General features: G+C 33.4%; 18 protein-coding genes and 2 long non-coding RNA genes across 29 annotated transcripts; 7 read left to right on the forward strand and 13 right to left on the reverse strand.

Moving 5' to 3' along the window:
- Positions 1-2,620: 2,620 nt before the first annotated feature.
- On the reverse strand, positions 2,621-4,591 carry LOC130655570 (uncharacterized). The gene is made up of 2 exons (XM_057458338.1): positions 4,114-4,591; positions 2,621-3,667 (listed from the first exon to the last, which is right to left on the reverse strand). Exon 2 carries the CDS (start codon positions 3,650-3,652, stop codon positions 2,675-2,677), a length of 978 nt encoding a protein of 325 aa, XP_057314321.1. The 5' UTR covers positions 3,653-3,667; positions 4,114-4,591; the 3' UTR covers positions 2,621-2,674.
- A 10,686-nt stretch (positions 4,592-15,277) lies between these two features.
- Positions 15,278-21,884, forward strand: LOC130653822 (uncharacterized). Its single transcript, XM_057456327.1, has 4 exons — positions 15,278-15,289; positions 16,550-17,845; positions 17,962-18,123; positions 18,196-21,884. The coding sequence occupies exons 1-4, from the start codon at positions 15,278-15,280 to the stop codon at positions 18,640-18,642; spliced, it is 1,917 nt and encodes a 638-aa protein (XP_057312310.1). The 3' UTR covers positions 18,643-21,884.
- A 2,299-nt stretch (positions 21,885-24,183) lies between these two features.
- LOC130654146 (ATP-binding cassette sub-family E member 1-like) lies at positions 24,184-33,721 on the reverse strand. Of its 2 annotated transcripts, XR_008984351.1 has the most exons (16): positions 33,518-33,721; positions 31,893-31,978; positions 30,102-30,199; positions 29,322-29,439; positions 29,001-29,090; positions 28,876-28,923; positions 28,356-28,522; positions 27,395-27,484; positions 27,098-27,219; positions 26,596-26,687; positions 26,466-26,523; positions 26,028-26,389; positions 25,849-25,931; positions 25,064-25,298; positions 24,304-24,405; positions 24,184-24,216 (listed from the first exon to the last, which is right to left on the reverse strand). XR_008984351.1 is itself a non-coding variant. In XM_057456683.1 (15 exons), the coding sequence occupies exons 1-15, from the start codon at positions 33,630-33,632 to the stop codon at positions 24,355-24,357; spliced, it is 1,815 nt and encodes a 604-aa protein (XP_057312666.1). In that variant the 5' UTR covers positions 33,633-33,721; the 3' UTR covers positions 24,200-24,354. The 2 variants fall into 2 exon arrangements, 1 of the variants encoding a protein (XP_057312666.1); XM_057456683.1 differs by having other exon boundaries at positions 24,200-24,405.
- Positions 33,722-34,794: 1,073 nt separating this feature from the next.
- On the reverse strand, positions 34,795-44,845 carry LOC130654145 (calpain-D-like). Its single transcript, XM_057456682.1, has 15 exons — positions 44,726-44,845; positions 40,879-40,960; positions 40,268-40,752; positions 39,876-40,072; positions 39,685-39,754; positions 39,444-39,557; positions 39,213-39,357; positions 38,915-38,993; positions 38,580-38,708; positions 38,069-38,221; positions 37,188-37,346; positions 36,927-37,096; positions 36,263-36,435; positions 35,480-35,658; positions 34,795-35,242 (listed from the first exon to the last, which is right to left on the reverse strand). The coding sequence occupies exons 2-15, from the start codon at positions 40,919-40,921 to the stop codon at positions 35,074-35,076; spliced, it is 2,265 nt and encodes a 754-aa protein (XP_057312665.1). The 5' UTR covers positions 40,922-40,960; positions 44,726-44,845; the 3' UTR covers positions 34,795-35,073.
- Positions 44,846-45,460: 615 nt separating this feature from the next.
- Positions 45,461-46,468, forward strand: LOC130653823 (putative nuclease HARBI1). Its single transcript, XM_057456328.1, has one exon. It carries the CDS (start codon positions 45,461-45,463, stop codon positions 46,466-46,468), a length of 1,008 nt encoding a protein of 335 aa, XP_057312311.1.
- Positions 46,469-50,460: 3,992 nt separating this feature from the next.
- Positions 50,461-55,882, reverse strand: LOC130655836 (uncharacterized). 2 transcript variants are annotated; one of them, XM_057458647.1, is made up of 6 exons: positions 54,641-55,882; positions 54,425-54,475; positions 53,228-53,648; positions 52,615-52,790; positions 51,801-51,963; positions 50,461-50,918 (listed from the first exon to the last, which is right to left on the reverse strand). In XM_057458647.1, exons 1-6 carry the CDS (start codon positions 55,435-55,437, stop codon positions 50,814-50,816), a joined length of 1,713 nt encoding a protein of 570 aa, XP_057314630.1. In that variant the 5' UTR covers positions 55,438-55,882; the 3' UTR covers positions 50,461-50,813. The 2 variants fall into 2 exon arrangements, with proteins under 2 accessions (XP_057314630.1, XP_057314629.1); XM_057458646.1 differs by having other exon boundaries at positions 51,771-51,963.
- A 148-nt stretch (positions 55,883-56,030) lies between these two features.
- On the reverse strand, positions 56,031-73,028 carry LOC130655835 (uncharacterized). 3 transcript variants are annotated; one of them, XM_057458643.1, is made up of 3 exons: positions 72,726-73,028; positions 64,607-64,662; positions 56,031-62,248 (listed from the first exon to the last, which is right to left on the reverse strand). In XM_057458643.1, exon 3 carries the CDS (start codon positions 62,240-62,242, stop codon positions 56,720-56,722), a length of 5,523 nt encoding a protein of 1,840 aa, XP_057314626.1. In that variant the 5' UTR covers positions 62,243-62,248; positions 64,607-64,662; positions 72,726-73,028; the 3' UTR covers positions 56,031-56,719. The 3 variants fall into 3 exon arrangements, with proteins under 3 accessions (XP_057314626.1, XP_057314627.1, XP_057314628.1); XM_057458644.1 differs by lacking the exon at positions 72,726-73,028 and adding an exon at positions 65,155-65,332; XM_057458645.1 differs by lacking the exon at positions 64,607-64,662.
- On the forward strand, positions 72,858-73,193 carry LOC130655838 (uncharacterized). Its single transcript, XR_008984758.1, has 2 exons — positions 72,858-72,943; positions 73,027-73,193. It is a non-coding gene; the product is annotated as an uncharacterized LOC130655838 (long non-coding RNA).
- A 4,680-nt stretch (positions 73,194-77,873) lies between these two features.
- Positions 77,874-79,744, reverse strand: LOC130655839 (uncharacterized). 2 transcript variants are annotated; one of them, XR_008984759.1, is made up of 4 exons: positions 79,576-79,744; positions 79,283-79,464; positions 78,244-78,675; positions 77,874-77,951 (listed from the first exon to the last, which is right to left on the reverse strand). XR_008984759.1 is itself a non-coding variant. In XM_057458648.1 (3 exons), the coding sequence occupies exons 1-3, from the start codon at positions 79,742-79,744 to the stop codon at positions 78,607-78,609; spliced, it is 420 nt and encodes a 139-aa protein (XP_057314631.1). In that variant the 3' UTR covers positions 77,874-78,606. The 2 variants fall into 2 exon arrangements, 1 of the variants encoding a protein (XP_057314631.1); XM_057458648.1 differs by having other exon boundaries at positions 77,874-78,675.
- Positions 78,426-82,222, forward strand: LOC130655840 (uncharacterized). The gene is made up of 3 exons (XR_008984760.1): positions 78,426-78,563; positions 79,591-79,774; positions 81,915-82,222. It is a non-coding gene; the product is annotated as an uncharacterized LOC130655840 (long non-coding RNA).
- A 4,372-nt stretch (positions 82,223-86,594) lies between these two features.
- On the forward strand, positions 86,595-122,601 carry LOC130655954 (sushi, von Willebrand factor type A, EGF and pentraxin domain-containing protein 1-like). The gene is made up of 34 exons (XM_057458778.1): positions 86,595-87,465; positions 97,780-97,950; positions 98,202-98,372; positions 99,099-99,287; positions 99,442-99,660; positions 100,072-100,299; positions 100,373-100,678; positions 101,046-101,303; positions 101,500-101,682; positions 101,975-102,448; positions 102,558-102,719; positions 104,054-104,215; positions 104,521-104,682; positions 105,164-105,333; positions 106,104-106,394; positions 107,152-107,383; positions 108,147-108,492; positions 108,926-109,206; positions 110,096-110,344; positions 111,312-111,622; positions 111,740-111,881; positions 112,268-112,414; positions 112,933-113,103; positions 113,777-113,893; positions 114,637-114,756; positions 114,832-114,951; positions 115,861-116,022; positions 117,436-117,612; positions 117,864-118,049; positions 118,928-119,104; positions 119,776-119,952; positions 120,647-120,820; positions 121,260-121,544; positions 122,210-122,601. Exons 1-34 carry the CDS (start codon positions 86,679-86,681, stop codon positions 122,557-122,559), a joined length of 7,857 nt encoding a protein of 2,618 aa, XP_057314761.1. The 5' UTR covers positions 86,595-86,678; the 3' UTR covers positions 122,560-122,601.
- Positions 89,164-89,725, reverse strand: LOC130655958 (essential MCU regulator, mitochondrial-like). The gene has a single exon (XM_057458782.1). The coding sequence runs from the start codon at positions 89,684-89,686 to the stop codon at positions 89,444-89,446; it is 243 nt and encodes an 80-aa protein (XP_057314765.1). The 5' UTR covers positions 89,687-89,725; the 3' UTR covers positions 89,164-89,443.
- On the reverse strand, positions 90,185-90,769 carry LOC130655957 (uncharacterized). Its single transcript, XM_057458781.1, has one exon. The coding sequence runs from the start codon at positions 90,661-90,663 to the stop codon at positions 90,322-90,324; it is 342 nt and encodes a 113-aa protein (XP_057314764.1). The 5' UTR covers positions 90,664-90,769; the 3' UTR covers positions 90,185-90,321.
- Positions 122,602-131,152: 8,551 nt separating the features above from the next.
- On the forward strand, positions 131,153-139,751 carry LOC130653824 (bone morphogenetic protein 1-like). Its single transcript, XM_057456329.1, has 15 exons — positions 131,153-131,201; positions 132,026-132,151; positions 132,426-132,546; positions 132,856-133,037; positions 133,619-133,846; positions 134,103-134,447; positions 135,290-135,399; positions 135,688-135,913; positions 136,593-136,715; positions 136,907-137,076; positions 137,182-137,359; positions 137,470-137,733; positions 137,814-137,950; positions 138,144-138,348; positions 138,794-139,751. Exons 1-15 carry the CDS (start codon positions 131,153-131,155, stop codon positions 139,255-139,257), a joined length of 2,928 nt encoding a protein of 975 aa, XP_057312312.1. The 3' UTR covers positions 139,258-139,751.
- Positions 139,752-140,991: 1,240 nt separating this feature from the next.
- On the forward strand, positions 140,992-154,649 carry LOC130655955 (uncharacterized). Of its 2 annotated transcripts, none has more exons than XM_057458779.1 (25): positions 140,992-141,091; positions 142,559-142,627; positions 142,830-143,021; positions 143,487-143,652; positions 143,736-143,884; positions 144,011-144,172; positions 144,698-144,804; positions 145,055-145,113; positions 145,196-145,341; positions 145,426-145,701; positions 145,822-145,928; positions 146,175-146,233; positions 146,530-146,675; positions 146,770-147,822; positions 147,941-148,288; positions 148,832-149,080; positions 149,335-149,730; positions 149,866-150,252; positions 150,541-150,927; positions 151,115-151,504; positions 151,765-152,523; positions 152,678-152,743; positions 153,179-153,427; positions 153,577-153,735; positions 154,265-154,649. In XM_057458779.1, the coding sequence occupies exons 2-25, from the start codon at positions 142,573-142,575 to the stop codon at positions 154,312-154,314; spliced, it is 6,117 nt and encodes a 2,038-aa protein (XP_057314762.1). In that variant the 5' UTR covers positions 140,992-141,091; positions 142,559-142,572; the 3' UTR covers positions 154,315-154,649. The 2 variants fall into 2 exon arrangements, with proteins under 2 accessions (XP_057314762.1, XP_057314763.1); XM_057458780.1 differs by lacking the exon at positions 140,992-141,091 and adding an exon at positions 141,292-141,449.
- A 417-nt stretch (positions 154,650-155,066) lies between these two features.
- On the reverse strand, positions 155,067-178,084 carry LOC130654459 (proteasome adapter and scaffold protein ECM29-like). Of its 3 annotated transcripts, XM_057457043.1 has the most exons (56): positions 177,984-178,084; positions 176,666-176,810; positions 174,622-174,752; positions 174,234-174,323; positions 173,751-173,777; positions 173,233-173,351; positions 172,514-172,663; positions 172,050-172,161; positions 171,880-171,977; positions 171,760-171,801; positions 171,462-171,549; positions 171,028-171,144; positions 170,707-170,871; positions 170,107-170,156; positions 169,871-169,934; positions 169,675-169,797; positions 169,425-169,528; positions 169,219-169,339; positions 169,062-169,124; positions 168,743-168,872; positions 168,512-168,577; positions 168,269-168,372; positions 167,389-167,520; positions 167,076-167,226; positions 166,882-166,992; positions 166,687-166,754; positions 166,509-166,610; positions 166,085-166,427; positions 165,851-166,007; positions 165,463-165,580; positions 165,007-165,095; positions 164,792-164,873; positions 164,590-164,669; positions 164,282-164,387; positions 164,057-164,104; positions 163,442-163,563; positions 163,199-163,232; positions 163,038-163,112; positions 162,752-162,805; positions 162,467-162,526; positions 161,880-161,969; positions 161,692-161,758; positions 161,325-161,416; positions 160,960-161,026; positions 160,727-160,852; positions 160,234-160,302; positions 159,976-160,104; positions 159,460-159,542; positions 158,986-159,029; positions 158,700-158,748; positions 157,968-158,114; positions 157,628-157,745; positions 156,743-156,848; positions 156,420-156,526; positions 156,156-156,227; positions 155,067-155,702 (listed from the first exon to the last, which is right to left on the reverse strand). In XM_057457043.1, the coding sequence occupies exons 2-56, from the start codon at positions 176,796-176,798 to the stop codon at positions 155,557-155,559; spliced, it is 5,541 nt and encodes a 1,846-aa protein (XP_057313026.1). In that variant the 5' UTR covers positions 176,799-176,810; positions 177,984-178,084; the 3' UTR covers positions 155,067-155,556. The 3 variants fall into 3 exon arrangements, with proteins under 3 accessions (XP_057313026.1, XP_057313025.1, XP_057313027.1); XM_057457042.1 differs by having other exon boundaries at positions 171,880-172,161; XM_057457044.1 differs by lacking the exons at positions 176,666-176,810; positions 177,984-178,084 and adding an exon at positions 176,525-176,598 and having other exon boundaries at positions 171,880-172,161.
- A 2,207-nt stretch (positions 178,085-180,291) lies between these two features.
- Positions 180,292-192,926, reverse strand: LOC130654729 (ganglioside GM2 activator-like). Its single transcript, XM_057457346.1, has 5 exons — positions 192,715-192,926; positions 192,084-192,213; positions 186,024-186,222; positions 183,832-183,994; positions 180,292-180,825 (listed from the first exon to the last, which is right to left on the reverse strand). Exons 1-5 carry the CDS (start codon positions 192,799-192,801, stop codon positions 180,739-180,741), a joined length of 666 nt encoding a protein of 221 aa, XP_057313329.1. The 5' UTR covers positions 192,802-192,926; the 3' UTR covers positions 180,292-180,738.
- Positions 192,927-198,011: 5,085 nt separating this feature from the next.
- On the reverse strand, positions 198,012-215,617 carry LOC130654496 (ubinuclein-2-like). Its single transcript, XM_057457088.1, has 20 exons — positions 215,512-215,617; positions 211,882-212,082; positions 209,403-209,495; positions 209,122-209,163; positions 206,808-206,870; positions 206,140-206,234; positions 205,026-205,068; positions 204,757-204,887; positions 203,890-204,381; positions 203,572-203,614; positions 203,250-203,376; positions 202,930-203,011; positions 202,529-202,571; positions 202,340-202,413; positions 202,050-202,137; positions 201,844-201,899; positions 201,715-201,765; positions 199,927-201,327; positions 199,365-199,720; positions 198,012-198,909 (listed from the first exon to the last, which is right to left on the reverse strand). Exons 1-20 carry the CDS (start codon positions 215,527-215,529, stop codon positions 198,860-198,862), a joined length of 3,549 nt encoding a protein of 1,182 aa, XP_057313071.1. The 5' UTR covers positions 215,530-215,617; the 3' UTR covers positions 198,012-198,859.
- A 3,382-nt stretch (positions 215,618-218,999) lies between these two features.
- On the reverse strand, positions 219,000-226,063 carry LOC130653992 (uncharacterized). Its single transcript, XM_057456494.1, has 5 exons — positions 225,952-226,063; positions 223,241-223,460; positions 222,778-223,110; positions 220,043-220,269; positions 219,000-219,807 (listed from the first exon to the last, which is right to left on the reverse strand). The coding sequence occupies exons 2-5, from the start codon at positions 223,415-223,417 to the stop codon at positions 219,645-219,647; spliced, it is 900 nt and encodes a 299-aa protein (XP_057312477.1). The 5' UTR covers positions 223,418-223,460; positions 225,952-226,063; the 3' UTR covers positions 219,000-219,644.
- Positions 226,064-226,161: 98 nt separating this feature from the next.
- On the reverse strand, positions 226,162-232,878 carry LOC130653991 (uncharacterized). Of its 2 annotated transcripts, XM_057456492.1 has the most exons (4): positions 229,290-232,878; positions 228,990-229,046; positions 227,778-227,848; positions 226,162-227,112 (listed from the first exon to the last, which is right to left on the reverse strand). In XM_057456492.1, the coding sequence occupies exons 1-3, from the start codon at positions 232,840-232,842 to the stop codon at positions 227,781-227,783; spliced, it is 3,678 nt and encodes a 1,225-aa protein (XP_057312475.1). In that variant the 5' UTR covers positions 232,843-232,878; the 3' UTR covers positions 226,162-227,112; positions 227,778-227,780. The 2 variants fall into 2 exon arrangements, with proteins under 2 accessions (XP_057312475.1, XP_057312476.1); XM_057456493.1 differs by lacking the exon at positions 227,778-227,848.
- Positions 232,879-239,739: the final 6,861 nt, after the last annotated feature.

Here is a 239,739-nt window from a genome sequence, read left to right on the forward strand (position 1 = left end):
CTTTCATTGCAATTACATTAACTTGCTACTTTTTATGTCAGAAAAACAAAATTAATAATAGGGAAACAATTTTCAACTGAAATTATCCTTGGTGCCAAAAAGTTCAAATATTATTTGTAAGGGATGTAAAAGAAGAATGACCTGGGTGAAAAAATTACAAGAATTTATAGTGGCCAGGAAGGGGTGGGGAGTGTGTGTGGGGGGCGGGGGGGCGGGAGAGGACTATTGGAGACTCGAGAGTATACACTAACAAACAAAAGGAAATGAGTAAACAAATCAGATTTTTTTGTGTGTTGTTGTTATAACTCTTTTTTTAGAAAAAAATATTGGTTTTGAGGATTTTAATTCGACTATTTCCATTGAACTATTTTTAATTCGGTCATCCTTATTAATTTTAATTTGTAGCTTACTTATTTCTGATATTAGAAAAAAAATACATATTCAAGAAACGACTTTTTCTTTATTCCCTGCCATTTTAGTCAAATGTTACACGCTTTTCAACTGAAATTACACGCTTTTATTTTTCACGCAACGCAAAATTTTGGTTCAGGCTCAATATTTCGTATGTTTCTCTCTCATATCTTCCGGTGTAGTCATATCTTTGTAGTTGGAAAGGTGAGATTGTCAATTTATGGCCTTTTTTCATATTAAGTGTCAAAAAAGGTGCCTATTGGGCGGAGAGTAGTTCAAATTTCAATTTTCTGAATTGGCTAAAATCTGGACCATGCGTTTAACCTAAGTGCGAACAACATAAGTTCATTTGACATGTAGTCAATAAAAGGAATTGTGATCAAACGTTTGTAATATTGTGATGGAGAATCTGCAGTAACATTTAAACGTTTTGTTTGTCTGTCACAAGTTCTTTTTTTGGATTCCAAAATATCGACTTTCGAGGCTAAATCAATGGCTGATGAATATCATTCATTATGATGATAATCTATATTGTTTCTTATTGACATTGTTAAGTTATTTAAAGAATTAATAAGTTCACAACCATTCAAAATATCTGTTTTAGTCTTTGATTGCAAAAGCTTTGTTACAGGAAGCATTAAATCAAAAATGTGCCTTGTAATAACTAATGCCACAAGGAATTCAAATGACTTAAGAGAGAGAAGTAATGGTCCAGGCTTCAATTGGGTGTTAATACTTATTTGTTTATCTAAATTCTGCTCCATCTGTTTCAGAGTTTTGACAATAGCAATATAAAGCTCTTCAGAGATATGGAGCCCTTCTATTCTTACAAACCTCAATTAATTTTGTACGATTACTTTCCGGGCAAAATGGCATAATATTATCTTGAAGGATTCTTAAACAAGTGGGTGAATAATTGAAAAAAAAATGATACTTGTTTCACACGTTCCAAAGCCTTGTGAACAAGATCAATTGTGCAGGATTTGGCAACACAAAGGTTAAGTCTGTGACTCTTACAATGCACAGTTTCACTATTGATTGCAGTAATGCTTGCAGCCACACCATTTATGTGGCCTGCCCCTGCACCATCAGTGCCTTGACCTCTATAGCTCTGTATGTCCAATTTATTTTCATTTGCAATGCACTTAAGAATTATGGAGGCCAACTTTTCTCCAGTTAAACCCTCTTCACAAGAAACAGACCTTAGAAATTCTTCCTGTACATCAAAATTTGAGTCAACATAACGCAAGACAAGTAACATTTCCTCCTGTGTTGAACAATCAGAAGCTTCATTAGCAATGATGCTGAAAAATTTATTCTTTTTAACTTCTGCTAATAGTTGCTTAGTAATCACATCACCGCAGCATTTAATTAATCGATTTTGTGTGGTTTTGGAAATATAACTTGCATTTTTCTGATGACTATTTAAATTATTTTTAAGTATGGTATCAAAAGCCCACATACGAAAGTTAAAAATTCAAAAAAAATTACCAACACCACCTGTTGCATATCCACCAATATCAGGGTGGTATTGGGAGTCATCTCTGTGACCACGAAAGGCTAAATTTGTGCGTCCACACAAAATAATTATGTCAACAATAGATCTTAATTTTTTTCTGTTTTCATTGATTTCTGTTTTTAAATGTTCGTCCACCAAAACATCAATTGCTTGAGATTTCCCAGACATTTTATTTAAAAACGTGAATGAAAAATGCTGGAGCAATCATAATGAAGTTCAGTGGTAGTATTTTCATGCCTTTTAAATGATGCTTTGGCATCATTCCAATGTATAACAGCTCCAGAAAATAGTTTTCTGATGGATGTGGCTCTTTTCAAATAGGTATATAGTCTGTAGACAACAAGCATTTCACTTCATTATGGATAAAATGAGTAATGACTTTGTAATTTTCTAGCAAAGTATCATGACATTTTCTGAAATGACAACTGTTTTTTTTAGGAATAACCCGAGTATTACGTTCTTGTTAAAGTAGTGGTTTGGCAGGTTATTATACAAAATATATATATTTTAGGCTAAACTTATAGCTACGTCCACGAAGAAGACGTTTCTATAATTTAATTTGTACAGAGCGAGAAATTTAGATAACACTGCTGCCATCTTGTTCATAGTATTACAAACCACAGGCAGAAGAATAATTCAAAACCAAATCCATCAACTAAAAAACTTATTAGATATGTTGATATTTTTATGACTAAAATAACTACATTTTTAATGTGAAGAAATTAAAATATTTAATATAAGATATCACTTAGTCACATCTTTTCCTAAATACATTTTAATATTTTTTATATTTTGTTTCCGTGCACCTTCTATCACACGTTTGTCTGCATAATCGACAACGATGAAATTCACTGTTTTGTGTTTAGTCTTAGTTCCACTGAAACACCTATTAAGACCTTCTTGTATGTGTTGATTGCAATGAGAAGCCATATCCCAAGTGCATAGACCGGAAGAAAGGTACAAATCATATCGGACAAAATTTCTTGATGCCTCTCTTGTACATCTGTCTTTTCCCATACTTTTGACCAAATTATGACAACCATTAGAATTGATGAACGTCATACTGGTCCATGTGTAACCCACTTTCCAATGTGGTATGGCCCAATTTTTATGATTATGTTTTAAAAGATCGTTATGCATGATGATATAGATGCGTTTGTTTTGATTTACTGCCGAACCTAATTTCGCATATTTTGATGGTTGAATGGCAACCTTGGAGGAGTCGGAGTGGATCCACGTTCCTTCAAGTTGTCGAATGATGTCTTTTGCTGTCTTGTCGCTATCCTCTGAAGCGAAATCCCGATTAAAATGGATCACTATCACTTCCTCTTCATGCCCATCTTCGTTCATCCAACGGTCAATTTGGCTGATCATTTTCTTAATTGAACCTGCATAAGCATCAGCATGGCATATCCATGCACCTTTCGGATCATAATAGTCTTCCAAACAAGAATCAATATCAAAATACCGAATGCCAAGATCAAGTTGACCATAAAAACTTTTGTCTTGATTGCGATACCAGCAGCTGACTGCTTTTATTTTCCCCAAAAATGAATGATAGTTTAAATGGCTATCAAAACCTGCTCCGGAATTATGCGTTCCTGCCAAAGTAACTTGCATAATGTTTAAATCACAGAGTTCTTCAAACCCATTGCATTTCGTTGCATATGTATAGCTTTGCATCACGATAGACAGAATGGTGAAAAAAATTGAAGCGTGCATTGCTGGACGAGTGATCTAAATAAATAAAATTGCTGTATGATTAATGATATTATGTCTCTCCTAGTTGTTAGTTGTTAGCTTGTCCATTTGATATATTCCAACAGCTATTTAGTGAATCTTTTGCAGCACATAATTTTAAGCACGAACAGAAATAAACCTGTTATTACCATAGAGACTAGTGGATTAAATCGACGGGTTTTCGCCCATCCCAACAAATTCGATAAAAATACATCATAATCCCGTTAACTTGGGGGTTCGAGTTATCGGGGTTACTTTATGATAAAGCATTGTGGAAGGTTCAAGGGAAAGTTCGAGGTATCAGGGTTCGAGGTATCAGGGTTTTATTGTATTTGCTATTTAATATGTGTGTTCATTATCCTTTTAGCATTTACAATGATAAAAATAAATATAAATGAACAATTAAATGAACATAATAGAAATTAAGTTATTTGTTAACTGACCTGATCCTTTTTCAATAAAAAGCGTTCCAATTAGTATGGCTCGTCTTGTCTCTATAAGAATTTAATGTAGAGCTACAGAAGGTGATAATATCAGAAATAATTAGAGCAGAAAAATTGGTAAATATAAAAATTATCTTTTAATCTCTCTCACACTTTCGGAATTTAACCAACAGAAGTAAACGGCGACTGATTGGTTTGTCCGATACCGGCCAAAAAAAATCCATTGGTGCACAAAATTATTAGTTTCTAAAATACTTAGAGCAGAAATAATTATTAAATAAAATTTTATTTTTCTTACTCTACCGATTTTATTTATTAAATATATGCAATCGAGAATGCCCAAAAGGAGTAAATTTTTGAAATAGTAAATCAGTTTCGGTACTATATTCTACTAACTTACCACGGAAACGTCTAAATGGCACTTATACTTTTAACCCACCCATCCAAAACGTCCGCAATGAAATTAGAAATCCCGCATTCATTTTACAGTAGATATTTGCATTATCTTAATTTGTACACTTTAAATAAAAAATGTATACTTTTTTAAAATAATTTCTTTTCAAAAGCTACTGATGATTTAAGTTTCACGTGCACTTAATTTTGAAAGTCTAACAAAATTTACGTTTAATAAATTTCCGGGGGATAATAATTTGTATAAAATCCAAGGATTAACCTATCAATGGCTGGAATTTACTTGACCCATGTACTGCATTTAAAATATTTTGATAGATTATTTATAATAAAGAGTGTGTTATAACGTACATATTAAACACAAGAATCATAAAAAAACATAGCAAATAAATAGATATGGTCCTCTCCAGATTTAGTCCCGGATAATTTTAAAGTACGTAAACACATCATTACAAATGTTTTATAAACACCACAGAGCTTTTTATCAACAGCATATAACATCCAATCTGACAGTATGAGTTTTTTACAAAAATAAGTAGTCGCTTTTAGTTTTAACCAATCAATTAGTTTTAACATCATGAATAATTAGCGCACCTGTTTTACCTACGATAAGGGCGCAGGCTAAATATATATTTTTTTGGTTATTTTAACGCCAGTTAACACGAACACCCCTGTGCATAAAAAATTACCCCTGTGTATAAAAAATTACCCCTGTGTATAAAAAATTGAGGATATTATGTAGCGAAGCCATTTCTACAAGCATTTTTCTTTAAAACAGCGGGAAAAAATGAGTTTATCTTTAAAACATCACACATTAATTCTTTCCAGAAGATGGTAATATTTTCCATTTCCTTTGTTTTTACATAAAATTCACTAGCCTAAAATCTTGACCGTTTTTTTTTTTTGGCTTTGCCTTTTTTTTACCTTTTTTAGACGTATTTTATCAAAAATAAAACTAATTAAATCAGAATAAATTTCACTTGTAATGGAACCGTTCTTGCCCCAAATATTAACGCAATTAACGCAAGATGGAAACCAAACCAGATGAAAATACACACAGAAGACACAATCCACATTTGGCCGTGGATACTGAAGGGTTTTTTAATCCATTTGCTGGTCAGCTAATGTCAAATACAAAGATTTGTGATACATATGAAATGTGTTTTTGTTTTTTAGTTTCTAATTTATTGTTAGGAAGATGTGGACAATAATTGCTATTCATCATCAGATGCTAATGTATTTGTATAACATGGAAAATTCATATTTTTCATCTCATGACGTTATTGCAGTTGGGTGTAAGAAAGAAGCAATAAATGAAATTCCAGGATAGCATAAAGTCCTAAATCCAGTTGTACCACATGTTCCACACATTCCTCTTAAGGCACATGATGTAATATACAATGGAAATAAATGTTATTCAGGTGGTGTTGTCGTTGTTTCTGTTTATAATAAAAAAACTTAAAATGGGTGAAATAATTACAGTGTTCATCATCAATGACTCACCTTTTCTGTTATGTTAGAAACTTAAAACAGAAAAACTTGACACGCATACCTGATTTGTAAAGTGAACAGAATGTTTTAATTAGAATTAATGACTTATATAATGATATTTCACATTATTTTTTGATACTTTGACATTATTTTATGATACTTTGACATTATTTTATGATACTTTTACATTATATTATTTGCTGGAAGACTGCAACGAAATAAAAGCTTTAATCAACACAAGATTGAGACAAACTATACAGTCTGCAGACTAGAAGCATTTTACTCCACTATGGAAAAATGATTAATAGTGTTGTGATATTTCCAACAAAATATCAAAAAGGGCTTTATGATGAGTTTTTTTTTCTGTCAGAATTATAACTCGAGTATTATGTTTTAATTTTCTGGTTATTTGGGAAGATATGATGGAAAAAGAGTTTTATCAATAATAAATTGGAAATCATTATTGCTCAATCAGTCATACAAACAAGTCCTAACAAAACTGATATGCCACGAAAAAAGTATTTATATGAATTTTTTTTCACGCAAAGGTGAGTTTTTAAGATAACATCGTTGCCAATTGGATCATTAAATACCTTAAGAGAATTAATGTTCGCGGGGTTAGTAAGTCCGACTATTTTGTGATGAATTTCATAAATTTCAGGAAAAAAAGAATGGAGGGTTATTATGTAGAACACATAAAAAAGACTGCCAAAGTTGATATTCACATACATATTACGCGTAGTTCTAGATAAATATGAAGAAAGAAAGTGTAAATCGTTCTTTAAGGTGAAAAATTCCAAATTTCACGTGAATCAATTTGTGAAAATTAATTCCCCTAAGGTCGTCCAAAACCAAATCCAAGTAAAATAGTCATTAGATATGTCGATATTTTTTATGACTAAAAAACTACAATTTTAATGTAAAGAAGTTGAAATATTTAATATAAACTCACTTAGTAACATCTTTTCCTAAATACATTTTAATATTTCTTATATTTTGTTTCCGTGCACCTTCTATCACTTGTTTGTCTGCATAATCGACAACGATGAAATTCACTGTTTTTCCTACAGTCTTAGTGCCACTGTAACACCTATCAAGACCTTCCTTTATGTATCGATTGCATTTAGAAGCCAAATCCCAAATGCATAGACCGTGGGAAAGGTACAAGTCATAACGGACAAAATCTCTTGATGCCTCTGCCGCGCACCTTTCCTTATTTATATCGTTGACCAAATTGTGACAACGGTTAGACCAGATCCATTCCATGCTGATCCATGTGTAGCCAACGTTCTCATGTGATATGATCCAGCTTTTCTGATTGGTCTTGATAAGACCGTCATGCATAATGATATAAATGCGTTTGTTATGATTCACTGCAGATCGTAGTGTCGCACCATATGATGGTTGAATGGCAACCTTGGAGGAGTCGGAATGGATCCATTTTCTTTCAAGTTGTTGAATGATATCAAGTCCTGTCTTGTCACTATTTTCTTTAGCAAAATCACGATTAAAATGGATCACTATCACTTCATTTTCATGCCCATCTTCATTCATCCAACTATCAATTTGGGTGATCATTTTCTTTATTGAACCTGCATAAGCACTACTATGACATATCCATGCACTATTTGGTTTGAAAATACCGTCCCAACAAGTATCAATATCAAAATACCGAATGCCGAGATTGAGTTGATCGTAAAAACTTTTGTCCTGGTTGCGATACCAGCAGCTAAATGCTATTCCTTTAGTTGGACTTCTTGTTAAACCGAGTCTCCCAACTAGCGCCCATGAATGATGGTACAAATAACCATCAAAACCTGATCCTGAATTATGCGTTCCTGCCAAAGTAACTTGCATTATGTTTAAATCGCAGAGTTCTTTAAATCCATTGCATTTCGTTGCATATGTATAGCTTTGCATCACGATTAACAGAATGGTGAAAAAAATTGAAGCGTGCATTGCTGGACGAGTAATCTAAATAAGTAAAATTGCTCGACGTTTTAGAATATTGTTTCTTACCTGGCCCGCAGAAAAACTGTCATACTCGGGCATTGGTTTTGCGTTCATCTAACTTATGCAAGGCATAGCTATTTTCTGTATCTTTTACAGCACATTATTCTGAAGCATGAACAAAAAGTAATGGGTAGCCCGTGGAAAAATTCTTAAGATATCACCTTTCGCAACAACTTCGATAAAAATACATCGTATTTGCTACTTCGTGACAATTTTTTTCTTGCGTGCACGCATACAAATAATGCTGTTAGTAAAATAATTCTTACATTAGTTTTCAAAAGTTATTTCCGTTAAAAAGTGCTCTATACCAACAAAGATAAAGTAGAGCGATGTTAAAATTCAATGTATTAGAAAAAAAGTTAAAAAGTACTTTTAACTTATCTTCAAACACAATGAACTTGATTCTTACATTACTTATCATCCATTATTCTTTCAACATTTACTATAACAAAACTGTAACTAAATAAACATAAAAAAAACAGAGAAAAATAGAAGTTATTTTTCAGTAAAAATTGTTCTTACCAGTATGGCTCGTCTTGTCTTAATGAGAATTAAGTGTTGATCTACAAAAGGTGATGATTTCTGAAATAATTAGAGCAAAAAATTTGGTAAATATAAAATTATCTTTTAATCTCCCTCACACTTCCGGAATTTAGCCAACAAAAATATACGGCGACTGATTGGTTTGTCTAATAACGTCCAAAGAAACATTGGTGCATAAAATGACTGGTTTCTAAAATAGCTAGAGCAGAAAATATTAACAAATAAACTTTACTTTATTTACTCTAACGAATTTGTTTATAAAATATATTCAATGAAAAATTACGTATGCCTAAAAAGAGTTAATTTTCGAAATAGCTAGGAAATAAATTGTATCTTTATTAACCTCAGTTTTTATTTACTGTTTATTAGGCTCAGTTCCATTGCACCATTATTATGATGTTCTATGTATTTTAAAGGTATTTTAATTAGCCTCAGTTTTAATGTAGCTATAATTTATTAGCCTCGGTTCTATTGTGCTATTGTTATAGAGTTCTACATATTCATAAAAAAATAGGTCAAAATTAATGCTGCCACTGGAATAAACGCTCAAGGTAATATCCCAGTTCATGATAAAAAAGTTACTTTTGGATAATTGCCCATATGCGAATATACGTCCACGGTGGATACTTAAAAGTAATGAACAAAAATAGTAAAAGTAGATAGCTAAGCAGTGATTACAGCTTGAAAAAAGTACGCCCTGAATTTATCCGGTAAAATATTTAAAGATAAAAAAATATATACATGAGATGGGTAAATGCTTGCAGATAATAATCAGCTGAAAAAAGGATATTATGATGAGAAGACGCTCTTTTACAAATAAACGCCTATATCGGATAATAGTGAATTTTGGGTTTTGAATAAAGACCAGGGCATTTTATTGGTTAAATACAGTGTGTAAAGTATAAAGTAATATGTAATTACACACTTTGCAGTGACTTTTAAAAGAAAAAGAAGGTAGTTTAGCTAGACGTGTACAAATTGGGATAATGCAAACGTCTGCTTTAAAAAGAATAAAAAGATTTGTACATTGTGAACGATTTTCCGTGGTAATTTGAGAGAATATGGTACCAAAAACTGAGTTACAATTTATTCCCTAGCAAACTATTTACTTAGATTGACAACTCTCATTTGGGAATAATTCTATCAAGTATCAAGTCATCATTTCCTTGAATCTTCTTCAACAGTTTTTAAATGTTAAGATGTCTACACTATCGTTGGGTGATTTAAGGTATCCGGCCAAGTTTTTTTTAATATAGTAGTTTTAACATTTAAGCCTTTTATTGCTGTATACATCGATCAGGTCATTCCTACCCATAAGGTTATATACTATTGGAATGATCTCCAGTCTATCGAGACAAAAAAATACTTATTTAATTACTAACTTCTAAAAATTAACTCTTTTTAGGCATACGTAACTTTTCATTGAATATATTATATAAACAAATTCGCTAGAGTAAATAAAGTAAAGTTTATTTAATAATTTTTTCTGCTCTAGCTATCTTAGAAACCAATCATTTTATGCACCAATAAATGTTCCTTTGGACGGTATCACAAAAACCAATCAGTCGACGTTTATTTTTGTTGGCTAAATTCCGACAGTGTGAGATTAAAAGATGATTTTATATTTACCAAATTTTCTGCTCTAATTATTTCAGAAATCATTCTCTTTTGTAGATATACATTGAATTCTCATTAAAACAAGACGAGCCATGCTATTAAAAACAATTTTTACTAAATAATAAATTCCATTCTTCTTTGTTTATTTATGTGTATTTAGTTAAACTTTTATTATAGTAGATGTTGAAAGAATAACGAATGCTAAGTAATGTAAGAATCATTTTTCTAACAGCAGTATTTGTATGCGTACGAGCAAACAAAAACTTGTCACAAAGTAGCAAATACAATATATTTTTATCGAAATTGTTGCGAAAGGCCATATCTTCAGGATTTTTCCACGGGTAGCCCATTAGTTTCTGTTGTGTGCTGTAAAAGATACACGAAATAGCTATGCCTGGAATAAGTAAGATCGATGCCCGAGTATGACAGGTTTTTTGCAGGCTAACAACCAGGTAAGAAATAATATTCTAATACGTCGAGCATTTTTCCCTATTTAGATTACTCGTCAAGCAATGTACGCTTCAATGTTTTTCACCATTCTGTTTATCGTGATGCAAAGCTCTACAAATGCAACAAAATGCAATGGATTTGAAGAACTCTGTGATTTAAAGATTACGCAAGTCACTTTGGCAGGAACGCTTAATTCCGGGGCAGGTTTTGATGGACAGTTAAACTATCATTACTGGGTCTCACTGGTGGGAAACTTGCTGTTAATATTAATACTGATAATCGTCCAGAAAAAGTAAAAGCCATTAGCTGCTTTTATGGCAACCAGGACAAAGTTTTTCCAGTCAACTCAGTCTTGGCATTCGGTATTTTGATATTGATACTTAGGACGAGTTAGGACGAGTATTTCGAACCAAATAGTGCATAGATATGCCATGGTAGTCAATAAAAGAAATGATCGCCCAAATTGATAGTTGGATGAATGAAGATGGGCATGAAAATGAAGTTATTGTGATCCACTTTAATCGTGATTTTGCTAAAGAAAATAGTGACAAGACAGGACTTGATATTATTCAAAAATTGATTCACGTAAAATTTGGAATATTTTACCTTGAAGAAAGAGAAAACTACACATAATATCTATGTGAATATCAACTTCAGCTGTCTTTATTATGTGTTCTACATAATAACCCTCCATTCTTTTTTTCCTGAAATTTATGAAATTCAATTCTCGCAAAATATTCGGACATACCAACTACGCAAAAATTAATTCTTGCGAAACTTATATTTTATTTTAAAAAAATCTCTCCGGAAATTAGTTCTCTTTACATTTTAAAATTGTGTCTCCATATCTAACAAGTTTTTTTTTTGGATTTGGTTCGGAACTACCTTAGGAGAATTAATTTTCGTAAATGTTCAGAACTTTTGTTAATTTCGCAAAAATTAGTTTCCGCGAAAACTATTTGGAAGCTTGGCGAAAATTAATTTACGTGAAAGCACATTTTAAAGCCCATGTACTATGATATGTTGGTTTACTCTTTGTCACGGCCGCGGCGGTCCTGGGGCCATTTTAAACACACTTCAACAATTTTATTAGGATGACTTGAAAGGAACTATCTTAAATTGTTTTTATGCTTACAATACGTAATATTTTTTATGTTTTTAAAGTAAACAGGGATAGAACTTTCAATTAACCACATTTGGCACAACAGTTATAGTATTGTATTATTAGCACAAGAATGTGCAATAGATCAATCAATTTAAATGCCAGAATTAACACAGCATTTTATTAGACCAGGATATTATAACCCGACACATCAACTCTATCATCAGAATCATTAGAGATTAACCAGAATCATCAGAACATTAACATATTCACAATGATTCTGTAGAACCATAAAGCAACAGAATCACCAAAACATTTGATTTCACCTGTTCTTTCATCAAAATTATGAATTTTAACAACAGGATTAGTAAAACATTAATTTCACTAAGTCATTCCTCATAAGTAATGAAAAACTGAGAGTTTTTTTACGGTGTATTCGCTTGTTTTTAGTCATTATTGAGCAAAGCGGATTCGCACATTTTGAAGTATCATTAAGCAGATTCGCTCGTTTTTAGTCATTATTGGGCGGATTCGTTCATATTGTAGTATAATTGAGCGGATTCGCTCATTTTGTAGATTAAACAAGACTGGTATTTCAGGTTAAAACAAAGTCTATGGTTTAAAACAATAGATAATTGTGCAGAAAAATAAGTAAAAAAAACAATTGAGAAATTAAAATAATAACCATCCAAGTCTGAATTTTAATATTCTTACAAAAAGCGTGCGACCAGGAAACATCATATTTTTGAAATCGTTTTCATTTAGACGACAGAAGTTGCAACACTGCGCGAGCTGCAACTTCCGACAGCATTTTTGTATTTCTTAAAAATTTACAGGCATGTTTGGCATACCTATATATCTCAAAGACGTGGTTTCTTAAAATAGAAGGAAATGATTAGGCTCGGGCGGTGGTGACTGCAATCTTTGGCAAAATATGTTAGCATAAGACTGTAAATATTAACCGTCCCAACCAATAATTACTTAGGTTCATTAAAAAATATAATGTGAACTTGTCAATGTTTACAGCGCACTTAAGTTTGACATGGATTAAGCCGTAATTCTGACATAATACAAGGTGCGACTAACTTTACTAACAAATTTTAAACACAGCTTGGCGAATCTAGTATAAGCAGAACTTGCACTGTCGCAGCTTTCAGTTTGTGGAGTATTGGTGAAGTGATGATTTTTGCTGTTATTTTTGGCAAGGGCTGTGGTTAAATTCGCAAAAGTAGGTTGTCGAAATAAATTTCTTTGGCGTTGATGAAATGACGCGTAAGACGGTATAGTTCGTAAATTTTATAAATAGTATGGTGTTTTACATTTTTTTAATTTTTATCTATTCGGTCATTATACAAAGTTACTACAAATGTGTACTAAACTATTGCGCATATACCGAAAGTTATTGTACTTGTTTACAAAGTGATTGGCCATGTGCACAGAACTATTGCGTACGTGTTTAAAGCTATTTCGCATATACAGAAAGTTATTGCACTTGTTTACAAATTGTTTGGCCATATGCACAAAACTATTACGTATTGTACTTGTTAACAAAGTAATTGCCCATATGCACAAGGCTATTTCGTATGTGTTTAAAGTTAATGCGCATGCGCAGTTCTTATAACATCGATATGAAAAACTGGTATACACGGCTAAATCCAATCGCGCTTTTGCTGATGATGATATACACCCAAGACACTGAGGTTGATTAGTTAATCCAGAAACAAGCTTAAAGAAAAGCTCTATTTTAGCTTCGCCAATGAACGAAATTTACCAAATAACTTAAAGCCACTTACAAATGTCCAGTTCAATGATGACTGAAATAAACTCTCGGAATGCAATTTTGTTCCCAGGACCACCAAAAGGATCTTAAGGCAATGTTTCTTGGGACTTTTACCACTACTCATGCCGACAGGTTCTTGTATGCGCAACTTTTATTTGCTGATAATTCTCATTATTTAAATTTCTAAAAACATTTTCCTTGAGCGTTGACATTTAAACTTCTGGATTTGAAGCTTGCTTTTGAGGGAAGAAGCTTTTGAAAGTCGAATCAATGCTTTTTCAAAGCATGAACTTAAATGTAAAAAAGTTTCAAATAATTTGCATTACACTTTAATCCTGGTACTGTTGTTGTTAATAAAAATGCTCTTCTAAATATTGTGTGTTGTACTAAAAACTCGAAACAAATTGAAACGAATAAAAGGTTTGTGTGGCGTGGACAAGATGCTTTCAAGTTCTCGTTTTAATCTTAAATGAAAAATGTGACCACGGTTTTAAGTTTAGTGAGACGCTAATGTTTTTGTCTTTTTGAATTTTTTGAATCCAGAACTTTTTTCGTTAGGAGATTACGTCAAATATATTTTGGTGGTATTGACGTAACACGACAGTTTACAACTAACGATAAAGAAAGAGTAAAAGTTAGAACCAAGAATTGTATTCTTTATTTGTTGTTTCAATAAAGTAAGTGATTTTCATATGACAGACCAAAAACAATTTAGATGCAAATATGGAAAGCATTTTATAATTTTTAACACTTAAATGTTTCCAATTTATTAGTCCAATGCAAAAAAATCTATGCTCTATGCGTTTGTTTTGACGTATTAAAAAAGGTCCATAACTGACGTCAAATAAAGCGGATATTTATAAATTTCTCATTCCTGCTGTAACCTTCATCGAGTTCAAACGTGCAACAACAACAAACTAAAGAAGAAGAGTGTTAGTGTTGCCCATGGCCGCTCGGCGGTTGCGGGAAGCAGTTGCGGAGACGAGAACAGAAGAACCAACGCATACATTTATACGTGTGAAAGGTGTTGATGAAGATGACAGTTTGGCAGTAGATTCCTTCAGAGGATTTCCGAATGAATCCCAAGAAAGTGAGTTATTGGTGGAAATAATTGGTGAGCAACTTTATAAAGGTTTCACAAGGTTTTGTCCTGCAATATACGATATACACAGTTTTAATGCGTAGAACTGATGAACAGTTAATTTTTAGGTCATTATTCTTTATAATAAACAAGACAAAAAAGCAAATTTCCCGGAAAAAAATTGGAAATACTTTCTTCAGTTGCTCTGTGTTGTTTTGCTCCCTTATATACAATGATAATGATAATTCTCTCTGGATTATTTGCACCTATGATAACCACTGGTAACTCTCCTTCCCTGATTCCCCGCCAATAACATCTTCCGAAAAATCAGTTGTTAACTCTTGAAAATTTCTACCTTCCAGCTGAATTTTTGTTGTTGTTGTTCCCTGTTATAAAAAGACTTACTATGAGAACATAAGTGCTGACCTATGATCTTCATATTTCTTGTCCTGTTTTGGTGATAAGGACAACCTTGTTCCCAGGGCTTTTCTCTCTCACTAGCACTTCTATTTTAGGTCTGCACAGCGTAGAAAATGTTGCTGCGAACATTCAGAACAAAGAAAAATTTATAGTACTTAGTTGCAATCTCAATCGAAGCGCTCTTTTTCTCCTTTTTTATACTAGAACGGCAAAGTAGAAGCAAAGAGCCCTGGGCTCAAGGTTGCCTTAGTTAATAATGTTAGAGGTAGTAAGTTAGTTAGTTGTCTCTTACCAGCTACTGACATTCGGAAATTTAATTTTATATTATTTACTTAATATTCTCCATCTTTTTTTGGTGTTTGTTAACACAACTTCGTACCCAAAGGTTCTTGTTTCTTTGAATTAACTAGTAGCGGCTTTAACATCGGGTAACAAACCCTAGGGAATGAGGATGCCTAAACAAGATTTCCCAGTCCTCACTATGTGTCTAAGATAAGTACGCCTATCATTGTACAGTACATTAGGTGCTCAGGCAGGATGCTTTTAATTTTTGACTTCTATTTTTGAGTGTTTTCGCTGGCATAACGTAAAAAATAATTGTGTTATTTTTTTAACAAAAAATTAAACAAAAAAAAGGAGGATGAAAAGACAATGGTAGATAGGACAGATTCGTAGTAAATAAAAAAAATTTTTATATATAATTTCTTGCAAGGGGATCTAGTTTAAAAAGGTACTCATCTTTCTTTGTAATTTTAATTTTAAAAATTTATCATTAAGTTTCTGAGAAGGGCTACGAAACGGCCGTTTCGTTTTTCAAATTAAGTGACTTACAAAACATTTAAGCTAATGGCGGTTGAAAATTTATGGTCGCTGAGGACAAAAACAACATCTTAAATAATCTTAAATATCATATTGGGCATTCAAAGATAACTGAAAATGACAGAAATGTTCCCCACATTTATTGAATATCTATAATTTATTCGATATAGGCACTGGCCTTGCTTTTAACAACAGTTTTCTTGAACTCACTAGCTAGCTAAATCCTTTGGAATTTTGCATAGAAACATACAAGTTCATTACACATAAAGCAAGTCGAACTTTTTACAGGTATTAATTACCTTAGACAGTAACTTGCTTTTTTTAACAAATGCAGCTCCTCTTGTGTCTCTACAGACCGCAGCTGATTTTACCGCCAAAAAGAATACTAAAGGAAATTTTTTCATTTTTTAGAATTTTTTTAGATAAAAAAATATAGCAAATTCATCATAAGAAATGTATTTATTCGTAAACAGACAGTCTAGACGTCTATGTGGTTTAAAGTGTGTATAACTTCTTGCAGCTTGACCTTTTGAGTGGTCTGTTTATTACACGCTATTCTTCGGAATGTGCGGGGATTGAGCTTATTGAATCGTTTCGTAGCCCCTTTAACAATAAGTATTTTTATTTCGCGTTTAATTGTTGTTAAACCATAGCATGATTGGGTGCGGTTCTCAATCTTTATTTTGTACCTTTATCTTTTGTAATTAAGAAGTTAAATATAAATTTATATATTCATGAATTGAACCGTATTTTCCCCACAGATGTACCAAAACCTGCACGTGGACCACTTCCTCCTCGATCTTTACCACCTTTGGTCCCAAAAATTTACAAACAGGATGAAACTGAGGTAGCAAATTCCAAAAGGGAAAATGACAATTCTGAGTTGGAAGGTTCGAACGCCGAATGTGCTGAATTGGAGCCTCCGGTACAAAAGCTAAAGGAAGACACAACAGACAAGGGCAAAGAAAAACAAGAAAAGCCAGTAAAGAAAAGATTCCGAAGAATTTTTCGATGTTTGCGACTGCGAAAAAAGGTTAACGAAGAAAGTTTGGAAACCCCCGAAGTAATTGCACAACAAGATAACAAAAAATTCAAGCTTTTTTCAAAATTTTTTAAACGAAAGAAGAAAATAGGTAAAGTCAAAGAGAACGCAAAAGTTGTGGAGAAGAAAGGTGAATTGGTTTCGCTTAAAGACGTGTCTAACAAGGTCCCTGGTAATTTGAAAAACGAATGTGGATATTGCATGAGCAGAAAAGACAGAGTGCGAGAGACGTGTTACAATCTTATTGGACCATGCTTTGGAGTATTGAAAATAAACGTTGTCGATAAAAATGCACCAATTGCGATAACAGGAAAAAGTATTGCATTACATCAAGAAGATGGATCAAAGATGGTTACCAAGGGTAAAACTGGAAAGAAGAAGAAAAGAAAAGGTTTGAAACGTGCAAAGTCTTTTACAGCACTAAAGACATCAAAAAATGCCTCTGTGCATGATAACATCAATGATGAAGATCGTGCTGACAGAGAAAGTGAGGATGAGACTGATAGTGAACTTCAGTTGCTTTTTGCTCAATCCCCCAACACTCCTGTTAACGGAGAATCTTGCAACACATTTTCACCTGCATTAGATGTAGATTATGAGGATATTCCAACTGGTGCTAAGCGACATGTTCATTTCGAAATACCTCATTGGGATGAACATGATCGAAAGCCTGGTTCAAGGTGCGCTACACCAAAGCCTAAAGAACCAAGTGCTGAACGACGAAGGGAACGAAAGACAATCATGAAGTTACGATTGGAACAAATAAAAGCAGAGGAGGCTCGACTAAAAATGCAGCATGAGCGTATTCGACCAATCAGCGCTCGAAGAGATCGCGTAAACAAAACAAAAATTGATTTGAAAGCTCTTGAAGCTGAGCGAAGAAGAGCCCAGCTTGAGCATATGAAGACCAAAGAAAAGGCAATAAAGTTGAACAAAGATGTTTTGAATGATGCTAAATTGGAGGTATATATAAATCATGAATATTTTTCTATGTCTTCATGTAAGCAATGGCTGTAGTAGTTCAGACGATTTATTGATAATAATGGCTTGGCAAAAAAAGTATACATTTGTTTTTATAGAAAATTAACTTGATTAATGAACGTGCAGAAGCTGTTCGCGCTCAAAAGGAGAAAAAGGAGATGGAGGAAATGGAAAGACGACGTAAGCGTGCTGTAGAACTGCAAAGAAGTTTGGCTTCTAGTAAAGGTAGACGAAACAACAACCTGTCAGTCAAAGTTGAAGTATGTTCTTTAATTATTGTTGAACTTATGTTTATTATTACATAGCTTAGTAAACAAATTTTGACTTCTTAGAAATTGAAAGAAAAGCATGCTCATGTGGATGCTAGACGTTGCCAGAAACGCAATGACCTATCAGCTCAAGGTGCAATTCCACAAGTTCCACAAGTGGGTGTCGTTGCTGAACATGAACCAAGACCAGCTCCTGTGACACATGATGATGTTGTATTACCAGTTGTTGCAAAACGTCGCGCAAAAGACGTTGTTGCTCAAATTGCAGATAGCAAAAAACTTCGAGAAGGGCAAATGCGAGGAAAAATCGAAACAAGAGTAAACAGTGAACGAGATGCACTTGTACGACAACAGCATAATCAGAATAGCGGTGAAGAGGGTGAGATTAGTCTCAAAGCAGAAGTAGGGGAAGAGCTTGTTGTCGGCCGACGACGACGACGTCGAAAAAAACACACGGCACAGGAGGGTGATGCTAAAGTTGCAGCAGAGGTAAGAAAATCATTTTGTTAAGTCGCTTGGTGAGGTTTATAATATCCTGGTTATTTATGTACCTTTCTTATTTTAGCCTCCAAATTTTCAATAACTTATTCAAGATTCAGTAACTTTCAAATTGGCTTTAAAGACGGATTTATTTATTTATACTTGTACAGAGGACTTGATGTTGAGGCTTTGGGTTTGTTTATTTGAGTTTTTGTTTGAATATCAAATATTTTAAAACATTTTATACAGACATTCAAAAAGTACGCTCGCCATTCGAGGGCGGGATAATTGGGGATTTAGGGAGTCGAACTTGGGACAAGACTTGGATGTAATAAAGTAGGGAGGGAGGGAGGGAGGAAGGGACAAAGGTAAAGAGAAAAATGGGAAGGGAGGATCAGAAATGGTTTATTTCATCAAATGTACTTTTTGAATACAATCTGTTTTATTGATGAACAAGAATGCAAAAAAGTTAGAAAGATGTCTTGTCGTGTAAAACTGTTTATTCACTAAAAGGGAACGCGATAAACCACCTTGCTAAGTGCGTTGTCGTACATCATTCAACCAGCGTTTGTCCTTTCTGAAAATGTAACATCAATTCAAATTTACCATCTTTAATAAAGGATGCTACTTTAACTATTCTTGGGAATTGCGGCGCCCAATGATTTAGTTAAGACAGCGCCTCGTCGACAGGAAACAAAAAATGGCGGCAAGTAATTATGTTTCTTGTCTTAAAGAATCACGAAATGCAAACTTATCATCTATAAAAAAGGATGCTACTCTAACTATTCTTGGGAAGGCGGCGCCCAATGATTTAGTTAAGACAGCACTCCATCCACAGGAAACAACAAAATGGCGGCAAATAATTTTGTTTCTTTTCTTTAAGAATTTCTTAAATTACAAATTGCATATTTAAATTTTCAATGAATACAGACAAATAAAACGAATGATATATGACTGGGAAAGAAGGATGTTTGAAAATAAAAAATAGTTTTACATGACAAGATCGAAGCGTTTTGATCGGATGAAAGTTTTCGTCAATAAAATTAATAAGATGATTTAGAATTTTTAATGTTTATACAAAAGCTCGAATTTTCATTCCCATTGCTGATGTTGATGGGACTCTTTCTAAAAAAAATATATTTTTCACATAAATTAAGGACTTTTGTTTTAACCTTCTGTTTGTAAATAATAATCAAGGTGTAATGTTAGTAGTGTTCCACAAGATTCTAAATCACATTCGACGGAGAGTGATTTATTACACAGTCATGCAGTCATGCTAAGCTTTTTGCCTCGCTTTTAATCTTTTATAAAGAAAACCTTGTTTGCACGAGTTCTGTATTCTAACATTTCTGTATTGCTACATTTCCCTTGTGGTCCCTGACTGACTGCTGCGAATGATTTTCTATTTCGGACATTTCGTCACAGAGTGAACAAAAAAAAGGCATGCTGTATATATCGGTCATATTAAAATGTTGATTTTTCGCTTTCTTGGTACAATTGTTAACAAAAATTAGTCCAATAAAATTAACCCTTTGACTCCGCAGGGCACGAATTGCTATCGCAGCAAGGGAGAAATGCCGACATGCTGTCTATTGGCCATAGCTCGTGAACACTTAACCGTGAGATATCAAGATGAAGTCGCATATGAAAAAGAATTAAATTTCTCATAGAGCAAGAAATCAAATTTAAATTTAAAAGATTTTACGCAAAGAGCAAGAAAAGATACGGCTTCTTCGAAAAACTTCTGCGGAGTCTAGGGTTGTTTTGTTTTTTACCAGTCTTAGTACTAAACTAGACAATAATGGTGAAGTCAAAATTGTTTTTCCAAATTTGGTCCAGAAAGGTCCAAAATAAACTATTTTTCTTAATTTGCAATAGACACAACACGCGCCAAACATAATGACATCAAAGATTTTAACACTCAGTATCTTTGAAAATCACTTAGTTCTGATAATCCAGTACCTTTAAGTTTAAATCTCTTGGGCGGTTCCTCTAAAAATATTTCTAGGGCTGTTCGTCTAAAAATATCTCAAGGGCGGTTCCTCTAAAAATATCTCAGGGCTGTTCCTCTAAAAATATCTTTAGGGTGGTTCCTCTAAAAATATCTGTAGGGCTGTTCGTCTAAAAATATCTCTAAGGCGGTTCCTCTAAAAATATCTCTAGGGCTGTTCCTCTAAAAATATCTTTAGGGTGGTTCCTCTAAAAAAGACAAAATCTCCATAATTTTCTTCTACCTCTTTTTATTCACCGATTACATTTGCGATACGGTGGCATTTAGAGGTTACGATAAATTTCAGTTTAGGCGGTGCAGTTCGCACTCATCACTGCTAACCACGAAACAACAGCATAGGAATGTCGTAGCGACCATTTCCCTCCTATTAGGAATTTTTTGTAGTTTGTTTTGTCGATATTTAACATAAACGTCACTTCGAGACCAACTCTCGTACGACTGAACTTCCATGATATATAAATAATTTTGTAACGAAAATTACAAGATTTCATATAATTATCACCTCTTCACTACTTTCGCCAAGGTGTCTCACTAATTACTAATCCAAACTCTTTCTGCCATGGGAGGCGTTAGTACGACCTTCCGTTTAAGCGAAGCCGATTCTTGCTCTGGAGTTTTGGCGTTATTCTGCTAAGAGACTGCTATCTTCGCTCTGTTTTTCTTCCTGTAAATTACGCAACACTTCCCATGAAGATATTAAAAACATATTCAAGGGGACCTCCCGCCCAAGAATAATACGATATAAATTGATTCATATCAATCTCATATTAACCAATTTAGTATTTATTTATTTATTTTAACCATATCGCGGTTATAAGTTGTAAATTTACAAAAAGTTTAGCACTTTTTTTTAACACATTTCTCTTCGTCAAGGAGCCTTTTTTTAACAGCCGATATGTGTGCTAGACTTAGGGTGAAATGCTCATCCAATTCAGAGAAATTGGGAAACTGGAAGTGTCCGCAAACATTAGATAGGTAGTTCAAATTTAGCCTTTTATTTAAGTGACAAATTACTCCATACACCGGTTTTTTACACTGAAGACATTATTCATTAATTAGATTTCCATAAAAATCATTTTAACTTTATAACAAAGAGCCTTGGGATCGAGGTTGAACTCTAGTGCGTCTACGGAATAATAGTTCCTTTCCCTCACAATATTTTGCAAATTTCTGACAATTTCAAACTTTCCTGACAGAGCGGACAACGTGAAATAAATTTAGTAGTAGCTCAGGATTGCCACATCATATCATAAATTAAGGTTTACATTAAGAACAAAATTTTCGGACAGAAAAATTTCGGATCTTTTGTTGTCCGAAAAATTTTCCGTCCGAAATTTGATTTTGCCGAAAGTTTTTCCGTCCAAAAATTTTGGTTTTCCTAATTTTTTATAAACAGGACCAATGCATTGAAATTACACATAGGGTAATCAGAAAATCAATAAAAACTGCAGTTATTTTCACATTTGGCTGAGGCTCTATCTGTAAAGTTGGATCCAGAACACCCTTTTATAGATCTTGATTGGATATATGTACACTAGCCTACTTTTTGCTTTTTGCTTTCTTTTTGTGTCATTTCCCGTAATCTTTACTTTTGAAATTTGGTTAAAATTCGTTCAAAAGACTTACGCATACATTTTTTGACTTTATAAATCTTGACCGAAAATTTTTCCGCTGAAATAAAAAATTGTGTCCGAAAGTTTTTCCACCGAAAATTTTAGTTCTTAATGTAGGACGTTTTAGTAAATTTTGAGGCATTTAATATATTTTTAGGTTTAAAAATAGAGAAAATTTTAGGAGTTTAATGAAAATGTTAGGAATTGTTTAAGTGGCATTATCTTAAACTACAAATTTTCACATCAGCCAGCGTATTTTTCATTTCAGAGCCTCAACAATGTTAAGAAATTTTTAAAATTTAGCTTGACAATAATTTATGTTGTCATTTATTGAGAAAGAAAAAACAAGAGAACTGCTTGGTAGGTTGTTTGTTGGCTTATCCACGTTGAAAAAATGTCAAATTATCATTCCAATTTTCACTCTCGTCCGTGTATAGCAGATGTTTAGGTTTTTGCCAAATAATCTCAGTCTCAACCCTTAGCAATGTGGTTTATAATAAAGAATGTGTCACAAAATATTAAAAAAGTTTAAGGTGTTTCCAGAAAACAAGCGAAGAAAAGGTCTAAAGCAGATCCCGCATACTTTTATCATAAATTTTGCATTTTCAGTCTCTTGATTGCTTAAAAATGGTTTTTCAAGCCTTCTTTGTCTTTTCGATCCAATTTCTGGACAAACTCAACTCTGGAGTCTCACAAAACCAAAAAGTGTAAAAGTAATCACATTCTCAAAGAAACAATGCTGCAACTGATAAACAGCTCATTGATGTGACTGAAAAAGGGTCGTCTTGTCAAAACTCAAATAAATTCACCCTTCGGAAAGTGCTCCAACCTTTATGAAAAAATGCTTGACTAGACTGACAACTTGTAGTATAACATGTAAATTTAAGATTAATATGCAAATATCAACAACAAGAACTACAATCAAACTACTGGAAAAAACCAATTTCTTTGAATTTACACATCAACAGTTAAAAGGAAAAAAGGAAACAAAAAATAAAGTAAGACGAAAAGATATTTTGGGACATTTTAGGAAAACATCGATTTTTAAAACAATTTACCCGAATGACAAAAAGTTAGATTCTTTTAGGTATTTCATTGGATTTGCGACAACCATGTTGTAGTTGATCCCTCTCTCATTTTGATACAAGCTATCATCCTTTCAGAGTTTACGTACTTTTTAACTTAAACCCTCGAAGGTCATGGTAAGTCATTATCCGGCCTTAAATTTGATATGGCTAACAAAAAAGCATGCTAAAATAAATGATAATGACGTCAAAATCTTGCCTTTTCGTCATCTTGATACTATTAAAGACCACTGTTCGTCCAAAAATTAAAAATGCTTGTTTTTTTGCCAAAATTTGGCACACTGTGAACAAAGAAAATACATTAAACACGAAGTCTGTCAAGCGTGTTATTCTCTCTCTTTGTCTTCATCTTTCATTGAACAATCAAAATTGCTTTATTGATTGATTTATGTTTTTGTAATATGTTTTTAAGTTCTTACAAGACTTAGTATTAGTAGTATTAGTACTTAGTTTAACTTGTTATTATAGTTCATTCTTGTGATCTCCAATATATAAGTGTTGCTATTGGCAATTTTTGTTTTGTTTTTCTAAACCAACCTGAATAATGAGACCATCAGCTCCTATCACCATCGGCCTCATTCTAACACGGGCTAATCAATAACTCCTCGTGGTGGGAAGCCATACCTTAGTTTAAGTATTCTCATTAGCTAAGAAGATCAATTTTCTCACCTAATTTTAACGTTGTTACTTTCCCTTAGCTGAAGCTAAACGAAAGAATTGTTTTGATTCATCAGCTACAGATTAGATCTTGTTACAACATCCACTCGAATGAACAGGCCGTTATCAACTGCTGTTTACATAAATTAAGTGGGGAATCGCCGATTCGTTGAGAGGTTTAGGTTTAGGTGTGACATGAAAATAATTTTTCTTCAGAGCAGTTCACACGAACAGATTTTTTTAATATTTAACCGTATCGCGACAAAAAATATTTTCCTATTTCTGAGTGACAATAACAACAGCAGCAACAAACGCGGGTGTAAAATTTGTGTATTATTTTTTAAAGCAAAATACAGTTCTTTTTCATATCTCATATCTACTCATCGTCTATAAAGAAAAAATTTCCATCTCGTTTTTGTTGCGCGTCCTAAAACAAAAAACAGTATATAACAATAACTATCTAGCTAAAAAAGATCTATCGCTAAAGACTTAATAATCAGGGAGACAAGTTTCGATTACAAGGTAAATGTGCACAGTCATTGTTTTTTAAGTAAAAATTTTTATCGGGAAAGTCTGAATAGTTAAAATTCGACAATTAACATATGTTTTATTCCAATTTCAATTTCTATATCCGAAGTGATTACTACGAAATTGGTCAAAACAGATCACAACTAGTCATTTTCAAAAGTTGACCAATTTTCCTAGTTAATCTCGCTTACTCGGGAAATCAGAGATCTACCGTCATACTTCTAAGAAACACCCGATGCGTTTATTAAATTTTTTGATTTTTCAATTTTTTGTTTTTTTTTCATTTTCTTTGCCGAAGAAATAAGTATATTTTCCACAATCGGTGGAACTCAACGCTTGCATTGTGTTTCAAATAAACGCAAATCTTAACGGGGCGCTTATCACGGTGGGAAAAAGAATCATTGAAAGGGAAGCGTTTAATCGAAGCATTATGATTTTAATGCTCGTTGTCCGTCTCTGAGCCAAAGATGGTAGTTACGAGTAGCATTCCGTGGATTTTCCCGACAAATGAATTTCCGTGGATTTTTGTACGAGGTCATGACTATTAAAAAAAATACCTTCACGGAATTCTTTTTGTTTATCCTCGGTCGAAAGTTCTGCGGATCTCTTCTGAATGTGATTTCAAGCGATTTTAAAAACTTGTTCATACCAGACAGTAGAGATTGTGGCGAGTTAGCAATGGTATCAACTGACGGTGTTCCTTCGAATACGATAACTCTGTCTGCAAGGTAGGTAGCCATGATGAAATCGTGCTCCACGATAAATCCCGTCTTTTTGGCGTGCAAAATAAATCTACAGAATAAAAAAGATTGATTTTTTTTTGTCAGAATTTATTGATCCGTCTAAAATTATGCGTCGTCCAAAATTCTTCTTCTTGAGTTTTAATTCTGAAAATATGCCACATAAATTTTTTAAGAGATTTTACGGGCCATCCGAGGCTATAAACTTTTTAAGATTTTTTATAGTCACAAACAAGATGGACAAACATGGAAGAAAATGGCGAAGACGTTTTTCCCCTTTTTATAATTTGAATGACATATTCAGAATATAATAGCCCTTTCCTGTTTCGCAGCCCTATTTCGAATAGGATAAAAATAACTAAAGAAAGGGTAGAAGGTGGTAACTGCTATTTTCGCTGAACTGTAAATTCTACACAACCGTTTAAAAAGTAGAAATCGAGCAAGAAACAGGACAACTGTGGTAGAATTTCGACTAACAAGGAAATCACAAACTTTAAAAAGCTCACAAAAACTAATCCTCATGAATTTACTTTTAGTACTAGACTCTTCGCTAGGTAACTCATAAAAAAACAACAACGTGTACACGAATACACTATTCCTACCTTTTGATCACCTTTGCAGCGTGTAGACGCTGTTCAGAATCCAAATAAGCAGACGGTTCGTCAATCAAATAAACATCTGCAGGCTAAAAAAAACAAATATTCTTCAGATAAAGTTTTAGGCATTTGAATGAGAACTCGCTAAGTAATAGCAAGGCCATGCTTAAGTGATACAAACATACCTTCCCCAAACACAAGGTTAAAGCAACACGTTGCAATTCACCACCAGATAAATTCTGCACCTCTTGGTCAAAAATTCGCTCGATCTGCAGCGGCTTGATAACGTCTGTTATAAACTGTGGATGAATATACGCATCGCGTATTTTGGCATGCATTAACATGCGCACAGTACCCTGCGATTTCGGACTAATCTTTTGAGGTTTGTAACTAACGTTCAACTGGGGCACCTGGGTGTCGTTGTCTGGTTTCAACAAGCCTGCCATCATGCGGATAAATGTAGTTTTCCCGGTTCCGTTCTCACCCAACATGACGATGATTTCAGAATCAGTGAACTGGCCTTCTTTCACGGTCATGTGAAAGGATTCTGAACAGAATAACAAAGATGAAACCTTTACTCACATCAAATATGACAAAAAATTACTTAGACAAGACAAAATTACTTAGAGTTTTTTCCATATCAGGATAGCTATATCGTCTCATCCGCTTAATCTCTTCTTCCTGGAAACACACAAAGAAAAATGAAACAGAACATTAAATGGCTACCATACTAGCATTACTATCAAAACTCACATCGGCAGTTTCTGACACTTTGAAAGTTAACGACTCCTCCCTGAAACGCAGATTCTCAGTTGGCACAAAACCATCCAAAAATATGTTAATACCTATTAAAAATAATAACAATAATAATAATACAAACAGTGGTAATGAACAAAAAAAAAGAGACCATTTTATACAAGTACAGAATGCCCACTTAATAGTAACTCTATAAATGTTTGATATTTTTTGACTAAAATTTCTGACATTTCACTTATTTCAACTATTTTTGGGTCGAAACAGATATAAATTCGGATTACCCTAAAAATGTGAATTCGGTACAAGCATAAACAGACTGAAAAAGATTAATGCTGATTTGAAGAACAGACTGCAATTAAACCTTTTCCAATTTTTGAAAAATTTATTCTGAATGAATATTTAGACCTAAAAGTTTCTGATATTTTTCTAACATATCAAAAACAATACTTTGGAAATTCCTGACAATTTCTGATAGTTGAAGTACACCGCACAAATCTACCTTCTCGGACAGTGAAAGGCATAGTAACGACTCCGTAAACACCAGGCGTGCCATAAAGACAACATATGAAATCGGATAGATAATCCAGGACGCTCAAATCGTGCTCCACCACAATAATGTATCTGGAATAAAACACAAGAACGTCGGGCATAATTCACTACACATAAAATAGTGAGACACAGAAATCAAGATGATTTATGATGCTAAAATCACAAAAAAAACCCAGACAGTATCAAGGCTAAAAAGTGGACTACAGGCTACAATAGATTTTACGTCAGTAAGTCACATATAGCATACTTATTTTCTTTGGATAATCCTCGAATCGCCAAAGCTGCTTTTAACCTCTGTTTTACATCCAGGTAACTGGATGGTTCGTCAAACATATATCTAGAGAAAAAAAAAATATATTTTACTGGGATCCTATTTAGTAACATAAAAAGGAGTTTCCTTAAATATATTAGCTGATTTTTTTTTTCGTACATCTTTAAAACCCCCTAAAAAATTCCACCAATTTATATCAACAATGATGCAAGCGAAAAATTCAAGATCAAGGTAATCTTTTTCACAAATTATATTTGACTACTGAATTCCACAGCATATTTTGCTTGAAAAGCTTCGATAGAACAGCGTTGCGAGCATGCACATAGGTGATTTTTAATTTTCCTTCGTTAACATTTCTTTCTCTACCTATATTTGAGAGAGTGGAAATAACTCGTACTCGAAATCGAAAAAAGGAAATATTGTTATTTTAATCAATGCGCAAAAATTGCTGATACTAAAATAATGTAAACAAAAATTAAAAAAAGCCATTCGCTACACACTGCAACATGTCTTCTACAGAAACCTTTAGAAGTACAATAACTTGAATTAATGAGACTGTAAAATGAAACAAAAAAACCTAAAATTCAATTTCTGTTTTTGTCAAAAAGCTTGTTGTTTATTTTAATCAAATGAATGAATCAAATAGCAAAATTTTAATTTTATTTAAAGAGCGCAAAGAAAATAGTTGACAGACAGTACAGAATAAAAATGCGTTTATATTATTTCTGAATTCTTAATTTCATTTTTTTCAACGCTGCTAGATTAGAAAAAAAAAACGCAAATTGGCGTCCACTGAACTTCATCTTGTTTGTTTTTTTTACTTGTAAATAAAAAGAGAATTATTTTTTAGCAAAAATTTTTTGAACAAAAATAGTCATGAAATTATTGACTGGAGAGGACAGTCTGTCTATATGATACACAAGATGTAAACACATACACATCAGCATTTTGGACACACACAACCGCACAGGCAAATCTTTGTAACTCTCCTCCAGACAGTTCGTCAACATTTCGATCCAGCACATGCTCAAGCTCAAACTCTTTGCAATACCGTGCCTTACTATCTGAGTCATCCTTTTTCTCCAGTAACATGGTTACGTTTCCCTATGGAATCGAATTACAGACAAAAGTAGTTAACAAAATAAGTGGTTGTTCCAGACATCAAGAGGAACCTTCTCTGGATTGAAAGCATGCCCTAAAAAATGGAATTGTCAAAATACCCAAAAGTTGACTGATGGATTATGTTTGGTTTGATATAAAAAGCCCACCTGACAGACCTTATACAATATACAATATAATTCTACATATATACAAACAACAACAAAACAGAAATAATGCATTTTTAATGCTTCTTTCATATATAATCTTTTTGTTTGCCCAATATCTTCCTATTCGGTAATTAGTCACAGTTTTTAGTTTGGTTCTATATAAGTGGTTGAAGAACTAAAGAGACGAACCTTTACAGCTTTTGGAATTTGATCAACATATTGAGGTTTTATAATCGCCTAAAAAGAGGATAAGCCATTAGTAGAAACAAAATGGAAGTGCTCAATAACAAATAAAAACAGAATGGATTAACTACCTTCAGGTCATCTTCAAGTACTTTTGTAAAATAATTTTGTAATTCTGAACCTCGAAAATATGTTAAAATTTCTTGCCAATCAGGAGCTGCCTAAATACCAAAAATAACAAAAAAACAAACAACATAATATTATCCAAAACCATGCTTCCAAATCATATTATATGTAAGTGTTTTACAAAAACAGATATGCTGTGTGACAGTTATAACTAAAATTATGACTTGTACTTCATTTAACACAATGACAATACTCTACCATGTCTTGCGGCGAAAAACCTGATAATAAATCTATTGAAAAAACAATTTAAAAAAAACGTCACATACCGAAAATCTTCCTAAGTTTGGCTTCAATTTACCAGCAAGAATTTTCAGGGCTGTTGATTTTCCAATACCATTTGTGCCAACTAATCCCAACACCTCACCAGGCCTTGGAGTTGGAAGTCTAGTTAAAGTAAAATGCGAAAGTGTGGTCAATGTAAGAAACATCAAGTGTATATAACTTTTTTTGTCTGCAATCTTTTATTTCTACTAAAGCAAAAGAACTATTAGCATAAGCTGGTTGCACAGAAACGAAAGCTATAGTGTTTACAAGCTTCATGTTTACCTTATAAGTCACAAATATCAACCAGTATGCCCAGAATTAAGTGAAAAAGTGGCACACTTGCCTAAATTTATTTGTAGAAATTGTGTGTACAAGACAAAGGTATTTTATTGAAGCTATGCCAATTAAAATTTTTAACTTGTGTCTGACCAGAAGGGTTGGGAATTGATATTTTTATAAGGACAACACAAGCAAATGAAGGCTCAAAATTCATTAAAAATCATTGAGCATATTAATTACGCATATTCCTGGTCCCATGTTTAGAATTTAGAAACATTGGTGCATGAGAAACATAGGTCTGCGCTTTACTAGACAACTCCCTGCAACATCCAACGGCCGACAAAGTGTGCCATCTCCCCAATTTCCCTCACATTGCTTTGGTTAACCCAGGACTATGGTAACATTCACTCGTCCATATTGAATTGCTGCCAAAGGAAATCTAACCCAGGTCTTCAAAACAAAGTGTGAAAGTTATGACCACTAACAGCACCATAAAAACATACCTATGAAGCTTAAATGAATTTGCATTGTATCTGTGTGTTGTATCTTTCTCCAAGTTACTTGGCAAATTGATGACTGTGATGGCTTCAAAAGGACATTTCTAAAATGATAATTTAAATCTGTATAGAACCGTCATTACTGGTAAAGTCTACTTAAAACACATTTTTAAATAGCATCAATTTGCATTATACCTTGCCAAATTAAGCAACTTCATTTGAAAGGCAGCAAATTCCAATACAATTTATTTCACAAAGCAGGCAGTTAATGTCAGCAAACCGCCTGCTTCATATCAACAAACTAGCGTTTTATGCTGGCAATTTATATTTTGTTTTGCAATCACATTTTCTCATATACAAGTAAGTTCAAGTTCCATCCAGCTTAAAAAGAACATGGTGGCAAGTATTTGCCAATGCGAATCAACCATTTATGTTAACACGTTTACGTTTGTCTTAGTAATTCCTGACGTGAATTAGATTCACATTCAGTTGTAATTCTGTTCCAGGTTATAGCAACTTCTAATTTGTTATTTTTTTTGTATAATTTTAGCTTTCCAAGATAAAGTTTTACCTTATTTGCATACATTATTGAAAAATTGGTATTTCTTATTCTTGAAATGATTTAGCATCTTTCTCAAATAATGCTTATCTTTTCACGTCGATGATGGTTTTCAAACGATATAACAAGGAATAGTTACATAAACATGAAGGTTCAGATTCAAAGCAGTCAAAAATAATCCTGGTCCATTTTTTAACAAAAATGCATTGAATTGAAAATATTATATTATCACGCTTGATAGGTATTGTTTTGAAGTTATGTTGTTGAGCTTAAGGATACGGTAACCCCCTGAAACACATACTCAGTATATTTAAAATATCCCCTCTGATCGCTATGTTAACCCTAGCACATATATATATTTTGAAAGCCGAATAAATTATCTCTAGAATGATGAATGATAAAATATTTTCATAAAAAAAATCCAAAAAGTAGAAAAAAAAATTATATACAAAAATTCACCCTTTCAGTTCATTTTGTCGAACACTCCCCTCGGTAAAATTTTTGTTCGTTGAAAAAAATATCATTGCGAAGCTCTTATTCAGCTCTAAGAAACTTTGATTTTTTTACTCAAAACAACATGTGGTTCCAAAAATATAGCATCCTTTGTGTTACAATAGCTGTTTTATGACTGATTTATCTATTTTTAAGCATGATATATCAATAACTCGATATTTCCTCACTTTCTGCGTTAGAAAAAGCAAAGTTTTGTAGCCAAAGATATAATTGTCACAACAAACTTGTTTTCGTACAATTTCGACAAGATGAAGGGGAGTGTTCGACAAAAATATATCCGTTACGACTAAAAATTTTATTTCAAGAAAAAGCAAAACAAAGACCTTTGCTTTTACCTGCAAGAATCATGGTTAGACCCACTTAAACATGAATAACTAATAACTCATTAATATTTTATTTAAAATTAAAGGTTAAGTGTTTTCGCAGAACTTTGGATCTAGTTATTGTTAAACAGACATCAGGATAACATAACATAACAGGATAAAAACGAAAAAAATAAAGAAATAAATTATAAAGGTATAGATATAAATAATAATATATTTGTGTAGATTATTAAAGTGTAAATGTATCCTATGTTATATGTAGAGATGCAATTTTTTATTAATTCTGCATAACTCTCTTTAATTATTATACAGATTTTTTAAAAAAATGACCCTAAAGGGGGTTACCGTATCCTTAACAGTTATTGAAATACAAAATTTTAATTTCAAGTTATTTAAGCATACCTTAACACATATACCACACCCAATACATAACTGTTCTGATATATATGCTAACTTGGATGTTGGTAACACCTCAATGCACAACTTTCCTGAAAAAAATAAAGCATATCAGAAAACATTTTATTAATTATCCAAATGTTACAATTTGTGATTGTTGAGCTCTACAACATTAGTTCAACTCGGATTTCTTTTAATATTGATCTGTGTAGTTTTTGTTTACCAGTCAGGAAAAACTGTTAACTATGCAAATACTGCTCCTAGTTATCAGACCATTCAAGTTTAATTCGGATGATCGCTGTTTCTTGGTTTTAGTAATTTATAATCAAATCATGCATAAGAATCTATTTTTGGCTCTATTTTATTGATACAGGTTAAAAACCTTTTGTTTCCACCTTGTAAGCTCTGCCATTAATCTCTACCAAGTATATACCCCATTAAGTTGCTTGGCATAAAACTCTATTCTGAAAGTCAAGATTGTAGATAGATTGGACGACTTGTCCTAACTAGGACAAATGCAGGGAAAATTTCCAAATAAAATTTAAAGTTTCCTTCTGATAGCTCCAAAACAATACTTCCAATTCCATTGACATGGCAACTATAGCTACATTGAGAACAAGACTTCATATAAAAGGAGAACAGTTTCCATAAAATGTGTGAAATATAAATTGTGGCATAAGTAGTAAGTTTGCTAAGGTGATCTGTTAAATTAAAAAAACGTTGGAAAGCTTCCACCAAAGTTATAAAATTGTCACATTGTTCTAAAGCGAGTAAATTGCAGCAGCAATTATTTAGTGTTATGTTATTATTTTTATTGGTGTTTAGAATGCTGGGTTATTATTCTGAGTAACTGGCTTATGTTTGCATCCTGAAGACCCTGCAAAAATGAGTCAATCGGTCAGGCTCATTTTCCCCCAGGATTTTTAGATCGGAGCAAGTAAATTCGTTCCTAGGGCCAAAAAACAGTACAGCGCCACTCGACATCGTTTGCCAACCTTTTTTCGCCACCCTGTAAACTCTTAGTAGCCACAGGAGTACCCTAAAGGTATTAATTTTCCGGGAATTAATTTTCGAGAGTTTTTGTCAATTTTGCAAAAATTAGTTCTCATGAATTTTTATTTTTTTCTCAAAATATCTCGCAGAATTTTTTTTCAGGATTTTTTCCGACTTACCGACTCGGGTTTTTATTACTAAAAGTGAGTCGGTCGAAGGACGCAAACATAACATATTTTTGATGGCAGCCCAAATGTCAATTGTTCAAAATTCACTTTGTTTACTTTCTTTTTTCAATACAGAAAATAAGCAAATAACTTGAACTGAGAAGGTATATAGCTATATATATAGCTTATTTTGCTTCTTTTCCCCAGTCCAAAAGTTAGATGGTGAAAGTAAGTGTACCTTGGCGAAATTGTACCATAGCTATATATATTTCAGGCCCCATCTGCTGAGGCTATTTGTGACATACATACACACAAGAGAAATACTAACTTTTTTTTTATAAATGACTATTTTTATCGAGTTTAAGCTACAAAATTTGCACTGCAGTGCATCTAAAATTGTAAAATATTCAAAATGGATGCAGGCTTTGTTTGAATTTATAAAATACTAGTACAATAAAAAAGAAGAACAACCTTGTCTTACAACTGGACACGATCTTTTACATTCTTGGCGACATTTCTTTGGCTTACACCTGTCACTATTAATTATAGCAATACGAGTTAACTTTTCTTGGGTAGAGCTGCTCATAGTAACGCTTTTCCAGGAACACTTTGTCAGTACGTTTTATCGCAATCTTCACTGCGGGTCGGCCATTATTAAAAGGCCATCCATCTTCAAACAGAACGTCAACATGTGGTGCATAGAAAATACAGACCACGGCCTTGAGGATCAAGGCAAAACAGGCGTGTTCTGTTGGCCTCTAAAACCTCTGTTAATATTAAATGAGATTTTTCCCTCAACTACCTCAGCTCCCTGAATATTTCACGTGTGATACTTGCGTCGTGCTGATTGGGATATCATTTTTTCATCAGATCGCCAAAGATAAAATGTTTAACCTTTTTCAGTCCTGAGGACACAAATAACAACTATTTGTTATTCCAAATCTGGGAAATTTTTCGCATCAAATAAAAAGTGATTAGCAGCAACTTGCAAAAATGCATAATTACATCGTTTTTGGATGATCTGAACGGTTTATTTTGCAAAATTTTGTCTCCTTTTCCAGCATAATCTTCTGACTAGTAAAGTAGTTCTACCAGAATAACAGCCAAATTGTAATAAGTGTCTTCTACCTATAATTTTCCTTACTCCTTATTTTTTCGAAAACTTCATACTTTGTTTGCGGAGTCTTTTGCATTTTTTGGACGATGATACATTTTGTAAATTTTAAAAAGAGCTGAAATACAGCTATGAATGTTGTAAGGTGTTGTGTTGGTTATATAATTATTTATTACATGTATTTTTGTCACCAGGTGGTTACTGAGGAAACATATGGATCTTTAAACATGAATGGGATAAAACACAGACCGTATTTGAACGAAATTGTGATCCTGAAATATGACGTCATTTCCGACTTCAATGACGTCACCAAATTATTTTTTACGTATTTGTTTTGAATCTTTCTACATACATGCATGCCAAGTTTTATGAACTAAGCATAATTAATTCCGAATTTAAAGTCCGCAGGCTCTTTTTTTGTTTTTCGCCGTTTTACAAGAGGTAGATGTCATGATTGTAGCACCCATATTTTACATTTTATTTTGTCGTTTAAGCGTTAGTAACATGCGTTTCAGCTAAGTCGTTTGTTGTATTTAAGTTTTGCTTGAGTTATTCTGTCTTTAAATTATGCTATGATTGATCCTTCTCGGTTTGCGTTCGAAAGAATGCGCAGAAAAAAGAAAACAAACTAGCATTTCATATTCAAAAGGGTATATTGTTATCGATTTTTAGTAAAAAATCTAAAAAAGAAAATATGTTTATTATTATATAAATAAATGAAATATTTACAATTCTTAACGTAACTATGGATAAAAAAACCTCTTCAAACGCGTCACTTCCACGATTTGATGGTTCTGACAAAACAATAAAAATATCAACAAAAAAGTAACGAAAACACTAAAATAATACAACCAACAACAAACCAAAACTTCAGCACCTGAAAATGTTACTTGCTAGATATGCAAACACAGGGCTATAGTTCTCTTGGATTGTGGATTTCAGCCAATCCGTTTTTCAATAAAGGGTCTTGATGGGAGCCATCACCACCAAAAGCGTTCGCTTGTGATATACGAAATTTTAATTGATGGCACACCGAGTAACCATCGGTGCCTTCTAACTGCGTAAGCACATTTAAAATTTGTCTACAATAGAAAAAAAACATATGTATATATTAGGAGATGCGAAAAAGAGAGAAGACAGTGTAACATGACCCCTGGATGACCAAAAGTGAAGAAGGTTCATTCCGTGTCCCCCGTAGATTAAATGATTTGTTGACGTGCAAACCTGTGGTTTTCTTCACAGGCTAACAACTAGTCTATTTAAATTAGCCTTTGAAAAGAACGAGCAGCATAGTTGGGAATTGTCACTGAATTTAATACCTTCTTAAGGGCGGCACACAATCACTTGTAACCAAAGATCCTCTGGTTGACACGACATTGAAACTTTTATTGCAATCACAATCTACAAGGAGGTGGACATCAGGACGGCGATTCTCTGCAGCCACGATGAGACCAGCAAGTTTATGTGACATGTAATAACACGTCACCCCTTCTATGCCCTACAAAAAATACGCATCAAGAAATCTCAGCTATCCCAATTAAAGGTCTGCTACAGGTCAACGCCGCTCGTTTCTCATGGTGCATATGTTAGCACCTAATTATTCAAAATAAAATAGAAGTGAACGCCCCTGCGTTCAACTACTGATGTAATTACACAAATATCTATTTTTCTGTTTCCTTTTTCTTTTTTCACAAACGTATTTTTCTTTTTAGTATATTTTGTTACGAAGTGATATCTAACTTGTGAAACGAACGAACCAACGAAAAGTTATAAAAAAATGATTTTTAACTTCTTTATCGTGTCGTAAAAATAAATTTCGCAACTTTCGGGAATCGGAAATAAATATTTACGACGCAGGAGTGGCTTCTAACGCACAAAAATGTTCACTCTTATCCACAACACAATGAGGTTTTTCATGGCACAGCTATTCCTACTGTGAATAGTTCAACCCGATCTGACATCCGATCGTGACGGGCGGGTATAATCGGTGTAATCAAATGAAAATAGAACAACTCAGCTCTGCTTGAGTTTAAACATGCAATTAGTTGGTTATTTTTGACTCGGTGACACTACTGATGTATATGGAAGGCAGAAGTACAAACCTGGTGCTTTCGACCTAACTTTTCTACCATAAGAAACAAAGCGTCTGAGTACGAATACCGTGTCATCGGTATATGATCAGTCAGTACAGCTTTGGAACTATGTATTGATAAGACATAATTTAACGGTTTGGTGTACGTCACACCACTGTTCCAATGGTTGAAAGCAGCTGGTACTAAAATAAGAAAAATTAGAATATATAAAAAGTTACTACTTATGCTTTTGCGCACTGAAACCTAGATTCTAACACGCATCATCAACTAGCAAAAATTTATTTTTTCAAAAAAAGGATATCAGTAAATCAGTAAAGTAATAACAATATAGTAGGCACAGGTACAACAGAATTATTTAAAATGTAGAAATTATATAAATAGGCATAAATGCTGTTTTGTTTTTATGAGAAACCTGGCAAAGGCGCAGTTTCAGAAGTTCTTTAATGTTGACAGTTTCTGATAGGTTTTGAGTTTAAAGTTTTTCCGGGAAAGATTAACTTCGACTTATTACCAAGCAGGGTCGCTGCAACCTGGTGGGGGACTGTTTGTCGATCATGATTAACAAGGATGAGATTTGTATAAAGGATGCGTTTTTACCCAATGTAGGGGGGGGGGGATAAATCTCGAAATTTTTCGAGATTTTTACCCTCTGGATTACACAAAGAATACCAACCTATGAGATATTCACCAACGTCAAGGAAGACATTGCATAAAACAGATGGCTTCAACTTGCGATCACTGTGAGCTATATACTTGATTGGTTTAGGTTCAGCTGTTCCAGACGTTGCTCGAAACACACCAATCCAAAGATCCAAACTAGCTAAGGACTCTGTTTGTGAACCTCTACAAAAAATAAAGTGAAAGCTTATAATCTGATATGTTGGTTTGCAGTTGGTTCAACTTTTGTAGATGTGCATTATATTTAGTATAATACCTATTAGATTCCTGAAATAAAGTTATGTCAATCTCTGTTGGCGCAAATACAGTGATGTGACAGACTTGTCCATGGTTTGTTGGTGATGCAAACGTTCCTTCCAACATTACTTCCGTCCACTCACGCTGATACTTACAAACATCAACACAATCAAAATATCTAGCACAGAAACAAAAAGAAAATAAACACTTAAGCTAGTTTTATAAAATCAGTATGGTCTGTAAAATTTAGATTCATATTCAATTATTCATTCTTTTACCAATATCCAAAAAAATTTCAAGCTTTTTAAGGCTGGTCTTTGTTAAAGACAGATTTTCTTAAAAAACAGTGAAATGAAACACAAACTTGTGATTGTGCTAGAAAATAGATGAAAATTAGGTTCGTTAAACTCAGTAACATAGATAAAAAAATGTGTTTCACATGTCACCTGCGTAAAAAGACGCTGAATAAAAAGTACTGACAGTTTTTCCTAATCCTTGGATTTTTATAAGTAATTAGACGAATATACAGGAAAATCGGTAAAATCGAGGTTAAAGGAAACCCAACGTATATAATATGATGTTGGACTTATATTATAGAGCTTGAAAAGTTGGTTAACAGGTCTTTTTGAAAAGCTCTTTTCGTTCTCAAGATATTCACATTTAAGAGATTACGGATTTAATTATATTGCATAAATTATGATGTCATATTTAAGTAATAGCAGATATTTTCTGTCATCACAAATTTTAGACCTATCTAAAACTGTGAGACATTGTATTTTCTCTTAATTCAGGCTGAACTAGTTACAAAATTGGTTAAATGTTAAGTTTACAGAAATCCATATCATATAGATAGTAACTGAATTTCTTCAAATATGTAGCATGAACACAAAAAAATCTTACTTGATCATATCCTCTAACGAGATCCAAAATACACCTTCGTCTGAGCCATGAGCGCGTAACAAATTCCGTAGTGTGTCCGTCCAAAGAGGTGAATAATCAGACCATGCCCCTGTCCAAGAACCTCGTCCCCATGGATTACGAAGTCTTATAAGCCTGTAAAAAACATTTTTTAAACATACAGACTCCAACTAGTTAGTTATGGTCACAATGCTAAAATTTAACCCTCAGACTCCAAAGTAAGCCTATTGGCATCTTAGCAAGACTTAAATACTGACATGCTGTCTTTTAACCATTAAGATATTGAGGGGATACCAAAATAAAAGAGAATTAAAATCCATTTTTGACAGTGTTAAACTTCGTTCAGGTTACGATAGCAGACGGCCAGCAACCGGGTTCAATAAGGAAATATCGTAGGTGGAAAATCAAGGTAAATATTGTCGAAAAACTCTTTTCTTATTTAAATTTTTTAATAAAACTACAACAAACATTGTTGATCGCCAGTCCTGCCTACCTGTTAGTTTCCACTTGCTGAACATCTAGTACGGAATACGCGTGTTGTGCTTCCAATCCAACTTGTTTATACGAAGCCATTAAATGTGCATCTGAAATATCTCCACCGCATGATGCACCCATCAAATACCTTTGCATAAAAGTTACATGCTCATTATTTTTTGTTAAATTTTTTAATCAGATTGGACAAAGAGGTTGAATTATATTTTATTATACAGTGCAATATAGAGGTGATTTTTCGGGTCAGAAATATTTTCTTTGGACTTGCATAGTGTAGACTTATAAAAATAGTTTTTATATCTCATACTTAAATACACATCAAATTTTGTAGCTCACCCTGCGTTGCGACAACTCAGAAGTCTTGCCCAGACTAAATCCTTATCAACTGCATCTTCTGGGGCATCTCCAGGTTTATCTAAGAAAGTTTTTGATGACAAGAATAAATTTTTATGAAACAAACTTTTTTGTTGACAATATAATTTTTTGATGATAGGATGCTTTGTCTACTTTTTAATTTTAAATACTTCTCAGTGACTGGTACAGCTAATTTTTAAACTATAAAAAATAGATAGTAATTAACCCTAATTTACTTAGACATGCATTACAACAAACAAGCAGAAAATTTGTGTCTTACTTCTGAGGACAATACTTTCACAAGGACTACCAGTGATCAGTTGCAAACCTTCGATACATCGGCCAGCGATTAATGCTTCATAACATCCAACTGATTTTGCAACAGCTTTCTCAATTAATGGAACCCAAAGTTGATTTCTATCAGCCTAGAAATAAATGAATAAACAGAATGATATGTCAGAAAGAAACTTTACCGAAAAAGTTAGAATTATATGAATGAAAAAGAACTAACCTGCGAGTAGACAAGTTTTCCGTTGCGATCACAAGGTAATAAATCATCCACCAAAACAATAACCCATTTGCCATTTTTACAGATACGAACTTGATATACACCTTCTTCGCATATCTACAGCAAAATAAAATGTGTTGTCTCGTTACCAAAAAAAATATAGTGCACTTGCTCATTGGACTATCAATGATTAAGTAATTTAAATTATTGGATTAATCCTTACTTACTTCTCATTAACACTTACTTCTCTAGTTATCATAATTTTTTCAAGCAACTCAGGTTTTTCACATACCACTGCTAAAGCACTAAGGAACCTATAAATTGGATAGCATTGCAAAATTTTGGTAAAGCTTTAAGTACATACGTCAAGAACACACACATTACATGATTTTTAAAATGATTAAAAATTGAAGAACTGGTAAATTTTACACTAACCAACAATTTCCAATAGTTCCCTGAATGATGTCAGATGGCCTTGGAGATCGAAACACCTGCCATGCTGTTTTCTTTCCGCTCATTGTTGATATTTGTTTCGGACGTAACCATTTACTGACTTTAGAGAATGGTGCCCCAGTATAGGTAAGAGATTTGTTGGCAGGTGGGAAAGAGTCATCGATGAAATTTATCTGTGTCTAAACAAATTAATTTCAACTATACACTCTTTTCACATGCATGTTTTTAGATATCACTGAAGAACAACATTGTCAAAAATGCCAATCTTTTTTTTTCACTAATCTAGATAAGCTCTAAATGAATTGCATAAATCAAAACTAACTTATATATAAAAATATCAACCAAAAACAATAAAAAGTACAAAAAGTTTTTACCTCCTTGCAAAAATTGACAATTTCCTTCCACTTTTCAAGAGCAATTTCTTCTTGGTTCAATCTTAAATTTTCAGATAACTTGCTGGTCTGCTTTGAGTACATGTTTTTCCCAACATCATTTTTTACAAAATTATTTTTTTCTATTTCTAATATTCTATCATTTTTAACTTGTGTTTCATAAAAATCTTCCTTTTTTTCGTTATTGTTACATGCTAAATCGAGTAGATTACAGTCTTTAGATACAAAAAGGTTTGGCACATGGCTAGAAGCAATCGGGTCAATGAAAAACTTAGATGCTTTTGAACGTGCATCTTGAAAGAATGTAACAAGTACATTATTCTGAAATTTTGGCAAGAGATTTTCTTCTGGAGTGTATTGTATATTTTCTTTCTCTCCAACCACAAGTCTGTTGTTATAGCACACAATACACTTCACTTCACTTGAAGCGTTTGTTAAAGTGCAGTGAGAACAAGTCCATTCATCACCTAAAAAAATTTCTGGAGTTAATAATATGAAAACCTCAAACCAAAAAAAAAAAAGATTCTAACTTTTACTAAATTCGAATTTTCAGTTCATGTATTATTCAAAATAATGAAAGCATAAGGTCATACCTGGATTTGTATTCACATCCTTTGAGCTTTCTGCTTCCGCCATAACTCATTTAAAGTAACTGACCATGACAATGTTGTTATGCTAAAAATATCAAACAGAATGGTAAAAATAAGAGACAAGGGATCTTGTAAAATTAAAAAAAATCATAATAAATGTATTAATATATCAATTATTTGATATACATGCACAGTTTTTCCAGAGATGTCACGTTCCAAATTGATGGAGGCAAAATCTTAATTCTATTCTATTTTTGAACACTAAGCAGAAAGGAACAATTCACACTTTTATAGTCTCTGGCATGGCTTGGACAGGGATTGGACCCACCAGCTTGTGCACTAAGGTGAACGCTCCACCACAAGGCCATCAGTGCCATCAGTCGATTATACTTTGAGAATAGGATTGATATCTAAAACAGTTGAGCAATTGCAGTGTTTGCACTACTTTTGTAGCTCAATTAGGAGCTTAAAATGTACTACTGGTTTTGGTTATACTTTGATTGTGGGTATCACTTACTCGCAATGAAGGTGAGTTCATACATTTGTTAATGTGCCATGGCTATAAATAACTCTACAGACGAACAGATGACAATATATTTTATGATAAATATTTTTGAGCAAGAGATTTCTAATTCAAGTTCACATCAAAAACTTTATGCAAAGACAAGTTTTTTTCTGTACACGAGATGGTTCAAGTAAGATCTCCAAAATGGAGGCTACCCTCCACCCTTGTGCATTTGAATGGAGGTGTGTAATAAATAGACCACTCTAAAGATCAAGTACAAGAAATTGTACACACTTCACAACTGTAAAGACAACCCGTTTATGAACAATTACTTTTGTTATGATGAATTTGCTACTTTTTTATTGCTATTTTCTGAAGAAAGAAACAATATTCTTTTTGGCACTAAAAGGAGCTAAGGACTGTGAAATATATTAAATATCAGTAAATCAAAAGTTTGATTTGACATGAAAACAAAGACAATATGACATGCAATATTTGATAAAAAGTTATGTAACTTCCTTTGAAAAGGTAATTAATACCTCAAGGTAATTGCTTAAACAGGCGTTATATGCATTAATCTTGTATGTTTCTATACAAAATTTAGAATATAGCTAGCTGGCAATTAAAAAAAATTTAAGATTTATTTTATTAAAAGGCCTGATTTAATAGCATGGTAAATGCTTATGTCAAATAAATTATGGAGATCAATTACAATGTCATTTTCAATTATATATAATTGGATGTTAAATGGGATATTTAAGATGTCTTTAGATGTTGTTTTTGCTCATGTCTTTTTTTGCCGCTATTAGCTTGACTTTCATGTGAGTCACTAAAGTTAAAAATTAACAGCTCGTTTTTTAGCCTCTATCCTTTAATTTATCAAAAGTAAGCCTGTGTCACAACTTATGAAGCAGATGTGGATACCAGCTAAATTAAGCATGACTGAAATGACTGAAGAATGTATATATGTTTTTCTTTCTAAGAAAACAAGCAGACTGGTAAAAGTCTCCTAGTTTTGGCAGGGTCTATAAGATGCATATTTAATCAAAAACATGATTTTGACACAACAAAGAGACTTATCATATGCAATGAGGCCTGTGTAAGAAGTGTTATGTTGTACAGTAGTGAGACATGGGCAGTAAAGCAGGAAGATTTTGACCGTTTAGAAAGGAATGATATGAGAATGGTTAGGTGGCTATGTAACGCCAGTCTGAGAGACAGAAAGAGTTCAGAAGAGCTAAGAAGCAGGCTAAGTATCCGTAGAATTAAAGATGTTATCCAGTTAAGAAGATTGACTTGGCTGGGGCACTTGTAAAGAATGGAGGGGGATAATTGGGTAAGAGAGTGTAGAGACTTGATAGTTCCTGGGGCAAATCCCAGAGGCAGACCAAGAAAGACTTGGCAGAAGGTTATAAGGACAGACTTGATACAAAGGAAGTTGAGGTTAGATCTAACACAGTCTAGATCAGATTGGAAGAGGGTTATTAATATACCCCATCCAACCCGAAAACAGACGTTAAGTCAAGAATGATGATGATGATAATGATGATGATGATGCAAGAAAGGATTAAAACAGCCTTTTTCATTTAAAATAATGCCTGTTCATTGAAATCGTTGAATTGAATTAATAGCAGGCATGTGTGAAAAAAGTTTCTTTCTTACAATCTTTACAATGAGTAAGAGTTTCTTAAAAGTTTCTTTCTGTTTTGGAAGATAAGTGGTAAGTTTCGTATAAGGTGGTTACTTATATAAAAAATGGCAATGTTAAAAAGTAATGCAAGGTGCAGAAGTAAAAGCAACATATACAATTTTTTTACTAGAACGTTGAAGCTGAAATTCTGCCAAAACATAATAAAAATATATTATAAGAATAAAATAATGTGAGTCTAGGATTAATAAGAAACAATTATTTCTGAAAGGTTTTTCATTCTTTTTGCTATATAGAGTACCGTATTTTTACAATAAGGTAACATATTTTTTTCTTCTTTCCAAGAATGTTCACCATCATTTGTAAATCTGACTTTATATTTGAAAATAAAAACATTTGAGGCCTACAACGAAAGGATACTCAAAAATGCGCTAGGGTTATTGTAAGTAGGTTCGAGAGAAAGTTTTTATCTAAGAAGCTGGTTGTGACTATCCAACAGAATAACAAAACCAAGGTAATAGCCAAATTAAAAGATATAAATTGCCTAAATAGCCTATAATAGCTTCTTTATAGACTTGTAACGTAAGGCCACCATAAAAAAGATGTAATGTTTGCAAAAATGGCTCGAGTTCGGCTGGATTTTTCTGGATTTCCTGATCGGCAAAAGTATCTATTTGTTTTCAGGACCATAAAACAACTTAATGCCAATTATATAATTGTGTTCCTAGTGTTTTTTATTGCTGAAGGATATGCATCATGGTCCTTTGCCAAGAAATAGCTCAGGGGACAGGTTTGGGAACTACTGAAAATTGATTGGAAAAGACAAAACAAAAAGAAGCGGTGAGAAATATAGAATATCACAATGGCATTAAGAAATGGTACCAAAATTAAGACCAGGGTACCAACAGTGAGCTCAGGTGACTTCTTGAATAAAATTCACTCATTTCACAAGATAACTCCCACAAAAAAGGCAAACTTAGGAATAATATAGAATTGTGGACTTTCAAATTGTATCAAATGAAGCCTTTTTGAAAACTCTACATCGACAAACTTTCTTAACAAAGTTTGTTTGCGATACCATCACAGTATACTTGCAATTATGATTTCCGTCAAAGTTAGTGCAGAAATTGGGAAACAAGGCTTGATCTTCTGCTATTATTAAACAGTCAGTGAACACTGTTATCACTAGGAAAGGCATATTTAGTCCAGGCAATTCTTGTTTTGATGTTGCCTGGCTTATGGCCATCATATTATACAGGTATTTTTGGAGAGTCTGCACCCTCATGGCCTAATTTGCTCATCCCCAACTTCGAAACATTATCACTCTATTTCTATAATAGGTAGGTTGTCTGAGCTTTAGACCAAAGCAAAATAAGGTCAAATTTAGTTTCTGGGTAGTCTCTAAATATTGCACATTCTCAGCAGAAGTTTAAATATGCAACCCCTTACAATGATATGCAGCCAATATTGTACAATGTTTTACACCTAATGCACAATTTATTTAGGTTTGTGCTGACTTTTACATTAATTAACCATTGTTCTTGGAGTGTGGCGTTTGAAGAAGTGTGAGTAAAGTATATAATAGAACATACAAGTTTGTTCAGCTAGCTTAAAGTAAAATCTCGGGGAAGCAAACTAGCCTTTTTCTTCTCATTGGGCGTTTCATAAACTATCTTACAATAAATAAACGTTATCACCTGTTTTCTAGTTAACTGAAAACTTTTATTATCTGTTCTGTTGCATCGTTTCTCGACTTTTTTCGCAGGCCAGCATTTTGATGAAAATCTAAATATTTATGCTGATCTCAGCTGATGGTTTGTTTACAAAACTCTCCACCATAGATGTACGCTCTCCACTACCCAGGGCACCTTTCTCTTTTTTATAACGGGACGGCGAGTGTTACTAACAAAAAGAAAAAAAGCTCTGGGATCGAGGTTGAGTTATGGATTCTGCGATTCCAACTTGAGCCTGATTATATGAGGCGAGTTGGCTCGGTGTTGGCCCGGTTGGCGGGTCAACCCGGTTGAAAAAATTTCATATTATATGGGAAAAGTCAACCCGGGTCAAGACCTACACTGCTGCCGGGTTGAAAAAAAAATGCGCGTAATTTTTTAAAAATGGCGGATGCAAGATGTAAACAAACAAGCGAAATTAAGTCAAAATTATCATTAAGTATTTTGGTCGCCAATAGTTTGTTATTCCAAATCCAAGGTGTTCTGTATTTGTCATTGCTTCGAAGAAATCGCCTAATACAGAACATATTGACATATTTTTTAACAAAACGAAGGAAACTCTTAAAACGTTTGAAACACCAACAGGGAAATCCACGTAAACGAAGATCTGTATGGTTTAGGCCAGGGAGAACCGACCAGTGGTGGATCAATACATACCAGCTTTATAACAACCCATTTGATTGGAAAAAAAATTTTCGTATGAGTAAGGAAGATTTTAATAAACTTTGCGATGAATTAAGACCCTTTCTCACACCTGAATCCAATACACCTAACCACCGAGCTTTATCATTAGAAAAGAAAGTTGCTGTCGTTTTATATTTTCTAAAGGACACCGGTTCTATCTGGATGACAGCAAACTCTTTTGGGATACACCAGTGTACTGTTTCTAAAGTGGTTAAAGAGGTGTGTGCAGCTATAACTATGCACCTGACACCGAAATTAATCAAACTACCTGAAACTTCTGAAGAGATGTACAAAAAAGCATCAGAGTTTGAATTAAAATATGGAATGGTGCAGGCATTTGGCTGTATTGATGGAACACACATTCCAATTAAGACACCAGGAGAATGCAGTCAAGATTATTTTAATTATAAGCAGTTTTTTTCACTTAATGTCCAAGCTGTTTGTGACTTCAGAGGTATGTTCATGGATGTTGATTGCAGATGGCCAGGGTCTTGCCATGATGCTAAAGTATTTGCCAATTCAATGATCAGCAAAAACATGAAGGAAAATCTCTTGCCAATAACTCACAGTTCCCTTTTACCTGGTTATGAAAGAATTCCAAATTTTTTAATTGGTGACCCTGCATATCCCTTGTTACCACATTGCATGAAAGAATATGAATCGTGCAAGACAAACAGTCAAGTTATTTTCAATGTAATGCTGAGATGTGCACGTAATCCTATAGAGAGTGCTTTTGGAAGACTGAAAGGACGATGGGGAATTTTAACAAAAAAAATAGACCTTGATTTGAATATTGTACCACTGATTGTTATGACATGTTTCACTTTACATAATTTCTGTGAAATAAATACAACAGTTATAGATGAAGAGCTAGTCACAGCTAACATTGAAAAACATAAGAATGATGAAAGCTTAAACAAAAACATTCCAGACCCAATATACTCAGGCAATACTTCTGAAGGACACGAGATAAGATCATTATTGACTGAATATATCAATCAAAACCTGCCGGACTCATACTAAGTGATAGTGACTTGTTGCTGAACTATATAATTGATATATATATATTAGGAAATTTTTGTTATTTAAAGTTTGTGTTTATGCATGTTTTATGTTTTTAAAAAGTTGCAATTTCAAATAAACACTAAAACTGAAGTTTCCTGGGGTTGTATAGAAAAAGAAACTCGAAAAGGAAATTCCAGTGTGCAGTAATATCTTACAAGTCAAAGAAAACTCTATTCGTAAAACAAAACACATTTAACAAAATTTGGGACTTTAACTATATACGTATATAATATATATTAGTAGTTCACTACTTTACCTTAACTAATGTGGTGCTTTAATGATGTAAAAACAAAACAAAAACTTTATGTTAATAAATATACATGGCAAAACATTAAATGGTTAAGTTTGTAATGTCTAGGAATTTAAAAAATCTAAGTATGTGGAACTGGATTGTGTGCTTTGGCTATTTGCCTTATTGGGGGCATTGTTATTACTATTAGATTGACTTGGAAAAGTAAGGTGTGGGTAAACCATATTATGTGAAGTTTGTCTCCTTGGAGAGTTTGATAAAGCCTCAACTGATCTTCTCATACTTTCGGCTACTTCAATGAAAGAGGTACTCATTGCACGTATCGCTCCTGCAAACATTTCATTAGATTGCTTGATCGAATCACAAAGCTCTTTACGAAACATTGCATCTTCTCTACTTTCTTTTAATAACAACTGATCCCGCTGTCTGGCAGACAAACTTTTTTCCAGATGTTGCCTTTTGTCGTCAATTAGTTGGAAAGGGTCCTTTGCATGAGGTCTCTTTTGCTTTCCTTTATTCAAAACTGGAGTTTGCATAACTTCACTTTCCAAATTCTCATCATTGACATCCTCAGTGTTTGAGGAGGTAGACATACCCCCAGTTGATATTGTATCATTCTCGTCATGGGGAGAATCTGTACTAAAACCAAAATTTGTCACATTTACAGATTGACAACCAAAGCGTAATGGCTGTGTGGAAGCTGAACCACCATAAATACTAACAAGTTCATCGTAATACTCCACTATTAATTTTCCAGACCCACTTCTAGAACCACTTAATACGGCACTTGAAAATGCTTGCCTAATTTTTTTAATCTTCTCCATAACACGATTATACCCCTTTTTAATTAGTCCTTTTTCGATTTTTATGGCAGCTATAATGTTGCTCCTGTCCTGTTCACACATATCGTTGGTTATTATTGTAGTTTTTTCTGGGCCAAAAAGATCAACGTCCTCTATATTCTTTCGAGCCATCATTACGCGAATTTCCTCATACTGCTTAGGTTTATCAGCATTAAAGTCCTTATTATTAAATGTCATATTGACTTTGTATTCCTTTAGGGAATTTATTAGCTGCTCCACAAGTTCTGAAGTCCATTTAAACTTCTTGTCTGCTGCTTCGCTCGCCATTATTGTTTTTCTTCTGTTTTGGATGGCAATGCGCATGCTTGTCATTTCCAACCCGGCCCTGGCTCGGCAAAGTGATATTATATGAACCGAGTCAACCCACCTAACCAACCCGTCCCGGGTTGAAAAAACGAGCCAGCTCGCCTAGGCGGGTTGACTCACCTCATATAATGTCAAATATTTTTTTGTAGTGATCTGCCATTATGCCGAGCTGTTTAATTTTATCATGCTGAGCATGTGGCGAGCCAACACCGAGCCAACCCGCCTCATATAATCAGGCTCTAAGTATCTGAGGAGCCTGAAGAATAACTTAGTATGACGAATGGAATGGACCTTTAAAATGCAATTATTACCCGGCCTTTTTAAGCGACACTAAATTTGTGTTCAGCCCGTTTTTCCTGCTTAATTAAAACGTTTAAGGTGATTCGTTGCTTACGAATTTCTTATCAAGATAATCTAGATTAGAAAAAAATTGTTAAATTATACATACCAACCCCGTTTCCAGCGCCTGCTGTATTTTTCTTTATACGGGGGTGGCAAGCGATATAAAAGAGACACAACAGATAAACGCCTGAGACTACGTGTTCAGAGATCTGGAACCCATTAGCAGTTATAATATTAATTCTTCAATAAGGTGGGGCAATATTAGCTGCTTTATCGTAGAAAAGAATCCGCACGTCACAATCATAACACTTAACTGTGGTCGCAATAAATTACGCTGGAATGAAACAAGGTATATTTTAATTTTTACAATACAACGTGGACAATGATATCACCATAATAAAAAAATCATTATGTAAAATATATTTGTTGCAAAACACATTACTGAAAAGATCAAATACGTCAACCTCATTCCCAGCCCCTGTTGTCTATTTTTTTATATCGGGGACGGCGCGAGACGAACATGGTCCCGGAGGAGGCTGGTCTGATATTAAACCTGGTGATTGGCGCGCTATAGAAAACATTTTGGCGAGGCGGCGAGCCTGTGACGAACAAGGAGAAAGCCGTTCGTATTAAAATGGCGGAGGAGCTGTATCATGTTTTTTTCAAAGTGAAAAATTTAATAAAAAGCATTACTAAGCAATGAAAGTACAAGAAAAGACATCATAAAGTCCTACTGATTACAAGAAAATATTTCTATAGCTGACAAAGTTCAATATCTAGAAAAGTAGCTAGTCAAGATAAGACCAAATAGAAAGCAAATGAATTTGTTTCCAAGTGGTGAGGTGTAATCAGGTTTATGCTGAAAATAACATTAAAAAAGATTACTAGCTGAGGGACACAATATCAGGTTGTGGTAAGTAATGTTTTATAACTTTTTAGTTAGCATAAAATACATAAAAAGCCGGCAGGTTATTCGTCAGAGCCATTTTACCATTGCATGAACATTGATCAAACCTAATTCAAAAAAATTAAACAAATTTACTTAAAAGCTGTTATGGAGTACTTTTAGACCAATCTGATAAAAGATAATTTTTCACGAGGTATAAAAATATTACACAGGCATATTGAGAAAGAGAAACCTATAAATTTTAGGCAAATATAAAATAAAGCGTTTGCATAAAAATGTAAATTTCGCCCGAAGTAAATTGAAATCGTAACAGTGCCGGCGAGTTTACACGAGATACACACCCGGGTGTGTGGGTTCGTAATTCGGAAATTCCCGAAACAAAGTGCGCAACAAAATGTAGATGTTGCAAAAAAATATCAATTTCGCCAGTCTTTCTTGCATCAGTAACTGAAAACCTAACGTTTTCATCGTTCTTAAGAAACAAACACGAATGGTAAAGTGAAGCATGAAAATATAGCTGAGGAAGCCATGGTTACGACGCAATGAACGACGGCAAAACAAGCAGATGGAATAACAACGGTCACGTGCTTAAATTTAAAAAACTTGATATACGTTCTCCAGCTAAAACAACAGAAAAAATGTTGTTTTTCTTTACGTTTTCATACGCATTATACCCACATGTTATAAGTTGCAATGCTAAAAAGGGAAAAAAATAAACTTACCCTCAGCGTATTTCCAGCTTTAAAATCGGAATTTTGAAAAACAAATCACAAAATAAGCGTACTAATTATAGGCTATATTATATTCGAATTTAAGTTGAACATATTGGGGCTGAGAAAGAAAAAAAACACTTTTTTTACCGGTTTCGTATTTTACCTGACGATGCGTAACTTACACATGGCTTCGTAATACTTAAGTTTACTGTTATAATTTTTCTCGCTGTTTTAAAAAATCAATTGGCAAAATGTTACTCCGTTTCGTGTGAGTTGTTATCATGTGTACAGAGTGGTCACCCGCATACAAACAATTTATTTTTAGAAGATTTTGACAAAATTTTAGAAAGAAATGGACAGTTAATAATCAAGTATTATCTAACAAATACAAACATGATAAAAAAATCAAAATGTCAGGATAAATAATTTTAGGAGGAATCGATTTTCAAGGTTTATATTTTAGGTTAGGAGATTTTTGGAGGGTCTCCATTTTATTGGGTTATTCAGGAAACTTTAGGAGGTGGGACAACTCTGGTATAACGGAGGAGAAACACCCATCACGTCAACAGTTTCTGTAGAAAACGGTCTTCATATGTAAAAGAAAAAAATAATAAAACATATAACAAAAATATATAAAATATGCTAAAAAATATTTCTAATTAAAATTTTCGAAAGGTTCGCTAGACGTCTGCGGAAGACATAAAAACGTTACAAAAACGTAAGCTTTTACTTCAACATCGCCAATTTACAGGAAATTTTTTACGATCTTTAACTTCGCTAAGATGAAATTGTAAATTGCAAGGATTTTCTGTTTTTACTCTCCATTTCTCCAGACACGTCTGTTATGGATATCATGCGTAAGGTTATCTGCGTGTTATGCATCGATAAGGGTACAATTTCACAGGACAATGCTTTAACCAATTCATCGATCCGTCTTTTTTGTAATGCATAACAGTTGTGTTCCACGAAGCGGAACGTGCCAATCTTCACCGTTTCGTTGCATGGCCATGTTGAACTTCAGACGACTCTATAACGAGAAAACGATCAAAAACTGAACATATAAGATTTTTTTTTTTTTTTTTTGGGGGGGGGGGGGGGGGGGGGTGAGATGCAGTCCCAGTAAACGCAAGAAATTAAGCGACTGATATAGCTTTAATATTAATTAAAAATGATTAGCTTTTACGCATTACCAGGTTAACATATACTTATACTTGGTAAATTTGAGAGGCGCTTAAAATCACGATGGTGCTACATCGACATGATAAGTGTTGTCAGACTTGTGTGTATAGTTATGTTGGATTTGTGCAGCGGCTTGACAAATTGAAAAGTTTCGTTAACGGGAGAACTTTTACAAGTAATTAAAAAAAAAAATAAAAAAAATGAGAGGGAAATACTTTGGGAAAGAATAAATGTCTCTTTCCAAAGTTTCACTTAGTGAATCAATTTAATATCGTTTAACGCGGCAATCAATACCATAGTAATTTCCTTTTTAGTGATAGGCCAGATATTGACTTCAGTTTAGTCAAAACCTATGCTCGCCAATTTTTTAAAAAGCCGTCGTTTGCAAAGTAAAAATCTAAAAATCTTTTTTAAGAAACAGGCTTTTTGCAACGAAGTTTTGATTAGTTAACCTACTTAACCTAAAATTGAGTTAAAAAATACCGGCAAAAAGTTAGTTCGTTAGTTAGTCTTGACAAAAACTTTTGCTAGATATGACTAATAGCTGAACTTGAAAAACAGCTAATAAAAGCGACAATTAAAATGTTTGCTGAAGCAGAAAAAGTTTAGGCTCCACTACGTATGATAGATCTCAATACACTTTAAATGTTGCGAAAACTAGCAACATCTCTCAACACAGTGCAAAATAAAATAAACCTACTCTGAATACAGGAGTTCCGTCAGGTCTTACGTTTTTTAGAATATGTTGATTCGATTGTTGAAACCTTTGAAAGTTGGCTGTACATTGAGCGTCCAAGTGATACAAGTGGTCACGAAATAGGTCACGTGATACCAACTGAATACCGAAGTTGTGATGAATCAACGTGTACAATATGTAGTAGTCATCAACAACGCTAAAGTGAGAAATTAAACGGTAAACACCACACCACATGTTTAATTACGCGAGAAAAGGTAGAAAGGATGGGAGGCAAGCATGATACAAAATGTTAGTAGCTAACATGTTTTACAGTTACATCGACATGAAAGAAAGAATCTCAATACGCCATCACATGGCGTATTGAGATAATATTCTTAAGAGCATGCAAAAATGATTTACCATATTGTAAATCCATCAATATTATAATTAACTTTCCACTATTTTAAATGGAGAAAGCAGAGACTTTACGGAATAAAAACGGGGACCACCTGCAACGGCGTTGTCAATAACGTTTTAAAAAAGCTTGTTGTATGAAAAACGCTAAAAATTGATTACGAAAAAGTAAAAAACGATATCGTAAAATAAAATCAAAACAAATCTGGTTACTGCAAAAATTGCAAAACAAATGAGAAACTGACAAGAAGGTTGGAATTGTTGGAATTCATCCATTAATAGTAGAGAAATTATATAAACTAGTCGTTACCCGTAGAAAAATCCATGGGGTCGTCCGTCTTTAAATAACACGCTTTTCGTGTGTTTGGTGCACGACACTTTTCTTGCGGATAGACAGACAAAATACGGCTATTATTATAGAGAAAAAAAATAAAAAAACAGTGTAAGATCTGACCTTGATCCTACAAAGAATAAGTTGCATGTTTCATTCAAGTACAACATCAACTGCTGGACTCGTTTATTAGCCGGTGGCACTTCTTGAGCAGTAAGAAGTTCTTCTTTCATGATCCCTGCACAAAGTATGAGTATTTTCATGTCTTGTGCAACAAAATGTTTTACAATGTCATGAACCTGAAAAATAAGAAGAAGAGAAGAAATATCAATTCTCAAATTAAGTTTTAACATAAACAAACTCTGACCTACTTCAACGAGAAGATTGTAGGACCTATATTATTACTTGCATTCTGTTAAAAATGGTAGCCGAATCGCTACCTTGTGCTAAGAATTCACGAAACAACGATGACCTAGATGTGAATGACGGGCGGTATTTGAATGACCGGAATATGCACATGGCAAACCAGCAGACTCTTTCTCGAGCTAACGACTAGAAGGTAGTTAATACGTTATGAGTGGAATTTTTAAAATAAATGACAAATTCTGTAACAGTATTTGTTGTACGATTGTTGTGCAACTGTCATGCGAGATTCTCAACAATTTTTATATTACTGGAACCCAAGCAGTTATCTACAAGTCAAGCATGAAATTAGAAGAAAGATTATAAGGGTCACCTGCATCGGATTGAAGCCATGCTTGACATATCCAACATTTAAAGCATCAATAACAACATCAAACGGACCTGTTGCTATCAAATAGTTTTTCAGTTGGTCTAATCTAGCAAACAATGGACCAGAAAGGTCCTGAAAATTGTCCTCGCCTACATATTTCGCCAGATTATTTGTCTCCTCATTCGTTTTCGACTTAGCGTCCATGGTAAAGATATCATAATGTTCAAAGTACTTAGATCTGCTTTGAATGTTATGTTTGATGTTGATGTTTGTTTTCAACGGTCTCACATCTGTTATTCTAGCAGCGTCTTTACGTACAATCGATGCTTTTATTAACGTCATTAAGCTGCGTTTCAAGTTCAACAATCCACTATCAGAAATCTCAACAGGTTTCAATCTTCTTGAACAATTTCGGCACACACCTCTGAAATAAAATTATTTATACATAAATTATATATTTATGCATAAATTTGGTCAGCAATGTTTCAGTCAGTAATGAAAATTAGACATTCCATCACAAAATTCCAAGCTTTCACATTTTCTTCCATCGCATTACGAAATTTTCTATTCTCCTTATTAATGTTATGCGAAAGTCAAATGAATTAGCTATGCTATAAACTAGTCGTTATTACGTGAAAAAATCCACGGGAATTCGTCCGTCGCTACTTCCGGATAGCGTGTTGGGGTTACGGACTGACAATTGGTATTATAATATACATTAACGAAAATTTTCGGCGGAAAATGTTTAGGCGGAGAAACTTTCGGATACAAAATTATATTTCAGCGGAAAAATTTTCGGGCAAGATTTATAAAGTTAAAAATGTATGGGTAAGTCTTCTGAACGGATTTCAACCAAATTTCAAAAGTAATGATTACGGGAAATGACACAAAAGTAAACTAGAAACATTTATAGTGTGCATATATTCAATCAAGATTTAAAAAGGGTCTTCGGGATCCAACTTTATAGATAGAGCGTGAGAAATACCAGCTTCGTCGAACTTTTTATGCTCGTGAAATTTGAAACTATCAAAAATAATAACTTCAAAAACTGCAGTTTTTATTTTTTCTGATTACCCTATATATAATTTCTATACACTGGTCCTTTTTAAAAAAAATAGAAATACAAAACTTTTGGACAAGAAAAAATCCGAAAGCTTTTCCGTCCCGAAAATTTTCGTTCCTAATGTAGCTACAACTCACGTGCTTTCATCAATCTTCGTTGACTCGATTTTCCATGTACAAATCGGATCACTACAAAAAAGACTTTAGCTTTTAAAATTTGATAAAATTTAATAGTAACCAAAATTATATCAATTGTTAAATAGTATATAGGGGGATCTCACAAATTGCAAAGCGCCTTTAAACCGTCAACTAAGCCTTCTACAATTTCTCAAAGTCGTCTCTAGAAAAACTCACCTTTTAAACCACTCCTGTATCGTGTCGACTGTTCTCGGCTTTAAATCATTCGTACTGTATTCTTCAAGCATCATAAAAATCTTGTTCACAAAACTTTCAATGAATTCATTATTCCCTGTATGTCGAATTTCGGCGCAGAGCGATAACACGTCTTGTAAGATCTGGTCTTTATATTTGATCTTCATATTCTCAATAATCTCCTGCAAATACAAGTCCGCCAGATCGTATTTTCCTGTTTTCAAAGACACTATTATCAAAGGTACATAAGACCGCGAATGAACTTCGACATTTGGATTTTTTAACAAGTCATTAAAAATTTTCTTAACTTTTTTCAACTCCAATTTCTCGGCAAAATGCCTCATCAAAATGGTATATGCAGCTTCGTTAAGCATATCATGCTGGTCAATTATCCTAAAAAAACTTAGTAACTTTTCCTCGTCTTTTCTTACTAGAAATTGATACAGTATACCACTCAACTGGTTCATTCTGTTATCTAGCTCGTCCAATGTCATCTGTTTATGATTGATGTTGCCCAGTATGTCTTTGCCAAATAAAAACAGGTCCTCAGGATCTGCTTCAATGCTATCCTTGACAGCTGATCTCAGTCGTTCATTTTTACGAGTTCCAGTATGAAATGCAACTCGGGGTAAAGTTATTTTCATACGATGTATTTGTTTAGTAACAGCTGTATAATTTCTATTGCAAGTAGCTGAGAACAGTAGCTGATATGATTGCCTCATGAATAGAAAGTTCTTGGATTTTCTTCCTGTTGTTATTAATAACTTCCGCCATGGCATGATTTCAAATACTGCTGAACTAAGAAATTGCTTTTATAACATCTGGAACATTAAAATAGAAAGCTAGTGGTGAAAACGTAGTAATATTCATTATCAAGCTCAAAAAAATATTTAACAGATTTAAAACTTGTAATTTTAAGAGATTTTAGAAGAACTTAGGTTTTTCAAGCTGTTCATTTCGAATTGTTGTCATTTGAAAATAATTGGTCGGTCCTGTTGCAAGATGGGCAAAATGCTTAATTTTTTGTCATAGAAAACGTAAGAATAAAAAGTGACCTTTAAAAAAAGTTACCCTTAAAGAGTTTCAATTTTTTTAGGCTGTTGAGGAGATTTTAGGTGTAACTACCCTGTACAAAGTTAGACCACCAAAAAGGTAATGCAATGAAAAATAATAATAATAATCTATGCGTCTGATTGTAAATTCACTTTTACAAATTTCTTCTTGTAAAGAGCACAAAAGTGGACAGTTGAGCATAGTAAGCACTACAACCTTCTCAATATAACATAAACTCAAAAATTATTAATCTCTAAAAGTAACAGGGAAAATGAGATGGTCATATAAAGGATTATAATTTTTCGGAAATATAAAAGAATAGCAGGAGAGTCAGTATTTTCGTTCAGATACATCATAGAATACACAACAACATTAGGAGTAATCTGAAACATAAGTTATTCAAATTTAATTTATATTCTAAAACCTAATTATTACCTCAGTTGAACAAAACCCCAACAAAAATGAGCACTCCTTTTAAAAAAGAAGACAATCTTTCTAAAGACTCTTTTCTAATAAAAAAATAGTACCTTCGAGAAGGCAATGTGTGTTGGCTAAATGTTATCCATGGCAATCAAACGTTAAAAAAGTTAAAAACTTATCAAAATATTAATATATTAACAATCTGTAATAACATTCTAAAAATTAATTTTAAAAAAGCACATAAAATACATTACTATAACTTCTCGACTTAAAAAACCATAAATAACCATTTAAAAATTTTCCTTATTTACAAATAAAAAATATTCTAAACCATTCCATGACAAACTTCATCAAAATAAACTTAATTAAACTCAAAAACGTTTTTAGAATTACTTTTCATCCAGACAACAAAAACTCTTGTAGCAGCTCAAAAAAACGTTAAAACATACTGAGATATTGCACATTATACTTGAATAAACTCAGAGCACTCACGCATTCAATTTAAATCCACAGCATTCTAACAAATTACCAGCTTTTAAACATGCAACATAAATTCTGTAATTCTTGTTGTAGATTCCAATCGTTTTATCATGTACTATTTGTAACTGGATATGCTTTCCCAAGATGCAATTTCCTTGGTATCTCTTTTTTAATCTGTTTAATCAATCGATACTCAGGTCTGTTGGGTATAGAGACGCTGGATTTCTCGACTGGAAGCAAGTCAATCCCCTGTTCTTTTGCTCGAAGAAACGCCAGTACAACACGATTGCTTTCGTTTTCTTCATTAGTTTTCACCAAATGAAATCGATGCAATTGTCCTGATAGCTTTTCCTCAAGGTTACGTATTCTTACTTGACGTTTTGCGATATTTGATGCTCGATTTGCTGCAGCGATAGGCTTTTGAGGAATAAAACTATAGATATCAAGTTCTGGACTTGCATTACGCTGGCCAGCATTATGCAAAGGAGATATGCTTACACTTAATCTCTCACGTGATACTTTCACTGGATCCGAGTTATATTTGTTTCTGATCAACAGTGGTGATGTATCTCTCGCAGACGAGCAGCTTTGATTCCTTCTAGCATCAGTTTGTCTTTTCCGCAACTTTTCTTGAAACTTCTGCCTTTCTCTTAATTTCTGGAAAAGTGTGCTATTTAACTTATCTCCGTTATGCACAATGTTAGACTGATTTTCAGCAACAGTATGAAATTTAACATGGGTTACAGGTTGATAACTGCTTGAGAACGAAGACTTGCTTGGTGAAGAATCTCTTGGTGCTATAGAGATACCAGCATCACTCTTCATTTCTTTAGTTGAATTTCTTATATCAACAAAGTTGTTTTGATTTACATCATCAGTTTCAGCAGATGGTACTTCAACTAAGCTTGACCTATCTGACCTGCATTTACGATACGGGGTTTTTTCCTTTCTGAAATGGTGTCCAGTAACAAATTTTGTGAGTCTCTCTCTTTCGCCAATGTGCGCATCAGACTTAGCAATACTAAACGATATTTTTTCATTAGTAGGATATGTATTGGCTCTCACGTTCCAATCATTAAAATGCTGCATGTTTTCATCAATTACTGGTGATTGTTTATAACTGTATCTTTTGCCAGGGAAGTACTGCAGCCCCGCTGGTGTGTGCACAATGACGTCATTGTGAGATTTCCTGTTATCAAAAGTATCATCTGCGTCATCAGAAGAGGGTGATTGAATAACTTCAGTTTTATTTTTATGAACTGCGTTATTTATTTTGCTGACCATATTTATCACATCTGAGGTTCCACTACCAGATGAAACGCGTCGGTTGTCCCCTCTCTTTTCATTTTTATTTCTATTTTTGATTTTCAACTTTAAAAGAAATAATGCTTTAGCAGTATTTCTAAAATTCCGCAGTTTTTCATTTTCCAACTTATCATGTTCTTTTGTCATTTCTGCATTATGATGATCTGAAAGGTTTTTCTTGTCGATCAATTCTGCGCTTTTAATTACTTTATTTGTCTCCAAATCACTACCTGACTTTACTGAACTGACACCGGGCAAACTTAGCTTAAGAAGACGTTTCTTTAATTTATCAGTTGAAGGAACTGCGGTGGATGGTTGGCTAGTATTATTGATAGAAAGCCTCCTTTCCTTGAGATGACGTATTCTATCAATATCAATAGTACTGTAGTGTTCTGCGTGGGCGTTTTCATGGTTGATTGACACATCTTCATCACGTCCATTGGGAGAAATAGAGTGATCTTCATTTTGAAATAGGTCAGCTTCCTTTTCCAGTGAGTTAAAATATTGTGACAACTTGTCCGTGCTGGTAAAGGTATTTCGTTTTAGCTTGATATCTGTCGAATTGATTTGATATTGTGGTGAAACACTTGCAGGAGAGGAAGATGTGTTTGTATATTTCAATTGCTTCTTTTCGCTATCTGTTCCTATTAATGGATTATCACGAGTAGAATAACTAGTTTGATACATTAAATTGTTAGTTTTCATAGTTGACTTCTTTGAGCTGTATGTTTTCGTTTTTCTACATACTTCCCGATCTTCTCTATGATTGTGTAACACTTTCCTGGTGGAATATTTAGAAGATCTTTTAACATTAATGGTTTCAAACTTCATGAAGTTGCCATTATCCGTGGACTCAGAAAAATAATCATCATTTATTGTGCCGCTGTTGCTTTTAACTAAGGAATCCATGACAATTTTATAGGAATGAGACACTGATCCTTCTTGATTGGAAGCTCTTGAAACAGATAAAGAATTATTAGAATTTATTTCATTGAGAAATGCCATTTGAATGGCTGAAATAGTTTTTTCCTTATCCTGCTGGCTTCCATTGCCTGCATGGATTCCCTGTGCTAATGTATTCCCAGTACTTAAATTTAACATTGAAGAATCAACTGCAAGTTTTACAGGTACGCCCTTTGCTAATGTATTCTCAGTATTTGAATTTAACATTGAAGAATTAACTGCAAGCTTCGCAGGTACTAATTGTTTTGCTGGTTCCAGTATTGATGTATTTTTACTTAATGCTGCAGCATTAGCAGCTTCAAGATTTGCTAACACGGTCGAAATTGTTGATTCTAAATTTTCTTGCTGATGTCCTTGACCAGCAAGCTTATCATCCTCACTTTTTTCAGACTTTTGCTCCCTAGTTGATGGCATGAAAATTGGGGATATAGATGACATTGAAGAAAATTTTGAAACAGCATTTGAGTGATTCTCCTCTTGTGTCAAGGACGATTCTTCTGGTTCCTGTAAGTTATTTTCATTCTCCTTTGCACCTGCTGTACACCCATCTCCAAAAATATGAATTTTTGGACCATGAATCTTTGTGCCAGTCATGAGATTTTTCGTCTGTTTTTTCTTTTTTGTCTTTTTCTTAATTTTTATTTTCTGCCATGGTGTATCACCAAATCTATTTTGTGGAGATCTTTCAGGTTTGGGTTGTTTTTTCAGCTTTGGCGACTTTGTTTTATCATATCTAGGTTCAATTTGAACAGCCAACTTTGATGCTTTTTGTAAATTTCTTATTCTATCTGCAATATTAAAAGTTAAAGAATCCTGTTCTAATATCGGCTTTTTCTCCATCTCAACACCTTCCAGTTGACTATCTTCTGCTAACGATAATTCATCTTCACTTGTCATTGGTGACATTGATCCTTCATAATGTGGAAAGTCAATTACAACTGAGTTAGTTCGAGATGCTCCAGAATATAAAGAGTCGTCGTAAATTTCAGTAGCAGCATATATGCTACTAATTTCAGACTCCTCCTCAGACATATCAGTTGTAGTCTTCTCATTTTCCTCCTCCTCAAGAAGGTTCTGAAACATCCATAACGATTCTAAGTTCAGATGTGGATAGGGTACAAGATAGCTTTCTAGGGTAGTATCTTTTGCAATAGGTGGTCTTCGAAATTCCTTCTTAACATATGGATCCTCATAGATGAAAGATTCATTGTCACAACTGTCAGATGATTCCGAGCTAAGGTATATCTTAGGAATATTTAAGACATGACAAGGTATGACAAAAAGTTGTGATTTAAAACTCATTAAAACAGTGCCCAAAGTGTCTAAAAATATGGAGTAGCATAAGGATTGGTCGAATTTAACTTCACTTAGAAGCACTTTTTCGCAATTCCATATCCGGACAAAGTTGTCCTTCCCACAAGTGCAAACAATTTCTTTGCTTTTAAGTATGTCAACACTCAAAATACAATCAGCATGATCCTTTGTAGCATTTTCTTCATGGTACGACTGATAATCTTTAATTTGCAAAGTTTTATTGCATCCTAACTGGTTGTATCTCTTTATATCAAGCATTCCGTTATTACAACCCACTGCAAACAAAGACATCTGGCAACAATAAACATTGTAGTTTTCACACAAAGAAAACTCATGGAGGAGGAGAAGGTTGCTGGCATCCCATATTCTGATCAACAAACCATCTAATGTTTCAATTAACGTAGATAACTGTGTTACTAAAGAGTCTTTAATGATGTCAATTCTTGTAACTGGACTTGTAGGATGAGCCTTAAAAGTTGTGTACACATATCCTGCGATTGTTGGGTCAAGAAAATACACAGCACCATTTGATAACCCACAAAGAAGATGACTAAATATTTGCATATCCAAAGTGTTTTTCTCATGAAATTGTTTTGGTTTAGTTGCAAGGCAATAACACTTAACATTTTCATCAATTTGATTCAAGCCAAACGATCTTTTAACAAACACATCTTCCTGTTCTGTTATTTCTTGACACCTGTCATTTTTAACAGTGCTTGATCTGGCCCTAACTATAGTTTGTACATTCCAAACAGCAACTCGTGTAGCTGGATCTGTTCTTAAACTATAAATCCAAAGTTCTGTATGGCTAAACAACAAGTAAATAATACACCCAAGTCTGTCATATGCAATAGACAATACTTCACCTGACACAGAAAGCTCAGGTGGAGGTAAAATTGTGCTTCTTTTTTGGCCATTCCTCTGTCTGTACATCCTTATACTGTTATCTGTTCCGCAAGCAACAACATGCGAGCTTTTGCTATTCTCATAAAGAGATATAAAAAGTTTCTTAACAGGACTTCGCAATGTACTCCAAAATGTAAAAGAGTAATTCAAATCAAAAAGCTGGACACTTTTTTTAGATGCACAATATAAAATATTATTTCTTTTAAGGCCCATCCAGTAAATTCCGTCTGAAAATATGTTCATACTATAGAGTTCTTCAAGCATATTTAGTGAGAATAGTTTAACAGTGCCATCCATTGAAGACGAAATAAACATATTACCATCTGCAGGATGAATTAACAAGGCAGTTATTAAATTCGAATGACTACAAAATGTGATAACAAGGCCACCATTAGGATTATATACCTTAATTTCTCCATTCATAGAGCCAGTTACCATGAGATTAGCTTTCTTAGAAAATGCGCAAACTGAAAGATAAGCTGATCCTGAAGTTTTTAGAGAGAACAATAACTGACCATATACATTGTAGCAACAAATATCATAATCACAAATGAGGTAAAGTCGCTGCAGTTCTTCGTCAAAGACTGCATTACTAACCAAGGATGAACCAAGTACATCATATTCTCGATTTAATATGAAGCCTTGTGATATCTTGTCATCATTACCCATCATAAATGACCAAAAACGCAGTTTACTTCGACCAACACTTATCAATTCCTTTTTTTTAAAGTTAAAAAGCAAACAGGACACATGGGAACCATCAGATTCTTGAGAATATAGCTCTTGAAAAGTCATGTTAAATGCTTTTAACTTGCATTCTTTTGATAGAGCAAAATAAACATTGTATGAATTGCAATAAATAATATCACGAATAACATTGAACTTGTATGCATCAAAATCAAACAGGCGTTTTGTGGCATTCACAGCTATATTCTTCGCCCAACTCGTAACACCACGGGAGTCAAGAATGATGTTCTCATTGCTTTTTGTGTTACAGGTTATAGCTTTAATTTCACAATTCTTTGATGCATGTGAGTATGATCCCAAGGATTGAAACCCATAAGGAACTGATGTGTAGCTATCACTGGCACTTCTTGGATTACCCACATCATCATTATCAGCATTGTTGAAAGCTGTGTCCATTTATAACTAAAACGCAATAAATATAGGAACAATCAATTATCTATCTAGCTGGTTAAGGTTAGAGTCCACAAGCAGTTCTGGAACCAATAGGTGGATTACACCAAAAATAATATTTTATACACCTCCACTGTTTATGGAAAAAAAATATTATAGGCTATACAGCTATGGGAATTTATCATTTATCAGTGCGTTAAGAAAATCTTTTCTCTCAGGTTTAGATCTTTTAAATTGTCTTTCAGAACAACTTTGCCTACTCATGATTTGCACTTAAATTTTCAGAGTAAACATCTTAAATTTACAGAGTAAACATATAGTGCCTATGCAAACCAAGCTGCAGACTCCATGTTATAAGATTGTCAGCAAAATTTAAGAGGCTTGGGACAAGCTAACAATTGTCATTTTAGCAAAATTATGTCAATCAATTCACCTTTATAATATCTATGCATTGATAAAGTTTAAATGGGTCATTCCAGCCAATATCAACAAGCATAAATTGTTAAATTTTCTGACGTTACGACGCGACGTCAATATCTTATATTAAATTAATGACGCTGTTACAGTACACAAGACGCGACGTCAATATCTTATATTAAATTAATGACGCTATTACAGCACACCTAAAACTTTGAGGCCAAATACTTGGAAACGAGGTGGTGACGTCAATGATTTTTCACCGATTGGGTAATTAGGGAACCCATAGGACCAATTTGGATAATTCTCCCAAATCCATATCGGAATGGACTGGCTGATGACGTCATTAAAAAACATTTTAAACTTTAATATCTCTGCAACCGTTTGTCATAAGTACATTATCCTATAGATTTTCTTAATCAGCATTTCAAGATCTAAACGACAAAGGTAACAGGTATACAAATTTGTAAAAAAAAATTTTGGTGTTTTGACAAGCCATTGGTGACGTCAGCAAAATTTTAAAACCCTTATATCTCATATTAACCGCTCATCAAAAGCACATAATCATATACATTTTCTTAATCAGCGATTTAAGTTATACACAATAGAGGCAACGACTGAACTAATTTTTGGCAATTTTTTTTCTTTACGCACTGCTGACGTCGGTAAAGCATCTGAAACAACCTATTTTTCAATTGTTTTTTTGCCTAAGTGGATTTTTCCACAGGCTTTATTGACTGGTCGAATTTTACTACATTTTATCATTTTGTCAATTTTTAAACACCCCCCCCCCAAAAAAAAAGCCTTAAAATTAGTCTAATTTAGATTATTTTTTGTGTTTTATGAAGTAAAGCAAGAGTACTTATAAAATCATAAAAATGGGACCTGCTGCTATTGTACATTTTTAAATAAACAAGCCTGAAAATGCATTTTTTAGAAATTTCTCTACGGAGAAAGAAATTTTTGCAATTTCTAGCATTTTCAATTTGTCCTAGTTGTCAAACGTAAATGGTGTAAAAGTTAGATCTACATTAATTTGAGACAACTCTTTGAGTTTTACAGAAAGACTTAAAAGACAGGTCATTTAAACCCTAAAACTGATTTTAGACACCCTAAAGTTGCTCCCGGCAGCATTTTATGGAATCTTCCGCTTTCGCTAAAACCTTTATATAGCCATAAAAACTGATAGAAAAAAAAAATTCAAGCTGAAATTTTCAGAATGTGGGTAACTCATGGAAGTGATCAAATGGTGTAAATTTAAAAACAATTTTATGGACCTTTATTCCAGACCCTTGTTGATATTGGCTGGAATGACCCAAATGCACATCTCTTATCAGGTCTAAAATTACTGATGACAGAAAATGGCGAAATTTGCTATTACTTAAATATGACATCATAATTTATGCAGCGTAATTAAATCTGAAATTCTTTAAATGTGAATATCTTGTGAACAAAAAGAGTTTCTTTAAAAATTTAAATAGACTTGTTAACCAACTTTTTAAGCTTTATTATATAGTCCAACATTTTATACCTTGGGTTCCCTTTAAGTAAAGTCATCACAACCAGCACAGGCAACATAGCACTCAGCTGGGTATAAACTTAGTTAAATGCCCTTCGATTTAAAACCAAAAAAAATTTAAACCATAATACCCCCAACTGTACCTTTAAGTGACACAATCCTACACCTTATTTTGTTCCATATTTGTAAAAACCTCATGTTAACAGATAAAATTAATATTTTGGCAAGTGACAGTAAACAAGGAATCAGCTTGAATAGCAAAACTTTGCGGCAATTTGCTTTAGCTTGAGATCAGCTTGGTGTTAAAATACCACAATATAACATTTATTTTGGCCAAGTAGTCAGGCATTCACTTAGGATGTAAAAGATTTAAACTTTTGGTTGGACTAGGAGGAAATTATATATATATATACTGCACGTAAAAATGATCTTACCATAAATAGATATAGACATGAATGACTGATACTGTCCTTTAACAATAGTTGTCATTCTAAACAAAACATGTGTATAAACTAATTTTGACAAACATCCCATATTATATCAGATAACAAAAAAGGGTAGCTTTGAAATTTTACAACTTAACAACAAGCATCAGAGGAGCCCCATAGCAATTTCAAACTGCTTTGACTCCAGCTCTTTCGTTTACACAAGCAACTTTAACTTGTTAAAATCTTTCTATTGTTTGCATTTGTTTTTTCAAGAGAGTCAATTATAACTGTTACGGAAGTTTAAATAGATTTACAGAGATACTTTTTATGATGTTAAGGTAGCGGCATATGGTAAATTACACCTCTTCTGTATAAAGCTTTTTTTTTTCAACTTTCCTTTTAAAAAATATGTACTTATATGTACTTATTAACAAAAGTTTGTTCTACAATATTATGAAAAAAAAAATTAAAATGTTGTAACAGAAAAAAATATAGTCAAAAGTCTTAAAAAGTGGGTGTGGCCAATTGTCAAGGGATTAGTCTCAAAAGTATACCAGTTAACAGAGGAAAAAATGTCCACATCTTCAGCATAGTCTGAATTTAAATCGTGTGTCTCCTGAACCCGAAAACGAAAGTTTTAGGACGTCATCTAATGTATTTTTGAGACAGATCCCTTTTAAGAAGAGTTGGCAACCGAAAATTTTACGAAAAAATTATTCAGAGATATTCATTAACGAAGTTTTTTCTTTCGACCTGTGATTGTTTACAAGAAATTGAAAAGAGAATATTTAAGTATCTTATTAGTTATTCAAAGTAAACTTGCGGAACTATTCCACATTTTTTTTGCATAAGAATGGCCCCGTCATAGTAAAGCAAAATAAATAATTCTCAAAGCATTTGTTTCTAATATGATGATATTTTTTCTCGTGTCAGGGGGTTTTAAGGGTGAAATATGGATATATGAATGTTTAAAAACAGGAAATGTAATGGAGAAAATGATTTTGTTCAACTTTCATTTTTGTTTTGTGAAAATATATGCTACAATAAGAATATCAAAATTGACTTGCTTATATCTCACACTTTATGCATAAATATTGCGTAAACCGTATTTACCGTATTTTTCGGTATATAACCTGCACATCATATAACTCGCAGCTCAGCTTTTTTAGTGAGTTATAAACTAGATGCTATCAGATAGGCCGCACCTTCGTATAACCCGCATAAAATTTCAATCGATGTGTTTTACTTACCCGCACCTTTGCATAACCGGCAAGAAAAAAATTTAGCGTATTTTTACTTACCCTAATCATTTTATAAAAATGTGCTTGTGTTCTGTTTTTTTATGCTGGAGACAAGTGAGGGACTCGTGAACACCAAACACGAGAACCGAGTGTCTGAACTAGCGACTCTCTCAGTCTTAACTTCCTTGTCTCCGATTGCCGAAATAATAATGAATTAAAATTAATTTGAAAAGTCGATCTTCTGCTAATGCAGAAGATCAACTGTCTTATTAATTGTATTTTATATTTATTTTTTATATTTTTAGTGGCCACCTGTTGCTCGAAGGTAGCGAAGATAAAAAAGAAAATTACTAATACTTTAATTTTAACATTTTTCAATATTTTTAACAGGAATTAATAATTAAGTCCTGGGCACTAGGTTATGAAATACCTGTCAATTTAACCTAAAAATGATACCTGCCATATTGCTCTATTACCAGAAACAAATCATTTTAATGTGCTCAATGTGATTGCAAAGATATAAATAGATTAGAATTATATTCAACACAAAAGAAAAATGATCGCCAGAATTGTGTTTCAGAGAGATCTCATAATATTAGCACTGGCAAGCAATAGAAAGTTAAAACGATTTCACTGTGTGAAAAAAATTAAATCACGTAATTGAAGTAAAATTACGTAGATATAGGATCACGCATGCAGTTATATTAATGTATGCATTTCATCCTGTTGGTACTATTTTCTTCATTAAATGTATAAACTTTAAATTTCACAATAAATGACAGAAAATATAAAACTTATCACATTACCCGCACCACATTATAACCCGCACCAACTGTGGAAGTCGTAAAAATCAAATTATAACCCGCGGTTTATATACCAGAAAATACGGTGAAGGTCAGATTATTTTTAGTAAACGTGAGTCATAACTCACTTCGTGCACAGAAATATTTGATCACCAGAACAAAGACATATGGAGTGGAACATTTTGTAACACTAAATCCTTTAATTTTGAGGAAACATTTTGGAACAAAAATTAGTTCATTGGAAAGAGCAGTTTTTAAAGTAAAATGTTCCAAAAAAAAAAGGAATTATTTACCATACAGCTACCTTAAGGCAACATTCTTCATCCATCCTATATAAATTTTTATAGGGAAGAAAAATTGAAACACCAGCTCCATTTCCCCTTTTTGGTAACTCTAATAAAACTGCATATATATTTTGAGTTTTTTTTTTTTAAAAAAATTAGCAACATAACCTGGGAAAATTAAAAATAACTGTAATAATTTTAATTTTCTATTTAAATAGCCTATTTTACATCAAACATATTTTTTAGCAAAATACAATTTATAATGATATGAATTATTATCACATAACCGCACTCCTGAATATAATTGGATAATATAAGAAGGTTCTTATAGGAGATATGAAATGCTTGTTTGAATGAGCCATTAGGTAGAGTATAATAGAATTTATGGAAGTAAATTCCAGCACGTGCAGTATATATTTATAATCCATGTCAGCACACAGCAATTGCTGATGAAAATGCCTTTAACTACAAATGCCTTCTGCAAACTTTGCCAACATAAAAATGTTTAAATTAAAAAGCCTAGGGTGTGTCACATTGATGGTTGGGGATAACCATATTGAAGTACGGAAATTTCGGGACAAAAAAATTTGTTTAAAACCAACATTTATCTGCAATTTACTTTGAAGTGGGGGTAAGTGTTTCTAATCAGGAGAGGTCATGTTTTTTATATATACAGCTTTGCATTATTCAAACCAAAAAAATGACTTAAGGCATTTTTGTTTTGTTATGAAATTTCTGGGAACATAGACCTATGCAAACCCCTGTAAATAAAATATATTTTTTTTACGAAAATCGCTTTGTCCAATTTGGATGGTGTTTACAACCCAGACAAACCACCCAGAACTGTAAATAAACGGAGTGGAATTATGAGGTTTAAATGATATAGCTATGGTTTTTACTCAGATGCCTGCATTTATAGCATTGTATAAGTTCGCAGGCTAGGAGTTCACCACTCACAAAATTAAGACTCTCGGCTACCGCTACCAGGTCGAATGCCTTTGTGAAAACAATAGTATAGCTGTTCTACATGGCACCTATCACTGCATATACCCAAACATTATGTGATGTTTGTAAAAGTTCGCCAGATCAGATTTTGATCCTTAGGCATTATATTTTTGTTGTTTCGTGTTGTTTTTTGGTTTTACATTTAATTCTAATGATGAACTGTCATGTAACCTGGTGAATTTATAAGTCTTTGGAGAGGTGGAAAGTTCTGCAATAGGTGAAGGGCGGATGAGGTTGGGTAATCCCCAAGTAAGAGTCTTGTTAGGGACCGTCTCCACAATTGTATCACATTTTATACGAATTGAAACAATTATGATTGTTTCGAGATTGTATCCTTATTTTTTAAAATCGTTTAAAGATCGTTTCATGAAATGAAGGTGAAACGATTTGAAACGAATATGAAACGATTGAATTTTATTTTAAACTCTAAGCTTAAAAATTATACGAAGTGGAAGCGAATGGGATACGAATGGGAAACGATTCCGAAACTATTTTGCAACGAATGCAGAAAAAACTTTTGAAACAAATTTTGAAACGAATTCCGAAGCGATTTGTTCCCCCAAAACAATTAAAAAAAAATGTGATAAATTAATTGCTTGAAACTATTTTTAGACTTTCCTTTCTAACTTCTATTGAATGGGGTGATAAAACTACGTAGTTTCGAAACCAACTATGTTATATTTGATCCCGTTTTTATAATTTTTAATACGATATACGGTGATGTTTTAGCTTCGCACGATCGCATTTTCATAATTGTTGAACGATCTATGGCGATGTTTTAAGCTCCTTATCATCTTATTTTTATGGTTTTTAAATGATCTATGGCGATGTTTTCACTTCATCCGATTGTGTTTTGACGGTTTTTAATCTACAGTGATAAAACAGGATCGTATGAAGCTAAAACATCGCTGTAGATCGATGTATATAGATATTTTAAATAATTTGATAATAAAATTTCTTTAGAAATCCGTGCGTGATAAACATAATAATAATAATGGTGTTAAATTTGAAGCGATTTTAAAATGATTTGAACTGCAACGAATTTAACAAACTGTTGAAACGAATTGATGTTGATATTGTGAGACGATTATGAAACGATTATAAAACGAATGCGAAAGGATTGCGAAACAATTTTCGTTTCAACAAAATGATTTTAAACTATTTTGAAACGATTTGAAATGAATTTGAAACGATTTTTTTGGCAAAAAAATATTTTAAAATCTTTTCAAATTCGGATAGAGATCGTTTCAAAAAAAAATTATACAAATTGAAACGATGACTTTTGAAACAATCGTGGAGACGATCCCTTACGCAGCACAAATTTAACTATTGTTTAGTAAAAAAACAGTAGTTTTACTGAAATGTAGGTGAACTTATAAGACTTGACGCATCACCAAAAACTAATTTTGGCTCCCCCATCTCGATTTCACCCTTTATCTCAGATCTTTTTTAGTACATCGACTTTCATATATTACCCTATCCCAAGATACCAATTTATTTTTGATTTAATGCTTGTGCTTTAAATGTGGGCAGTCCACTGGGTTCTTATTGTTATAGTGGGCGTCTATCAATGTATTGATGCTTGCACTCAAATCGCAAGGAATTTAACAAAGTGAGGCATATCGTCTAGATCTTTTTGAATATTTACATTTTTCGCGGTAAGCACTTTGGGCTTTAACAATTGTGTTGCAGGCAAATAGAAGCAGGCGCTAGGTGAAGTTAAGGTCCTTTTAGTCTGTTTCTTTCATCATCATCATTCATCATTCTCGGCTTAACGTCCGTTTTCCATGCCGGCATGGGTTGGACGGGGTATATTATGACCCTCTTCCAATCTGATCTAGACTGTGTTAGATCCAAACTCAACTTCCTCTGTATCAAGTCTGTCCTTATAACCTCCTGCCAAGTCTTTCTCGTTCTGCCTCTGGGCTTGCCCCAGGAACTATCAAGTCCTCCTCCATTCTTTCCAAGTGCCCCAGCCAATTCAATCTTCTTATCTGGATAACATCTTTAATTCTACGGAGACTTAGCCTGCTTCTTAGCTCATCTAAACTCTTTCTGTCTCTCAGACTGGCTTTACACATCCACCTAGCTAACCATTCTCATATCATTCCTTTCTGAACGGTCAAGATCTTCCTGCTTCACTTCCCATGTCTCACTACCGTTACAACATAACACTTCTTACACAGGCCTCATACAACCTACCTTTTATCTCAATTGACAGGACTCTGCTAGTCAACAAAGGAAGTAACTCTCTGAACTTTTTCCAAGCAGAACCTATCTTTGCACAAAGGTATTATTACCACTTTCAATCAGAAGTTGCCCATCTACACTCGATAATAGTTTAAAACCTCGAAATGTTTCTGTAGAAATAAATGGGCCGAAAAAGACCTTTCCTCAGCAAGCTTTCACATCTTTCTGCCTGCCACGCAGTTGTTAGAGCCAGAAGAATCCGTGACCTAAAAGGGACATTTAATTTTCATTTTAAAATAAAAACAAATTTCAATTTTTTTGTCAATTTTTCTTTTTTAATTCAATACAAAAAGAAAATTTAAACTCAATTTTCGTTTTTCGTTTTCAAATCAAAAACAAAAAAGGAACTTCATATTTTGGCAAAAAAGTACGCTCTCCTTCGCAGACGTTTTTCTTCTACGAACCCAAGGATTACTTTGGGTCATTTGGTGCTAAAAATCCCAAAATGTAATATCAATTTCTAAATTTCTGATTTTTAAGAGAATTTTAAATTTGAAAATTAAATCAAATTTCGTTTAAATTAAGAATTAAAATTCAAGTTCAATTTTTGATTTTGGTTTAAATAGAAATTTAAAAATCAAATTAAATTTTTGATTTTGGCTTAAATAGAAAATTGAAAATTTTTAACTCGTAAACGCCTAAATGAGTAACAAATCATGTGACAAGTCATGTGATAAAATTTTTACTGAAGAAATTCTTTCTTTTTTTTCTCAAAAAAAACTTATGAAGAGATAAGCAATATCTTGCAGTCGCGATATCCAGGAGAAAGAGGTTATTCCGTAAAGTCAATAAAACGGTATTGTTTTTAGAGAGAAGAAAGATATTTTTTATTAAAAGTAAAACATTGTTATATATTTTAGATTTTCCTTTTTTAGTTATTTTTTCTTTAAACTGAAGAAAAAAGAAACATTAATAATTTAACACTATTTCCGTCTACATTCATTTGTTCTGATTTTCTGATGTTCTGATCATATTTAAGTTTACCTTCCGTGACAAAAAAGGTTTACCTAAAATGACTTAAATTATTGTAACAATTAGGAAAAACAAATATTTGTTTTAGCTTAAAATTAAAACTTTGCGGCATAAGTTCTCTGTAAGTTGTAAAAATGAGTTGTGAAAACCTATCTACAATTTTATGGAGTATCGGTTCCACGCTGAGCGATGTTAGTATTTTATAGGAGTTAGAAGTATAGCTATTCAGAGAGCAACAAAATTTTTTATGACCTTCTTCACTGAAAACGTAGCCTAATTTATTCTTTCAACCACAAGTCTGACGTATTGAAAAATTTTCAATATATTAAATATCGGAACAGCTTTCGGCATAATATTCAAAGCGTGCAAAGTTTTTTTTCTTCTACTTTACATTCTACCTCACATAAAATAAATGGAAGCACGTATTGAATCGATTCTCAAAAACACTTTTAAAAATAAAAATCATCATTCCTAATATATAAATTGTTCTTAACAAAATTTGTGTTATGTATCCATTGCGAGAAGTACTGTGACGCTTTAAGTTCGCTATACGAAACTTTTCTTTTCACTGACCGGGAATCTGCTGTAAGATTCTCTTTTAAACATATTGTCAAAACATCGACTACTTAATCAATTCACTAAATATGCCTTTTCGTTTCGATCCAACCTAAACAATGCGGCGTTTCAAGCGCAATATTTTCATAAGAATGTTTTAAGGAATCTTCCTAAGTCCAAATCGATGACATATAAATCTGTAGCTTGATTCCGTAATTTTTGAAATGTTTGAAGATTTTCTCGCACAGTTGATAAATTATTATGCAGTATTTCAAAATCTTCTCGGAAAAAGTTTAAAAACTGGCCCACGGTTTAAGCTAAGTTTAAGGACCCTTCTCCCCATTGTAAGTAGACGTAATATGTTGCGTAAATCCTTGTCCGCTAATAATAACAATAACAATAAAAAAAGTGATTATTCTTTAGAAAAAAAATAAAATCGAATTTCCTTTTTTAATTTAATTTAAAAATCAAAGTTGATTTTCAATTTTTGATTTTGATTTAACTCAAAAATCAAAAATTTAATTTGATTTTTAAATTTCTATTTAAACCAAAATCAAAAATTGAACTTGAATTTCAATTCTTGATTTAAACGAAATTTGATTTAATTTTCAAATTTGAAATTCTATTAAAAATCAAGAAATTGATATTACATTTTAGGATTTTTAGCACCAAATGACCCAAAGTAATCCTTGGGTTTGTGGGAAGAAAAACGTCTGCGAAGGAGAGCGTACTTTTTTGCCAAAAATTGCAGTTTCTTTTTTGTTTTTTGATTTGAAAACGAAAAAAGAAAATTGAGTTGAGATTTTCTTTTTGTATTGAATTAAAAAAGAAAAATTGATAAAAAAATTGAAATTTGTTTTTATTTTAAAATGAAAATTGAATGTCCCTTTTAGGTCACGGATTCAGAAGGGCTTACCGCGGGATAAAATTAAAATGTTAATCTTATTTTTTACTTTCAGAATTCAAAACATTTCGTTGCGTGAAATAACTAAAAAAATAAGTAAAATGAAGTCACCTTTTGTCAGACTGGCTTTGATATTAATATCAGCTCCTTAAGTTTAAATGGGAAAGTAAAAGAAGAAACTTTCTCATCTCATCATCTTCTCTTCCTCGATTACACATTGTTTCGCTCCACACAACTTCTCCGGGTTAAGTAAAGCTAGCCGTACCTAACAGCCGCACCTTAGCCGTACCTTAGCCGTACTTAAGAAAATTCGTAATTAGCAGCTCTGTGTAAGACCACTTGCTTCTAAGCTTAAAATTAGTAGTTAATGTATATCAAAGTTAAATTGTCTAACTTTTATTTCGTCTTTTAGGTGAATATCTATGCCGATAAAAATGATGCAAAATGGAGCACTCCATCGTCGAGCCCCAGTAACCCCCAGGGAATCCTCAATGATGAAATACCGATAATAATATATCTTACATGTATTATAATTTTTATAAAATGATTTTAATACAAATACAAAAGAGATTTTTAAAATTGAATGTATGAAAAACATTAGTAAAGTAAGATTGAACATTATTACGCTGCGGACAATATTAGAGCTAGCGCTAAAAGTGACTACAGCTGGCTAAATTTAAATACGGTTGCCAAAATAAGGTACGGCTAGATAATATTAAGGTACGGCTGGGTCTTATCATATAAGAAACAATTTCAAATGCTAAAAACGTTCAATAAAAACGAAATTATGTTAGGTACGGGTAGCCAAAATAAGGTACGGCTGGAAAATATTAAGGTACGGCTGGGTCCTATCATATAAGAAACAACTTCAAATGCTACAAATGTTCAATAAAAACGAAATTATGTTAGGTACGGCTAGTCAAAATAAGGTACGGCTGGACCATATTAAGGTACGGCTGGGTCCTATCATATAAGAAACAACTTCAAAAGCTAAAAACGTTCAATAAAAACAAAATTAAGTTAGGTACGGCTAACCAAAATAAGGTACGGCTGGACAATATTAAGGTACGGCTGGGACCTATCATATAAGAAACAACTTCAAATGCTAAAAACGTTCAATAAAAACGAAATTAAGTTAGGTACGGCTAGCTAAAATAAGGTACGGCTGGACCATATTAAGGTAAGGCTGGATTTTATTATATAAGAAACAACTTCAAATGCTAAAAAAAAATTAATATAAACGAAAAACAATAAGTACGTAGAAGAAGTAGAGTTTACTGGAAAGTAAAGTGCGGGCGAGGTTAAGAAAAAAATTGTATGCAATATGCTCTACTAGGTTGGCTCCACATTGTTTTCTGCACAGGAAAATAAAAAAATGCTACTTTGAAAGTGATGCGGTAAATCTTCTGTCTAACTGAGGTATAGACAGTGAATGTCTAAATAAGGAGTAGAATTAACGTTTTCGCCAGTTGAAGGACACACGCGTTTTTATTCGTTGGATGTTATAGTTAATGGAAGAGATGTAAACTTTTTATATAAAACAAAAGAACTTTTAAAAAATTTTAATATTCGTTGTTGTTTATGAGTGCACGTTATTTTAATGATGGAAAACGATAAGAAAAAGGAAGAACCTAATAAAGCCGCGAACAATGTGTGAGTAAAGGTTTTTGATTTTTATTTTTGATTGTGTTAACTGTGTCCCGATTTAATTCAGCATATACACTTTTTATAAAAACAATTTTTTAGAAGAACAATAAGGTTAAAAATTATTGACAAATAAGAACGAAATAACAACTATACTCAAGGGCAAAATTTTACTGATTTTTCTAAAAACAACCAACAAACATAAAGAAATATTTCTTGACAGAATTAAAATGAGAATGCGCTAACACATTAACAAATAAGATGAAAAATAATAACCAAGAGAATCCAAGTCTAGGTGGTTTTTACAAAAAAAACTGTCACTTCATTCCTCACACACTCTTTTTTTCTATTACAAGAGCAAAATATACACTACTATTTTCTATTTTCAACACCTAAAAAATATTTTATGCTCAGATGAAGTACACTTCTTGGCATACTAGTTTAAACATGCAAAATCACGCCTGGTATTTTCGGTATGTTGTCAAATGTGGTCAGCCCGTGTTATGAGTTGTCCTTATTGAAGCAGAATGCGGAGATTTTGATTCTGATAAGAAAAAGTAGCGAGAAGTTGGGACCGAGGAACAGTCATACATAATGGCAGATGATTCTCCATTTAAAAAACATTACACGCAATTGTACTACACAAAAAAAGCTGTTATCGAAAAGCAAGTTCATGAAGACAAGGTTTCAAATTTGTTCTCGCCAACATTATGCAACATTATGCTGGCATCGTGGGTCATTTTGCTGCGTTCTTGCTTTTAATTCACCAACTGATTTCGATAACCAGAGCTTAGAATCGATGTTGGCGAAGACAGCAATAAAAGATAAGAAAAGCTTAAGGACTGACTTGGTGTTCCTTGTACTTCCATATGGTATTCTTTTAATTGATATCAACGAAGTCAAATTTTACAATATTGGCAATAAAACGTTTTTGAATTCAAGTTAGTTTTATTGTTACTTCACTGCTATTTTGTAGCGTTTTTAAACTTTTTAAATGTAATGAGGTTATAAGGCTAAAAGTGTTCTTGAAGCGTTCTTTAAAGTCAGGAAACAGGTAACACAGGTTCTTTGATTTTTGTGACAAATGTTCTTACCTACTAAGATACTGTTCTTAACTTGTTCTAAATTTTAACCTAGAAATGCATTATGTTGTTTTACGGCTTTACATGCGTACACGTTCGTTCTAGTAAAATGATTTAAAGCAGTAGGAGATGTTTTTTGAAAAGCATAAATATAATTTCTTCTTATTTTCTATTTCAGGTGTGACATTTGTAAAACTTATTCATTTTGCAAATGTTCTTTATTTACAAAGGACAGGGATCTATCCAAAAGATACATTTTCTATTGTTAAATTGAAAAAATCGGAAAATGAAACATCTCAATCTCATCAAACACATGCTATTTGTTGCGAAGTACTATTCGGTCTTCTGAACAAGAGAAACATCCTGACTTATCCATATAAGTTTCGGCAATTGCTTTTGGTAGCTCAATGTTTGATTGCAATCGATTTGGAGAATACAGATGGTTGTTTACGACAGATTAAAGCCTTTTTAGAGTCCCGTTTCTCATACTTAAAGCTGATCACGCTGGACAGCCATCCCAGCTCGCATTTTTCGTGCCTTGTTGAATCAGACGAAACACTTTTTGTAAAGGAGATTGCAACAAACAAAGTAGTTAAAGACATGCAACGTCTTTTTCAAAATGATATTTCATATCAACTTTCTGAAAATATATGTAAGCATGTTTTGAAATTTATTTGTTCTGAAGCGTCCTTTATACGTTCTTACTGTTGTGCAACAGTCAATGATGAAACCTTCGATAAAAGCATCGCCACTATCATCAGAAGTCGACAATATCGAAGTAATATGGAGAGAATGTCATTAGCAGCGTCAAGGAAGGAAGCCCTGGCCAAGTTCTTACCCAGTATTTTTTTGAATTGTTTGGCAATTGGGTTAAGAGTCACACTGACTGACTTTAAACAGAACTGGCCTGTATCTATCCCAGCTACCTCTAAATCACTCTTTACGACCTTTGATTTTATCGACATCTTTCTTTTACAGTTGTTAGCGTTTCGATATATTGCATCAAGATCGGATCCCAGTGGGCACTTCAACGTTGAATCAACGTTGAAAAGACGTTGCTTGCGACGTTGAAAAGACGTTGATTTTACGTTGCAAATGAAAGTTTTTTTGACGTCTTTTTCCGACGTCTATTCAACGTCGGACATCAACGTCTTTTCAACGTTGAAACAACGTCTCGCAACGTCTTTTCAACGTTGAAACAACGTCTCGCAACGTCTTTTCAACGTTGAAACAACGTTGCAGGACGTTGTTTCAACGTTGAAAAGACGTTGATGTCCGACGTTGAATAGACGTCGGAAAAAGACGTCAAAAAAACTTTCATTTGCAACGTAAAATCAACGTCTTTTCAACGTCGCAAGCTACGTTGAAACAACGTCCTGCAACGTCTCTTCAACGTTGAAACAACGTCTCGCTACGTCTTTTAAACATTGAAATAACTTCTCGCAACGTCTTTTCAACGTTGAAAAAACGTCTAACAACGTCTAATCAACGTCGTTTGGAAATGCTCTCGCAACCGTTATTCAGCGTCTTTTCAACCTTAAGAAACAGACAAACTTGACCGAATCAAATCATAATCGCCATTGTGGCTTCAGTTTTATATGTCCATAGTTTACATGTCCATGTATCTATTCCCTAGCATGATTCCGACGCTTATATTTGTGTTACGTTATTTGTACATGGTTATTGCGAAAAAGAAATAAAATCATTTCTACGATATGTCATTTTTTTATTATAAACATCGGCAGTATATACAACTTCTCCGCTGAAAACTTCCTAAATGAAACTTAACGGAGTTTTATAATACAAAATATAAAAACGATATTTCAAGTATTCACAACTGGTACTATGTGAGAATCTCCAGCGTTCCAACCCAATGCAAAAAATGTAACGCAGCAATGACGAGGTTGTTAAACGTGCAGTATTTGCAAATTTATAGCTGCGATTTCATGTGCCAGGCACGCCTCCTGATAAGGCAGCCTGTTAGTATGCTCAAATCACCTAAAGTGTCAAGCAAAACTGTTGCACCGAAGTCTTTAATCAAGCATTGGTTAGAGAAAAAGTATGTTTTCTTAATGAAGTCAGAGTTGAATACAAGGGTGTTTGTTAAGGATACCAGATGCGAATAAATACGATCATGATGCTATACTTTATAAAAAGTGTGAAAAGCCACCGTCCTCACCAGGTGCAAGAAGTCCAGGAATCGAGGTTGAAAATTACAATAAAAATATAATGAATATTATATTAGCACTGTATTTCCTTAAAAAAAGCACCCACTCATGCATATTCCATACTTTTACTAGTCACAAGTCCGATCTCTAGTAGAAACACTAAAAATTGTTGAGCTAAAATCACTTTAACATTTTGCCATTCTAATTTTCTGCCACCCAATCAAAATTAATATAAGCTAGAAGAATTTATTACGGCGCTTGAAAAATTTATAATCCTCTCTGATATAAAAGTTGTAAATTATTTAAAAATTAATCGATTTAATTTTCTTCGGCATTAGTTCTTCCCGCTCCTCCACATCTATCAGGTGCATATTTAAGGATTGATGCCGTACACGCACGAACTTCTCCTTCTGTCGCATTCTTTTGATGTTTGATAACAGTTTCTACAACGTAACAAAATTCTTATCACATATTGATGGAGGTAGTTTACAGTACAACAGCTGGACAAATAGATTTCCTCAGATTAATGTGTATTTTTCCCCCTGAACGTCGACCCCTCGAAATGGCGGGAAAAACTTAATACAAACTTGTCGGTTTGGATTAGCACTTTAATAAGAGCTATTGTATTTATTTGTACATATTTTAACCGACAATAAATAAATTAACAACAACAAACTAAAACGCTTACAAGCACATATATAAATTGAATATTAGGAATAGGATTTTTTTACTAACCGACAACAGCTTTATATAAGTTCATCCTTGCAAACCCAACCTTTTCACTTTTTCCCTTCCCTTTCATGTTGAGTGCCGACATTACTTCATTATTCATGATTCTATAATGAAAGTGGAATAAAAGTAAAACAATCGACATCGTAAGCGCATTTAATATATAGTTGCGAGTCCATTAGGCTGCGGGGCCGCATTCCGTAAACTATTCATTCAATTAAATAATTCTTGGACCTCGTGCACGATTTTTTTATGGAGAAGATGAAACGAAGCATGTGGGCACAACAAAGTGATTTTCCACTACCACTGTAAACTACACAACAAAGGTTAGTACATTTTAAATTCTCTAAGGGGTACTTATGCTTTGACTCACTTTAACAGAACATTTTTCACATTTTCGCGAATTTTTGAGCCACCAACTCTTGATAACTGGGATAGCTGTAAAATGAAACATATATCAATAAATATATTTCTAGCTACAGGTGCACACAAACACAAAAGTAGAAAAGTAGTATTTAGCTAGCTATAGTTGTTTCCAGGAGGGACAACAAAGGCAGTTCTTTAAGCTGTGTTCACACTTCATTAGAAGTGTAAGAATTCTCAGATCCAGGTTAACATTATCAAATTTTGAAAAAGAAAACAAGGAACTTTTGAGAAAAATGAGTGGCATATTTGGATTTATCAGCAAAAATTATATAACATAGGAAATTTAGAATACCAAGAGATTATTAGAACAGGATTTATTGTAATTTAAAGTTTTTAAATTTTATAAGAGTTAAAAAATTTCACTGCAGTTAATTTGTGTGGTCATTTCTTCATACAACATCAAAAGTTTGGCAGTTGTACTTAGTGTATAAACTTGAAAATTTGCATGTTTCCATAAATTTTGATGCTGAATTTAAATATGTTGGTCATTTTTGTTAAAAATGATCAGAAAATTCCAAGCATGTTAACCCGGATCCGAGAATAAGTGAACATGCTGTCAGGCTAAATAGTGTGTTTCATGTATCCTTTGGGAAAAAATGAATGTAAATGTTTAACTGACCAATCTATCATAGTTTGACTTGTCTTTTAATGTCTCCTCAAACTCTATTAGCTCTTGAACACTCTTTAGCAGTTCAAATGGCTCCTGTGGTTGAGCTGTGTCCGGCTCTGCTGCTTTTTCATTTTGTCTTCCCAACAAATTCCTGATATCGGTTAGGAGATACAATACCCTCTTCTGAAACTCTAAATCATAATTGGATTTTTTATTTACTAAATATATATATACCATGTATTTCAGTGGGATATTTTAAACATATCTATTTTATTGAATCCTGCTTTGTAATTACAACTTACTTCCTGTCGACATAGGAAAGGGATCGTTTCCAGAACTTCCACCTGCATTCTGTGATCCAGATGGTGTTTGTCTTACTGGACTGACATGCTTCCTCTTTAAACTATTTGGTGGTGTATGTGTTGGTGTTGTGTTTTGATGTTGTATCAATGGTCTGACTTCTGGTGACATGATGGATGAGTCTGTAAGCACATAAAAAAGGTATTTAATATCAATGTTGTATTAAGGGTATAAAAAAGTGCGAGAATAAAAGCGTGCAAAATAAAAAAGTGTGAAACTTGTTATCCCATGAAAACACTAAAATCGCACTTCCTAAAAATGTTGCCGATTAACACTAATTAATTCCGCCCTAATCTAAAAAAATTGAGGGACTAAAATTAATCCCACACTTTTTTTATTTTCACACTTTATACCCTTAAGGTATATAATATGCCTTATGTACTAATCTTTGTGCATATTAAATTCCACATATTTGTGCTTAAAGAATGTACATGTATATACAAATAAGAAATCTGTTTTGAACATTTTGTAAAAAAATTATGTAAGCACTTACCAGAGTCTTGAGCATCATCTTCTATATGTCGATATGTCATTGGTGGTTCACTTGGTATTGGTTTTTCTAAAAGTTTTCATTTTTGCATAAAAAAATCATAGCAACAGTGCTTTTCAAAAATAAATGTTTGAAAACTTTGAACATTTCGAAATACACAAAGTAAAAACGTAACAAGCTTTTACGAATTGCATAAAAATTGCATAAAAATTTCTGGAATACAAAATTAATCATACTTTTTGTAAACAATACATCACAAGACGGCGAGCTTTGTTTTTTTGTGATGACTTCTTCGTCATCCGTTTCTGCCTCCGTGAAATCAAACTCCTCACATAGTTTTCTATCTGTAAAGATAATATATAATGGTTCTGATACATGATTAGTTTTTTTTAAAGTTGTATTTGACTAATTAATTGAAGTAAAGCCACTTAGCATCGTACCTCCTGCGAATCGATCGAGTTCAGATATTTCGCGGGATTAAATTTTAGTCAATATGCCTTTTTCATGAAAAGTTGGATTTTTTAAGTCAAAACAAATTAAAAGAATTTACATGGGCTTTGGAACAAAACATGCAGCTTTTTAAATATGATGATTTATAACTAAGAATTACTAAATACTTGATATTTAGCTTCAGCTATATATTTTTTTGTCACAATGTTTTCGAATAGATTGCTATAAATGCTTGCATATGCCAGGCACGCCCTCTTATAAGGCAGCCTGTTAGCATGCTCCAACCACCTGTATGTGTCAAGCATAACTGGTGCACATGAAAGCAAAATAGCAAAAATTTTAAATGGTTATTGAATCAAAAGTTATATCTTCAAATAGATTGCTATAAGTATGCTTGCATGTGCCAGGCACGCCCTCTTATAAGGCAGCCTGTCAGCATGCTCCAACCACCTGTATGTGTCAAGCATAACTGGTGCACATGAAAGCAAAATAGCAAAAATTTTAAATGGTTATTGAATCAAAAGTTATATCTTCAAATAGATTGCTATAAGTATGCTTGCATGTGCCAGGCACGCCCTCTTATAAGGCAGCCTGTCAGCATGCTCCAACCACCTGTATGTGTCAAGCATAACTGGTGCACATGAAAGCAAAATAGCAAAAAATTTAAATGGTTATTGAATCAAAAGTTATATCTTCAAATAAATTAGTAAACGTATGCTTGCATATGCCAGGCATGCATTAATTTCGCAAATCAGTCAATGAAAATTTTTGGGAGACTTAATTTCTCGAATGCAATGCAAATTCGCAAAAAATTCTGACAATAAATATATATGTAGAATAAAATATAAATATTTTATTGTTTTGTTTTTACATAGAGTGCTCAATAAAAATCGAGCTGAATAATATATAATTTAATTTTTTTTGTTATCTGCCAAATTTTCTTCCCGCCAAAATTTTTGGATTGCAAGTATGTGTAATGTACTGTAAAATAATAAAAAAAGCTGGAAATACAAAATAACAATACCAGGCTGGAACATTAAAAAAGTAAGACCACCTCAGCCTGGGCATTATATCCATTAAATATTTTTTGAGAAATCTAGCTAGCATTGTTTTTTTAGAGATAAGTCTCTGGAAATAAATTTTTCTTACATTCTGAAGAATCCCCATCTCTCTTGTACTGAAATGTCGACTTGTTGACATGCAGACAAATAACATCACTTCGGCAATTTTTTGCCGACATGGAAAAATTTGATTTAAAATAATTTAGGGTCAAACGATTTATTTCTAGAATGTGTCAAATAAATATGCGTGAAAATTTTAGCTAACTTTTTCTTTCTTTAGATTCTGCTACGAATGCTACCGAAGCAAAGTTTACGAATTAGCATATGCTGTACAGAAATACTTTACTCACGTCTGTGGTTCTTCGCCCTTTTCGCCTTGTGAGTTGATACGAACTTCTTAGGGGCTTAGGCGCGAATTTCCTCATCGAAAGTTTCCCGCCAATGACTAGGAGGGATATTACATGCGACAAAGTAAAGGTTTAAATATGTGAAAGCGAAGTAAATAAACAGTTATTATTGTATTATAAATTATAATTTGACAAAATGGATTGTATTTTAAATGTCTCACATCCATAATACAAGTTGAAATATTTGTTTCTCTCAAAATACGAGGACAAAAAACCCCCTGATAAATATTACAAAAAATAAATCGAACGTTTGGTACGCTCTGTTGAAAAAAAATCCATTGAATGTTTTGTGTACATTTCATGTTTGTGTTCATTCATTCTCTGATGTTATGTCACAAAAGTTTTAACATAGCATAAGAGAATGAATGCACATTCGGCTCTTATGTAAAAAAGTACATAGATGCGGCTGTAAAGTTGCAAACAAATGGTAATATTTTGAAGTAGTAAAACTGCAGTAAAATTAGCGATATATATGAAAAACAACATAACGTCGGCATTAATATATCCAATCGCTGACAAATTACAAAAAAATTAAGTAAAACGTGCGTTCTTTATTTCTAGTTTATGACGATCTTTAACAAACACCGAGTACGCTTCGTTATTTTGTTGGACAGTTTGGAACACTTCTATGAACGTCTGTTTGAGATATAACTTTGCAGGCCAGTGTGAGACGAACTAAAACAAATAAGATTTGAACGGAACAGATTCTCGGTAAAAAGTTAATTTGGTGCAACGTTGAATAAACGTCGATAAGACGTCGGTTGAATCAACGTTGCAGTGCAACGTTGAATAAACGTCGATAAGACGTCGGTTGAATCAACGTTGCGGGTGCGACGTTGAATAGACGTCGGTTGAATCAACGTTGCGGGAGTGACGTTGAATAAACGTCGATAAGACGTCGGTTGAATCAACGTTGCAGTACGACGTTGAATAAACGTCGGTTTTACGATCGTTGAAACAACGTCTTTTTTCGACGTTGTATCAACGTTGATATCACGTCGGTTGAAACAACGTTGTGGAAACGACGTTGAAAAGACGTCGATGATGCGACGTTGTATTCATGTCGGAGGGCAACGTTGAAAAGACGTTGAATTTACGTCGGTTGCATCGACGTTGCAGACCCAACGTTGATTAGACGTTGAATGTTGGTTGCGACGTCGCGACCAGAATTCAACGTCTAATCAACGTTGAAAAGACGTCGTGTGCCCACTGGGATAGATCTGTTACAGATTTGGTCCTAGAAATGGAAACGTTAGAGAATGTAAGCAATCAATCTGACACTGATAGTGATATTTATTAAAATATAATTATATATTATCGTGTTCGTATTTGTTAAAACATTTTGTTTCTTAGGTAATATTTTTTATATTTTCAGCTATACAATTTATTTTACTTTAAATAGATGTGCAGCCGTACTTTAATTTTGATCAATGGTAGCCGTACCTAACCTAATTTCGTTTTTATGGAACATATGTAGCATTTGAAGATGTTTCCTATACGATAGGACCCAGCCGTACCTTAATATGGTCCAGCGTACCTTATTTTAGCTAGCCGTACCTAACCTAATTTCGTTTTTATGGAACAATTTTAGCATTTGAAGATGTTTCTTATACGATAGGACCCAGCCGTACCTTAATATTTTCCAGCCGTACCTTATTTTAGCTAGCCGTACCTAACCTAATTTCGTTTTTATGGAACAATTTTAGCATTTGAAGATGTTTCTTATACGATAGGACCTAGCCGTACCTTAATATGGTCCAGCCGTACCTTATTTTAGCTAGCCGTACTTAACTTAATTTCGTTTTTATTGTACAGGTTTTAGCCTTTAAAGTTGTTTCTTATACGAAAGGACCCAGCCGTACCTTAATATTTTCCAGCCGTACCTTATTTTAGCTAGCCGTACTTAACCTAATTTCGTTTTTATGGAACAATTTTAGCATTTGAAGATGTTTCTTATACGATAGGACCTAGCCGTACCTTAATATTTTCCAGCCGTACCTTATTTTAGCTAGCCGTACTTAACTTAATTTCGTTTTTATTGTACATATTTTAGCCTTTAAAGTTGTTTCTTATATGATAGGACCCAACCGTAAAATATATGTTGTCTTATAATTTTCATATTTTTCCTCTCTTTTCCTTACCTATCCCCTTTATTTTACTTTACTTGATAAGTCGCATTGAAGTTCACCGCTCGTACTAACCACCTTTTTATTGCCGGCCGTACTTAATTTGTCGATTTGGGAATCACCTTCCCGCGCTCTCCCCCGTTTGGTTTCTATAAGAGCAAGATGTTTCGTTAACATTTTTCGTATTTTGCGGGTTCATTGGCGATTGAGAAACAGAAATTCAGTGACACAACAAATTTACCACTACGATTAGCTCAGTTTTTTCAATTAAAATACATTACCTCACCTTAAAAAGAAAAGTGTAGTTACGTACGGCTAAGGTACGGCTTAGGTACGGCTGTTAGGTACGGCTAGCTTTACCTAAGCACTTCTCCGCCATGATGCCGTTTCTAGCATGTATAAAAAGCGGCACAAATCATCGGCTTGCTGTAAAATACGGTGGCCCATAACTGCAAACAAAACAATCAAGAAGTACGAACACATTCGACAAAACTACGAACACTTTTGACAGAAGTACAAACATTTTAGACAAAACTTTAGTCAAAAATGTTCGTACTTTTGTTGAATATGTTCGTAGTTTTGTGAAAAATTTTCGAATTTTTGCTGAATATGTTTGTAGTTTTGTGAAAATGTCAAAAATACGGTTTAAATCTTCTTAATTTTTGATTTGTACTAATAAGCCTCGGTTTCAAGCAGAGTTCAATTCGGACAAAAATAAAAAATGTAGGGTACAGGTTGTTTGTTTGCTGTATGAATCTGAAGATTTCAAATTCTATCAAATTTCAAGTCAGGATTTCAAAATGTTCGTACTATTGTCGAATATGTTTGTACTTTGGTCAAAAATCACATTCATTTTGTTTGAAAAAGTTTATAAGTAGCAGTGGTGCATCAAAGAAAACCAATTCGGGAAAGGTGTATAATCAAAATCAATTAACTTCATGCATTAAAATGACAGAAAAACAATTGACGGTAGAGACTCGCCGTCTCGGATAACAAAAAGCAGAAAGTTGCCCTGGGAACGAGGTTGAGCAGCACGAAAAATAGAGCAAATGTGGTAAACTTTTTCTATTTTTTTACTCCTAAATTTTTTTCTGTCAATTTATCAATGAATATATTTTAATTTTCTGCTATTAATATCATCCACCTCGTATTACCAATACGTGCTACAATGCCACAACACTCGCAACTTTTATTTATGTATATACCGAAATAAATGCAGATAGCTTTGCTGTCATCACAAAAAATGACCATTTCGCTTAAGGTACACTGCAGGATATCTTCAGTTGATAATGGGCATCAGTTGCTCTCCCTGTTATTTGCCTATTGCCGTCCCTGTCGCGAAAAATTCCGTTGTCCCCTTTCATATCAAAAAAGGCAAAAAAATCTGGGGACGAGGGGGATTAGAGTGGTCTATGACGAGTTACACCAAGTTATTACTATTGTTAAATGGTTGTACTTTCATACACACTGATCCCACTTGTTTAATGGTGTGTCAAGAACATAAATATTTATTATATTCCTGACCTCTCACTTACTTTTTATGTTTGTAACGAGTTTGCATTTGTACAAGAAGTTATCTAGATCTAAATTAAGTTGCTTTGCTGCTTTAGAGAAGAATATATATTTCTTTGTGTTTGTTATGCGCTCAATGGTTCTCTATTGTATTCTTCTTTGATCGAAAATGTGTTTTTTTATTCTTAAAAGTTTGGGGCGTTCTCAGCTTCAAGAGTCTACTATCAAGATTCGTACTTAACGATTCCATATAATGAAAATCCTTTACGCAACATGTTTGCTTTAGTTCAAGTATTTTGAATCCATGAAATTTATAAACTCGAGTAGACTGAATGTTTTTGTTAAATTAGAAAAATTTGCAACCTCATCCCCACTGCCTCTTATCTCTTTTTTATGACGGCGGGACAAACAAATTCACATCGCCGTCTCGATGTCAGAAAAGATAACAATTTTAAACAAAAGGGGCTACACGACGCACGTTAATCGCTAGAGACACATTGGACTTTACTCAACCTTGTTCCCAGCCCCTTTTGTCTACTTTATATAAAAAGGCACACTGGCACGAAACTTATTGCACTTCGTAGAAAAAATTTTGGAAGATGTCTGTTCTACATGAAGGATATTTTAAAACAACGCTTGGGGAATGTTGATTAAATTTTTATTTGTATCTGCTCACTTTCAGTTTCTTGCGTATTTATTAAACAATAACCATTTTCCTTTTTTTATTTCTCTTTTTTATGTTATTGTGACCGAAATAAAAGCGGTGAAAGTTGTCGAGTTATTAAGAGATAATATTGTGCCGTGTTCTAATAATCAAAGCAAAAGGAAGAGAGTCCTTAGTGGTTTTATTGACTCAGGCGCACCAACTGAACAAATAAGAAGTGAACTCTGTGATTTCGATAACTAATTTTAAATTTCAGCAATGTATAATAAAAACTGCAGACCAATGTTCTAACTAACATCTGTAGTAAAAAATTCGGAAGAAGTTCTACCGTCACAATGAAGGTCGGATTTCTCAACCTTCTGCTATTTCTGTTTTTGACTTGTGGAGATATTGTGAAGATAAAAACACAAAGAACAGACTGCTCATACAAAAGACCTTTAAAGGGCTCGCTGTCACAGCAACATCGGGCTTTTGTGAACTGTTGGGGAAGAGATGTTGAGAGTGGTCAATCGGAGCTAATTGTTCTTATAGACACATCAGGAAGCATGGTTTCTACTGGCAGTTTTCAAGGAAGAACCATGACGGGCTTTCAAATATCAAAAGCATTTGTAAAAGCCTTGCTATCAGAAGTACGAGTTGCTTTCAACGCAACACGGATCGCGATCGGGACGTTTAGTTCAGACCATCGAATAAACTTCAACTACATTTTAAATCCGAGTTACGCCAATACAAAATGCAAATTCAATGATGATTTCAAAAAATTAAAATTTGATGGATTTATGACGAACATTAAAGGAAGCTTGCAAGACGCCTATAACGTGTTCCGGTCCTTAGACAGTGACCCTGTTACACATTCAAGACGTCCACGGTCGAACAAGGTAGTGATTTTGCTAACAGACGGAGTAGGAAATATGGTTGGTAATAGAGTAGATTCTGCTGGTGCTGACGCGACACCGGAAGCTCTCCGCTTGAAACAGACTGGATATGTGGAACTTTATACCGTGGGAGTCACTCACGCGACTGATCAAAACATGTTAAAAAAGATTGCTACCGATCCTAGTTTGTTCTTATATTCAAAAGATTTTACAGATCTTGGAAATCTGGCAGCTAACATCAGAGGAGGTAGGTTTCATTCTGTATTTTTTCAAACTCGTCCCAGGACATTTTAGATTTTGAGAGGTTCCGTCCTAGGGATGATGTTGTGTTTCTTTTTATTTTCTAAACTGCACACATTCCAGACTGGCTTTTTTTGGAAATGCGTCCATTAAGAATTTTCGTTAAGGTAGAGCCTTATTACAAACATGTCGAAGATATTTCGAAGCAATTATGGACCGAAATTTAAAACTTGAAAATGTTTTTAGTTCATCTTATTTTTTTTCATTTTTTTTTGTCTTTTTTGGCATCGACAGAACATTACATTTGAAGCACTCATAGCAACGTTACGTTTTATATATTCGTTCATTCAACTTAGCTTTTACATGTTTAACTTTCCATAGATTTGAAGATTGTTCTTAAAATGTTCCTTTCTAAGAACAAAAATCAGACGTTCAAGATTGTCAAAAAGAGAAAATGAGCCCTGGGGACGAGGTTGATCTAAGCCTCATATAAAAATGTGTATTTATAGGGGTAGGTTTTTCGTCCTGATGATTACATCATAAAAGCAAAAAATAACGAAAATATCTTTTAGAAGCTATGAGGGGAAAATAGTTGTTGAAGAAAAATTAAGGCAGGCAAACGAATCCAAATTCAAAATTTGTTTTGTAACATTTTGATGCTAAATCTTACAAATTTCCGTGTAGCATGAAACGTTAAAATATTCATAGGCATTAGATTTGAATTAATGAACTGCTGAGCTCGTTGGCTTTAGATCAGCATTCCCTAATTCCAATAAAATGAAGTGATATTTTTTTCAATTTGTAATACAACAATTCAAAGAGTGGTAATTCAATCTCGTCGTCTCTGGATATCTTTATCGGGCAAAAAATGTCGGCAAAAAGTGACAAAAAATTCGAAAAATGACAAAAATTTTATACAAATTGTGCCTAAATTTTTTCTGGAAACATTTTGTCAAAAATTCTAAAAGAGGTCTTCCAAACGAAATTTTTTCACGATGCTGTTGAAAAACCGTTTCTTTTTTCTTAATCTTCTAAAATTTCAAGAGCAATACCTCCTAATTACAGTTCCAAAACATTGTTGTTCTCCATGGCGGAAAAACATGCGACTTAGCATGCTTTTCCGCCTTTAGTCAAGGCAAGGTAATTGTCTGGGAAAATTTTCGTCACTAACTAACCTTTTTTATCATTTTTCCCTGAAAAAAGATCTTATTAGCTGCAATATCACGTGTAAATATTATTAAATAAGCACAAATGTTTTGCACCTACCCATCTTAGTTAAAATTAAAAGAATTAGAACTGTGGTCGGTTATGTTTTTTTTACAACAAGTAACTCACTTCAAGTGGTTTTTCTGCAATTCATTATGTGCAAATTTCACAAAGTTCGACTTGTAAAATATCTCTCTCCACTGGTTTTGTGGCGAAGTTTGACTCCTTTTAATTCAACCAACATTAAAATAAAGTCGCTTTTGTGGACCTTAAAATTAAATCTCGCAAAAGTTAGGTCATTCTCAAGTAGCCTTTTATGGATGGGAATACTATTCTTTAGCTGTTTTTGAGCTCAATATTAACGCTATAATTTCGTATGAAAATATTTCATGACTGTTAAAGCTCTGGGTAAAGGCCGACACTCTTGGTACAAGCAAAAGATGAACACATACTGGATTTCAGCATTTACGTATGGCATTAAAGAAAAAAACAATAGACGTCCTCCACAAAATTTAATATTGCTTTGACAGCTTTTTTTACAAAGGCAATTATCTCTGGATACAACAACGCATAAAAATACATGCACACAAAACTCAAAAATTACTGACCCAACAGACAGGCACAAGATGTACCAAAATTCAATTATATTGGACAATTTAACTGGACAAATTTTACAATATCCACCTAAAAATACATCCATAACAACAATCAGATATTATAAAAAACAAGTCAAAAGTGTGTAATAATTTAAAAGTCAATTTTAAGTTGACAACAAGGTTTCAGTCATCATCGTCATCTGGCACAAAAATGTTCCATTCTTCTAAAAATTCAGCACCACGTTTAGCAGCTAACGCTCCAATATACATGCATGGCACAGATACAACCATTACTGGTATGATTCCCCAGTTAAATTTATAAGGCTTAGATTCGATGGCTCCTTTGGTGAGCTGTCTGGATTGCAAAGTCACACATGATGACCGCATTGGTAACGTTCCCATACATCTCCTCAGCAAGGAAGTCATTATCAATTTAATCTACGAAATAAACAAAAATAGGTAAGGATTTAATTTGCATAAAATCCTGAAAAAAGCTTTAAGTATGACTTTTATGATAAAGAAATTCCCTAAAAAATTTTTTATTTTAATGAAGGTAGAAAAAAAACTTTTAAAAGTTGAATGAATACAGTTGATAACGGTATATATAATTCTTGTTTTGTGATTTTTTTCGTTTAAACACAATAAAGAAAGAAATAAGGAAGACAAAATAAGTTTCACTGCCAAAAATAATGGAAAGAAAGTCTTCATAACATCTTGTTTTTGAGTTCCAGGGCAATAGATTTGGAATAAACAAATAACAAATAACCCCCAGTAAAATCAAAATACCCTGTAAAACCCCTACAATATCGCACAAACTTTGAAATGGAATCTTAATAAAGATTAACAATAATTATATATAATGACTAGCCAAACAAGGATAAATATACTTAGAAACATAATAGGGGAAAATAGGGCAAAGATAAATTGTCTTACTAAAAATAGTTTTAGTTTTAACAATGAACTTTAGATATAAATGTATGTATTTACATTCAATATGGCAAAAATAAAAGTGATACTAGTGAATTTAATGTCACTTTGTATTACACATTGTACAATACAGTTCAGTTTTTTCCAGCACTGGCCTCTGCTGTTTCTATCTCTGCTATTCTAATTTCAGCCTCCTTCCTTGCCCAATCTAACAGATCATCATTTGGACGAAAATATCCACCAACAACAAGCACAAGAATTGCCACACTCCATCCACCATACCAAATAGGCTGCCAATCTTCCCACTCCCTTTTCTCACCTGGCTTTAACGGTTTTCGATTAAAAAGAAAACCATTTGGCGGTTCTCTGTATTTTGTAAAAATGCTATCATTACGAACAATAGTTTGTCTCAATGAGGTTGATCGCACAATAGGATTTATTCTGCTTAATAATCTCAGCATATTATTTGATGCCATCTAAATAGTATTGTATAAACCTAAAGTTCCTGAGTTTTCTTGTGAACACTTCTTACAGCCACAAGTTTTTTTTTCTTTCTTCTAAAAAATATGAATAAACAGTACACAGATTTATATTAAAGGAAAGCAATGATAAAAAAGCTGGGTAAACAATACAAAACAATATACTTGAAATATCAAGTTTGCTACTATAGTTATAAAAACCGTAAGGCAGTTACATCATATGCCATGACAAAACATTGTTATTTTATGTATGTTACAATGCAATGCATTTCCACCTTATGTACAAACATGTTAGACCATCTTTTTGCTTAATTTTTAATACTTTACCTTTATATGAGTTGAAAAGGCTTAGAAAATAATTCTTATCAGCATGCACAGAAATTCTACAGATTTCATGTTTTTTTATCCCAACAAAGCTCCCCTAATAAATTGGGACATTTGTGTTAAATTTGAATTGAGAAATAGCTGTTCAAAGGCTACTGAGAATGCTGGACTAAACCCTGAAAAGAGGAGAAATGCAAAATGCAGCAATTAATCACTTTTATTTATTATACTAGTTGATAAGGCCTGTAGAAAAATTCACTCAGGCAGAAAAAATAGATTGTTTAAGGTGTTTTGCTGACGTCAGCATTGCATATACAAAAAAAATTTGGCGAAATCCATTGCCTGTGATGATTAGAGGTTAGAACACTGATCAAAATAATGTATAGGATCATATCATGACGAACGCCTAAGGAGAGTATAAAGGTTTAAAAAGTTTGCTGACGTTAGCAAAGACCAGTAAAAACAGACAAAAAGTTTTTGTTTTAAAACTTGTATACCTGTTGCCATCATCTTGAAACACTGGTCAAGAAAATATATAGGATCATGTATCTTTGACAAACAGTTGCAGAGATATTGGGGTTTAAAGGTTTTTTGATGACAGCATAAACCCATCCATTCCGAAATGGATGCAGGACACAGGTATGGGGAAATTATCCAATGTGGTCCCAGGCAATCCCTAGTTACCCATGCAGTAAAAAATGGCTGACTTCATCATTAGGTTTCCAAGTTATTTGCCCTCCAAGTATTAAGTGCAGTGTAATGGCTTCATTAATATTAATATACTTTCCTTTGGACGTTTATATTATTAAACCTTAAAGTTTGGTAAATTACAGAACAATTTTATAGGTGATGTTTTATAGACTTTATTGAAGGAAATTATAAAAATACAATCGACTTTGCATAAGTGACAGACAGACACACGGAAGCTCCCTATTATTATAAGAGATACCAATCATTTTCTTATGTTCATCAAGCTTTAGTTTATAAACTTAATTAAAGTTGCTGAGACAACCCTCCAAAATATGTTTGGTTAGCGTCATTTCTAATCAAAAGCGAGTCCATTGGTCTGTTGGTTGAAAATTTTTCTTACAAAATTAAAAAATCTTATATAAGTCGCAACTATACTATATTTTGTTCTTTGTTCTTAATACATAAGTCTGATGTACTTTAACCTCCATCAATCTCATGAAAAATGGCTTTTTGACTTGTGTGCTACGGCAGACATTAGGCAAAGGTGCAGGCTTTTTTAAAACCTCCAAACAGCGTTTTGCAGAGCAACACAAGCATAAAAAGCACCTTATTATTAGTCTCTAAGAGCAAAATAATGAATCAGGTGTCAGCAGGAATAATGACAATTTTCTGCATGGAATTCTGCTATATGCAAAGAGAAATGGAAAACTGAGGTAAATTCCTTCAGCCTTAGCTGAGCCTTTGCTCTGGAATAAATAGACTTAAGGGGGACAAAATATATTTTTAATGATCTCTTAAACATTCTGAGCCTGTTAAATAAATTTTAGCTCTAGAAGCTGCTATCCTCAAAAACATTCTAGCTAGCTAGAATGAAATTACAATTGACCTTCGTTTTTAAAGAAAAAGGAGAAATATAATACCAGAAAAATACGATAAACATTAGCAGCAGCACCCACAAAATTGGTGATGAATAAATTACTTCAGATACCGCTTTACACGAAACTATTCATAATGGCAGACGCAAAGACGGTTTATGTTTCCTCCTACGTCCGTAAATCTGAAATTTGTGTTCGACTCGAGAGCATATCTAGCTAGTCACACAAACGGCAAGTCATTAACTCAATAATGTTACCCTAGCCCTGGTGGAATTAGAAAGTGCAGGTTAGGCATATTTGAATATACTTAATACCAAAAGAAATCTTTTCTATAGAAGATTACAAAGTAATCAGATTTCAAAGTTTACAAAGTTCCGTATTGTGCACTGACAGACAAGAAAAGAAATACGAAATACGACCTATATGGCTCGCTTCTTTTCTTAGCAAAAACACTTCTCTTCTCAGTCAAAGCACCTCTCTTCTTTCCATCAAAATGTTCTCGTTTCCATGAACTCAAAAATTGCCAGACCTAATTTTAGTCTGGAATATTGATTTTAACCTAGATTTTGTTATAACTTGCATGTTTAAATAAATGACATACCAGCTCTTGGTCATACAAAGATCCATTTGGCACATGGGCATTATAAATACCTATCATTTTCTGTAGAAATAATATGTTTCAAGGCATGAAAATCTACTATGTTATTGGTAGTCCCTCTACTTACTTAAAACGGGTTAATTGAAAACATGGGGTACCCCAAATGGAATAGTGTTTGGGGTAGTAGTTTTATTTTACAGACTAGATAATTATGTGCTCTCCTTTGACCAGTTTTGCAGATGGAAGATCCCATTAGATTTGGACTGAATGGTTTCTATTACAATAATTTTACATGTAAACAACTTGAGAAAAGTCTTCCCTCGTGCAAGGTTCTCACAGCAAATGTTCTGGTTATCTATATAATAATACGCTAAGTGTGTCTGTGTGTCTGTGACAGGCAAAGTGGATGTCTTCATTTTCCTTTGATGTTGCCGAAAAATGCAACTCTAATATGTCAAATTTTCTGACGTTATGGCGCGACGAAAATAACACTACTTTAACGTCAATATCCTATATTAAATTAATGAAGCCATCACAGTGCACCTAAAACTTTGGGGCCAAATAACTTGGAAACGAGGTGGTGACGTCAATGATTTTTCACCGCGTGGGTAACTAGGGACCACCTAGGACCAATTTGGGTTATTTTCCCAAACTTGGGTCCCCGAATCCGTTTCGGAATGGACGGGTTGATGACGTCATCAAAAATCTTCAAACCTTAATATCTCTGAAACTGTTTGTCAAAAGTACATAATCCTATACATTTTCTTGATCAGCTTTTCAAGATCTATACAATGAAGACATTAGATATATAAAATTCTGGAAAAAAATTTTATGTGTGATTGCGGGTCTTTGCTGACATCAGCCAAATTTTTAAACCCTTATATTTCCTTATACGTTCGTCGAAAACCCATGATCCTATACATTTTTCTCATGAGGGTTTTAGCCTCTACACAGGCAACCAATAAACTAAACTTCGCTAATTCTTTTTTGTATCTGCACTGCTGACGTCAGCAAAAAGTCTAAAATAATCAATTTTTACATTGTCCTCCTGCCTAAGTGGATTTTTCCACGGGCTTTATCGACTAGATCTCTTATAATAATACGGAGTGTATGTGACGGTCATAGTGGATATCCTCATTTTCCTTTAAAGTCGTCGAAATTTCCTTTGAAGTTGCGGAAAAAGTATATCTCAAATGTTAAATTTTATGATGTTACGGCGCGACGTCAATAACACTACCTTAACGTCAATATCCTATATTAAATTAATGAAGCCATTACAATGCACTTAAAAATTCGAGGCCAAGTAACTTGGAAACGAGGTGGTGACGTCAATGATTTTTCACCGCGTGGGTAAGTAGGGACCACCTAGGACCAATTTGGGTTATTTTCCCAAACTTGGGTCCCCGAATCCGTTTCGGAATGGACGGGTTGATGACGTCATCAAAAATCTTCAAACCTTAATATCTCTGAAACTGTTTGTCAAAAGTACATAATCCTATACATTTTCTTGATCAGCTTTTCAAGATCTATACAATGAAGACATTAGATATATAAAATTCTGGAAAAAAATTTTATGTGTGATTGCGGGTCTTTGCTGACATCAGCCAAATTTTTAAACCCTTATATTTCCTTATACGTTCGTCGAAAACCCATGATCCTATACATTTTTCTCATGAGGGTTTTAGCCTCTACACAGGCAACCAATAAACTAAACTTCGCTAATTCTTTTTTGTATCTGCACTGCTGACGTCAGCAAAAAGTCTAAAATAATCAATTTTTACATTGTCCTCCTGCCTAAGTGGATTTTTCCACGGGCTTTATCGACTAGATCTCTTATAATAATACGGGTGTATGTGACGGTCATAGTGGATATCCTCATTTTCCTTTAAAGTCGTCGAAATTTCCTTTGAAGTTGCGGAAAAAGTATATCTCAAATGTTAAATTTTATGACGTTACGGCGCGATGTCAATAACACTACCTTAACGTCAATATCCTATATTAAATTAATGAAGCCATTACAATGCACTTAAAAATTCGAGGCCAAGTAACTTGGAAACGAGGTGGTGACGTCAATGATTTCACCGGGTAGCTAGGGACCACCAGGACCAATTTGTGTAACTTTCCCAAACCTGGGTCCACAAATCCGTTTCGGAGTAGACGGGTTGATGACGTCATCAAAAAACCTTCAAACCCTAATATCTCTTCAACCGTTTGTCACAAGTACATGATCCTATACATTTTCTTGATCAGCGTTTCAAGATCTATAAGATGAAGGCAACAGGCATACACATTTCTGAAAAAAAAGACTGGTTTCTGCTGATGTCAGCAAACTTTAAATGACGGTTGTTTTTCTCTGTTATCCTGCCTAAGTGGGTTTTTCCACAGGCCTTATCGACTAGTAATGTTATAATGCTTTTCAATGACCAAAATATCATGAAAACAAGGCCAGCAATTTTTTTCAAATTTAAATATCTTACAAAGAAGGCAAGGTCCTTATGTCAAATTTTCTCCTTATAAAGTTGTCTTTACAATGATCAAATGACATGGAAACAAGGCTATAGCTGTGTAAAATTTTCATTATGCTACAAGGTACGGTCAAACCTTTATAGCTATGAAACACTGCTGCATTATGCACATGGGTTTCCCTTAGTGGATGATCAATGAGAAACAGATAAGCAATAATCGAGCCTTTAAGAACAGAAAAACCTAAGCTGCATTAAGCGTACTGCTGTTTTGCTTATAAAAAGAATGTATAACATAAAATATACAGTGTAGTGCTACAAAATTAAAATTGTTGAACATGAACAATAACACCAAAACTTTGGTCTAAGCCTTGCTTGTAAGCTATGTCTGTCACACTTTGCATGTTAGATGATGTGCTTATATATTCCAGACAGACCTTTAATAAAATGCAGTTCAGCCATTATAGAAAGTAGATACTGTTTTATTCATAAGAGCAAACTTTATAGGTCTAAAACTAGCACATGTGTAACGTGATTTTGAAGACTAAGCATTCTTTCAAAGTATTTTTTTCCTAAGTATTGATAAAATACTCCAGTTGATTTAAAACTGCCTCAAAATAAGCTGTAAGCTTCTTCTACAAAAAAGATCAAAAATCACAAATTTATGCCCAAAAAAGTGCAACATAAATCTAACATATTCACTTTTAACTTTTAATCAGCAAAGCATTTTCTTTATTATCAGTTAATATCTCGGGTAAATACAGCTCTTTACTTGGCTATTTGCACATTTTTCTTTGTTCAAAGTAAATACAACATTTTGTTTAAATAGAACAGTGTTCTTTACAAGTTTATTATACATGGTCTTTAGAAGGCTGTTTTTATTGTAAAATGTATCCTTTTTTAGACAATTTTAATTCAAATTTTTGGCTACTTCTGTATAAGAAGCTCTGAAATATTAAAAATGTTTATTTTCATGCCAATTATTGCAAATGGGCAAAGAAATAACATTATTTTAATTGTTGTAAAAAATGAAAAGGAATGAAATAAACACTGCCTCAGATGTCAACTTGGCCCTAACGGCTTATATTAGGTTTTTTGTATTGGGAAGGTTGGTTACTATTTTTTATAAGAGCCAGGAGATCCTGACTTGTCAATGTTCTTACCTTTGTCCAATTTTCAGCAAATCGTAACCTCATTTTTCTTACAAAAAACAAGTGATACTGATAACTCATAAAAAAATATTACACTCTGTAATTTTCACAAAATCGAGGCTGGATGGCTTATTTTCCAAACCGTTTTATTTTTGAATTCTTCAAATATGAGGCATAAGAGGTTTATTCAACAGACTTCCAGCAATTTTTTAAAAGACAAGAAAAGATTCTGTTCCAACAAGTTTTTTTTAAAAAAAACACAAATAAAAACGTCTTTGAGACGTTGATTTTGAACAAGATTTTACTGGGCTCACAGAGACCAAATAAGGACGTCTTTAGGATATTCAATTTAAACAAGATTTTACTGGTCTTAGGAAGACAAAATAAAAACGTCTTTGAGGCGTTTATTTTAAACAAGATTTTTTGTCCGAAATTATTTCCCCTACGTTGTAAGCATTTGTTCAAAAGATTTTTTGATATTACTCTCCATTTGGATTGGTATATTTACTGCTCTGTCCCTTTATTATGTAATTAAAGTTTGTGTTTCACCATTTAACTATTGCATGTATTATTGTTTCTGTAAAACCTCTTTGTGATACACTTTAATTTTGCTGATTTGTGTTTAACCCTATGATAGCTTGTCTTTTTTGTCTTTTGTAACCTTAAAGTGCTGGCCATATATCTTGATCCACTTATGCTTAAGTGATGATGTCACAGGCCAGGTGTTTACCAAAACAGGTCATTTTCACTGCAACATGTCTTAAATTATCATGTGTTACTAAATGGTATGACCTTGCGAGATTTATAACCACTAAGCTACAGTGCTATGGGATAAGGTACTGTTTTAAAGAGGAACCCTAACCACATTTAAATACCTCCTGGTCAAGACAAAGTGGCATTTAAAAATGTAACATCAGCAACAAGATTGTTGCTAATGTTGACATAAATATTTATGCCTTGACTCAGGCTCAATAATTTATATCATTAAGGAATTTCTTGTGTTTTCCACATAGATCCTTATGAAAAAGATTATGAAACACATCAGGTGGATGAAAAACATTGTGAACAATGTGATGCAAATGCATTGTGTGGCTGTAATTTGAAGACTGGTAACTATCGTTGTGTTTGCAAACGTGGTTGGTATGGAACAGGAGAATATAAAAGAACAGGACACACCTGCTTTGGTATTTAATTTTACCTCACTTCTTAAATTATTTGATCCGAATTGTTGAGTTATTATTTGATTTTTGAATAATATCTTTTTGAGAATAAATTTTTAAAATTCTGTCCTTTGTGTATAATTAAAATTGAAGGAAAACAGTTTTTCTGGTAATGGCAAATCATGATTTCATAGCACCCTATTTCTTTTTGTAGTATAGGTCAAAGTATTTAAGTAGCATAAGATATTAACTATGAAATTTCTTCTATTTTACAGAATGTTCAAAAGATACTTATGGACAGCGTCGAGGTTACACAAATGGTTGTCCAAAGTGCCCTGCAAATTCTGGTACCAAGCACAGTCCAGGAAGGCCAGCTTTGTCTTTGAAAGATTGCTTTTGTAACATTGGTTTTACTGGAAATCCTGGTTTGGGAATACCTTGCACTCGTAAGTTTCGTTATGTTAAAGGTAAAGTTCAATTAACTTTACTGAATATTGAACTTTTGCACAAAAATAGCTAAATTACTTTTAAGCTAGGCTTAAGATAAGGCACTATGTTTTATAAAGTACTCTATTTATTAGAATTTTCATAAAAGAAGTAAAAAAAATATTGTTATTTTCAGCTAGAAATTGGAGCCCAGCTGCATCATAAAAAGCATAATTGGTTAACAAAAAAAATGACATGTTAAAAAACTCTCATACCATAAATAAAGACAAATCCTAATCAGTGTGTAGAAAACAGCTTTTACATATTTCCTCACAGAACCATTTTAACAAAATTTAAATCTCTTTTTTTATATAATGAATGTATACATGTCCATGTTTCAATGTTTAGTTTTTTATGAAGTGGGAGTTGAGCTTTGAAATGTAATGCTTATATTTGACTGAACATTTTATTATGCAGCGTTAAACTAGCTATATGTTTTGGAGTGGAAAATAAGAGTTTTTGCATAAAAAATTTATTTGCATACAGCTTAATTTTTACATGAAGGGAGTCGATTCTGATTGGCAGAAAAGTGGATCTCACAGCATGCTTATTATCTTAAAGTTACAGAGGAGTAAACCTATTTGCATTTTTTAAAAATATTTGAGTGAAATTAAATTCTTGTTAAGAAATTGTTGTATCACTTAATAAATGAAAATGCTGATTTGAAATTTTGCTAATTATTTTAGCTACCCCATGCGTTCCTGCACCAAGTATAAACTTTGGTGTAATTGTTAATAAAGCAGTTTGTGACGAATCGACGTACGGAACAAAATGTTATTATAAATGTAAACAGGGATACAAGATGACTACTTCCAGAGATTTTATCCAATGCACTGAGAAAAAAACGTGGGATCTGCCAGTGCCGAAATGTGAATGTAGGTTTCGTTATCTTAGTTGTTGATCAAACTCCTACAATCTGAATAATTTTACTTCACTCCCTCTTTTTGTTCAATAGAAATAATTTAACCTGTCTTTCTCGTAATATTTTATTTTAGTAGTATGTTTGCTTCACATGCTTTTTTTGCTTAGTGATCACCTGCAAAGCAACATGGGTAGGTACCCCTGCTGCTACACATTCCTACATACATCAGTGTAACAATACATTAATGGACAAAATTGAAAAAACTCTTCCAGCAGGAACTAGCTGCACATTTACATGTAATCGAAAATACTATAAACACGGTGGCGATGAAAATATTCAGTGTTTACAATCCGGTGACTGGAATGGCGAAATTTTGGATTGCAGAGGTGATTGTACATTTATGTACATATGTATGACTAATAAATCATTTAGCTTATTATATAAATTGTATTTATTTGCAGAGATATAAACATACACAAGGGTTTGTTCAAAAAATATTTAAAGGCATTGGATGCCCCTGTTAATCTTGTTATCATGAGAGGGGGGGGGGTCTCCAGATCCGCCTAAGTAGATTTTCCAGAAAAAAGAAACTCAAATTGTTTTCTGTGCATAAGAAGATAAAATTGTTAATCTAAATTATAACTATCTGCCATTTGACATAAAAAAACAATTTTTTCTGACAAGATAAATGTCAATTCCATGTGTAACATGATTAATATGCCATTTTTTACTTCATCATTTTCCATAAGCATAATAAATTATTGTTAGCTGTTCTATTACTTTGTCTTGTCTTTTAGAAAGCAAATGCCCCATCATACCAAGACTTAGTAAAGTAATAGGTGTCCAAGATCCTGAATTTGATTGTTTCAACAAAACCCTTAAAGTTGGGGATAAATGTACATTTTGGTGTCCAGGTGGTTATTCCCTTAAAGGACGAGCTGTTTTTGAGTGCTTGCCTGGATCAAGTGCCATTGGTAACTGGAACGTTAATACTGGAATAACCTCTAATATCCCTACATGCATTGGTAAGTTATTCTAAGAGTTTGACTTATACAACAATTGTTTATATCTTCTTATCAATGTTTCTATCTTGTGTAGATATCGAGAAGCCAAAATTTGCTGATACTGACCGATGTGACCTTGGCATACAAATTGTTAGTGAAACCTTGCCAGGACGAAACTATGCTGACATTAATTTTGAGGTAATCAATGCAACTGATAACAGTGGCGATCCTGTAAAAGTAACATGCATAGATGACACTGGTCATTGTGGGTATGAAATGGGAAAAACATATCCAATTGAAATAACCAGAACATCAACTGACAGAGTTATGAATGTTAAATTTAATGCAACAGATTCCTCTGGTAATTCAAGGTTATGCAGGTTCCAGGTGACTGTCGAAGGTATGAAAAATATAATGTATGTAATTCAATAATAACGTTAAGGGAAAGTGAGCATGATTTTAAATCACGTTAATATTCCTGGTATCAATTTATTAGATGTAAATTGTATGCATATGTGGAGAGAAACTCATATTTTTTCTATAGGTTGTTCTTTTGGTTGCTATTTCCCACTGAAATGGAAAATACAGAGATCTATAAAGTGGGGAAAATTTGACCCCTCCTGAATTTCTTTCTCAACTGTTTTGATTATCTTAACCAGAAGGGATGTACCTAAAATGGTTTTACATACATGAATTCTCACCATGGTTTTTAATTATCATAAAGAATTTTTTAGGGATACTTTGGTATTTTTTATATTTTCTTATAGATAAGGAAAAACCTAAAGTGCAATCCTGTCCCGACAACATCAAAGTAAAAACTGCCCAATCATCTCAAGCAGTAAAATGGAAAGAACCTGTATTCACTGATAACTGTGGGGAATACCCTGACTGCAATGTTCAAATCACAACAACTGTTGCAAGCAATAGTATTTTTTATGTAAACGTTCCTATTACAGTCAAGTATACTGCTCGTGATCCATCTGATAATCGAAACGAGGAGTGCAAGTTTGATGTTAAATTGGAAGGTATGTTACTTGACTCATTATCAATTTTAAAAATATTTTACCTTGAATAGAAAAGTGCCATCATTTTATTAAAATACTATGCCTGTTTTTAAGTGTGAAATAAAAGGACAAAGCCCTACTTGTTTGAATCACAAATATGTTTCTTGGCTTCAAAGACTGTATCTAATGCTAATAAAACTACTGTTACTAATTTTAGAAATAGGATGTGAGGCAATTGAACCTCCTAGAGATGGAGTTGTTGCAGTTTACAACAAAATAGCTCAACCAAAGTGTCGTGTTGGAACTTATCCAGACAAATTGATGTCAAATCTATACTTCTGCCCTATGGGGAAGTGGGTTGCAGCTGGACAAGGAGTTTACCCTTTTCCTGATTGTCTTCGTAAGACCAGTTCTTACATTGTATCAGTTTCTAAATAATTTTTTGTGGACACTATCGCAAATTTTCAATAGACTGGAAAAATATGTTTGCAATACGAAGAGCTCTCAAAATAGCAAAAAAGATCCAAAGTTGAGTAAACGCTGTATAGCAAAACAGGAATAACTTCAAATTATCTGATTACAGTTATGTCTGCGCACAGGTGAAAAAAACTTGATGCAGGGAAATCTTTTAAATTTACCTGTGATAAATAAATAATAGAATAGAACTACATCGTCATGTTCTCTATTTTTAGACATGGATCCACCAGATGGTGTTACACAGGCTATGCTTGTTCAAGTATTGTTTGAAGGTGACTGTAATGATGTTGCAACAAAAACGCAAATCAAATCAGATTTTAAAAGTTATACCAGAGTTGTGGTTGGTCTTGATGAGATAGATGTCTTTTGCGGAAGTACGACATTAGTAAATAAAAGACGTAGAAGAAGAGGTGTCAAACAGTTGACAGTTAAAGTCGCAGTCGTCACTTCCACTACAAAGGAAAAAGCTCGAGAAGATCCAGCAAAAGTTTTGACAGATTTGAAAACAAAAATGACCAATGAAATAACACCAAACTTTGTGAATAATGTGAGAAAGTTAACAAACTGGAGATCTCTTAACAAGTACATTCATTCTTTAAGTGGGATCAATAAACAAGGTTCACCAAAAGAAAAGTGTGTTGAAGAAGGGGATGAACAAAACGATAATGCTGATATTACAAAACGATGTTGTATGTGGTTTTATTGTTTAGCTTGCTATGACATATTGATGGTTATTTTTATGATTATTTTTAATGCACATAGTTCTATGTTGTATTTAAGCAATTTCTTATTTCATAGTAACGTGTGGTGCTGGAAAGTTTAAAAACGTGTTAACAAACAAGTGTGAAGATTGTCCACCTGGTACGTACCAACCGGAAACTGGAAAAACTGAATGTTTGCGTTGTCCTTCAGGAACAGTTATTGTTGGATCTGATGTAAAGAATGTAACTTCCTGCAAAAGTAAGCTTTTATAAAATATGGTTATTTTCTGCTACAGAAAAAAATCCTTAACGTCTGGTTTGAAAACTTTTTCTGCAAGTTTGCTACAAATTAAATAAAGGTATTTACCGTGTTGGAAATAAAATTTGTGATTTAAATAGACATAGTGAGTCATAAACTTTTTACATTACAACTGGAACTCATTCTGGTGCATGTTTAAGAAATACTGGATTACTTATAAAGGATCGATACCACTGTACAAATCTGAGTTTGTTGAAAAATAAAAATTTTTAAAAATCTACTTGAGGTACTGTCCCATGAAATTGCCGTTTGGGAGATGTTTTAATTATTCTAGAGACTAAATCGAAACACAACCCTAAATTTTTAACACTGCAATTAAATGTACACAAAAACATAAGATTACAAACAGATATTAAATTTTATTTTGAATTTACGCCTGTACTCTGTCAAAATGGTAGCCAAATTGTAAAAAGGATGCACAAATTAGTGATGCATACGATAAGTTAAAACTCGAGGACTGGAATGTGTGCAACAGGTGAACCTGTGGATTTTTCCATGGGCTAAGAACAAATTTTTACAACATAGCTAACAAATTTTGATCTAAAAAACAACAATGATTTGGTATGGAATTCCATTTTTATCACAGTTCACATTTGCAGTATGTAGATTTTCTAAAAGGAACAAGAAATTTTTACGGATGTCTAACATTAAATTAATTAGTAGGCAACGTTTCAGGAGATCCTTTTTTTATCCATAATAAACAAACAAAACTTGTTTCCACACCATAAAAACAAAACATAAATATAGGCAGAAAATTTCTGTATATACACTTTATTAATAAACAAGAAAATGAATATGAATCCTAGAGCTTTTTTTAAACCAAAAACAAACTTGCATATAACATTGTTTATAATTTACATTGCATCTTTTATAACTTATGTTGGATCTTCTTGCAGTAACCGGTCTTTAAAATAATAAATCTATGTTTGTTAAAACCTTAATCATCATTTGAGCGATTGTGGTTATTTGTTTTTGTTAGTTCAGAGGAAAACTGCTGTATGAGAGGTGTGTAATGGGCTACGTTAAACACATATCCTTCACAATTTTCTTTTCACTTGTAAAGGTGAAATTGGCTTGATGTCAGATGTTAAGTCCTGTTGTGTTGTGTAACATGAATAAAAGTTGTTGCATATCTATAATGAAGTCTTTACTTCATGTCAAGGATGCATGAAATGTGATGCATATATGTCTAATGATTAGAAATAATTCTTTTTTAGGCTGACAACTACTGTTTAGATAAGAATGTCATTATAAATACTGATTACTTATTTTAGCATTGTGCAAGCCTGGTGAATATTCTCCAAATGGACTGGCACCATGCAGTGTGTGTCCAAAAAGTCATTATTCTGATAAAACTAGGAGTACATCTTGTGAAAAATGTCCTGATGGAACGCTGACTTTGGAGACTGGCGCAAAATCGAAATATGATTGTGGAAGTTAGAAACATTATTATCTTCATTTTTATTCTTTTTTTTTTAATTTTATTCCTTTACCAAGGCTTATGCTCCAGAGTTCTCTTTCTTTTGTTACTCAAGAAATAATTTGATTTCCTAAACAAATCTTGTATATATCCACAGTTTAAGGAATTTTATGTATTTTACACTTTAAAAGAAGTTAAAGTACAATACAATAACTACCATTGCCATAAGTTTTTTTTGCGCCAATGGTATATGAATATGATTTAAATTTAATTGCTTTAATTTATCTTTTTATTTATCAGTTTACTTTGTATTGACTCTAGCATCTTGTTTACCTGGCACTTATTCTTCTAATGGTGTGGAGCCTTGTACTCTTTGTCCAAAGGGACGATATCAAGGAAAACATGGAGCATTTAAATGTAATGTTTGCCCGGATTTGCAGTCCACTGCTGGAAAGGGGTCTACATCGATTTCTAGCTGTGTTGGTAGGTTGTTATTGTGTTGCTGATTACATATTTAGCTTATATTTCCGGATGCTCTTAATGCCATTTCAATTACATTTTACTTTACATACCAGCTGTAAACACATGCTGGTGTTTTGGTGCTACTCAAATGCAAAATAAAATGAAAATGAGACTCTTTCATACATTGGAGCACAAAAGTTTCTAATACTATGCTAATGTAAATTATATTTCTGGATTTATTAAGAAATTGTATTGAAGGGGAAAAAAGGGAAGAAAGAAAAAATTAGGTTGAAATCAGGAAAAAAATATTTTGCTCAACAGTCCTTGAAATTTTGAAGAATATGATTGTATCTACTACAGATGAATAACAATCATGTTTTACTCCACGTAAGATAGTTTCCCAAAACCATATTTTGCATGTTGCTAAATTATTTTGGTTAAGTTTTATTTAAAATTTTGTTATTATGAAACTCTAATAATACTGTATTAAAATTTTATTTAGATAATGATGATTGCAAAAGTAATCCCTGCTTAAATAACGGTCATTGTCTTGATCTAAAGGACACCTATAAATGTGAATGTAAAGAAGGTTATTGGGGCAAAAGTTGTGAACTGGAAGTTAATGAATGTGCTTTGCAGCCTTGCATTAATAATGGAACCTGTCTAGACAAGGTAAGATTTTGTGACATTTGAAAGAAAAGAATCATTTTACAAAAAAGCTTTATATAAAGTTAAAACCAATATTATTTGAAACAATGTTTTGTCTGACCTTCAAACAAATTGAAATTGGGAAATAAAGAATAATCTATCAATTCATTTACAAGTAGTAGACTTTTATAAGTGGATTTTTTTGAGTTATTCTGTTTTTTTTTATAAGAAACTTTGGAAAACAATTAAAGCCTTCATTGTACATTGCTAGTAAACTACAATTGGCATTTTTTACCCTTGTATACATGGCTCTACCCTTTATTATGTCACTAGAACTTTGAATGAAAGTTATATTTGTTGGTTTTATGTTTTAAAGATTGCCTAAAGTATCTGGGTATGGAAAATAATTAAAAAGGATATTCTTGTTTTAAATTTTGATCCACGCTAAAATTTATAATATATGACAAAGATCAAGATTTGTCAATTCACAATGATGTGGTTATGGCAACATACCTCAATTTAACAAGGATGTTAAATTACAAAGGGATGATGCAAAACTGTTGCATGCCGAAGCCATGTTATATATGTGTCTGTCAGTGATTCATTATTTTTCTCAAAATAAGTGATTTACAAAAAGTATTCATTTAGGTGTGCTGTGTTTTTTTTATTTCAAATGTTTTGTACTTTATAATGCTCATTTTAAAGAATATGACGCTGGTTTTTCATTTCTACAACTAAATTTGTTAATTAAATATAGTTATATACATTGTTCAAATTATCTTTTATAATTTCAGTTCAGAGGTTATACGTGTAAATGTGCTGCTGGTACTGCTGGTGAAAATTGTGACTTGGTTGTGAATAAGTGCCAACCAAGCACTTGCAGTGGGAAAGGAAAATGTGTAGACCTGGCTAATCAAAAGTTTAAATGTGTCTGTGATGATTTTTATACTGGTGAATTTTGTGAAACTAAAGTCGATCCATGTTACCCCAATCCTTGTGAGAATAATGGCCAATGTATTCGGAAAAGTGACTCCAAAGGATTTCTTTGTAGATGTGCAGCTGGTTATTCTGGTCCTAAATGTCAGGTATTGTTTTTTGTAATTGTATGAAAATGTCGTGGAAAAAGTTTTAGCTGAATTAATCAATTGCAGAATGATTTCCCTTATGAAATTATCAAATTATAATCAGTGCATAATCTGTTTTGCTTCACCAAGCAATTTGTGTTTTGGTGGATATTTTTTTGCGGTGTTTCCAAATATATTTTTGTGTGTGCTTGTAATTCAACTCCCTATAGTTCAAACAACTCCTTTATTTGGAAACAAAATCTCTCTGTAATTTGAACCTCCATCATTCGAACACCTCTATAGTTTTTCCTGTCCCTTGCAGCATTTCTCTTTTTTTATTTCTGCATCTTGTGAAAGGAGTCTCAAGCGAATCGAATGTCATGAACACTTAATAAAGCATTGTATTTAAAAAGAATTGTAATTGAGAAGAATCTAACGTTTACATTGGGTTAATATTTTCATGTAGATGAAATGCTCAACATTTAGACATGGTGATCATCAGTATTGTTGTAGTTACATAATTCCTGACCCACTTCACCATAAATACTAACTAAAATGTTTAAGTGCATAGATACTAACTGGAAACGATTAAGATGACAAAAAGTTTTGTAAACGCTCTAACTTTCTATAATTTTATCTTCCTATAATTTGAACAAATGTTTTAGAGATGTGGGCGCCCAAATTATAGAAACTCCACTGCGTAAACCTTCTAAACATTTTATTGTGTATAATTGTGCATACAAGTTGGTATTGATATGATGGCATTTTTTCATCATAGGTCAAAGTAAGCTATTGTGCTTCAAAACCATGTCAAAATGAAGCCACTTGTGTTGAACAGAGAGATGGGTATGCTTGTTCGTGTAAGAATGGATACGAAGGACTGCAATGTCAAACTTTAACAAATATGTGTAATTACAAAAAATGTCACAATGGAGGAGAGTGCAAATCATTAGTTGGTAGCATAAAATGTGTTTGTGCTCCTGGTTACTCTGGAACACAATGTGATACAAGTATGTTCTTTATTGTCATTCTTCGCATTGACAGTTTTTATTGCCTACTAGTTTGTTGTCAACGTTGGTAAATAATTTTTTTGGATATTAAAGTAGTAAAAAGGTAATGTATAAGGTACTGCTCTGGCTGAAGTTCGTTTGAATTGTGGTGTCAAAATGTATCTTTTGTGACTTGCCTAGAGTGATGTGAGCATAATATCTGTAAGCGATGACATTAGGAGGGGGGCTTAGGAATAAATATAGAGAAATGAAAAAGAGAATAAATGTCGTATTTGTTCTTGTTAAGATATTTATAAAATTTTGATTGTTGGGAGCTTATCTAACATTATCTTCTTTTATTTGGTAAAAGTGGCAATGGCGTTTACTGACACGTAAGTTTTTAAACAATTGTAATCGGGATAATAGGAAAGAAATAGAATAAAACAGGTGAAAAGGTAGCTAGTTGCCATTATCTCTGGAATAAAAAAAAATGTGTGTATTTTATTATTGCAAAAAAAAAAAAAAATTTTTGGCTTTGCCCTTTGACTATGTTGGCAACTTTTGTCAAAAAACTAAACCAAATAATAGTTTGTTGTTGTTTTTTTTGTTGGGGGAAGACTTAACAATTGCAGCTATATATGTATGGTAAAAACATTGTAACAAATATACTAGTCATTTATTTAACCAATATAATGTTTTGTTGCACTTGTGGCAAAATCAATTGTTAAAAAGGAACAACAGATGTTATTTTATCCTTACATTTTTGTTTATAATTTTTTTTTAGAGGAATCAACAAATTTTGATATATCATTTCAGTCAAGAGTTTCACCATCTTTTGCGCATGTCGAAGGACGCAAAGACCTTCATCGATTTACACTTGCATTTTGGATGAGAACATCAGACACAGAGAATGTTGGAACACCGATATCTTATGCTGTACAGCACAGAGGGAAGTTGGATGACAATGCTTTGGTTTTAACTGATTATACAAACTTTAATTTGGTAATTAATAACGAGACACAGTCTTTAGAATTTGATGGGAATGACGGGGAATGGCATCATATCGCAGTAACATGGCAAAGTGTTGATGGTATATGGATGGCTTATAAAGATGGTCAAAAAATCGCAACGTACGTTTTATTGGCATTGCATATACCACTACTCTTCAAACATGCCTTTCTGATTTAACTTTTGAACATCTTGTTAATTTGAACATTTTGTTATTTTATCTTTGTTTTTACTGAGGTAAAGATTTGACTCAAAACCCAAGCAGCCAGGATAAAAATGTGGGAATTTAAACAACCAAACTAAAAGATTTTTTCAAAAGACTTCTCTTAATAAATAATAACAAAAAATGTTTTTGATCGTAAGCCTCGAGATTCCTAGCAAGTACCTCAGGAATTGAAGCTGGAATAATGATCAATCTACACCTTTACTAAAGTAATAATTATTAGTTAATATCTCTATAATCTTAAAGCAAAAATACTAAAGTTGTAACTTGTAACGTAAGTTCTTATGCTTTTATATTTTTGATTATTTTTTCTTTGTTCATTTTTTCATCAGAGCAAAGAGTGCATTTCAAAGGGGAAAATACATTCCAAAAGGAGGTATATTTGTAATTGGAGAGGAGCAAGATGGCCTGGGCTCAGATTTCACCCCAATGGAATCATTCTTTGGTGATATAAGTCAGTTAAATATATGGGACAAGGCATTATCTGCAGATGAAATTTATGATTTAGCTTTATCATGTCATCACGATATAGGCAATGTTGTTGCTTGGTCAGATTTTGCATGGCAGACAACTGGCCGTGTGATCCACACCACGCCATCATTAGCATGTGATTGTAAGTTTGATAGATTGATTTATTGATTGATTGATTGATTGATTGATTGATTGATTGATTGATTTATTGTTTTGTTTTGTTTTAAAAATTTTTTTGAAAAATTATTTATATGCCTCCTGAATGTACAGGATTGTCATGGCTTCTCAAAACTCCTCATTTTGCGCATTTTTCGTGCGTTTTTCACAGCTTTCTCCTCAAATATCCTCGATTTTATATTAACAACCTGTTGCATTTTTTATTTTCAAAATACTACATTTGCACAGGTATGATTTCTTCTTCACTCATGGCGTCACCAATCTCCTCAAATATTCTCATTAAATGTCCCTAAATGTCCTTAATTTCTTTTTATGAGAATACCGTGATCTTCTCAAAAAAAGCTGAAAATCCTCAACGAAAGTCTTCAAATCTTCTCAAGTTTGTCTCTATAAAAAAGTGGCAACCCTGGTGCAGAATTTATGGTCATCGAATTGGTTTGTAGAATGAGTGATACGCAATCGAATTTGTCAAATTTTCTAATACACGATTCATTTTGTTAAATTCAATTGATCAAATTTGACCTTTTTTATTACGCCCATCAAGTTCGAAATTTACATCGAAGGGTGTGATTTGTTGCAATAGTTTTATTCAAAAAATAATCGGCCTAGCTTTCTTTTGGCAAATTGATAAAGTTAAACATGTCAAACTTTTAAAATCTTGCATTTGACAAATCGGAGTAAAATTTAAAAAAGGGGCGACGTGACGTAGAAAAGTGTAGATATACGAAGATATGTAACATGTAACATGTACAGTATTTTTCAGGAATACACTGTCTATAAGGGAACAATCTTAAATTGTAAAATATTGATAAACAGTCCATTGCGGAAATTCTTAAGAACTTTTTTCATTTCAGTTAAAAGCAGCTTGAGAGATTTCCAACATTTAGAAGATCACACGTTACCATCAGATCTGTTGCGCAAAGGAAATGCTTTAACCAAACAAGTATCCTCGCCACATCAGTGTGGAGAAGAATGTTTGAAAAGATTATCATGGTGTCGATCGTTCACTTACAAGAGTGGAAAATGCGGGTTATATTCTGCAAGCATATTAATTGATGAAGTGGATCCTGTGCCCAGTTTTGATACAGATTTGTATCTCTTAAGTAAGTTTATACTAATACGCATACTAATCAAAAAGTAGCTAGTAATTAAATATCATTTAGCATACCGATTACATTTTTGTACTAAGGTACTAACAATTTAATAAAAAATAGAGTTTTCTCCTTCTCTATAAAAATCTCCCCTTTATCCTGAGAATATAATCAATTGAGTGTGAAGAACGGTAAAATTGTTCTCATCAGAATGGGAATTATTTGCATGTAACATGTGAAACCCCTAGATGTTCACAAGACCTTATTTTCAAATGTCATGTAGTTTAACCAAAATATATAATTATATTTTTTTATGTCAGGAGAAGTCAGGATTTTTTGGTTTAATAACTTTAAAAAGCAGGGAAGTTTGAAGAATATTAGAAAAGTAAGAATAGGATACTGAATTGACATCCTAAACACAAAAATGTGCTACAATCCCTGACAAAATATATTGAGACTAGGTGGCAAATTCCGAAGTTTTTCCCCACGAGTAGTAAATTAGGTGATTTCTCTACTAGATTCACGCAATTTGAACTTTTCAATGTATACAGTGAATTTAGGACTCAGGATCAAAAGTTAAATGGTTAGATTCCAACCCTCAGAATTGTTGCTGACGTCAGCATGGATTTGTTTTCAAAAATTTGGGACCTAAGAAAGTACGACTAGACAATTTAAACCATACTTACCTAACATACACCTCTAAAAAAAGAGAACTTCCGCAGCCAACCAGCTGCAAAGAATTCGCAAGTTGATGCTGTTTCCCAACTTTGTTAAATGGTTAAAAAAGTGTCATTGTTTTAATATTATAGTAGAGTGTTGTTGCCTAAGTTTTACGGTTCAAAAAAAAATGTTCTAAAACAATCCTATTAATTTGTTTAATGAGTTAAAAAAAATAACATAACGCTGCATTGTGTCACTTTAAGAAAAATTATGCCAAACTCTTTTGAATGCTGTATAACTTCATGCCATTTTTTGTCAGGTTGCATCAAACCACTAGGTGTGACAGACAAACGAATACCAAACCACATGATGACTGCTTCGTCAACCAAAAGTGGTTACTATGCATATCTAGCAAGGCTCTATTCAACACCAGTTGGAAACAACAAAGTTATCTATTGGCAACCTCAAGATGGTACAAGTGCATATCTGCAAATCTCCTTTCCAACTATGGTGAAGATAACGGGTATTGCTACACAGGGACATTGGGATAGTAATGTTAAGGAATTCGCCACGTCTTATCATATACAATATTATGATGGAAGTAGATGGCATAATTACAACAGTTTTAAGGTAATGGCTTTAATTTCACTTACCACTAAGATCTACATTAGATGAAAAATGTTTTCATGATACTAATTTAAAAATTTCCATTTATTAACTTTCGTCACCTTTTTTTTTTATATTTAGGCCATTCAAGCAAACACAGGCCCTGTGCATGTTGTTAGAAACGAACTTTACCTGAAAGCTCGTGCGATTCAGCTGCATGTCCGACACGACAGTAGAAGCAGACGCATTGCGTTCAGAGTTGAAGTGTATGGGTGTCCAGACAGTTAGTAAATTATTTTGTTCTGTTGTTGTGATATATATACAGGGCATTCTTATTTGTGTTCCGACGTTTTTTTTATTATTTATTATTTTGTGTAAATTATTTTTAATTGAAAATTAACCAACGGGCGTGTTACCCAACGGGCGTGTTACCCAATGGGTGGTGTTACCCAACGAGGCGTGTTACGTCCATATTTTTTATAACAAGTAAGCTACACCGTTTGCTGTCTAAATCTGCAAATTTCTAAAGAGACATTTTAAAATGTCAATGATTTTCTTTTCTGCTCAAAGTCGAATTGCGTGTTAACAATCGGAGCATGAGGTGGTTCAGTGAAAAATTTGTAAATTATGTAACCATGATTATACTATACTAGATTTTTTTTTTGTTAGAACCTCAAGGTACTCCAGATATTAAGCAAGACTCCAACCAGTGCCAAAGCAAACCGTGTCTGAATGGAGGCACGTGTTTTGATTTATACAAAAGATACAAGTGTGTTTGTCCACGTGGTTATAGTGGAAGTAGATGCGAGAAGAAAGGTGAGTTGTAAAACTTATCTCTCGTATTATTTTTTGATACTATAATACAATTGGTTTTCTGGATAAGAGTTATTTTAAAATTGTTTGCTTAACGTCAAATTTGAGTTAAGACTTCGTCCTTTCTTTTGCGTAAGAAACACATTTGTTAGTCAAAAAAAATCGCGAAATCAAGCTTTGGCGAATAGCCCTTACTTTCGCGAGAAATTGGGCTATTCTCGAATGATCCTTTTAATGATTTTCTGCGAGGATTAGCTTTTGCGAATAGGTTATTTCAAAACTTTTTAAGGGACCTAACTTTTTTAATTATCCCTTTTTTAAAAATTTCGACCAAAATCGCGAAATCGCGAAAGTCTCTTCAACTTAACGTTATAGATTATCTTGTGTTGCCTTCATAAATTGTAAAAAAAGGTCGTTTTTACTACTTAAAACTATGCTTTCAATGAGAATGTTGATGATTTGTGTTATTTATGCTTGTGTCGCATTACCATTCATGGCATGACCGTCAATGTTTTCTTCAGAGCTTTGTTCCATCAAAGACATCGATGCACCGTTAAATGGAAGAGTTGTAGCTGCACAAAACGTGCGTGCTGTGTATTTCTGCAACACTGGTTTTATATTTGAGGGAGCGAGACCAACGCCATCTTGTGTGAACGGAAAGTGGCAGAGTGTGGTCGCACCGAAATGTGTTGGTAAGTATATCAAAGTACCTGTGCTGGAAGGAGCGGTTGAAGTAAAATGTGTGCAGTAATATAAAGAGAGTTACTTGCAAACTTTTGTGTTATGTTAACGTCATGGGCTATGATCCAATATTTTGTTGTGGTGACCACCGAAATCAAAATCAACTATGTATCATAAACTTTTAAAATGTCAGCAAAAAAGGACTGAATATAATTTATGTCAATAAAAAAGGACTGGATATAATTTATGTCAACAAAAAAGAACTGAATATAATTTATGTCAATAAAAAAGGACTGGATATAATTCTTGTCAACAAAGCAGAATATTTTATTTACAGAAACCAACAAGAAATTCTCGCGAGATCAAAGTATTTTAGATTAACTTTCGCGAATCGGTAAATTAAAATTTCGGATGATTTCTTTTTTGTGATTTGGGCAATCGATCGTCTTTTTTTCTTCGGAAAAATACTAAATTCAAGGTAAGTTGCTTCAAAAAATGGAGAATTATTTTAAAAGATACGATTAAAAAAACAAACAAGAAAGATCTAATTAGAATAATTTTCGCGAAAAATACTAAAATCGCGAAACGGAGAGAAAAATTTTCCCACTTAACATCTCAGTAATTAATCCACTCCTACTTGCTGTAGACACTTTTGCTTCAAGAAGATTATTAAACATTTTCTAGACGTGAATGAGTGCACCCAGGGCGTGTGTTCTGATGGTTGTGAAAACAGTGTTGGCTCCTTCAGATGTTTGTGTCCTCTCGGAAAGCATTTGAGTAGTGACAAAAGAACATGTGTGGGTAAGTGTTTTCTTTGGTGTGAAACTTGCTTGTTAAACGATGCATAACTAACGTATACGTATGTAATCATGGTATAGCGATTCCACTTCTTTCAAATTCTCTTGCGCGTCAAACCCAACTATGGGTGGTCCTCTTACCTTAATAAAATACGGCCCTGGGTAATGGGATTAATACACCTTTCCCGAATTTCATAAATTATAATAATTATGACGTCATCCAAAATTTGATAATAATTCTGTGCTCTTCAAATTAGGATATTCAGATAGAATATTAAATTATCATGAAAAAAATGTAGTTTATAGAGCAATACAATATTCTGGTTGGATTTTATTTAGATTTGAAGAAAATAATTATTTTAAAAACGAGGCTATTCTTGGAAAGCTCGGCTATATAAAGGGTTTGACCGTAACTTTCAGCTCGGAATTGAGGCACTTAACGAACTGAAATATTTACGAAATTAGGTAATTTGTTCTACCTTTTGCTAAGGAACTTAGGGATAAAACCATTTTTAGTATCGACCGCTTTAATTGGGTTTGACATAATTAAGAAATTCGGGAAAGGTCTATTGCAAAAATTAAAAATGAATAAAAATGAATGAAAATGAACACAGCCTGTTTTAATAACATAAGTATAATATAAAAGGCCAGTGATCATATAAGTGGAACCTAGTGAAGTTGAATAAAACTGTTTTAAGACAAGGATATGTTTCGAGGATGTATTTTGTAGAATTTAATTCACATTAGACGAAGATGAGTGCGCCAAAGGAACGCATGGATGTGAATACGGTTGCACGAACAATGCTGGAGGATATAAATGCAATTGCAGGACTGGCTTCTACACACCTGGTCAAAGAATGTGTCACGGTTAGTACTTAGTTGCAACTAGAGTGGTTTCCACATGCATCGAACACGCAATTCTTGTTTGTTTGTTTTTTACAGATTTCAATGAATGTTCATCCAACCATAATTGCGAACAACTTTGTGAAAACACGTTGGGTGGATACAGATGTAAATGCAAACCAGGTTATCGATTGAATTCGGATAAACGCACTTGTACATGTAAGCACGTTTTTTTATAAGCGTTTATGTATTGCGAGTTTACATATATTTCTTTGCTAAGCGAAAATATCCGTTTGATTCGTTTAAAATGCTTATTTGCTGCATTGCAGGGTTTCCACGCCTTCTCCAAACTCCTTAATTTTGAAACGGCTCCTCAAAAATCCTCAAATCTCCTCCGAAAGTAGAGTAGAACTTTCTTCTCCAATCTTCTCAATTTCAGAAAAATATATATATTTATCACGTTTTTAAAATGCATTAAAATGCTACACGGGTGCGGAAATCGTTTGTTCTTCGCTGATGGCGTTCACTTTAAAATCTCCTCAAATCTCCTTAATTTTTTGGCAAAAACATGGAAATGCCCTCCTAAAAGAGTGGCAGCCCTGTATTTTTATTAGTAATTATTTTAATTGTTAAAATAATTCCTAACTTGAACAGACTTATATTTATCTTCAAAACACTTTTTTTTCAATCAGTAAAATTCACGGTAGCATAACTCGTATATCATTCGAATAAAACCCTTGCTACTATTAAATAAACTCAGGTCCGTAGCAACCCATAGATGGAAGTTATCCCCCTCACACCCAATTTTAAAAAAATTCAATTAACTCACCTTTTTTTTAGTAAGCATTACCGGCAAAAACATTTTATTAAAACATTTGGGTTGCTTTTTAGACAAACTACCTAATAGCCATGCCGACATTTCCCGCGAACTGAATTTTTATTTTTAAACAACAGTAATGCATTGCGGCCATCTTGGGCGACTTTTAAAATATAAAAAGTTATAGAATTTTAAAAGCAGCATAAATTTCTGACTTTAACCTAAAAAGACTTAATTATACAATCAAGATTTATTTTGTAAGTCATTAGTGTTGTTTTATTTGTTCTACATCTGCGATATCTTGTGTTCAGTTATCCAATGTTCACATCTTCGTACTATTTCGCGTGGTTCAGTATCAGTGCATGGTAAGATTGCTACGTACACTTGTTCTGCTGGCTACAAAATCGATGGTGTGCAACAACGTGAATGTCAAGCTGATGGCCAGTGGTCTGGGCTCGAACCGAAATGCTCTGGTAAGTTTACTTTTTGTTCTACGAGGTTTTTTTATTTCATTAAATATTCTGAAATATCACACCATAAATTGTACGCTTGTTATATAAAAGTGCTAAGGCATTAAAAGCTAACAACGATGGCCCTGCCGGTTCATTGCTACGACCGCAGTTTTCTAGTACGCACACGCCTTTTTTATACGCGCGAATGAAATAAAAATCATCCGTGCACTTTGTAATGTACACGCACAATTATATCTGAGTGCGGAATTTTTTCACGCGCGAAATCATTTTGGAGAGGCGAACACTGCAAGTAAAGATCGTGGGTCAGTACTTTTCAGTTGTCTGGTCTGTTTTTTGCATAGAAAATCATACAGAAGAAATGACGATTTTTTACTGGCTTACAATATGGTTTGTTGGAATGTAGGATTTAAAAATGGTTTAATAGTTTGACAAAAAAAACTTAAGAATAATTGTTATTGATTCTGGAAAGTTCTTTTACTTGATTGAGAATATTATATGTATCCAAAACGAGAATATTTTGAAAATGGAATAACAGAACAACAGCTTTTTTTATATCTTATATCATCGGCTATAATAATATTATGTAATTTGTTTAAAAAAGTAACCAAAAAATGCCAGTAACTTACCATAAGAAAAAGAATTCTCGCGTATCGATTTTTTGTATGCGCGCGTATCGATTTTTTGTATGCGCGCGTATCGGTTTTTTGTGTGCGCGCGTATCGGTTTTTTGTGTGCGCGCGTATCGGTTTTTTGTGTGCACGCGTATCGGTTTTTTGTGTGCACGCGTATCGGTTTTTTGTGTGCGCGTTGAAAAATTTATGGTCGTGACCCTGCAGCACAATTGTAGAATACTTTTTATTATACGTGATCCATTCATGTTTTTTCTAACAGAAGAATGCGCAAAGAAAATTAAATTATGTACCATATTCTAAAACCCTACTTTATAAAATGTGAAAATACCTTTCCGAAAAAATATTGCACAAATTTTGATATTTTGTTGAATCACAACACCGCTATTCGTCATATTTTTTATTGAGTTAAAAATATTTCTAACCTATAAATTAGATTCAAAGTACTTTCCACTGCCAAAGTAGTCTGTAAAAAAAATCGAGAATGTCAAAATTAGCTATGACACAACATTTAGAAATGATATTAGCACTGACAAATTTGTAAAGTTATGGAGATTTGATGAGATATGTCGCATAACTGAGGCTTTCTAAATTAATTTATATTATTTCTTAACAACATCCGCTCTAGCTGGATTGTCTTGCGCTATGCTTTATCGTCTGCATGTATATGTCTCCTCCTTCATATACATATGTCTCCTCCGTCTGGGCTAATTTGAGTTTCAATTTTGTGCATTTGAACTCATGTAACAGTACCTTATAATTTGATTAACACATTTTTTTATAGCTGTTCAATGTGTATCGCTCTTGGCGCCCGAAAACGGCCGTATACGATCAAATGGTGGCCACCGCTACAATGCGAACGTTCATTTCCAGTGTAACTCGGGCTTTAAAATGATAGGTTCCTCGGTAAGAACTTGTACAGGAGATTCGACATGGTCTGGAACGCAACCTGTTTGCGTGGGTAAGTATGTACGTGGTTTGTCCACTGTATTGACATCACGCCTATAAGTAGGTGTATGGTGTGAGCAGCTGGTTTAGTTACAGAAATCCTCTAGTAGAAGAATGGGTCTTAGTTCATAAACATGTGGTCTGAAAGAACTATGCCGTTCCTAGTTCAAGTGAAAAACATTCTAAAATATTTTGTAGTTTGCTTAAGATGTTTCCATGTTGCTTCTGTTGAAATGGACTATTTGAATTCTCTTCTATTTTTAGTGCAAGTGTGTCCACGATTTACTGTTGTGAATGGAAATCTGCTAGGATTTGGAACTCAAACTGGAAGCGTTGTGCGAGTTGAATGCAATCGTGGATATTATTTGGTGCGATCGGATCTGCAATTTCGAAAGTGTGGAAGTAATGGACAATGGACTGGAGGAAACTCAGTACAAATGCAATGCAAAAGTGAGTGTCGTCTGTTGATAAATATTGCGTTGGAAAGTAAGATATAATTCTAATATACAGAAAAGTAAAAAAAAAGCTATCCGTTTAAGGCAAGTGTAATGTAATACATTAAATACAAAGAATTTCGAACGTTTTTATTTTCGGACTTTAAGTCTAAGTTTAATAATGTCCGAAATTTTTTGCGTCCGAATTTTCAAGCGTCTGCAATTTTTCAAACCACTGTGTTTCGCCAAACTTTATTTTTAACTTTAATATCTATATTGGTTCATAGTTTTCTCGGTTGCTTCAAAATTTTAAGAATTTTGATGTCTCTCTCAGTAATTTGGAGCTTTACAAAAATTAAGCTAACGTCTGAAATTCGTACGAAATTAGGCTGAAAAGACGTCCGAAAATTTAAGGTCCGAAAATAAAAACGTCCGAAAATTTGAAGTCCGAATTTTTTTGTATGAAATAAATCTTGGCTTGTCGTAAATATAGTTAATCCTTAAAGTACGGGAAAAGCGTTCATTTTCGAAAAAAATTATTCCACAAGTTTTGCAGTGTCACGAGGCGTCACATGTGGGTAGGGTGGGCTCAGAACGAGTTAACCTTGCAGAAGATTTAGTCCACATTTAGATAAAGCGATCTAGAGTGTCCCAAAGTCACTAGATATAGCTTTCTAAACTGGTAACCAAGACGACCCACCTTGAAGATCACACGTAGTGAAAAGGTTAAAGTGAAAATAAAATTTAGTACGACTCGCAGAACAGTAGCAACAACATTAGCAGCCGCAATGAATTCTGCGTTTATCGTGGCATAATAAATGAAAAAATTAGTTTACTTTATTTTGCGATTTTCCAGATATAGCTGAGGTGACACTATACGTTGTTGTTGTTTAGTTATTTCGTGTGGAAAGGTCGACAACAAAGGCAATGCCTTCGTGTCATACACGAACGGCTTAGATTATAACGCCCTTGCGAAGTACACTTGCCCTGCTGGTCAGTGCTTGGAAGGAAACGCCATTCGAAGATGTCAAGCTAATGGAAAATGGTCAGGAGACTCTCCCACGTGTAAAAGTAAGCTAATTTGTACGGAATTATTTTTTCTAGGTGTGCACAATGTAAAAAAAATATCTCGTGTTACCTTTCAGACATAAACCTTCACTTATGTACAGGAAAAAGTTTGGCGGAATTGACGAAAATTCGCCACAATTAATTTTTTTGCCGTCCGTCAAAATAAATTCTCGTCAAATTACACGAGTTTATGGTTGTTATTGGAAACATAATGCTGTTGCCTCATCGAATAGGAAAGATAAAAAAAGAAAATGTTTTTGTTTCAAACCAAATGTTGAGTTCCTGCCAAAATTATTTATTTTGCTCTTGGCTAAATTAGATTCCTGTCAAATTTAATATTTTTGTTATCCGCAAAATTGAATTTCGCTTATTCCACCAAATTTTATCCCCTCCCAAATTCCTTCCCATTTAAGGCATGTTTAAAATTCGCCATGTTTTTTTAGTTTGGAGTAACCAATTGGTGCTGTTTTCGTTATTGTCGTTGGTTTTTTGTCGTGCAAAACTCGTGTACAGTTTTGCGACAAAAAAAGGACAGAACTTAAAAATCTCCAGCATTGCGTGATAAACACGCGACAGACCGAGCATGTTTTTTTTTAAAATGGTTTACTCTTTTAGTTAATATATAAATGAATCATAACTTACAATTTCTTATTCATAGTATAATGTTTTTTTAGGTAAATCATGTTGCACTCCCCCTGTTCCAAAGTATGCCACCCTTTACTCAAATAATGTTTTCAACGTAAAGAATACAGCATTCATTAAATGCAACGAGGGTTATATAACTGGCGGCGATGCCTTCCGAGAATGTCAATCTAACTACCAATGGTCTGGAGCCGACACTTCCTGCACTAGTAGGTTATTACTAAATAAACTTCGACGTGTTAAATTTAATGATTGTGGTTAAAAGATACCGCACATGTCTTTCTCAGTTCGGTATGACTGTGTTATATTCCTACTCTCTGCTGATTTGTTTTGGTTTGTATTTGTTACTAATCGAAGAAAGTTTTGCTATTTTAGGCCTTTTTCTCAAAACTTTGCCATAAGCGAAATTTTATTCAGCACAAAACTTTTTATAATCGTCGATTCGAGTAAAAAAATGGTTTCAATAAGAAGTCTTTTGAAACGTTTTTTCACAAAAAAAATTGTTCTTTCTTTATGTCCATTCTCTGTGGGCAGTTCGTTTAAAACATATTTTTTTAGCGAGCAATTTAAGTTTTTGGAAATGACGAATCGCGAGAGGTTTTTGCGTAAACGTCCCCATTTCACATATCGCGAAAAAAAATTTAATTTATGGATTTTCCGAAAATTCATCCAAAACATTTCGCAAGTTTTCGGAGTCGCAAAAGTTTCTCCGATTAAAGTAGTTGGATGAGTGATGTCATGGTACGAACTATTGCATTGTTGTTAATCCTTCCTTTGTAGTATGGCTAAATTTTTTTGCTTCATTCTACACTTTACTATTAACTGAATTTTTGTTTTGTTTTTGTTTTATTGCTGAAAGCATTTTAAAATATATAAAAAACTGTTTTTGTTTTCATTTTCCAGTCGTCGACTGTCAGGATCCTGGTGTTCCGTCGCATGGAAAAAGACACATCACCACTACCACATATTTATCGAAAGTGAAATATTTCTGTGAACCTGGTTATCTTCTAAGTGGCTCTAGAGAAAGGATTTGTCAAGTTAACGGGAAGTGGTCAGGAAAAGCAGCGTCATGCAGACGTAAGCATGTTATTTGTTATTTGGTCTTTTTTAAAAATTTTTAAATGAGGACATTTTTTAAGCAGCAAAGTGAAGCTTACTTTAAATAGCTTATGTACAGCATACAATAATGAAGTACCTTACTCGCCGACATAGTTTCTTCAGTTTTTGTCAATTTCGCGAAAATTATTAGCCACGAAAATTAATGGAAAACTCGCTATTCGCGACATTCGCGAAAATTAATTCCAGCGAAATTTAGGTTCTTTTTGAATAAAAATGTACACTAATTTTTTCTTCTAATTTACCTAGAACTGCACATAATGTGTTTTCAATTTCAGCTGCATTTTATTTTATGTCTCCTACGTAAATAATGTAATTTTTTCCACCTTTTCCTGTATGGTCTTATTGTGATTGTGAGGAGGATTTGAAATAAAGAAAAATATAAAAAAAAATTTTATAGTTGGTCAAAACGGAGGACACATTCGTCAAAAGTCCGGCAGGTTAACATGCCACGGTCACGATGTTTGCCACTGGCTTATTCAAGTCACGCAGGGTAAAAAAGTCACTATTTCATTCACAACCTTCAATGTTGGCAACGAAGACAAAATTGAAGTTTATGATGGACAAAGTTACGATCCCTATGTGACGTTTACAAAAGAATTGCGACCACGCCCTTTGACGTCAAATGGACATTTTATGCGTATCATAGCGAATGGTTTTGTCAGTTTCAACTTTGGTGAATCAAGTATGTTTTTGTTCATTGTTTTATTTCACATTGTTGATATTGCGAGCTACTCATCAGAAGTTTATTATCGTTGGGTTATGTTAACAAAAAAATAATAAACGAAATGAAACAACGCACTCTCATTGATTATACAAAGTAGAATCATTCTTACAGCGTAGCCAGCTTCAAGCCTCGTACCCAGGACCGCTTTGATATCAAAAAAGCGAAAAGAGATTGGCCAGCACCTGGAAAATCCTAGAAATTTCTTTTGTACTAGCTGTCAATATATATTTTTCTTAATATAAAAATAGTGGAAAAAACAAGTAATTAGCCGTGTTTTAAGAATACCAAAACTATAAATAATATGGTCCTGGTTTTCTTTAACTGCTCGTGATATTACTGAAGGGTCGTTTCCATTTGATTATTAACTAAAGGGTCGTCTCCATTTGACTGCATTTCTCGCTACAGCGCAAAAGTCCCACAAGCTTTTTTGTGAGCGCATGCGCACTTGGATAAAACCTCTATATTTTTCAAAGCGCGCATGCGCTAACCAAAAACAAATCTCGTGAGCTTTTTGGGCTATAGCGGGAATTTCAGTCAAATGCAAACGAGCCACAATGCTCTTTAAATCAAACGTGCTCAACGCTGATGTCCATTTTAAAATGTGTTTATCTTCTTAATCTTAGCTTGTGGTGGTTTGTTAAGTAACAAGAATGGTGTTATTACTAGTCCCAATTATCCGAATCCATACCCTCACAACCTGGACTGTTATTGGACGATTCATCGACCATACAATCGAATACAATTGCGCTTTACAGATTTTCTGTTGCAGCGTAGAAATGTTGACTTTGTTACAGTAACAGAAGGCCCGTTCGAAAACACCGCGATTTTGCTTTATAATTATTACCGTGACGTCGTTCCATGGTTGAATAAAGACTGGGCCGATCGATGGTATTGGATACATTTTCGATCAGATTCGACATATTCTGAACGTGGATTTCAAGCACTTTACAGTTTATACGAACCTAGGGTGTAATCACGTGCAAAGTAATGTTATAAGATAAAATAAGATGGCAAACTATTTCTTTTCTTTTTTTAAGAGACTTCATTTTTGCTAACCGTGTGCCAGTTCTTAGCGTCCCTTTCTGACATTCATCAATGGAGTTTGAAGTGACAAGAAACAGGTAACGTATGTACTCGATTAAGCGTCCTGGGCGCTTGGGCCCTTATTTAAGTCAATATGCGCGCTTATTTGAGTTATACTGGTGCTGAATAAGTTTTAAAAAAATTGCCATTAAATATGCTTAATATTTTTTCAAAATTATTATTTATTTTTATTTTTCAGTGGCCGCTAACTTAACGGGCCCCTTATTGCCTAAAAAAAAGATTTAGGGAGGATAAGAATATGCTGAAGTCAGCAATTTTGGTAATGGTTTCAACTAACTAAGCTTTGTAATATATTTTTTCCAATTTCGAGGGTGATTTTCATGAACCCTTTAAAATTCTTTTTAACTGAAAAGTTGCCAAAACCTTAATAATTAGAAAGTTTAAGCCCGATATCTTACGATTTCTAATAAGCTAAGTGGTTTAGTGGTAAAAAACCATTCACCCATCTCAGTATACGTAAGGTTAACATGTTCTCAATACATCCAGCATTGGAATTTTAACTCAACATATATGACAACATATTTTTATTCGGTAACAACAGACGTTGGTGTTCTTTGCATTGTGACATCATAAAAATAACTCGACCTTAATCACATTCCAACGAGGTCAAAATAGATATCAGACCAAAGCATGTTTATAAATTTTTATCACGAAGTCACATGAGATGCTTGATAGGTCAACAATATTATCACAATTTTCACGCGTACATGCTTTTACTTTTTATCTAGTAACATGTTTCACAACCTCGTTCGCGTTCCCAGGGTATTTTGCCTTGTTAATGAAGTTAATAGCGGCCACTTGTTAGCCACTGCGTAACCAACGGCTTAGGGGCCACAAGAACCTAGGGACAATGTTGCACGTTTTAAGGAATGCCATAAATAAATAACCGATGTTAATCGTCCATTTATTTATTTAAGTATTGATGCATTAACCTGGGCGTTAATCCAGAAAGGGGCATTAGTTACAAGTATATATTTTTATGCATAGTAAAAACTTTTTAAAAAAGCAATGGAAAACAGGTTGCAGTTATATTCCCTTGTTACGTAGTTGTGTAGACAAACATTTTACACAAAATGTTAATACTGTATGTACTACTTTTTTGATTAAGCCACCCATCCAGTAATCGCTTTGCTTGAATAAGCGTCTGTCTTGTTGGGAAGCGCCCACCCCCCTGCGCATCCAGAGATGATTATTAGGAAAGCTTATTCCAATTTTCATTCAAAACTGTTCTTCTTTTTTTATATTTCGATTTTCTGGGACTTTCTTGTTTTCATTCTCTTCAAATTATATCCGCGGGAATCATAATGCTGTGTAATAAATTTAATGAGCCGTCTTCTCAAATTGCCGCCCGCTCTAATGGGCGCCCTCCTAGAATCTCAAAAAAGCGCCCAGACTCTCAGTAAGAATTGATTAATTACAAGTTAATTTAAATTTTCTGATTTAAACAAACGGTTCTGGAAGTTTTATTAAATTTCTACACTGGACGTATATGAGCATGGGCGTTCATTTGAGCACGGGCGTTAATGGACATCTTGAATTTGCCCTGAGCGTTTACTGGAACGTTTATTCGGGAGTGGGTTTTCTTACAAACACAATGCCCAAACACAATCTTATTTTAAACTAGCCTAAATCCGTTGTTTCACAGTTCGTCGTAATCCTTCGAGACAGACTCCTAAAGCCTTCTTAACGTGGTCTGGTTGCTATGACAATAAACCTATAAACAGTGTTTAAAGTAGATTTTAAACTGTTAATAATATTTCTAAATTCAAGTAGGGGATGACTGAAATAACAAAATAGTATTTTTGCAACATTTGCTAACTGTGTTGTTAAAATAATTTTTTAAATTTGTAAACCATAATGGCGCATAAACAGGAAAATGGTACTTTTTGTTTTAAATAACAGTGAAAAAAATGAAAAAATAGTACAAATACACAGTTACTTGAGAGGAAGAGTATCACTGATATAAATTGGATTAAATGAAGCATAACTGATTAAACACACCATGTTTGATTTTAATGCGCATGCTTCAGTGTCATGGCAACTAATGTCTTTTCTTAATCAACGATGCGTAGTTATAAAGCATGAAATAGCGCGCATATACTAAATCTTGCTTCCCGATATCATATATACCACATATTAGCGCTCTATAACCAGTTTCACAATATTCATTTCCCGTTCTTGTTCAATGTTCAATCAAAGTTGGCAATAGCACTAATTATATTACAAAGGTAAGACTTTTAAATTTCCGTTTTATAGTAGTGCCCAGTCTTTAACTAGGCTTAAGAAATATTTTGTGTTTTGGTTTGATTTATCCAGTAGAAGATTATTTGCGTGTGGTTACTCTTTCAATCAAGTATGAAGTTTACTATTTACCGATACTAATTTTATTTTCTTATGTTCTTCTTCAATCATATTTTTTGTGACTAAGTTTTGACTTCCTGTCTGTTTATTATGCAACCTAAGAAACTTGTCTTTGCTGATGTGTTGGTTTGAACGATGACCTGTAATCATGGAACACGAGTTGAACTTCAAGATAATAAAATTTTTATGCAAGTTTGTCTGTTCGGTTCTTTATAAAGATCTGTATAACATACTATATGGGATGGATTGAAATCGTTTCTGGTTTTAAAAAGAAAATATGTTTTTAATTTTAGAAAAACTTGTTAACAAAACATTGCCATATTTATGTTTATTTCGAACAAAACCAGGACGAAGTCAATGGAAATATAAACTTCATATTTTTAATGGGCGGACAAACATATAACATATAGCGTTACAAAGCCTTACCTTTACTTTATTTTTAAAATGGTGGCAGATTAAAATCGCTGGTGGAAATTCTATAGGCGATATGTTACGGTTTATCTAGATAGAAGTCGCGTGATCGAAAGCGAAATTTTTATAGCGGGTTTTCATTTAAACAAAAACGTTTAAATGGAATGAATCGATTGATATCAATCAATTTAAAGCAGGTAATAATCCTATGTTAGCAACGTTCAACGTCAATAGATTTGGCCGGTTTCGTTAAAAGTGGAAACGCGCCTTTAGAACGTTTTTTAGGAAACCGATGTTCACTCAAACAGAACTGATGACCCGAACAGGTTTCTGATGGAGAATTGCGGCTGGTGAAGCGACTTATACTCCCTTGGAGAAGGATCCATTTAGTACTTCAGTTAACTGCCGTGGCGACTATTAGGTCTAAATAAATTACTAATCCAACGTCTTCTACAAGCCATCCTTTTATTTTTATCTCTCCAATAGAAACACCGATGCGGGACACAACGACAAAGCAATTATGCCATAATAATTGTTATGTATATTTCACCATGATGTAAGGGTTTATTTACTGCACCAACATGGGTTGATAGGACGTAACCATAACGACGCAATATTTATCTTTTATTAGCAGTACCATGATGACACCCGGCGATCATTAATAAAAAATTATGAGCTTTTTTACGATGTTTTCCGTCCTTTCTTTTGCCATATATTACTCTAAATATCGAAAGCTATTTGAACGACATAATGATTATGGGTATATGAATAAAGGTAATTCCTGTTCGTGGGGGGTCCGCGGGTAAATGGAATAGCGAAGGAGACTTATTTAGCACTTTAGAATCGCCCTTTTAACTGTTTTCTATCGAATTTAGTTTTTAAAGTTACGATTTTTTAATGAAGTAATTAGAGTTGGTGACAATGACTATTTTCTATTTATTATTTCAATGTGATAATGTTTCCTCGTCATTCACGCTTCTCGACATTACATTAATAAAATATTTTGACAGCCACGTAATTCCAATTTAGAAAAAAAGATAAGGAATAACATTTGAAACAAGAAACAATTCCAACCACTGTATTGTACGCACTGTGATATAAAACTTCAAAGAGATTGTTTTACAAAATCATGTTGTCAAAAGTGTTTTGGTTGCTTATTGGTTTGGTGATCCCTGTACATGGCTACTTTGATCCCTGTAATAGCGGTAAGCTTTTTCTGTTTTTGTTACACTACATTGTCTAGTTAATCTGTACCTTGATTAACCAAACTTCGATTAATTCTTACTTAACTGTATATTTCTTTAACTAGAAACAGGCTCAGGAGCATTGAAAAATATCCCTTTGTTAAGAGGGGTGTAAAAATAACTTCTTTTTCCATGTTTTTGTTATTAAGGTATTAATCTGTTATATATACAGTTAACTCCCGGTAACTCGAACAAGGGACCGGAGGCAACAGTTCGACTTAACGAATGTTCGACTTAAGCGAAGTTCCCGTTAATTCGAACTTAGACAAAAATGACATATTAGTTTGAGTTAAGGCGAGTTAAGGGCAAAAGTGTATGGTGGACTTATAATTTAAAACAGGACTGTAACTTGTAAGGAAGTAAATTTTGTTACGTGCAAGATGTATTTATTTTCTAATCTAAGCCATCCATCTGACACTTTACAATTTGTAAGATTTAAACTTTCAGCAAATTTAACATCATTCTATTTTATCATATTGTCATCAAAAGGAACATTTTGGCTCCTTTGTAAATAGAACCAATTAAGAACAACTTTTTTGAAATTTCTGAGTTATCTGGGGTTCGAGTTAACAAGTAGTTTTTATAAGGAAGTATTAAGAAATGTCCAAGGGACCGTAGAAAACAGTTCGAGCTAATAAAAGTTTCGAATTAACCGGTGTTCGAGTTACCGGGAGTCTACTGTACACTAAATATTTATAAGTATTTCAAAGAAAGGAACATTATAGATCGAAAAGTCTACTCCCTTCCGTAAAGCAAGACCAAAATTACGAAGACGAAAATATCTTAATTAACATTGGAACCGTGTGATTATGTGTTTATTCCCCTGCAAGAAAAAAAATTAGAAAGAGATATTATATTCTTCTTTAATTCATTCAAAAGTTAAGTCACGCATAGACAAGGCTAAAAATGTATGTTTTTGTATTTCCTCTGAATTAGCTTCCTTCGAAGGGCTTCTTCTTGACCTTGAATTCCTGCTGGAGGTAATAGTAGTCGCCGTACTAGTAAGAATAGTGGTAAGAGGTGGCCAAATTTTCGTTTCTTTTCTGACTATTCAGTTAAAATTTTGAGTTAAAATTGTCTTAGAAAAGGACGAATTATTATCTCAAAACTGTTGGCTTCGAAAAAAATCGTTTTTCATTAATTTTTCAACAAATTAATCGGCAAAAAGTGAGTCATTTATTATATCAAGATAATAAATTCTGTCACTGTCACTTGTCATCAAAATTTAGAGGAGGATTGCGTAGTTTTCTGGTTTTTAAGATTATTTTATGTTACAGCGGGGTAAATATTACTTCAAGGCGGCCATTTAATCAAAGGGAGAAAATGTGTCAATTTGATCAAATTTTGCGGCCAATCTAGTAGACAATGTGTTTTAAATTGAGACGGTTTACGTATCACAATTGTTGTTAAAATCCAAATTGCATTAAACAATAATGGCTGCACTGTTAAATAGCTATCAGCCCACGCGTTTAGCTATCTTTATAAACCGACAGAGGAAATAAATTATTAGATAAGATTTGTTGCCATCTGGTTTCTCTTGATTTAGAAGGAAGTGGTTGAAGAAGTGCTCGACTAAGTTATTAGGAATCAGGATCTTGAGTTTGAGAAAACAATTTACACAGAGGCCCTGGGAAAGAGATTAAGAACCCAATATTATAGTCTGTTTCATTTCGATATATTTATATAAAAAATGTTTAAGAGATAAGGTAAAAATAATTCCTTCTAGCCAAACATTCTTATCAAATAGTAAAGAAAGTTCCTTCACATTCATATACATAAACATGACAGTTTCGAGAAGGGGGGGGGGCACAGACGACACAAGGGTTTTTTTGTTTCGCCGTAAACCATGGTTTAACGTTTCTTTTAGTGTTTTAAACCTCGTCTTCCTTGTCAAGAAGCAGGCTAATACGTCATTTTCTCTAATACTAAGTTTCATGGATAAGTTTATTGCTGTTAGTACATACAAACACAAAGAACACTGATAAATTTTGATGCAAAAATTCTGCAACAATCTTTTGTTGCCTTCGATTAAAAAATGTTGATCCTGGCCCTAAGGTTTAATTCTTATCGTTGCTATAGGTATATCATTGTTTACTATTAACTAGTCGTTAGACCGTGGAAAAATCCACAGGTTCGCCCGTCCTTTTTACACCGCATTGTGAGCGTCTCGCTACCTGCGCAGCTAAGCTACCATTTTGCGTGACAGACAGACAGACAGACAGACGTATATGGGTATTATAATATAGATAAATAATACCCGTACGCTGTCAGTTAAAAATGGTTGCGACGCAGCTTTACATTGGACCTCCAGCGAAGTAATTTTATTACTTCGTGCTGACAGGTACACGAAAAAGCACGAAATACCGACGCGGAAAATACGTATGAGATGCGAAAATTCTAGGACCGGCGATTCTTCAACGGGCTAACAACTAGTCTCTTATAATTATACTTGTTTTCTGTCTGTGAGCTAATTGAAAAACCGGGTGTAGTTTAATTGAAACGGCCAATATAATTGCATCTATAGTACCTTGGTAATATCCCCATCTAAGTAAATTTGATTTCTTTATGGTGCAAGGTAGGAAAGGATACGCCGGGGAATATGAAACACGGGCGTTCCCTCGGGATTCTTCCACAAGGTAAAGGTTGGTGTGTATATATATAAATCACACGCTCCTGATGATCAGCGTTTGTTTATCGGAACAAAACTTTTTTTATTTTTAGTGTGATTGTTTTTAGTTAATATGCTGTTCTTTGTACTCTCACCCTTGTTAAATTTTGCGGCTAATTGAGGTGGCGTTTATCCAAAAATATACTTTTTTGCGTTACAGCTATTTATAGCGACTTATTACAATTTTTAATTGAGGTCCTGCATTTCTTTAAAACAGTACAAACATAATTACCATGGCAACATCGTTTTGCTAATCTCACGGCTATCGAATTACTGATTATTCCTCAACAGAACGGGATTTTTTTCTTTCTATTTTTAACTTATTTGCATCTGGTGACGCCAGCGCCGAAAAAAGGTTCTATGAATCATCACTAAAACCTTCGTTTATGACCAACATTAAAATGTTAATTACAACGCGAGTAATTTTATCTCCAGTGGAAATGCAAAAATAAACAAACACACACACGAGTGAAATAATGCCGAATGAGACGTGATTGATGACACGTGTATAATAAAAACATGACAATCTTGTATGCAAATTATCCCGTGCAAACGAGAACCTTTAACTTCAACCTGGAGTAGCTATCTACTATCATTATTCGATTGTCACCAGTTTTTATCATTTGGGTCAGTCCTGCATCGTTTTAGTTCGCGATAATAGTGTGGCTTCACTTTCAAATTGGTAATGTTGCCAAAAATTTTAATTACAATCCTTTTTTTGTTAATACTCACCAATTAGCCTGATGGTCCTAAGGCTGACTTGCTAAAAATAATGAAAAGTCAAAGAATTTTAATCTATAAAGCGGTGCAATTGTAATTAATTACAAAAAATTGACAGGACAGAGCGAAATTCAAAATGAATTTTAAAGGTTTGATCTTTGCCTAACTCATTCTCTCTTATTTGCAATTGACCACACCACTCAATTGAGTGACAGCACGATACAATTTCTAAGTTCAGAGGCTCTCCTCCAAGGTCTATGAAAGCATTCAGCATTTAATAACACCATATAAAGCGCTAGAATTAGGAATATTTTCTACTCCTTTTACCTTTCGTGAACGTGAACATTTCTATTCTTCAAATTGCTAAAGATTACAGAACCTCGCAACACCTTGAAGTCCAATATTGAGGAAGAAGTGTAAGAGTTGGAGTTATTATGTTGTTGTTTTTGTTACAACCAAGGTTCCATTTCAATTGTATGAACAATCCAAATTGAAAAAGAAGGTACAGTAGGCGCTCGATACTCGAACTTTTGCTGCCTTAAGCGTTTTTTTCGGACCCTTCAGTCATCGCAATCTCTTGTAGGCAAAAATTACGCTCTATATCTTGAACTCCGTTGTCTCAAACTTGCGCTTTGTCAAACTATTTTTCCGGTCCCTCCAGCTTATTTTATCACGTTATCGCGAACTTTTCCCTCCTTTTTTAAAAAACATGCGCACTCTACTACAACGTGTTGGATCTTTCGTTGTCAAATTATATTATTACTCTCGAAAAAAAAGAGTAGTATTTTAAGCTTCTTTGGACAGAAGTAAGTTTAGTAACAAATACATACTATTATCCGTAAATTCTGTCTTTTTCTGTTCCAGGTTTTCGACTAAACATTAATCAAGAACGTAAACTTTCGGAAACAAGTACGGCTATTTCTTTACCTTGAACATTAAAAGCCTTTGACGCTTGATATCTCGAATACCTTTATCTCGAAGTTTTGGTATCTTAAACTTTTTCGTCAGTCCCCGAGAGTTCGAGAGATCAAGCGTCGACTGTAAATCTGACATTTAAAATGGCAGTGCCGAACCCAACTCTTACGCACGAAATACTACCTTTTCAACGTAATTCATTTACAATCTTAACCATACGTTTTTTGATAAAGTGGTTATGTCGGCAGTTCTATAGAACAAGGGAAGTTTGCTATTACTGCTACTGAGCTGTAGCTAGGTGTAACTCAATTAAAGACGCAATCATATTTTAGTGGTCTATTAATTTTGCAAGAGGTTGTGGTATGTATAGCTGCCAATACAATGTTGCAATGTCACTTACAAGGACATCCTAGATGAGAATGATTAATCTTAAACATAAATTTAGACCACTCGGTAACGGAAATTGAGCTATTCCATGTTTCTTAGAGACCATTTATGTTTTACCTGTACCCGACTTTTATAAGAAAGAGCTCAGTTGCTAGGGTACCAGGTCTTAAATTGATTAAAAAATTAAGCAACTTCATAAGCGACCTTTAGGCCTCACCCCATCCTCTGAACACTTTTCTCTTATTTAAAAACCTTCCCAATTGAACCGTGGTAAAAGTATTGTCGCAGTTATCACAGAAAAAAGATACATGAGAATTTAAATGGTTTCCTTTTTATGCTATTATTACTCTTTTGTAATGTCCGAAAATTGTTTATTTTGGAATAGATAACGACGTTAAATATCCAGGGGGTGCTTCCGTCCCCAGGGCAGTCTTGCGTATCTCATAAAAACCAAGTTGATCCTGCCATATAATACGTAACTATATTAATCTTTCCAATTGATGTTTCTTGATAACTACTAGAGTTTATTTACAGCACAAATTATTCACAAACGTGACGCAACTGCCAAAAGGTAGAACGCACAAATAATACCTTCTAAGCACAAGATGATTTACTCTTTATCTATGTAGATACTTCTCACAGTACGACGTCACCGGAAGCTTCTAAACGAAGAATTAGAAGAGCTGCTACAAGCCAACCTGAATTGCTTTGGAAAGATGGTATCGTGCCATACAAAATATCTGACAGATTTTTAGGTACATGTTTATTTTTAGTTTGTTTGTTTGTGTGTGTGTGTGTTTGTTTGTTTGTTTTTTTGTTTTCATTTAATCTGTAAATGTCATTTTTTCTATTTATTAACAACTGGCAATTACTGCATTGCTGCGATAAGGAATACATGCCACTTAAATACATATTACAACTAATACCCCTGCAAGGGCTGAACAAACAGGTCAGGGTGGGGAAATTAAAAAGAATAAAAACCAAATTGCATTATACGTTTAAGAAAATAATTATACATTTCTTGGTTAGGCAAGGAAAAATTGGTAATCCACAAAGCTTTTCAGCATTGGGAAGAACGTACATGTTTGTCATTTGTTGAAAGAACGACGGAAACTGAATATGTTATTTTTCAACGTAATCCAAAGTGCGGGTAGGAACATTTTTTTTTTATTACAGGATGAGTGATTAAGCTCGCTTTCAGGGCCTTTTTCGTTATTTTGAGACGGTTATCAGAGCTGTATTTAATGTCGAAAAGCGAAAGAGAGTTCTGTTAACGAGGTTGGTAGACTATGTGTATAAAAATATAATCAATTTTTCCTGTTTAAAAATGCTTTAGAGAAAAACGCAGTTAAGTTAAAAAAACTATGGTTCCTCTTTTCCTCTGGGGAGTGCGCATTCCGTAGCGGATTATCAGCTTATATCCGTTTAGCATGAGATTATTTCTTGTTTTCTTTTGTAGTTGTGTTTCTTATGTTGGTCGCATGGGTGAAAATCAAGCGCAAGGCATCAACTTATCAGAAAAGTGTGTTATATTTGGTTCTGTATTACATGAAATTGGACACTTGATTGGATTCTGGCATGAATTTACTAGACCAGATCGTGATCAACACTTAACTGTAATCACACAAAACATTCAAACAGGTACCGCAAATTTTCTATCCGTATAGAATGTTCAACTTACCTTAGGGTAAGAAATTTTCGCGGTTTTGTGGTCAGTTTCAAAAAACCGCGAAATTAAAAAGTCGCAAAAATAGATTTAGATGCAAACCGCGAAATTAAAATGTCACAAATTACGTGATTATATTTAAACCGCAAAATTAAAATGCCACGAAACGCAATTTTGACCAAAAAAAAAACATGAAATAAAAATGCTCGCGAAAATTTTTTGCCTTAAGGTAGTTAAGATCAGTTCTCAGGGGGTAATGATCACAAATCTTTGTTTGGGCGCGTTTTCTAGGGAAGGAGGGTCATAGTCCCCGGCACCCTTGTGGTAAGTAATAAATAGTACGTATAGAGGATTTTGCTCCCCCATCTTGAAAACTGTATCGCAGGGCTGTCGTTACAGATTGTTTTCTATTGGTATTCATATTAATTTATTTCAAATGCTTAATATTTTTTGAAAGGTTGATGTTTTAAAAATTTTGCAGCTCATACGAATTTTTTTGAACCCTCTTACCTACTTAATAAAAAATTGTTCTTAATTGCACTTTTATTCCTTACAGAAAAATTGGTAAATTTTGTGAAAAAAGCAACAAAAGAAGTCAATTCCTTTGGAATCAAATACGATTTTGAAAGCATAATGCATTATTCACAAAGCGCTTTTTCCAAAAACCCGTCATTTGCTGACACCATCATACCGAAAACACATGTTAACATTGTACCAGTTGCACAACGGAAGGAAATAAGCAATCTCGACGTTGTGCAGACAAACTTGTTATATAAGTGTCCATGTAAGTCCATTATAAAATTATTTTAGTACTAAAATAATAAATTATTTACCAACCTCTTCCCACCCTCCTTTTTCTATCCCCACTCCCAGCTTAATTTATTAATTTATTGAGAGGATCAAGTATTTATCTCATTTGAAACAACCACGCTATTAATTCTGTTTATAATTAAATTAAAATGTTGAAACAATATAACAAAATGCAAATAGTATGTAAAAAACATAAAAAAATGTCCAATTTTTAATTATTTTTTTTTTAGCTTGCATGACAACCTACACGAAGTCAAAAGGGATTATTAATTACCAAGTTTTAAATGTCCAAAATGCTTCTCACGCATGTCATTGGAGGATATTCGCACCTGCGGGGCAATTAATAAAACTAAATTTCGTCCAAGTAAATTTTATATTGCCTTGTGAAAGTTCGTACTTAGCTATTCGAAATGGAAAACACTCATCATCTCCACTTCTTGAGAAGTTTTGCAAGGATAAAAAACCACCAAAAAGTATGACGTTGTTTTCACAGAGTTTGTTCATACAGTATTACATGGACAGAGCCGATGATTCTAACAAGAATCAAGGCGTTGACATGAAGTTGTCTTATAGAGGTGAGCAGTTTCACACCCTATTTTATTTACCTCACCATACACCTTGTCCCCAGGAATTTTTAGATTAAATTTTTACGATCAAACTCTTACAGACATGCACTATATTCTTTTTTGTATGGTCAGCCTCAATATGCTCTACTAGAAATCATATTTTGGCCGACATGTCGTATTTGCTTAAACGAGAGTTCATTAAATTTTAATACTTAAACCAGGGTTTAGGGTAGTTAGGCTCATACATGAGGCTCTACGCCGTCCAAATATCATAGACATAGAAGAGCCCTTGGAACGAGTTTAAAGCGGCTGTCCCATTTCTAAACGAGCCAAAAAAATTAACATCGTCACGAACGGTTAGAACTTTTGCTTATGACAGGAAAGCGTTGTTAATGCAAGCATACCCCCATTAAATGAAAATCAGGACTTATTTTACAGCGTTCGATAAGAACCGCGCATGACCCAGTTTTTATAGAGTTCGATTCGTATTCACAAGGTTCGTGGTTCAGTCAACAGCGCTGGCATGTTTAGGAAGTGTCTTTATCACAGCTACAGGTCAACCCATGCCATGCGAGAGGAATTGGGTAGGCACTGCTGGTGTATACCTAATGTTACATTCGAACACAGGACCCACATTGATAACAGTGTTTCCAGCACTGAAGTTTCTATCCTGTATAAAGATACAGAAATAAGAATAATAAGCTCTTTATCCTCGACCCCAGAATTTGTTGCCTGATGCTAAAGCCGCTAGCACCTACTTGACCCTTTATGTTAAAAAAGGCAACAACCCCTTAGGACGAGGTTGCCTTGAATATGAAGCTTGTACGAAATTCCAAATTCCCTTTTTATAGTATTGTGTGGTGGTCAGTTAACATCAGCGTCTGGTGTTATAAACTCACCAAATTATCCAAATACGTACGACAGTAATCAATTTTGTGAGTGGAATATCACAGTAGCCGAAGTAAGTATATAATTCTGAAATACACATAAGAAGTCTTTTGTTAACGACTGCGTCAGTTAGTATCCAACTATTTTACATATTCGCTGAATGATGCTGGGTCCTGATGCTGTGCCCTGAGTCCTCATTTTCCGGTATGCAAAAAATCTCTTTCACTCCACATTGCACACTATAGCTTTAGCGTTGTTTCAGGCCGTTTAGGTTGAGACATCAGACTGAGTTCGTTCTCTGTAAAAAAAATATTCAAGAACTAAAAAGCATAGTCTATACTTTCTTTTACACTATCTTTAGAACAGTACGGTTGCGTTTGATTTCAAACTTCTACGAGTTATGAAAAGTAAAAATTGCATGAAAGATTATATCGAGATTATTGATAGTGCGCTTGGTGAAAGCCTTGGACGCTTTTGTAAATTTCGACAAGTTAAACTTTTCACCACAAGCAGTAACAAAGCAACTGTTAGATTTCATTCAAATGGAAACAAAGTGAAAGATGGATTTTCGCTGTCGTATTTTACAGGTAAGAAAATGTTGTGACCTCGAACCCAGGGTTTGTTTTGTTTTGATATACGCACGGAGCCCGAACAGACTAATTCTGGGTACGACGTTGGTAATGTTGTGTAGTGAAACGGAAGTTCATATTTCCATTTTTTATTGCGATTAACTCTTTTGATCTAATAATTGGTTAGTACATTAAAGCTTAATGTAGTCGCAAAGTGAATTAAATGAAATAAGTCGATAGACCATGGATAAATCCACGGGTTTGTCCTTCCTTTATATATCGCATTTCGTGCGTCCGTAGTATGGCTATAAAATTGGGCAAATAAAGAACACGGTTACTTATATAAGAGATTAGTTGGTACCCCGTGGATAAATTCATCGGCCCGCCTGTCCTTCGCGTAGCGTAGCGTGTTTCCCTTTTCGTGTATTTGTAGCATGTTTATCGCGCAGAGACAGACTAGGAGTGTTAATTTATAGAAGGACAATATTCATTTAAGCATTTGAGGGTGAAAGAAAGCATCCACTCAAGATAATGAATTGAATAAGACAATGTTGTTTTTATGCAAAGATCGCTAATTCACATACCTTCAAAAATATATTTTTAGTTACTAACTTTCCGTAACTATTTCACGTGACGCATTCATTGAATACCACATATTTTCATTTTTATTTTTAAAACTCGCATTTTTTTTTTGTAGAAACCAATGAATGCGCGACTAATAATGGGAACTGTGAGCACGAATGCATTAATCTGATTGGTGGATATAAATGCGCATGCGCAGCAAATTATCAATGGAATCATAAAAGACAAAGATGTGAACGTAAGAACAACTTCTAATTGAGTGATTTACAATCTTGTACCCAAACAGTATTTATGCTATCGGTTCACCTCGAATTACTGCCGTATGTTAGAACATCTAAGATGAAATTCCCAACTGATCTCAGTACATACTTCTTTTTCTCAGTCACAAGGAGATAGAAAAAGTAAAACATTTTACTTTCTAAATTTTAGCAACCTGCATTCAAACATACAACATGAAACCTAACGATGTTAAAGCGTTGACTTCACCAAATTACCCATCATACTATCCAAACAACAAAAGTTGCAAATGGAGGTTTATAGGCCTACCAGGATATAAAGTTTATCTCAATGTGAAAGTTTTTAAATTGGAACATGCGCAGGTAGGTTTACAGCTACGATAGACCAAGTTAGGATGTTTTGGTGGTCTGTTGTTGGCATAAGAGATGCAATTAAAGCAATTTTTTTTATAAATTAAACTATTATAGTCGTGTGATAACGCATCAGATCGAGTTGATATTCTGGAGAAAGGAAGGCACATCATGTCCTTATGTGGTGATTTAGTGACGCCGATAAAGTTAACGTCAGTCAACCAAGAAATGACGGTGAAGTTTACGTCGAACGATGAAAACAATAGTCAAGGCTTTTATGCTGAAGTTCAACTGGGTATTGCTTGCATCATTTTTTTAATTTGAGTTTTTTCGGTTGTTTCGGTTGTTCAGGACAAGGCGTCGTTCTTAAAGACATTTGATAAAGTGTAAATGTATTTTAAAAAAATCCAATTTTAGTCTTCACCATAGGGCTGTACCATCTATCCTCGATTTTACTGAAATCTTTAAGATCGCATTTTACCTTGAAGATGCTATCCTTAAATAGAGCCCGACTATATTTTGTGTATTTTTTCTTTTTTGTAGACAAAAATGAATGTGAAATTAAGAATGGCGGATGTCAACATATCTGCAAGAACATTTTGAAATCATTTGAGTGTGAATGTCGACCCGGGTATGAATTGAGCAAAGATAAGCGGACATGTAAGCCAGGTAAGGTATGAATAAAAACATTCTTATTCGCGGATCTAGCAAATTTTCTTTCATATTTATTATTGGTAACTTCTTTTTAGGAAATTGCACGTTTGCATCAACTAAAAATCGAGGAATAATAACTTCTCCCGATTATCCTGATATATATCCGGGAGATAATACATGTTCATGGGTTTTAAAGACAACACCAGGACACAAATACATCATAGATGTTTTGGTAAGTGAACTAAAATGTTTTTATCTTTTGTTGGGAACTTGGTTTAAAGTCATATTTTAAATAAAAACTCTTCTTTATTTTCTTTCTTGTTTTCAACTTCTTCCCTTGATCCTTTCGACTAAACTACTGCTCCCCTGCGTGTTACAAAACTAGTACTGTTCATAAAAATACCATGCCTCTTTTGTTTACGCAGACGCCCCGCAAAGATTGGAATGCTTACAGGTTATGCCCAGTCTCTCTGCAACACCTTCATGAAGAGAACTGGATAGGAGATCGGAATTTATGTTTACTATTATCCAAAAACAAACCCATTGAATCAACCAATCATGTGGCAAGGTTAAAGTTCCAATCGAAACCAAACACTCATGGTTTTAAATTTAGGCTGTCATACAGAACAAGTAAGTTTCAGTTATCATGAAGAATTCCCGCCCTTGCTCCAGGGTTTTAGCTTTTTTGATATGAGAGCCGTCTTATTTCAAATCAATAAAAAGCGTAAAACCCTGGGGACGAGGGTGAAAGAATTCCTTCTTTTTCGACAGCGCACCAAACCCGTACTTAAGCTTTTCTGAGTCACAGACTCTTGAAAATTAACTTCGATTAACTTAAATAACTCTTAAAAACGTTTTTACGGATTTTGTATACTTGAAATGACTGCATGGATACAAAATGCTGACGGCCGAACTCGTGAATTTCTCAACAGGTTAACGGCTGGTCTCCTTTATAAATACTTGAATTTTGTCAGTTCAAATTGACTGTGCGCAGCTTTATATCGGCCTTCAACAGAGTAAATAATTTTACTGACGGGCGCCTTAGATTTAACGCCATTTTTGTTTATTCTTCCAGCTTGTGGTGGCCAACTCAAAGCAACAAAACACAGTCAAAATATTTTCTCTCATGTTGGTTATATGGACAGACTGAAATATCCCGTAAATCAAAATTGTTCCTGGGTTATTACGACTGGAAAAAGAAGACAGATCAGGATACGATTCAAAAAATTCAACATGGAACACGAGCCATGTGTTTTCGATTATGTTAACATCTACGATGGTGCGTTTTCGTACTCCCCCTTGATTGCACGATTGTGTGGATCCAAGTTGTCACAAAAGGTCTACACGTCAACAAATAACGCGCTAAGAATAAGCTTTGTCACGGATGCGAATTTTAATAGATATGGGTTTGCATTAGAGTATAGCAAAGTACATTCTGATTTGAATACGAAGAAAAAAGAACAGAAAAAGAACGCAGTTGTAACTGCCGTGAGAAGAACGAGAGATTTCTTTCTTTTTGAAGTCGATTCTTCAAAATAAATTATATTTATTTGTAATTATTTTATCCTTATTTTCATTATGATTTATATTCATAAAATGTCCAGGAAAAAGGCTTAATTTTTATTTATTTGATGTAATATATTGTATATTTACTTTATTTTTATTTAAAAATAAATATTGTTTAAACTATTTCAGTTATATTATACTACATTAGATAATTTTTTCATTTCTGTCTTTTTCGTTTGTGCGTATTTGCTCATCCAATAGCTTGTATTCTTATTGATAAATATGCAGGAACAACACAACCTCGTTCCCGGGGTTGTCAGTCTTTTTTTATTTAGACATCCATCCAAGTGTTGAAAACATAACAAGCCCTGGGAAGGAGGTTGGTAACAATGCAGGATGAAGGATTCAATCTAATGGGTATAATACTAATAAATGGCAAGTTTATCCAAATAGGCGGGTATTTCAATTTAACGATTAAAGGAAATTTAGCTTTTGAGACATTTAAGGACGAAGTTGCAAAAAGTCGTACATGAAAAAACATTTACTTTATAACAACTTCACAAGAGCACGATTTGGCATATGGGTGTTTTTAATAAAAAAATCTCGAAGGCTTATTCACCGTACGCAAAATAATTCAAGCAGAGAGATGAGAAGCATTTCGATTCATTTTTTCACCCGAGCTCTTTGAAATTAAGACCAGGTCTATCTAGAATGATTTCAATTTCCGTTGATCAAAAGTTGAATTGAGTTCTGATTGTTGGGTTAAAGATTAAGCCTTATGAAAATATATTTACGAATTTGAGCTGACGAAAAACTCAGACCGGTTTATATATTACGAATGGTCGGTTTTAAAAAAGGGACCACAAAGAAAATTTGCTACATTAAAATAATAAACTTTTGCGGAAATTTAGCACAACTTTTGTGGAGTCTTAACTAATTTCGCTGGTGACTGGTTATTCCCAAACCGCTGACTTCCGTTTTGATGTTTTCAGCTGCTGGACTTATATAAGGCCCAAACTTTTTGTCGACCCAACTGACAAAATTTAGGTTTACGGGATTTGGGCCGATAGATTGATTAAGGGAACCATTAAAATAAATGCTTGGGGGAGTTACCATAACTCGGATCTTTAACGACATGTCAACACAGGCCTGCATCACCAATTTAGACCTTCAACGTTTTGAACAGCGGAATGCGTAACCAATGCGTTCGGGGAAAAAGGGATCTCGAGTTCACAACTCTGTATGGTGCTTGCTGTAACTATGTTGCTTGCTGTGCAGGCTAGGATTAGATCTCGTGATGAAGAAAAAGAATATTTCCTTGTCATCTTGATATTCTCATGTTTTAATAGAGAAATAATTACAATTGCAGATATTGACATCACTACTAAAATAACTGCTGAACAGTCATTTTGCGCACTTCATGCTCGAAAACCTTGCAAGCAAAGACTATGGAGTTTATACAGGAAGTGAGATCACATAGTTAGAAAAAAATCATGCCGAATAGAGATCAATTGGTTAATAAGAAAGTACTCTTTTGACCTGTATAAAAGATTAATAGAAATTATATTATCAAAATATTTACATTATCCCATTTAGCTAAATAAAAAAAAAATTGTTTTCGCTAAGAAGGTAACAATTAAAGCTAGACTTTTCAATTTCATTTATGACCATCGGCGAGAAATCTACAACATTTTGCAAGCCGCATTTTCTCTATCCGCTTCACTGAACAAGAAAATCGCTTTAAACTACTTTCTGTAAACAATTGAGAAAAAAAATTCTATTAGAAGCCGCAGTAATTTTAGTTTATGGGGAAAAAATTTAGGTAATATTAGACGAAAAGAAAAAAGATATCTTATAAAGACAAAAGGTTAGTAAAAATCAATGAAAGTTATTGTGCAGTTCTCGAACTTTTTTTTAAAATGGCGTAGTATTCTGCTTTCTCTAAAAGAAAGAAAAAACACAGACCACCTGCTGTTATAGAGCAAAAGATCACCAAAACATAACTTAGCGTCTTTCAAGTAGTAGATACCCAAGAATTTCGCTGCGTTTTTGATATTATATACAAATTTAGATAAATTTAAAAAGAATTTATATGCAGTATACGTGTAGCATTTTTATATTCTATCAAAAACATTGAAAAGAGGTTTTCGGTTATGTAAAAAAAGCCGGAATTATTGGAGTCGGAAAAAAATTGGCTCTTCTTGTTAAATAATGGTGGACGATCGGTAAGTTTTAATGTTTGTAACTCTTCCGAATCAGGAACAATTTACATGTGGTGGAAGTTTCGAAGTAATGGTGATCGAGCTACCATATTTGATCATAAACGTCATTTCTTAGAACTCCATGATGTCGCTATAAGTTTCATATTACTTAATTTAGTTTCAGTAAACAACCTCAGGATCCTTTTTTTAAAAAAAAAAAAAGTTTGCCTTTTCTTTTTAAACTTTAAATTTTAAAGTGTGTAAATTTTGAGGTAAGTTTGAAACTTCAGTAATACTTCAGGCGCTTTCCTGTAAAATTGAGCATTCGTTTATATACCGTATTTTAGATTTATTTACTAAAGTTGCAAACGCGAATAAATCGCCAAAATTCCTTACGGTCGATCACACGAAAGAACTTATTGAGCGCAAGCCCGCGTTAAACGTTTTATCACATGGCTGATTGTGTTTACCAACAGTTTTTAGGCAATGACAAATCTTTCTGGTGACAATAAATCCGTCAGGAATTAAACAGCCCCTCCTTAGGTTGACAACGAGACAAACTTTTAATGCCTCTTCACTGCATTATATTTCAAAGAGAGATTTCAAATTGCTATTTCAAATATATAAGACAAGCCAAGCCCTACCACACGGCTTTCGAAACAAAAGGAGGGGAGCTGGACTAAATCTTCTATTTTCCAACTTATTATCCATTAGTTACCAAAAAATAGTGGTGTTGTTAGCCCACAGCATCGACAAGCCACATGTCACATGTCACATGATATGTGCTTATTTGTTTTACTCTCTCTAAGGCTCGAATGTAGAAATGCATTCGAGTGTAGAAAATAAAGAAGTATGGTTATGGTCAGAATAAGTTTGATATTAAGATTAATATTGTGAAAAAAATAAATACAGCTATATAAGTAGAAACACAGTTTGAACGTATTTGTTTCCTAAGGTTATTTAGACTCCCGTTATTTTCTTCTTAGCTATCTTTACGCAGGCCAAGTAGAACATTCGGGGCCGAGTACGGTCTTAATATGTTCCTAATTTTGGCAAAATGTTAGCCTTTTTACGTTCTTATAAGCTATATAAAATCAATGCTTTCCAAATGTGATACCCTTTATTTTGTTTAGATAACTAGCTTCCCATGAATCTTTACCATCATATCCTTCTTCTCTTCCTGTTATACATAAGCTCGCTAGGTAAGTAAATAAAAATATTCCGCACAAATGTTGCTCAGTGGATTGGGAAATAGGGGGAAATGGTGGTTACAATAACCATCTATGCTTCAGTTAATTTTTAAAGGCTCGCAACAACGGGGGTGGTTGAAAAAAGTTGATGTAACACAAAAAATATTGAACTGAACACTGTATTGTAATATTTCTTATCCCATTGCTCTAACAGACGTCGCGAACAGTCGTATAAAACGTAGAAGCCACGATGACGTCGAACTTAGACGAACAAAAAGGACTGTATACCAGGCGCTGTTAAAAAAACAGGACCGAAGAAATGCGGACGATGAGGGCGTTGATATTGATGAGCGAAGCCTGATCAACAAACCGCAAAGCAAGAAGAAACCATACGTGAAACAGCAAGGTGAAGAAACGACTCATTTTGATTTTTATATCTGCAATAAAATTATTATAAAATTTATAGGGTGGTTTAAAATCATTCTTTCTGCACCCAAAATGAACTTTGTTGCATCAGACTAGATAACATTTTTAATTAGTAGGCAAAGTTTAGAGTAGGCTAAATTTATCCGTCGTACATATTCCAGGAATCTTTGTTTCATGCCCGTTCATCACAAAAAAACGACCCATGTGGAGACTAATCATCAGCCTTGAGGAAAAACCCGGGTTTATCAGTCGTGAATATTTAAGTCATCGTACGTCAATAAAAAAATTCGCATTTGCTAATTCGTGTGTCCGTAGCACGACCTTTTCCTCTCACACAGACAGGAAACGGGTGTTGTTTATATGAAGATAGGAAAAATATCACAAATAGTAAAAAAACACCTTTTAACCCTACTTAAAATGTGAAACACAATGTTTAACTTTATAGTACAAGACGTGAAAGTTCGCATTGAGGTGATTCATGAATGGCGGGATGAAATGACCAACAAGACGTCGCCTGAATATGAATTACTAGCTGGAAATATCATTGACGCTATCGCTAACGAGCTAACAGCCGATCTCCATTATGTATCATCAGGTGTTTCTAAACTAACGTAAGTATTTTATAATGGAGATAATTTAGATTATAATGGCATTTATATCTATGGTTTGTGTTACAATTCTTGTTCTTTTATAGAAAAACAAAATCAAAGCGTAAAATCATCGCTGATGTTGTTATTCGGTTCTTCAAAACTGAAGCTGATCCGGTCAGTCATATTCAAGGTATTATCAATAAGGGATGGATTTCTGGTCAGCAAATTGACCCAAACTATTTTAAAATTATTGGTGAGTAGTTTTTTATCAATTTTATATAAATTGATTTTTTAAAAAGGAATTCCGGTTTTTTCCATAAAATATTTCCTTCTATGTTTCGTTTTCTTAACATTATTTCTTTGCTATTTTGTCTTTTAGGAGTAGTCAATGGCAACAATGAAAAACCGAAATGGCATTATCCGGACGATGTAGAATTAAGAGTTGTACCGGCTATGATTGCGCCGGGTAGTAATTCACCGAGTAAAAGTACACCGGTTAGCTCGAATACTACAAATACGAAAAAAGAGAAGCCAACACGGTGTAAGTTTAATTTAATTAATTCACGAAAAGTATAATGGCAGCCCCAGCTACTGTGTAAAGACAAAAAGGATAACGTGAAGACTGTTTTTCGATAGTTGTTCGATAGCGAATCAATCGTGCAACACAACAATAATTGTGTTTTAGATTGTGCTACCCTTTTGTAAAAACATTAATCACCCCATCTGTTACCAACACCGCCCCATGTTGCTCACCAGCATCATATAGTCAAGGGAATGGGAGCAATGCTGCAACCATAAGGCTGACTAATTCCGTAAAATGTATTTTTATTTATAATTATCATTTTAAAATGGTAATCAAAACATTTAAAAAGCCGTACATAATGAAAAAATCTCGCACGACGCTTTATTATTTCACGGTTGTTGTACGATAGTGTCGTGTAACCATTGGTAACCGGTAAGTAAAGAAAAACGTCAACGTCGAAAGACTGATGACAGTAGTGACGGCAAAATGTGACGGCAAAATGTGATACGATATTTGTTTAAATAGGATGTATGTTTTTTTTAGTTAAAGAAATAAAAATTTCGATCAAGTTGAAACAGCGTTATAGAATGTTCTTAGAAGATACAAATTCACCAGAATTTCGTGAATTGAGCGGAAACGTCGAGCAGGCGGTAAGTAAAGAATGACTTTGTGAAACATCTTCCATCTAACTGAAATTGACAATATTGACAACAAATACACGTGCATTCCTCATACAAAACAAAAGAAAAGCCTCTATGTTCTAAATACTTAAAGTTTTTTTCTTGATTTACCAGTCTATTGCTACATTCAAGACCAACATTTTTTACTATCCTATATGATGTATTCTTTGGTCTGCAGATTATTACGGCAGAGATTACATATAAAATTTATCGTTTTTAGATCGCTAAAATCTTCGTACATGATGCTCTTTTCATCGCCGCCCACGTGGCCGAGTTGAAGTAAGTATATTGATCAAAATTTGAGGAACGTGTTCTTGTAAAAAAAATATAAAAATACAAAACACTCGACTTATTTCTTTAGGGAAAGCGAAGAAGGAAGAGTTATTGTTAAGTGTTCTTTGCAATTTAAAATGGAAGAGAGTTATGCCATTGAGAAATGCCAAGCTATGATTTCCAGTGGTGACCTAGCCGGAATGCCGGTGGACGAACAATATTTCGTCGTAAACGGTAAATATAACATACATATTCAGTGTACTAAAATATAGATCCAGCATACGCAACTCAAAAATGATATATATGTACTGTATGTAGGTATGAACCAAGTTGGCGGTGCAAACGCGACTCAACAGAACAATACAGGTAGTGCTGTCAGTGGGTCCACAACACCACAAAACTATCTAAGTGCAAAGGCCGCGCAAAATAACACGGATATTCAGTCTCAGACAAATGTTGAATCCAGTAAGCCGAAAGAAGCTCAGGCTTCTACAAACAAGCTTTTTAAACAAAATGGATCTCCAACTAAAATACCAGATGATATACCGCAACCTCAACCAATGGTAAAACAGTTTAAACCAAAGCCGTTAAAATGTAAGTATGCATGTATGTACATACTATCTCATATACGCATGTGGAACAAATGCAATGTATTAGCAAAGTAATAATTAAGCTTTTAACATTGCAAAGACATAAAAAGATATTTTTTTCTAGATAAGGAGATACGAGTGTCTCTCAAGTTAATCCAAGCATGGAATGCGTCGCTTGCCAACAATTTAACAAAACCGTACGCTATGTTCAGTGGTATTATCGAACAAGCAGTAAGTAAAAGTGATTCACTTGGCCTTTTTAAGTTGTGTACGACCGGCCACGCCGGGTTGGAAACATCTTTTTTAAAAAGTTGTGCTATTTCTTTTATTTGAAATGGAAAAGGACCTAACATGAGGGCCATTTTAGAGGATCCAAGATCCAATTTTCAAAAATGTTTAATACAACAGGTTTAAGTATTCTTGAATAAAGTATTCTTGAATACAACAATCAATATTACAAGTGTTATTCAATCTTAGGTTGATAGAGCCCTTTCTGCTAATCCACATTATATCGATACAACCGTTATTGATTTTCTGTAAGTATAATTTCAATCTATGCTTTTCCTTTCCTCCAATATATATGTTAACACCGTTTTTGAACTCTAGGAGGTTATCCCTTCCTCTTTTCCACAAGGAAGGATATTGATTGACAACGGATATTTTTATCTGCAGTCCATCTTTGAGCAACAAGGCCAAGTTTACAATAATAATCAAACAGTTTCACCAGCGACTTACGTACAATCAACTGAGGCATCCCATCTTCTCACTGTATTCATATTAACTTAAATGCGAAAGTAAATCCATAATACATTGTAATACCTTACATGTTTAGATCCAGCCCAGAACAATTAACTATTGTGAATATTGCTGTGCGATTTCATCTGGAAGAAGAAGATCCAGAAGGAAGACTACGAAACATTATAAGAGACGGAACGTTAAGTGGAATACCGGTTGACAATTCGTTTTTCTTTGTCTTCTGTAAGGATACTACGTCTATATAATCTTTTTCTTTGTTCTTGATTTTAATTTGATTGTCGTCAATGCAACAATTTATTATTTTATTTATTACCAGCTCTCAGCGAAACAGTTCAGCCTGCTGCATTTGGAGACTCAAGAAACCAGACAAAACTTGAGCAACCTGAGCAACCTGTTGGAGGTGTCTCTTCAACCAACAAGGCAGATGAGAACGAAATCAAAGTTGCAGAACATAGAATACAAACAACGTTAGCGCCATTAACTTCCACTGCTGCTGGTGGCCAGGGAAATCCAGCAGTTTCATCTGGTTCTGCGACAGTAGGTGGTCCATCAAGTGAAAATGTCACCACTGGTGGAAAAAATCAGCAATCTTCTACACCAACTGTAGACGGAATTGGACAAAAGCAACCAGCAGAATATAAGCCAAATATTTTAACTACAGCTGAAAATCTTAAACCATCATCGGTTGGCTTGTCAGATAATCAATCTCCTGCACCAAATGTGACCGTACCCATATCGCCGACAAGACCAACGGTATCTGCTGCTGCTGTTTCCGCTACTTTTAACCCCTACCTTCCAATAGAAACTAGTTCTCTGCCATATCAACAAACTAATCAAGCTCAAACAACAAGTCAGGGTACTACTCCTGAAGCGGGAAAAGGTTATTTAGATTCAAGTCAGGGTACAGTAAGTTCAAACGCTCAAGATAATATTCAGCCATATGATCAAAATGTTCAACAAAGCTGGTATCCAACAAACGAGCAAGAACCAGATGCTTATAATCCTTATAAACCAGCCGAAGCGCTAGCTCAAGTGTCCGAAGCGATTACGTCGCATATCGAGCAGCTTACGTCTGACACACAAAAACTGCAGCAACGCATGGACAATCTTTATATAAACCCATTATATAAACCGAACGACAACCAAGCTCAGGACGCCACTATGTACAATCCTTATAAACCAGTTGAACCAAATACGCAAGCAAGTCTTCCCGTTGAATCGTTGAACACGACTGGTGCGCTGTTCCAATCCTCAGCAAACACAACGCAGACAAACACAAGCACAGCACAAGAAAACACATCCAGTGACATATATACACCAGGAGGAGCTCCTACAGAAGCTGAAATTCCATCCAAAGGAGAAACTGCAGGTTAGTGTTATTTGTGCAAAATTTATTCTTAAAAAACAATTTTTCTATATAGATATCTGTCTTACGCTAACAATCGTTACACTTCATACTACTCAGCTTTTCTTCTAATCTCTTTAAGGATCCGCGAATGAAATAGAAGGGACAATGACTTTGGAGCAGAGCTGGCACCCATATCTTGCAGATAAATCAAGCCCTGTCTATAAAATATTAGAACGAGGTGTAGTAACCGCCATTAAAAATGTTTACGCGCAAGTGAATGACGAGGTTACGCCAACCATTCTTGGATTTAGTGAAACAAATATACCAGCATCTTCAGTAAGTGTGACAACAGAAAAGAAGGTAGCCGTACGATTTAAAGTAACATTCCTGTCATCTGAAAAAGCGTCATCGAAACCATTAGAAGATGCTGTGTCAGCTAAATCGGTTGCTGGTATTTTAATTTATCAAAACTCTCTTGTGATTGCTGGTGAGTTTACTTTCTTATTTTTTTAACTCCGATATTTTAGTTTTAAGATTTCTAGTTTTTATTTATACAATATACTTATTTCCCATCATTTTCCTACACTTCATAACGAGTGCAAATAGCCAAAAAAGAAAGTAGAAAAAACAAGAAAGAAAAAAAATTTAATTTTTAATCACAAGTTGTTTACAATAATTTATGCAGTCAGTTTTTATCAACTTGGAATGTACCTGATCAATAATTACAAAATAAATTTAAAGTAATTTATATTTTAATTTATGTAATTTATATTTTAATTTATGTTATTTACACCCACTAGGGAAACTTAATCAATATACAGTTTTCAATATTATTATTTGATTAAAATTTTTTTTACCCAGATTCAGTTTGTACTGCTATTAACGAGGGTCCTGCGAAGGGGGTTCTAGTGGATTTAAAGCTCCTATTTGAGCTACAAAAGTCGTGCAAGCACAGCAATAACTATTTGTAGTTTAATTCCAATTCCAGCATGTTGACAAATTTCTCAAAAATATGAGTTTCATATTTTAGCTTCCTTAACCAACACTGAACAAAATGGAACAAAAAACGCTGAAAAAACTATATGTCAGAAGCAGCAAAAAATGGCTGAATCAGAAAGCGACGGTGTTCCCGTAGGTGGCTTTACTCCGCAGTGCAAACCTGATGGTAGTTATAAATCTGTCCAATGTCATGCTTTGACCGGATTTTGTTGGTGTGTTAATAAAGCTGGTGTGAGGATCAGTGGAACAGAAGAAAGATACAAACAACCGAATTGTGAGGGTAAGTTATTGTCGAAATGTAAGTTTGATTAATTCAGAAAATTTTTTTATCGTCCTCATTTCAACTTTGCCTTGACGAAGCATTTCTGCTTCTGTTTGTTATATTAGTATTTAGCAGAATGCTAGACATGCGTGATCGATATTTTTCATTTAATTGCCGTGTATCTAGCAAATGTATTTTTTTTTTAAAACTCTACAAATTTTATTATCAAAAACAACCCTAATCGCCGTTCTTTAACCACGTCTTCTCTTTAGGTATCAAGATCAGTGGAAATGTTCAACTACCACAATCTGCTAACAAAGTAGTTCTTCCTGGTTCTTGCCTAACCGTGTTTATACAAGAAATGATTTCATGCGGGAGCGACATCAACTGCCACATACCTGTTATTGCCAACGAAACCATAAGAAACGTGATTGTACGGAACAACTCCATCCCGTATGAACTAACCACCACTAAGTTGAAACAAGGACGCTACGTCATAACTGCTGTGGTTAATAACGGCTGGTGCCGCGTAAATAGTTTAAAATCGAAAGAGATGATACGTACAGGAGACTTTCATACCACAACAATGCATGATATAGTAATTGAAGCTAAAACAAAATCAATACTTAAAGACATAACCTTAGAAGTTTTGCAGCCCCAAGAAACCGGTACGTAAAAAATGTGTTATTTTAAAGACATAAATAAATAGCTACACATGCCGTAATCCGTGCATGTTTTATACATCCTTTTTATCGTTTTTTAACCTTATTAGTTTATAATAAATTTATAACTTCACTTTCTAGGCATAAAGCTTCATGGCAAGGTTTTGTTGCCGGCAGACGAACAATTGACAACAATACCCGAAGGTTCCTGCTTATCTATACAGACAAAATTACTTAAGCTATGTACAGGCCCAAAGTGTCCCACAACTCCGACGAGCGGGAATGAAACAATCAAAGGCTTAGCGGTAGTCAATAATACCGTACCATACGATATCCAACTACCGGAGTTAGAACCTGGTACTTATGTCATCAGCGCGGTCTTGCATATAGGGCAGTGCCCTGAAAGTGACCAAACGATGACTCCGGGTGATTATTATAATGACGAAATGGTTGATTATATAATTGCTATGGAAACAACAGATGTTGAAAAAGATATAAATGTTGTGAAATTGAATAAGCAAGTTACAAGTAAGTAAGGCAACGCTTAAGGTAAAACATAAAAAATATGTATTCGGGAAATCAAGATATAACACATCTTGATGTCTCAAAGAATAAATATGTTCTCAAGACACTTTTTAAATGAATTTCCATAACGCGAAAACTCAAAAATTAAAAAGGATTTCACTAATACGATAGCGCCATCAAAACAGTGCATCCTGAATTCAACTTGAGCTGACAATATACTCGTGTATTAATTCAGCCAAGAAAAATTAGGTTTGCTAAATAAAGCTTTTAATTATGTTTTTTTATCAATAGGTAGTATCTACGTGTCTGGGCGAGTTCTCTTTCCAACAAATGAACCCATACCCCCAGAATCATGCTTGACAATTTCCTCAAGAAAACTTATTCAGTGCAGAAATAATAACTGCAAAATCCCACCAGTTTCAACAAGAACATTTGAAAATGTTACCAACGAAGGAGGGATACCCTATAGTCTCCTCCTTCCTGTGGCGACGCCTGGTAAATACATAATCAGTGCTGTGGTCAATCTTGGTTGGTGTAAAACGGAAGGTGGATCGAAGTGGATTCAACAAGGGGATTATTATAACGACAAAGTTCATGATTTTGAAATTAAAAATGAAACAACGTCAGTGGGTAAAAATATCAAGGTGATGCCTTTCGAAACAGAAGTAGAAAAAACAGGTATGTAAAACTTTAGTTATCATGTGAACGTATCACGAATCTTGTGTCTTGATTTACACACGATGTAAAACCTACGGGTCGGTTTCCACTAACATAAAAAAATGACTATAAACATTCCATCCCAACATGACTGAAGCTTAACAATTCACCACTAAACTTAACCCTGAGGTTTACGCGTGTATTTTAGGTGTAATGGTTCACGGACGAGTGATTTTACCACCCTCCACAAATGGTGACTTTCCAAGTAATTCCTGTTTAACCGTCAAAGCACAAGAATTCAAGCTCTGTGGAGGAACAATTAATTGTGTCAATCCTATCTCGGGAAAACAAACATTTAGTGAGCCTAAAATTGAAGATAATGTAATACCATACGCACTTGTTCTACCGAACGTGGCGTCTGGTCATTATATTATCAGTGCTGTATTTAACGTTGGTTGGTGCAAGGAAACAGACCCTCCAACAGAGGAATGGATACGAAATGGTGATTATCATAACGAGGAGACCAATGACTTCGTCATAGAGTCAAATGATGTGGAAAAAGATGTCGAAGTCGTGCAATATTTTGAAACTGTAACAGGTATAGAATTCTTTGACAAAAATTAATAAATAGGGAAAAGATTTGCACTGAGAGATATTACCGCAAAAATGATTTGAAATAAACTCATAAAAAACGGCGAATTTGTTTATTGTCATTATTCTGTTTCAATCACAAAAGTGTTTTGCTCCGTGCGCCTTGATGTGCTAAAACATCGTAATGGATATTCGTCTTTATTGAAACATCTAATTTGCTTGCAACGGAATATAAGTTATACACTAAAACTCGATCTTAATTTTTAGCTCCGGTTCCTAGTGTAGAAGCCTATAGACCTTCTATAAGACCACCAACAACACCATCCATAACCTACCCTAACAAACCAGCTGAAGTGCCTATAGCTCCTGTCAATCAAGAAACTAATACCAACACCGCCACATTAAATATTTCCCAGGACTCCTCAAACTCATTTAATGGAAAGCAAATTGACAATAATTTAAACACAAGCGAAAATCGTGTTCCAAAAATAAGTGAAAATACCGATATAACCGCTGGAAAAGCGACAGGTCTCAACATGGAGATAAAAACAACACAGGCAGTGCCCTCCTTCAAGGCTTACAGGTTCTCTACAAAACCTGCAACAAAACCACTGATTACGGATCCGCCCATAACCTATCCAAATATACCGACTGAAACATCTTCGCCTAAACAAAAGAATACAATTAACACGACGACAATAAATAATACTTCTGCGAATAATTACCCTGCTAAAGATTTGAATGGAAATACGGCGGCTGGAAATACGGGAGATGTCGTCATGACAACTACAACAAAAAACGTCCCGGGATATGTAATGACATCGACAGTTCCACCTTCTGTATCTGAAGCTTCAGTGACATCTACTGTACCGGCGAACATTGTATCGTCGACTATGCGTCCGATGGTTGTCGAAAAATTTGCAACGACACCACAAATCGGCCCTGTTTCATCATCTACTATTCCAACACTTGCGCAGTCCACAGTATCCGTCAAAAACGTTGGCGGAACATATGGCGAATCGTCAGGTACGGCTATTTTGAATAAATGAAAAAAACTTTTTCTCGAAATCAATACAGCATACATGAAGAAATAGCACAAATGTACAAACAGCACATTTGTTTTGAAAGATACTGATAAATAAATCATTGGAATTGAAATAATTGTACTACTTGTTTTTAGGTGGACAACCTCTGATAAACAATGACAAGAAAAATAATACCGAAGAAATTATAACTCTTCCTGCAGGTAAGACCTAAAAGTACAACGTGATGCAGATTTTCTTATTTTTTTCTTTCCTTCGTTTTGCCAATATCAGTTTTTGTGCAAAAGGTGGCCACAGAGGTCGAGAAAAAGTTTTTATACCTACTTTTAATCCACCCTTCACAATATTTTATGTACTCCGGTCAAGTCATTATATAGCGGACACCAGTGAGGAATGCTGCAATAATGAGAAATTCATTAATAGACTTGTTTTTTGTACCTATTACCCGTAATTTAAATCAATCAAGAAAGTGGACTGTTCATCTAGTTATCCCCTATGATTTAACGAGCTTGTAAACAGGTCTAATCAGATTTTTCAGGTTATATGTGCTGTGTCACATTAACTTTTGCTTGTGTAAACCGGGCTGGCTTGTTATGACACTTTTTACACAATGAACTTATGGTTTTTACTTAATATAGGTTTACCAAAATCCTGTCAGGAGATTAGAGAGGCTGGTATAGGTAATATGGACGGTCAGTACATCATCGAAGCAAGACCCAAATGTCACTTAAGTATCATATGTCAAGGCATGGAAAGAGCCAGACCGAAGGAATTCTTAGGAGGACCAAGTGAAGACGAGTGGAAGTACTGGCATTATGCTGTTCTGATTACAATTTCTGATCAAGCCAAACGCAATATTCCAGCAGGCGCGTGTTTAGAAAATACTGGTAAGAATAAAAATTTGATTAAATTTGAAATACAAATTTAAATCCTGGCTTTTGTTCTTAGTCTATATCCGCCTTGCAGTGACCGAGTAACTGGCTGAACTTTTTTTATCAAATGATTATCTATCAAATGACATTTTTCTTTTTTCTAGCAAGTGGAAAGAATTTAATAAAACGAGTACTAATTGCTGGTGGAAAACAAGATAATCCAATTAGTGAATGGAAAACAAACATCGCGAAATTACTACGATCTAAAAGGGACATCGCGCAAGGAGACACTTTAATAACAAAAGCAAAGAAGATATATAAAGGTAAAAACAAGTTTATGCCTCACTGAATCTTCTCTGTTATCCATATTTTTCCGCAGTTTTCTGTTATTTAATAATAAGTAATATAAAGCTACAAAAATGCTTGACAGGCAAAATTTTAGCGACACTAAGGCCGAACTAAATATATAGCAAACAAGGTTTTTTAAAGTTAATTGTTCGTAATAATTTTTGCGCGTATTAATTTTTAGCGTAAGCTTCCCTTATAAGAAGTAAAATTGAAAAAACACAGTCAAATTTTGGGCTTTAAACAAAATACAAATGCATTTTAACATCTCTTTTCCGCAATCAGTTTTTCTTATTGAAAAAAAGTATAATTTCGCGCGTATTCATTTTGCGCAAACGCGCGAAAACAGGTATGAATAAAATAGCATTTCAATCAAAATTTCCATTATTTTTAATTAAAATTTAGTCAGCAAAAGAATGGACACTTGAAATACTAAAGTTAGATAACAATAGATAATAGCATATAATAGTAGAAAAAATAACTTTATAAATTATATTTTTATTTTAGATAAGACAGAAAGTAACCTGATGCTTGATTCAGAGTGGGGCGTTTTATAACCTTCGAAACAGAACGTGCTGAGAAACTTTGAAAGAGACTTTTATATTAAGCATTTCAAAGCTCCTTGTTAATTTTACTCGTAATAAATACTAGCTTCCTATTCAACCACATGACCCAACTTTATGTTGAAGTAACATGAATTATGGCTGCCATATTGGGAGAAATGATATGGAATACTTACCAAAAAGTGAGCGAATTACGTCATCCCCGCTCACTGCGTCACTCGGTCTTGTAATCTCGATTTTTACATATTCACCAGATGTTTAGTTTCGTATTTTATCTTGTAAATATCATAGAAGGTTAATTAATTAATAAAACAATTATTTTAAACACATCCACTTTTGTGTATTGAGATATTGAAATATGTCCCGGTCGTTTTAGTTTCACCAAAGAAACTTTAATCGTCAGGAAATTAACAAAAGAAGCTCCGACTTTTTTCGTTTTTTCGTTGATTTTTTTGACGAAAATACTTGGTCTGCCTCGCAGTCTAAAACGACGCTAATTGTTGATAGATGATGTTTGTCTCGCCTTCATCTGTAACATATATATGTATATGTGGCGCTTTAGCAGCCTAACAGCTGCAAGTTTCCGTAAAATGACGTATGGTCATTTTACAAAAAATGCTGTAAAATTGCGAATTATCTCCGCATGGCCAAAGTTGTATATTTTTTGCATAATAAAAATATGAACGCTTTGTTAAAATATTTGCGCGTTTACTTACAACACAAAAGAAAAGAACAAGCGAACACAATGGAACTGAAAAAATATATATTTCGCCGTTTTTTAAACATAATACTCATTATTTTCATAGCGAATATAATTTAATGTAATCCTACAAAATAATTTAACAAAAGAAAAATATATATTTATAGTACAAGAACCACACCTCTGTACAGGGACCAATTCCTTAGAACAGGACATAAACATTTCGCTAAAAATCTTTATGAAGTCAATGACACTCGTGCTGTAACATCACGAGGTTTATATTACCAAGGCTTTAGACAATATAACTACAAACACAGACAAAAACCATAAATTCAAATTCGCAAATTCACAATTAAAAATACAACATTTTATTATAAAGTGGTCAATGGAAATTAAATTCGCGCGCACAAACGTACAAGTAATTTTGTAGCCAATCAAATTTGCTGTACGAATCCGTGCAAACATCACGTGTGACAAGAGGAAAACATGGCAGCCGCTGGTGTGTTTTATTTTTATTGATGCATTTAAAACTCAAATCATAATGTTTGTAAAGCTGCTATTATTTTTGAAAGTTCTAGGACATTGTTCGTAATGTCAAAATTGGTGCTGGATGAGAGCGTTTTTATAACATGCTGGCTTCGCTCATTATACGTCATAAGGTAATCGAGGAGCACTGGACAATCTAACAAAAACAAAAATATAAAGTTATACCGTTATCGTTATCACCACACATGAAAGCATAGAAAAACATGTTTCTCTGCATAAGTAAAAGTTAACCCTTAGAGTCAGAAGCTTTTTCGAAAAATCAAAATATCCATGATATCTCACAGGCAGTATTTTCTTATTAAACCCAATTTTTGGCCACCTGTTGGTCCAACGTTGAGTTGGGCGTAGCTGAAAAGAAAAATCAACAATCTTAGACTAACTTAGGTACGGATGTGTGACACACATTCATTTTGCTATCTAAAAGTTGAGTGGTCATGAGTTATGGCTAATAGAATGCGTGTCGGTATAGCTTGTTGTTAATTACAAAATAAAATTAACAAAAAATTTTGGATATTCTCTCTGTTGATATTTAAATTCTACTTCAGCCATGCATTCTCCATGCTAACACACAAAACAAAAGGATTCTCACCTTTTGCTTTTGTATAAAACTCTTTTAATAATTTCACACCGTTCAATTTGACCGACGAGTATGTCGTAGTTTCTAAAAAAAAATCAAAATTAAGAATAGTCAAATGTTCAATTTTCACGACAGTCGTACGGTAAAAGGGAATAAAATCGGAGAAAAACTTTTCCTCGGTTTCTTTCTCGGTGCATCATAAAGAAAACACCTGACTGATTTAAACATAAAGGTGTATAATCGTCAAGTTTCGCTGTTTATGTAAAACGTACATACCTATACATTCGCAAACTTGTGGTATAAACAACGATATAAAATCAACCACCACATCTCTTTCGTTTTTTATATTTTGCCAACCAACACAAGCAAGTTGCCAGTCCGTTCTAAAAACAGTTTTTACACGAGATAAAATAAGCCAGTACTAGAAGTAAATATCACGAATTTAGGTACAGGAAGGTGTGATTTATGTAACAAACAATACGTGGCACCCATCACATGTCCTCACTAAAGTCATTTAAACAGCTTTTCTAACTCTTAATTCCACTCAATGGAACAACACTGCAGTCACTTAAAATGAGGGCAATTTAATCCGCTATTACCTGTCAACGAACGAGATGGCAGCTTTCAGTAAAGATAATTGTGTCTTCCAAGTACTCTTTTTTAAATAAGTTTGTAGAAGTTCAGTCGTATGTTGGAAATGGCGCTCTGTGAAACAAAAATAAACAATAACATTTAATTATAAACAAAAAGAATCAGAGGATAAACCTCAAAGCCTAATTTCAATTGATCAAATTCCCACCGTCAGTCGAATTTTTGAGGTTGAGCTTTTGTTGTGTGAGCATTTGCATAAAAATTTTTTCGATCGCGGGAAATTGTTGGCGATTGCAACAAAGAAAGTTGAAACCGTTTTTAACTTCGCTCGCGAGCTTTTAGGCCAATCAGATCAAGAGTTTCTTGATTTTTCGCAGACGTAATCGTTTTTAACAAGAAACAAATAGACAATATCTTTAAGTAAAGCTAAAAAAACGTTTGTAGTTTTCTTTGAAATGCTTGGGATCAACCTTTTTTTGTTCCCGAGTGCCAATAGATGTTTGTTTTATTTTCAACTCGATTGCGCTGAAGTGAAACTGGGCATTCCAAAAACAATCGACCGCTGAATCGACTTTGACGAATAGAAATTAGGCTTAAGAGAAACAAAACGACAAGTAAATAAGAATAAATAAATAAATAAATAAATAAATAAATAAATAAATAAATAAATAAATAAATAAATAAATAAATAAATAAATAAATAAATAAATAAATAAATAAATAAATAAATAAATAAATAAATAAATAAATAAATAAATAAATAAATAAATAAATAAATAAATAAATAAATAACAGCTAAAAGGATAAAAATAGGCATCTTGAACTACAGTTGAATCATTCAGATCCGCAACAATTTAGTCCAAGAGGGCATAGCAAAAAATAAAAACAATAACCTTGCGACTCTCCATCGTAGGGCCAAACTTTACCCAAACATTCAAAAGAGGTACATGCCAGATTTTCTTTTTTAGTTTTAGACGAATGATCCTTTTCGTCATCGTCATCATCATCGTTCTGTGAAATAAAAATGCCGGACGAAGTTAGTAAGTTAGTTAATGTGTACATTCTTTTGTGAAAAGTTGTGCTAAAGGCATACGAAATATAGCAAATGCGAAATATTTTTATCCCCTTTGTTGCGACGGGCTTATTCCCGTCGTGGCCCCGTCGATTTTTTTGTTGGTTAACGAACAGTTACTTTTATATTTATTATTAAAAATACATTTTCGACTCGCTTACCCATTCTAGAAATGAAGCAATGATTGGTTTAAACTCTTCGAATTTGTTTATCTTCCATTCTTGAACTACTGAGGCTGTGCTCTCCACCGCATATACTTTGTATACCAAACTCTCCTTTTTGCATTCTTTTAAAAGAGCTTCGATAACCTAAAAAAATGTGATTAAGACTCTTAGTGTCACAATGCTTTCTTATTAAACATATTTCAGGAGTGTTGTACTAATATTTTTGTCGTACTAGTTTTCCTATAAGGAACCTTCTTTTCCGGCGCATTCTTTTTCACGCATCAAGAATAAAGAGTAATTTCTCCGGTGTTGTTTCGCGTAAGGCCTTTTTTGCATTACATCGATAAGGTGAAGACGTTAGATCTACTAAGATGACAAAATGCTACTTAATCAAATGCTTCAATTTTTTACTGTTTGAGACACTGATATTTTCTACGATTTTTCTGTCTTTCCTTGAAATTCAAATTATTTACATAAAAGATGCTATTGGCCGGTTTTCAATAATATGAAAATTGTTAAGCAAAAGTTGTACAACAGTCACCGCTACCATTTTAATAAAAACACAACAAATCAACGAAGATGTCGCACAACAAAATGCTGTAGTGGTAGCACTTGTTCTGTAGTACGACAATTACTGAACGAAACCAGCATACACCACAACTAACAAAACATTGAAACATAAAGCGAAAATGCGGAATATACATTAGATTTAAAACAAATTTTACGTACAACATCGATGCCAAGAGTGTTGCTATCAAGTGTTTCAACCATTGAAGAGCTAAAAAAAAAAATACTGAAGTTTTTCGAACCCTTCACAAGATATGGGGGAGATAATGATGCCGGCACTCACAAACAACTTAACACAAACAGTTATAATATTTAATATATGATCCATTTAAGAACCATCTCAGCTATCCAAATCAGGATATAAAGAAATACTTTCCCATTTGAATAAAAAAGACAACAGTTTTAGCTCGCCAAACTCTTACAACTCAAAATGGTTTCGTGAACTTACCGACACTTCGTACATATCGTTGATAAGGCTTTGAGTAAATGCTCCTAAAACGTACAACACATTTTTTAAAAATTCGATTGCTTTTCAATTCCTTTTTACATAACATAAGTTTTTATCAGAATACAGATATATGAGAACTAAATCACAATAATACATAACTAGACTGTTAATGAAAACATTCACATTTAAATATTTTTTAGGTTTTTTTGAGTGGAATAATACGTGTCAAAAGTTAATTTTAAGATTTTACAGAGTTGGCAAACACACAGTTAAAACACACGTCCTTATGATTCCGTCATATCGGCCGTATACGTCAAATTATTTTAGACATTTTTAAAAATAACAAAAATAAAGGCTCGACGTGAAAAACTGGCGTTGACAGATGAAGCAAAGTACACCAAATGAACTAAGTATCAAACCTAGAAAGACGTAGCACCTTCGTAGATAATACAATCGTGTAAAAATAGAATTTACCTTTCCTTTCCAAGTTCGTCCTTGTAATGCTTTCAACAATGCTACTATGAAATCACTGAGATGAGGTTGGTGCAGTGAAGAGCCTGTATAAAGAACAAACCGCATGTGTATAAGTAAAGGTAGCATCGAAATCACTGAATCAGTATCAAAGCAAACCATGGCTACATTTCAGAGAATAAGGAGTCTGCCGTATTTTTATAGTTGCGTTGCTTTTTTTATAATATATTAAAATGTTTTAGCGTAAAAGCACGGCCTAAAGAAAATTTTCGTTTAAAACTGCAAAAAGAAATATCATATTAGTATCAATTTGATGTTCTTGAAAATTATAAAAAACGATTTGAAGGTAACTTTAAAAAATCTGTTTCATAGATGGGTGCCGCCCGGGATGCGAACTAGAAGCAGAATTTTTTTAAGGACAGCCTGAAAACACCTGTATTTTTTATCTGAATATCGGATGATTTAAGCTAAGACGGTGCATATACACCTGCTAACACATGATTTCGCTTTGCTACTTACCTAGGGCTTCTGCTACCTGCACAACTGCTTTACCACCTTTCTCTCGTATATTCCAAGACTGATGAGTGAGCAATGGCTCAACTAGTGTGTAGATCTCTGTGAGGTATAACTTGATTGCGGATGTGTTACCTTAACATGTAAAAACGATTCCTTGATCAAACAAAACATGTCGATACATTAAAACCCATCAGACTAATAATAGCTAGTTTACATGAGAATGGTAAAGCTTTCAGTTAAAAATACACAATCTGGTTTTACCTGAAGTGTAGTTATTCCAGATTTCTTCCCATAAGTCTTGGATACTCGTCCCAACACTTTCAGTCACAACTAAAAGAACAACAAAGAAATGTGAATGTTGTGAAATAATAACAAAAATACAATCCAATCGAAAACGAAATTTAAAGCATAGTTTATTTCACGATAACAGAAAAACGAGGGGTGTAACTGTCCCCATAAGGCAAACGACACTAGTTAAAACCAGAAAAACAAATCAAGTTATACAATCTTGTTGTTGTCTCGCTTAACCAGAACACTTTAACAAGCGTTTTGCTGGCCGAAACGATATATAAACCTAATATTCTCCTCTCATAGACCTTCAGCGCTGTTATAATAAAATATATTGTGTGCGTAGAGTTTTCGCCTTACAGCGAGAAAAACACAGGCGTTTTATACGTGTGGTTACTATTTAAATTGGTTGATTTTCACCGTGGTTAAATTAATTTCAAAAAGCAACTTTGTATTGTCAGCTTACCAGATTCACCTTGTTTAGCCACAAACACGAGAGGAAGTGCCAAAGTAGCATAATTATAAAATGTATCTGGAGAATATTTAGCCATTGCGTTAATACACCACGCACAAGAAAAGTGGACAGATTCATCTAAAAAACAACAACAAGCAACATAGCTTCGATGCTCAAACTAAGTGGTTTAAAATATTTCAACTTTAAAAGTAATATGTAAGTTTTAAAGTTTGTCGCAAATATACCTTCTTTTTCAAAATACCATTTTATTAGTTTATTCAATAATTTCTCGATACTTGCTTCTTTTGCATGCTGAAAGGTAAACAGGATTCATGTTATTATTTTTTATATCTACTATCTGAAACGACGTTGTCAAAACCTTTCATGAAAGCCAGCCCTAGGAAAAACGCGCCAAAAAATTGATTATAAAAAACTAAATGAAAGCAACAACGTGAAATAAATTCAAAATTGCAAAAAAACTGACAAAGAAACTGACAACAAGCCAAGACTTAGAAGATGCACATGCGCATTGAGAAATTAATAACATTTTCTCTGTCGTAAATTGTCCTATTTTTGTTTCGTAAGGTTGCTAATACTGCGTAACACCTACCCTAATTAAATGGCCAATCGCATTTGCGTACGATTTCTTTATAGTATTATTGCGATCATTCAATCCATTTAATAATGCTCCAAGTACTTTGCCTGCAAAAAATGATTAGTATATTAACATTGATTTAACATAAGACTGTATATAAATAAAGATAAAGATAAATTTACTTAGAAGTTTCATTTATTGAAGATCTTAGCTGCAAAAACATTTTTAACCTTTAAGATTTAGGAAAGCTGTAACGGAGTTAAAATCACAAAGAAAGACAGGTTGAAAGGCATGGAAAAATGATGTTGGTGTATGTAATATATTGTAAAATATGTAATGTAATACATTTTGCGTGGAACAGAAAAGTTGCAACACTGCTTACCTGCATATGGATTCAACATGTCTCTACATTGTAATGTTAACGAAATGACCAACGTTGAGCATCCGACCTAACAATGCACAACAACATTGATTTTATGCAAATTAGTTTACGGTTAACTATTAGCAAGCTCCAACATGGTGAGTTCATTTTTAACCTTAAGACAATACATTTAGGTAATGGCCGCGTACCTTTGTTCCCAGTCCCAATCCTGTTTTAAGAAGATCGCACAGCTTTGGAGTAAGTTCTACCAACACTTCGTCATCTACATATTGTACACACTAAAGAAAACAACAAAAATGCTGACAACAAATCGACATAGACGAGTAAGGCAATGTTACGAAGACAATTAACCATGTTTGGATGTATTAACTTTGCATATAACAATACAGAAGTAACCATCCATCGCTACAGCCTCCTGACTTTTGCCATAAAAACTACTGAATTCTCTGACTTCTCCCAACACTATTGCTTTCCAAGATTTGGCCTGGTTTCGAATTACTGGGCAACCTCATTAATTTTATGATTGAAGTTTTACCCGGGATCAAACCCAAGACCTTTCAAGCTGGAAGCAAACACTCTACCATAAGGCTACTAGTGGTTTCTCAGTCCGTCAAAAATTCTCATTAAAAACAGATAGAAAATTAACCTAGAATATGCAATATTGTGAAAAATTACACGAGTACAACTTTGAATCTTTAAAAATAATCTATAACGACAACACGTGGATCACGTTAATCCTGTTTCTCAATATAAATTTCTTTGAAAAAAAACTTACAAAATTTACTGCTTCCATCATTGGTGATGATTTCGAAGCTGAAATCCGAATAACATCCAACTAAAAGTTAAGAACACAAAGAATTAAAGGAAATTCCAATGAAGCAAACTAGCTGAAGTGTAATATCTCACGAGAACTGTGTATTAATACAACCTCAGGTAAATTACACACGTATTCTAATTTCCTAGTTGGATTATCCACAAATGCACTTAACAAAATTTGAGTTCTACAGTCACACTCTGTCTCAAAACAGGAAAGCCACAGTACCTTTAAAAGTGAACTTACTTTGTCCTGTGCTTCTTGACTTTGACTTAACTGCAAACTCAGCGTGTTCAGGTACTAAACACAAAAGAAGAAGTTAAACAATCAAATAAACACACTTAATTAACTAGGGAAGGAACAATGACACACCAGTTTTTAATTCAGTAGCGCCACACTTTTTATAGAGTCAAATCTGAGATTTAGGACTTTTGATGACAATTTTCAACCTTTCTTTTTAAGAAGATTTATGGTAAATATCATCTTAGCTCATTCATAAGGGTTAATTAGAGAGGAAAAGTGATTATCATACCTGTGGTTCTAAACCACTTAATGATTCGAGAAGAGCAGTGACAAATTTTGCCAGGTGAGGTTTGAGTAAAGCACCCTAAAAATAACAATGATGGAAAAAATGTAAATATTAAAACAGCAAGAGTACACAGCAAGGTACAGAGTAAAGTCATTAAAACTTACAGCATTTTTTGTAACTTGTACAAGCGTTTGTAAGCTAACAAAAGTAAAAAAAAGAGTGTATTAGCGGATTTTTAAAATACAACATCTCACTGGCAATTTAATAACTTATTAGACAAAAAATGTCAGACGAAAGTGACGAAATCCTTCAAGAGTTTGTCCGACAAATAATTTTGCACCAGAAGTTTTTTCTTAATTGCTTGGATTCAAGAAAATAAACAAAAGAAAAGGAAAATAAAACATTACCATAGTTCTTTGACTTCAGCAACTCGACTAGACAGACCTGTCTCTAACAGGACGGGCAAGACTTCCTTAACAGCTTGTTGACCTAACTTTGATTGATTCACATTACATAAGCGAATGGATAGCTAAAATAAAAGGTTATACACTGCAATAGCTGGACAATAACCAAAACTACACCACAATCTTTATTAAAATCACCACTATATAGTTCTTCACATCACCCAAAGAAACACCTGCGCGAATACAGCAAGAGAGGAAAAAGGTTCCAAAATATTGCTTATGTGATTATTACACTGTCTCCGATTTTTCAATATTTGCTAGAGAATCACTGGTAAAAAGTTAGAAAATCTATTACTCCTTCAAGTTGCCCTTTCTTTCTAAAGGTGTTCATCGTCGATGCAGAAAACATTCAGTAACAAAAAAATCAGAATATGTAAATCTCAAACTAATTGAACGAATTTTACTTAAAAAACGTTTGTTAAGCAATCTGATTATTGCATTTTCATTGAACTTTCGTTGCATTTACATCTTCAACTTGTTAATCTGTACAACTTTACCATGCTAAGGTAGATTTAAGTAACTATATATCCAATTAACTCTGTGTATTTGAACTCTTACCCTACTTAATGTCTTTGCAAGTATAGTTGCTGCTTTTCGAACAGATTCCTAAAACAAGGAAATAAGTAAATAATAAGTAAATAATAAGTAGAAAAATGAACCACACACACTATATCACCACACACTATGATTTTTACATAAAAAGGAATCAGAGAAATCTCCGTATTGTAATTATAGACTTTTTCTCTCCAGAAAAGGACTAAAAAAACTATAAAACAAGCAAACCTTAATGTCATCCATTACTTTAAAAACCACCGTCCATAAAGAAGGCAGCTCTTTAATGATGTCCTCAGGCGAGGAGGTTTTAACCAAATCGTTTAAGGCAAGACAACTAAAATACATAGAAAGATGACAGAGGCTATTTTGAAAGTTCACAAAGCTAGAGTTTCTTGTTAAGATGCCGATAATCTTACCATAAAGAAAACTGTGGAGGTTATTTTATATCACAATTGTTTAAAACACAGTCTATAAATTTGACGCTGATGAACCCACAAAGCTAGTGATTTAAAAAACAAAATCTTAAAATATCGTACCAAGATTCACGTGTCCTCCATGTGTTACTTGTAATATTGGACAATATATCTTTTAATATTTTTTTAATATATTTATCGACCTAAATGTAAGATTAAAGTTATGAGCATATTCCAAAAATATGTTATAGTCCCAAAAACATAAAAACAAATAAACAACAAAAACAACAACAAACAAACAAAAAAACAAACAACAGGAACTCACTGTTTTTTTGCCATCAGGAACTAAAGCAGACCAAATATTTGACATTGATTTTTGAATACCTGGATTAGGATCATACTGGTACCTATGAAAAGTGATAGGTAGTACTAATTCCAGTCAAAAGCTAACAACAAAAACAACAGCACAGAAAATAAACAAAACCGCTCTGGTTGCTATTAAAATGACAAAACATGGAAAGGTGAAAACAGATTTAATACCTGTATAATTTTGGAACAATTTCTGATAGATATGGCTTCAATTGGTCCCCTGCTAAGGATGCAATACTTAGAAAACCAAAAGCTGCTCCCTAAAATGCAAAAAATATATTACTACAATCCCGGGAATATATTATAGCAAAGAAGTGCGGGATTGGGTGAGAATAGCTTTCCTTAGTAACACAAACTCTGAACTTGTCAAAGTTCACTTGCCTACCTTGACAGCAGACTTTGGACTTAAAAGGTACTAATTTCATGTCAGAAATTCTAAATTTTTTTTTCATAATGCGGACATTGTAGAAAATGCAGCTAGCATCAGGTTGGTTAGTTACTTGGTTTACACTTCAAGAAATAGCTAAAAAAATATCTAAAAACAGATATTTGTCAAAAACTTATGTCCAGGATTGCATTAAAAATACCCCATTTCAAGAAAAGTCATGTCTGTTACTACAGACTTACTTTGCGTGAGTTCCACATGGCATTATGATTGGCAAGGTTCATAAATTTGTACATCAGATCTGGCTTGTTCATAGATGTAGCCAAGGAACACAGTTCCTTGTATGTTGAAAGGTTCCCACTAAGAAAAAAACATAAAGATTTAAATGCAATGTACAGTCAAGAGTCGAGTTTGTGATCGTAATAAAAGTACTTGTAATTTCTTAGAAATTCATTATATACTTCAGTTCTATAAGTTAAATTAACTAAAGATCTATGCTTACTTGTGGTTAAAACTCAAAACAAAAAAGTGTAAAACAGTACTGTTCTCACGTAAACAAAACGAATTTCTTTCACCGTGATATCAGTTCACAGGTACACAATGTTTATAAAACAGTTTCAAAATACCAACCCCTCCGGTGAAGATCCAAGCACTCCTGGCTCGAAAACTTGTGTATCACTATCAAAGGTTTGCTTTGGTCGTTTACCAGACATAAGCCGATCAACTAATATTGACACCACAGCATCTTTTTTTTCGTCTTTTACTAAGTCGTACACCAAACCAACACCTACAATACCAAAACATTGTCACTGAATTAGTACATTGCACATGTCATAGATGGAAACAAAACAAGTGACTTTTTACCTCTGGATGCAACATCTTGTGTCACGTCATCACTATCTGATAAAAGATTTATAAATGCTGTTTGTATTTCTTTTATTTCATCTTGAATAGCAGGATGGTCTGATGAAAACTTGACAATACATAAGAGCCAAATAACCCCAGCCTGACGAACATATGATATCGAGCTACATATGCAATCTTTAATTATTCGATGAAGAACTGGGGTCATGTGATTTCTTGTGGTGTTGGATTGACAGCTCTTATTTGACAAAAACCATCTATCCTTTGCCATCTTTGATAGGTTTCCAGCACCAATACAAGAAAATGCTTCACCAATAGTAAAATGTAGTTCTGGTTGTCGAAGCTGGAAAAGAAATCAAAAAAATATTTATAATGCATAAACTGTTAGCACATTATATTAACTTGAAAAAAGCTTATAATTTACCTTGGAAGCTTCAATCAAAGTGCTAATAATCTCCTCTCTGTACACAAATTCAGGGTCTCCAATACATATATTTCCTAATGCGATGGCTGCTTTTTCTTTAATCTATACAAAATATCAAAACCACTTAGTAAGTATACAAATAGCAACAGGACACTCACATAACCGAAACCACACATACTTTGCTCTCTGGAGCAGTTTGCAGCAATGCTCCCAAATCGTTTACGATTTTTTGTTTGCTAACTTTATCTATACAAAGAAACACAGAGTAAAGCTTAATGTTATAACTGCACATGTTTTCCTGTTGATAACTTAGAATAGTATAAACAACACACGAAATTAAAAAAATAATAATTTAAACAAAAAAATCATATACCTGTATCGCCTTCCATATTTGAGATAGGCAAAACAAAATGTTTACCAAGCTCACCCAGAGCCACACAGCAGGCACTTGAAAGCAGAATATTTGAATCTTTAAGTTTCAAACCTAAAAACAGGTTCTTATATTAAAGTTAATAAGGGCAAGGGATCATAACGAGAAAATCCTAGCGTAACATACAAACTACCTACTCAGAAAGGTTAAAAATCTTTGCACGTAAGCTGTCATATTATTTTGTTGGCCTCCATCGTCAATGTCCATCTTGTCATTGTTAATATTCAGAAAGTACTTAGAAAGTGCATAACCAATAACTAAAATACTGCCATGTACCTGTTCAAATACCTGTTAAAATGAATGCAAAATGATACAGCGTTATGAAATATTTTGTGAGAAATATATTATCAATGGCAAAACAGTACTAACAAAATTATGTTCTACACAGCTTGTAATTAAAATTACAGAGAACAGACATTCTAAAATAGGTGATTAATGAACAGTACCAACCTTGCTTTCCAAATATGTTAAATATACATCTAACTGATGATGAATTTTATTCTCTGGTAGTGTGCACATAACAATGCTAATTAACAAGGCGCAGGATTCTCTCACATCTTCTTTCGGAGAAAACAGAAATGTCTAAAAAATGCATTAATTAAAAAGCACCACCTAATTTTGAAGTCTATGAGATAAACACACCCATAAAATGATTTCATGTTTTGTCTAATAAGAAAGCAGTTTATTTTACTTTCCACACCAAGATATATCATGACAAAAAAAATAAATTGGGTTATGTATGTACAGTTCTTCGTAAAAATTGTGAACATGGTGACTAGCATGTACCCAATGTGCATTTGCTTTCGAACAATTTTACACAAAATACGTGCACAGCTGAGCAGACAGTGCTTTATTTCACACATCATAGGCTATTTTAACCCCTGGATGCCGAAAGATGTACATCCGTGTCAAAGCAAGGCCAAAATACTGACATGCAATCTCTTAGCCATAACCCAAGACTGCTCAACTTGGAGATATCAAAATGAAGGCCAGTATAAGAGAGAATTAAATTTCCTTTCTGGCAGTGTTAAACTAGGTCTACATTTAAGCAGAAGGTGGGCGGAAATCATGTTTGCGAATGATTTCCAATAATTAATTTAGGGATCACTTCCAAAAATAAAGGAGGCTTTTGTGACATTTTCAGTTTTAATCAACTATTACAGGCAATGAATCACAAAGGCTTATGCACAACAAAAAAAATTTTGTAGCAATAAATTATTATATATATTTTTAGACAATTTTATGTTTTATTTTTAATATCTAAATTAAAATTATTTAAAACTTAAAAGCCAAGAGGCAACATGACGTGATGATATAACAAGTTTCTTACTTGTAACCAATCTAAATTATTAGAAAGTAATGGCGAGATCTTTTCTGGTACAGCTGCAACAAGTTCAAGTAGACTGGTTATAGCTACACCATGCAAGCTGTATCCTAAACAAAAAAAATTATAAAATGCTGAGTTTTAGTTTACTAAACATTTGATTGGTATTAATAATTTGCAAAACACAGAAACATTTTAACTTTGATAATAATAACCTGCCTTATATTCAATTAAAATAAAATCATCTACCTCCTGTTGGTACTAGTGCGTCATTTATTAAAGACAAATGTCTTCCTATACTGCATTTGGTTATATCTAAATCAAATTTTAAATTGAGCTGGAATCAAATTCTTTCAGAATAACATTTTGTGTTAAAGAACCTGTTTTGAAGTGAGTCACGAAATCAACTTCTGGTTGTCACATAATAAAGGAGAAAGAGAAGTAAACTTTTGTAAAATTCATAAAAATTTTAATAGTTACCTGTCAGCTCCTCATCATTAAGAATAGTTGAAGTGCACTGTCTCAACTTTTGTAAAAATGTGCCATCAATGATATCTTGCTTAACAATGTTGGCTTTTGCATATAAACATTCGTTCAAGTACTTAAGTAACTAAAAAAAGTGCAAAATTTCAATAGTAAAACAAGAAACAATACATAAATTGTCTAAATCAAAATTTCGAAAACAAAACAAAATAATTTTTTCATGTTATTATAAAGCATCAAAACTAAACTAATTTAGTTTGTCTGGTTGCACCTTATTTATAGGAGTGAACTACAGCACATAAAAACCTTTTTATACCTTTTCATACACAACAGATGGAAAGACTAAACCTTCATTGCATTTTGATTTTCGTTCATATATCTAAAACAGGAAGCAAAAATTAGAACCATTAGGACAAGACTGCATCAAAACAAACATCTTTCCAACATAGATCATAACATTACTAGATTTATACCTTTGTATAAAATGTATCGCAAACTTCAGTATACTCTGGGAAAAATGTTTTTTGTTCCAAGCCTTTTCTTGATTTTGATTTGGACAATCCACGCATAGCTTCTTCCTTTACATCATCCTTGCTAAAAAGATTTAAACATTATAATATTTTGCACATCAGTACCGTGATTTGTAAAACAAAGAAAATGGTAAAAGAACACCCCATACTTATCTCCAATGCAAAGCAAACAAGCATAACGTGATAAAACGTGTGTTGAGGGGAAAACAGCATTAGCAAATTGTACTGCAGCTAATCGTAAAGATGGCACTTCCTATAAAAATTAAAATGGTGTAATATAACTGCATAAATGCAAAGTATAAAGATTTTTTTTTGACATGGTTCGGATAGGATAACAAACTTTTCAGTTAAATTGTCAACCATGGAATAGATAACAGAAAATACATGATTATTTCTTACTTTTTCAACATTAGAGAGTATTAGAGATTCCATCATTGTAGCATCCATACCAGTGACTCCAGCATAAGATACAGATATTGAAGAAAGAGTATCTTGTAGAGATAATCTAATTTCAGGGCCTTCCTAAAAATAGAACAACTAAATATGACATCACAACAAAATTATGCGATGCTACAAACATACTAGCTGCACTTACTTCTTCCAGCATAGCAAACAACTTTTGAACCAATGCAATATCTCTTCGAAATATGTCTGGACATCTATTCAAGAAAAAGGATATCAAATTATAAACATTGTTAAAAAAAAAGAAAAAAAGAAAGATTTAAAATGATGCAGTAAAGAAAATAGCACTTATGTGTACACATCCTCACAAAGGAAAAGCTGACAAAATAATTGCAACCATAACAACTATAAACAAACATCAACAATCACCTGGATAATTTTGAAAATCCAGAAAATGCCAAGGAACGCAGTTTGACATCCTAAGAGAAAAATGAACACCAAAATAACAGCACAAAATTCTAATCGCACTAAAGAACAGAGATAATTAAATCACAATCCTGGTTATTGTAAAAAAAGCTAGCAGTGTCCACTTCTAAGAAATAGTTGAACTCTAAATAAGCTGCCAAATTATTGAAGAAGTTATTTAGATTTTATGTTGGCTAAAATAGCAGCTATAATAATATATACTGATCCTTTATTTAAGTGGGACAGTCTATTTAGTTTAAGGTGTATATCCTTATTGTTCTTTCTTTATATGCAAAAGGTATTTCAGTGGTAATTTGTGCATCTTTGGCATTCAGTAATTTGGCAGCAATTTTGAACAAAAATATGGTTATTATGGAAGATATAAAAACAAGATTTTATAATTAGTATTTACAATTTCGATTGCAGCCTGTTTCTCGTAAGTGGTAACTTTGAATCCTATACATAGATAAGTCTCATAAATGGCAAAAGCAATAGGAAATGATTAAGTTATTTTAAATAAAAATTCCTAACGCCTATTGTATTTGAAAATTAAAAAAACAGTACCTCCTTTTTGTCCATAGCTACTCTTGACAAAGCTTGATAAAATAATGGTGCCATAAATGTCATTGTTTTCTCTGAGCAATAATGACTTATATGATGAATAAATTCTAATGCAAAATGTTTGATCTTTGCGATGACGTCATCTCCAAACAACCCTTCAAATATGACCTGAAGAAAAAACAACATACGCTTACTGCAAAAATTGACATACATTTACTGCATACCATATGTAACAGATATTAAAACAAGCATACATTTTAAAGAAAATTTATTTGGGACTAAACCTACGAAATAATGTACTGAAAAAATATACATTGTTCTTACTTGCAAGCATAACGGAGCATTTATATTTACAATGAGTTTGGATTTTAGGAGATATGGAAATATTTTCATTTTTAGTCTTTTACTGGAAGGCAACCGAACATTTATTGATTGTACATCCTGTAAACAAACAACACAAAAAATCACAGTACATCATGCACACAGTTATGATTTTAAAATTCCACAAATGTAATAAAAATCATTCCATGGTTTAGCAACAAAATCAATGTTTGTTTAAACATGTCTGCCTTTTATAAGTTGAATAATAAGAATCCTTTTTCATTACAAAATTAACAAAAAGTTTCTTTTACAAAGTTTCAATGAACAAACAATTAAAAACACTTTTTCTAAAATAAACCAGTTTATTTTATGCATTTTATGCATGCTAGGATATTATGGATTAGATTTCAAATTTCTTAGTCTCATGATCTACTTACGCTAATGATATTAGCTGGTTTGACAGGGGTGCCTTGGTAAAGTTTAAGCAGTTTCGTCATAGTTCCAGCATCCTCCCAAATGTCAGCACTACAAAAAATCATTAGATTTACCAACTAAAAACATTCATTGAAAAATTTAAGCATTTTACTGAGACTACATTAAAAAAAAAGTTTTATAACGCTTGTGCTAGGTGTACATAAATATTATTTTCAAAAAAAACACTGGTTGCTGTAGTCAATATTCTTCTACAGATAAGTCCTGAGAGAAATTCTATAAAACTGTATAAATTATACACACCTTGAAAATTTCTTGATCATATGTTCAGCTTTATCCGAAATGCTAAAATGTGGTAATTAAGTGTGGTATATACCAAGAAACATTTTTTTGGCAAAACATTATGTTAAAAATCATGATTACCTATATTTGTTGTCGCTGCTAGCAACAATAAAATGCAAAATAACCTCTCTGGCTGAAAGTAATTCAGAACCAAGAAACTTCAGGATACCAAGTTTAGCCTGAAAAAAAAAGAGTTGTTCCAGCAAAATGTGGAAAATAAAAAATAAGCAATACAAGGAAAAATATTTTACATCTTCAATTTGTTCTTTTGTCATAACTGGATCAGACTTTATTCTTGAGAAAGCTGATTTGCTTAAAGATGGTGGTGGTAGAACTGATGGGTCATTCATGTTTAAATTCATACTAAAGAATAATTAAAAGTAACAATTTTACAGCATTAACTAAAATTTTATAGGAATGAAAAGATTTTCTAACACAGCAAGAAGATAGCAAGGAGCATAAACATTTAATTGTATTTTTTTAGCACAGTCCAACATTGAGCTAACTCATTGCCAGCAGAACTATCGTTATTGACAGAGATTGTTTTTTTATCATTTTGACTTTCAGTTGTCCAAGTAGATTACTCAGTTTGCAGACGTAAGTTGTTGGTAAAACACTTTAGATATTGCTGATCACTTTCCTACAATATGCAGAGTGTTTTTTTTTCTTTTTGCTGCAGTTAACACATTCTATTAAGACAAAAATGACTACTCACTCATACGGTAATAAAAGGAAGTCAGAAAAGAAATCCAAAATGGTTCGAGCTACTTGGTCATTTTTGATAAACGAAAAGGTTTCTGTTCTTTCTGATATTGATTCCGAATAACAATATGAATTTAATTGAAACAGTATACTTTGTAATATTCTAAAAATAAAGAAACACATAAAAACATCTATAATATAAAGTTGCAGGGTTCAGACAAAAGCTGAAAAAATAAAATCCTTTCCCTTAGTTTTTGGTCGTTTTGAAAGCATTTTTCCCTGAAACTGACCTTGTTTTGGTACCTTTTTTTCCTTGAGCAAATATAAGTACGCAAAATTGTCAGATATAAGACCTACATTTATTTGTTGAAAACAGTACATAACTTTCCACAACCAAAATATTAGAGTTGGGGTACATCAATAGGTAAAATTATAACCTATTTCAGAATCTTAAAGATCACTTAGATTTAAACAGATTTAGGGTGTAAAAAGGTGGTGAAGCTGACAAAAAAAATTCCCTGAATTCGGAAAAAAAATTTTCCCTGGGTTTCTCTGAGTTTCCCTGAATTTTTTCTAAAAAATACATTTTTTTCAGGTTTTCCAGGGTCTGTCTGAACCTTCAGTTGAACAACTTCATTAAAATATGCATTTAAAACTATGGAGGTACTTTATGATGGTAGACAGATTAACATGATAAAATTTAAAAATATAATTTTTTTAAAAATATCATACATATTTTGATGAGCAGCAGGTCGATCTTGTAAACAAGACAGCATCTTTGGAAGTAATTTAATTTGTACATCCTTATCAGCTCTTTGGTATCCCATTTTTATGTATATTATGGTAAAATTCTAAAATTAAATCACTATTTTCAAAGTTAAGCATAGCCTTATTTATTAGTATGCATACAAAATGTTTTAAAAATTCCTTAAAGAATCAATTGAATGAATGGAAATTCCATATTATAATATCTGTGTATGTCTGTCAATCACACAAAATGGTGACTACAGTAGCGAGACCCAGAAGATTTATCCACAAGCCACAATATACAATTATGAACTACTAGTACAACAAGGAAAATATTGTTACTGTTACATTTCAAGGCCTGATAGAAAATCCTCTCTATAATATTTGTTTTGTTAAATAATGTTTATTCGCTCTTTTGTTGTAATTTGTTGTTTACAGGTCAAATAACAAATAACTAGACTGGTCCTAACTTTTAAGAAAACAAACTACTTTAAAAAGCTTACCCGAATTGAGGATGGCAATTTCTCATCCTGGAAAAAAATAATAAAACTAGGCATAATCAACATAGAAAAGGCAGAAATCAATCTCTAAAAACATCAAAAATGTATAGTTACTTATATGGTCATGTCAAAAAAACTTTTTTGGGTTATAATAAATCATGGAGCTACAGCAGTACATTTTCTTTCCTCCCATTTTGAATTGATGACATATTTTATTTTAGCTAAGATTTATTTTGTTTGTTTGCATTTGTTGGAGTTAATAATTTTATGGGAACAATGGAGAATGCGTAAGAACAATTTTATTTGTTAAGAAAATAAAACTGATTAACTTTTTATGGGAACTAATAGATCCTAACATGTTGACAAAATCAGGTCCATATATTACTTTAGTCAAAATGTTTGAGAAAGACACCAGTCTAGTCAGTAAGGTGGACTGCTTAACAATAGGAGAAATAAAAGTCAATTTTACAACTATTATTAACATACCTTGTACTGATTTAACAATGAATCTAAGGGCAGTTGTATTCTTGACCGACTTTTTAACCTTTTGTTGATGTGAGTTAGGAGTTCTAAAATCTACAAGACATAAAAAAAATATTTGCTATATGTTTTCAAAAGAAAAAAGAGAAAAAAATTAATATTTATATATATATATATAAAAATTGATATTTATTTAAAATCAGTACGGTTATAATACTGACTTTCTGTGAATTACTATCCTGACCCTTTTATTTCTTTTGTTAACTAACACATTTACTGCAAATCATATAAAATTTGGTAAAAGAAGAAAAGTACCATTACAATGAATTTTTGTGGATATCCTAAACTGAAGTATACCAGTAAGGGATTTTGCTATATATACTGTGTGCTGTACCTTATTTTTTACTTGTTCATCTCGGCTTGATAATTTTAAAAGGACTGGGGCAAGGAATCCATTCAATGAGGACTGCAACTGATCATCAGTCTCTGCAAATGCTATCTTAAGGAACACCTTTTCCACCAATTCTAAATTAAAAAAAGATGAATAGAACCATAACAAAATTAAATTAAATGGAGTTTAGAATCAGTACTTTAAACAAATATTTTATATCACCTAATTGCCCTAGATATATCTATACCCTGAGTTCAGACACTTTCTTTTTAACATATTTTAACATAAATATTTCAAAATAGTTGGCTTTAGTTTACTGCCACAGCTAGGCATAATTTTATTGTACACCGCTTTGCTAAGCCTTACAAAAAAACCCAGAAAATAGTGTACAGGTTGCACAAGGCAATTGTAAAGTAGTATAAGGCTACTGTTGAACTTGTATTTGAAAGGTTTTAAAATAAACATATTTTCTGCTTGACACTTTATGTACACCATGCTTAAAAATATTTTAAAATTATATTTACGCTTTGAACTGCAAATAATACAACACAATTTGCCTTGCTGTTATAACTGCTTTGAATTTCCAACTCTTATTTATTCTGATATACAGCGTATACTGCCCACGTCTTAATTTCCGTGACTTCACCTTTCTCTGTAACTATCTCTTTTTACTGGCAAGAATGGATGGCTTTGACATGATATCCTGAACCTTGATGTACATATTATCATTTTCACTGGTATAAAACTTGTGCACTTTACAGAACAAAAAGCCTAAAGATCCCTGGGGTACATCACAGATGAGAAAATTTTGCGCGGCAGGGGTATGAAATTTTAATCTATTGTTATCTTTGTAATCATTCATTAAATACCAACAAACCTATATTATTATGAAACTAGACAGGCTGAAGTATATTTTTAAGAAACATTATTATCATGTGTGCTCTCCTTCACAGCAAATTAGCAAAGGGTTGCTAATTTGCTTCACCAAGTTTTCCTAATGTCACATGTGTATTTTGAGCATAAGAAAAAGGTACATGGTGATGCTTAAAGCAGTTATAAGCTCTATCTGAAACCAGTCGCCAAGTATTGCAACAATTTTAATCATAAAATATACTTTGGAAAAAATTCCAGTAGATCTCACATCAGAAAAAACAAATCACAGAATTAAGATGTAATCACGGAAATATGTTTAGTCAATTTCTTTTTTGTTCAACCCTGTGCAAAAAACACACCCAGTTCATCAGAATTTTTGCAAAGTTGTTTCTACGGATAGCTTATAGTCAAAACCATAAAGTAGAGCTATTTGTTTAGATAATAACGTAATTAGAACGGTATACGCTAGTTATGTAAAACTGACTGCGCACCAAACTCTTTTTATTAAAAATGTTGATTATAAATGTCAGAAAAAAAACATGTGTTTATGGAAAAAAAGAGTTTTGCCTGCTGAGAAAAAGCTATTAAGTTTATTAGTAGTCAAACCTTTGATGTAATTTTAAGAAATGGACTACAATTCTGCTTTAGTAAAAAATTTTGCCTTGCTAAGTTGTTATGGAATGCTGCTGGCTGGCTATTCATTGCAAATAAATTGAGGTCAAACTTCTTAGTTAGCTGGAATTTTATTAGCTACACAAAAAAATCTGTTCCAATAGTCAATTGGTATTTTAATTTTACTATCTAAATTTATCTAACTCTGATACACCACTCATTTTCCTGAAAAGTTTCTTGTTATGTTTGCTTTCGTTTTTTAAATGTTAATATTAACCCGCCGGTGCCGGTGGTAGCTTCCAGTTAGCGATAATGCCTAAAACACCAAAAGCGCTTTGTCCTAAGATACGCTGGTGTGCCTGATAGCCTAAATTAACTATCATACTTTGTGCATCTCATAAAAGAAATAAGAAAGAAAAACCTAATTCTTTCGTGGACGAAGAATCCTGCTCCATTGCCGCCATCTTTGTTTGCTGACAGTGCACAATAAACAACTTGCCGGTAAACGAATGATCAAAATAAACAATTACCCAAACTACCACAGGTGATATTTTATTCTTACCTAATTCGTTAACCATTTTTATTCGTTTTATGCATGTATGAGTGATTGAAGATTTGTGCAAGTGTAAGAACTTTGCTTTGTTGGTGCAGTGGTAATAACTTCGTTTCATTTTAAATAAGTGTGTAATGAGCATCAACAGGTCAACCTAAAGTGGAATAAATTGTAATTTAATAAGTGCCATTGGATTCTTTCTGACCGCGGAACTCAAGACATGCAAAATTAAACTTAGTTCGGGTGAGGTCAGGTACATGCCTAAAATCTTTGGTGCACGTGTTCAATAACATCCTATTACAAGGACATGACGATAGCGATAGACACGTATTATTAGAAACGGAGCCAAGAGATTTTTGCCACCTATAACAATAATGTGTTAAAAAATCCTTTAATAATATATCTTGTCATACCTAAATAAATTCTGTTATTAACGTTATTAACAATTTAACTGATTTAAATAGTTAACTTCATTAGCGATGCGTACGTGACTGCTACGCCTCGTCGATTAGAGACGTATTGTTCGCTTCTGGTCACAGACATAACATCACGTACGCACGTGTGCTACTTTTAAAAGAATGTATATTGTAACAAAAAGATTCTCTGTTTAAAATTAATATGAAATTGCTTCCTCGTAATGTTAATCTACCGATACAATTATAACGAACAATTTTCTTTTCTTCTTTTGTTTTGGAATAGTTTAAAACATTGGACAAGACTAAATTTTATTTAATCTGATATTAAAGTATATTTTACCACCGCAGGCAATTGCATTTATTTAGCCATTTTTTTTCGTTATTTTATTGTTCTTGTTTCAGGGTTTTAATTTTATTATACTATAAATTAAAATTTAAATTTCGAGGTCTGACGTGGCTCATTAGAGGGGAGGACTCTACTTTCAGTCGGTGTCAATAGTTTTTTTTATTAAACTAAACAGAAGTTGCTCGTCATATATAACGGTTGGTTTACATTCAGCTTATGTCCTTTAGGTACGAACTGACGGACACTTTTAACTGTCGGACCGCTTTTAACATTTTTGTCTACAATATTACCAATAACATTACACAGTGTTTTCTTAAATATTAGCGGTGTTTACTTTTAAAAATACTTCAAAAGGAACACTACAGGGTATGTGTTCATTCATGCCTATAAAACTAAGGCGCGAAATTATAAGAAATTAACCTGACCGAAGAAAAATATGATTTATCTAAAAGCTAATATATATATAGGGTTAGGGCAAGACGAAATTGGATTTTTGAGTATTTAACATTCAAGATTGTGTAAAAACACATCCTCTGCACAAGTCTCTTTAATTATGGTGTCTTACCCTCAGCTGCTACAATCCTTTTCGAATATTATTTATTAGTTTAAAATCCTAGTTGTCTTTCACTTTTACAAAGTTTTTATTATGTTTCGTATGCTGCTACCGCCCAAACAAACTTTGTATAAGCAATAAAAACGCATACTCGTACCCAAAGCTCTTTGAGATAAACCTTGAAATTTATTTCAAAGAGCTCTGGGGACGAGAATGATAAAAAGCCTAGGCAAAATAAATAAATAGCAGCCTTTTCCTCGGAGGTTTTTTCACCTTTGATAACCGTCCTAATCGGGCGCAGAATCTCTTCCGGCGTAAAGTCCTTTGAATAGATAGTTCTTTCACTTCAGAGAAAAAAAGATTTTTCACAATGACATTCAGAATGTTAAATGATGCATTAACACTCGTTGATTGGCCCTGGTGTAATTACATGTGTTGATGAAAAGAAATTACAAAAGGTGATAATTAAATTATTGGCCGGAGATTGTTTGTCCTGAATGATGCATTCATGGCTTTTATATCCAGATACGAAAAAGCAAAAACATAGCAATCGCCATAACCCTTTAAAACAATCCCTGCATGCGATATTTACAAACTAAGGTGGAATTGCACACTTTGATTAAATATTGGCTATTCCGGGAAAGTGTATTTGTTGTACACCACGGAGTATTAAGTCCCTTTAACATGATATAAAGCTGAACAATGACTATTTGTCGTATGAGGGATTAACAAAGAGTTTTTTTCTTGAAAAATGATGTAGCATCAAATTTCGAAAATAACTTGAAAATTTTTAAACGGTACAAGGTAGCAACACAACTAAGAAGTTCAGGTTTGTAAACTCACTTGGCTTAATTGTATTAATTTTCATTGTGCACACAATTCTACCTAAAATGGAGAATTTCTTAAAAATTGTCGAGGATTAAAAATATATCATCCGCAAAGTGGAAACGAGAAATACCAATTTTTTATGTTTTTTTTAAAAAAATAGTTAGGATCTCCTGGGAGATAGATATAAGAAAGCGTGTGACTCTGGACATATTGGGACGTTGACACCATGTCAGTTTAGTGAGAAAGACAAAAAAGGCACGTAAAACTTGTTCAACATTTAGTTACTATAACCTTGATGGAAAATAAATGCAACTAAACCTTAAAATATTAGCCTGGCCTTTACAAGCTTTCTAGTTTGTTCTAAACACGCAGGTGGGCTCATACTTCAGTGATACATGAAAAAAGAAGCATCCGTATAGAAACAAAATATGTAACACGAAACCTAGGAGGACCAAAGAAACATTCAAGTATAGCATTGTAGTAATCTTCCAACAAGACTCAGTATTAACATGTTACCAATTTATCCCCAACAGTATTTTTGAATTTGCACTTTCACAAATTATTAGCTCGAAATACACTATTGAACAATTCTCATGATTTACATTCTACTTCATGTTACATGGTTTATATACATCATACACTTGATTTTACATTGCTTATATACATGAAAACGTTATTAATGAAATAAGGGATTTATACAAAAGGGGTGAGAGTGGGGCTTACACTCGGTGGGGATGAAGTTTAGGGCATAATTTTCTTTTGTGTTAACCCATCTATGGAACAAAAAATAGCCGCATCGTTGCAATGAAGGAAACTGCTGGAAAATTATATATAAAACAAAAATTATGACAAAAAGCAAACCTAAGTACTACGAATTTTTTTCACTCTCGATAAAAAAAACGCGTATACTTTTCGCTGTTGTTGAGCCTTCAGTAAAATTTTCGCTGCTCTCTTGAAATAATAACTTACATACCCTATCAAGCCGTTGAGTTGTCGAACTTCAAAACTCATTTTAACTAAAGTTATAAAAAGGTCATCAGTTGCAAGTGGTTTGTCAAGCCAAGACACTCATCCATATTCTCCCCCTTTTCTAATAAAAATTCATGGAAATGAAACTTATTTTTAGATCATGTAAAATTAACCTTGTAACATCATATTACTGCATCATTTTTTTATGTCCTTAACGAGAATTTAAATGGCAACCATAATTTTGTTATACAAACTAACTGGTGTCGCGTACGTGACAAGGACGATGTAATCTTGACATTTAACATGTGTCATCATCAACCACTTGATACACCACAGACTTATTTACACTGTCAAGTAACCTGGCAGCTAAAAGGTGATTTATTGAGGGCTATTTGACCAAAGACTAATACTTTTAATACTAATACTTTTACAAATTACTAATACTTTTACGATCTTCTTCTTGCTAACAAAGCAAGAAAAAAGCTGTTGTTATGCACTTGACATTTTATTAATACAACCAATGCAACAAAAATATGTTTATTTAAAAAATAAATTCTTAATCACCAAATCAATTGGCAAAAACGTAATTGTAAACAACATTATTATATAATGACGGCGATAAATATGGAGGAGGAGGGTCATGTTAACAACAGACATTCATTATTTCGAGAGCTGAGCAAATACAAAATATTACAACGAATTCTCTTTGATTTCGTTGATAATCTCAGATAGCCTTAGACGTACGAATTACGGGAGGAGCAATCTTAAGATTATCCCTGTTGAAATCAAAAAAGTAAATAAAAAAATTAATAAACATTTAAATGCAAATGAAAACAATTATTACAACCCACAAAATCAACTAATAAAAAAACGTATCAAAATTTACACACAAAAAGTTTATATCAAAATTTATATCAAATCGTTACATTATCTTATTTTATCCTACGAAAACATTAACTTGACAAACTTTTTAATCAGCTTTGAGTGAAGCAGTTACTTGGTAGCACATTAGGCGTGTCGCACCGTTCATCAGAGTTGCTTTGACTTGATAGTCACCCTAAATAGAAAAAAAACGAGTTAGAAAGACATCCAGAAGTTCCGCACATCCTCGCTTCAGCTTGTAAAGCTGAAAGGTTTTTGATCCGATGCTTGGTGGGTTTCCATACAAAGAGGACAAACATAGCAGGTTTAATTTTAAATCATCCTATAAAGCCTTGTTCACACTAAGGGGTTAACAGCGTTAGGGTCTGACAGCGTTTAATTCATTAACAATACAAGTAGTGTGAATGGCCAGTTAGGCTTGTTAACAACGTTAATGTGTTCTGCCATTTACAACGTAGGTATTAACATTTCAAAAGAATTTGACATTTAATACAGACGTTAGTTAACGCCGTTAACTTCGTTAGTTTAAACTGACCAATTTTAAAGCGGTATTTTTTCCAACACTATTGTTTGATGCGTCCACTATTTTACCTGGAAGTCGAGATAGCGGCAACGTTGAGTAATCGGCCGTGAAGAATCGCAATAATTTTTTTCATAAGAAGTCATTTTATACTTTAATCTGAGTAACAATTTTGCGAAAGAAACTTTAGCGAATCCAAAAGTTTTTTTTTATATAGATCTACACAAATCCACAAATAAAAAAGTTTCACGAGAAAAAAATTGGCGATATTTTAAGTTGGAAAGTTTTCGCAACATAAACTTTCACGATTCGTGACTTATAAGTTTCTGTCTTGATCGCTGAGAAAAAATGTTTTCCTGCAGTTTGGCAATTCGATAGTTAAACAACGTAAGACGAAAATCTCTTTTAAAACCTTTTAGTGGATAAACTGTCGCAAATCGACAGAAGGTTATACTTAACAAACGTTCGCAAATAGTTAATTTGTTAATAGTTAAGACAACGTTTTGCGAAAAAGGCCAAAAATCGTGAAAGTTTCTCTCGCTAAAGATTTTCTCACAAATGTTAGTAAATAATTTCACCAATGAAAAACCCTACAAGTTCGAACACATCAAAAAAAACTCTGTATTTTCAAGAAAAAAAATCAGTTCATTATTTAAGAAAAAATCACTTTATTTTCAGGGAAAAACCAAGACAGTTGAAAGTGGAAATATTTTTTACATGGCAGTCGGAAAACAAAGAATTTTGATTACTGACTTTTTCAAGAAAATACAGCATTGTGCAAAGTATCAAACATCACAAAACTCACGAAGGCTTTTTACTGTAAACAATTTGAAAAAGAACCCTCGGAATAGTTAAAAACCAGACTACGTAGAATTAGTGGAAAATATGATGTCACCACATGTTTCGCGTTTGTTGTTAGTTCCTGTCAATTGATGTCGATAAGAAGCAGTTTTTATTATATCACTTTTTGTTGTTTTGCTCAATTGCTGTTGCAAACAGAGTCCCTTATTATTACAAGCTCGTGAGCTTGTATTAAAACGCAAATGTGTCCTACAAGAATGGAAATTTTTGCCTCTCTGAGCACCGACACGGGAGTCGTCATGTGTTCGAATCTCATCTTGGTAACTATTTTTTTTTTTTTTTTTTAAAAGATAAGATGCTGGATTACTGAATTTAGCAACTTTTAGGTGGGGTTTGGAGTCTTTCTTTTTCCTGTTAGTCAGTTTACCCAAGACGGACTCATCGAAAATCGAATTTTCGAGAAATTTTTCGTTCAAAAAGATCTCACAAATTAATTTTGAAAAATAACTGCGTAGTGCGTAATAAATATCGCCTATCTGAATAGCAAAATATGTCGTGTCTAACTTTGTAACAAAAATCACGTTTAGATAGACAGCTTTTTGAACTTTATCCGCGAGGTTGTTTGCGTATATCATACGTCTTGTTACAATTATTGCCAAATTGCATAGTCCGAAAGTTGCATTTTAATGGCTAGAGATGTGAAAAGCGGTTGAAAGAAAAAGGTTTCGAATTAAAAACAGATTTGATAGCATCATAGTTATATTTGCGATTGGAAGTTCTGGTGTTTTTGATCGGAACGCTTTTTTTAAAAAAATTTCCGTACTTTGAATATTTTCAATGGAAAACGATAACAAGAAAGTATATCACGACATACATGATATCAAGATTTAATGCTAAGTCAAATACATCCTAAAAAAACATCCACTTTGTCAAAATGTGCAAAGATTTAAACATTTTTGCTATTCCATAGTTTTTTTAAAAAAATTGTGCAACAAATTTTCGCGATGGATCAACTTTCACCTAATTTATACGAAACATATTTTGAATAATGGGTTTTAACATCGCGAAATTATATTCTGCAAAACTAAGCTCCGCAACGATTTCTTCCCCCAACGCATTCAAGGCAAACAATTTTCGTAACACACGTAATTGTTGACATGACACAAACAAGCTGAAAAACCTTTTAAATAATTTAATTTGCACAACCAAAATCGTTATCGTTAATGTTCGACAATTTTCGCGTCATTACTTTTTTCTCCAAATTGTCAAGAAAATCGATGACGCAAAAACAGATTAATTTAAGATACTTAATAAATAGAAATAGAAGTTGTGTCACTCTCAGTTTTCTTTATTGCTCTTTTGTTTTTCTTTTGTTTTTTCGCTTTTCTCTGCTTTTCTTTTTTTGTATATATAGAGCATGTATATACCAAAAAAACCCTGAAACGTTTTATTTGTTGGTGTGTTTTATTTATAAGTTTATATATACCTTAGTACTCTTGTAAATAGGGTGATGAAAGAGATTATATTATTATCACAAAACATGCGCAAAGAATCGTAGATTTAGCAGCGAATGTTTTCGTTTAAGATGCATACGTGATTAGTGTTGTCTACAGAAATTTTTGGATTCCTAAGTGCGGCACGTGTACGGAAACATATGTTGCTCATAACAAATGTTTTTAAATAGTTTTCAGATGAGGCAAGCCTGAATGTAGCTCCTGAGGGTAAAAACCGCATACACAGCCATTGTTTCATTCACTTTTGACTGAATTGGTTACGATGGTGTATTAGTAGGTAATGCTAATTTTATCACTGTAAAATAAAGCAAAAATAAAAGAGAATTTATTAAAAAATTCAACCTACACTTTCTAACGATGGCGGAAGAGGAAGCTTTGGAATTTTGAAACTCAAATTCGGCACTTTATATTCTTTAGCAGGAACTGGGCAACGACATGACCATCCCAAAGCTTTCAATTGGGGTGGGCACGCGATCTTCTTGGCAAGTTCACACGGGTTTTGGTACGTGCTATAAAAAATAAGATAATGATGACGTCATAACTAACCCACGTGATGCATTATGGGTTGTCTACGCAGAAAGATGCGTACGTGTTAAGGAACTGGGTGGAAGATAAGGAAACAGGATTTAGAGCTAAAATGTTTTTGCCCCTTATATTTGAGTATGCTTAAAAACAGGAAAATACGACCAAATTCTTTCTCTTGGACGTTTTTTTGTGACTTTTCAACTGCAAAATAATGAGCTGATTAAAAAAAACCCGATTAGTTATAGCATGAAAGAGCAAAAAGTTCTCAAATTAGTCATCCAAACTTTTACAAAAAAATTGTTTGAATGCTACACAGTGTCTTAACAAAATCTAAATCTGCAAATAATTTTTTTCTGAATCTACATTTTATAATCACCCACATAACAAATTGTACAAGTTGTGTAAGATTTGAAATTGTGAAACTTATGAAGTTTATTCGGAATACAGCAGCCATTCACTACAGTTTATTTGTACAAACCCAGAAAATGTTGGTGTTTAACTTTTTTATATTTCCAGATCGTGGTATTTCTCCATGTTTTCTCTGGGAAAAAGGATATCAGTAAAATCTCAACATCATCATTGTTCTAATTTTGTTCTTATTTTCCCCACAACTTAGCCTTGTTGTTCTTATAAAATCATCCTTATAAAAATTTTGAAAGTTTTAAATATATAAATTCCGGAAATATTATAAAATTTGAGACTAAGATGACTAAGATGCTTCGAAACTGCACTGGTAGGGTAAGTTTTAACAGGAAATATATGCTAGTTTAAAGTATCTAGGTGGCCAGTCAATTTTTTTTCCATGATTTTTCCACGGCGAAAATGAAAATTACCCTGACTTTTCTACGTAAAATTGCTAACGACAAAAACACTCAAAGCACTATTTTATTTGCACTCAGATATATAACATATCATAGTGTAATTAGATTGGAAAAAACAATAGATAAAGAACTGACTGCAACATTAAATGAGCATTTTTAAAAAATAATATTCTGATAAAAATCTCTTAACAAATTAATTCATTTTAAATACATTTCTCAATTTCATAAAAAATGAAAATATTTGATTGATTCACAGTGCAATCGGAAATATGAACAACCAAAACTATAATTTAGAGTAACTGCACTTTGGGGTAAAATTACGTGCAGTCTTTTTGTATGCCATCTAATCCATTAATTTCTTCAAACAATGGGAAATAAAACAAGGGAAAAACTATAACACCTTTGTAACAACTGTGGAAGTAAAGCACTACATCTTTGATTTCTGACAAGATTTGGATATAGTTTACACACAGCGATTTATTTAAAAAAAAAATGACTAAAACTAGAAACTGGGTTCATGTAAACAGTTAAATTAAAAAGCACCCTTAATAAAAATCCCATATAGGACGACCTCATGTACAGCACACAAACAAATCTAAAACTCCCTAGTATTAGCTTGGAGAGGCAGTGTCGCAAACTGAGTGAAGCGGTTAGTATATGCAAACTGCGCTGTGCTACAGGGATGTATTTTTTGGTTGGACCATAAGACTACAACCTTCCTGTTTTGATTTGAATAAAAACATAGTTATCCAAACAGTAATTGTCAATTAAGCAGCTCAGAGCCACTTAGGTGTCTCATATTTTTGTAAAAACTAATTTCAGTGCATAAAACTGTTTTAAAACGTGCAAAAATCAAGAAAAAAATGCTGCCAGCAGATCTATGAGAATGTATTAATTGGATTAGTCACTTTTAGATATTGTAATTAAGAAAAGCTGCTATGACTATGTGTAGCAATTGTCATGAATAAACAATAATCTTCGCTAAAGGAGCCCACAAAGTAAGGGTAAAACAAGTCTGCCACTGTTTTTATGAAAGCCAAATTTGGGAAAATTTGGGGACTTTTAATGCAAACTTTAAATCTATTTTGCAAAGATGATGTCATAAAAAAAACTATTTTCATTTTCATATTTTCCCCAAGAAATCAAGAATAAGAGAAGGTAAGGAGAGGCAAAAGTATAACATTTTATTTACCATGATCCAAAGTTATCAACACAGGGTACTTCAATGTATGAACCAAACAACTTTTTCTTTACAACCAAAATTAGGGAAGTTGCAGTTTGGATGGTTTCCGCAATAACAGCATCAAGATCAACACTTACAGTGCCTGGCACAACAATAGGATCAGGCTTCACAGAAAGTGTTTTCACTTGAACATCGTCAGTTTTGCCACCTGCAATGAACAAGTTAAGATAAGATAAATCTTTATTTATTGGCACATTTTATTGGTAACTGGATTTTTAGTCACATGATCAGTCTGCAGCCATAGTAATCAGCACCAGAAACATCAAAAGATACAACAACAACAACAACAAAAACAAGATTATAAAATAAAACACAACAAACTTTTATTTAGTTATATATGTATATATAAGCTATTTATAAATCTAAAACTAAATTAATATTATTATATGCATCTATATTAAAGGTGCGTAATCACCCGTATTGAAAAAAATTAACATATACATTTTATTTATTTATTTCAAAGTTCAGACGGAGTTATGACTTTCCTGAAAATTCGAGGATGTAAAACGTACTAGAAATAAAAATAATGGTACTTTAGTATCTTGAATTTTTTGTTTTTTTTCAGCCGCCATATTTAACGATCTTGTTGATCTCTTATTCTTGTCTAATAAGCGGGCCGTTGCAAGATGTTCGTGTAAAACAGTAGGTAAACAAACGGCCTTAACTTTAAATGAGCTCTGAGATGGAATTCAATAAAATCGCCAATATGGTAGGCTCCGTTCACCATGCTGTTCTTTTTGGCTTGTTTTATCTTTGCAAAACATGGCATCAAAAAGTGGAAAGAAATTTTAGTTCTGTTTAAAAAAGTGGCCCTGTGTAAAAACATCTGCATCACATTCTCCACTTAGATTTAATTTTCTTCTATTCTATTCGTCATTGTTTTTGGACAAAACAAAACAGAAAGAAGAAATCACAGCATTGCCTCTTGGTTATTATGATAATTATTGCTTATAATGCTCTTTCTTTTTTTATTAGCATGACTGGGATTACTGCATATTATAAGCCAAAATACCCAACGGGGGAGAATGCTCATTGTGATATTTGAAGATAGTTGAAGCACTATGGAGATAACTAAATTTAGAGCATGAAAGGGGTAATTCTAAAAATTTAGATATTCTAATTGCCTAGACCTGATACTGCCTCCATAAGGAAACGACTAACTGTTTAAACAAAGGAAAATAATCAAAAAGTAAGACAGCTAGCGAGGCGAAGCTGTCTTCAGAAACAACAAGAGTGTTCAGTGTTGCAAAGAAGTCTGATTTCAGTAAGTTTAAACGTTTAAATAATAAAGAATAACGCAGAAACTTTGATTGATTTATCTGATTTATCATGTTCGGAACTTTATGGATACATTTATAAAAGCATTACGATGGAAACACAGCTATGGATACTCTCCCTCTCATTTATTATTTTTTTTGTAATGGCATGAACCCAGCAACCATGCGTTTATTATCGCATGATTCGTGCAATGAAATGCAATGGCGGTTCTGTAGGCGAAGAGAAATTGGGGTAAGTTTGTTATTTCTATGAAACATTTGAACATGTTCTGGTTGTCGGTTTTCAATAAAATTTTCAGGATAATGTTTTCTTATGTATATCTTTCAATTTTTACAATAAAATAGGTACCTCTAAAAAAAGTTGCCTACAGGGTGATTACACGCCTTTAAAATACCTGTATACGTCTGTCGGTCTGTCACGCAAAATAGTAGCTCCTGAGTAGCATGAAGGACGCAATGCGGTATAAAAAGGACAGACGAACCCGTGTATTTTTCCATGGGCTAACGACTAGTTTATATATAATTCACAAATACTGTCACAATAAAATGTGTTAAATTTAAGACTTGCTTTCCTTACTAAAAAGAAATTCTGGCACACATGTTAAAACACTAAATTAACAAAAATATATTTTTTTTATTTCATTTTTTGAACAGTTTTGACTGATTGGGCCATTATTAGGTTGAAAAAAATTCTCAAAAAACTGACTTCGTCACATTTGAGGGTCAATTGTTTTATGTCTTCGTGCAAAAATCAGAATAAACTAATGATTTTATGCTGAGAAATGTCACAAAAGCCATATTTTAGGACCAATTCAGTCCTGGTCATATGAATTTTAGCAGCTGAGTGATACTTGCCTCAATTGTCGTAGGTGCGTGATGAATTTCATGCGTCTTGCCTTAATTGAGGAGTGATTATTCAGTTTTCATTACTTGAGGTGCGTGTGTTATACATATGAAAAGTGTGGTCGTCTGGTAGGCCTACTGAGTAATTGAATGTATTTGCATCTTTATTAAAGGACCGTCTCAAAATATCCGTACATAATTCGTATCAAAACTTTGTATCAATTACAGCCCTTAGAAATAGCATTGGCATTCGGCACTGCCGATGTAATTGCTGATGTAAAATATGAAGACACCGTAGTTGCGTCGGCAAAAAAATTGCTGACATAATTGGAAATTTAAATGAATGCCACGATCGAAAACGGTCGGTTTTATTATAAAGAATGTAAGGTATAGAGAACATTAAAGTCAGCCCCTTGCCTTCATGCTGACACTCTTATGCTCGGCTGGTGCATTACACTAAGACTCGAATGAAAGACGAAAGACCATTTGAAACCATGCTACAAGTCAGTCCGACCATCATCTTCACAGAGAATACAGCGAGAAGAGTGGGCACCCATGCAAGTTAAATATCACCAGAACATGGGAGAGGTTAGGTGTCCTATATACCTTAAAGGTACTGTCCGATTAAAAAACAATATCTTTTCTTTTGTTTTATTAAGTATCAAAAATAACGAAGATTGCACTCTTAAACAACAAAGATTTATCCAATACTTAGCACCATCGTTTGTTTGTAATGATCTTGTCTCAATCGCCTACCATCTTCACGAACTTTCAAACGCGGCAAAAGGACTGGGTAAATTCATTATTCAGCACATTTTTGCTTGTGACGTAGCTACCTGGCTTCTTATTAGGCGAACCCCCTGACTTGCGCATCGAACGACTAAATGTTTATTTATAATTTTTTTCCTTTGCTTAAAAATGTTCTTCATGAAGATAGCAATGAATGAAAATAATTCGCAGGTTCTAGGATTTCAATTCGAGCCGGAAAGAGTAGGGAATGATGAGCTAGTTCTGACTTTTCAAGACGTAGACGAACATAACATTGCCAGAGACCTTGTTGCTTCTACTTGCCTAAATGTTGAAGCAGGTCTATGGTGCCTGATTAAATACTTTCAATTACATGGTATAAAATTTTCTACTCCTTCATAAGAATTTCTTAGATGCGAGTGTGATTGAGTAATATTGTAATATTTTTCAGATAAAAAATGTATTACGGAACACGAAGATTTCCAAGCGGTGGTTTTATTGAAGAATACGCTGTGGACATCTTTGGTGGCACTCCATGACAGAGAGAGCAGAGGATTGGCGAAACGTGACGAAGTATCAAACAAGTAAGCAATAAAAAGACCCTGGGTTTGAAGTTGTTTATACTTACTCATTTTTTTGCACTGTACAATAAACTATTTACAACTTTGTTTAGATCGTACCGCTATGCCGCTTATCGACAGTTTTGCTGGTTCGTGCACAATCGTTTGGGTAGGGGGTGCGACGAGTTATACCAGCATGTGTGATATCCAAGATTCGTGAGGAGTTCCCTAGTGCTGATGGCGTTTATGTTGGTTACAAAGACGGGGTAGAAATTCCAGAGCTTAATATTTCATGGGAGGGGGGAAATTATTGAACGGAAGCCTAATTTAAAAAAAGTACAAAATCTACAACTTAATTCTTTTAAATTGTTGACTCTTTTCCACGATCCCTTCTTTTGGAGGTCGTTCTTCAGGCGCTATCTGTAAAGAACATTGGCGTTTTAAACGAGATCCACTCGTCGCTTTTCTCTTTAACTGAGTTCTTTTTAAAATTTTGCGAACGATGTAGGTCAAGTATTCATAGTTTTTTTCCTCTCGTACAACTTTCGCAACAAACTGTTTATTGGGCTTGGAATATGCGACATGAAATAACGGGATTTTTTCGCCTTCCTCATCCGTTGTACACTTCTATAATAAAGTTATAAATAAAGTCATTAGTTAGGAAAAAAAAAATATAAAAAAATACTGACATGGTTTATTTCTTGAAAATCCTAAATATTCTTACCTGAGCCCGATCAACGTTGTTGTTATGGTCTAATATTGCTAGTTGAGTCTCAGCAATCATCTTCTCCATTCTCAAGTAGGTGGCTTTGGGTAGGTAACGGATCTTCAGCGCATGAAAAACCTCCAGTAGGGTGGTGTGGATTTGCTCCGTCAGTTGCTGTAGATCCTTTACCAACATTGGTTGGGTAACAATTTTTACCAATTTCTCGTGCGCAGCCGAACCCATTACAAGCCACTCTTTGCGAAGTGCTTCTTCTTCTGATAATGTAGGGTGGTCGCATTTTTTGTAATATTTATTGTGTGCGAACACATGCCTGTTGACTGAAGGGTGAATTGCTGAAGTAAATCGCTCTGCCAACTCTTCACCGTTTCCGCTACACGTTGTGATCGACCAATATAAATGGTTCACGATTTTATAATTCCATATGAATAATTCATAAAAAGCTGTCTTTCACAATTCAGGGGGTAAAATTACCAAAATTTTTAAACATATAATAAAATATCAGCCTGGCCCACGTTTTATTTATGGTCAGTTCGGCGCGCTCCAGGTAAATACGTCACACACGACATATTATCTCAGCCTCGCTTTAGTGCCTATCATTCACCATTTATATAAACAATCGAAGCGAGAGGCCGCATGCTTTTTTGTAAACTCTAACAATTGAGTCTCCTGTACAGTTTTGCTTCATGTTAAGCTGTGTGTGACAAGCATTTCCGAAGCATGCCACCAGCGACTTCTGCGATATACAACCTAATGATGCCCTAACCTAATGAATTTATCTCGAAACATAAAAAGCCAGTAACATTCCAAAAGAACAACAGGTGCTATTATGCAATGCAACGTATTCAATTTTTAAAAATAATTCTTTTTAAATTCGCATGTTTGTCATTCAAATTCCGAACTTTAAGTCATTTTTTTCTTTGATTATTAGTATAGTATATAATTACTTTATGCAAAAGACATTTCAGCTGCGGATTATTGAAGTGACTAAAGTGTTTTTTGGTGCGTGATTGAAAACGCTGCTCCATTGATGCAGGAGCATGCGAAGGTGCTGGGGCGCAATCGTTTTTGCTCGTTTTGTGCATAAATCCACCATTTTTAAGCCAGTTACGCTTTTTCTCAGAAAACTGACTTGTCACATTAGAGGATCTAATGTCCTCTGTCATTGTGGAAAAAATCAGAAATAACTGTTATTTTGACTCGTTTTGCACAAATCTGTTTTTCAGCCAAAAAGGTTTTTCTGAAAAAACGACTTTGTCAAATTCGACGCCCTCTTGTTCTCTATCTACGAGGGTGCCGATAAGCTGCATACGCCGTAAAAAGTGTGGGCGTTTTTGGGCAAGTTCGGCGTTTTGGAAAAAATTCAAGTATTCGCCCGAAAAACCCCGCATAGGCCCGAACAATGGCCGAAGAACAAAAAAAACAAAAACAGACACTAATATGATTAAAAAAAACTATTAAAATTAAAATAAACTTACCATGTGGTAGCAAAGTTCTTAAAAAAACTGTTTTTTGATGGTTTTTGATAAAGTTTACTTTAAAAATAACTTATATATAAACTTTATTAACTCCTTTCTTTTAACGGGCATTCTTCCCAACTATCGTCCGCATGGTTTGTTACAAGGAATTGCATTTCGAGAATGTTCTGGGCGAGCTAGGGAAAGTGCAGGCGGTTTCGGGGGACAACCGCCAATTTTATTCGAAATCCTAATATATGCGGGCGTTTGTGGCTTATCGGCACCCTCTTCTCTATCTTTGTGCAAAAAAATCAGAAAAAACTAATGATCCAATTTTGATAAAAGCTGGTAACAGACAGACAGGCACAGTAGTTCCAGAAAAGGAAAGAAAAACGACTCACCACAATTATCCCATGTGAAACCAAACAAAGTTAAGTTTCCCTGTCTGGGTGACTTAACTTTGAAATTATCTTCTGTATATCTTTGGTGGTAAAGAAGTCTGACAAAATCCTCATTTTCACGAATACTCTCCTATGAGAAAAAACAAACTCTATATAGTGTAAGGCTAATTAAATTTCAATTTCGATTTCTGGCTATAATTGATTGGTGTTTGCCTTTTATTTTAGCATTGATAATGGCTACCTTAATTGGAATATGGTCTTAGCCAGGAGGGTGCTGATAAGCAGCAAACGGCTGCACTTTTTACGGTGTATGCAGCTTATTGGCACCTTCGTGTCTTAGCTATATCACAGTAAAGTGCCCCTTTCTCCTTTTCTCAGATATTCTAAAACTAACAGAGTGCACAAGTTTACCTAATTTTCAATTTTATTGCTGGCTTTTGTGTATTATTTTGAGGCTTCATCAGGGAAATTATTGAAGTGGAGTTATTCAAAGTGAGAGTTACGGAGTTAAACTATTGCTTAGTAAAAAACGCAACTGTAGTATAAGAGTGTTTTAGGTATTACGAAGACGTTGCCAAACTTATATGACTTGGCCTTGTGCTTTTAAAAAAACGCGCTACGTTTACTTTACCTGAGCATCTACTTCCACCGTCTCAACAGGAGAACAAAATGATGTGCTGATAAATAAGCTTGTTACAAAAAAGATTAGCATTATCATTTTAAATCAGTCTCTTCTCAGTACTTCCAAAACTTTATCTAAACCAGCCCCAAACCAAAAAACAAAATTCACCAACCGATATTCACCACCACTGCAGTGCGCAATTGTTACAGTACTGGGGTCATGCTGCAGACACGAAAACTCACATGAGTAAACAAAGGATTACTTTTTAATGGCGCGCGTAAGCACGTTTTAATCTTTTTTAATTCAGTTTCCTTTAAAAAAAATTACTTTCTTTTTAATAGAATTACTTTCTTTTTTTAAAAATTACTTACTTTTTGAAAACTATTTTTTGTTTTTTCTTGTTTTTTCTACTTTTTTTAAAAAAAGACAAGTGCATAGAAATTATACATAGGGTAATCAGAAAATCAATAAATTTAATATACAGAAGATAATTTCAAAGTTAAGTCACCCAGACAGGGAAACTTAACTTTGTTTGGTTTCACATGGGATAAATGTGGTGAGTCGTTTTTCTTTCCTTTGTTGGAACTACTGTGTCTGTCTGTCTGTTACCAGCTTTTATCAAAATTGGATCATTAGTTTTTTTCTGATTTTTTGCACAAAGATAGAGAACAAGAGGGCGTCGAATTTGACAAAGTCGTTTTTTCAGAAAAACCTTATTGGCTGAAAAACAGATTTGTGCAAAATGAGTCAAAATAACAGTTATTTCTGATTTTTTCCACAATGACAGAGGACAATAGATCCTCTAATGTGACAAGTCAGTTTTCTGAGAAAAAGCGCAACTGGCTTAAAAATGGTGGATTTATGCACAAAATGAGCAAAAACTTTTCAGGTGCGCGATTGCGCCCCAGCACCTTCGCACGCTCCTGCACCAATGGAGCAGCGTTTTCAATCACGCACCAAAAACACTTTAGTCACGTCAATAATCCGCAGCTGAAATGTCTTTTGTATAAAGTAATTGTTTACTATACTAAAAATCAAAGAAAAAAATGACTTAAATTTCGGAATTTGAATGAAAAACATGCGCGTTTAAAAATGAATTATTTTTAGAAATTGAATACGTTGCATTGCGTAATAGCACCTGTTGTTCTTTTGGAATGTTACTGGCTTTTTATGTTTCGAGATGAATTCATTAGGTTGCATATCGCAGAAGTCGCCGGTGGCATGCTTCGAAAATGTTTGTCACTGGCACAGCTTAACATGAAGCAAAACTGTGCTGGAGACTCAATTGTTAGAGTCTTCGCAGAACATCTCTTCTTACAAAACCGATGGCAGAGCTGACTTATTGCCTGTTGTGTCGTGTGGGAGACAGAACTTCTGGACTTCTTTTTAATACGATATACAATTTTTTCGATTATTATTACTAAACATATTTGATTTACCTTTCCCCCTTTAAAAAGATTTTTTAAATTTTATTCAACATGTTTTTTCTTTGGTATTACATCACGAAAATATTCGTCTGAAAGCTGTATTAAGGTACAGGACACCTAACCTCTCCCATGTTCTGGTGATATTTAAAGAAAATTACTTTCTTTTTAAAAGAATGACTTCCTTTTTTAAAAAATTACTTTTTGAAGACCATTTCTTTCTAAAGAAACTTTATTTTTAACTCAAATGATACCTCGATCATTTTGCATATCCGACTGCGAGACAAACAATGCTTTTTGTCTCTCACTGGCGCAGCGCTTATTGCCAGGATCGTCTCATCGTCAGATGTAAAAAAGAGACGTGGGGGTAAAGGTCGGGGTAGGTTATCCTGACAAAAGAAAACTTAAAAATTATTAATTTCGGAACAGGCACAATACATTATGCATGTGTTGATGAAAGTCTCTTTGTCTTATCAAAATTATGTTTTTTCTGAATATTCGTGTAAGAAAACAGGGCTTCTTTAGACGCGCAAGCCTTACTTCTATTATACTGCTTTCTGTTTGGGTGGTGATATACATCCTTCGTAAATAAAATCTACCTTGATTCCAGGACCTGTCGTCTCATTTTTTTATTCGCACAGCAAATCTGTCAATAAGCTCGGCGCTGGTGAGACACAAAAAATCCTAGGAACGAGGTTGTCGCTCGATGCGTTTTGTCGTGTTTTTGGTTGTTACAGAATGACATGTGGCGTGAGAACAAAAAAAGGAAGAATGTGTTTTTTATTCATCCCTAGAGAAGACTAAACCACGTAACTGCATTGGCGGGGGTTGTAAAAGTAATTTTTTTGATTTATTGATACTATGTGGCAGTTGTCATTGTAATAATTTAATTTCAGAAGAATGCAGTGCACGAACGTTGCAGTGAGGTACCTCTTCTGTTGTGATACAAGTTCCATGGCGAGACGTGCCTTTTTGACGTTCACAGCATCAGCGAATATTGTGCGAATATCACGGCTATCCGAAGGATGAGTATTACAACAATCTTTCATTTAAAATCGTCTTGATGATGTAAACCCCTTTCGCTTTGTTATATTCTTTATATGAAAAAGCAAAAAAGGGACAAGGGTTTTTAGCAAAACAAAATTCATTTTTGAACAGTTGATTTGCGCCATGATTGTTACATTGTTCATTCTTACCAACATGATAGTAGGTTTTTTACATCATAATTTTTGATTCGATTTGTGTTATTTAGTTTAAGCATTATTCCAGCATCGATGAATCAATATCAGCTATTCCGAGACAGCCAGCCAATTTGTTGTGAAACGAAGTCTAAAAGTGTGGAAAGTTTTTTTTGTACAAAAAATAGTCAAAATTTTATAAATAGTCAATATTACGTAATAGATAGGGATTGTTCACAAATGACTTCAAACGTTAGGGGGGAGTGGGGCTAATGCTAAAGTTGACGAAGGCTGACCGACCTTCACAATTCTCAAATAATCAGTAGCGTGTAAAAATCTTTCCGTGCTACTATTTTTGGATTTTCGTTACATTGCACGCGAGCGTAAAAAACTATCATGGATAGAGATTGATCACAAAAATATCAAAGGACATCAGTGTCTCTTTCGATGACGCCAACTCAGGGGGAGGGTCAAAACAAACTTGAAAAAGGTTAACGTCATTTGTGAACAATTTCTGGTAGTTTTGTCAAAAACAAACTGTTTCCTAGTACAATCCTTTTAAACGAATAAAATTTTTGCACGTGCTTCTTCTGAAACTTCTGAACGAATTTATAAATCCCATTTTATCAGCTAAATTCTGACTTTTCGTAGTGTCAAGTACTCCATCTTATGGTCGAAAATGCGGTAACTGGTCGTGTTAAGCGGAGGTTAAAATATTTTTAGTCCAAGTGGACTTCAAAATACGATTTTGGATTATCTGGTGCCTTCTTTTTAACTTCACGTTACTCCTCAGTTTGAAGCAAAAGCAAGTATGACTTATGTGTTATACATTAAGAACTAAAATTTTCGGCGGAGAATGCTTCGGCGGAAAAACATTGGCGGAAAAACTTTTGGACACAACTTTTAATTTCAGCGGAAAAATTTTCGGACAAGATATATAAAGTCAAAAAATGTATGGATAAGTCTTTTGAACGAATTGTAACCAAATTTCAAAAGTAAAGATTACGGGAAATGACACAAAAAGAAGGCTAAAAGCATATATGGTGCACATATATTCAATCAAGATCTAAAAGGGTCTTTATGATCCAACTTTATAGATTAAGCCTAAACCCCCCCCCCCCCTCAAAAAAAACTTTATTATTACTTTATTTGGAGAAACTTTCGCAAAAAAACTTTCACGTTTTTCGGCCTTTTTCGCGAAACTTTGTCTCGCAAAACTTTCAAAAATGGCCATTCGCTAAAGTTTATTCAGTACAAACTTTCTAAATTGTTGATTCGCGAAAGTTTATCCACTAAAATCTTTAAAAAATTTGCTGGTTTTAAAAGTTTTTTTTTTTTCACTCGCCCTCCCGTTTAAACAAGAGACAATTTGCGCTGGGAATAAGATTAGAATAGACTTAGAAATAAACAAAAGCGTGATGTTCAAATGCATGTATGCTTATAACCGAGTTACTGGCGAAGAAGATGATGACGACGATGTGTGGGAGCCCGAAGAAGACGAACTTAGAAATGTATTTGATCTGTTTTGTGATTTTGACGATGAACCCAATTTGTAAATAGAAATTTTTACATACCATTAGAAAAAAATTACATCGTTAAAAACACTTCTTCCTTCTTCTTCTAACATAAGAAATATAGGCCACATTTTTTATAAGAACATAAAAGATAAGTTCAAAATCACGAATCGCGAAAGTCTATCTCGCCAAAACTTTCCAATTTTAGATGTCGTTTTATCTCGCGGAAATTTTTCAATTTGTAGATTCGCGAAAATTTATACAAAAAATTTTCGCGAGTTTTTGGACTTGCGAAAGTTTCTCCGAATAAAGCAAAAACTGCAGTTTTTATTGATTTTCTGATTACCCTATATATAATTTCTATGCACTGGTCCTTTTTTAAAAAAGTAGAAAAAACAAGATTTTCGGACAAAAAAACTTTCGGCAGACACAAATTTTGGACGAAAAAATTTTCGGACAAAAAATCCGAAAGTTTTTCCGTCCGAAAATTTTCGTTTCTAATGTACTCGCTTTTTGTGAGCCAAGATGATAACTCCGAGTAGCAGCAGTTTCTTAAAAAAGGGTTACTTAATTAGAATGGCAGATTATTTATTTGCAGATGATTTGGAAATCTTTGGAACTTTCCGGCTTTTGAATGTTATATCTATTTTCGTTAAAAAAATAAGGAAAATCTGATTACTAGTAATAGAATCTGACAAATTTGATCGTGCATCATTTTCTTTGACTTGCTGGATCCAAATTCTCGAATATGACAATAGGATGCAAATTGGACTTTAAGAAACCTCGACCAACCAGTTTCTTTACTAAGGACTCTTTTCATAATGGCGGAAATGATAGCCGAATTAGTATTGTATTAAATCAATCATACTTTCCAATAAAATTTGAAATCGGCAAGTCGAATAAAAAGTGGCACCAGGATTTTAGACTGTTTAGATATTTTCAGACAAGAAGATATGATAAATATATACATTAATTATAAGCTTGAAATTAAATCACTGAGAATAATGAGATCAAATTCATCATTAAATTGGAAAGTATTGTTACAGTGGGAGCAAATTAAGAATCCAGGACTTTCCAGAACCAATTTCATTTTTCAGGACTTTCCAGTACGTTGACTACCCAGTAGTGGCAAAAAATTACAGCTTTATACGACCAGCCCAAATGGCGCCAAATTGGTAAAATACAAAAACTTCAACAGTTACAAAATTTATTTGTTAAATTTCATCATTATTATTTATTGAACGTATCACAGAACGGGAAAAATATACAACGTGATAAAGTGTAAAAAATTATTTGAACAATATTATTTAGAAAAACAGTCTTAAACGAATCACCAATATTCCGATTAAAGGAAAATGTTAGCTGTTTACTCAATAAATATAAGTGATTAGTACGCGTAAATCAATTTCTGAAACGCATCTTGTCAGATTAATGGCGAAATGGCTAAAAAATTGTTAGACATTTAAGAAAACTTTTGCATTGTACTTCAAAACTGACAATTTATTTTTAAAAATTTTAAAAAAAATCTTATTGTTCAAAAATGTGATTTTTCAAAGAGTACCTCGAAAAAGAGATGAGACAAAAGAAGGCCGAAAAATTTACTTTGTGTTGAAGAAAGACGGTGATTCCTTTTAGGGACGTCCTGTGTAGCCTTTCTAATCGTCAAACTTACAAGAGATTTGCACGACGATGCAGAAAAAATACTATTGTCGAGAGTGAAGGCTGCTTTCAAATAAAAGCATCATTACCGCAGCTCACAGCGCGTCGCAACCATTATGCTCAATTTCAAAAAAATGGTAGCGTTTCTGTAATTTTCATTGATTGTTAAAAAAGTTGTCCGCCTGCAAACGCTTGGAAGTTGACTTGCCTTAACTTTCAAAACTGCAAAATTAGAAACGTTTTAGCTAGAAAAAATCCAATGCGCATGCCCAGATACTAACCACCCGTGTGAGCTGTGGCCAAAAACGACCAATAGGAAGCGACCTAAACTTATAAATATTACTTCTAATCACAATAAATAAAAGGTTTGTTATTCTAGCTATGAAAAATGTTGTCCAAAGTTATATCTTTTCTGTTCGGTAACTTCACCTGTAAAAAAGAAAACTTCGTTGAACATAAAGTTAAACCTCCTCTACAAAAAAAAGGTTTATATTTCATGGAACAAACACGGCTGATATTTCCTACCGTCACAAACAAAAACAAACAAACAAACAAATAGAAGAGCAAGTAATAAATAAAAACAAGGTAAAGTATATATGGATTAGTGTTTATTTAGAAAAACGTTTTAGTAAGACCAGATTTGTTGTATTACAGGAAGAGGAAACACTTAATTCCTTGAAATTCCTCCTACTCCTGTATTTCGCTTTAGTAGGGTGGTTAAGTGGTAAGAATTTTCAATGCTTTATTTGTGTTCACTCGAACAGGTTTTTACTGCGGGTGAGAATATTTGAAATTTTAATACAACACTACGGGTGACTTTTAAAAAGTGCTTCTAATTTTAATTAAAAAACAACAAATAACAAAACAAAACAAAAGAGACGTACTTCTTTTAAGAGCTTCCTGCTGCAGTAGATCAATTTGCTGCTCCACGGTCAACCTCTGCTGATGCTGCTCAACAAGTCCCGTCATACCAGTTGAAAAGCCCCCTACTCTGTTCTGGTTGCCATGAAGTGCATGCGCTGGATGAAGAGCATGATGATCGAGCACAGTATTATTGCCACTAGCACTTACTAAAGATGACCTGCTAAGTCCTTCCATGAGTTTAATACTTGGGTGTATGCTATGAAGGTTTGATGTGGAATGGGAAGAAGTATGTAGGCCTGGTTGTTGTTCTATTTGGTTGCCTTGAATAAACCTTGCTGAAAATTGGCGAGCATCGCTTTCATTTGCTTGGTGTAACCTATAATAACAGTCCTTGAGTTGAAATGAAATTCTTACATAAAAGTAAATTTAAAACTAATGCGTTATCAAAGTAACAGAATAAATTTACGCAAATATCATGTTTATTTATATCCTGAAAAATTAAAATTTAGCATCCATGAGTTTATTTATAACAGCAATCTTTGTTCGTAAAAGTCAAACTTTATTAGACACTGTGTAACTCACCTTGCAGCTGGATGTTGTGGCACATAAAAGTCCAATGTCTTCTTCTCAGTATGAGCAGATGATTGAGGATTACGCAAATAAGATTGCATAGGCGTTGTAGACACAGCTCTTGCCTGTTGATTCGGAGACTTGTTTGGAGATGGATGCATAAGCGGCTGTTGCATTGTTGTGTACTTAGGTGATGGTTCATGCGACACAGTATGGTGCGATAAAGCGACACGCGGTACGTGATGTAAACTAGGTCTCGGTGGAGAGTTTCGCTGCACTTGATGTATGTGCTGATGAACAGGCGAAGTTCTTGGTACAAACAATGACGGATTTCCATTAGTGCTATTCATCGAACTACTCGACGGGGTTTTGTTTACAATTGGGTTTGGAGAATGTGTAATACGTGCAGTATTTTTGTTCGACGAGGACTGGTGCATTACCGGTGTACTAATGTACTGGTTGGAAGGTTGCCATTTTTTTTGCTGGGCGCATTGGAGTTTACCGGTGCTTGAAGGCTGCGCAGTAATCAGCTCTGTTATATTTTCTTTAGAGAATCTGTTTATAGAGGCTTGATGAGATATTCTTACCAAATCATTTTCCATCTCAGACCACGATCTTTCTTCAACTGATTTCGGTGGCGACAAAGCATAATCCAACACACTAGCTACAGGTCTTTTTGATGCAGTAGAAAGCTCAGCATTATTTGGCGTTTTACGTTTGACAGCTTTTGAGCTCTGTATTTTGACATTTTTAATAAAATGATCAACCTTCTGCTTATCAAGAAACGTAGGCGTGTTTAGAAAGGGAGAAACTTTCGGCGAAGGTTGCAGTAATGAAGTTGGCGTATTAAGTGGCGTTTTCTGGGTCGTAGATGTATCTATAGCAACATTAGCAGAGCTGGTGGGTTTTGTTAGATTGTTCGGAGTATGCACTTTAACTAGTGTTGGTTTTACCTTCTGTTTTGAATGTGCGCTTAAAAAAGCATCCATCGTTGTGATAAACTTAGTGTTGGCGCTGTTAAGTGGCGATGAACGTGATACGATCTTTAAATTTTGTGGAAGACAAGTAACGATGTCTGTACCAGGTGTCGCAAAAGCTTGACTGTTCGCTTTGCTTACCGAGGGTAGCGAACTTTTGTTGATCATTGCGTACACAGATGTATTTACGAAACGAGTCGCAGCCAGTTCTTTCTTGACACCCGTTTGTGTAACTTTAGCAGAGCCAGTCGCTATCAGAGGAATCGATGTTGGTGTACTATATTTTATGTTGGTAAATACAGACGGGGTGTTAACAAGTGTTTGTGACGTGGCTGACTCTTTTGTCGACGTGAAAACTTGCGTAACCAGTGGGACGGTTTTGTTTGAGTCGCTAATGTCGTCACTTGTTTTCTTCCCAGCTTTTTTGCCTTTTATTCTAAAAAGAAGCGATTTACCATAGAAAGCGATAAATGGGAAGAAATTTAAAATTTCAAGCTAGATTATCTTTGAGTTGAAAAGCCATAGTAGAGTAGGATTTTATCTATTTTCTAACATATGTTTAAAGGACAATTTTGTGCAAGTTTTATCAAAGTGCATTTTTCAAATTTAATGTTTAGTGTTTTTTTTATTCACAAAAGAGATAAAAACATCTTCCACATCTGCGTCCATGTTTATTCGTTTTTTACAGCAGTTACCAGCTTCGGTATAATTTCCACTGGACAAGAAACAGCACATTATCGTTAGCACAACATTCACTTTGCGCAACAATACTTTTAATTCGAACATAAAATCAAATTTTCATTTCACAAAAAAGAGCACTTACAATGGCAGGGTAATTTCTTGATGAGCAGCTCGACTTTCACGATACAAAATTCTACAAAAAGCAAAAGAAAAGTAAACACCCAAATTAATAAAACTACAAAGAAAACACGCGTTAAGATTGTATTTCTACCTGCTCGTCATCCAACCCTTTGGCCACATTTTTCGAATTTCCGACTCCAGGAAGTCCTAAAAAAAAACAAAAAACATGTGCTTAAGAACATTAATTTGAAATAAAACAATAATCCTCGGAAAGTTTTGCAATAAGCCACATTTGAAAATTGCAAAAGCACCACATCGTTATACGAATCTAACATGGCAAGGCATCGGACAACAAACCTTAATATATTCTTCTGCCGTCATACTTTTCGATTTTGACATTTTAAACAGACCCACTCGCACTGATATGACGTCACAAAGAAGTTTTCTAAAAAAAATTTGCAGCATGAATATTGATTTGTTTACCTTGGAACCAGCGTGGAATATGAGCCAGTTTGGCGAGAAGTCAAATTTATTTCAATGATTCACTAAGTTTTCTGCTGCCGTTTTGTGTATTCAAATAATTTTATGTTCAAAGACATATAGGACGTTTAAATACTACTACATAAAAAGGGGATAATACTGCGTACCGCACTTCATCAGACCAAGCATATTTTCTTTTTGGAAAATTTTTCTTGTTTTTGTCTTCACTGTTGACAGCAGTCTAAAGAGACAATACACGGCCGATATGTTTATATGAAATAAAAACAACAACCAATGAGTTTAAAAGAAAAAGGAAAGGGAAAGAAAAAAAATGAGGAATTGACAAAAGAACAAACCTCGTCACCAGACTTCGTTGGGTCAACTCCTGTTTGCTTGATTCTAAAAAACAGCATTGTTAAGTGAAAACTGATGGTCAAATTTAATCTGCACGTATTTCAGTTCAAGTGACAGGATCAAAACAAGAAGCTCCAAATACATCAGCATGAACACTAATAGCCATTTTCTGATAAAACCGGGGTACTAGAAATCAACAACAGCTATTACAATTCTTTGAACACATATGTCAATAAGAAAATGTTGACAACTTCTTTCTTTAGATTTATTTTTTTAATACTTTCTCAAATCAAAAGAGCCAAGGAAGCAGGAAGTGAAAATAATTCCACTTAATTTACAAAATGGGGATTGTCCCAAAGTAACAGCTTAGAATCAATTCTTATCTGAGCATGAAACAACGTACTGTTCCCGCGCTTGTTCTTGCAAAGCTTTTGCTACTTCATCATCGTATGCTTTCTTTTGATCAGGCATCGAAGCATCAATTTCTGAAAAGTTAACAGATACCACAAACTGTCTAAGACAGAAAAAAAACTTAACCATCTAGCCTTTCGGTAGCATGTGAAAACTATATCAATGATGTAAAAAATCAATAACAACAGCGAAAACGGCAATAGAAACAAAAAACAACAACAACAACAACAACAGTAGCAGGTGGTTAGCTTCTGAATAAATCTAGCAAATATCAGGAACTTCATTAAATGCAAATACACTTCAAATTCAAACCTTGTTTCAGCAACCTCATTGGCTCATCTTCAAGGTCTCTTTGATGCTGAACAACCAACGTCCGACAACGTTTAACTAACGTGTCTTTAGCGCAGGGAAGATAAAAGAGGATGTGATCATACACTGCCTACAACGATGAAAACAAGTTTGTTTGTGAAGTTTGCGAAACGATTCAGAAAAACTACAAGACTTCCTAATTTCTTTTCTACTAGACTTAACTGTGTTTTTACTCCGATCATTCATAATAAAATCTTTTTGGAGGGTTTATTGTGTTTGGTTTCAGAATACAACTTCTATATAACGACTTGTTGCAGATACTTACATTTCTAAGTTTTGGTGACTGTTTCCTGCACTTCCTTGCAAAGCTATAAAAGTGATTATAAGTAAGGCTAACGTTACGCAGTTTTGGTTGGCTTAAACCTTCCACTGTAGGACGTTCTTGAGCTAAAGAAGTTGATTTATACAGATGTTTGGAAAAACATTACTTGTATTTAGTTGGTAAAATAAGCATTTTAAACTTTATAACGCATTTTTTGTGTATTACTCTAAGAGTCTATATCCAGAATAGCCACTCAGGATTGGGCAAAGCAATTCCTACATGTCCAGTTAAAAGAAAAGTTGGTGAAGCACCATTAGTTACCTTAGTAATACTTTATTAACCTCTGTGTTAAAGAATTTCCCTTTCACTGAAACTTCTGAGAACTGTTTAAGCTGGTTAATATCAGTTAGAAGGTCATCTGACAATCCCTCTGGTAATGGTGACTCAACTTTCACTGGTGTTGTTTTCGTGCTTTCGACAGGTGTACTTATTGTTCCAGTGGAACCAACGGTGGAAGGTGTCAAAACAGGAGTGACACTTCCTGTTGCTGTGCTGCTGATCGGTGGTTTACCAGCTAAAATAGCATTGGTATTACTTGGAGCAAAAGTAGTAATAATCTTTGCCAAAGGTACATTATCATCCACTGGAGAATATTTTTCAGTTTTTATGGTTTCATCGTTCGATGATTTCCGTATTTTAGATAGTGGCACATCGTCCTCATATGATTTGTTTAATTGGGCTAAGGGAAGACCATCTTGAGAAGAATCGTCAATAATAATGCTGTTCTTCTTCTTATTCTTTTTACTGAGGATTCTAAAAATATTGACCGCAATGGTATATTAAGGAAGAAGAGAAACGTACAGAGTTCCTATTAATTTTTCATGTTTCGTTTTTTTTATAAGTTTGCTATACTCTTTTGCCAGGTCTTGAGCACACAGACACCTTGACAAGCTTCTACACTACCAGTACCTGTACATTATGTATGAAAATGCGAGACTGACATAACAATGTAGATGGCTAAAATATTTTATTAAGAAGATTTCATGCAAATTATGAATGTAAAACAGAAATGGAAATTATCTTCAGCTTATGGATTACATTTCGCTCTTTGAAACTCCCCCCCCCCCACACACACAGTTCCCTAACCTGGTGCTCTCCCTACAATTATGATTACAAATAAAAACATACTTTTGTGCCTTTAACAAGGACTCTTGCCGTTTCCTCTGCTTTTCTTTGTTGAGAAATTGTTTTTTCTTTTTATGGGTGCTCAATTCCTTGGGCGTTTTTGATAATTTTTTTTCATCCACTATTTTCTTTTTCTAAACCCAATAACAAACTAGCTGTCTTTAACTGCATTCTTACAAAAGTAAAAACAAAAAACATTAGCTCTTTCGTGTAGAGATTATTAGAACCAAACACAATGAACTTCATTTAAAGACGTTCCTCGTATAACATACCTTCTTCTTTTTTGCAGACAGCTGGATACTTTTATTGGCATCCCTTAAAGCAAAACAACAAGACTTGAGTAACAAATGTCCTGAATCAAAACACAAAGATAGCTTGTAGGACAACTTTTCACTTCTTTGAAGTTTTCGAAATTAAAAACATATTTTCTAGCATAAGTAACTTTAAAATTTCAAATTGTTTTTTTACGAAGAATTTTGATGAACTTACACCTTGATGGTTAAAAGTCATTATACACTAGCAAAAATATTTTAAACAAAAATTTAAGCAAGTTTTGATTAATAGGTGAAACCTACTAAGCCACCCAAGTCGACCAGTTAAAATATGGACGGCTGTACTACCCGTGAAAGAATCCACTGTATTTCTTATTAAATCCATGTAATGAAAATCAATATATATATATAGTATCGTGTGAATTTTGCACCATAGTCACAATTTGCATTATTCTATATTTATAACCTCTGAAACAAAATGTCTAAAAAACTCTGAAAAGTGGCTAAAAATAAGTTGTTCAACAACAGGAGATCTGTGACGTGTCAAAACTAAACCCGGTTTTTGAATTGGTAATAAAAACAGCAAATCAGGAAAGAGGTTGACCAAAAACATTAAAAAAATTATTGCATCCGACCAATAATATTTAAATCGCTGAAAATATTATTCCAATTGTAAGGACTAACACAGGTTTTCTTCACAAAACGACTAGAGAACCAGCAGAGAATAACCAGTTTATACAGAACAGCCAGAGAACTGACAGCGAAAAAACAGAATAAGCAGAGAACTGACGGCAAATGAATTTAAAACTCTGTGCAGAAGAAGATCAAGGACCATATTGGAGGGCCTATAGAGCCCAGGATCTTGTAGGACCCTGGACTCTTTAGTAAAAAATAAGGAAATAAAAGTAATATTAAAGTCAATAAATTTTTGTGAATGTTGCAGTTTTGGTGTTCTCTCATAAAATTTAATTTCCCCGTGATTAAAAAATTCGGTCATCTGTGAAATGTAACTTCTGAAAATAACTTGGCTGTAGTGTTTTTCTTAAAAGTTTATTGGCACATAAATTTCTAAACTTTGTGAAAAGCAACATAAAATAATTACAATATGTCATACTTTTCTATGGATAGTGGTCGATAATCAAGATTTCCTTGGTTCACATAAAATCCACCATACTCAGTTGTCCAATCAGATGGTACCACTTCGTCATACTAAATGTTGTAATATACATTTATACTGAAAAAAAACAGGATCAAACCCAAAATTTCTAACACTATTTTTCCTTTTGTTATTTGTTAATTGATTTAGTAGTACTCTTAAAAGAGAGAAAAAGAACTTAAAATATATAATGTTAGGTATACTTTAAGTTTTTTTTGAAACAGACTGTATTAACATCTTTTTTCATAAGTGAATTAGTTCTCACAGAAACTAATTTTCAGCACATTTTAAAGGCAAGTCTGTGAAAAAGCCTTTGTGAAATTAATTGGTAGTTAAAAATCCAAAAAACAGTCAAAGCACACAACAAAGCACTTGCAAAAGATGCTAAGATGATTTTCGATAAAGATATATATTTTTATTCATTTTAAACTTCTTTTTTAAGACATAGTAATTAAACTTGTTAAAATATTCTACTTCTGCAAGTTAAAATTTATCTTTTGTCCTTAATACCAGACATTAAGAACAAATAATAAATTTTGAATTGCTAGGTATTACAATTACAAAAATAGAATATTACAGCCAACCCATAGAAATAAAATTGAATTTACTAGTTAGTTAGAACGTACAGCTTCTGAATTATCAATAAATGTATCATCTTCATCGTATCCATAACCAATATCAATGAAATCCTAAATAAAAAATACAAATAAGAAAAAGAAAAAGTCTCTTCTCTGCAAAATTAAAATTTCTTAAGAGTATCAATTTTGAATACCAGTAAGAAAAAGAAAGGACATAAAACTACTAGCGGTGATTAGCTTCTACATAACGAGTAGGACCAACAAGCCTATTAACTAATAAAAAATGTTTCGAATCTACCATCTACTAAAGAAATTTGCAGTTTAACTGATTTAAAAAAGTTTATTGAGAGGGTAAAGTAATTAAAAAACAAACATTGCTTTTAAAACTAACATCAAATAAACAAAACAAGATGAGAAAACTCTTTTATATACTGTATATTAACTTTAGTTAAGAAGTTTTAACAGAATTGTTCAGTAATGGTGACTATTTCCCAATCCATAGATAATTTCACATACATATTTAAATATAATTTTATGTTTATTTTGAGTTTTTTAAGTGTTTTCTTTTACATAAATAGTAGGTCCTCACAGTTTTAACCTTTTTTGCTAATCACATACTGGTGTGAATGTTCGAATATCTCACTAATTGTTTTTTTTTTATATTTAGAAAATATTCATTCATTGTAAAGTTAATGATTTGTTGTCTGTTTATGAGCCAAAGTATACCATTTTTCTCTTTATGAAAACCTGAGGGTTTTTTACAGCTATAGTCACAGTAATAACACTGGTCTAGATTTTTCCCTAAGCACATGGTTCTATCAGTGAAAGTGTGCCCAGTTTCTTCTGAAAAGTAAAATCTAGGAATATCAATTCCTATAGCATTAGCCATTTTGAAGGTCCCTATCTGACCTTTATATCTTCTAAATGCTGTGCATTTAAAAAATATACGTTTCAGGGAATATTTTATAACATTTTTAGCCATGTATAAATCTTAAACAAACAATTAGAACTAGTTAGAATTTTTTTTAGTTTGGTAGCTAGGTGAAATTTTATCTTAGCCAAATTTATTCTTTTTTTTTTTTGCATATCTAAACCAAGCTGATTTTTAACTTCAGCTCCAGAACATTACCCAAAATTATTCAGTTTTAACAATTTCTCTTTAAACTCAAACTGTCATGAAAAATTATTATTGCTGAAAATAACTTCAGTGCTACACACAAAAAGATTTCGTAACCATTATAGAAAAACAATAACAACAAAGGTGAGTAACGTAACAATTTATGACGATCTTTATAGTAAAGAACTGTGCAAGCTCAAACCTCAAACAGCACTTTTCGTTTTTCTCAAAATCAATTTTATACAATCTATTTCATATTTTCATTAAATAGTAAAGAAAATGCACATACATAAAACATTGAATAAATAATGCAGCCTTTAGACAGCTAATAAAGGGTTATTGCTACATTAAGTTTTATATTTTGTTTTTCAATTATTTTACATTTACTAAATCTGCAGATAAAATCATATGTTTTTCATAATAAATTTACCTTGCTATACGAAATTTCAAAGAACATAATTAAGGACAAAAAAAGGTTTTTTCTTTTGACTTTAAATATATATTTTTATTTATAAAACTAATATCTACTTTAGTACTACTATTTTGTTTTTATATGACATTCTAAAACCTATCAGACTTTTGATTTAAAACAAAAATATTAAGGAATTTATATTTATAAAATATGAAAAAGGATAATTTTTTTTTTCCCCAGTTATATCTATCTTCTATTCAAGGTTTCTTGTTAGTTTAAGGTTTTTCCAGTGATTTTTATTATTGTATTGATCCCTCAAAGTAACTTTTAAGATTTTATTTAAACCGTATTCCAAGTTTTGGGAATAACTTTCACGTTTTATAGGTTTTAATATGGTTTTATCATTACTTAGCTATCTTCCATAACATTATATGCCTGTTGTCATGGCGACTCATCAGTTAACAGGTCGTCAGGAGAAAAACTTCTTCAATATCTTTAAACACTTTCAAATTCATATTTTAGGATTTTCGTGTTTTTAATTCCACACCTCTTAAATGTTTGGAACCCATTTTGTAATTCCAGGTTTTTTTTAAAAAAATTTTTATCCTATAATTTTTCAAAAATGCTCTAACAAACATTTTTGTTAAAGTTTATGACAATACAATGTCTCCTTCTTTATTTTCAGAGAGGCCTTCTTTAGCTCCCCCAGCATTTCAGAGCTACAAAAAGGTCTGAATATAGGACTTTTAGAACCAAGCAGACATCCCATGTTTAAGTAAAAGAAGAAAAAAGCATCAAAAATCAATCCTCAATACATAAGAAAATTAACTTACATCAACTTTCTTCTTTTTGTTACTCTTTTTAGAAGGACCACCCTAAAATAATTAAAAAAAATAACTAAATAAAAATGAAAATTGAATAACTGTAATTTATAGTATCTGTTGTATCAGCCTCACATTTCCAAGATTTGGAACAAAGAAGTGTTATATATTTTTGCATGCATGCTCTTTCTATAAAAACCTTTTGAAATTGAACAGAAGTGAATTTTTAAAATTATTTTCTAAAAAATCAAATTTGCCATGACAAATATAAAGTTTTTGACGAACAAACTTACATATTTATCTTCAAATTTCTTAGCTAATGCTTTTAGTTCATCAGTCTCGTCATTATCCAATCCAATTGAAGTTTCAGAACTATGCTGTTTATTCTGGAAATTGAAAGCTCAGTAAATTAGAATTACTAATAATCAAAAGTTACTTCTTGGCAGATTTTGTAGCGGCTTTCATTGGTGATACGCCTTGTTACGTCTGCCGAAGGGTTGCGCACATTTAGTGGACCGCGGGTATATAGTGTTTGTGTTGTGTATGGCAGAAATTTTTTTTCCACTCTCTACTTCGCGGGGGACTTCTGCTCGACCCGGCTCTAAATTAGAGCCGGGTCGAGCAGAAAATATACCACAACCTATGAGTTTGGTACCACCAAGACAAAAAAAACACTCATCGAGCAAATCTTTTTTGTCTCGGTGTCCTTGTTGTTTCTAAAGATTTGAATGCGATAAGAAATGGTAATCGAGATTCTTTTGTTATGCTAATATGGAGCTTTGTAATATGAGGCTTCGTTTGCCTCGTTTAATGTGCTTAATTGTCGCTACAGCCACGTGAATTTATCTTCAAGAATAGATTTGTTTTTGTCTGAACCACGCTGTTGCTAAACCTGTTAACGGTGATTAAGTGGAAGGATTACTTTATGTCTTATATGAAATTAAACTTAGGACGGTTCCTGGCATTGATCCCTTGCCTTCCTGATCTGGCTTGTTGTAGTAGCTTTACTGATGTAGCTAGCTAGGGAGCTAAATACTATTTTTAAATTCCTCTAAAATTACTTTTACTAGCTATTTTACTAGCTATATCAAGCTAGCCAGCTAGCTAGCTACACAAAATAATGCTTTAATTACCTTTAAAAAACCTTTGTCCTGCTTTGCATAATTTATCAACAAGGGTGCTGATAAGCCGCATACGCTGAAAAAAGTTAGGGAGAGTCCGGCGTTTCGAAAAAATTCAAGTATTGGCTCGAAAAAACTCGCATAACCCAGAAGATGCCCGAAAAAAGCGCCTTCTTCCAACTGTCGTCCTCATTGTATGTTACAAGGAATTGCATTTTGTGAATGCTCCTGGTGACTTAGAGAGTTCTGGAGAGTACTGCGTGCAGTTTCAGAGGAAACCAATAATTTCATTCAAAAAGCCGCCAAACTCACCCTTTTATATGCGGGCGTTTGCAGCTTATCGGAACCCTCTTTTTATCATGAGGGGCTGGATACCTGACTCCTGTTTTTTTGAAAAAAATGGGGGTAAAATAACTTCCGAAGGAACCTTTTTGAGCTTGACTAAATTTATATACATATATTGATATAATATACCTTGTGCATCACATGGCATTGATTTGTATTTTTTAATAAATTCTCACTTCAAATCAAAAAGGGAGACAATAATTACACAACCTGGTATTAATTCAGTTCCTGGTAAAATTGTATTCTTGTTTCTTATTTTTAAATGTACTTTCTTTTTCAGATCAACTGTTATCAAACCATGCACCATCAGCATTTTCGAAAAATCTTCAACGAGAGAGTAAATTTTAAATGATTTTATTGGGAAATTATTGAGTAATAATTCATTGAAATTGAACTTGTTCAGAAGTTGTTACATTCGAATCATCAAGTTCATATGTACATTAACAATCTGTATCCTAGAATTTCAAGAATTTTTCAGATCAGTTATAAAAATATCCAGTTAAAGTTTTTAGAATATATATATGTGTAAAAAAATAATTTCGTAATTTTTTTTTTTTTTTTATGTTGTATTTTAGATTAGTGACAATAATAACTGAGAATTAGGATACTTATGATTTGTTTACCCATTGTTTTCCGCTTTCAAAGTCTATACTTCAAATTTCAGAATCTTCCAGGCTAATGACGGAAATCTTCAAGCCGCAGGGCTTCTTATTTATAATTTTTTCCCCTGGGCAATAAGCTTATCCACAAAACTCTATTCGATTCCGTTCTGCATATCTGTTATCATACCCGTTACATGTTACATGAAACATCCGCCATTTTCCATTTTAAATTTCGATCTCGTTCTAAATTCATACTTTTTAAATCGTTAATAGCAATTCGGGGCGCATTAGTGGTAACTATGGCTAGTTTATTTTGAAGAAGAAGTGTTCGTTGACAGATTGTTTAGAAGCTGTTTTTTCATAAACAATTTGTTTGACTTATATTAGTTGACAGGTTATTTCTTTCATCCTTGTTAACTGTACTACGTATACAAGACAGTCTGCTGAGGTCTTTGGCTTAAACCCATTGCAAATTATACACAGCAACCGCATCCTCCGAAACTCCTTGAGAATGTCATTCTTATGAATTTTCTTTAAACGTGACTGTAACTTTGTTGCATTATTGGCTGGTGATACGGGCTCAAACTGAACAAGATTTAGAATGTGCAATGGGAATTACAAAATGCAACTTTGCATCTACACTTTTTAAATGATAACCCTTATCCCACAGCAAATATTGTAAAAATAAATTAATTGATACCTACCACCTGTTTTAAAAGTGTTTGATAGTTATATTCTGGGCATTTTTGATCATCAGATCTGAATAAATCTATGTTAAATCTATGAATCCTGCAGTCATCGATTGTCTTTTCACTTGCAACACCAAGTAGGCCATTTACTCTTGGATGATTGAGAGGACTTGACGACAAGTCTTGAATTTTTTTTGTTACTAGCATGAGACCATCCTAAAAACAGTTTGAGCATCAGTACATTGTTTTTTAATATGACTATTCAGGTAAATTAAAGGAGTGCCCTAACATTGTGATTATAACACTGTCACTGTCTTTGGCATATAAAAAATTATCAAAACGGAATCATAGAGAGCAAAAAGATTGCCACATATTGTTTAAAAACCTTCAAAATCGAAAGCTAGCTGGCTTGAAACTATCGAAATGGGATCACACAAAGCAAAAACATCATCACAGATTTCATTTAAAAGTTAAAGTAATTTGAATTAGGCGAATTAAGTGAATCTTAAACAAACTCTAAAGCGAATTGTGACCCCAAAACAATTGAAAAACATTAAAAAACCTGACATTCCTTTCTTTTTTTGAATAGAGTGAAAAAACTGGTAACAATGTGCTTTTGTAGATTTAAAATCAAGTGACTATACAGTACCGCCTGAATGTAATGTTACATGTACACGCATTTCACGATGTCGCGTAACGATGTCATGTTTACATAAAAAAACTTAATGTGTCTATTGTTATCACACATATTTTGCATGTTTCTATTATTATCTATAGGTGCGTGTGTTAACAATAATATATACGAAAAACTTTTGTTCAAATTTAAGACATGCATGTTATTGTTTAAACTATAATATTCAGGAATAATATTAACACTCTTTTTACTGTGCTCAAAAGTTTAGATATTTATAATCATAAAAAATAAAAAAGTTTTTTTGCAAGTGTTTTTTCTTATCGCGCTAAAAAGTTTTATTTATATATTCTCAGAAATATTTTTTTTTTTCATCGCGCTAATAAAAAGTTTTTTTAAGATAAATATTTAATAAAAACTTCGTTCTTAAATTTCTAAAATCCTTTATAAAAAAGCATTTATATCGCCGCTTTTCGTTCTTAAGCTTTTAAAATGCAATCTAACGAAGCTTTTCTATCGCCGTTCTTCGTTCTTGAAATTTCAAAACCCGATCTAAAAAAGCATATCTACCGCCGCTTTTCGTTCTTAAATTTTTAAAATGCGATCTAAAAAAGCTTATCTATCGCCGCTTTTAGTTCTTAAATTTTTAAAATGCGATCTAACGAAGCTTTTCTATCGCCGTTCTTTGTTCTTAAATTTTTAAAATCCGATCTAAAAAAGCAATTCTATTGCCGTTCGTCGTTCTTAAATTCTTAAATCTTTATAACTCGTTGCATGTATAGACAAAACATATAACATTTCTTTCGTGTACAGAACAATAACATTCGCTTACGCGTTTACGAAATCGAAAATGTGTGAATAAAAGATGTTCGTGTGCTGAAACAATAGAGGCACGAAGGGTAATTAACTTTTTAAACATTTTTTTGTGTTAATCCCTTAGCAGTTGCAGTAATTATAAAAAACAATAAGCCACACGAAAATTTTATGTGATCGTTAAACTTCACGTGTTGGACACCAACTCCATTGTTTTTGACATGCAAAAATAGATCATGTATTTAACAATGGATATATAATAAAAACGAAAGTTCTGATGCTACCGAAATCTTATGTGAAGGTGATAACTATCGTTCACATGTAACATTACATTCAGGCGGTACTGTATAAAACTTATAAATTTGGACGTATTGTATCTATATTATAATACTAGTACAGGTCTGTCTGTTATACAAAATGGTAGTGCAAATAGCCAAAGGCACGCAATGCAGATAAAGAAGAATGGGCCTACCCGTGGATTTTTCCACGGGTCACCAACTAGTATATATAACATGCAGTACAAATTTTAAAACTGTTCTATATATACATATATTTAGTCTGAAAATGATATAAAATATATTGAAATTTGTTGCAAAGATTATTCATTGCTGATCACTTCTAATAATAACTTGTTATTGCCCCAACATTCAGTTTTTGGTGCTTATATGCTTTGCCGTATGGCTATGTTCTTGATCAACTGTGTTTTTATTGCTTAAATTCTGGGAATCTTGTGAAAAGCATAATTAGTTTCAGTTGATTTGACCATTGGTTTTTTTATCCTGACAGTCAAATGTCAAATTTGGCAGTCGGTGACCCAATGACATCTATTTATTATACTACGATGGTTCCTATGGCTTACTTCTTTTCTAAATCCAAAACACTTCTCTTCTATAATACAAACAAGTCTCTTCTACAATTTGACACTTCTCTTTTGCACTTAACACTTCTATGCATGTAGGCTTAGGCTTCTCTTTGTAACTAGACAAGTGCCTGTGCTGCATTTATTTTACCAACTGTTTTCTACTGTAGTAGAGGTTTCAGTAAGCATAAATTTTGGGGGGAATTAATTCAGATCAGTGGCAGAGTAGTTAGGTTACTAGTTTTAATCGATAGGCAAAATAAATGGCAAAATGGCTGTCAAAGCTCAAACTATTTAAAAAGGAAAATTAAGAAATACCTTAAATGCATACCACAATGTATCTTAAACTTAAGTTTATTGTCTGATAATAAACACATAATATTTTGTGTACATATTTAAGAGCATTGAATGTTTTTTTATGGCTTAGAGCCAGTATTGCTATTCAAAAATGCAAGTTATCTAAACTAAGGACCAGAATCAGCTCTAAGATCTTTTTAAGATCATGGAAGAAAAGTGTTTTACACTTTAAAGAGGATTTTTTGGAACAGAAGAAAAGTTATCAAGATAAGGCGCATAGTAATAGGATAAGTGTTATCATTAAGAGAGGTCATCCATAGGAGGACATCATGATGGGGTAGAGTCTATACCTTTTATAAACAATTTTAGAATGACTAAAATATCAGCTTATCTTTTTTCTGAAAAATATAACAAACAGAAAGTTTTGCAGAATTAATTTGTTATGATTCTGTGATATCTGTGCACAAGTACAAAACCTAAGTAAACATATATGTTGCAAAAAGTTTGTAATGCAAAAAAAATTTGTTATGCACTATCCTGTAAAGTCAAAAGGTCTAAGAATGTTAAAAATATAACTTGAAACTTGTAATTACGAGGTTATATTTCTCTAACACTATTGTAATTGTTAAATAAATTCATTCTAAATGGAACCAGGTTTTAATCTGGTTAAAGATTTGATAAAACATCTACAAATGTAAAATCACGTGTTTCATTGTTTACATTTCTTTTCCCGCTAATAAGCCCTCCATCGTTTTTAACGGTAGAGGGACAATTACGAAAAAAAGCCTGTCTATTATGACCTGCAAATTTAGAAAGCACTTTTCACATCTGCGCATGCTCGAAATAAGCGCAGGCGCAGTGTTTTTAGGAATTTGGCTAACAAATGAAACTCGGCAAACATTACAAGAGGAGTAGACAACGCCATTGCTTAAAAATCTTTTTTTCTTTTTGTAGATCCAAATTAACTCCAAACTGAATAACATTTAATGTACTTTGCAAAAATTACAAAGTTTTTAAAAATTTAATTTTAAACTTATATACTTACAGTTTTTACCGTAAACATTTAAAATTCCAAAAAAATTCAAAAGTTTTTTTGAAAAACTTTTATTCGTCAGAACGCTGGCTTGAAAGAATCAAAAATTTTAACACGAACTTTTTTCACAGACAAATTATGCATGCAGAAGTTATCGATTTATTTTGAAAGTTGCCTATTGTTTTTAGACAAGGTTTAGCCAATCAATTTCATCAAAACATTAGGCTAGAACAATTGATCATTGAATCGATTGGTAGATGTTATTTTTTACAGAGAAACTATCCAGGACAGGAACACAATCATGTGCGTGAAGAAATGCTTGCAATAAACAACTGTACGTTTCTGTTCTGTAACTTAAAGTTTTCGTAGCCACCAGGCTGAAGTATATAATATCTCGACTGCAACTGTAAAATAACCTGTATTATGTAAGTTTATTTTAAAGCTGTTTGCAAAAAATATATAGTTCTTCTTGAAGAAACAAGTTTTCTGCGGTACGTGCAAATACGTTTGTTAAGTTGCCATAAAGAAGACAAACCCTTGTCGTTTTAAAGTTATTTCAGCAATGTTCTCGGATCCGGGTTAACAATATCAAATTTTGAAAAAAAAAAAAAAAAATGAGTGGCATTTTTGGATTTATGGACATGTTCAAAAAACATAGGCAAGGATTCAAAAATTTTTTTTTTCAAAAACATTCAAAAATTTGATCTTTCAGCTTAACTAAAAAATTATTTCCTTGATTTCCATGATACTTTGTATAAAAAATGATAATCATGTAACAAATCTGATGTACTATCTTTTTCTTCCAAAATCTAAGCTACGCAGATCTTATTTGAAGCTAAAAATAGCATCAGACAGGAAAAGTAACACTATTCTCAGAAAGATATGTGATAACAAAGTAACAAGCTCAATATTATGAGTGTGTTACTTTTTGGACTCAAAATTTGTAGTTATAATCTAATAATTAGTCATAGTTTGATTAGTAATTTATGGGAAAACTACATTGTAATGATTATTTTAGGTGAATTTCATTAAAATTATGGATAAAAATATAACATGCAGGGTAAATTTTGTTAGGATTTTTAACAAATTAATTTTTTGTCATTAAAGGTAAAAACATAATTTTAATTCTTTTCCTTGGGCTACCAAATTTTTTTAAATCAGAAAAAAACTAGAAGATTGTATTTTTATTATGTAGCTTTTTAAAACTAAATACATCCCAACTAACTTATAATGTGATCAACATCAACAGACATATTCATTATTAAATTATCATTTTTAAAAAAATACACTTGTTACTTTTTTATCATTTCTCTTGTTTGAGTTTGTAAAGCTATACGTCATAGTGTACACAAACTACAAGGATGGGAACTTCACTGTTACAAAATTTTGTTATTCTATTTTTCACATATATGTGAAAAGATTTTTATTGGAAATAATAAATCAGCTAAAAATGTAGCATGGTTACCAATGTTCACAATTGGCCAAAATCCTGCCTATATTTTTTGAACATGCTCTTATCAGCAAAAATTATATAACATAGGAAATTTAGAATACTAAAAGATTATTAGAACAGGATTTATTGTAATTTAAAGTTTTTAAATTTTATAAGAGTTTGACCATAATATCTAACTGCAGTGAAAAAAACCAAATAGAGGCAGTTTTACTTAGATTATAAACTTGAAAATTTGCATGTTTTCATAAATTTTGGTGCTGAATTTAAATATGTTGGTCATTTTTGTTGAAAATTATCAGAATATTTCAAGCATGTTAACCCGGTTCGGAGAATAGACGAAGGAGGAGGATATACTCTTAGATACTTAAGGAGCATGCTGCATAAATTATCCTAATACCAGTCATACTTCAATAACAAAAAATGTCTGACTGGCCATTTTTCACAAATCGAAAATAAGTAAATAGTTAAAGTAACCTTTTTATCATCAAAAATGATTAATTGATTGGCTTTGTTAAAAATTCTTAATTCAAAAGCCAGAAAAGGTATCAAGTGTTGCGATGGTTTTAATGTATATATATTTACAGGATTCTAGCGCTTGTAACATGGAAAAAATCCAAAAAGTCTTCAGCAAAAAACCTTGAGTGACCTTGGGTGAAGAAAGTCAAATTATCTTTTCACTGACATATATATTCTGAATCTAAAAGATGCCTCTACCTAAAATAAAGTTTGGAATATACTGGTCTGCAGCTTACCACCTGTATTATGTCGATTTATTTAAGAGGTGTGGGGATTAACACGCATCACAATAAAAATCATCTAGAGATAATCTTTAGAAACTTATTTATGTCATCTAATAGCTCTAGAAAATTAAATAAAGTTGATTTTAGAGTTGAAAGCAAAATTTTGATTTTTTGTAAAGTCAAGTGTTCTGAAAATGTTGGCTATTCTTGATGTAAAAACCAGATATGTTAAATTTGGCTTATGCAAAAAATTTTACGGCGATACACGATATTATTAGGCAAAAGAAAACAGTTATGTGTACCTTAAAAGAGTTGTAAGATATTAAATCACAAAGTGTGTTCTTACCTTGTGTTATTAAATTTTCTAAAAACGTTTTACACAGATTCATTCCGAAATTCCTAAGAAGTCGTTCCATTGCGAAATTTTGCTAATTTTATTTTATTGTTAAAATATTTTTGCTTTTGTAAATCAAATTTATTTATTTATTTTATAAGAGACCAGAGTAAACAACCATTTCACACAATACTTGTATTATGTCCATCAGTTTAAAAAACTGTTTTATAATGTTCAAGTATGATGGCTATGAAACGGAACAAATTCAGACTTTTCTAGGTTTTTCAGGCACCCTTTCTTAATTCCAAGTTATTCATGGTTTTCCAGACTTGTGATAACTATATTGTACTGGCTAACTGTCATATTACAGGCTAATTGTTCCTCCCTGACTGCTAAAAATGTGCGATATTTTACATGAGAACACCTAGAAAAATGGCTTTTTCTGTTCCTATAAACGTAACGTTTGTATAGTTTAAAGGTAAAAGACTTCCAAAATAAATTAAACTTATTCAGAAATTGAAATATCTACTATATGATTAAAAAACTGTGTGGTTTCACATATTTTTTAATAGGGAAAGTTTAACCAAAATCTGAGTGAGTCAACTGTTTAGATTGTCACCAAATGACTCGATAATGAAGAAAAAAAATTCACTGCAGCTCAATTCTGTCATAAAGTGACCATCTATAAACAAAGCACAATGTATTTCACATTTTCACTATTTTTGAAAATCATGCAGGAGTGAAACACCCTAAATGGTCAGCACTTGTGCTGTTGGGTTCGATTCCCAAATGGGTGGTTTGGATCAGCATTTATTTTTGTAAATATATTTTATATGGCTGTGAATTTTCTAGGGATGAGTGTTAATCGTTCTCAAGATATTCACATTCGCTTTGCAATCAAATTTTGTGAGTAAACATATAGGGCTTATACAAAGGTTCCCTTTAAGCTCAAAAACGCTAAATATCAAGACAATTGGCAGGCAGGGAGATTCTACAACATTAAGAAATTTAAATATACAACAGAGGGTAGACACACTTTTTAACAAAAATAGATGTACCAATATATATTATGTTTTACTGAACTACAATTGAGAAAGGTATATCAAATCAAAATTATAGTGCACACCTCAAAATACCTTGTATATTGTAAATAAAAGATTTTTTTAATAAACTTTTAATTAAGAAACATTAGAAGCTCAAATACATCTAAAAATTTATTTTGTAAAATAATTTTAGCTGAAAAAAATTGTATAATCACAAATTTATTATCAAAATAATCAAAGTTTTTTTTCAAATTTTTTACATGATTAACTAAAAAACTTACAATCAACAGAGACCATAACCTCGCCCAAGAGGAGAATTTTGTGTGATTTAATTTGGTGGATCATTTTAAAAAAGAAAAAAACCCGGGAAAATGCAGTACTATAATTCTGACAAATATTGCACCCAAAATTTCAGTTTTTGGTTTTAGGTGTGGATAAATTTTATATTAAATTTCAGGTGGATTCAATTAGGTGTACATCAAAAAGATCCATTAATTTTCTCCACACAAAAATTACCCCTCTTATCATTATCAAATTACATAATCAATGTTTCTATTAACAATTTACTGTCCTCTCTATTCTACAGATACATATTGTTCATCAACTTCAATGCTATTGTAAAAAGGAAATTCGCAGAAGCATATCAGCTTAGGAATTTTATGAAGATTACCATATATAACGGGTGGAAGAGGTATCAATGGACTTGTCTTCTGCTTGTATTGGACATACTCCATTTTTCTATAATATAAAAAATATATATTAGTGTCCATAACACATCCCTTTTTTATAAGATGAAAGCCTTTCTTTTTAAGTGTTTTAGAATTTCTGGAATTATTGCATAGTCAAATGACTGAAAATAACTTATTCAAAAAACCATAAGGAGCTTGTTTTAGCATCGATTTATTAAATTTATGCTACACTTTTTTTAAAGGTGGTGGTGAATCAAACATTTACAACATTAGGAATATCTTACGTTTTATATTTGTCATCAGCTTTTTTTTCTAACAGTGGTATACCGCTTAGGAATAAAAGAATAGTCATCAAAAACAAAGGGCTCATAACTGCTGTCCACAACTTTTTCTCATCAATAATTTCAATGCTCAAGAGAAAAGCACCCCACCAAACCAACATCTCTCCAAAATAATTGGGATGACGAGACCAAGACCAAAGACCTGCTTCACACCAGTGATCTTTATTTTCCTAAATATTCAAAATATTGTATTTTTTATTTCAAAATAATAAGTAAAACTAAATTTTCATTTTTTTTAGATTTTAATCATTTTTTAAAAATTTCATCAAAATTATTTTATGAAAGAAATTTTTGCAATAGAAGGCTATAAGAAAATCTTCCAAACAGCAAATGTGAACATTTCTGAAAATTAGAGCATATTTTCTTTTCGTTTTCAAAAGTAGTAGAAGATATTTATCATGATCATAATGATTTTTTTTTGGAAAATGTCAATTTTCACAGAATTAATTTTTGCAAATGGGCATTTTTAATTTATTTTAGGGATTTTTTTGTGGGGAATTAGGAACTATTGTTAAATTTCGTAAATTAGAAAAAAAAATTGTGAAAATATCTTTTTGCGAAAAATGTTTCCTTAACAAATTTTGGTGGAATGTAAACTTGGTGGGTAACAAAAGAATAATATTCTTGGATCCAGGTTAACATACTTAAAATTTTCTAATCATTATCAAATAAAAGCATCTGGATATATTGGAGTTGAGCTTATTACAAGTCTTGCTAATCAGATTAAAAGGATGGTGCTATCCTGAGTGAGTGGCAGTCGAGTGTAATAGTAAATTGTTTCAAGGGCAAGGGTGATGCATTAGAAAGAGGTAACTATGGAGGTTTGAAGTTGGTTGATCAGGTAATGATAGTTATTGAAAGAGTGATTGATAAGTTACTTAGAGAAAGAATTGATAGATAAGATGGAATTTGGTTTTGTTCCAGGGCATGGCACTACGAATGCAATATTTTTACTAAGACAGCTTCAGGAAAAGTATTTAGGAAAGAGAAAGAATCTCTATTTTGCCTTTGTAGATTTAGAAAAAGCTTTTGATAGAGTGCCAAGTTATTTGGTGGGCTATGAGAAAATTAGGTGTGGATTAGTGGCTAGTTACGATGGTACAGTCTATGTACAACAATGCTAGAAGTCGTGTCAGGATTAACGATTCACTTAGTGATGAATTTAGTGTAAATTTTGGTGTACATCAGGGTTCTGCACTTAGTCCTTTGTTGTCTGTTCTAGTCTTAGAAGCGCTGTCGATGGAGTTCAGAACAGGCTGTCCATGGGAGTTATTGTATGCAGATGTAGTTGAAAAGTTTGAGAAGAGGAAGAAAGGACTAGAAGAGAAGGCTAAGGGTGAATGCAGCAAAGTCTAAAGTCATGATTAGTAGCATTGCAGCCAAGTGTGACCTTGTAGTTGGAAAGTGGCCTTGTGGAGTTTGCAGGAAAGGGGTTGGTAGTAACTCAATTTTTTGTCAGACTTGCAAGCATTGGGTACATAAGAAGTGCAGTAGTATTGGTGGAAGTTTAAGAGCTGACATTCCGTTTGTATGCAAGCGTTGCAAAGGTGAGATTATAGAGAATGAAGATTTCCAGCTTCAATGATGTACAACAGTGGCTCGTTAGAGATAGTTGAGAACTTACTTAGGTGAATGGGGGTGTTGGAAAAATTGTTATTTGCAGGATAGGCTCTGCTTGAAAAAAAAGTTCAGAGAGTTACTTCCTTTATTGACTAGCAGAATATTGTCAATTGAGTTAAAAGGTAGGTTGTATGAGGCCTGTGTAGGAAGTGTTATGTTGTATGGTAGTGAGACATGGGCAGTGAGGCAGAAAGATCTTGACCGTTTAGAAAGAAATGATATGAGAATGGTTAGGTGAATGTGTAACACCAGTCTGAGAGACAGAAAGAGTTCAGATGAGCTAAGAAGTAGGCTAAGTATCCATAGAAATAAAGATGTTATCCAGATAAGAAGATTGAATTGGCTGGGGCACTTGGAAAGAATGGAAGGATAATTGGGTAAGAAAGTGTAGAGACTTGATAGTTCCTGGGGCAAAGCCCAGAGGCAGACCGGGAAAGACTTGGCAGGAGGTTATAAGGACAGACTTAATACAGAGGAAGTTGAGTTTAGATCTAACACAGTCTAGATCAGATTGGAAGAGGGTCATTAATATACCTCGTGCCAACACATGCTAGCATGGAATATTTAAATTCAGCACCAAAATTTATGGAAACATGCCAATTTTTCAGTTTATACACAAAAGTACAACTACCTCTATTAGTAGCCAAACTTTTGATGTTTTACAAAGAAATGACCACACAAATTAACTGCAGTGAAAATTTTAAACATTACAGTCAAACTCTTATAAAATTTAAAAAATTTAAATTACGATAAATCCTGTTCTAATAATCTTTTGGTATCCTAAATTTCCTATGTTATATAATTTTGCTGATAAATCAAAATTTGCCACTCATTTTTCTCAAAAGTTCCTTGTTTTCTTTTTTAAAATTTGATAATGCTAACCCGGATCCGAGAATATACTAAAATTAAAACTTTTTCATAAAAATCCCTATTTTCTCACTAATCACCTAAATGACAGAAATAAATTGACAAAAAATTTGAATATTTTTAAAAAAAACTTTTTTATATTCAGATGTTTTTTTTAAAAAAATGTAGACATAAAAACTAAATATACTAACTGGATTGTTTCGAAAATTGAACTTTTGTTGATCAGCTATAGCTTCTATTATTAAACCAAATACAAAAACACTAATGCCAGCATAATCTGTTGCCACCAAATGTGAATTGTTGACAAGAAGTGGAGCATTAATATAAATAACTGGCAGGCTAACAGTAAATACCCATATTGCTTGAAGCAGCCAGAACACAGCAAACCTTAAGGTGTTTTCACGTTTGTCATCAAATCTTTTATCTTCACCAATCCTCAGGATACGATAGAACAAATACCCAGTTAATCTGAAACCCCATAGTACAACCAAAACAGTGATAGCAATTTGACGAGAATAAAATGTCTAGATTATATAAAATAAGTTATAAAAAAACAGTATTTTTAGGCATTCTAGAAATTCCAAAGACATTTTCTCTGCAGGCAAAAAAGTTGCTAAATTTTTCAGACTAAAAGCATTAGAAAAAGTAACTTACATTTGATAGGAAAAAAGTCACAACAGCTAACACAATAAAATTACTGCCCCCTGCAAAATCTGTAACTTTGTCAAATTTACATGTCGCTGCTACTATGAAAAAGGATGTTTGCATGCCAATGGTTATCAATGCTGCTAGCAGGACATTTCTTTGGTCGAACGAAAATACAACTGCCATCTCTTCCTTAGCTTCAAGTCGTATTACTTGTTGTAAGATTAATCTTTAAAAGAAACAGAATTTATAGCCAGCTATAGTTAGCTAAACATACGTTATGTTATGTAACCCTCTAGCACATCATGTAACTTGTTTATAACACGATATTGATATGCAGAGAAAAATTCAGTTAACCAAAAAGTTTCGATATAGGTCAAAATTATTGCCCGCCTTTAAAAATGGCAGCCGCGCGTGATTACACGCTTTATAACACAAGCCCGGACATCAAAATTCCGATTTCCTGGTGGTAGGATAAATTATCCTGATCTCGGCTACATCTTAGAAGCATCAAAATTTACTGTTACTATAAATTTTCGATACTGCTATAAACCAAAGAATTTTACTTTGTTGCATGAAAATTTCGCGATTTTGCAGAGTTTTCTTCCTCAAAACTTAGAAAGTAAAATGCCGCGAAAATGAATCTTCAGCTCAACAGCGAAATTAAGAAATGGATGGACGTCGTCGTTGTTCGCAATCGCGAAGTTAGAGCCTTTCTGTCATTAATTGCACATTTACGAAACTGCAACCTTTTTGCAAATGACAAAACTTCTAAATTTCTTTTCTCCTCTTTGCATTTTTTACAACAACCGCGGAATTAAAAGCCACGGAATGCACATATCTAAAAAAGATTAAAATGCCCCAAAAAGCTAACCTAAGAATCCGTTTGTATGCGCGAAAATTCCCGGAAAGGTCGAATCGCGATGGCGAAAAGCAAAGTTGTTTTTCTAAAGAAAATTGATTTCTTGATAACTTGCTGAACGTTTTTTCGTTTGATGACTCGTGATTTGTTTTTGTAAAATTCTGAAATCCTTAACATCTTTTAATTGATTCCAATGGGTGTATTTGACACAAATAATGGCCACCCTCTGCGTTGCGCAAGTTTATTTAAAGCTGTCTGAACTAAATAAATAGGCCGCCAGAAATAAATTGAAGTTACGAAAACAGTCAAAAGAATTGCGAAAACAAATCTTCACAAAAAAATCTTAAAATGATTCTTGCGCAGAAAACTTTTTAACATTCTTATTTGGAAAATTAATTTTCGCAAAATGCCTATTTATGATCTCGTAAAATAAATGATTGAGGTGCGGATGCTGCACAAGTTGTAAATTTCCGGGTGGCCACTCCTATCCTTTAAAAAGTAAAAATCAGGAGTAAACTAGGTTAAAAAACAACAAGGAGAATTTCAATGCAAAAACCCGTAAACAGAGACAAAATATAATCACACAAAGCAAATTCCAAAAAAACATTGAATGAGTCTGTAATATTTCGAAAATACCGGCAACATTCGTATTATGGATCCCTCTCTTAGTGTAACGATACTGTTTCTATACCCCTGTGTCAACGATAGAGCTTTTATAACCCCCTTCTGTATCAACGATACAGCTTCTATAGCTCCCTCGTCCCTCCCTGTGTCAACGATAATACAGCTTCTATAGCCCCCTCCTGCAGTGTCAACGATACTGCTTCTCTAGCCTAATGAAATATAACTGATTGTGAAAAATTATTATCCAGTTTCCCCATATTTTTACTTTTCCATGTTTTTCCAGAATAGTACACTTTTTTTAAAAAAAAGAAAACCGTTTTTTAAACCGAGTCTCAATTCTCTTAGTAAAATACCTGAATATATGCCGAAATTTTCTTAAGTTTTTTTTTAATATCTATTCCTCTATTTTCTGTGCTTTTTTTCTTTTTAAATAAATACGATTTATTTTAGAATCTTTTATTTTTATCGAAGAAAAAAACTTCTTTTGTTATTTTTAGGATAAATATTGTTAGAGTATGTTTGACTGAAAAAAAAGTTAGATTGAGTTGTGTTTTGAAATTAAGGTGATTTAAGAACTGTTAATGCAAATATCAAGATCTCTAAAAATAACACGCTGAGGCTGAGGGGATTTTCTTAAAAACTAGTCGTTAGCCCGTGGAAAATCCATGGGTTCGCCGTCCGTTTATACCGCATTGCGTGCTTCTCCCTATTGCGCAGCTAAGCTACCATTTTGTGTGACAAGCGTATACGGGTATTATAATATAGATGTTTGAGATTTATTTTCTTATAAAAATGTTTTTTTTAAAAAAAAATACATGTACTCTATTTCCAGGGGTTTCGAGGTATAGTGACCACCCTGGGTACAACAGCAGAGTATAAGCACGGGAAACATGACGATACGTCAGGACAATGATTTTTATAACCTAAATACCGTTTTAGTCCAAAACTGGCTCAAAATTTATAGAAGCTCTGTTTTTACAAAGTAAACAAAAGTCTTTTATATATTTTAGCTCCTCGTCTTACACCAATTTGGCCAGGAAGTAAAGTTTAAAGCTCACAATGCTATTTAAGAATATAAAATTTTGTAAACTTCGGTTTCTTTAATTTTTAACTAATTTACTTCAAATAACACAAAGCCTAGCAAACGCCCTTAAGCAAAAAAGTGAAAAATATTTTTTGTTTTGTAAAAAATGTTCTAATGGCATTTGAAAATTAGGTTCGTGCAAATACTCACCAATACTACTGGTACAGTTTACAATCCTAATTTAGAATGACGAGATATTTCCCCTGATTTTACTAAGATTCGCCAAGTAAATTCTACATTATTTACTTTTCTTTCTGTCCTACGAATAACAAAGATGAAATAACTCGACCGTGCTACACATTAATACAAACCACGACTTTTCTGCATCTGCTTCTTAATTTTTACAAAAAATATCTATGGTCGTTTTTTACAAATGTTATAAAATAAAAATATCTACTCTACTAGTCTAAGAATATTAGATGCTACATACAAAAGAACTGAAGTTGATAAAAAAATAATCGACTGAGCTACATAGAACCAAGAGTTAAAATATACATAAAATTATTTATGTCCTATTCTAAATAAAAGCTACAGCAAGATTGAAACGTGTTCTGCACTTATATTTACCTGGCTAATGTCAAGTCGACTACGTAAGATTTTTGTCTGGATAAAAGCAATATACAATTTTTTTCCTTAACGGTCTAACCACATATAACCTATACAAACCAATACCGTTACAATCTTTAAACATCATTGGTACAAAATTTCGCGCGTACTAATGTTTTGTGCGTTTCCACAAAAAGCTTAGTACGTGATTGCGGAATGCGTTTTAGGCTTTAAATGTCTTTTTTTATGCTTTTTCTCACGTTCTGCACATTTATAAACAAAATAATTACACAGTTTAAATAAAGATATATTGATCGTATGAAATACGTTCATACGAAATACGTTCATTTTGCTTTTGCATGAAAATTAATGCGCACGATTTTAGTACAAAAAATTTAATGTTTAAAATAGATTTACCGAACTATGAGTTTAGTTTAAACCATCCATAAATAAATTTTGATCTCACTTTCTCGAGATTCAGTGTCATCGTTAGTGGTTGAACAAAACAAAGTTACGGTTCATGAACGTTGAAAAATAGAAATTATATTGACTTTATTATATAAAAGGATACTGTAAAAAATAATTGTACTTTCAGACATAAAATGTATTTGTCTGCGTCTGCACAAGTTTCATCAAGATTTTCTCCTACTGACTACACCACATACTTAAATGTGAAACTTTTCAAATTCAAGCATCGTTTATCTCATTAAATAACTTCGTTTGTCTGCTCCATTGCACGTTGGGGATAAGGTATGGCCTTCTTTCCTTAAATAAGAAAAAAAAAATTAAACAAAATCACGCGAATTTTATGGTAAAAAAATATTGGTTGGACCGGTTCTAGGATAGTTCCCCCCGGATAATTGCTCCCAGACAATTCCCCCCCCCCTCCCTTCTCCTCTGAATAATTGCCCCGGGGCAAAGCCATAAGTTTCGTTTCATTTCAAAATTATTTTTTATATTTTTTCTTTTCCTGGCTAAACAACTGACTTATCTGCTAAATTAAATCTTCAGTTTTTTCATCATAAAGCACAGGATTTTTTTTCTCCAAATTATTACAAAAATAATGTGAAAATAAGAAAACCTGGTGTCAATTAGTTAAAAAGAATTGTGACAGTGGGATTATCCAGAGCAAATGGTCCTAGAACAAATGGTTCTTTTGCTAACATTTTGTTTTAGGTAAAACAGGCAAAAGCATAATGCCATGCTTTAAAACTGATTTTTAAACTTTTTCAGGTTTCGTCAAAATACACATGTTTAGTCTCTAAATGTTAAGTAACAAAACGAGAATTCACAAAAATGAAATACTGCGTGAAATATATTCCGTTCGTAAAACTTAGTTCCTGCAAAACGTACATTTTTTTCTTGCAATTCGCGAAATCAAAGCTCCGCTAAAATTTTCTTTTTCCCATATTGGCAACGTATAACATTACCTCTTATTGGTATTCGGCATAATCACATTCGAATTCTGTGCTTACACGTGCAGGAAATCTCACGTATGTGCCTAAGAAGAGACGAAAATACACAAGTTTTCTATCGCATTTCACGCCTATTTTATGTCAATAAATTTCTCACAGTTCACGCTTCATCGCAAAAAATTTCTCGCAGTTCACGCTTCATCGCAAAAAATTTCTCGCAGTTCACGCTTCATCGTAAAAAAATTCTCGCAGTTTATACCTATCTTATCGCAATAAATTTCTCGCAGTTCACGCCTAATTTATCGCAATAAATTTCTCACAGTTTACGCCTAATTTATCGCAAAAAATTTCTCGCAGTTCACGCTTCATCGTAAAAAAATTCTCGCAGTTTATACCTATCTTATCGCAATAAATTTCTCGCAGTTCACGCACAATTTATCGCAATAAATTTCTCACAGTTTACGCCTATTTTATCGCAATAAATTTCTCGCAGTTTACGCCTTTTTGTGCAATCTCGTTTTGATTTCATGCTTGCATATTGCAAAACGAAATCCACCATCGAGTTTTGACGAAATGAAAAATGCGAGAACAATAATGAAACTGAAATTCCTATTTTTCTAAATATCATTCAGGTAGTGTTACTAGCAATTAAAGTTGTTTTAGAGTTTTACTGGACATCATATAACTCAAAGCTATTCACGGGAATTCAATTTCACGAAGTGAAAAACAAATTCGAATAATTTTAAAATGACCCCCGGTTTTTAATTACCGAAATGTCCTAAAGTAATATACTTATTTTCTAATAAATTCTGGGTACGGTTTCGCAAAACAACAAATAAAAAACAAAAACAACACGATTATTAAAGCCATGCAGGCACTGGTGACATATAAAAGACTGTTATTTCTTAACCTTTAAAAGAACGGGTGCCGCAAATATCAGGGCGGAAAGAGCTCCACAGTTGGACCACAAAACTCCTAAGGACTTAGTCATGAAAAGGGTCCCGATATTTTGGAAAGAGGACAGGATGAGTTGGGCTACCCAACAGTACCAAACGTGAACCGTCTAGATGTTGTCCTCCATCACTAACCGCGGCTCAAATTTCGCAAAGTTGATTAAAGTTAACTGAAAACGGGGTCTTTTCAAAAAACGGGCCGCTCTTTTAAGTTTAATCGTACAGAAGAAATTTCTTAAGATGCAGCTAAAACTCAAAAATTTTTTAGACGTACCTCTCCCTCTGAAGCTATTTCTCGCTAGAAATCTGGACCACCAGTTTTGTTTCACGTCTAAGAAAAACAGATTACATTAAAACACAAATAAAAATAAAACGCATGTTACTAACGATCACAAAGCTGTTCTGATTTATACCTTTCAGTTTAAAATACCTTCCCCGCATTTCAATTTCTTTAAGCACAACTTTATTATATCCCATACTAAAATCCGCCAAATATTAGAAGAAAAACAAAAATTATGGAAATTTAGATTTTAATGGTATATAATGTTCCGATAATTAGTGTACCAATACTTACTTCCGTCTGCTGAATCAAGTTCGACTTGCTGAAACCTTTTGTGGGCATAGAACACCAGACGAATAACGATGGTAATTAACGGTATATAAACCAGAGTTTTTAGAAAAACTATGTTCGTGTTTCGTACGGTTTTTGATGTTGTGAACGGTACACTTAAAATCAACGACAGTAAACTTATGAAACACATATTCGTCAGCAGTACAATGTCCCAAAAATTGTTGGTCCAAACCCGATAGGGTTGTACGGATGAGAACACTGCTTGAAAAACCACACATGCGATGGAGAGAACAATCAATCGAGTGACTTCTTCTTGAATGAAGACAGCGATTAGCAGCAAAATAAATCTGCATACAAAATAGAACGCCGCGAACACCCGATATAAAATTTTCTCCTTAAAACAGTTCTTGAGTGCGTTTAGAATGGGCTCGACGCGTTGAATGATGGCAAAGCGAGACGTAAAAAACGGTGTAAACAGTAAAACAATAGGGAACCCCAAAACAATAAACACGAGAAAAATTAGAGCCAGGATGCCATAGTAAATATGTTCGTCTTCAAAATAACCAACAAAAGCTGCTTCGTATAAAACCAGCTTGTCATTGATATTCACCCAATGCAGTAACTTAAGAGTTACACCAGTAAAAGTTGAATAACAAACGACCAACACAAAACTTAAAGCTCTGCCAAACGAATTCCGACGGTAATCTCTCTCCGCTTCTAAGGACCGGCGATAAAAAATCTTCTGCCACAGCTTCTCTGGAATGACCAAACCCATAATAAATGTAAAAAATATCATTGAAGAGGGTGCTACATAGTTTATTGCCAATTTCTGAAGGTTATCCATGCCATTAAATAAACAAATGCCGAAACTATCACCTGTTCCTTGCACACTTGTGATGCCAATTACGAAGGAAATGAACTTATCCAATTGCACGTTTTCTGGTATTAGCAGCATGACCATCTGGTATGAATACAAGTACGCATTTAAATATCCGGAAAAAGCATCAATATTAAAATACAATATTACCATGACTAACAAACAAAGGACGATAAACATTGGAATGAGTAACAGTAGCCATGTATTCTTGCATTTTTTACACTTTTCATTCCCCAATTGAACACTAAATCCCGGTTTACATTGGCTACACAAATCACCGGTTCTTCTCTCTGCACACTGGTTTTTTATATCTAACTCACAAAGGTAGCCTTCCTGCTCTTTGTTGCAACGGCAGTAATGTATAGGACAAATCACCGTGTTTAACTTACCAGAGTTGCTGCGAAATCCCCATTTCCCTTTCAAAACATAAACTGTACCATTTTCAAGGCAACGTATAACTCCAGTGACCTCATCATCGTTATCCATACAAACGCATTTTGTCTTCTCCTTATTTAGTTCGAAACCAAGTGGACAGTCTGTTAAATTACCATTGGCTACTTCTGTGTCAACCATTAGCCCACTAGTTGTTACAAGACGAAACGGAAAAGGTTGATTAGTTTCACCATTCAATCGTAAGCGAGATATGTTGTCTCGTATAAAAAATAAATTGTTAGGGGGATCTAGCGCTACATGTTTATTTAGGATTTCAATTTTTAATGCAGCATAAACTCTTTGATTTTTTTCATCTCGCATCACTACATCCGGTGTAAAGGGAACATTCGGCTTCACATTATTCCACTGACTGGAAATAATGCTGATATCAATAGCATTTGTGACAACTTCTGGTTCATTGTTACAACTACTGTAAGTTATAACTTTCCAGTCTAGTGCAGAAGGATCTATTCTTTTCCCGCCCGACTTGCGGCAAAACTGCAAAGTGGAAGCATATATTGAATTACCGGCAGCAATTGGTGCTGAATTATTTACAAATTCAATTGTAACATTCCAATCTTTTCGCTCAAGTTCAGCATTCTCATACCGAAGAAAGCATCGTGATGTCTGCAATTTGGTCGTGCTAAAACCAACACGTGGCGGTCCTCTATTTTTTACATAAATTGCACCACCCTTTCGTCTAGCAGAATTATTTTCGAATCGCAAAAAACTGTCTTTTTCCAGAAGGATAAAAGAGGAACCGTATAAAGCCAGTGAGCCTCCTTCCAGACCTGTGTTACTATGAAATTTGGAGACACTTTTTTTACTTAAGCTTAGTGATGAGGAGTCCAAAACAATAGCAGTATAATCATTTTGAAAAAACATATTGTTGCCAATCAAACGAAGTGTTATTTCTTCAGAATAAACTGCACCTTGCCCAATTACTTTCCCATCTTCTGTCAGCTTCATACAATTTTTGATAAATTTTGAATCTTCAATCTTTACCTGGTAAGATATTCCTGGTCCAAGGACATCTTGGTTTAAGTTATGTGTAGCAAGTCCTAATGCAAAACCAACTGTTGCTTTGTTTTGCACGAAAGTACATTTTGTGATGTATATATCCCGATAGGTTACATTCTTAGAATAGATGAGTCTAGTTGGTTTAGACACAGAAATCCCTCCACCAAAGATAGCAGAATTATTCTTGAAAGTAGTATTGAAAAATGTCACCTTATTGGGAAGATTGACACCATCATCCTGAAGATGGTAAACACTGTGCACTCGAGCACCTCCACCACCAAACTTCGCAATATTGTTTTTAAACTTGCTATTGTTAACAAATAATGTATTATTCTGACTTTCAGTCTCAAACAAAATAAATAGTCCACCACCCCACAATGCCTCATTACCATCAAAGCAAGTCTTCTCAATATTTATGACATTATTTTTGCTAGTTCCACGTAAATGAACCAACATTCCAGCACCTTTTGTTTCAAATAATCTGTTGACAGGTGTGGAACTTTTGTTGTTGGCTTTAAACAAACAGTTTTTAATATAAACAGTTGTATCATGATTATATGCAGGTAAATAACTCCTTCCAGAACAGTTAAGAAAAGCACCACAAAATGTGAATTCAATAACGACACCTCCACCTGAGAACACCTCCACATCTACCGCATCTTTGCCAGAATTTTCCTTAAACGTTGTATTTACTAGCTCTATATCCTTCGCAACATCATACAATGCAATGGCAATTCCAGGACTTGTACGAAAAATGGAATCTTGAATGCGAATACTTCTACAAAAAGAGAAAAATACAGCGAAATAGGCATTTCTATTTTCAGTTGCATTTTCTTCACTTTTCGGCAGAGGATATAATACTCCACAATGTTGCATTCCAATGTTAACCAAAGAAATATATGAAGAAAATGTGAATTTCAGTCCACTCTGGTTTGATGTACAGTTTATAATAGCACCATCTATTGAAGTTAAAGTAAAGTTTACAGCAAACTGGAATTCATTCTTTGTTGACAATGAGGAATCTGTGTTTAACTGCAAAACTGTGTTATTCAGATTTCTGTTTCCATTATTTAACACATAATCCAGAGTTCTACATGATATCGTTCCCATTAAACATGACGGTGTGTCGTTTCCTTTAACACTGTCCACCTTTATTATCTTCATTGATACCATATTGAAAGTGATAAACAAGGTGAAAAAAATTAAGTGTGAAGTTATGAAATCCATTTTATTTGATGACTAAAAAAAAAGCAAAAAGTAAGTTTCATAACTTTTTTTTTCTCTTTTTAAAGTAAAAGTTGTTATTAGTTGTTATTGCTAACTGTCTGGACTTTTCAAGTGGGCAATATGGTTTTTAGGCATTCTGATTGGCTTAGCACTCTTGACGACAGGCCGATATATTGCGGTATTGCCTGTTGTCAAGAAAAATGGTAGCTTAAAATGTAAACAAGCACCAAAAAAGACATTTAAGAAGTATATCTAACTCCTACAATACATTTATCAATAAAAACACTTTCATAGGATAGAAACAAAGCAATGTCAAGTTTAACAGTTAAAATAACCAGATTCAGCAACATTTCGTCTGGATGCTTCTTCAACATGACTAGTTAACTAGCTACATTGTCCATAAAAAAAATGATGAGCTGATATCCAGTTTTATCAAAAATACTGAATACAGGGCGACGGAATCATAAAAAAATGCATCTCCTCTCATTTGCAGACTCGTAATGTTTTGTTTACAAAGTTTCATTCTATAGAAACTTTTGAATTCTGAATACAATGTTTGTTTTTAGACAGGACTGTTTCGAATTTTGACATCGAGTGTTATCAAAAGTAGTGTAACAAAAGTAGTTAATTATATTATTATAAGAACACTAAACTAAAATTCTTACTTTATATTTTTATCCAACTTAGACGGTTAACAAATACAATAATAACCGATTACCCTGTGCTGTACTGAAAATATCGCTGTCAGTCATTGCATCAACCTCGCAAGCTCGGTCGGCACTTAGACCTTGGGCAATATTTTGTGGTACAGCCCGGGGTAATCGGTTATTATTGTATTATAAAAAAAAATTAGTGACACTGTATATTTTTGAAACAATTCTAAATTGAACAATCACTTTAAAAATTAGCAAACTTGTAAACAATTGCTAAACAATATGCATGGGGCGAATAAATAGTAAAATAAAAACAATTAGTTTGGCAAATAATTGGTCCTTAGTATGTTATGGAGTTACAGATAAAAGCCTATACAACTTTAACTTACATTGGCACTACTTAAGAAATTAACAGGCTTCCAGTTTTTTTCCAAGACTTAATAACTCAGGATTGATAACTTGGTTTGCAAATATTTTCTGGGTAAGCTTATATAGGCCTTATGTTCCTCACAAAAAGTGATTGGAAACAGACATGCATATCCCAAAATATGGGGTCAGTAACAAAATATTAAGAGGCATGGGACGAGCGGAGGAGCGCCAATTTGGCAAAAAAATTATTTTAGTTAATTTACCTTTATAATATCTACGCTTCGAAAAAGTTTGAATGAACATCCCTTAACAGGTCAAAATTACTGATGACAAAAAATGTCAAAATTTGCTATTATTTACATATGACATCATAATTTATGCAACATAATTAAATCTGAAATTCTTAAAATGTGAATATCTTGAGAACAAAAAGAGCATTTAAAAAATTTAAAAAGATAAGTGCAACATTAATTATCTAAAAAGAAGAAAATAACACAGATCAAACAAAAATAATAATAAAGAATTATTTAGCTTTCAGACACAGTGTTTTTCACCCACAACAAGGGATCAAAACTCGGCTTCCTTTAGCTCGCTAGCATTTATCAAGAACTGCTGTCAATATTATTTTAATTTATGCTAATTTAGCCCTAGCAAAATAGCGATAAATAGCGATAAATAAAAAAAGAAAATCCCTTAGCGATATTTATCGATAATTTTATATTTTTAATCTAAATTATCGATAAAACTTTTTGCTTAGCGATCAGGCGCTATAAGTGATCGATAATGAAAAATTATCGCTAAATAGCTTGTTATCAAATTCCCTGGAATCGTCACAATATAAATATATACAATAACAGAACCTTGGGTTCCCTTTAAATTTTATGTTTTACTTGTTTTATTTTTTAACAGACAATAAAAAATTAAATTTTTAAAAGATTTAAAGGTTACCTCCTGCGAAAGTCAAAATGAGCTCAAATAAAAGATCTCTGAAAGTTCTCTAGAAATATTTTTATTTTTTTGAAAATCTTTATCTGTTCTCGAGATATTTGTCTTAAAAGTTGAGCTAATTATGCGAAATTATGACGTCATGAGTATGCAGTGACCATAATTATCGAAACAAAATATTAAAATTTGTGTAAAAAGTTTAAAACATGTCATAGTGAACCGCCCAAAACACTCTATATATATGGCTTGTCAAAACTGTTACATTAACTCACTTGCAGCACATACTCTTGACATCATGCATAATTAGTTAATCTTCTTAGTCCAAATTCTAAAGAACCAATCATGATTTTTTAAAAATATATTTAAATTTCTAGACAACTTTCAAGCACTTTCATATGTGATTAACTTTATTTTTTGCGGGAGGTAACCTTTAAAGACATGTTTTTTTTTGTTTTTCTTATTAGCATAATATGGGTATGCATCATTGTGATTTGGAGATTTAAGTAAACTCCAGAGCTTGATCACTTTAAGGCTGTTTGGACAAGTGTTGTGTTGTAAATTTGATAAGGTTTGAAAGAACCTATACCTTGCCTTGACATTCATAATAGTTGGGAACCAGGAAACCTATACCACCAGCACGACCAACAGCCCATGGTACCCATGGGCACCTCAAATCAGCAAAAAACTTAAAAGAAATTTACGAAGGCTTCTGATGAGTAGGTCTGTGCAATCGTCAACTAAAGAGTTTCTGTAGGTTCAGTTCTTAAAGTACACCTTCCAAAACAAAAGAGTTTATCTAAATCAACTCAAAATCATGTGCTGATTGACCAAAAATGTTTGGTCAATTAGTCACATTAAAGTTGTAAAAAAATGGGTATGAGCTAATCGAGTTATGTAGTGTGTATTTGGTAAAAGCTTACCCTATTCGGTTCCAGGGGTTTCTGTTTTTCCTGACATTTTAATAACTCCTTTACACTATGTTGCATGGCTATGATACTTACTGCAAAATTTTTAGGTACCATACCTCTCAAAGGCTTTGATATTGGCTATCACTTGAAACTACCCCTAAATATCTCTATGCAATCCTTATAATCTGGAAAATATAATAACTCTCGTTAGAATTATCCTTAGAACTTGAAACTTACAACACAATTTTTTTTCATCGAGTAAAACTCTCCTATATACATATGTTTTTTCCAAAAAAAACCCTGGACCGAATAGGGTTTAGGCAGTATAAATCAGCGGGGAACAAATTTCTTTTTGAAATTGCCATCATTAAAAGCCAAAGTTAATACTTAAACCATTAGCAGATTATTTTGTTAGATATTGATAAGAAGTATTTTTTCAGAACTGAAAAAAAAAACAATCTTATGATTTTGGTTCGAGCCAACTAACAGCACAAACAACTGTTGTTACACAAATTTTGCAAAACTGGCAAAAAGCATACAGTTTTCTGTAAAAACACAATATACACAGCATGGTTTTTTTTCAGAAGTGAAAATTTCTAGGGAGTTTCGTTATATTTACATTTTCCACCATGTCACATTTTAGAAGTTGGCTCAATTAAATGTAGTGAGCGAACAAACAAAAAACAGACAGACTTTGTATTATATCTTGAGTAATTATACAAAATTTTTAAAAGTGAAAGTTAACAATATTTTCCCATACTGACATAAGACAATTATGGATTGTGTGAAGCTGAACTTTTGAAAATTTAAAAATGAGTGTTACTGTATATACTTTTTCTTACCATAGGTTGTCAAATTCCAACTTGTTTCCAGATCCTGTTGTGTTTTTTTATTAAAATAGCAAAAGAAACCTTCCCAATAATTTCCTTATTTGCTACGAGGATTCAGAGTACCGCGCATTGATAGAGGCATTATATGGGCTGAAATTAACTAAGAAAACAGAAAAAGGTGCAGTTCTTTAAAGCCAGGAGAAAAAAACATTGTGGCTTGAAATTTCGCTTGTTCTTTCGTGTCCAATACTTCTTGTAAAAAAGAATGCCACAAAAAAAGAGGCCTAGAAGAGAATAAAACACCATTGACACCTCGCTTGCCACCTCATCACAATGGACTCTATGCAGTTGCTCCTGAAGAATTTCTTCTTTTTCGTCACTGCTTCAGTCAGCCTTCGTATGAGTCATCAGAAACCCTTGGCATCTCGAAACAGTTAATTATTTTCTGATGTTTTTGTGATGTAAGAAGATGAAGTAGAAGATGTTTCTGCCATTTTAATTTTTTTTCAGCTAAACTCTGTTATCCACTGCCATGCATTACTGTAATTCCTGTTTTGGCAGTGTGGCTAACTTAAGGTACACTTTGGATATACTTTCTTATTACGTAACAGATCTGGAGATCTGGAGTAAGTGGAAACAATCAAGCAGCAAGAAACAACAAGATGGCAGGGAAGGAAACCTGAATTTGAAAATTGTATAAGAGTATTTAAATCTTTTTAGTTTTAGTTTTGTATTACAATTTACAAAATTTGTAATTCTTGCCATATCTTGATATCAATAACAAAATATTGTTTGAATGCAGGAATCCCTATTTGTTCAATGTTATGAGCTAAAATGTAAACAAAAAAAATGAAAAAAAATTGCTCCCACAATCCCTCTTGAAATACAATGGTACGAACACCAATTTTTTGTATTATTAAGGAAAGACTGTACTCATCCCTCTCATCACTTACTACCAAATGTGAGTGTATCTGTTACTTTAAGTAAACTTCTATGCTGCAGAGAAAACAATGTGGTTCTCAATATGGTTCTCTTCTTTGATTTTGATATTGCTGAAAACATTATGGTGTTTTTTCCTCTCACTTGTTCGACCAACTTGCATTATTTAAGCAAATTCGCCATTATGAATGCAACGTTCAGCTATTTTTCACTATCTTTATTCATAATACCTCTCTCAATATTTTCCTTATCCACGATGCCTGCACTTTTGTGTATATATATAGGTAAAAAAGCAGGACTCTCATAGACCAAATTGGTTATATTAATGAAGATTAAAGAATTTTTGAGTAGCATTAGATCCAGGATTAAATTTTAACTATATTCTTCCAATTCTGCTTAAAAAATACCTACATTTAAGCGATTATTTCTTTTTTTGGATACATTTTTTAATCAGGTGGACTATTTAGTGTTAAAGTCACCTAACCTATTTTCAGAATTTTTGACATTCAGAGTCGGAAGAACAAGAGTGACAAAAAATATTTTATGCTCATTGTCTCCTTACAACCAGTATCCCCTTTTATTATCATGCTTCATTTTAAAATTCAGGGTGAGAACTAGTTTAAATAGGCGTGTGGAAGCTCCAATTAAACAAGGCGTGCAAGTTCTCAGTAGATATCGGTGTAATGGCACGCATTAAAGGCTGGAAAGCTGGACACATTTGCTGACTGTCCAGTCCTTTTTTCAGGACTCAAATAACTCTAACACCACATATAATTGTGTTGCCTTTCTTGCACCGTGGTTTGTTGTTTATTTTTTCTACCTACAGAAATGCTTACACATGTGCAAAAAACGCAATCTTTTTACCTTTTGTAAACATTGGCAAGCACTATAGTATTGTATAATTATAGGTATTGTGTGAAATAAATTTACTTTATTTTGTCTTTTTTTCTCAAAACACAAACATCCAGAAATAAACAAAGAATTGTTACTCAGCACTATTCATATTGTAGGTAAAAAAAGCAGTACAAAACAGTCATGGCTGATTTTTCATCGCCGTGAGTGGTTAGTGGGAGGATTGAATGACATCACTTTCATTTTCATAGAAAAAAAACAGTAAGGGCATCCATTCCCGGGGTCTCTTGGCCCGGGCCTGTGTGGTAAATTGCCCTGGGACGAGGCTGAAGGTACTTTTTACCAAATAAATAAATCGAGGAGATGTGTGTCCTTTGACATTATAATCTAATAATAACCCAAATCAGGGGGCAACTCAACTGCGAACCTATGGCTTGTAGAGCGTTAGAGAAAACGCTATCAGGGGGGCGCTACTCAAGAGGGGGGCTGGGGAAGGGCTTAAGCTCCCCACTTTTTTTCTAAGTAATAATTTTTTATTTTTGGCTAAAAGTCTCTATTACTGCATGCAAATTGATGTTATCTAACCAGAGAACCTGCAGGCTATCTCACTAAATATAGCCGTTTAACGTGTTTTAGGACTCTTGTTTCAGCAACTCGCTTCGCTCGTTGATTGTCACTAAAATCTCAAAATCTCCAACTATGCCTACCCCCCCCCCCCCTATACTCTGGAGATTGTGGCGCCGCCCCTGGCTATACAGATCCCGGGTTGGAGGTTTAAGTCATCTTCTCCACCTTTTTACAAGAAACTACTTTTAAAATTGCAATATTCGTTATGACAATCGACAACAACAGTGTAACACCAACAAGGACAATCTGGAACTACTTTTATTTCGGATGTTACCACCATATCGTTTTCCGAAATGAAGAGTTCCATTTTTTTTAAAAAAACGTCATTCCCAAATTAGTTTTCTCTTCCTGGTATGTGAGCCGAAATAGGCGTCAAGAGTTTCGTGTGACAGGCAAATTTACGCAGGTTTTTGATACGCTAATAGCTATATTAAAAAGCACAAGACCCACAATAAAGCAGATAAGAACGTGGTTGAGTGATAAGCACATTTATTTATTTATAAATACGACGCAATTTTGTCCCCAGAGTTTTTTTTTGCTTTTGATATGCTTGTGACCCGCCACATATCAAAAAGTAAAAACGAAGCCCGCGAACGAGATTGGAATACCACATATATATATATATACTGATTTTGCACTGGTGCCAATCTAAACTTTAACACGAAAAAATCAACAGGTGTCAAACAAATGAAAATTTCACACGAGCCTAGAGTCCAAAGCAGTTTATTACCGGGAAGTCGCAAATCGACATTTCTCTCGTAAAAAACAGTAAAG

Source organism: Hydractinia symbiolongicarpus, chromosome 8, assembly GCF_029227915.1.
Source record: "Hydractinia symbiolongicarpus strain clone_291-10 chromosome 8, HSymV2.1, whole genome shotgun sequence".
Taxonomy (NCBI): Eukaryota; Metazoa; Cnidaria; class Hydrozoa; order Anthoathecata; family Hydractiniidae; genus Hydractinia; species Hydractinia symbiolongicarpus.

Bases quoted from the DNA above. Each gene is read 5' to 3' on its own strand.
- LOC130654459 (XM_057457042.1), bottom strand. From the start codon at position 176,798: ATGCTCATTACACACTTATTTAAAATGAAACGAAGTTATTACCACTGC. The intron at 171,145-171,461 runs GTAAGTAGATCA...GTTTGTTTACAG, and splicing joins AACCAGCTAATATCATTAGC to GATGTACAATCAATAAATGT. The intron at 156,849-157,627 runs GTTATTGTTTTT...TTTGTTTCACAG, and splicing joins CTACGATGGAGAGTCGCAAG to AGCGCCATTTCCAACATACG.
- LOC130653822 (XM_057456327.1), top strand. The intron at 17,846-17,961 runs GTATATATAAAT...TTGTTTTTATAG, and splicing joins TGAATGATGCTAAATTGGAG to AAAATTAACTTGATTAATGA. The intron at 18,124-18,195 runs GTATGTTCTTTA...TTGACTTCTTAG, and splicing joins ACCTGTCAGTCAAAGTTGAA to AAATTGAAAGAAAAGCATGC.
- LOC130653824 (XM_057456329.1), top strand. From the start codon at position 131,153: ATGGCAGTGCCGAACCCAACTCTTACGCACGAAATACTACCTTTTCAA. The intron at 132,547-132,855 runs GTAGGAACATTT...TTTCTTTTGTAG, and splicing joins CAACGTAATCCAAAGTGCGG to TTGTGTTTCTTATGTTGGTC. The intron at 137,360-137,469 runs GTATTGCTTGCA...TATTTTAAAAAA, and splicing joins TTATGCTGAAGTTCAACTGG to ATCCAATTTTAGTCTTCACC.
- LOC130653992 (XM_057456494.1), bottom strand. From the start codon at position 223,417: ATGGCAGTTGTATTTTCGTTCGACCAAAGAAATGTCCTGCTAGCAGCA. The intron at 223,111-223,240 runs GTAAGTTACTTT...TATATAATCTAG, and splicing joins TGACTTTTTTCCTATCAAAT to ACATTTTATTCTCGTCAAAT. The intron at 219,808-220,042 runs GTAAGATATTCC...TTTATATTATAG, and splicing joins GCTGATGACAAATATAAAAC to AAAAATGGAGTATGTCCAAT.
- LOC130653991 (XM_057456492.1), bottom strand. From the start codon at position 232,842: ATGGATTTCATAACTTCACACTTAATTTTTTTCACCTTGTTTATCACT. The intron at 229,047-229,289 runs GTAAGTATTGGT...TGTTTTTCTTAG, and splicing joins ACTTGATTCAGCAGACGGAA to ACGTGAAACAAAACTGGTGG. The intron at 227,849-228,989 runs GTACGTCTAAAA...GTCTCTTCTTAG, and splicing joins AAATAGCTTCAGAGGGAGAG to GCACATACGTGAGATTTCCT.
- LOC130653823 (XM_057456328.1), top strand. From the start codon at position 45,461: ATGAGTAAGGAAGATTTTAATAAACTTTGCGATGAATTAAGACCCTTT.
- LOC130654145 (XM_057456682.1), bottom strand. From the start codon at position 40,921: ATGGCGGAAGCAGAAAGCTCAAAGGATGTGAATACAAATCCAG. The intron at 38,994-39,212 runs GTAAGACACAAA...AAACTTTCTTAG, and splicing joins TGAAAGTATTGTCCTCAGAA to ATAAACCTGGAGATGCCCCA. The intron at 36,436-36,926 runs GTTGGTATTCTT...TTCTTATTTTAG, and splicing joins CGTTGGTGAATATCTCATAG to TACCAGCTGCTTTCAACCAT.
- LOC130655570 (XM_057458338.1), bottom strand. From the start codon at position 3,652: ATGCACGCTTCAATTTTTTTCACCATTCTGTCTATCGTGATGCAAAGC.
- LOC130655957 (XM_057458781.1), bottom strand. From the start codon at position 90,663: ATGGCATCAAATAATATGCTGAGATTATTAAGCAGAATAAATCCTATT.
- LOC130654729 (XM_057457346.1), bottom strand. From the start codon at position 192,801: ATGATAATGCTAATCTTTTTTGTAACAAGCTTATTTATCAGCACATCA. The intron at 183,995-186,023 runs GTAAATAAAATG...TATTTTTTATAG, and splicing joins GTTGATAACTTTGGATCATG to CACGTACCAAAACCCGTGTG. The intron at 180,826-183,831 runs GTAGGTTGAATT...TTTTCTATTTAG, and splicing joins TTCCGCCATCGTTAGAAAGT to GGTGACTATCAAGTCAAAGC.
- LOC130654496 (XM_057457088.1), bottom strand. The intron at 201,766-201,843 runs GTAGAAATACAA...TGCTTTTTGTAG, and splicing joins AAGGGTTGGATGACGAGCAG to AATTTTGTATCGTGAAAGTC. The intron at 201,328-201,714 runs GTAAGTGCTCTT...GCTTCTTTTTAG, and splicing joins CAAGAAATTACCCTGCCATT to AATAAAAGGCAAAAAAGCTG.
- LOC130655955 (XM_057458779.1), top strand. From the start codon at position 142,573: ATGAATCTTTACCATCATATCCTTCTTCTCTTCCTGTTATACATAAGC. The intron at 142,628-142,829 runs GTAAGTAAATAA...TTGCTCTAACAG, and splicing joins GTTATACATAAGCTCGCTAG to ACGTCGCGAACAGTCGTATA. The intron at 153,428-153,576 runs GTAAGAATAAAA...TCTTTTTTCTAG, and splicing joins CGCGTGTTTAGAAAATACTG to CAAGTGGAAAGAATTTAATA.
- LOC130655835 (XM_057458645.1), bottom strand. From the start codon at position 62,242: ATGGACACAGCTTTCAACAATGCTGATAATGATGATGTGGGTAATCCA.
- LOC130655839 (XM_057458648.1), bottom strand. From the start codon at position 79,744: ATGTCACCAGAAGTCAGACCATTGATACAACATCAAAACACAACACCA. The intron at 79,465-79,575 runs GTAAGTTGTAAT...ATTATGATTTAG, and splicing joins CTTTCCTATGTCGACAGGAA to AGTTTCAGAAGAGGGTATTG. The intron at 78,676-79,282 runs GTCAGTTAAACA...TTCATTTTACAG, and splicing joins AGTCAAACTATGATAGATTG to CTATCCCAGTTATCAAGAGT.
- LOC130654146 (XM_057456683.1), bottom strand. From the start codon at position 33,632: ATGAGCAGCTCTACCCAAGAAAAGTTAACTCGTATTGCTATAATTAAT. The intron at 31,979-33,517 runs GTTGTTCTTCTT...TATTTTTTTCAG, and splicing joins GTGTCCAGTTGTAAGACAAG to GAAAGTTGTGCATTGAGGTG. The intron at 27,220-27,394 runs GTATGCTATATG...GTTTTATTCCAG, and splicing joins GGATTATCCAAAGAAAATAA to ATACATTATTGTGGTGGAGC.
- LOC130655958 (XM_057458782.1), bottom strand. From the start codon at position 89,686: ATGACTTCCTTGCTGAGGAGATGTATGGGAACGTTACCAATGCGGTCA.
- LOC130655954 (XM_057458778.1), top strand. From the start codon at position 86,679: ATGAAGGTCGGATTTCTCAACCTTCTGCTATTTCTGTTTTTGACTTGT. The intron at 104,216-104,520 runs GTTAGAAACATT...TATTGACTCTAG, and splicing joins ATCGAAATATGATTGTGGAA to CATCTTGTTTACCTGGCACT. The intron at 113,104-113,776 runs GTAAGTATATCA...AACATTTTCTAG, and splicing joins GGTCGCACCGAAATGTGTTG to ACGTGAATGAGTGCACCCAG.
- LOC130655836 (XM_057458646.1), bottom strand. From the start codon at position 55,437: ATGCCATGGCGGAAGTTATTAATAACAACAGGAAGAAAATCCAAGAAC. The intron at 53,649-54,424 runs GTGAGTTGTAGC...ATTTTATTTCAG, and splicing joins ACGAAGATTGATGAAAGCAC to AGGTGTGTGCCGAAATTGTT. The intron at 52,791-53,227 runs GTGACCCTTATA...CTTATTTTTCAG, and splicing joins ATGGCTTCAATCCGATGCAG to GTTCATGACATTGTAAAACA.